Source organism: Notamacropus eugenii, chromosome X (genome assembly GCF_028372415.1).
Source record: "Notamacropus eugenii isolate mMacEug1 chromosome X, mMacEug1.pri_v2, whole genome shotgun sequence".
In the NCBI taxonomy this organism is placed as follows: domain Eukaryota; kingdom Metazoa; phylum Chordata; class Mammalia; order Diprotodontia; family Macropodidae; genus Notamacropus; species Notamacropus eugenii.
This window is the reverse complement of record NC_092879.1, coordinates 11024188-11293093: the sequence shown is the minus strand read 5'-3', so window position 1 is coordinate 11293093 and position 268906 is coordinate 11024188. Positions and strand designations below refer to the sequence as shown.

The following is a 268906-nucleotide window of genomic DNA, read 5'->3' as shown; positions in this document are numbered from 1 at the left end:
GGAAAGGGCAGGAGGGGGAGGTGGGGAAGGGCTGTAAATACCAAAGGGGATTTGGCCTTTGGTCCAGGAGGAAATAGGAAGCCATCGGATTGGGGTTGGGGGGGGGAGGGAAGAGGTTATCTCCAAGTTGGACCTGAGCTTTAGGAAAAGTGCTTTAGTAGCAGGATGGAGTGAAGTGGAGAGAGGTGTGAGGCAGGCAGAGATGCCAAAAGGCTAGTGTTGGGGGTGGGGTAAGATGATGAGGTCCATTTTGGAAGTAACTGAGCATAATATGACAAGGGGCCATTCAGGAGTCCCTGGCAGTTGGAGATGCAAGAGTGGAGGTCAGCTGAGAGTTGGGGCAGGCAGGATGAGTGGAGAGTCATCAGCATATAGACAGTCATTGGATCCATAGGGACCGCTGAGATTGCCAAGTGAAGCTGGTGACTTCTGAGGTCCAGGAGCTCTCCTGAGGATCCAAAAGGGAGGGTGGTCCAAAGGGCTGCATGAAGCCTGCCAGGGAAGATCGGCACTTCCAGGAAGCCTTAGGAAACAGGCTCCAGGAAGAGGGGACACTCCAGGTGTTGACCCTGCCATTTTGTGTCCCTCACCCAAAAGGATTCTTCTCCATGGATATGCATCTCATGTTCCAAGAACAGAGCCAGATGCTCCCAAAATTGGTTATCCAAGGTGGTCCTCCCACCTTCCCCCACACCCAGGAACCTCCCACTAGCCAGGCCAGCTTCTCTGGCCCACCCAAAGCTCTTCTCGGCCTTCTGACCTCCTCCTGGGGCCAGGGACCTGCTGGGGACTGGGGGTGCTCTGGTACCCTTGAAGGACAAGGGTTTGGGCTGGCTGGAGGGCCAGGGGAGACTCCCTCTGGTTCTGCTGAGCATGGGCAGAAGGAAGTCCTCCCACTAGGGGAAATCAGCCCATCAGCACCCAACCCCTTCCCATGTCCTTGGGGAGCCTTGGGGGTAGTGGGTTGGGGCATTGACCTGAAAGTTTGGTTCAAATAGGTAAACAGGCTGAATGCATACTGTTGATTCTTATAAAGCTGGTGGTTCCATGATAATGGAGCCAGAAAAACTTCCGACTGAATGCTACACCAAGGACCAGGCTGAAATCTGTTTGAGGACAATGCAAGGATGTCTGTGTCCCTCAGCTTGATGGACTCCATATGTGTTTAACTATTCCATGAGAAAGGAATTTCTGAATTGGATAGGTTGTCAATACCATAAGATAACAGAGTCGACAGTTTCAGTTGAAATGATGACCCAGGATATCTGTGTTTTCTTGACCATTAACATGACGTAACACAGTATATATCCACAAAATATGAAGATATGGAAAAAATCCCAGGATTCAAGATAATTTCTCATGTTGCTGAGTCAGAGCCATCTGGCCTTGAGGCCATTAGAGGAGGGATTCTCTGAGTTTACTTCAGAGAACAGAGACTGTTAGGTCCAGGCTCTCCTGATTGAAGCACTGGCCATTACTAAAGTCAGAAAAGGGTATGAAATGTTACCAGGGGATTAGGAAGGGGCAGAGCAGACAGTCCTGGAGCTTTGGGGTAGGGCAAAGAACCCCAGCTGCACTGGGAGTCCAAAGCCTAGAATCTGATTTCTGGCTTTACCAGGAACTGACTGTGGAACCTGGCACCAGCTGCTTCTACCCTCTGACCTTCAGGTTCTACTTCCATTCCCAAGGGAGGCTTCCATGGCAATTCTCTCTCCTCCCCATCCAGAGGCCTGCCCCAATCAGTCCTGGTCTCTGCAATCCTCAGGTGCTGCCTTAGGGCCTTTGGCACAGAGGGGAGATTCCTTGCTTTTTTCCTGGCCTGACCTACCCTTCCTTGTCTTGTCAAAGGAAGGGGATAACACAGATTTGTTCCACAAGTTGGTTGGGAGAAAACAACTTGGTGGGAGCAGACAAGAACTCAGAATGTATACATACTTCTGCCTTTGCTGCTCCATCCCTCAGGCCCAGGTGGGATGCAAACGGGATGGGGAAGCTCAAGAGGGTCTCTCCCCTTGGATAAATTCAACCCAGCATTTGGTCACCATGGGCATGGGCTATCCATCACCTGGGCCTCAAGGCTGAGGCCTTTCCAGGCTAGGAGGAGGGAGGGAAGAAAAAGGATCTAGCCATCGTCCTCCCCAACAACCTGGTCCTCTCTCTTCCCCTCTGTCATTCAGACTGAATGGTATGTGAAAGGCACTGCGGTAAGTGGATCCCTACAGGCCTCACCAAGAGGAGCCTGGGAAGTGGGGTAGTGGGAGTCGTTAACTGTGGGTATGGAGAAGGCACCAAAAGGCTGATTTGGCATCCTAGATCCCCTCATAGCCCTGCCTTGGGGTGCCCTGACAGACACGCACCCACCTCCCTCCCTTCCTCCCTGCCTACCAACCCAACCCTGACAAATGGAGCCCTGGAGGAAATACCTATGGAGAGCCTTTGGAGACTCCAGCCCAGGAGAATTGCTCCTTCCAGGGCACTGTTTGCTCTCCAGGGAGGGAGTGCGAGGGCTGATCACTGGTGGTCAAGAGGGTGCTTGTGGCTGCTTGACAAACCTGGTCCGTGTTGCCACGACTGTCTCCCAAAGGACGCCAAATGGTGCCGCAGGGCAGTGGGGCTGAATGAGTGCTCCCAATCAAGGGCAAAGAAGGAATGCAGGAGCTCAGAGAGGCAGGGGAAGTACCTCAGGGAGACCTCAATACAGGAGGTGAAATGAATGAGATTTCCATAGCTGCCAGTCAACTCACCAGCCTGGGAGCTAGAACTCTTGCCTCACTTAGCAAAGCACAGCTGCTCTATTGCCCTCAGGTTCCTGTTCTGTCCAATGAAGTCCAGGTGTGGGGGCAGCTAGTGGACTCTGAGGCCTGTTCTGCTTCACAGTCTGGGGTTGGCACACAGAAATAAGGCAGGAAGCTGGGCAGGGACCCCAGCCCTTGCTGGCATCTGCAGAGGGATGACTGCAGCATGAGGTATGAGCCAGAGGGGAGAGATTGGAGGGTAAGTCTTCCTGGGGTGTACGGGAGTAGCACCAGGGAGAGTGTAGGCACAGGGTGGGGCCAACCCCTGAAGGGAGACACAGTGGAAGCCCTGCTGGCTTTGGGGCAGAGCAGCCTGCTTGGAGTCCAGCTCTGCTGCTCAAAGTGCTTTTTGAGCACATCTCCTTCACCTCTGGCCTCTGCTTCCTCTTCTGGCAAATGACAGGACCCAGAGACCTCGTCCTCTCAGGGCCCTTCAAAGATGGGTGATGACAAGACTGACCCCTAATGTCCTTTCTGGGCCTTAACCTGGGCTCCTAGGAGCCTGGGAACTTCTTTGTAGGAGCCAGGACAAGAAGGGAGCAGTGACCACCAAGGAGCCTAGGAGAGGCAGAAGGACAGGGCAGGGAACTGGGAGTCAGTGAGGGTTTGAAGGAAAGGGAGAGTCAGTGGTGGATGCTCCAGCTGTCCAGGTGGAGCAGGCTGGAAAGGCCACTCACTGGCCTTGGCAATGTGCAAGGCCCTGGTGACCCCTGGAAGAGGGCAGGGAGGAGGGAGGGCTGACTGGCAGAAGAAGCAGGTGCAGCAAGTATAGAAGTTGTAATGACAGGGTCCTGGCTGTGGTTAAGACGCCATCCAGAGGGAAGCAGCCTGCTTGGCCCTTTGCTCCTCCTCAGGGAAGTCAGCCTCGCTGGTGTAGAGGAAAGGCTACTGCTGCATTGGGAAGCTCAGCTGTGCTCTGCCATGTGACCTTGGGCTAGTGCCTTGCCCTCTCTAGGTGGCCTCAGGTTCCTCAGCAGACACCTGTGGGGCTTGGATGAAATGATCTCGTGGGCCCATCTCTACAACTAACTAATGCTCCTACTCCCTCTCAGTCTCCTGGAGGTCATACCGGAAGCTGGCATAAAGAAACGGATCATATTCCATCGAGCAGCTTTCACCCTCCCTTGCATGTGTTTCGGTACAGCCATTCCCATGCATCATGAGAAGCACCAGGCAGGAAGCCCCTTCCCCTCCCAGCTCTTCTATTTCTGAGAGTGGCTTGAATGAGAAAAGTACCTGAGGCTGAACCTGAGCCCAAGAAGATGGAGGGCTTTCAGTGTTTGGGAGGAGAGCCCCTGGATGTGGTGGTCAGCCAGGGGCAGTTGAGGCTCAGAAATGTTCCTACTAGTGCTTTGGAGTAGGGGACGGGCTTTGGGGGCTTTGGGCCAAGGCTGGAAGAACCATCCTGGGTCAGGTGTGGTGACCAGGGTGTGCTGGCTCAGGGAGGCTTTGTGCTAGATACTGATAGCTAGCATTTTTATAAGCCTAACTGTGAGCCAGGCACTGTACCCAATGCTTCACAAACAGGATGACATTGATTGTTACAGCCACCCTGAGAGAGAGGCGCTGTTTCTTTTACATATTCACAGATGGTCAAACTGAGGCAGGCAGCAGGGAAGTGACTTGGACAGCTAGGGAGTATGTGAATCTGAGAGCCTTCCTGAGCCCCCATCCCAAGAGGGATAACTTGTGAACTCTGAACCTGAGCCAGGAGGAGACTGGGACCAGAGAAGCTCTGCCCCCTCCTTCCCTGGGTCAGTCACAGCCCTGCCAAAAGCCACAACTCAGGGGATAGAAAATCAGCCTCTTTTCATGAGGTGCTAGAAGACCTGGAGAGAGGAGTGTGTGTTTAACAGGGATATCCTGAAGTTTTCCAAGTACCTTTGTGGAGATGGACATGGCACTGTCCTGCCTGAGAGGTCAGCAGGGCAACACTGAGGCTCCAGAGACAAGTGGAGGCTAGGACTTGAAGGATGTCACAATGCAGCACCCAGGAGAGTTCTGGGGTTGTCATGACAGAGGGCCCCTACATGAGATCACCCATTCTGGCTGACAGGCTGGTCTGAATTGTTGCTGTCAGCCCTCGGGCAGCAGAGGGAATGAACTCCCAGAAGGAGGACCCTGTTCCTTTGGATGCCGAGCCGATACTGAGACCCCCTCAACTGCCCCCTGATGACAATAGTAAAGGAAGGCGTGATGGCAGACCTAGTCCACAGCCACCACCAAGGGACCATCCCGGAATACATCAGGGTCAACGAGATGGCATCCAGGATCCAAGTGATGGACAAGGAAGGGGGAGAAGAAGTCCACCCCCAGTCACCTATATCAGGGGGGATCAGGCCTTCCCTAACCTGTTCGTCACAATAATGGGCCTCGGAGCAGAAGGTGCAAGTGCCATTCCACCTGTGGAGCTCGATGTCAATGAGCCCCTGGCCTACTTCGAATATCTTCTAGCATCCATTCCTGGTGCTGCTGAAGGGAGAAGTGGAGTGGGTGTCCAAGAGGGATGCCCCCAGGACCACCCTGACTGTCATCAGGGACGTGGAGCCAGGACCCGCACTCGAAGACATGGTCCCCATCCTGAAAGCAAGCTGGCACATCTGGCAGTAGCAGTGGAGGTCACACCACCAACAGCCACTGATCCTCCCTCCAAAGCTCTCCCTGTGGATACCCAGAGATCTACCACCAGGAAAAGGCGAGGAAGACCTCGCAAACTGCCCTTGCCCCTCCATTCTCAAGATCACCCAGTGGACGTGGGACAGAACAAAAGAGGAGCTGAGGAAGGTGGTTCATCTCAGATGCCACAAGGGGTCGTTTAATCCCGACCATGGAAGCCCTGGAGCTCCCCCACTTCCTACTGCTCTGCCCCTTCCCTTTCTCTGCATCCTTACCCTCCCTTCCCCTTGGCCTTCCTTTTGGATCCATCTCTGGCCCCTCGGCCATCACCCACTCCAGCAGGCCCCCCCCAAGATGCCACAACAACACTGGGGTCCATGGGACCCTCTCTAAGCTCTCCCCCAAACACTGCTCATTGAGGATATATTCTTTGAAATTTTATGCAGTTGTTTCCTTATGTTGTTTTCTCGAAAAATTAAAAAACAGAAAAATAATTTCGATGGTGAATTTTTGAGTTCTTTGATCTTCTACTGGGGTCTCCTCCATGGCCTGCACCCTCCTTCTCCCCCTGCCACCCTCTTTTTCCTTCCCACATACTCTCAGTCTCTGGGCACTGGGCCCCTGAGAGCCACCCCAACCAGGCTTCACTGAAAGGAGCCCTCTGGGCTACACAGCTTGAGGCCTTGGCTGCTCTGAGGCCCTGGTCTAGTACTGCGCCCTCCTTTCTTTCTAGCTCCCACCACAACCCACATGGGAAGGAGGCAGTGGGGAGAGTGCCTGCCTGCCCAGGACCACAGGCAGTCTCTGGGGTGGCTACCACCTGGCCTGGATTCAAGTGTAGGTCCAGAGTCAGGCACAGAGAATCTGTCTTAGCTGAGTGTGTTGGGGAGGGAGATTCCCATGAGTTTAGATCAGGGTAGCCCAGCAGCAAGGGACTGGTTTCCTGGGGAAACTTCTCAGGGCCAGGCAGGCAACTATCCTCCCTGCCTTCAGTCTGGGCCAGAGCCTCAGAGGGGACTCTCAGAGACTGAGAGCTGGGATGGTCCCTGCAGGCCAGAGACTCCAACAACTTCAGCTTCCACGTGAGGAAACAAGGGCCCAGGAAGCAAAGGACAATTGCCCAGGGAGTCAGAGGTCCAGGCGGACTGGAAGGCAGAGCCTCTGAATGTCAGGGTAGTGTGCTCTCCATAGCCCCACAGCGTGATGGGTGTTTGGGCAGAGAGAGGAGGCAGAGGAGTCTGGATCTCAGAGAGGGGAACAGTGCGGCACCCATGCCAGAAGGATGTAGGTCTGGAAAACAGCCCTGCAGCCAGAAGGCTCTGCCCCAGAAGTCACCCACCCCACACCCTTTCTGGAATAAGTTAGCAGCAGCCTCACTCACGGGCATGAGCCAAGCCTGCCAGGGGAGTAGGGAAGCATCAGGGTTGGGGAAGGGAAATGGGGTACCGTTGCCTTCTCCTCTCTGGTGCCTACCATGACTTGAGGTGAGGTGGGCAGGCTGCTCAGACTTGAGCATTTTATTTTTCATGGGCGTGTCCTTGGATTTGTATCGCAAGCCATATTGGATCCCCTGGGGATAGCTAGCCATGTCTGCTCTAGAATGCTGAACATTCTGTTCCCCTGCCTTGTAGCTGCTCCAGGGGATAAAGGGTCTGTTAGCTAACCACTGACCCGCAGGCTTTGGAAAGATGACTCGAGATAACCAAGGGTGACACATGGTCAGGAAAGTCCTTTTCTTCAGGATTGGGATGGAGAAGTGTCCTGACTTGAGCTGCCTTCAAGACCTTCAACCTCCAGTGAGCACTCTGATGACCCAAGGTGACCAAAGTGTGTTGGAGATGCCATAGACCCCAGGGAACTGGCTCTGAGCTCCTCTGGATGGAGCTCAGCCCATTCTTAGACAGATAGACAGACAGACACACAGGCTCCAGGCCTGGATGGGAAGATTTCCAGGCATGGAAAGAACAGTCAGCTCTGGGGAGGACCTGGCATCATTTTGGGGGACCCAAGGACACCCCCTGCACTGAAATGTGATACCACAGAGGATTTTAGCAGAGACTGCCTAAATGATGCCATCCCTTGACCTAGCCATTCAGTGACCTGGCATGGACGTCTCATTCGAACTTTATTGGAAAGAAAGGACAATCAAGTCTGTCTGTGCAGAGGTTTTCAGTAGCAGTGACTGTGGTTCTGAAAATTGCAAATACAGTCCTCCAGCAGGTGAGGACCCAACAGGGACACGTTGGCTACCACAGTCCTAGGAGGCAGCAGAGAAGGAGAGCCTGGAGAGACAGAGACGGCAGAAGAGGACAGGCCCGAAGCCAAGGTAGGGGAGTATGCCCAGTTGTCCCAATGAGGAGGAAGGGGGAGAATAAATCTGGGGCCTGAGGCTGGAGTGGAAGGGCACTGCAAACAGACAGGGAGGATAGGAGTGTCCACAGAAGATGGGGGGCAGAGCTCATGGATTCTGGAGGGATATGCCAGGATCTTTTGCAGAAAGCACAAAGGGTGGTCAGTACAGGGTCATGGGGCTGTGTGGCTTGGTGGCAGGTGGGCCCGCAGTGTTCCTACCCACAGACTGATTGGCCTGCCCTCAAAGGGCTTTGCTCCTGGGCCCTGCCAAGGGCCAGCCTGGGGGGCCTTGTCTGGGGACTGAGCTAAAGGTAATAATGGGGGTGAGGACGTCATTGGATGAGGACACCATTGTGACCTGTCTACCACGTCAGCTGAGACTGAGGTCCTCTGGGGACATAGAGGCAGAGGAGGCAAATGCTCAGCCCAGGGTCCCTGAATCCCTTCCAGAGCCCTGCCCAGGGTGAGGATAGGCAGCAGACCCAGCTCGAGACTGGCAAGTCCTTGGGCCAGGCTAACACCTTCCTTAGGCAGAGGAGTTTTCCTTCAGGTACAGGAGGGTTCTTAACACAGGGCCAGCTGGGGAGATTTCTGGGGGTCTGGGACCTGGGAAGTGGGCAGTGTGTGCCATGACCTGGGGAATTTCTCTCACACTACTAGCTTTCTTTGGAGTCCTCTGAGTTTAGTTTGAGGCAACAAGAAAGAGGATTCTGAGATGGGTGGGTGGGATGGTGGCTGGCTGCCAGAGGGGCCCATGTCACAGAACACAACCAGAACCTGCTCACCCTTCCCCCTGCAACATGCCCCCTCCCCTTTAGGGCTGCCTGGCTGAGGGATAAAGTTTCCCCAAGCTCTTAGGCAGCCCCTGGGGCACAATTCTTGACTTTTTCGAGGGTACTATGGAGTAATGCTGCCAACTGGGGAAGGAGGGCTTAGCTGTTCCCTAAGCCAATCTTCCCCACGTTTGCCACCCTCTCCCTCCTTTCTGGGAGGGGTAATGGTCTCCAGGGAAGCCCCTAAAGGGGATTCCAGGTTTCTAGTTTTCCTCCCTGCCCACGTCAGGGCTGGTTTTTTTGCCTGAAGATACATTCTATGTTTCTCCGCCTAAAATTTGTGTATATTCTAGGTGTCATTGATGCTGGAAGAGGCCCAGGGAATTGTCTGAGACCTGTTTTGGGGTGACAGAGGGTAGACCTGCTGGCCACAGGAGAAACCCACAGTCCTGGGTACTGCTCTGGCTGGGGGCAATAGTACAATGGGTGGTATAGGAGGGGTTCTGGCTAAGTTTCTAAGACCTGGGCCAGACCTCCTTGCCCACCCTTCCTTGCTCCTCTCCCTTGGAAGACCAAGGACCTTCAGGGTCTCTGCTTCACTCCCCACCTTGTGACCATCCATGTCACAATAGGTTATGTCATGGCAACATTCTGTTTCCTCCCTCCTCAGGGGAAGGCATCTCTGTCAGAGGAGGGCTCTGCTGGACAGGCCTGACAGGGGTCATAGAAGGTCAGGGAATGACCAGAGTCCCTTCCCTTCCACACCAACCTCAGCTCAGGCCATCATCTGGGAACCATGCGGAGACCTGGGCGCGTGTCTGTGCCCAAACGCAAAGTGAGCGACCTCTGTCTCCTCCTGGGTGGGGGTGGGCCTGGCTTCCCTTGGTCTGGCTTCCCTGTCTTTGGACACTCAAGTTTGAAGTGGGGCTGACTTAGTCAAAGCCATAGCCTGGGGTCAATGTATGAGTGATTTCTTTGGGCTTGTTCTGTCTGTCTCTCTCAGTGACCTGGCACTGTTGTGGTCATGACCCTCCCCTCCCAATGTCTGTGGGCTTCCTGGGGCCTCAGCGTGACACAAACTGCAGCCCACCGAACCTTCCAACTGGGCCAGGCTAAGGTAGACCCTCAGGTTTAGATCTTTGAGGTCTCTTGTAAAGTGAGTTGGCACAGCTGAATGATGGGGCAGTGACAGAGAGACAAAGCAGGAGAAGAGAGCCACCTGAATGGGTGGGCTCCAAGAGACAAGGCCTGTCCCCTTGCCCTCTCCCCTTGCCCATGGGTTAGAAATCCGGGGTTACAAATGGCCCCCTCCTGCCTTGCCAGGCTACTGCTGTTGCAGCTGCCAGTGCCGTGGTGCAGATGTGTCCCTGGGCACTGTCAAATTCCATGTGCCAGAACGTGGGAGCTTTCAGTCCACATCACCCCACAACCAGTCCTTGTGCCACCCAGCAACTGACTTGTGCTGTTGTCTTTCAGGTTCTCTGTGCCTCAGCTGATCGATGGGCCTCATGGTGACATGATGAATCTCTCCATTAAATATATCACTCAGCGAACACTGCGGGTGATAGGAAGGAGGGTCCTTGCCCTCTCTAGGGGATGAGTCACTCAGAGTAGTTGGGAAAATGACCCCTTTCCCCACCTGGAGCTAGATCAGGTGTGTTTTACAAGACCCTACAAATTCTGAGGACAATGTCCCACTTTGGGGAATTCTCTTAAACCCCCAGAACCCTTTGCCCCTCGTTCCCCATCCTGAGCCCACCAGGCTGCCCCCACTGCTCTCTGTTTCTTAGGTATCCAGACTAGTGCCCTCACTGTCATCTCACTGATTCCCAGGAAGAAAGCCCAGGAGGAGATGCCCACCCAGGACAGAGCTGCCCAAAGCTCTGCAGCCTGTCTTGGGTTCCTTCTGTGTTTTCTGGACCATGGCAAGGGCTTTCCATCCTCAGCCCCAGACCCAGCGGGAGCCGGGATCCTCTCTAGCCCTAGAGCTACCATGGCCCCAAATTGTAATCACAATGACAGTAACGATAACGAGAAGCTGCAGCAGCCCTTTCTAGGGGCCTCCTTGATAGCGTTTCTCTGACATTTCAAGATGGCCATGGCAATTTTGCACAGGTGTTATCACATGTGAGCCTCCCAGAATCCCTTGGAGGCTGGTGCTGTTAGCATCTCCACTCTGCAAAGGAGAAAACTGTGGCTTAGACAGTTCAAGTGACTTTCCCAGTCATTTACCAGATGCAGGACAGCATCTAAGGCAGCATTAGAACTTGGTGTTTCTTGCTTGCCAGACCCAGCACTCTACCCATGATGCCATCTAGTCCTCTCTGGTGGTTGACTCCCTCTGGTCCCAGGAGAGTCACAGAACCTGAGAGTCCAGGCAGGAACCTCTGACAGCCACCCATTTCACCTGGAATAATCTCCCCTCTACCCCCTTCTTCCCTCACCCCCGCCCCCCCACATACCCTGCCTTAACAACCCACTCAAGATGTAACCTGGATCCAGCCTTGGTTTGAAGCCAGAGGTCTGACCAGAAAACCCACTGGGACCCCAAGGTAGCCCTTGAACCTTTGGGGCAGCTCTCAGTGCTAGGCAAATGGGCCCAGCATCAAGTCTTTGCTATCTGGCTGGCCTTGAATGAATCCCTTCACCATTCTGGACTTCTAGGTGTCCCGTCAGATGCCTCCAGGTGTGTCCAGTAGGCTCTCTGGGACCCCTACAGCATTCAGTCCCCAGGCCTGGCTCTCTCCCCTGGTTGTCTTCAGCCTAAACCAGTCTAATGTCTCTTTCCCAGGCCAGCCTTCCAGATACTGGGCCATCTCTCTCAGGTCTCCAGCCTCAGCCCGTGCTTCCTCAAGTGACTCAGCCTAGCCCGTAGGCCATTATGGTCTTCAGTTCCCGGTCTGTCCTGGACACACTTGTCAAGTCCTTCCCCTCTAGTGACATAACCTCCTAGACTACCCACAGTCCGGGGGTGCAGGCTCTCCTATGTCACCCACCCTGTTATAAACAAGGATGTCCAAAGTCCCAGTTCAGGACATCAGGAAAGTCCTGGAACAGGAGGCAGGACCTGGCCTGGGCTTCACAGGCAGCTCAGGATTCTAGATTCAGAGTTCCTCTGTGGTTACAGCTCCCCAAATGCAGGCCAGTGGTCTGGATTGGATCTGCCCAGGACAGAGTAGGAGACATCAGGACTCCTCCTTCCCCTGCCCTTGCTGGAAGGTCTCCACCAATCTTCACACAGCCGAGAGCAGGGGGCTTTGGCGCTGCCTGTCCTGCCCCACTTCCCACTGGTGACTCACTGCCAGGGAGCCCAAGGAGCCCTGCCCAGCCTCCTCACCTTAAAAGAATTGGTGTCCAACTCTGCTGCTCTGAGCTTGTCCCTCACAGGCTGTGGCCCTAGGATTTCTTCTCACATTCCAGGCCATGCAGGTCTCAGGGGACAGGGATTCTTTGATCTACTGTGGGTCCTGGTACTCCTCACTTCCTGGCATCTCTCCATCTCTGTCTAGAAGTTTGTGTTGTCTGGCTGGCTGTCTCCTTCCCCCACCATCCTCTCCCCTGTTTCTGTCTCTGTCAACAAGTATTGAAGCATCTACTCTGTGTCAGGCTGTAGGCTGTCTCTCCTCCTACCAATTCCCTCTCAGTGTCTCCCTTTCCCCGCCCCCCTCTCTCTCCATCTTGCTCCCACCTACAGAACCTTCCCTCTCCTCTCCCTTCCTCTCCTACTCTTTCCCCCTCTCTCTGTATTTCGGTCTTCCTGCCTATGACGGTCTCCTTTCCCTCTGTCTCTCATATCTCTCTCCTTCTTGGTCTCTCTCCGTCTCCCACCTCTCTGACTCTCTTGCCCCTGTCTGTGGGCCCCTCCTCCCCTTGCTCTCCCTTTGCCTTTTTTGTCCCTGTTTCTGTCCCTGTCTATCTTTGTGTGTCTCTCTTCCTTCTCCATCTCTCATATCTTTGTCCTTCTCTGTCTCTGTCTCTTCTCTCCTTTTGCTCCATTTCCGGAGCCCCTGACCCCAAGCCTCTGCCAAACTCTCCCCCCATCCCCCATTCAGTTGCTCCTCTCTTGCTTCTGTCTTTCCCCAGCATGGTCACAAAACCAGGCATGAAGGGAATGACTAGTTTTCACTCTGGAGCACCTCCCCTGGCTCTAGCCTCAGCCCCTGCCTCTTGTGGCATTTGCCAATCTGGGCACAGTGGATGAAACTCATCTGCTGAATCTTTCAGCCTCTACCCTGGCTTGGCCAATTGAACGTGGAGGTGTGGAGGTTTCACCTTCATGCATTCTGTAGACTTGAGTGAATGGTTTACTGCCAACGGATTCCATTTGATTCTGAGTTCATGTCTGGTAAACAAAGACTTGATGATCGCCTGTGGGGAGAGAAAGAGAGCATACCCTCTGAGGAGCAGTTGAAAGGACTGGGGTGCTTCACCCAAGAGGAGAAGAGTTGTGGAGCAGGAGAGGGGGCACAGGAGAGCTGTCCTCTCAAACTGGGATGATAAGACATGTTCCATGTAGCTCCTGGGTGCAGGGCCAACACCAACAGGTGAAGGCTACATACAGGGAAGTAGATTTCAGCACCCTTAAAAACTAGGGAGGATCAGATTCAGCTCCAGGCACCCCTGAGCTGAATTCTGAGGCGGTCAGGCCCCTACAACCAGAAGTTGCTTGTCCAGGCTCCTGTGCCCATGGGTAGGTTGCTGCTCAGCCTAGGAGCTCTCCAAGGTCCCTCTCCTCCTAAGAGCCTGTCAGTCAGGTGTGGCTGGGCAGTTAACCATGCTGGATTGGAAGGTCTTGGGATGTACATGAGGGCTCCCACGGGACTCTGGGCATGTTGGGAGCCCTGGGCCTTCACAAGACTATCAAGCGAAAAATGGAGCTAGGCTGAGATGCCCTAGCTCAGCACTCCTGATGTATTTTGGTCTACATCCCATGGTTCAGAATGATAGCATCCCTCAGAATGATGGCATACACTGACTCAAGGGGCATCCATCTTTCCTCCCTATTTAGCATCTCCTCCTAGCTCTCCCCTTGCATGGACTGGATCTTTTGCTTCTGGTGCCCCCGTGCTCCCTGGGGCCTTCCCTGATCTTCCAGGGGATTAGTACTCTTTCCACACCAGCAATGTGCACATCTTGCTTTCCCTCTTGTGCCCAGCTTGGCATCAAGAACCCCATGGACAAGGAGGCAGTTAGCAGGCCTGTGCTTTGAGGCCAGCTGAGAATTCTAGATTCACAGGGAAGGAGATCATTCTGGGGATGGAAACCCTGGAGACTGAGTGGCACAGAGGACAACCTACTTTATGATTCTCCCTCCTTTTGGGTGAGTGGTTCATTGTTCAGGTTAGGTTCATAACTGGGCCAAAGGTACACAGGAACTGCCCTAGATTTGCCCTTCTTGGGTGGACTGTTTTGTGAAATGGGAACTCTGACTCTTCAGGCTTCCCTCACTCCCACTCCAATGAGGTTCTTTAGAAAACTTCCCCCCTCCCCAATCCTTACCTCTTGCTTTCAAGTGTAGCCAGTTTAGACTCTATCAAAGTAGATATCACTCTCCAGATGTTCCTCCCACACAAGGAAAAGGTGGCATGGACAGGGCACATTAACACAAAGAACAGGATGCTGCAAGGCTCTGTCACCTTTTGACTCACTGACTTTTTCCAGGGAACGTTGGTCTCAGCTTGGGTCGTCCTGGGGCACCAAGCTCTTAACCACTTGGCAGCATTTGAGACAAGTACATGATCCATGAAAAGCTGCCAAGTCCCCTGATCTGGACCCCTCCCTGCCTTGTTCTCATACTCAGCTGTCCAGTGAGTACCCCAGGTATAGAAATAGTCATGGAGAGTAAAGTCTCCCAGAAGTTGCTTCCATGATGTTTTCCACTTCCCAAGATAGGTGCTTCCAGAACCTAGAGAAAAGAACTGTCAGGAGATGAGGATTATCAAGGGAGATCCCAATCCTCTTTTTAATCACACCATCATTTGGGACAGGATTTCAAAATGATGACTTAAATGATGTTTGCCTTGAATTAACTGTGTGGGACCATGAGAAATTCCCCCAATCATTCCTTGGATATTTAGGCCTGGGTATTGGGATAGGTAGACAACAGAGACAAAGAGCTCAGAGTTCAACCCTAGGGGCTTTTTCTTGTCCTTTTATATTCAACATCTTAGGAGATTTCCTTTTTCCCTCTCCTTCCCTTTCTTTTCCTTTCCTTTTTTCTTGTTCCCATCTCCCGTACTCTCCTACATTTCCTCTGAGCCCTTAGCCTGGTGCAATAGACCTCTCCTGTTGGCCTTACAAGCTCTCTTGCACTGGAAATCTGTTTCACTCCATCATTTTGTGTCTTCTCTTGCTCTAGAATTTGTTTAGAGTCATTGTTTACAGGTATTTTATGGGTGGTGGGGGGAGAGCTAGAGGAGGTCCATGCTTCTACTCTGCCATTTTACCTTTCTTCGGCTGTCTTTCCCACTTTCTTCTTTTCTTTCCCTTTTCCTGGGTTTTTATTACATTTCATTTTACTTCCAGTTATAAATTCTCACTTTTCTGCTCCCCTAACCATTGAGTAGACAGGAGAAAGAAAGTCCTATACAAAGAGAAATAATTATGCCAAACAAATTCCTTTGGAGTCATGCGTAAGTGAAGAAAAAGAAAGCAAACATGCTTTACTACTCCTTCTGAGCAGTAAATCAGATGAGATGGAGAGCGTATGTCATCATTGGTCATCATATTGATCAGATTTCTGAAGTTTTTCAAAGAGGATAATCTTTCCAATACTGTCATCCTTGCATACATTCTTCTCCAGTGCAGCTCATTTTACTTTGCATCAATTCCTACAAGTCTTTCCAGGTGTGTCTGAAACCTTTCCCCCCCCCCCTCATTATTTCTTCTAGTCCAATGGGAGTCCAGTCCCTTCACAAACCATAACTTGTTTAGCTACTGCACAACTGATGGGCATTCCATCACTTTATAATTCTTTGCTACACAAGAAGCTAACATAATAACTATTTTTTGTACATGGAGGTTCTTACACTCTTTCTTTGATCTCTTTGTGGGATTGACTTAGTCCTTCATCAGGGGAATGCATAATTGAATGGTTCTTTGGGGCATAGCTCCAAACTTCTTTCTTGCCAGAATCATCAGACCAGTTCACAACTCCACCAATGGAGCATGAGTGTATCTGTCTTCTCACAGCCCCTCCCGCACTTGTCATTTTTGTTCTTTCCCCAGCTAAGCCAATAGGACAGTTCCCTATTTTTGACAGTGCCAAGCTTAAGTTCCATCCTCCTCATGACTTCTCCCTTTACTGTTAAGTTCTTCCTACCTCAGTTATACTCTCCTCCCTTCTCTATCTCTAGTCCTTGGTGAACCAACTGCACATTAATCTCCAGTCTGCCAGCTCTTGACCCCTTGTTCTATTATTGATCACAGCTTGCCAAACTTCAGCCCTGGATTACTCCATCTTCCACCTGCACTCCTATTCATCCACCCCTGAATGCACCTGGAGAAAAATCACAAAACCACAGCTATTTGGGTCTGCCATAAATGTACGTGCTGTAATCTCAACCAAGCCTTCCCTGCAGCATCACCAATATTAGGTTCCAACCTAGTCAATTCCCTAGTCCATTCTTCATAGCAGCTGTGCCAAGCCAAGAGGTTCAACGACTTGCCTAAGGTCCTGCAGCTGGTAAGTGTCTGAAACCAGATTACAACTCATGTCTTCCAATCTCCAGACATAGAGGTTTTGTCACTGTGCCAACTCTCACGTACACCCGCACGTCTTCATGTCCTTTATTACATGGATGTGCACATATATCCCAATATACATGTGTACAGCCATGTCTGTACCTATGCATCCATGCCTGTGCATGCAAAGAGAGAGAGCTGAATACAACTCTCAGACTGGATAGACTCACTGATACTTGAGAGGAATGACCACCAGGATGCTTTCAGAAACATCTGGAAAGCCTCTGATGAACAAATGCAGCGTGAAGAGAGCAGAAGCAGGAGAACTGTACACACAGTTATGGCAATACTGTAAGGAAGATCAGCTGCGAAACCCTTAGTTAGCCTGATCAAGGCTATGATCCAAGACAAATCCATGGCCTGGGACCAGTTCATCTTTTCCTTGGAGCCTTGGGATATGGGAGCTGTGACTATGTAGTCTTTTTCTGACTGTATGTTTGGATCTGCCTTGTCACCATAGCAGTTTCTAAGAGTCAGAGTTTTTTCTGTTGCTTGCTCATTTCCCCAGTCTCTAAGGGAACTTGTACCTCTTTGTTAAAGTAGGACTTCGATGCAAGGGTGTAAGGCACACTGTTGCAGGCTTCTGAGGTTTTGTGCAGCACTTTTCAGAGAAAAATGTAAGAATCAGGTAGTTTTCAGTTCTTCCAAGGTGTTGTGATTGTAAGGAGAAGTGTCTGCTGCTCTCATGGACTGTGCTCTGCTCTGTAAGGGGCCACAAGCAATCTTTTTTTCCCTCGGACTGGGAGGAGTTTCTTGCCTTGACTGATGCTGCAAGCTCTGCTATGCCAGTGCTCCTGCTCACCCTGGGATGGCCACCCAGGACTGCAATCTGACTCTGAATATGAACAAAGTAACAGAGCCCTGCCTCAGGGGCTAGTAAAGGGACCCTTGGAATGTCCTTTCCAGCCCCTTGCCACCTGTGGGCTGCCAGCTCTGGAAGGAAGCTACTGCTGCTGCTGCTGAATGAGTGGCTCCCAAGGCTGCTCCTGGCTTTCTTGGCTCAAGGCTGTGCTGGTGCAGACTGCGCTGGACTGTGCTCCTCTCTCATCCTCGACTCAGAGAACTTTCTTGGGGACCTACTACATTGTCGTGGATGGTAAAATCGTTATATGCCACTTCTTTTTGTGGGTTCCACCGCTCTAGAATTTTGCAGAGTCATTAATTAAAGGTATTTGGATGGTTATGTGGCAGAGCTCAGGAAAGTCCCTGCCTTTATTCTGCCATCCTGACTTTGCCTCCTATTTCTGTTTTTCTGCCTTATTTTGTGAGGCACGGAGGCCCTAATGCATGGTCAGTTTTGGTGAGGGTGCCCTGTAGAGCTGAGAGAAAGATACACTCTGTCCTATTTCCATTCCCTATTCTCTAGAAGTCTATTGTACCTGACTTTTTCAAAATTCTTTTGATCTTCCTAATTTTTTTCTTATTTGCATCATGGTAAGATCTATCTACTTCGGAGAACTAGTATAGATTTATTGGTTTTTTCCCTTGTAGATCACTTAAGGGAAATTATTTTAACTGAAGACTTTGAATTATACCTTGTTTGGTGCATAAATGTCTAGTCTTGATTTTACTTGATACTCTATAGTGCCTTTCAGTAAAATATAGCTCCCTTGATCATCTCTTTTAATGACACCCATTTTTGTCTTTCGTTTTGTCCAAGATGATAGTTCCTGCTCCAGCCCCTTACCTTTACTCAGCGTGTGTCTCTCTGCATCAAGTGTTTCTTTCATAGAGAAAATGCCAAAAACCCCAAACCACATTGTAGGATTCTGGTTTTTCACCCACTTGACAAAGAGCATGGGGGAGCTCACACCAAGCAGATTCACTTAGGATGACTCGATGTGCATCTCCCTTCTCCCTAATTTATGTCTCCCAAGGCAGACATTAACTGATCTACCCTTAGGAAGGGCAATGGAGGGGGAGAGGAGGCAGCTGGACCACCCCCAAAGTATACCAGGGGCATTTTTAACGAACGTTACCCCCAGGACAAGGGGGAGGCTCAGGTGCTGATCTTTCTCGTGGAAAAGATTCGAGAGATGTAGTGAACTTGGAAAAAACACCAGCTCTGGACCCGGGAAAGCCCAGGGCCCTGGGGGTCTGGCCCCTCGACCTGTCAGGGTCTTCCAGAGGCAAGCTGCCCTGGAATGGAGGAAGGAAGGAAACTGGCCTTTATTGAGCGCCTGCTGTGTGCACCAGGTCCTGGACCGATCTCCTTGGAAGCGGACAATGTGGCTGGACCTTCCCGGGGATGTTGCAGCCAGGAAGGATCAGCCTCGTTGGACAGAGGAGCAGATGCAGGCAGGGGTCCGAGGACTGAGTCCAGTCTTGGGCCTCCCTTCCCCTCGGGCCCAGCCCCAGGACAGCCCCAAGAGCTTCAGCATCTTCAGTGGCAGCTGACAGCCTGGCTGCAGGCATCTGTGCCAGCCCCGCCCCCGGCTCTCAGAGGCCCCGCCCCTTCTCCTCTCCCTCTGTCCTGTCAAAGGAGGGGGATAATAAAGCCCTGCTCCACAGGGTGTTTGGAAAACCACTTGGTGGGAACAGTCAAGAAGTCAGAGGGTGTAGATTCTCCTGCCTGTGCTGCTCCATCCCTCAGGCTCAGCTTGGAGGCAAAGGGGAGGGAGAAGCCCAAGAGGGTCTCTCTCCGTGGATTCAGCCCAGCCTCTGGCCACCAAGGGATTTGAGGCTGAGGCCTCTCCAGTCTAGGAGGAGGGAGGGAAGGAAAAGGAGCTAGCCACTATCCTCCCCAACAACCTGGTCCCCTCTCTTCCCTTCTCTCATTCAGACCAAATGGTATGTGAAAGGGACTGTGGTAAATGGAGCCCTCTAGGCCTCACCAAGAGGAACCTGGGAAGTGGGGTAGAGGGAGTCATCAGCTGTGGGCATGGAAGGGGCACCAAAGGGCTGATTTGGGAGCCTAGGCCCTCTCATAGCCCTGACAGAGACCCAACCACCTCCCTTTCTTCCTCCCTCCCTGGCTACCAATCCAACCCTGAGAAAGGAAGCCTTGGGGGAAACACCCCTGGGGAGCCTTTGCAGACTCCAGCCCAGGAGCCTTGCTCCTTCCAGGGACCCTGTTTGCCCTCCAGGGTGGGGCTGCTTCATGCAAGCACATCTACAAGGTCATCCTGGAGATGTCGCTGGCTACTGGCTGGGCCATGTCCCTTCCCCTCTCAGAGTCATTCTCTGCAAAACAAGAGCCTTCACTGCTGTATCTGAAAGGGCCCAGCTAACTCCTCAGCCAGGATCCATCCCATCAGCTGCCTGCACATCAGACACTGGGGACTAGGGGCCAGGGGGAAGAAGGGTGAAGAGGCAGGCCCAGCCAGAGCAGATGAGCCTCAAGCTCCCTCTGAGGAGAAACTGCCCCAGAATCTGCCTCCCCTGTCTCCTGGCACCCAGGACTGTCTAAGGCTTTATTCTATAAACAGCCCTTACCATGAGCAGGAATCAGCTGGTGAAGGCTTGTGTGAGCTCTCTTCATCCCAGCAGGGGGCCAGAGTGTCAGACCTCAACAAGCAGTGGGGCCAAGAGTCAGGAGGCCATGTCCAGGCACAGCCCTGCCTGCCACTTCCTGGAAAGGTTGGCTTTTCTGCCCTTGTGGGCATCAAGTTCCTTTCTTTGGAAAAAGAGGTTTCTGCTGACCAGCAGCAACCTGCCAGGGCCAGGCCTCAGTGGACCCTGTCCACTGGCCTACCCCACCTTCCCTTCAAGGCAACCAGTGAGGGGCAGCTCCCCTGCCCAGGGACAGGCTTCTCTATAGCAGACCACAATTCCTTGCTTTACCAGGTGGGCATGGTAGGGGCTACCCTGTGGTAGGGGGAACTTGTCAAGCCCCTTGATGAATTCCTGATATGCTGCTTTGTATTTTTCTAGAACCCAGTGTTTGGAAAATTGGATTTTCCTTTGACCTGCCAGCAATGGATAAAAAACCCTGGGTTTCAATGTCCTGGCATGAATAGGTGCTAGGGAGGGGTTACTGAGTGAGTGTTTCCTGAGACGTGAACAATGAGTGCCCTGCTAAGGTGATTCTGCGTGCGTGCATGTGTGTGTGTGTGTGTGTGTGTGTGTGTGTGTGTGTGTGTGTGTGTGTGTGTGTGTGTGTGTGTGTGTGTGTACAGGGTGTACAGGGTGTATGAGTGAGTTCTGTATGGTAAAAAGGTGACCTGGGGTGGGGTGGGGTGGAGTAATATAACCATATTTCATGCCTTTCCCCATGCTTCTGGAGTGACTACCTGTTACTGTGTCTCAGGGCTTGTGAGGATGCTGGGATATGCAGAGAATGTCACTGTAGTCCCAAGACATATTTTGGGGGCCTCCTGGCACCAGGAACCACCAGTATCTCTGTGAGAGCCTGATGGAGGGGGCTGCTGCCACTGTGGACAAGTTTATATTACCCAGTCCATGACTGCCACTGTGTATGTGGATCTGGGGGCATCTCAGTACTTGTCGCTGTGTCAGCACTTGGAGGGGCTTCCTTGCTTCTGGGCCCTATAGGTGATATGAGCCCTGTTGCTGTGCCAATAGGTGGGGTACTCTGTGTCCCACTGAGAAATTCACCAGGGATATGGCCCATCCTACCTGACTGGTGGAACAGCCATCCCTGGACCCAGGGCACCAGGAGGGTGCAAGGCCCTTCCTTCCTAGGGACCCTGAAGACCTGGGCTGCAGTCCCTGAATGGCCATTCAGCAGTGAGCAAGGCCCCTGAGCCTCTGTATCCTCATCTGGAAGAAAGACTTGGCCAGCCTGTTTGCCAGGGATGCTGTGAGGAAAGAAGGGCTATCATTATCATCCCTTGTGTTGGAGGCATGGGACCACTAGCAGGGCAGGGTGGGGAGGGGCATAAGGGAGTAGAAAGGATGCTGGCTCTGGAGTCAGAGGTCCTGGGTTCAGAGCCTGCTCTGCAGCTCACTGTGGAATGCAGGAACCTCCTCTGTAAGAAGAGGACCTTGGAACAGATGGCTGCCAGGGTCCCTGGCCGCTGCCTGGAACCTGGGCTGTCAGCCTGGATAAGAGTCTTTCCCCAGGCTCTGGCATCCAGAGGGGAGAGCTAGTTCTTTTGGGGGAGTATGAACTGTGAGAGCAAAATTATAAGGGCAGGGAGAGCTCTGTCCCAGGAGGCGGAGGGGAGGAAGATGACTGAGGATGACCATGGATCTCCTTGCATCCGGGTCCTGCTGAGCAAGGGATCTCTAGGTTTGCCAGGCAGGATCAAGTGCTGTGGCTTGAAGAGCAGTGGACCTGGTTCTTTGCAGGTGTGCCAACCCAGCCTGTTCACACAACCCCACCGACCTGGAAGAAAGGGGCCCAGCCCTTACAAAGTCTCCTCTAGCCCTGCAGTCTATGAACTTCCCATCCCAGTTCCAGGACCAATTCCCTGGGGCACATGGGAAAAGTCTTTCTGCCCTCTCTGGGCCTCAGTTTCATCACCTGTGCAGCAGGGATAATGACATGGGTTTGCCCTGCCTCCCACAGCTGCTGTTTTGTCACCAGGAACTCTTGGGGGCATTCCCAGGACCACCTCTCAAGCACATTGGCCTGACCCTGCTTTGGCTCCCAAGGAGGAAGGGCTCCTGGTGGGTCTAGAAGTTCTGCCCCTCACTGCTTCACATACTTGTCTTCTCTCCCCTCTGATGCCTGACCATGCAGAATGTCTCATCTGTGCAGCAAGGAAGCAAGAGCTCAGCCAACTACAGGTGCCCCCAGGATCTCTTCCACCACACCATTTTGAACCCTTCTTGGACTCCACTCCCACCAGCAGGTGTTCAGTCTTTTCTCAATTCACTGTTTGACCCTGGGATTGGGAAAATGCTCCAGGTTTTCCCCCAAGAAAGGCAGAGCAGCAGAAGAGGGAGGGGCAGAGGGTGCCCAGCCTGGACAGGCATGGGGCCTGGGGTCACCACACACTGCAGTTTGTCAAGACACCATGCAAGCTCCCAGAACAGTGAGCAGGAGAGATGAAATTGTGCTTGTGTGCCTGCAAGAAGAATCCTGGTGTTTCTCTGTGGGCAGAGGGGCCCATAGGCCAGGACTGGGAGAGCTGGAGGACTTCACCCTTCCTGCATGACCAGCTGCATATGACTCCAGTGAGGAAGATGGGCTGGGTGGGCTCCCTGTTGCTGGGGTGTCCTACCCCTTCCGTGACTCAGGATGGACAGTGAGGCTCGTCCTAAAATTGCTCCTTGCTCACCGTGGTTAGGGGGGCTTCCCTCCATCTGGGGAGAAATGGGGAGGGATGGGGTCCCCTGTCCCCTGTCCCCTTTCCCCTCTGCCCTGTCCCCTGTTCCCTGAGTCTCCTTTTATAAAGCGCCACCACTTGGCGTTCAGGTCTTGGTGGCTCGGGGACGTCCAGGTCTTAGGGTCCCCTGTCCCCAGGGAACACTCAAACCACTTAGGCTCCACATGCCTCCCCTGATCAGGGAGTAGAAAGTACAGCCCCCCTTCTCTGCACACCCCCACTTCCACCCTTCCGACACATACACCCTACCACAACTCTGGCGCACACACTCCGCCACCCACTGGCACTCCCGTTGCCCATCGGCAGGTTCGGACCAACTACAAGAGCTATGCGAGGAACACATGCACCATCCAGGTCAATGGGGAGGTGATGGTGCCCCCACCACTATTCTCTCGCCTTCCCATCTCCACCGAGACCTCACCATCCCTGCCAAGGGGCTGCCCACGCTCGCGGTGCCAGAGACTGCCCTTCTGATGCGGGGCCAGGAGAGATGGAGGTGAGGACTGTGACAGGGACCCTCACACAACAGGCACTTCATAAGTGCCTGAGGAATGACCACTTGACAGATGTCAGTTGAATGAAACTCTATTATTCCCTGACCACTGTGCACCCAGAGTGTGGAAATACTTGGGGAAGCCAAGACCAGGAGCAGGACAAATGCCAGGAAACCCAACCCCACAGCACCAGCACCAGCACCACCAGCAGCAGCAGCAGGCAGCCAAGGCCCAGAGAATGTAGACAGGTTTACAGGTCAAGCCAGTTCCCTTGGTGGGCAGGCTTTTAGAGTTAGATTCTCGGGGAGCTTCTCTCCACACGACACCCCCAACGTAGACGCAGGAGCAAGCAGAGGGTGGACCAGGAAAAAATTGTGGCTGACTCCTGTTGGCAGGGCAGAACCTTTCCGACTTGCGAGGTTCTGGGGCTTGGGGGACTAATACCCCAACTAGTTGGGCTCATGAAGGTGGGGATTTGTGGCTGACAGCACCCCATGTGCAGACTTTAACTCGGGACTAGCCCTACTGGAGTAGGGATTGGAGGTTTTCTGAATGGAAATCCAAGGCACCAATAACCTCCCAAGATAGCAACCCTCTCCTCCATCTCCCCCATCCAACTCCACGCCCTTTGAAAGACAAAGGTTTTCCAGGGCACAGGATGGATTCCTTCCATTTCAACATGCATTCTCATTAATGCTTTCAGACTTTCCCCACCAACCTTGCCAGATGGCCTGTGGATTGCATGCCAAACTCTAAGGTTGAGTCCATACTCGCTCCCTGCGCTCGTGGATTTGGAAGTCTAGGGAGGGAAGGAGAGGGCCTGAGGTGATCTCTAGAACTGGTCTCATGATTCAGTGGGTGGGGTTTATGGCAACCTGGCCTTGAATCCCACCACTGCCTGAGTGTCCTGGAGCAAATCCCTTCCAAATCTCTCACCTCAAAAAGAATTGGGTTGGGGAACAGGTATGGCGCTAAGCCTTTATTAAGCGAGTACCTCCTTTCTGCCAGGCAAGTGCTAAGTGGTGGGGAAATACAAAGAAAGACCAAAGGCAGTCCCTACCTTGGAGGGGGTCTGGTTCAATGGGAGGCAAACCAGCTGCAGGCAGCAGAAATGACAGATAATGGAGAGAAGGCACCAGAATGTAGAGAGAATGAGAAACGTTTCCGGAAGGAAGTGACATTTCGGCCGAGACTTGAGGGGAGACAGGGGAACCAGGAGGCAGAGATGGAGAAGCAGGGAGGACAGGTGGAGCAGAGAGGTGACCTGTCTCCTTCCAGGCAGGCACTGTTGGATGGAGGTGAGCATCAGTACTTGGGGGGAGGCCAGGGGGGAGAAGACAGGAAAGGGCAGGAGGGGGAGGTGGGGAAGGGCTGTAAATACCAAAGGGGATTTGGCCTTTGGTCCAGGAGGAAATAGGAAGCCATCGGATTGGGGTTGGGGGGGGGAGGGAAGAGGTTATCTCCAAGTTGGACCTGAGCTTTAGGAAAAGTGCTTTAGTAGCAGGATGGAGTGAAGTGGAGAGAGGTGTGAGGCAGGCAGAGATGCCAAAAGGCTAGTGTTGGGGGTGGGGTAAGATGATGAGGTCCATTTTGGAAGTAACTGAGCATAATATGACAAGGGGCCATTCAGGAGTCCCTGGCAGTTGGAGATGCAAGAGTGGAGGTCAGCTGAGAGTTGGGGCAGGCAGGATGAGTGGAGAGTCATCAGCATATAGACAGTCATTGGATCCATAGGGACCGCTGAGATTGCCAAGTGAAGCTGGTGACTTCTGAGGTCCAGGAGCTCTCCTGAGGATCCAAAAGGGAGGGTGGTCCAAAGGGCTGCATGAAGCCTGCCAGGGAAGATCGGCACTTCCAGGAAGCCTTAGGAAACAGGCTCCAGGAAGAGGGGACACTCCAGGTGTTGACCCTGCCATTTTGTGTCCCTCACCCAAAAGGATTCTTCTCCATGGATATGCATCTCATGTTCCAAGAACAGAGCCAGATGCTCCCAAAATTGGTTATCCAAGGTGGTCCTCCCACCTTCCCCCACACCCAGGAACCTCCCACTAGCCAGGCCAGCTTCTCTGGCCCACCCAAAGCTCTGCTCGGCCTTCTGACCTCCTCCTGGGGCCAGGGACCTGCTGGGGACTGGGGGTGCTCTGGTACCCTTGAAGGACAAGGGTTTGGGCTGGCTGGAGGGCCAGGGGAGACTCCCTCTGGTTCTGCTGAGCATGGGCAGAAGGAAGTCCTCCCACTAGGGGAAATCAGCCCATCAGCACCCAACCCCTTCCCATGTCCTTGGGGAGCCTTGGGGGTAGTGGGTTGGGGCATTGACCTGAAAGTTTGGTTCAAATAGGTAAACAGGCTGAATGCATACTGTTGATTCTTATAAAGCTGGTGGTTCCATGATAATGGAGCCAGAAAAACTTCCGACTGAATGCTACACCAAGGACCAGGCTGAAATCTGTTTGAGGACAATGCAAGGATGTCTGTGTCCCTCAGCTTGATGGACTCCATATGTGTTTAACTATTCCATGAGAAAGGAATTTCTGAATTGGATAGGTTGTCAATACCATAAGATAACAGAGTCGACAGTTTCAGTTGAAATGATGACCCAGGATATCTGTGTTTTCTTGACCATTAACATGACGTAACACAGTATATATCCACAAAATATGAAGATATGGAAAAAATCCCAGGATTCAAGATAATTTCTCATGTTGCTGAGTCAGAGCCATCTGGCCTTGAGGCCATTAGAGGAGGGATTCTCTGAGTTTACTTCAGAGAACAGAGACTGTTAGGTCCAGGCTCTCCTGATTGAAGCACTGGCCATTACTAAAGTCAGAAAAGGGTATGAAATGTTACCAGGGGATTAGGAAGGGGCAGAGCAGACAGTCCTGGAGCTTTGGGGTAGGGCAAAGAACCCCAGCTGCACTGGGAGTCCAAAGCCTAGAATCTGATTTCTGGCTTTACCAGGAACTGACTGTGGAACCTGGCACCAGCTGCTTCTACCCTCTGACCTTCAGGTTCTACTTCCATTCCCAAGGGAGGCTTCCATGGCAATTCTCTCTCCTCCCCATCCAGAGGCCTGCCCCAATCAGTCCTGGTCTCTGCAATCCTCAGGTGCTGCCTTAGGGCCTTTGGCACAGAGGGGAGATTCCTTGCTTTTTTCCTGGCCTGACCTACCCTTCCTTGTCTTGTCAAAGGAAGGGGATAACACAGATTTGTTCCACAAGTTGGTTGGGAGAAAACAACTTGGTGGGAGCAGACAAGAACTCAGAATGTATACATACTTCTGCCTTTGCTGCTCCATCCCTCAGGCCCAGGTGGGATGCAAACGGGATGGGGAAGCTCAAGAGGGTCTCTCCCCTTGGATAAATTCAACCCAGCATTTGGTCACCATGGGCATGGGCTATCCATCACCTGGGCCTCAAGGCTGAGGCCTTTCCAGGCTAGGAGGAGGGAGGGAAGAAAAAGGATCTAGCCATCGTCCTCCCCAACAACCTGGTCCTCTCTCTTCCCCTCTGTCATTCAGACTGAATGGTATGTGAAAGGCACTGCGGTAAGTGGATCCCTACAGGCCTCACCAAGAGGAGCCTGGGAAGTGGGGTAGTGGGAGTCGTTAACTGTGGGTATGGAGAAGGCACCAAAAGGCTGATTTGGCATCCTAGATCCCCTCATAGCCCTGCCTTGGGGTGCCCTGACAGACACGCACCCACCTCCCTCCCTTCCTCCCTGCCTACCAACCCAACCCTGACAAATGGAGCCCTGGAGGAAATACCTATGGAGAGCCTTTGGAGACTCCAGCCCAGGAGAATTGCTCCTTCCAGGGCACTGTTTGCTCTCCAGGGAGGGAGTGCGAGGGCTGATCACTGGTGGTCAAGAGGGTGCTTGTGGCTGCTTGACAAACCTGGTCCGTGTTGCCACGACTGTCTCCCAAAGGACGCCAAATGGTGCCGCAGGGCAGTGGGGCTGAATGAGTGCTCCCAATCAAGGGCAAAGAAGGAATGCAGGAGCTCAGAGAGGCAGGGGAAGTACCTCAGGGAGACCTCAATACAGGAGGTGAAATGAATGAGATTTCCATAGCTGCCAGTCAACTCACCAGCCTGGGAGCTAGAACTCTTGCCTCACTTAGCAAAGCACAGCTGCTCTATTGCCCTCAGGTTCCTGTTCTGTCCAATGAAGTCCAGGTGTGGGGGCAGCTAGTGGACTCTGAGGCCTGTTCTGCTTCACAGTCTGGGGTTGGCACACAGAAATAAGGCAGGAAGCTGGGCAGGGACCCCAGCCCTTGCTGGCATCTGCAGAGGGATGACTGCAGCATGAGGTATGAGCCAGAGGGGAGAGATTGGAGGGTAAGTCTTCCTGGGGTGTACGGGAGTAGCACCAGGGAGAGTGTAGGCACAGGGTGGGGCCAACCCCTGAAGGGAGACACAGTGGAAGCCCTGCTGGCTTTGGGGCAGAGCAGCCTGCTTGGAGTCCAGCTCTGCTGCTCAAAGTGCTTTTTGAGCACATCTCCTTCACCTCTGGCCTCTGCTTCCTCTTCTGGCAAATGACAGGACCCAGAGACCTCGTCCTCTCAGGGCCCTTCAAAGATGGGTGATGACAAGACTGACCCCTAATGTCCTTTCTGGGCCTTAACCTGGGCTCCTAGGAGCCTGGGAACTTCTTTGTAGGAGCCAGGACAAGAAGGGAGCAGTGACCACCAAGGAGCCTAGGAGAGGCAGAAGGACAGGGCAGGGAACTGGGAGTCAGTGAGGGTTTGAAGGAAAGGGAGAGTCAGTGGTGGATGCTCCAGCTGTCCAGGTGGAGCAGGCTGGAAAGGCCACTCACTGGCCTTGGCAATGTGCAAGGCCCTGGTGACCCCTGGAAGAGGGCAGGGAGGAGGGAGGGCTGACTGGCAGAAGAAGCAGGTGCAGCAAGTATAGAAGTTGTAATGACAGGGTCCTGGCTGTGGTTAAGACGCCATCCAGAGGGAAGCAGCCTGCTTGGCCCTTTGCTCCTCCTCAGGGAAGTCAGCCTCGCTGGTGTAGAGGAAAGGCTACTGCTGCATTGGGAAGCTCAGCTGTGCTCTGCCATGTGACCTTGGGCTAGTGCCTTGCCCTCTCTAGGTGGCCTCAGGTTCCTCAGCAGACACCTGTGGGGCTTGGATGAAATGATCTCGTGGGCCCATCTCTACAACTAACTAATGCTCCTACTCCCTCTCAGTCTCCTGGAGGTCATACCGGAAGCTGGCATAAAGAAACGGATCATATTCCATCGAGCAGCTTTCACCCTCCCTTGCATGTGTTTCGGTACAGCCATTCCCATGCATCATGAGAAGCACCAGGCAGGAAGCCCCTTCCCCTCCCAGCTCTTCTATTTCTGAGAGTGGCTTGAATGAGAAAAGTACCTGAGGCTGAACCTGAGCCCAAGAAGATGGAGGGCTTTCAGTGTTTGGGAGGAGAGCCCCTGGATGTGGTGGTCAGCCAGGGGCAGTTGAGGCTCAGAAATGTTCCTACTAGTGCTTTGGAGTAGGGGACGGGCTTTGGGGGCTTTGGGCCAAGGCTGGAAGAACCATCCTGGGTCAGGTGTGGTGACCAGGGTGTGCTGGCTCAGGGAGGCTTTGTGCTAGATACTGATAGCTAGCATTTTTATAAGCCTAACTGTGAGCCAGGCACTGTACCCAATGCTTCACAAACAGGATGACATTGATTGTTACAGCCACCCTGAGAGAGAGGCGCTGTTTCTTTTACATATTCACAGATGGTCAAACTGAGGCAGGCAGCAGGGAAGTGACTTGGACAGCTAGGGAGTATGTGAATCTGAGAGCCTTCCTGAGCCCCCATCCCAAGAGGGATAACTTGTGAACTCTGAACCTGAGCCAGGAGGAGACTGGGACCAGAGAAGCTCTGCCCCCTCCTTCCCTGGGTCAGTCACAGCCCTGCCAAAAGCCACAACTCAGGGGATAGAAAATCAGCCTCTTTTCATGAGGTGCTAGAAGACCTGGAGAGAGGAGTGTGTGTTTAACAGGGATATCCTGAAGTTTTCCAAGTACCTTTGTGGAGATGGACATGGCACTGTCCTGCCTGAGAGGTCAGCAGGGCAACACTGAGGCTCCAGAGACAAGTGGAGGCTAGGACTTGAAGGATGTCACAATGCAGCACCCAGGAGAGTTCTGGGGTTGTCATGACAGAGGGCCCCTACATGAGATCACCCATTCTGGCTGACAGGCTGGTCTGAATTGTTGCTGTCAGCCCTCGGGCAGCAGAGGGAATGAACTCCCAGAAGGAGGACCCTGTTCCTTTGGATGCCGAGCCGATACTGAGACCCCCTCAACTGCCCCCTGATGACAATAGTAAAGGAAGGCGTGATGGCAGACCTAGTCCACAGCCACCACCAAGGGACCATCCCGGAATACATCAGGGTCAACGAGATGGCATCCAGGATCCAAGTGATGGACAAGGAAGGGGGAGAAGAAGTCCACCCCCAGTCACCTATATCAGGGGGGATCAGGCCTTCCCTAACCTGTTCGTCACAATAATGGGCCTCGGAGCAGAAGGTGCAAGTGCCATTCCACCTGTGGAGCTCGATGTCAATGAGCCCCTGGCCTACTTCGAATATCTTCTAGCATCCATTCCTGGTGCTGCTGAAGGGAGAAGTGGAGTGGGTGTCCAAGAGGGATGCCCCCAGGACCACCCTGACTGTCATCAGGGACGTGGAGCCAGGACCCGCACTCGAAGACATGGTCCCCATCCTGAAAGCAAGCTGGCACATCTGGCAGTAGCAGTGGAGGTCACACCACCAACAGCCACTGATCCTCCCTCCAAAGCTCTCCCTGTGGATACCCAGAGATCTACCACCAGGAAAAGGCGAGGAAGACCTCGCAAACTGCCCTTGCCCCTCCATTCTCAAGATCACCCAGTGGACGTGGGACAGAACAAAAGAGGAGCTGAGGAAGGTGGTTCATCTCAGATGCCACAAGGGGTCGTTTAATCCCGACCATGGAAGCCCTGGAGCTCCCCCACTTCCTACTGCTCTGCCCCTTCCCTTTCTCTGCATCCTTACCCTCCCTTCCCCTTGGCCTTCCTTTTGGATCCATCTCTGGCCCCTCGGCCATCACCCACTCCAGCAGGCCCCCCCCAAGATGCCACAACAACACTGGGGTCCATGGGACCCTCTCTAAGCTCTCCCCCAAACACTGCTCATTGAGGATATATTCTTTGAAATTTTATGCAGTTGTTTCCTTATGTTGTTTTCTCGAAAAATTAAAAAACAGAAAAATAATTTCGATGGTGAATTTTTGAGTTCTTTGATCTTCTACTGGGGTCTCCTCCATGGCCTGCACCCTCCTTCTCCCCCTGCCACCCTCTTTTTCCTTCCCACATACTCTCAGTCTCTGGGCACTGGGCCCCTGAGAGCCACCCCAACCAGGCTTCACTGAAAGGAGCCCTCTGGGCTACACAGCTTGAGGCCTTGGCTGCTCTGAGGCCCTGGTCTAGTACTGCGCCCTCCTTTCTTTCTAGCTCCCACCACAACCCACATGGGAAGGAGGCAGTGGGGAGAGTGCCTGCCTGCCCAGGACCACAGGCAGTCTCTGGGGTGGCTACCACCTGGCCTGGATTCAAGTGTAGGTCCAGAGTCAGGCACAGAGAATCTGTCTTAGCTGAGTGTGTTGGGGAGGGAGATTCCCATGAGTTTAGATCAGGGTAGCCCAGCAGCAAGGGACTGGTTTCCTGGGGAAACTTCTCAGGGCCAGGCAGGCAACTATCCTCCCTGCCTTCAGTCTGGGCCAGAGCCTCAGAGGGGACTCTCAGAGACTGAGAGCTGGGATGGTCCCTGCAGGCCAGAGACTCCAACAACTTCAGCTTCCACGTGAGGAAACAAGGGCCCAGGAAGCAAAGGACAATTGCCCAGGGAGTCAGAGGTCCAGGCGGACTGGAAGGCAGAGCCTCTGAATGTCAGGGTAGTGTGCTCTCCATAGCCCCACAGCGTGATGGGTGTTTGGGCAGAGAGAGGAGGCAGAGGAGTCTGGATCTCAGAGAGGGGAACAGTGCGGCACCCATGCCAGAAGGATGTAGGTCTGGAAAACAGCCCTGCAGCCAGAAGGCTCTGCCCCAGAAGTCACCCACCCCACACCCTTTCTGGAATAAGTTAGCAGCAGCCTCACTCACGGGCATGAGCCAAGCCTGCCAGGGGAGTAGGGAAGCATCAGGGTTGGGGAAGGGAAATGGGGTACCGTTGCCTTCTCCTCTCTGGTGCCTACCATGACTTGAGGTGAGGTGGGCAGGCTGCTCAGACTTGAGCATTTTATTTTTCATGGGCGTGTCCTTGGATTTGTATCGCAAGCCATATTGGATCCCCTGGGGATAGCTAGCCATGTCTGCTCTAGAATGCTGAACATTCTGTTCCCCTGCCTTGTAGCTGCTCCAGGGGATAAAGGGTCTGTTAGCTAACCACTGACCCGCAGGCTTTGGAAAGATGACTCGAGATAACCAAGGGTGACACATGGTCAGGAAAGTCCTTTTCTTCAGGATTGGGATGGAGAAGTGTCCTGACTTGAGCTGCCTTCAAGACCTTCAACCTCCAGTGAGCACTCTGATGACCCAAGGTGACCAAAGTGTGTTGGAGATGCCATAGACCCCAGGGAACTGGCTCTGAGCTCCTCTGGATGGAGCTCAGCCCATTCTTAGACAGATAGACAGACAGACACACAGGCTCCAGGCCTGGATGGGAAGATTTCCAGGCATGGAAAGAACAGTCAGCTCTGGGGAGGACCTGGCATCATTTTGGGGGACCCAAGGACACCCCCTGCACTGAAATGTGATACCACAGAGGATTTTAGCAGAGACTGCCTAAATGATGCCATCCCTTGACCTAGCCATTCAGTGACCTGGCATGGACGTCTCATTCGAACTTTATTGGAAAGAAAGGACAATCAAGTCTGTCTGTGCAGAGGTTTTCAGTAGCAGTGACTGTGGTTCTGAAAATTGCAAATACAGTCCTCCAGCAGGTGAGGACCCAACAGGGACACGTTGGCTACCACAGTCCTAGGAGGCAGCAGAGAAGGAGAGCCTGGAGAGACAGAGACGGCAGAAGAGGACAGGCCCGAAGCCAAGGTAGGGGAGTATGCCCAGTTGTCCCAATGAGGAGGAAGGGGGAGAATAAATCTGGGGCCTGAGGCTGGAGTGGAAGGGCACTGCAAACAGACAGGGAGGATAGGAGTGTCCACAGAAGATGGGGGGCAGAGCTCATGGATTCTGGAGGGATATGCCAGGATCTTTTGCAGAAAGCACAAAGGGTGGTCAGTACAGGGTCATGGGGCTGTGTGGCTTGGTGGCAGGTGGGCCCGCAGTGTTCCTACCCACAGACTGATTGGCCTGCCCTCAAAGGGCTTTGCTCCTGGGCCCTGCCAAGGGCCAGCCTGGGGGGCCTTGTCTGGGGACTGAGCTAAAGGTAATAATGGGGGTGAGGACGTCATTGGATGAGGACACCATTGTGACCTGTCTACCACGTCAGCTGAGACTGAGGTCCTCTGGGGACATAGAGGCAGAGGAGGCAAATGCTCAGCCCAGGGTCCCTGAATCCCTTCCAGAGCCCTGCCCAGGGTGAGGATAGGCAGCAGACCCAGCTCGAGACTGGCAAGTCCTTGGGCCAGGCTAACACCTTCCTTAGGCAGAGGAGTTTTCCTTCAGGTACAGGAGGGTTCTTAACACAGGGCCAGCTGGGGAGATTTCTGGGGGTCTGGGACCTGGGAAGTGGGCAGTGTGTGCCATGACCTGGGGAATTTCTCTCACACTACTAGCTTTCTTTGGAGTCCTCTGAGTTTAGTTTGAGGCAACAAGAAAGAGGATTCTGAGATGGGTGGGTGGGATGGTGGCTGGCTGCCAGAGGGGCCCATGTCACAGAACACAACCAGAACCTGCTCACCCTTCCCCCTGCAACATGCCCCCTCCCCTTTAGGGCTGCCTGGCTGAGGGATAAAGTTTCCCCAAGCTCTTAGGCAGCCCCTGGGGCACAATTCTTGACTTTTTCGAGGGTACTATGGAGTAATGCTGCCAACTGGGGAAGGAGGGCTTAGCTGTTCCCTAAGCCAATCTTCCCCACGTTTGCCACCCTCTCCCTCCTTTCTGGGAGGGGTAATGGTCTCCAGGGAAGCCCCTAAAGGGGATTCCAGGTTTCTAGTTTTCCTCCCTGCCCACGTCAGGGCTGGTTTTTTTGCCTGAAGATACATTCTATGTTTCTCCGCCTAAAATTTGTGTATATTCTAGGTGTCATTGATGCTGGAAGAGGCCCAGGGAATTGTCTGAGACCTGTTTTGGGGTGACAGAGGGTAGACCTGCTGGCCACAGGAGAAACCCACAGTCCTGGGTACTGCTCTGGCTGGGGGCAATAGTACAATGGGTGGTATAGGAGGGGTTCTGGCTAAGTTTCTAAGACCTGGGCCAGACCTCCTTGCCCACCCTTCCTTGCTCCTCTCCCTTGGAAGACCAAGGACCTTCAGGGTCTCTGCTTCACTCCCCACCTTGTGACCATCCATGTCACAATAGGTTATGTCATGGCAACATTCTGTTTCCTCCCTCCTCAGGGGAAGGCATCTCTGTCAGAGGAGGGCTCTGCTGGACAGGCCTGACAGGGGTCATAGAAGGTCAGGGAATGACCAGAGTCCCTTCCCTTCCACACCAACCTCAGCTCAGGCCATCATCTGGGAACCATGCGGAGACCTGGGCGCGTGTCTGTGCCCAAACGCAAAGTGAGCGACCTCTGTCTCCTCCTGGGTGGGGGTGGGCCTGGCTTCCCTTGGTCTGGCTTCCCTGTCTTTGGACACTCAAGTTTGAAGTGGGGCTGACTTAGTCAAAGCCATAGCCTGGGGTCAATGTATGAGTGATTTCTTTGGGCTTGTTCTGTCTGTCTCTCTCAGTGACCTGGCACTGTTGTGGTCATGACCCTCCCCTCCCAATGTCTGTGGGCTTCCTGGGGCCTCAGCGTGACACAAACTGCAGCCCACCGAACCTTCCAACTGGGCCAGGCTAAGGTAGACCCTCAGGTTTAGATCTTTGAGGTCTCTTGTAAAGTGAGTTGGCACAGCTGAATGATGGGGCAGTGACAGAGAGACAAAGCAGGAGAAGAGAGCCACCTGAATGGGTGGGCTCCAAGAGACAAGGCCTGTCCCCTTGCCCTCTCCCCTTGCCCATGGGTTAGAAATCCGGGGTTACAAATGGCCCCCTCCTGCCTTGCCAGGCTACTGCTGTTGCAGCTGCCAGTGCCGTGGTGCAGATGTGTCCCTGGGCACTGTCAAATTCCATGTGCCAGAACGTGGGAGCTTTCAGTCCACATCACCCCACAACCAGTCCTTGTGCCACCCAGCAACTGACTTGTGCTGTTGTCTTTCAGGTTCTCTGTGCCTCAGCTGATCGATGGGCCTCATGGTGACATGATGAATCTCTCCATTAAATATATCACTCAGCGAACACTGCGGGTGATAGGAAGGAGGGTCCTTGCCCTCTCTAGGGGATGAGTCACTCAGAGTAGTTGGGAAAATGACCCCTTTCCCCACCTGGAGCTAGATCAGGTGTGTTTTACAAGACCCTACAAATTCTGAGGACAATGTCCCACTTTGGGGAATTCTCTTAAACCCCCAGAACCCTTTGCCCCTCGTTCCCCATCCTGAGCCCACCAGGCTGCCCCCACTGCTCTCTGTTTCTTAGGTATCCAGACTAGTGCCCTCACTGTCATCTCACTGATTCCCAGGAAGAAAGCCCAGGAGGAGATGCCCACCCAGGACAGAGCTGCCCAAAGCTCTGCAGCCTGTCTTGGGTTCCTTCTGTGTTTTCTGGACCATGGCAAGGGCTTTCCATCCTCAGCCCCAGACCCAGCGGGAGCCGGGATCCTCTCTAGCCCTAGAGCTACCATGGCCCCAAATTGTAATCACAATGACAGTAACGATAACGAGAAGCTGCAGCAGCCCTTTCTAGGGGCCTCCTTGATAGCGTTTCTCTGACATTTCAAGATGGCCATGGCAATTTTGCACAGGTGTTATCACATGTGAGCCTCCCAGAATCCCTTGGAGGCTGGTGCTGTTAGCATCTCCACTCTGCAAAGGAGAAAACTGTGGCTTAGACAGTTCAAGTGACTTTCCCAGTCATTTACCAGATGCAGGACAGCATCTAAGGCAGCATTAGAACTTGGTGTTTCTTGCTTGCCAGACCCAGCACTCTACCCATGATGCCATCTAGTCCTCTCTGGTGGTTGACTCCCTCTGGTCCCAGGAGAGTCACAGAACCTGAGAGTCCAGGCAGGAACCTCTGACAGCCACCCATTTCACCTGGAATAATCTCCCCTCTACCCCCTTCTTCCCTCACCCCCGCCCCCCCACATACCCTGCCTTAACAACCCACTCAAGATGTAACCTGGATCCAGCCTTGGTTTGAAGCCAGAGGTCTGACCAGAAAACCCACTGGGACCCCAAGGTAGCCCTTGAACCTTTGGGGCAGCTCTCAGTGCTAGGCAAATGGGCCCAGCATCAAGTCTTTGCTATCTGGCTGGCCTTGAATGAATCCCTTCACCATTCTGGACTTCTAGGTGTCCCGTCAGATGCCTCCAGGTGTGTCCAGTAGGCTCTCTGGGACCCCTACAGCATTCAGTCCCCAGGCCTGGCTCTCTCCCCTGGTTGTCTTCAGCCTAAACCAGTCTAATGTCTCTTTCCCAGGCCAGCCTTCCAGATACTGGGCCATCTCTCTCAGGTCTCCAGCCTCAGCCCGTGCTTCCTCAAGTGACTCAGCCTAGCCCGTAGGCCATTATGGTCTTCAGTTCCCGGTCTGTCCTGGACACACTTGTCAAGTCCTTCCCCTCTAGTGACATAACCTCCTAGACTACCCACAGTCCGGGGGTGCAGGCTCTCCTATGTCACCCACCCTGTTATAAACAAGGATGTCCAAAGTCCCAGTTCAGGACATCAGGAAAGTCCTGGAACAGGAGGCAGGACCTGGCCTGGGCTTCACAGGCAGCTCAGGATTCTAGATTCAGAGTTCCTCTGTGGTTACAGCTCCCCAAATGCAGGCCAGTGGTCTGGATTGGATCTGCCCAGGACAGAGTAGGAGACATCAGGACTCCTCCTTCCCCTGCCCTTGCTGGAAGGTCTCCACCAATCTTCACACAGCCGAGAGCAGGGGGCTTTGGCGCTGCCTGTCCTGCCCCACTTCCCACTGGTGACTCACTGCCAGGGAGCCCAAGGAGCCCTGCCCAGCCTCCTCACCTTAAAAGAATTGGTGTCCAACTCTGCTGCTCTGAGCTTGTCCCTCACAGGCTGTGGCCCTAGGATTTCTTCTCACATTCCAGGCCATGCAGGTCTCAGGGGACAGGGATTCTTTGATCTACTGTGGGTCCTGGTACTCCTCACTTCCTGGCATCTCTCCATCTCTGTCTAGAAGTTTGTGTTGTCTGGCTGGCTGTCTCCTTCCCCCACCATCCTCTCCCCTGTTTCTGTCTCTGTCAACAAGTATTGAAGCATCTACTCTGTGTCAGGCTGTAGGCTGTCTCTCCTCCTACCAATTCCCTCTCAGTGTCTCCCTTTCCCCGCCCCCCTCTCTCTCCATCTTGCTCCCACCTACAGAACCTTCCCTCTCCTCTCCCTTCCTCTCCTACTCTTTCCCCCTCTCTCTGTATTTCGGTCTTCCTGCCTATGACGGTCTCCTTTCCCTCTGTCTCTCATATCTCTCTCCTTCTTGGTCTCTCTCCGTCTCCCACCTCTCTGACTCTCTTGCCCCTGTCTGTGGGCCCCTCCTCCCCTTGCTCTCCCTTTGCCTTTTTTGTCCCTGTTTCTGTCCCTGTCTATCTTTGTGTGTCTCTCTTCCTTCTCCATCTCTCATATCTTTGTCCTTCTCTGTCTCTGTCTCTTCTCTCCTTTTGCTCCATTTCCGGAGCCCCTGACCCCAAGCCTCTGCCAAACTCTCCCCCCATCCCCCATTCAGTTGCTCCTCTCTTGCTTCTGTCTTTCCCCAGCATGGTCACAAAACCAGGCATGAAGGGAATGACTAGTTTTCACTCTGGAGCACCTCCCCTGGCTCTAGCCTCAGCCCCTGCCTCTTGTGGCATTTGCCAATCTGGGCACAGTGGATGAAACTCATCTGCTGAATCTTTCAGCCTCTACCCTGGCTTGGCCAATTGAACGTGGAGGTGTGGAGGTTTCACCTTCATGCATTCTGTAGACTTGAGTGAATGGTTTACTGCCAACGGATTCCATTTGATTCTGAGTTCATGTCTGGTAAACAAAGACTTGATGATCGCCTGTGGGGAGAGAAAGAGAGCATACCCTCTGAGGAGCAGTTGAAAGGACTGGGGTGCTTCACCCAAGAGGAGAAGAGTTGTGGAGCAGGAGAGGGGGCACAGGAGAGCTGTCCTCTCAAACTGGGATGATAAGACATGTTCCATGTAGCTCCTGGGTGCAGGGCCAACACCAACAGGTGAAGGCTACATACAGGGAAGTAGATTTCAGCACCCTTAAAAACTAGGGAGGATCAGATTCAGCTCCAGGCACCCCTGAGCTGAATTCTGAGGCGGTCAGGCCCCTACAACCAGAAGTTGCTTGTCCAGGCTCCTGTGCCCATGGGTAGGTTGCTGCTCAGCCTAGGAGCTCTCCAAGGTCCCTCTCCTCCTAAGAGCCTGTCAGTCAGGTGTGGCTGGGCAGTTAACCATGCTGGATTGGAAGGTCTTGGGATGTACATGAGGGCTCCCACGGGACTCTGGGCATGTTGGGAGCCCTGGGCCTTCACAAGACTATCAAGCGAAAAATGGAGCTAGGCTGAGATGCCCTAGCTCAGCACTCCTGATGTATTTTGGTCTACATCCCATGGTTCAGAATGATAGCATCCCTCAGAATGATGGCATACACTGACTCAAGGGGCATCCATCTTTCCTCCCTATTTAGCATCTCCTCCTAGCTCTCCCCTTGCATGGACTGGATCTTTTGCTTCTGGTGCCCCCGTGCTCCCTGGGGCCTTCCCTGATCTTCCAGGGGATTAGTACTCTTTCCACACCAGCAATGTGCACATCTTGCTTTCCCTCTTGTGCCCAGCTTGGCATCAAGAACCCCATGGACAAGGAGGCAGTTAGCAGGCCTGTGCTTTGAGGCCAGCTGAGAATTCTAGATTCACAGGGAAGGAGATCATTCTGGGGATGGAAACCCTGGAGACTGAGTGGCACAGAGGACAACCTACTTTATGATTCTCCCTCCTTTTGGGTGAGTGGTTCATTGTTCAGGTTAGGTTCATAACTGGGCCAAAGGTACACAGGAACTGCCCTAGATTTGCCCTTCTTGGGTGGACTGTTTTGTGAAATGGGAACTCTGACTCTTCAGGCTTCCCTCACTCCCACTCCAATGAGGTTCTTTAGAAAACTTCCCCCCTCCCCAATCCTTACCTCTTGCTTTCAAGTGTAGCCAGTTTAGACTCTATCAAAGTAGATATCACTCTCCAGATGTTCCTCCCACACAAGGAAAAGGTGGCATGGACAGGGCACATTAACACAAAGAACAGGATGCTGCAAGGCTCTGTCACCTTTTGACTCACTGACTTTTTCCAGGGAACGTTGGTCTCAGCTTGGGTCGTCCTGGGGCACCAAGCTCTTAACCACTTGGCAGCATTTGAGACAAGTACATGATCCATGAAAAGCTGCCAAGTCCCCTGATCTGGACCCCTCCCTGCCTTGTTCTCATACTCAGCTGTCCAGTGAGTACCCCAGGTATAGAAATAGTCATGGAGAGTAAAGTCTCCCAGAAGTTGCTTCCATGATGTTTTCCACTTCCCAAGATAGGTGCTTCCAGAACCTAGAGAAAAGAACTGTCAGGAGATGAGGATTATCAAGGGAGATCCCAATCCTCTTTTTAATCACACCATCATTTGGGACAGGATTTCAAAATGATGACTTAAATGATGTTTGCCTTGAATTAACTGTGTGGGACCATGAGAAATTCCCCCAATCATTCCTTGGATATTTAGGCCTGGGTATTGGGATAGGTAGACAACAGAGACAAAGAGCTCAGAGTTCAACCCTAGGGGCTTTTTCTTGTCCTTTTATATTCAACATCTTAGGAGATTTCCTTTTTCCCTCTCCTTCCCTTTCTTTTCCTTTCCTTTTTTCTTGTTCCCATCTCCCGTACTCTCCTACATTTCCTCTGAGCCCTTAGCCTGGTGCAATAGACCTCTCCTGTTGGCCTTACAAGCTCTCTTGCACTGGAAATCTGTTTCACTCCATCATTTTGTGTCTTCTCTTGCTCTAGAATTTGTTTAGAGTCATTGTTTACAGGTATTTTATGGGTGGTGGGGGGAGAGCTAGAGGAGGTCCATGCTTCTACTCTGCCATTTTACCTTTCTTCGGCTGTCTTTCCCACTTTCTTCTTTTCTTTCCCTTTTCCTGGGTTTTTATTACATTTCATTTTACTTCCAGTTATAAATTCTCACTTTTCTGCTCCCCTAACCATTGAGTAGACAGGAGAAAGAAAGTCCTATACAAAGAGAAATAATTATGCCAAACAAATTCCTTTGGAGTCATGCGTAAGTGAAGAAAAAGAAAGCAAACATGCTTTACTACTCCTTCTGAGCAGTAAATCAGATGAGATGGAGAGCGTATGTCATCATTGGTCATCATATTGATCAGATTTCTGAAGTTTTTCAAAGAGGATAATCTTTCCAATACTGTCATCCTTGCATACATTCTTCTCCAGTGCAGCTCATTTTACTTTGCATCAATTCCTACAAGTCTTTCCAGGTGTGTCTGAAACCTTTCCCCCCCCCCCTCATTATTTCTTCTAGTCCAATGGGAGTCCAGTCCCTTCACAAACCATAACTTGTTTAGCTACTGCACAACTGATGGGCATTCCATCACTTTATAATTCTTTGCTACACAAGAAGCTAACATAATAACTATTTTTTGTACATGGAGGTTCTTACACTCTTTCTTTGATCTCTTTGTGGGATTGACTTAGTCCTTCATCAGGGGAATGCATAATTGAATGGTTCTTTGGGGCATAGCTCCAAACTTCTTTCTTGCCAGAATCATCAGACCAGTTCACAACTCCACCAATGGAGCATGAGTGTATCTGTCTTCTCACAGCCCCTCCCGCACTTGTCATTTTTGTTCTTTCCCCAGCTAAGCCAATAGGACAGTTCCCTATTTTTGACAGTGCCAAGCTTAAGTTCCATCCTCCTCATGACTTCTCCCTTTACTGTTAAGTTCTTCCTACCTCAGTTATACTCTCCTCCCTTCTCTATCTCTAGTCCTTGGTGAACCAACTGCACATTAATCTCCAGTCTGCCAGCTCTTGACCCCTTGTTCTATTATTGATCACAGCTTGCCAAACTTCAGCCCTGGATTACTCCATCTTCCACCTGCACTCCTATTCATCCACCCCTGAATGCACCTGGAGAAAAATCACAAAACCACAGCTATTTGGGTCTGCCATAAATGTACGTGCTGTAATCTCAACCAAGCCTTCCCTGCAGCATCACCAATATTAGGTTCCAACCTAGTCAATTCCCTAGTCCATTCTTCATAGCAGCTGTGCCAAGCCAAGAGGTTCAACGACTTGCCTAAGGTCCTGCAGCTGGTAAGTGTCTGAAACCAGATTACAACTCATGTCTTCCAATCTCCAGACATAGAGGTTTTGTCACTGTGCCAACTCTCACGTACACCCGCACGTCTTCATGTCCTTTATTACATGGATGTGCACATATATCCCAATATACATGTGTACAGCCATGTCTGTACCTATGCATCCATGCCTGTGCATGCAAAGAGAGAGAGCTGAATACAACTCTCAGACTGGATAGACTCACTGATACTTGAGAGGAATGACCACCAGGATGCTTTCAGAAACATCTGGAAAGCCTCTGATGAACAAATGCAGCGTGAAGAGAGCAGAAGCAGGAGAACTGTACACACAGTTATGGCAATACTGTAAGGAAGATCAGCTGCGAAACCCTTAGTTAGCCTGATCAAGGCTATGATCCAAGACAAATCCATGGCCTGGGACCAGTTCATCTTTTCCTTGGAGCCTTGGGATATGGGAGCTGTGACTATGTAGTCTTTTTCTGACTGTATGTTTGGATCTGCCTTGTCACCATAGCAGTTTCTAAGAGTCAGAGTTTTTTCTGTTGCTTGCTCATTTCCCCAGTCTCTAAGGGAACTTGTACCTCTTTGTTAAAGTAGGACTTCGATGCAAGGGTGTAAGGCACACTGTTGCAGGCTTCTGAGGTTTTGTGCAGCACTTTTCAGAGAAAAATGTAAGAATCAGGTAGTTTTCAGTTCTTCCAAGGTGTTGTGATTGTAAGGAGAAGTGTCTGCTGCTCTCATGGACTGTGCTCTGCTCTGTAAGGGGCCACAAGCAATCTTTTTTTCCCTCGGACTGGGAGGAGTTTCTTGCCTTGACTGATGCTGCAAGCTCTGCTATGCCAGTGCTCCTGCTCACCCTGGGATGGCCACCCAGGACTGCAATCTGACTCTGAATATGAACAAAGTAACAGAGCCCTGCCTCAGGGGCTAGTAAAGGGACCCTTGGAATGTCCTTTCCAGCCCCTTGCCACCTGTGGGCTGCCAGCTCTGGAAGGAAGCTACTGCTGCTGCTGCTGAATGAGTGGCTCCCAAGGCTGCTCCTGGCTTTCTTGGCTCAAGGCTGTGCTGGTGCAGACTGCGCTGGACTGTGCTCCTCTCTCATCCTCGACTCAGAGAACTTTCTTGGGGACCTACTACATTGTCGTGGATGGTAAAATCGTTATATGCCACTTCTTTTTGTGGGTTCCACCGCTCTAGAATTTTGCAGAGTCATTAATTAAAGGTATTTGGATGGTTATGTGGCAGAGCTCAGGAAAGTCCCTGCCTTTATTCTGCCATCCTGACTTTGCCTCCTATTTCTGTTTTTCTGCCTTATTTTGTGAGGCACGGAGGCCCTAATGCATGGTCAGTTTTGGTGAGGGTGCCCTGTAGAGCTGAGAGAAAGATACACTCTGTCCTATTTCCATTCCCTATTCTCTAGAAGTCTATTGTACCTGACTTTTTCAAAATTCTTTTGATCTTCCTAATTTTTTTCTTATTTGCATCATGGTAAGATCTATCTACTTCGGAGAACTAGTATAGATTTATTGGTTTTTTCCCTTGTAGATCACTTAAGGGAAATTATTTTAACTGAAGACTTTGAATTATACCTTGTTTGGTGCATAAATGTCTAGTCTTGATTTTACTTGATACTCTATAGTGCCTTTCAGTAAAATATAGCTCCCTTGATCATCTCTTTTAATGACACCCATTTTTGTCTTTCGTTTTGTCCAAGATGATAGTTCCTGCTCCAGCCCCTTACCTTTACTCAGCGTGTGTCTCTCTGCATCAAGTGTTTCTTTCATAGAGAAAATGCCAAAAACCCCAAACCACATTGTAGGATTCTGGTTTTTCACCCACTTGACAAAGAGCATGGGGGAGCTCACACCAAGCAGATTCACTTAGGATGACTCGATGTGCATCTCCCTTCTCCCTAATTTATGTCTCCCAAGGCAGACATTAACTGATCTACCCTTAGGAAGGGCAATGGAGGGGGAGAGGAGGCAGCTGGACCACCCCCAAAGTATACCAGGGGCATTTTTAACGAACGTTACCCCCAGGACAAGGGGGAGGCTCAGGTGCTGATCTTTCTCGTGGAAAAGATTCGAGAGATGTAGTGAACTTGGAAAAAACACCAGCTCTGGACCCGGGAAAGCCCAGGGCCCTGGGGGTCTGGCCCCTCGACCTGTCAGGGTCTTCCAGAGGCAAGCTGCCCTGGAATGGAGGAAGGAAGGAAACTGGCCTTTATTGAGCGCCTGCTGTGTGCACCAGGTCCTGGACCGATCTCCTTGGAAGCGGACAATGTGGCTGGACCTTCCCGGGGATGTTGCAGCCAGGAAGGATCAGCCTCGTTGGACAGAGGAGCAGATGCAGGCAGGGGTCCGAGGACTGAGTCCAGTCTTGGGCCTCCCTTCCCCTCGGGCCCAGCCCCAGGACAGCCCCAAGAGCTTCAGCATCTTCAGTGGCAGCTGACAGCCTGGCTGCAGGCATCTGTGCCAGCCCCGCCCCCGGCTCTCAGAGGCCCCGCCCCTTCTCCTCTCCCTCTGTCCTGTCAAAGGAGGGGGATAATAAAGCCCTGCTCCACAGGGTGTTTGGAAAACCACTTGGTGGGAACAGTCAAGAAGTCAGAGGGTGTAGATTCTCCTGCCTGTGCTGCTCCATCCCTCAGGCTCAGCTTGGAGGCAAAGGGGAGGGAGAAGCCCAAGAGGGTCTCTCTCCGTGGATTCAGCCCAGCCTCTGGCCACCAAGGGATTTGAGGCTGAGGCCTCTCCAGTCTAGGAGGAGGGAGGGAAGGAAAAGGAGCTAGCCACTATCCTCCCCAACAACCTGGTCCCCTCTCTTCCCTTCTCTCATTCAGACCAAATGGTATGTGAAAGGGACTGTGGTAAATGGAGCCCTCTAGGCCTCACCAAGAGGAACCTGGGAAGTGGGGTAGAGGGAGTCATCAGCTGTGGGCATGGAAGGGGCACCAAAGGGCTGATTTGGGAGCCTAGGCCCTCTCATAGCCCTGACAGAGACCCAACCACCTCCCTTTCTTCCTCCCTCCCTGGCTACCAATCCAACCCTGAGAAAGGAAGCCTTGGGGGAAACACCCCTGGGGAGCCTTTGCAGACTCCAGCCCAGGAGCCTTGCTCCTTCCAGGGACCCTGTTTGCCCTCCAGGGTGGGGCTGCTTCATGCAAGCACATCTACAAGGTCATCCTGGAGATGTCGCTGGCTGCTAGCTGGGCCATGTCCCTTCCCCTCTCAGAGTCATTCTCTGCAAAACAAGAGCCTTCACTGCTGTATCTGAAAGGGCCCAGCTAACTCCTCAGCCAGGATCCATCCCATCAGCTGCCTGCACATCAGACACTGGGGACTAGGGGCCAGGGGGAAGAAGGGTGAAGAGGCAGGCCCAGCCAGAGCAGATGAGCCTCAAGCTCCCTCTGAGGAGAAACTGCCCCAGAATCTGCCTCCCCTGTCTCCTGGCACCCAGGACTGTCTAAGGCTTTATTCTATAAACAGCCCTTACCATGAGCAGGAATCAGCTGGTGAAGGCTTGTGTGAGCTCTCTTCATCCCAGCAGGGGGCCAGAGTGTCAGACCTCAACAAGCAGTGGGGCCAAGAGTCAGGAGGCCATGTCCAGGCACAGCCCTGCCTGCCACTTCCTGGAAAGGTTGGCTTTTCTGCCCTTGTGGGCATCAAGTTCCTTTCTTTGGAAAAAGAGGTTTCTGCTGACCAGCAGCAACCTGCCAGGGCCAGGCCTCAGTGGACCCTGTCCACTGGCCTACCCCACCTTCCCTTCAAGGCAACCAGTGAGGGGCAGCTCCCCTGCCCAGGGACAGGCTTCTCTATAGCAGACCACAATTCCTTGCTTTACCAGGTGGGCATGGTAGGGGCTACCCTGTGGTAGGGGGAACTTGTCAAGCCCCTTGATGAATTCCTGATATGCTGCTTTGTATTTTTCTAGAACCCAGTGTTTGGAAAATTGGATTTTCCTTTGACCTGCCAGCAATGGATAAAAAACCCTGGGTTTCAATGTCCTGGCATGAATAGGTGCTAGGGAGGGGTTACTGAGTGAGTGTTTCCTGAGACGTGAACAATGAGTGCCCTGCTAAGGTGATTCTGCGTGCGTGCATGTGTGTGTGTGTGTGTGTGTGTGTGTGTGTGTGTGTGTGTGTGTGTGTGTGTGTGTGTGTGTGTGTGTGTGTGTACAGGGTGTACAGGGTGTATGAGTGAGTTCTGTATGGTAAAAAGGTGACCTGGGGTGGGGTGGGGTGGAGTAATATAACCATATTTCATGCCTTTCCCCATGCTTCTGGAGTGACTACCTGTTACTGTGTCTCAGGGCTTGTGAGGATGCTGGGATATGCAGAGAATGTCACTGTAGTCCCAAGACATATTTTGGGGGCCTCCTGGCACCAGAAACCACCAGTATCTCTGTGAGAGCCTGATGGAGGGGGCTGCTGCCACTGTGGACAGGTTTATATTACCCAGTCCATGACTGCCACTGTGTACGTGGATCTGGGGGCATCTCAGTACTTGTCGCTGTGTCAGCACTTGGAGGGGCTTCCTTGCTTCTGGGCCCTATAGGTGATATGAGCCCTGTTGCTGTGCCAATAGGTGGGGTACTCTGTGTCCCACTGAGAAATTCACCAGGGATATGGCCCATCCTACCTGACTGGTGGAACAGCCATCCCTGGACCCAGGGCACCAGGAGGGTGCAAGGCCCTTCCTTCCTAGGGACCCTGAAGACCTGGGCTGCAGTCCCTGAATGGCCATTCAGCAGTGAGCAAGGCCCCTGAGCCTCTGTATCCTCATCTGGAAGAAAGACTTGGCCAGCCTGTTTGCCAGGGATGCTGTGAGGAAAGAAGGGCTATCATTATCATCCCTTGTGTTGGAGGCATGGGACCACTAGCAGGGCAGGGTGGGGAGGGGCATAAGGGAGTAGAAAGGATGCTGGCTCTGGAGTCAGAGGTCCTGGGTTCAGAGCCTGCTCTGCAGCTCACTGTGGAATGCAGGAACCTCCTCTGTAAGAAGAGGACCTTGGAACAGATGGCTGCCAGGGTCCCTGGCCGCTGCCTGGAACCTGGGCTGTCAGCCTGGATAAGAGTCTTTCCCCAGGCTCTGGCATCCAGAGGGGAGAGCTAGTTCTTTTGGGGGAGTATGAACTGTGAGAGCAAAATTATAAGGGCAGGGAGAGCTCTGTCCCAGGAGGCGGAGGGGAGGAAGATGACTGAGGATGACCATGGATCTCCTTGCATCCGGGTCCTGCTGAGCAAGGGATCTCTAGGTTTGCCAGGCAGGATCAAGTGCTGTGGCTTGAAGAGCAGTGGACCTGGTTCTTTGCAGGTGTGCCAACCCAGCCTGTTCACACAACCCCACCGACCTGGAAGAAAGGGGCCCAGCCCTTACAAAGTCTCCTCTAGCCCTGCAGTCTATGAACTTCCCATCCCAGTTCCAGGACCAATTCCCTGGGGCACATGGGAAAAGTCTTTCTGCCCTCTCTGGGCCTCAGTTTCATCACCTGTGCAGCAGGGATAATGACATGGGTTTGCCCTGCCTCCCACAGCTGCTGTTTTGTCACCAGGAACTCTTGGGGGCATTCCCAGGACCACCTCTCAAGCACATTGGCCTGACCCTGCTTTGGCTCCCAAGGAGGAAGGGCTCCTGGTGGGTCTAGAAGTTCTGCCCCTCACTGCTTCACATACTTGTCTTCTCTCCCCTCTGATGCCTGACCATGCAGAATGTCTCATCTGTGCAGCAAGGAAGCAAGAGCTCAGCCAACTACAGGTGCCCCCAGGATCTCTTCCACCACACCATTTTGAACCCTTCTTGGACTCCACTCCCACCAGCAGGTGTTCAGTCTTTTCTCAATTCACTGTTTGACCCTGGGATTGGGAAAATGCTCCAGGTTTTCCCCCAAGAAAGGCAGAGCAGCAGAAGAGGGAGGGGCAGAGGGTGCCCAGCCTGGACAGGCATGGGGCCTGGGGTCACCACACACTGCAGTTTGTCAAGACACCATGCAAGCTCCCAGAACAGTGAGCAGGAGAGATGAAATTGTGCTTGTGTGCCTGCAAGAAGAATCCTGGTGTTTCTCTGTGGGCAGAGGGGCCCATAGGCCAGGACTGGGAGAGCTGGAGGACTTCACCCTTCCTGCATGACCAGCTGCATATGACTCCAGTGAGGAAGATGGGCTGGGTGGGCTCCCTGTTGCTGGGGTGTCCTACCCCTTCCGTGACTCAGGATGGACAGTGAGGCTCGTCCTAAAATTGCTCCTTGCTCACCGTGGTTAGGGGGGCTTCCCTCCATCTGGGGAGAAATGGGGAGGGATGGGGTCCCCTGTCCCCTGTCCCCTTTCCCCTCTGCCCTGTCCCCTGTTCCCTGAGTCTCCTTTTATAAAGCGCCACCACTTGGCGTTCAGGTCTTGGTGGCTCGGGGACGTCCAGGTCTTAGGGTCCCCTGTCCCCAGGGAACACTCAAACCACTTAGGCTCCACATGCCTCCCCTGATCAGGGAGTAGAAAGTACAGCCCCCCTTCTCTGCACACCCCCACTTCCACCCTTCCGACACATACACCCTACCACAACTCTGGCGCACACACTCCGCCACCCACTGGCACTCCCGTTGCCCATCGGCAGGTTCGGACCAACTACAAGAGCTATGCGAGGAACACATGCACCATCCAGGTCAATGGGGAGGTGATGGTGCCCCCACCACTATTCTCTCGCCTTCCCATCTCCACCGAGACCTCACCATCCCTGCCAAGGGGCTGCCCACGCTCGCGGTGCCAGAGACTGCCCTTCTGATGCGGGGCCAGGAGAGATGGAGGTGAGGACTGTGACAGGGACCCTCACACAACAGGCACTTCATAAGTGCCTGAGGAATGACCACTTGACAGATGTCAGTTGAATGAAACTCTATTATTCCCTGACCACTGTGCACCCAGAGTGTGGAAATACTTGGGGAAGCCAAGACCAGGAGCAGGACAAATGCCAGGAAACCCAACCCCACAGCACCAGCACCAGCACCACCAGCAGCAGCAGCAGGCAGCCAAGGCCCAGAGAATGTAGACAGGTTTACAGGTCAAGCCAGTTCCCTTGGTGGGCAGGCTTTTAGAGTTAGATTCTCGGGGAGCTTCTCTCCACACGACACCCCCAACGTAGACGCAGGAGCAAGCAGAGGGTGGACCAGGAAAAAATTGTGGCTGACTCCTGTTGGCAGGGCAGAACCTTTCCGACTTGCGAGGTTCTGGGGCTTGGGGGACTAATACCCCAACTAGTTGGGCTCATGAAGGTGGGGATTTGTGGCTGACAGCACCCCATGTGCAGACTTTAACTCGGGACTAGCCCTACTGGAGTAGGGATTGGAGGTTTTCTGAATGGAAATCCAAGGCACCAATAACCTCCCAAGATAGCAACCCTCTCCTCCATCTCCCCCATCCAACTCCACGCCCTTTGAAAGACAAAGGTTTTCCAGGGCACAGGATGGATTCCTTCCATTTCAACATGCATTCTCATTAATGCTTTCAGACTTTCCCCACCAACCTTGCCAGATGGCCTGTGGATTGCATGCCAAACTCTAAGGTTGAGTCCATACTCGCTCCCTGCGCTCGTGGATTTGGAAGTCTAGGGAGGGAAGGAGAGGGCCTGAGGTGATCTCTAGAACTGGTCTCATGATTCAGTGGGTGGGGTTTATGGCAACCTGGCCTTGAATCCCACCACTGCCTGAGTGTCCTGGAGCAAATCCCTTCCAAATCTCTCACCTCAAAAAGAATTGGGTTGGGGAACAGGTATGGCGCTAAGCCTTTATTAAGCGAGTACCTCCTTTCTGCCAGGCAAGTGCTAAGTGGTGGGGAAATACAAAGAAAGACCAAAGGCAGTCCCTACCTTGGAGGGGGTCTGGTTCAATGGGAGGCAAACCAGCTGCAGGCAGCAGAAATGACAGATAATGGAGAGAAGGCACCAGAATGTAGAGAGAATGAGAAACGTTTCCGGAAGGAAGTGACATTTCGGCCGAGACTTGAGGGGAGACAGGGGAACCAGGAGGCAGAGATGGAGAAGCAGGGAGGACAGGTGGAGCAGAGAGGTGACCTGTCTCCTTCCAGGCAGGCACTGTTGGATGGAGGTGAGCATCAGTACTTGGGGGGAGGCCAGGGGGGAGAAGACAGGAAAGGGCAGGAGGGGGAGGTGGGGAAGGGCTGTAAATACCAAAGGGGATTTGGCCTTTGGTCCAGGAGGAAATAGGAAGCCATCGGATTGGGGTTGGGGGGGGGAGGGAAGAGGTTATCTCCAAGTTGGACCTGAGCTTTAGGAAAAGTGCTTTAGTAGCAGGATGGAGTGAAGTGGAGAGAGGTGTGAGGCAGGCAGAGATGCCAAAAGGCTAGTGTTGGGGGTGGGGTAAGATGATGAGGTCCATTTTGGAAGTAACTGAGCATAATATGACAAGGGGCCATTCAGGAGTCCCTGGCAGTTGGAGATGCAAGAGTGGAGGTCAGCTGAGAGTTGGGGCAGGCAGGATGAGTGGAGAGTCATCAGCATATAGACAGTCATTGGATCCATAGGGACCGCTGAGATTGCCAAGTGAAGCTGGTGACTTCTGAGGTCCAGGAGCTCTCCTGAGGATCCAAAAGGGAGGGTGGTCCAAAGGGCTGCATGAAGCCTGCCAGGGAAGATCGGCACTTCCAGGAAGCCTTAGGAAACAGGCTCCAGGAAGAGGGGACACTCCAGGTGTTGACCCTGCCATTTTGTGTCCCTCACCCAAAAGGATTCTTCTCCATGGATATGCATCTCATGTTCCAAGAACAGAGCCAGATGCTCCCAAAATTGGTTATCCAAGGTGGTCCTCCCACCTTCCCCCACACCCAGGAACCTCCCACTAGCCAGGCCAGCTTCTCTGGCCCACCCAAAGCTCTGCTCGGCCTTCTGACCTCCTCCTGGGGCCAGGGACCTGCTGGGGACTGGGGGTGCTCTGGTACCCTTGAAGGACAAGGGTTTGGGCTGGCTGGAGGGCCAGGGGAGACTCCCTCTGGTTCTGCTGAGCATGGGCAGAAGGAAGTCCTCCCACTAGGGGAAATCAGCCCATCAGCACCCAACCCCTTCCCATGTCCTTGGGGAGCCTTGGGGGTAGTGGGTTGGGGCATTGACCTGAAAGTTTGGTTCAAATAGGTAAACAGGCTGAATGCATACTGTTGATTCTTATAAAGCTGGTGGTTCCATGATAATGGAGCCAGAAAAACTTCCGACTGAATGCTACACCAAGGACCAGGCTGAAATCTGTTTGAGGACAATGCAAGGATGTCTGTGTCCCTCAGCTTGATGGACTCCATATGTGTTTAACTATTCCATGAGAAAGGAATTTCTGAATTGGATAGGTTGTCAATACCATAAGATAACAGAGTCGACAGTTTCAGTTGAAATGATGACCCAGGATATCTGTGTTTTCTTGACCATTAACATGACGTAACACAGTATATATCCACAAAATATGAAGATATGGAAAAAATCCCAGGATTCAAGATAATTTCTCATGTTGCTGAGTCAGAGCCATCTGGCCTTGAGGCCATTAGAGGAGGGATTCTCTGAGTTTACTTCAGAGAACAGAGACTGTTAGGTCCAGGCTCTCCTGATTGAAGCACTGGCCATTACTAAAGTCAGAAAAGGGTATGAAATGTTACCAGGGGATTAGGAAGGGGCAGAGCAGACAGTCCTGGAGCTTTGGGGTAGGGCAAAGAACCCCAGCTGCACTGGGAGTCCAAAGCCTAGAATCTGATTTCTGGCTTTACCAGGAACTGACTGTGGAACCTGGCACCAGCTGCTTCTACCCTCTGACCTTCAGGTTCTACTTCCATTCCCAAGGGAGGCTTCCATGGCAATTCTCTCTCCTCCCCATCCAGAGGCCTGCCCCAATCAGTCCTGGTCTCTGCAATCCTCAGGTGCTGCCTTAGGGCCTTTGGCACAGAGGGGAGATTCCTTGCTTTTTTCCTGGCCTGACCTACCCTTCCTTGTCTTGTCAAAGGAAGGGGATAACACAGATTTGTTCCACAAGTTGGTTGGGAGAAAACAACTTGGTGGGAGCAGACAAGAACTCAGAATGTATACATACTTCTGCCTTTGCTGCTCCATCCCTCAGGCCCAGGTGGGATGCAAACGGGATGGGGAAGCTCAAGAGGGTCTCTCCCCTTGGATAAATTCAACCCAGCATTTGGTCACCATGGGCATGGGCTATCCATCACCTGGGCCTCAAGGCTGAGGCCTTTCCAGGCTAGGAGGAGGGAGGGAAGAAAAAGGATCTAGCCATCGTCCTCCCCAACAACCTGGTCCTCTCTCTTCCCCTCTGTCATTCAGACTGAATGGTATGTGAAAGGCACTGCGGTAAGTGGATCCCTACAGGCCTCACCAAGAGGAGCCTGGGAAGTGGGGTAGTGGGAGTCGTTAACTGTGGGTATGGAGAAGGCACCAAAAGGCTGATTTGGCATCCTAGATCCCCTCATAGCCCTGCCTTGGGGTGCCCTGACAGACACGCACCCACCTCCCTCCCTTCCTCCCTGCCTACCAACCCAACCCTGACAAATGGAGCCCTGGAGGAAATACCTATGGAGAGCCTTTGGAGACTCCAGCCCAGGAGAATTGCTCCTTCCAGGGCACTGTTTGCTCTCCAGGGAGGGAGTGCGAGGGCTGATCACTGGTGGTCAAGAGGGTGCTTGTGGCTGCTTGACAAACCTGGTCCGTGTTGCCACGACTGTCTCCCAAAGGACGCCAAATGGTGCCGCAGGGCAGTGGGGCTGAATGAGTGCTCCCAATCAAGGGCAAAGAAGGAATGCAGGAGCTCAGAGAGGCAGGGGAAGTACCTCAGGGAGACCTCAATACAGGAGGTGAAATGAATGAGATTTCCATAGCTGCCAGTCAACTCACCAGCCTGGGAGCTAGAACTCTTGCCTCACTTAGCAAAGCACAGCTGCTCTATTGCCCTCAGGTTCCTGTTCTGTCCAATGAAGTCCAGGTGTGGGGGCAGCTAGTGGACTCTGAGGCCTGTTCTGCTTCACAGTCTGGGGTTGGCACACAGAAATAAGGCAGGAAGCTGGGCAGGGACCCCAGCCCTTGCTGGCATCTGCAGAGGGATGACTGCAGCATGAGGTATGAGCCAGAGGGGAGAGATTGGAGGGTAAGTCTTCCTGGGGTGTACGGGAGTAGCACCAGGGAGAGTGTAGGCACAGGGTGGGGCCAACCCCTGAAGGGAGACACAGTGGAAGCCCTGCTGGCTTTGGGGCAGAGCAGCCTGCTTGGAGTCCAGCTCTGCTGCTCAAAGTGCTTTTTGAGCACATCTCCTTCACCTCTGGCCTCTGCTTCCTCTTCTGGCAAATGACAGGACCCAGAGACCTCGTCCTCTCAGGGCCCTTCAAAGATGGGTGATGACAAGACTGACCCCTAATGTCCTTTCTGGGCCTTAACCTGGGCTCCTAGGAGCCTGGGAACTTCTTTGTAGGAGCCAGGACAAGAAGGGAGCAGTGACCACCAAGGAGCCTAGGAGAGGCAGAAGGACAGGGCAGGGAACTGGGAGTCAGTGAGGGTTTGAAGGAAAGGGAGAGTCAGTGGTGGATGCTCCAGCTGTCCAGGTGGAGCAGGCTGGAAAGGCCACTCACTGGCCTTGGCAATGTGCAAGGCCCTGGTGACCCCTGGAAGAGGGCAGGGAGGAGGGAGGGCTGACTGGCAGAAGAAGCAGGTGCAGCAAGTATAGAAGTTGTAATGACAGGGTCCTGGCTGTGGTTAAGACGCCATCCAGAGGGAAGCAGCCTGCTTGGCCCTTTGCTCCTCCTCAGGGAAGTCAGCCTCGCTGGTGTAGAGGAAAGGCTACTGCTGCATTGGGAAGCTCAGCTGTGCTCTGCCATGTGACCTTGGGCTAGTGCCTTGCCCTCTCTAGGTGGCCTCAGGTTCCTCAGCAGACACCTGTGGGGCTTGGATGAAATGATCTCGTGGGCCCATCTCTACAACTAACTAATGCTCCTACTCCCTCTCAGTCTCCTGGAGGTCATACCGGAAGCTGGCATAAAGAAACGGATCATATTCCATCGAGCAGCTTTCACCCTCCCTTGCATGTGTTTCGGTACAGCCATTCCCATGCATCATGAGAAGCACCAGGCAGGAAGCCCCTTCCCCTCCCAGCTCTTCTATTTCTGAGAGTGGCTTGAATGAGAAAAGTACCTGAGGCTGAACCTGAGCCCAAGAAGATGGAGGGCTTTCAGTGTTTGGGAGGAGAGCCCCTGGATGTGGTGGTCAGCCAGGGGCAGTTGAGGCTCAGAAATGTTCCTACTAGTGCTTTGGAGTAGGGGACGGGCTTTGGGGGCTTTGGGCCAAGGCTGGAAGAACCATCCTGGGTCAGGTGTGGTGACCAGGGTGTGCTGGCTCAGGGAGGCTTTGTGCTAGATACTGATAGCTAGCATTTTTATAAGCCTAACTGTGAGCCAGGCACTGTACCCAATGCTTCACAAACAGGATGACATTGATTGTTACAGCCACCCTGAGAGAGAGGCGCTGTTTCTTTTACATATTCACAGATGGTCAAACTGAGGCAGGCAGCAGGGAAGTGACTTGGACAGCTAGGGAGTATGTGAATCTGAGAGCCTTCCTGAGCCCCCATCCCAAGAGGGATAACTTGTGAACTCTGAACCTGAGCCAGGAGGAGACTGGGACCAGAGAAGCTCTGCCCCCTCCTTCCCTGGGTCAGTCACAGCCCTGCCAAAAGCCACAACTCAGGGGATAGAAAATCAGCCTCTTTTCATGAGGTGCTAGAAGACCTGGAGAGAGGAGTGTGTGTTTAACAGGGATATCCTGAAGTTTTCCAAGTACCTTTGTGGAGATGGACATGGCACTGTCCTGCCTGAGAGGTCAGCAGGGCAACACTGAGGCTCCAGAGACAAGTGGAGGCTAGGACTTGAAGGATGTCACAATGCAGCACCCAGGAGAGTTCTGGGGTTGTCATGACAGAGGGCCCCTACATGAGATCACCCATTCTGGCTGACAGGCTGGTCTGAATTGTTGCTGTCAGCCCTCGGGCAGCAGAGGGAATGAACTCCCAGAAGGAGGACCCTGTTCCTTTGGATGCCGAGCCGATACTGAGACCCCCTCAACTGCCCCCTGATGACAATAGTAAAGGAAGGCGTGATGGCAGACCTAGTCCACAGCCACCACCAAGGGACCATCCCGGAATACATCAGGGTCAACGAGATGGCATCCAGGATCCAAGTGATGGACAAGGAAGGGGGAGAAGAAGTCCACCCCCAGTCACCTATATCAGGGGGGATCAGGCCTTCCCTAACCTGTTCGTCACAGTAATGGGCCTCGGAGCAGAAGGTGCAAGTGCCATTCCACCTGTGGAGCTCGATGTCAATGAGCCCCTGGCCTACTTCGAATATCTTCTAGCATCCATTCCTGGTGCTGCTGAAGGGAGAAGTGGAGTGGGTGTCCAAGAGGGATGCCCCCAGGACCACCCTGACTGTCATCAGGGACGTGGAGCCAGGACCCGCACTCGAAGACATGGTCCCCATCCTGAAAGCAAGCTGGCACATCTGGCAGTAGCAGTGGAGGTCACACCACCAACAGCCACTGATCCTCCCTCCAAAGCTCTCCCTGTGGATACCCAGAGATCTACCACCAGGAAAAGGCGAGGAAGACCTCGCAAACTGCCCTTGCCCCTCCATTCTCAAGATCACCCAGTGGACGTGGGACAGAACAAAAGAGGAGCTGAGGAAGGTGGTTCATCTCAGATGCCACAAGGGGTCGTTTAATCCCGACCATGGAAGCCCTGGAGCTCCCCCACTTCCTACTGCTCTGCCCCTTCCCTTTCTCTGCATCCTTACCCTCCCTTCCCCTTGGCCTTCCTTTTGGATCCATCTCTGGCCCCTCGGCCATCACCCACTCCAGCAGGCCCCCCCCAAGATGCCACAACAACACTGGGGTCCATGGGACCCTCTCTAAGCTCTCCCCCAAACACTGCTCATTGAGGATATATTCTTTGAAATTTTATGCAGTTGTTTCCTTATGTTGTTTTCTCGAAAAATTAAAAAACAGAAAAATAATTTCGATGGTGAATTTTTGAGTTCTTTGATCTTCTACTGGGGTCTCCTCCATGGCCTGCACCCTCCTTCTCCCCCTGCCACCCTCTTTTTCCTTCCCACATACTCTCAGTCTCTGGGCACTGGGCCCCTGAGAGCCACCCCAACCAGGCTTCACTGAAAGGAGCCCTCTGGGCTACACAGCTTGAGGCCTTGGCTGCTCTGAGGCCCTGGTCTAGTACTGCGCCCTCCTTTCTTTCTAGCTCCCACCACAACCCACATGGGAAGGAGGCAGTGGGGAGAGTGCCTGCCTGCCCAGGACCACAGGCAGTCTCTGGGGTGGCTACCACCTGGCCTGGATTCAAGTGTAGGTCCAGAGTCAGGCACAGAGAATCTGTCTTAGCTGAGTGTGTTGGGGAGGGAGATTCCCATGAGTTTAGATCAGGGTAGCCCAGCAGCAAGGGACTGGTTTCCTGGGGAAACTTCTCAGGGCCAGGCAGGCAACTATCCTCCCTGCCTTCAGTCTGGGCCAGAGCCTCAGAGGGGACTCTCAGAGACTGAGAGCTGGGATGGTCCCTGCAGGCCAGAGACTCCAACAACTTCAGCTTCCACGTGAGGAAACAAGGGCCCAGGAAGCAAAGGACAATTGCCCAGGGAGTCAGAGGTCCAGGCGGACTGGAAGGCAGAGCCTCTGAATGTCAGGGTAGTGTGCTCTCCATAGCCCCACAGCGTGATGGGTGTTTGGGCAGAGAGAGGAGGCAGAGGAGTCTGGATCTCAGAGAGGGGAACAGTGCGGCACCCATGCCAGAAGGATGTAGGTCTGGAAAACAGCCCTGCAGCCAGAAGGCTCTGCCCCAGAAGTCACCCACCCCACACCCTTTCTGGAATAAGTTAGCAGCAGCCTCACTCACGGGCATGAGCCAAGCCTGCCAGGGGAGTAGGGAAGCATCAGGGTTGGGGAAGGGAAATGGGGTACCGTTGCCTTCTCCTCTCTGGTGCCTACCATGACTTGAGGTGAGGTGGGCAGGCTGCTCAGACTTGAGCATTTTATTTTTCATGGGCGTGTCCTTGGATTTGTATCGCAAGCCATATTGGATCCCCTGGGGATAGCTAGCCATGTCTGCTCTAGAATGCTGAACATTCTGTTCCCCTGCCTTGTAGCTGCTCCAGGGGATAAAGGGTCTGTTAGCTAACCACTGACCCGCAGGCTTTGGAAAGATGACTCGAGATAACCAAGGGTGACACATGGTCAGGAAAGTCCTTTTCTTCAGGATTGGGATGGAGAAGTGTCCTGACTTGAGCTGCCTTCAAGACCTTCAACCTCCAGTGAGCACTCTGATGACCCAAGGTGACCAAAGTGTGTTGGAGATGCCATAGACCCCAGGGAACTGGCTCTGAGCTCCTCTGGATGGAGCTCAGCCCATTCTTAGACAGATAGACAGACAGACACACAGGCTCCAGGCCTGGATGGGAAGATTTCCAGGCATGGAAAGAACAGTCAGCTCTGGGGAGGACCTGGCATCATTTTGGGGGACCCAAGGACACCCCCTGCACTGAAATGTGATACCACAGAGGATTTTAGCAGAGACTGCCTAAATGATGCCATCCCTTGACCTAGCCATTCAGTGACCTGGCATGGACGTCTCATTCGAACTTTATTGGAAAGAAAGGACAATCAAGTCTGTCTGTGCAGAGGTTTTCAGTAGCAGTGACTGTGGTTCTGAAAATTGCAAATACAGTCCTCCAGCAGGTGAGGACCCAACAGGGACACGTTGGCTACCACAGTCCTAGGAGGCAGCAGAGAAGGAGAGCCTGGAGAGACAGAGACGGCAGAAGAGGACAGGCCCGAAGCCAAGGTAGGGGAGTATGCCCAGTTGTCCCAATGAGGAGGAAGGGGGAGAATAAATCTGGGGCCTGAGGCTGGAGTGGAAGGGCACTGCAAACAGACAGGGAGGATAGGAGTGTCCACAGAAGATGGGGGGCAGAGCTCATGGATTCTGGAGGGATATGCCAGGATCTTTTGCAGAAAGCACAAAGGGTGGTCAGTACAGGGTCATGGGGCTGTGTGGCTTGGTGGCAGGTGGGCCCGCAGTGTTCCTACCCACAGACTGATTGGCCTGCCCTCAAAGGGCTTTGCTCCTGGGCCCTGCCAAGGGCCAGCCTGGGGGGCCTTGTCTGGGGACTGAGCTAAAGGTAATAATGGGGGTGAGGACGTCATTGGATGAGGACACCATTGTGACCTGTCTACCACGTCAGCTGAGACTGAGGTCCTCTGGGGACATAGAGGCAGAGGAGGCAAATGCTCAGCCCAGGGTCCCTGAATCCCTTCCAGAGCCCTGCCCAGGGTGAGGATAGGCAGCAGACCCAGCTCGAGACTGGCAAGTCCTTGGGCCAGGCTAACACCTTCCTTAGGCAGAGGAGTTTTCCTTCAGGTACAGGAGGGTTCTTAACACAGGGCCAGCTGGGGAGATTTCTGGGGGTCTGGGACCTGGGAAGTGGGCAGTGTGTGCCATGACCTGGGGAATTTCTCTCACACTACTAGCTTTCTTTGGAGTCCTCTGAGTTTAGTTTGAGGCAACAAGAAAGAGGATTCTGAGATGGGTGGGTGGGATGGTGGCTGGCTGCCAGAGGGGCCCATGTCACAGAACACAACCAGAACCTGCTCACCCTTCCCCCTGCAACATGCCCCCTCCCCTTTAGGGCTGCCTGGCTGAGGGATAAAGTTTCCCCAAGCTCTTAGGCAGCCCCTGGGGCACAATTCTTGACTTTTTCGAGGGTACTATGGAGTAATGCTGCCAACTGGGGAAGGAGGGCTTAGCTGTTCCCTAAGCCAATCTTCCCCACGTTTGCCACCCTCTCCCTCCTTTCTGGGAGGGGTAATGGTCTCCAGGGAAGCCCCTAAAGGGGATTCCAGGTTTCTAGTTTTCCTCCCTGCCCACGTCAGGGCTGGTTTTTTTGCCTGAAGATACATTCTATGTTTCTCCGCCTAAAATTTGTGTATATTCTAGGTGTCATTGATGCTGGAAGAGGCCCAGGGAATTGTCTGAGACCTGTTTTGGGGTGACAGAGGGTAGACCTGCTGGCCACAGGAGAAACCCACAGTCCTGGGTACTGCTCTGGCTGGGGGCAATAGTACAATGGGTGGTATAGGAGGGGTTCTGGCTAAGTTTCTAAGACCTGGGCCAGACCTCCTTGCCCACCCTTCCTTGCTCCTCTCCCTTGGAAGACCAAGGACCTTCAGGGTCTCTGCTTCACTCCCCACCTTGTGACCATCCATGTCACAATAGGTTATGTCATGGCAACATTCTGTTTCCTCCCTCCTCAGGGGAAGGCATCTCTGTCAGAGGAGGGCTCTGCTGGACAGGCCTGACAGGGGTCATAGAAGGTCAGGGAATGACCAGAGTCCCTTCCCTTCCACACCAACCTCAGCTCAGGCCATCATCTGGGAACCATGCGGAGACCTGGGCGCGTGTCTGTGCCCAAACGCAAAGTGAGCGACCTCTGTCTCCTCCTGGGTGGGGGTGGGCCTGGCTTCCCTTGGTCTGGCTTCCCTGTCTTTGGACACTCAAGTTTGAAGTGGGGCTGACTTAGTCAAAGCCATAGCCTGGGGTCAATGTATGAGTGATTTCTTTGGGCTTGTTCTGTCTGTCTCTCTCAGTGACCTGGCACTGTTGTGGTCATGACCCTCCCCTCCCAATGTCTGTGGGCTTCCTGGGGCCTCAGCGTGACACAAACTGCAGCCCACCGAACCTTCCAACTGGGCCAGGCTAAGGTAGACCCTCAGGTTTAGATCTTTGAGGTCTCTTGTAAAGTGAGTTGGCACAGCTGAATGATGGGGCAGTGACAGAGAGACAAAGCAGGAGAAGAGAGCCACCTGAATGGGTGGGCTCCAAGAGACAAGGCCTGTCCCCTTGCCCTCTCCCCTTGCCCATGGGTTAGAAATCCGGGGTTACAAATGGCCCCCTCCTGCCTTGCCAGGCTACTGCTGTTGCAGCTGCCAGTGCCGTGGTGCAGATGTGTCCCTGGGCACTGTCAAATTCCATGTGCCAGAACGTGGGAGCTTTCAGTCCACATCACCCCACAACCAGTCCTTGTGCCACCCAGCAACTGACTTGTGCTGTTGTCTTTCAGGTTCTCTGTGCCTCAGCTGATCGATGGGCCTCATGGTGACATGATGAATCTCTCCATTAAATATATCACTCAGCGAACACTGCGGGTGATAGGAAGGAGGGTCCTTGCCCTCTCTAGGGGATGAGTCACTCAGAGTAGTTGGGAAAATGACCCCTTTCCCCACCTGGAGCTAGATCAGGTGTGTTTTACAAGACCCTACAAATTCTGAGGACAATGTCCCACTTTGGGGAATTCTCTTAAACCCCCAGAACCCTTTGCCCCTCGTTCCCCATCCTGAGCCCACCAGGCTGCCCCCACTGCTCTCTGTTTCTTAGGTATCCAGACTAGTGCCCTCACTGTCATCTCACTGATTCCCAGGAAGAAAGCCCAGGAGGAGATGCCCACCCAGGACAGAGCTGCCCAAAGCTCTGCAGCCTGTCTTGGGTTCCTTCTGTGTTTTCTGGACCATGGCAAGGGCTTTCCATCCTCAGCCCCAGACCCAGCGGGAGCCGGGATCCTCTCTAGCCCTAGAGCTACCATGGCCCCAAATTGTAATCACAATGACAGTAACGATAACGAGAAGCTGCAGCAGCCCTTTCTAGGGGCCTCCTTGATAGCGTTTCTCTGACATTTCAAGATGGCCATGGCAATTTTGCACAGGTGTTATCACATGTGAGCCTCCCAGAATCCCTTGGAGGCTGGTGCTGTTAGCATCTCCACTCTGCAAAGGAGAAAACTGTGGCTTAGACAGTTCAAGTGACTTTCCCAGTCATTTACCAGATGCAGGACAGCATCTAAGGCAGCATTAGAACTTGGTGTTTCTTGCTTGCCAGACCCAGCACTCTACCCATGATGCCATCTAGTCCTCTCTGGTGGTTGACTCCCTCTGGTCCCAGGAGAGTCACAGAACCTGAGAGTCCAGGCAGGAACCTCTGACAGCCACCCATTTCACCTGGAATAATCTCCCCTCTACCCCCTTCTTCCCTCACCCCCGCCCCCCCACATACCCTGCCTTAACAACCCACTCAAGATGTAACCTGGATCCAGCCTTGGTTTGAAGCCAGAGGTCTGACCAGAAAACCCACTGGGACCCCAAGGTAGCCCTTGAACCTTTGGGGCAGCTCTCAGTGCTAGGCAAATGGGCCCAGCATCAAGTCTTTGCTATCTGGCTGGCCTTGAATGAATCCCTTCACCATTCTGGACTTCTAGGTGTCCCGTCAGATGCCTCCAGGTGTGTCCAGTAGGCTCTCTGGGACCCCTACAGCATTCAGTCCCCAGGCCTGGCTCTCTCCCCTGGTTGTCTTCAGCCTAAACCAGTCTAATGTCTCTTTCCCAGGCCAGCCTTCCAGATACTGGGCCATCTCTCTCAGGTCTCCAGCCTCAGCCCGTGCTTCCTCAAGTGACTCAGCCTAGCCCGTAGGCCATTATGGTCTTCAGTTCCCGGTCTGTCCTGGACACACTTGTCAAGTCCTTCCCCTCTAGTGACATAACCTCCTAGACTACCCACAGTCCGGGGGTGCAGGCTCTCCTATGTCACCCACCCTGTTATAAACAAGGATGTCCAAAGTCCCAGTTCAGGACATCAGGAAAGTCCTGGAACAGGAGGCAGGACCTGGCCTGGGCTTCACAGGCAGCTCAGGATTCTAGATTCAGAGTTCCTCTGTGGTTACAGCTCCCCAAATGCAGGCCAGTGGTCTGGATTGGATCTGCCCAGGACAGAGTAGGAGACATCAGGACTCCTCCTTCCCCTGCCCTTGCTGGAAGGTCTCCACCAATCTTCACACAGCCGAGAGCAGGGGGCTTTGGCGCTGCCTGTCCTGCCCCACTTCCCACTGGTGACTCACTGCCAGGGAGCCCAAGGAGCCCTGCCCAGCCTCCTCACCTTAAAAGAATTGGTGTCCAACTCTGCTGCTCTGAGCTTGTCCCTCACAGGCTGTGGCCCTAGGATTTCTTCTCACATTCCAGGCCATGCAGGTCTCAGGGGACAGGGATTCTTTGATCTACTGTGGGTCCTGGTACTCCTCACTTCCTGGCATCTCTCCATCTCTGTCTAGAAGTTTGTGTTGTCTGGCTGGCTGTCTCCTTCCCCCACCATCCTCTCCCCTGTTTCTGTCTCTGTCAACAAGTATTGAAGCATCTACTCTGTGTCAGGCTGTAGGCTGTCTCTCCTCCTACCAGTTCCCTCTCAGTGTCTCCCTTTCCCCGCCCCCCTCTCTCTCCATCTTGCTCCCACCTACAGAACCTTCCCTCTCCTCTCCCTTCCTCTCCTACTCTTTCCCCCTCTCTCTGTATTTCGGTCTTCCTGCCTATGACGGTCTCCTTTCCCTCTGTCTCTCATATCTCTCTCCTTCTTGGTCTCTCTCCGTCTCCCACCTCTCTGACTCTCTTGCCCCTGTCTGTGGGCCCCTCCTCCCCTTGCTCTCCCTTTGCCTTTTTTGTCCCTGTTTCTGTCCCTGTCTATCTTTGTGTGTCTCTCTTCCTTCTCCATCTCTCATATCTTTGTCCTTCTCTGTCTCTGTCTCTTCTCTCCTTTTGCTCCATTTTCGGAGCCCCTGACCCCAAGCCTCTGCCAAACTCTCCCCCCATCCCCCATTCAGTTGCTCCTCTCTTGCTTCTGTCTTTCCCCAGCATGGTCACAAAACCAGGCATGAAGGGAATGACTAGTTTTCACTCTGGAGCACCTCCCCTGGCTCTAGCCTCAGCCCCTGCCTCTTGTGGCATTTGCCAATCTGGGCACAGTGGATGAAACTCATCTGCTGAATCTTTCAGCCTCTACCCTGGCTTGGCCAATTGAACGTGGAGGTGTGGAGGTTTCACCTTCATGCATTCTGTAGACTTGAGTGAATGGTTTACTGCCAACGGATTCCATTTGATTCTGAGTTCATGTCTGGTAAACAAAGACTTGATGATCGCCTGTGGGGAGAGAAAGAGAGCATACCCTCTGAGGAGCAGTTGAAAGGACTGGGGTGCTTCACCCAAGAGGAGAAGAGTTGTGGAGCAGGAGAGGGGGCACAGGAGAGCTGTCCTCTCAAACTGGGATGATAAGACATGTTCCATGTAGCTCCTGGGTGCAGGGCCAACACCAACAGGTGAAGGCTACATACAGGGAAGTAGATTTCAGCACCCTTAAAAACTAGGGAGGATCAGATTCAGCTCCAGGCACCCCTGAGCTGAATTCTGAGGCGGTCAGGCCCCTACAACCAGAAGTTGCTTGTCCAGGCTCCTGTGCCCATGGGTAGGTTGCTGCTCAGCCTAGGAGCTCTCCAAGGTCCCTCTCCTCCTAAGAGCCTGTCAGTCAGGTGTGGCTGGGCAGTTAACCATGCTGGATTGGAAGGTCTTGGGATGTACATGAGGGCTCCCACGGGACTCTGGGCATGTTGGGAGCCCTGGGCCTTCACAAGACTATCAAGCGAAAAATGGAGCTAGGCTGAGATGCCCTAGCTCAGCACTCCTGATGTATTTTGGTCTACATCCCATGGTTCAGAATGATAGCATCCCTCAGAATGATGGCATACACTGACTCAAGGGGCATCCATCTTTCCTCCCTATTTAGCATCTCCTCCTAGCTTTCCCTTTGCATGGACTGGATCTTTTGCTTCTGGTGCCCCCGTGCTCCCTGGGGCCTTCCCTGATCTTCCAGGGGATTAGTACTCTTTCCACACCAGCAATGTGCACATCTTGCTTTCCCTCTTGTGCCCAGCTTGGCATCAAGAACCCCATGGACAAGGAGGCAGTTAGCAGGCCTGTGCTTTGAGGCCAGCTGAGAATTCTAGATTCACAGGGAAGGAGATCATTCTGGGGATGGAAACCCTGGAGACTGAGTGGCACAGAGGACAACCTACTTTATGATTCTCCCTCCTTTTGGGTGAGTGGTTCATTGTTCAGGTTAGGTTCATAACTGGGCCAAAGGTACACAGGAACTGCCCTAGATTTGCCCTTCTTGGGTGGACTGCTTTGTGAAATGGGAACTCTGACTCTTCAGGCTTCCCTCACTCCCACTCCAATGAGGTTCTTTAGAAAACTTCCCCCCTCCCCAATCCTTACCTCTTGCTTTCAAGTGTAGCCAGTTTAGACTCTATCAAAGTAGATATCACTCTCCAGATGTTCCTCCCACACAAGGAAAAGGTGGCATGGACAGGGCACATTAACACAAAGAACAGGATGCTGCAAGGCTCTGTCACCTTTTGACTCACTGACTTTTTCCAGGGAACGTTGGTCTCAGCTTGGGTCGTCCTGGGGCACCAAGCTCTTTACCACTTGGCAGCATTTGAGACAAGTACATGATCCATGAAAAGCTGCCAAGTCCCCTGATCTGGACCCCTCCCTGCCTTGTTCTCATACTCAGCTGTCCAGTGAGTACCCCAGGTATAGAAATAGTCATGGAGAGTAAAGTCTCCCAGAAGTTGCTTCCATGATGTTTTCCACTTCCCAAGATAGGTGCTTCCAGAACCTAGAGAAAAGAACTGTCAGGAGATGAGGATTATCAAGGGAGATCCCAATCCTCTTTTTAATCACACCATCATTTGGGACAGGATTTCAAAATGATGACTTAAATGATGTTTGCCTTGAATTAACTGTGTGGGACCATGAGAAATTCCCCCAATCATTCCTTGGATATTTAGGCCTGGGTATTGGGATAGGTAGACAACAGAGACAAAGAGCTCAGAGTTCAACCCTAGGGGCTTTTTCTTGTCCTTTTATATTCAACATCTTAGGAGATTTCCTTTTTCCCTCTCCTTCCCTTTCTTTTCCTTTCCTTTTTTCTTGTTCCCATCTCCCGTACTCTCCTACATTTCCTCTGAGCCCTTAGCCTGGTGCAATAGACCTCTCCTGTTGGCCTTACAAGCTCTCTTGCACTGGAAATCTGTTTCACTCCATCATTTGGTGTCTTCTCTTGCTCTAGAATTTGTTTAGAGTCATTGTTTACAGGTATTTTATGGGCGGTGGGGGGAGAGCTAGAGGAGGTCCATGCTTCTACTCTGCCATTTTACCTTTCTTCGGCTGTCTTTCCCACTTTCTTCTTTTCTTTCCTTTTTCCTGGGTTTTTATTACATTTCATTTTACTTTCAGTTATAAATTCTCACTTTTCTGCTCCCCTAACCATTGAGTAGACAGGAGAAAGAAAGTCCTATACAAAGAGAAATAATTATGCCAAACAAATTCCTTTGGAGTCATGCGTAAGTGAAGAAAAAGAAAGCAAACATGCTTTACTACTCCTTCTGAGCAGTAAATCAGATGAGATGGAGAGCGTATGTCATCATTGGTCATCATATTGATCAGATTTCTGAAGTTTTTCAAAGAGGATAGTCTTTCCAATACTGTCATCCTTGCATACATTGTTCTCCAGTTCAGCTCATTTTACTTTGCACAATTCCTACAAGTCTTTCCAGGTGTGTCTGAAACCTTTCCCCCCCCTCATTATTTCTTCTAGTCCAATGGGAGTCCAGTCCCTTCACAAACCATAACTTGTTTAGCTACTGCACAACTGATGGGCATTCCATCACTTTATAATTCTTTGCTACACAAGAAGCTAACATAATAACTATTTTTTGTACATGGAGGTTCTTACACTCTTTCTTTGATCTCTTTGTGGGATTGACTTAGTCCTTTATCAGGGAAACGCATAATTGAATGGTTCTTTGGGGCATAGCTCCAAACTTCTTTCTTGCCAGAATCATCAGACCAGTTCACAACTCCACCAATGGAGCATGAGTGTATCTGTCTTCTCACAGCCCCTCCCGCACTTGTCATTTTTGTTCTTTCCCCAGCTAAGCCAATAGGACAGTTCCCTATTTTTGACAGTGCCAAGCTTAAGCTCCATCCTCCTCATGACTTCTCCCTTTACTGTTAAGTTCTTCCTACCTCAGTTATACTCTCCTCCCTTCTCTATCTCTAGTCCTTGGTGAACCAACTGCACATTAATCTCCAGTCTGCCAGCTCTTGACCCCTTGTTCTATTATTGATCACAGCTTGCCAAACTTCAGCCCTGGATTACTCCATCTTCCACCTGCACTCCTATTCATCCACCCCTGAATGCACCTGGAGAAAAATCACAAAACCACAGCTATTTGGGTCTGCCATAAATGTACGTGCTGTAATCTCAACCAAGCCTTCCCTGCAGCATCACCAATATTAGGTTCCAACCTAGTCAATTCCCTAGTCCACTCTTCATAGCAGCTGTGCCAAGCCAAGAGGTTCAACGACTTGCCTAAGGTCCTGCAGCTGGTAAGTGTCTGAAACCAGATTACAACTCATGTCTTCCAATCTCCAGACATAGAGGTTTTGTCACTGTGCCAACTCTCACGTACACCCGCACGTCTTCATGTCCTTTATTACATGGATGTGCACATATATCCCAATATACATGTGTACAGCCATGTCTGTACCTATGCATCCATGCCTGTGCATGCAAAGAGAGAGAGCTGAATACAACTCTCAGACTGGATAGACTCACTGATACTTGAGAGGAATGACCACCAGGATGCTTTCAGAAACATCTGGAAAGCCTCTGATGAACAAATGCAGAGTGAAGAGAGCAGAAGCAGGAGAACTGTACACACAGTTATGGCAATACTGTAAGGAAGATCAGCTGCGAAACCCTTAGTTAGCCTGATCAAGGCTATGATCCAAGACAAATCCATGGCCTGGGACCAGTTCATCTTTTCCTTGGAGCCTTGGGATATGGGAGCTGTGACTATGTAGTCTTTTTCTGACTGTATGTTTGGATCTGCCTTGTCACCATAGCAGTTTCTAAGAGTCAGAGTTTTTTCTGTTGCTTGCTCATTTCCCCAGTCTCTAAGGGAACTTGTACCTCTTTGTTAAAGTAGGACTTCGATGCAAGGGTGTAAGGCACACTGTTGCAGGCTTCTGAGGTTTTGTGCAGCACTTTTCAGAGAAAAATGTAAGAATCAGGTAGTTTTCAGTTCTTCCAAGGTGTTGTGATTGTAAGGAGAAGTGTCTGCTGCTCTCATGGACTGTGCTCTGCTCTGTAAGGGGCCACAAGCAATCTTTTTTTCCCTCGGACTGGGAGGAGTTTCTTGCCTTGACTGATGCTGCAAGCTCTGCTATGCCAGTGCTCCTGCTCACCCTGGGATGGCCACCCAGGACTGCAATCTGACTCTGAATATGAACAAAGTAACAGAGCCCTGCCTCAGGGGCTAGTAAAGGGACCCTTGGAATGTCCTTTCCAGCCCCTTGCCACCTGTGGGCTGCCAGCTCTGGAAGGAAGCTACTGCTGCTGCTGCTGAATGAGTGGCTCCCAAGGCTGCTCCTGGCTTTCTTGGCTCAAGGCTGTGCTGGTGCAGACTGCGCTGGACTGTGCTCCTCTCTCATCCTCGACTCAGAGAACTTTCTTGGGGACCTACTACATTGTCGTGGATGGTAAAATCGTTATATGCCACTTCTTTTTGTGGGTTCCACCGCTCTAGAATTTTGCAGAGTCATTAATTAAAGGTATTTGGATGGTTATGTGGCAGAGCTCAGGAAAGTCCCTGCCTTTATTCTGCCATCCTGACTTTGCCTCCTATTTCTGTTTTTCTGCCTTATTTTGTGAGGCACGGAGGCCCTAATGCATGGTCAGTTTTGGTGAGGGTGCCCTGTAGAGCTGAGAGAAAGATACACTCTGTCCTATTTCCATTCCCTATTCTCTAGAAGTCTATTGTACCTGACTTTTTCAAAATTCTTTTGATCTTCCTAATTTTTTTCTTATTTGCATCATGGTAAGATCTATCTACTTCGGAGAACTAGTATAGATTTATTGGTTTTTTCCCTTGTAGATCACTTAAGGGAAATTATTTTAACTGAAGACTTTGAATTATACCTTGTTTGGTGCATAAATGTCTAGTCTTGATTTTACTTGATACTCTATAGTGCCTTTCAGTAAAATATAGCTCCCTTGATCATCTCTTTTAATGACACCCATTTTTGTCTTTCGTTTTGTCCAAGATGATAGTTCCTGCTCCAGCCCCTTACCTTTACTCAGCGTGTGTCTCTCTGCATCAAGTGTTTCTTTCATAGAGAAAATGCCAAAAACCCCAAACCACATTGTAGGATTCTGGTTTTTCACCCACTTGACAAAGAGCATGGGGGAGCTCACACCAAGCAGATTCACTTAGGATGACTCGATGTGCATCTCCCTTCTCCCTAATTTATGTCTCCCAAGGCAGACATTAACTGATCTACCCTTAGGAAGGGCAATGGAGGGGGAGAGGAGGCAGCTGGACCACCCCCAAAGTATACCAGGGGCATTTTTAACGAACGTTACCCCCAGGACAAGGGGGAGGCTCAGGTGCTGATCTTTCTCGTGGAAAAGATTCGAGAGATGTAGTGAACTTGGAAAAAACACCAGCTCTGGACCCGGGAAAGCCCAGGGCCCTGGGGGTCTGGCCCCTCGACCTGTCAGGGTCTTCCAGAGGCAAGCTGCCCTGGAATGGAGGAAGGAAGGAAACTGGCCTTTATTGAGCGCCTGCTGTGTGCACCAGGTCCTGGACCGATCTCCTTGGAAGCGGACAATGTGGCTGGACCTTCCCGGGGATGTTGCAGCCAGGAAGGATCAGCCTCGTTGGACAGAGGAGCAGATGCAGGCAGGGGTCCGAGGACTGAGTCCAGTCTTGGGCCTCCCTTCCCCTCGGGCCCAGCCCCAGGACAGCCCCAAGAGCTTCAGCATCTTCAGTGGCAGCTGACAGCCTGGCTGCAGGCATCTGTGCCAGCCCCGCCCCCGGCTCTCAGAGGCCCCGCCCCTTCTCCTCTCCCTCTGTCCTGTCAAAGGAGGGGGATAATAAAGCCCTGCTCCACAGGGTGTTTGGAAAACCACTTGGTGGGAACAGTCAAGAAGTCAGAGGGTGTAGATTCTCCTGCCTGTGCTGCTCCATCCCTCAGGCTCAGCTTGGAGGCAAAGGGGAGGGAGAAGCCCAAGAGGGTCTCTCTCCGTGGATTCAGCCCAGCCTCTGGCCACCAAGGGATTTGAGGCTGAGGCCTCTCCAGTCTAGGAGGAGGGAGGGAAGGAAAAGGAGCTAGCCACTATCCTCCCCAACAACCTGGTCCCCTCTCTTCCCTTCTCTCATTCAGACCAAATGGTATGTGAAAGGGACTGTGGTAAATGGAGCCCTCTAGGCCTCACCAAGAGGAACCTGGGAAGTGGGGTAGAGGGAGTCATCAGCTGTGGGCATGGAAGGGGCACCAAAGGGCTGATTTGGGAGCCTAGGCCCTCTCATAGCCCTGACAGAGACCCAACCACCTCCCTTTCTTCCTCCCTCCCTGGCTACCAATCCAACCCTGAGAAAGGAAGCCTTGGGGGAAACACCCCTGGGGAGCCTTTGCAGACTCCAGCCCAGGAGCCTTGCTCCTTCCAGGGACCCTGTTTGCCCTCCAGGGTGGGGCTGCTTCATGCAAGCACATCTACAAGGTCATCCTGGAGATGTCGCTGGCTGCTAGCTGGGCCATGTCCCTTCCCCTCTCAGAGTCATTCTCTGCAAAACAAGAGCCTTCACTGCTGTATCTGAAAGGGCCCAGCTAACTCCTCAGCCAGGATCCATCCCATCAGCTGCCTGCACATCAGACACTGGGGACTAGGGGCCAGGGGGAAGAAGGGTGAAGAGGCAGGCCCAGCCAGAGCAGATGAGCCTCAAGCTCCCTCTGAGGAGAAACTGCCCCAGAATCTGCCTCCCCTGTCTCCTGGCACCCAGGACTGTCTAAGGCTTTATTCTATAAACAGCCCTTACCATGAGCAGGAATCAGCTGGTGAAGGCTTGTGTGAGCTCTCTTCATCCCAGCAGGGGGCCAGAGTGTCAGACCTCAACAAGCAGTGGGGCCAAGAGTCAGGAGGCCATGTCCAGGCACAGCCCTGCCTGCCACTTCCTGGAAAGGTTGGCTTTTCTGCCCTTGTGGGCATCAAGTTCCTTTCTTTGGAAAAAGAGGTTTCTGCTGACCAGCAGCAACCTGCCAGGGCCAGGCCTCAGTGGACCCTGTCCACTGGCCTACCCCACCTTCCCTTCAAGGCAACCAGTGAGGGGCAGCTCCCCTGCCCAGGGACAGGCTTCTCTATAGCAGACCACAATTCCTTGCTTTACCAGGTGGGCATGGTAGGGGCTACCCTGTGGTAGGGGGAACTTGTCAAGCCCCTTGATGAATTCCTGATATGCTGCTTTGTATTTTTCTAGAACCCAGTGTTTGGAAAATTGGATTTTCCTTTGACCTGCCAGCAATGGATAAAAAACCCTGGGTTTCAATGTCCTGGCATGAATAGGTGCTAGGGAGGGGTTACTGAGTGAGTGTTTCCTGAGACGTGAACAATGAGTGCCCTGCTAAGGTGATTCTGCGTGCGTGCATGTGTGTGTGTGTGTGTGTGTGTGTGTGTGTGTGTGTGTGTGTGTGTGTGTGTGTGTGTGTGTGTGTACAGGGTGTACAGGGTGTATGAGTGAGTTCTGTATGGTAAAAAGGTGACCTGGGGTGGGGTGGGGTGGAGTAATATAACCATATTTCATGCCTTTCCCCATGCTTCTGGAGTGACTACCTGTTACTGTGTCTCAGGGCTTGTGAGGATGCTGGGATATGCAGAGAATGTCACTGTAGTCCCAAGACATATTTTGGGGGCCTCCTGGCACCAGAAACCACCAGTATCTCTGTGAGAGCCTGATGGAGGGGGCTGCTGCCACTGTGGACAGGTTTATATTACCCAGTCCATGACTGCCACTGTGTACGTGGATCTGGGGGCATCTCAGTACTTGTCGCTGTGTCAGCACTTGGAGGGGCTTCCTTGCTTCTGGGCCCTATAGGTGATATGAGCCCTGTTGCTGTGCCAATAGGTGGGGTACTCTGTGTCCCACTGAGAAATTCACCAGGGATATGGCCCATCCTACCTGACTGGTGGAACAGCCATCCCTGGACCCAGGGTACCAGGAGGGTGCAAGGCCCTTCCTTCCTAGGGACCCTGAAGACCTGGGCTGCAGTCCCTGAATGGCCATTCAGCAGTGAGCAAGGCCCCTGAGCCTCTGTATCCTCATCTGGAAGAAAGACTTGGCCAGCCTGTTTGCCAGGGATGCTGTGAGGAAAGAAGGGCTATCATTATCATCCCTTGTGTTGGAGGCATGGGACCACTAGCAGGGCAGGGTGGGGAGGGGCATAAGGGAGTAGAAAGGATGCTGGCTCTGGAGTCAGAGGTCCTGGGTTCAGAGCCTGCTCTGCAGCTCACTGTGGAATGCAGGAACCTCCTCTGTAAGAAGAGGACCTTGGAACAGATGGCTGCCAGGGTCCCTGGCTGCTGCCTGGAACCTGGGCTGTCAGCCTGGATAAGAGTCTTTCCCCAGGCTCTGGCATCCAGAGGGGAGAGCTAGTTCTTTTGGGGGAGTATGAACTGTGAGAGCAAAATTATAAGGGCAGGGAGAGCTCTGTCCCAGGAGGCGGAGGGGAGGAAGATGACTGAGGATGACCATGGATCTCCTTGCATCCGGGTCCTGCTGAGCAAGGGATCTCTAGGTTTGCCAGGCAGGATCAAGTGCTGTGGCTTGAAGAGCAGTGGACCTGGTTCTTTGCAGGTGTGCCAACCCAGCCTGTTCACACAACCCCACCGACCTGGAAGAAAGGGGCCCAGCCCTTACAAAGTCTCCTCTAGCCCTGCAGTCTATGAACTTCCCATCCCAGTTCCAGGACCAATTCCCTGGGGCACATGGGAAAAGTCTTTCTGCCCTCTCTGGGCCTCAGTTTCATCACCTGTGCAGCAGGGATAATGACATGGGTTTGCCCTGCCTCCCACAGCTGCTGTTTTGTCACCAGGAACTCTTGGGGGCATTCCCAGGACCACCTCTCAAGCACATTGGCCTGACCCTGCTTTGGCTCCCAAGGAGGAAGGGCTCCTGGTGGGTCTAGAAGTTCTGCCCCTCACTGCTTCACATACTTGTCTTCTCTCCCCTCTGATGCCTGACCATGCAGAATGTCTCATCTGTGCAGCAAGGAAGCAAGAGCTCAGCCAACTACAGGTGCCCCCAGGATCTCTTCCACCACACCATTTTGAACCCTTCTTGGACTCCACTCCCACCAGCAGGTGTTCAGTCTTTTCTCAATTCACTGTTTGACCCTGGGATTGGGAAAATGCTCCAGGTTTTCCCCCAAGAAAGGCAGAGCAGCAGAAGAGGGAGGGGCAGAGGGTGCCCAGCCTGGACAGGCATGGGGCCTGGGGTCACCACACACTGCAGTTTGTCAAGACACCATGCAAGCTCCCAGAACAGTGAGCAGGAGAGATGAAATTGTGCTTGTGTGCCTGCAAGAAGAATCCTGGTGTTTCTCTGTGGGCAGAGGGGCCCATAGGCCAGGACTGGGAGAGCTGGAGGACTTCACCCTTCCTGCATGACCAGCTGCATATGACTCCAGTGAGGAAGATGGGCTGGGTGGGCTCCCTGTTGCTGGGGTGTCCTACCCCTTCCGTGACTCAGGATGGACAGTGAGGCTCGTCCTAAAATTGCTCCTTGCTCACCGTGGTTAGGGGGGCTTCCCTCCATCTGGGGAGAAATGGGGAGGGATGGGGTCCCCTGACCCCTGTCCCCTCTGCCCTGTCCCCTGTTCCCTGAGTTCTCCTTTTATAAAGCGCCACCACTTGGCGTTCAGGTCTTGGTGGCTCGGGGACGTCCAGGTCTTAGGGTCCCCTGTCCCCAGGGAACACTCAAACCACTTAGGCTCCACATGCCTCCCCTGATCAGGGAGTAGAAAGTACAGCCCCCCTTCTCTGCACACCCCCACTTCCACCCTTCCGACACATACACCCTACCACAACTCTGGCGCACACACTCCGCCACCCACTGGCACTCCCGTTGCCCATCGGCAGGTTCGGACCAACTACAAGAGCTATGCGAGGAACACATGCACCATCCAGGTCAATGGGGAGGTGATGGTGCCCCCACCACTATTCTCTCGCCTTCCCATCTCCACCGAGACCTCACCATCCCTGCCAAGGGGCTGCCCACGCTCGCGGTGCCAGAGACTGCCCTTCTGATGCGGGGCCAGGAGAGATGGAGGTGAGGACTGTGACAGGGACCCTCACACAACAGGCACTTCATAAGTGCCTGAGGAATGACCACTTGACAGATGTCAGTTGAATGAAACTCTATTATTCCCTGACCACTGTGCACCCAGAGTGTGGAAATACTTGGGGAAGCCAAGACCAGGAGCAGGACAAATGCCAGGAAACCCAACCCCACAGCACCAGCACCAGCACCACCAGCAGCAGCAGCAGGCAGCCAAGGCCCAGAGAATGTAGACAGGTTTACAGGTCAAGCCAGTTCCCTTGGTGGGCAGGCTTTTAGAGTTAGATTCTCGGGGAGCTTCTCTCCACACGACACCCCCAACGTAGACGCAGGAGCAAGCAGAGGGTGGACCAGGAAAAAATTGTGGCTGACTCCTGTTGGCAGGGCAGAACCTTTCCGACTTGCGAGGTTCTGGGGCTTGGGGGACTAATACCCCAACTAGTTGGGCTCATGAAGGTGGGGATTTGTGGCTGACAGCACCCCATGTGCAGACTTTAACTCGGGACTAGCCCTACTGGAGTAGGGATTGGAGGTTTTCTGAATGGAAATCCAAGGCACCAATAACCTCCCAAGATAGCAACCCTCTCCTCCATCTCCCCCATCCAACTCCACGCCCTTTGAAAGACAAAGGTTTTCCAGGGCACAGGATGGATTCCTTCCATTTCAACATGCATTCTCATTAATGCTTTCAGACTTTCCCCACCAACCTTGCCAGATGGCCTGTGGATTGCATGCCAAACTCTAAGGTTGAGTCCATACTCGCTCCCTGCGCTCGTGGATTTGGAAGTCTAGGGAGGGAAGGAGAGGGCCTGAGGTGATCTCTAGAACTGGTCTCATGATTCAGTGGGTGGGGTTTATGGCAACCTGGCCTTGAATCCCACCACTGCCTGAGTGTCCTGGAGCAAATCCCTTCCAAATCTCTCACCTCAAAAAGAATTGGGTTGGGGAACAGGTATGGCGCTAAGCCTTTATTAAGCGAGTACCTCCTTTCTGCCAGGCAAGTGCTAAGTGGTGGGGAAATACAAAGAAAGACCAAAGGCAGTCCCTACCTTGGAGGGGGTCTGGTTCAATGGGAGGCAAACCAGCTGCAGGCAGCAGAAATGACAGATAATGGAGAGAAGGCACCAGAATGTAGAGAGAATGAGAAACGTTTCCGGAAGGAAGTGACATTTCGGCCGAGACTTGAGGGGAGACAGGGGAGCCAGGAGGCAGAGATGGAGAAGCAGGGAGGACAGGTGGAGCAGAGAGGTGACCTGTCTCCTTCCAGGCAGGCACTGTTGGATGGAGGTGAGCATCAGTACTTGGGGGGAGGCCAGGGGGAAGAAGACAGGAAAGGGCAGGAGGGGGAGGTGGGGAAGGGCTGTAAATACCAAAGGGGATTTGGCCTTTGGTCCAGGAGGAAATAGGAAGCCATCGGATTGGGGTTGGGGGGGGGAGGGAAGAGGTTATCTCCAAGTTGGACCTGAGCTTTAGGAAAAGTGCTTTAGTAGCGGGATGGAGTGAAGTGGAGAGAGGTGTGAGGCAGGCAGAGATGCCAAAAGGCTAGTGTTGGGGGTGGGGTAAGATGATGAGGTCCATTTTGGAAGTAACTGAGCATAATATGACAAGGGGCCATTCAGGAGTCCCTGGCAGTTGGAGATGCAAGAGTGGAGGTCAGCTGAGAGTTGGGGCAGGCAGGATGAGTGGAGAGTCATCAGCATATAGACAGTCATTGGATCCATAGGGACCGCTGAGATTGCCAAGTGAAGCTGGTGACTTCTGAGGTCCAGGAGCTCTCCTGAGGATCCAAAAGGGAGGGTGGTCCAAAGGGCTGCATGAAGCCTGCCAGGGAAGATCGGCACTTCCAGGAAGCCTTAGGAAACAGGCTCCAGGAAGAGGGGACACTCCAGGTGTTGACCCTGCCATTTTGTGTCCCTCACCCAAAAGGATTCTTCTCCATGGATATGCATCTCATGTTCCAAGAACAGAGCCAGATGCTCCCAAAATTGGTTATCCAAGGTGGTCCTCCCACCTTCCCCCACACCCAGGAACCTCCCACTAGCCAGGCCAGCTTCTCTGGCCCACCCAAAGCTCTGCTCGGCCTTCTGACCTCCTCCTGGGGCCAGGGACCTGCTGGGGACTGGGGGTGCTCTGGTACCCTTGAAGGACAAGGGTTTGGGCTGGCTGGAGGGCCAGGGGAGACTCCCTCTGGTTCTGCTGAGCATGGGCAGAAGGAAGTCCTCCCACTAGGGGAAATCAGCCCATCAGCACCCAACCCCTTCCCATGTCCTTGGGGAGCCTTGGGGGTAGTGGGTTGGGGCATTGACCTGAAAGTTTGGTTCAAATAGGTAAACAGGCTGAATGCATACTGTTGATTCTTATAAAGCTGGTGGTTCCATGATAATGGAGCCAGAAAAACTTCCGACTGAATGCTACACCAAGGACCAGGCTGAAATCTGTTTGAGGACAATGCAAGGATGTCTGTGTCCCTCAGCTTGATGGACTCCATATGTGTTTAACTATTCCATGAGAAAGGAATTTCTGAATTGGATAGGTTGTCAATACCATAAGATAACAGAGTCGACAGTTTCAGTTGAAATGATGACCCAGGATATCTGTGTTTTCTTGACCATTAACATGACGTAACACAGTATATATCCACAAAATATGAAGATATGGAAAAAATCCCAGGATTCAAGATAATTTCTCATGTTGCTGAGTCAGAGCCATCTGGCCTTGAGGCCATTAGAGGAGGGATTCTCTGAGTTTACTTCAGAGAACAGAGACTGTTAGGTCCAGGCTCTCCTGATTGAAGCACTGGCCATTACTAAAGTCAGAAAAGGGTATGAAATGTTACCAGGGGATTAGGAAGGGGCAGAGCAGACAGTCCTGGAGCTTTGGGGTAGGGCAAAGAACCCCAGCTGCACTGGGAGTCCAAAGCCTAGAATCTGATTTCTGGCTTTACCAGGAACTGACTGTGGAACCCGGCACCAGCTGCTTCTACCCTCTGACCTTCAGGTTCTACTTCCATTCCCAAGGGAGGCTTCCATGGCAATTCTCTCTCCTCCCCATCCAGAGGCCTGCCCCAATCAGTCCTGGTCTCTGCAATCCTCAGGTGCTGCCTTAGGGCCTTTGGCACAGAGGGGAGATTCCTTGCTTTTTTCCTGGCCTGACCTGCCCTTCCTTGTCTTGTCAAAGGAAGGGGATAACACAGATTTGTTCCACAAGTTGGTTGGGAGAAAACAACTTGGTGGGAGCAGACAAGAACTCAGAATGTATACATACTTCTGCCTTTGCTGCTCCATCCCTCAGGCCCAGGTGGGATGCAAACGGGATGGGGAAGCTCAAGAGGGTCTCTCCCCTTGGATAAATTCAACCCAGCATTTGGTCACCATGGGCATGGGCTATCCATCACCTGGGCCTCAAGGCTGAGGCCTGTCCAGGCTAGGAGGAGGGAGGGAAGAAAAAGGATCTAGCCATCGTCCTCCCCAACAACCTGGTCCTCTCTCTTCCCCTCTGTCATTCAGACTGAATGGTATGTGAAAGGCACTGCGGTAAGTGGATCCCTACAGGCCTCACCAAGAGGAGCCTGGGAAGTGGGGTAGTGGGAGTCGTTAACTGTGGGTATGGAGAAGGCACCAAAAGGCTGATTTGGCATCCTAGATCCCCTCATAGCCCTGCCTTGGGGTGCCCTGACAGACACGCACCCACCTCCCTCCCTTCCTCCCTGCCTACCAACCCAACCCTGACAAATGGAGCCTAGCGGGAAACAACTCTGGGGGAAACATTCTCTGCAAAACAAGAGCCTTCCCTGCTGTATCTGAAAGGTCTAAGCAACTCCTCATCCAGGATCCATCCCATCAGCTGCCTGCACATCAGACACTGCGCCTGGGGGCCAGGGGGAAGAAGGGTCGGGAATCAGACCCACCCAGAGCAGATGAGCCTCAAGCTCCCTCTGAGGAGAAACTGCCCCAGAACCTGCCTCCCCTGTCTCCTGGAACCTAGGACTATCTAAGGCTTTATTCAACAAACAGCTCTTCTGAGGAAGGGGAATCAGCTGGTGAAGGCCTGTGTGGTCTGTCTGCATCCCAGCAGGGGGCCTGGGTTTCAGATCTCAATAAGCAGTGGGGGCAGGACTCAGGAGCCCATGTCCATATTCCATCATGCCTGGCATTTTCAGAAAAGATTGACTTTTCTGCCCTTGTGGGCATCAGGTTCCTTTCATTGGAAAAGGAGGTTTTTGCTGACAGATTTGCAGGGGCTGCTCTATACCTCTGCAAGCCTGTGATCATGGGACCCATCCAGAACCAAGCTGCCAGGGCCAGTCCTGAGTGGGCCCTGTCCACTGGCCTATCCCAGCTTCCCTTCAAGGCAATCAGTGCAGGGCACATCTCCTGCCCAGGGATAGGTTTCTCTGTTGGAGACCATAATTCCTTGCTTTACCATGTGGCCATGGTAGGGGCTGCCCTGGGGTGGGGGTAACTTGTGAAGCACCTTGATGAGTTAGTGATATGGTGCTTTGTCTTTTTCTAGCAGCCAGTGTCCTGAGCAAGTGGATTTTCCTTTGATCTGCCAGCCATGGATAAAAAACCCTGGATTTCAGTCTCCTGGAATGTGTAGTTGCTAGGGAGGGGTCAATGAGTGAGTGTTTCCTAAGACAACCAGGGAGTGTCCTGGTAAAGTGATTCTGCGTCTGTGTGTGTGTGTATGTGTGTGTGTGTGTGTGTGTGTGTGTGTGCGTGTGTGTGTGCAGGGTGTATGACTGAGTTCTGTATGGTAATCACAGGACCCTGGGAGGGGGGTGGAGTACTATAATCATTTTTCATGCTTTTCCCCATGCTTCTGGGGTGACTGCCTGTCACTGTGTCTCAGGGCTTGTGAGGATGCTGGTATATGCAGAGAATGTAACTGTGGTCCCTAGACATATATTTTGGGGGCCTCCTGGTCCCAGACACCACCATTATCTCTGTAAATGGCTGATGGAGGGGACTGCTGTGACTGTGGGAAGGTTTACATTACCCAGTCCATGCCTGCTACTGTCTACGTGGGTCTGGGGTCATCTCGGTACTTGTCGAGGTGTCAGGAGTTGGAGGGACCTCCTTGCTTCTGGGTCCTATAGGTGATATGAGCCCTGTTGCTGTGCCAATAGGTGGGGTACTCTGTGTCCCAGTGAGAAATTCACCAGGGACACAGCCAACCTTCCTGACTGGTGGAGCAGCCAGCCCTGGACCCAGGTTACCAGGAGGGTGCAAGGCCCTTCCTTCCTAGGGACCCTGAAGACCTGGGCTGCAGTCCCTGAATGGCCATTCAGCAATGAACAAGGACCCCGAGCCTCTGTATCCTCATCTGGAAGAAAGACTTGACTGGCCTGTTTGCCAGGGATGCTGTGAGGAAAGAAGGGCTATCATTATCATCCCTTGTGTTGGAGGCATGGGACCACTAGCAGGGCAAGGAGGGGAGGGGCATAAGGGAGTAGAAAGGATGCTGGCTCTGGAGTCAGAGGTCCTGGGTTCAGAGCCTGCTCTGCAGCTCACTGTGGACTGCAGACTCCTCCTCTGTAAGAAGAGGACCTTGGACCAGGTGGCTGCCAGGGTCCCTGGTAACTGGCTGGAAGCTGATCTGCCAGCCTGGCTAAGAGCCTTTCCACAATCTCTGGCAAGCTGAGGGGAGAGCTAGTTCTGAGTGGGGACAGCAGCAAGACTGAACTGTGAGAGCAAGGTGATAAGGGCAGGGAGAGCTCTGTCCCAGGAGGCAAGGGGGAGGAAGATGACTGAGAATGACCATGGGTCTCTTTCCATCTGGGGCCTGCTGAACAAGGGATCTTTACGGTTGCCAGACAGGATCAAGTGCCCTGGCTTGAGGAGCAGAGGACCTTGTTCTTTGCATGTGTCCCTGCCCACCCTGTTCGCACACCCCCACTGATCTGGCAGGTGGGGACCCAGACTGGGCAGGACTGGGGTCTGGGGTCACTATGCATTGCACTGTGTCAAAACACCTGGCAGGTTTACAGAAAACTGAGCAGGAGAGATGAAATTGTACATGTGCATCTGCAAGAGGAAGGCTCCTGTTTCTTTGTGGGCAGAGGGGCCCATAGACCAGGGAGCACGGGATTAGGAAAGCTGGAGGACTTCACCTTCCCTGCACCCCCAGCTACATAGGACCCTAGTGAGGAAGATGGGCTGGGGGGGCTCCATATTGGTTGTGTATCCTACCCCTTCTGCGGCCTAGGATAGACAAAGAGGCTGGTCCTCAAACTGCCCATTGCCCCCCGTGACTAGAGGGGCTTCCCTTCCCTCATTGCCAAGGGAACTGGGCCAGGCCAAAGGTTTCTAGACTTTCCTCCCCATGCAGAAATGGGCCAGGTATTTTTCCTCACCATTCCGTAAGAGTAGGGTTCCAGTCACTTGAGCTCTGCTGGCAGAGCCTGCTGACCATTCTCTGTCTCCCTGGGGTACTCAGCTGGGCTGGCTTCATTCACTCTGGCTCTCCCTCAGTTGAACTCTGAGAGCTCAAGCACTTGTTCCAGGTGAGGCCCTGCCTGAGCTAGCCATGGGCTCCTTCCTTCCATGGTTCAGCAGCCATCACAGGGCTGGACCCCCAGCTGTTCCTGAGGGTCAGGGTCCTGGGCTGTCCCCATTGTATCATGAGGGGAGATCAATGGTGGTCAAGGGGGTGCTGGTGAATGCTTGACATGCCTGGTCTATGGTGCCAAATCCCTCTCCCAAAGGGTGTCATGAGATGCCACTGGGCAGTGGAGCTAATTGAATGTCCCTATTCAGGAGCAAAGAAGGATTGCAGGAGATCAGAGAGGGAGGGGAGGTACACAGGGAGACCTCCATGGAGGATGTGAAGTGAATGAGATTTCCAGAGCTACCAGTCAAGTCACCAGCTTGGGAGCCAGGACTCTTGGCTCACTGAGCAATCCACTGATGCTCTGTTGCTCTCAAGTTCCTGTTCTGTCCAAAGTAGGACAGGAGTAGGGCCATAGATGGGGAGGGGGATGGCTGGTAGACTCTGAGGCCTGTTGTGCTTCTCAATCTGGGGTTGGCACGGAGAAATAAGAAAGAAAGCCCTCGGATGGATTCTGCAGAGGGACGACTGCAGCACAAGGTCTGAGCCAGAGGGGAGAGACTGGATGGCAGGTCTTCCTGGGGAGTGGGGGAGCACCCCCCAGGGAGAGTGTAGGCACAGGGTGGGGGGCCAGCCACTGCAAAGAGACACAGAGGAAGCCCTGCTGACTTTTGGGGCAGAACAGCCTGATTGGAGTCCAGCTCTACTGAAGAAAGTGCTGTTTGGACACATCTCCTTCAGCCTTCCAGAATCCCCATCCAAAGAGGTATAACTTGTGGCCTTTGAGCCCGAGCCAGGAGGAGTCTGGGACCAGAGAGCTGCTGCCCCCTCCTTCCCTGGGTCAGTCACAGCCCTGCCAAAAGCCACAGTTCAGGGGATGGAAAATCAGCCTCTTCTCATGAGGAGCTAGAAGACCTGAAGAGAGGAGTGTGTGTTTAACAGGAACGTCCTTCTGAAGTTTTTTAAGTACATTTGTGAAGATGGACATGGCACTGTCCTTCAGCAGAGGTGGGTGGGGCAGCACTGAGGTGCCAGAGCCAGGTGGGGGCTAGGCCTTTAACCATGTCACAATGCAAAACCCTAGAGAGTTCTGGGGTTGCCATGACAGAGGGCCCCTACATGAGATCACCCATTCTGGCTGGCAGGCTGGTCTGAATTGTTGCTGTCAGCCCTTGAGCAGGGGAGGGAATGAACTCCCAGGAGGAGGAACCTGTTTCTTTGGATGTGATGTCTATACCGAGACACTTTCAACTACCCCCTGGGGACAATAGTATAGGATGGCACGATGGCAGACTTGGACCGCAGCCTCCACTAGGGGACCATCCCAGAATGCTTCAGGGACAGCTAGAGGGCATCCAGGTTCTTAGTGGAAGACGAAGGAGGGGGAGAACAAATCTGCTTCCAGTCAACTGTGTCAGGGCGGGTCAGATCCGCTCTAACCTGCTGGTCACAATATTGGGGGGAAGAGGGGACAAGAGAGCACCAGCCTTTCCACCCTCTAGGATCAATGCCAACCAGCCCCAGGCCTATCCTGAACATATTACAGCAGCCATTGTTGGTGCTGGTGATGGGAGAAATGGGATGGAGGTGCCAAGGATTAGGTCCCAAGCACTCCCTGACAGTCATCAGGGACACAGATCCAGGGCTCATGCTCAAAGACAGAGACCTCTCCCTGAAAGGACTCTGGTACAGTTGGCAGCAGCAGTGGAGGGCACATCAGGAGCAGCGACCCATCCTCCCTCCCATGTTCTCCCTGTGGGCACCCAGAAATCAAGCACTAGTAACAGCCAAGGACGACCTCGCAAACTGCCCTTGCACCACCATTCTCAAGATCACCAAGTGGGCATAGGACAGAACAAAAGAGGAGCTGAGGAAGGTGGTTCATCTCAGATGCCACAAGGGGCCCTTTAATCTGGCCATGGAAGCCCTGGAGCTCCCCCACTTCCTACTGCTCTGCCCCTTCCCTTTCTCTGCATCCTTACCCTCCCTTCCCCTTGGCCTTCCTTTTGGATCCATCTCTGGCCCCTCGGCCATCACCCACTCCAGCAGTCCCCCCCAAGATGCCACAAAAACCCTGGGGTCCATGGGACCCTCCCTAACCTCTCTCCAAAACATTGCTCATTGAGGATATATTGTATGAGATGTTATAAGGCTGTTACCTTACATTGTTTCCTCTAAAAGTAAAAAAAACCTCAAAAACAGAAAAATAAAGAACTTCTATGGTGATTGTTGAGTCCTTTGGTCTTCTACTGGGGTCTCCTCCATGGACTGCACCCCACTTGTTTCTCTGGAACCCCCCTCTTTCCTTCCCACGTGTTTCCAGTCTCTGGGTCCTGAACCCCTGAGAGCCACCCCTACCAGCCTGCAGGGAAACGAACCCCCTGGGTTACACAGTTTGGGGCTTTGGCTGCTCCGAACCCCTGGTCTAGACTCCCTGCCTGCAGACTGCTCCTTCACAGAGCCATCCTTTCCTTCTGGCTCCAAACACAGCCCAGAGGGACAGGGGGCAGGGGGAGAGTGCCTGCCTGCCCAGGCGCAAAGGAAATTCTGAGGCAGCAAGTTCTGACCTGGGGAGTCTGGGGTTGCCACCACCTGACCCAGATTCAGGTGCATATCCAGAGTCAGGCACAGAGTCTGTTTTAGCTGAGTGTGAAGGGGAGGGAGACTCCCATGAGTGGAGGTCTAGATCAGGGTAGCCCAGCAGCAAGGGCCTGGTTTCCAGGAGAAACATCTCAGGGCAGGGCAGGCAACTATCCTCCTTGCTTCCAATATGGGACAGAGCTTCAGAAGGGATTCTCAGAGACTGAGAGCTGGGATGGTCCCTGCAGGCCACATGAGGAAACAAGGGCCCAGGGAGTCAGAGGCCTAGGCAGCACTGGGAGGCAGAGCCTCTGAATGCCAGGCCAGTGTACTCTCCACAGTCCCACAAGGTGATGGATGTTTAGGCAGAAAGAGGAGGCAGAGGAGTCAGGATCTGAGGGAGGGGAACAGTGGGGCACCCATGCCAGAAGGCTACAGGTCTGGAAAACAGCCCTTAAGCCATGAGGCTCTGCCCTGAGCTGTCCCAACCCACACCCTTTACGGAATAAATCATGAGCAGCCTCACCCTGGGCATGAGCCATCCTTGCCAGTGGGGCAGGGAGGCACCGAGTCTGGGGAAGGGGAATGGGGTGCCATTGCCTTCTCCTCTATGGTACCTACCATGCCCTGAGGTGTGCTGGGCAGGCTGCTCAGATTTGAGCAACTCTCCTCAGGGTAAAACCATTTTCACGGAAGTGTCCTTGGATCTGCATCACATGCCATATTGGATCCCCTGAGGATAGCCAACCATGTCTGCTCTAGAATGCTGAACATTCAGTTCCCCTGCCTTGTAGCTGATCCAAGGGATAAAGGCTCTGTTAGCTAACCCCTGACCCCACCCCCACCCCAGGCTTATGGTAGGTGCCCTGAGTTAATCAAGGGTGGCACACAGTCAGGAAAGTCCTTTTCTTCAGCACTGGGCTGGAGAAGTGTCCTGGCTTGAGCTGCTCTCAACCTTCAACCTCCAGTAAGCACTCTGATGACCCAAGGTGACCAAAGTGTGTTGGAGAAACCATAGACCCAAGGGACCTAGCCTTGAGCCCCTCTAGATGGAGGTTAACCCATCCTCAGACAGACACACAGACAAACAGATAGACTTCAGGCCTAGATTGGAAGGCTCCCCAGCTCGATAGGAACTCCCAGGTCTGGGAAGACTCTGACATCGCTTTGGGGGACCCAGGGCCACCCCCTGAACTGAGGTGTGGCACCACAGGGGACTTTAACAGAGACTGCCTTAATGATGCCATCCCTTGACCTAGCAATTCAGTGACCTGGCATGTACATCTCCTTTGAACTTTATTGGAAACGAAGGACAAGCAAGTCTTTCTGTAGCAGACAGTGATTGTGGTTCTGAAAACTGCAAATACAGTTCTCCAGCAGGTGAGGACCCAACTGGGATACGTTGGGTCACCACAGTCCTAGGACAGTGGAGAATGACAACTGTGGGGAGTGTCAGGAAGTCTGGAAAGACAGAGAAGGCAAAACAGGACAGGCCCAAAGCCAAGGCAGGTGAGTGTGCCCTGTTGTCCCCATGGGGAGGTAGGGGGAGCATAAGTCTGGGGCCTGGGGCTGGAGTGGGAGGGCATTGCCAACACACAAGGAGAATAGGGGTGTCCACAGAAGATGGGGGGAGAGCTCATGGACTCTGGAGGGATATGCCAGGATCTTTTGCAGAAAGCACAAAGGGTGGTCAGTACAGAGTCATGGGGCTGTGTGGCTTGGTGGCAGGTGGGCTCACAGTGTGCCTTCCCACAGTGATTGGCCTGGCCCTAAAGGGCTTTGCTCCTGGCCCCTGCCAAGAGCCAGCTTGGGTGGCCCTGTCTGGGGACTGAGCTAAAGGTGCTAATGGGAGTGAGGAGTTCATTGGATGAGGGCACCACTGTGACCTGGCTGCCAAGCACACTGAAATTGAAGTCCTCTGGGGGCATAGAGGTGGAGGAGGCAAATGCTCAGCCCAGTGTCCCTGAGTTACTTCCAGAGCCCTGCCCAGGGTGAGGACAGGTAGCAGACCCAGCTCCAGCCTGGTACATCCTTGGGCCAGCCTAACACCCTCCTTAGGCAGAGGAGTTTTCCTTCAGGTACAGGAGGGTTCTTAACTCAGGGCCAACAGGGGAGGTTTCTGAGGGTCTGGGACCTGGGAGGTGGGCAGTGTGTACCATGACCTGGGGATTTCTCTCACAGTGGTGGTTTTCTTTGGAGTCCTCTGAGTTTGGTCTGAGGCAATAAGAGGATTCTGAGATGGGTGGGTGGGGTGGTGGCTGGGTGTCATGAAGCAGCCTGGCTGCCAGAGGGGCCCATGTCACAGAACAGAACCAGAACCTGCTCCCCCCTCCCCCTGCAACAAGCCCCCTCCCCTTTAGAGCTGCCTGGCTGAGGGCTAAATTTTCCCAAGCTCTTGGGCAGCCCCTGAGGTGCTATTCTTGACTTTTTCAAGGCTGCTGTGGACTACAGTTGCCAACTGGGGAAGGAGGCACTTGGTTGTTCCCTGAGTCAATATTCCCCACCATTTGCCACCCTCTGTCTCTTTTCTGGGAGGGTTAATTGCCTCCAGAGAAGCCCCTAAAGGGGATTCTAGGTTTCTAGGTTTCCTCCCTGCCCAGGTCAGAGCTGGTTCAATTTTCTGCCTTAAGGTACATTCATGGTGTCTCCACCTAAAATTTGTGCACATTCTAGGTATCATTGATGCTAGAGGAGGTCCAGGGAATTGTCTGAGACCTGGTTTGGGGTGACAGAGATGTAGACCTGCTGGGCACAGCAGAGGCACCCACAGACCTGGGTACTGCTCTGGCTGGGGGCAGTGGCGCAGGGGATGATGGGGGAAGTGAATTTGTACAAGTCTATAGACCCTGGGCCAGGCCTCCCTGCCCTGGTCACCTCCCTTGGAGGACCAAGGACCTTCACGGCCCCTGCTTCACTCCCCACCTTGTCACCATCCATGTCACAATGGGCGATGTCATGGCAACATTCTGTTGTCCTCCCTCCTCAAGGAAGGCATCTCTGTCTGAGGAGGGTGCTGCTGGACAGGCCTGAAAGGGGTCATAGATGGTCAGGGAATGACAAAGGCTAGCCTCAGCTGAAGCCAGCATCTGGGAACCATGCTGAGACATGGGTCCATGCCTATGCCTGACCACAAAGTGAGTGGTGTTGGCTCCTCCTGGCTGGGGGGTGGTCTGACTTGCCATGGCCTGGCTTCCCTGTCTCTGGACACACAAGGCAGGGGTGAGGATGACTCAGGCAAAGCCACAGCCTGGGGGCAATGGATAGGTGGTTTCTTTGGGCTTTTTCTGTCTGCCTCTCTCAGTGATCTGGCACTGTTGTAGTCACGACCTGCCCCACCAATCTCTATGGGCATCCTGGGGTCTCAGCCTGGTCCAAACTACAGCCTACACAGCCCCCAAGCTGGGCCAGGCTAAGGGTGGCTTTCAGGTTTAGATCTTTGAGGTCTCTCGTAAAGTGGTTTATGACAGCTGAAGGATGGGGCAGTGACAGAAAAAAGGCAGGAGAGGAGAGCCAGCTGAGTGGGTGGGCTCCAAGAGACAAGGCCTACCCCCTTGCCCTCTTCCCTTCACCATAATTCCCACTCCCTCTCCCCATCCTAAAAACAGAGCAATGCCCCATCTGTGCTCTTGACCTTCTTGTATTCTGCCTAGGACAGAGAAGACCCTCCAGGCACCTCTGTCTGTCTGTGTCCATCCACGCTTTGGCATTCAGAACCAATCCCCCAGGACAGGCAGGTCAGGTGGTGTTGTGGAGAGGGTTGGCTTGGGGTAGGGCAGGGAGACAAGGGCTGTTGCTCCTACAGTTGCCCTATGGGGAGGAATTAGCCTGTTTGTGTGCGGCTACCCCACAAGGCAGGACCAGGACATTTGGGTGGAGATTAAAGATGGGAGCAGGAGGCAGAATGAGAGCTATCTGATCATGGAGAGAACTTCCTGGGGAGGGTGCTTCATGGGGAGATCTCTCTGTCATCCTGAGGGGTTCAAGCAGGGCTCCTCCTGGTCAGCCCCCACCAGGCCCCATGGAACTCACAGAACAGAGACAGTACATTGTGGTCCCCTGGAGATATTCCTGGAATGAGGGGGACACAGTAGAGGAGGCAGAGTCTGCCCTCCTTACAATTACAAGCCTGTGGAACAAGGCACAAAAATGGTTCCACTGCTCTCTGCCTCAGCTTCCTTCTCTGTCAATTGGGGGCCAGCAGAACACAGAGGTAGAACAGAGAGCCTCTGGAGTCCAAGCCCTTTGTTTTACAGAGGAGGAAACTGGTTGAGATAGGCCAGGGAAGTAGGTGCCACCTGTCAGGTTTGTGGTGAGTCACACAAGAAGAAATGTGGTCCTTCGTCCACTCCTGAAAGTTCAGTTCTGGGGAGGTGAAGTCACAGAAAAAGGATGGGAGCCTGCATGGGGTGGAGGGTAGACTAGGGACTCTAGAAGGGAGGGCCTTCTCCAATCTCAGCCCCCAGGGGAGTTTGGGCTTCTCATCCCCACCTCCCAGTGCCCAGGCTGTCTGCTTCAGGGACAGTCACATGGGACCCCTGAGAACCCAGGGAAAACAATGTCTGGGCATGACTTCCAGGTCCCCTGTTGAGGGCTCCCTGCTGTTTGTTTGACAGGTGGACTCCAGCATAGATTTTATTTCAGCTACCAGATGGGCCAACTGCAGAACTCCTTTAGCACAATCAGTGGCTCTGAGAAGGTCTCTTCCTCTTCCTCCTCAGCAGGTACCCCCCACCACCGAGCAGGGCTTGGGGGCTCCCTCTCCCCAAAAGCATGGCTTGACAGAGTATCACTGAGGCCTGTTGGGAAAGACAACCACACCTGCCCAACCCCCTATTTCCCATTGCTCTTTCCCCATTTATAGGTACACACACGCAGGGACATACACACCCACTTCCCTGTTGCTGTCAGAGAGTGACAGGGCCCCCTGGTCCAGGTGTTGGCCCTCAGTCTCATCCAGGGTTCTGGGGTGGCCCCCAAGAAAGTGACTGTGAAACAGATTTGGTGCTGTGCTGATACCACCTGCCCAGCAGTGGTCCAGAAGCCAGGGAAGAACACAGCTGAGCACCTAGCCAGAAAAAAAGATGAGGCCTAACAGGCAGCCATAAGGGGCAAAACCCTCTGTGACACTCCCCTTCACTTCCTCCACCATCATCTGCCAGGCTCCTTCTTTCTGTGCTGAGCATGGAAGACAGCAGACATTCTGTGCTAAGGTCCATGAGTGTATTCAGGGCCTGACATCCTCACTCTGCTTTTGTCTAGGTGAAGGGCATTGGATCAGCTTCTAGAAGGGGAGCTTTGGTTCCCTTGCTCCCCAGGGAGCAGTTCTCGTGGCCCTGGCCTATGAGGAGAGATTTAGAGGGGTCAAGATTTCTGCCTCTCAGGGCAAAGGCCTGGCAGTGGCGCATGGAGAAAAAGGAAGATGATCTGTGAGTGCCCCTGGTGCTTGTTGGCTTGGGCTGACATTTGTCTCTCCTGCCCCTCACTGAGAGGCCCTTCCCCTGGGACCAGGGCCTGACTACTTGGTGGGGGTGCTGGTGGTGGTGGTGGCTGAAAATACTTTGGTAATAGGACTTCAATGGAACTGGGCTCCTCAGTTATGCAGTTGGTTTTCTTGTATGCACTTACAAATATGTGTGTGAGAAAGGTTCCCTACCTCCCCCCCACCCATTGTGGGAGGACAAGTCAAGGGACAGAATGGAATAAATGGAGGGCAGGGCAGGACAGGACAGAGGGAAATGTAGTTAGTCTTTTACCACAGAACTATTATGGAAGTGTTTTGCATAAGTGCACATGGATGACCTATACTGAATTGTTTGGTTTCTCAATGCAGGTGTGTAGGGAGGGAAGAAGGGATAGAAAATGGAACTCCAACCTTTTAAAATGAATGCCAAAAATTGTTTTTTTATCATGGCTTTCTGGTAGGCCAATAAGTCTTAGATTTTCTCTCCTAGAGCTATTTTCTAGGTCAGTCGTTTTTCAGTTAGATATTTTACATTTTCTTCTAGAAATTACTTTGCTGAACTGTATGCCCACAAATTCAACAATCTAAATGAGATGGGTGATTATTTTAAAAAATACAAATTGCCAAGATTACCAGAAGAGGAATTTGAATACTTAAATAACCCCATCTCAGAAAAAGAAATTGAACAAGCCATCAATGAACTCCCTGGGAAAAAAATCTCCAGGGATGGATGGATTTACAAGTGAATTCTATCCAACATTTAAAGAACAGTTAATTCCAATATTACATAGACTATTTGGGAAAATTGGAGAAGGAGTTCTCCCAAATTCTTTTTATAATACAAATGTGGCTTTGATACCTAACCAGGAAGAGCCTAAACAGAGAAAGAAAATTAGAAACCAATTTGTCTAATGAATATAGGTGCAAAAATTTTAAATCAGATTTTAGCAAAAAGAATATAGCAATTTATCACGAGAATAATACATTATGATCAGGTAGGATTTATACCACGAATGCAGAGCTTGTTTAATATTAGGAAAACTATTGTTATTATCGATCATATCAACAACAAAACTAACAGAAACCACATAATTATCTCAATAGATGCAGAAAAAGCTTTTGACAAAATATAACACCCATCCCTATTGAAAACACTGGAGAGAATAGGAATAAATGGAACTTTCCATAAAATAATAAGCAGTAGCTACCTAAAACCTTCAGCAAGCATTATATGCAATGGGGATAAGCTAGATGCATTCCCAGTAAGATCAGGGGTGAAACAAGGATGTCCATCATCACCATTATTATTCAATATGGTACTAGAAATGTTAGCTGTAGCAACAAGAGAAGAAAAAGAAATTGAAGGAATTAGAATAGGCAAAGAAGAAACTAAGTTATCACTCTTGGCAGATGATATGATGATATGCTTAGAGAATCCCAGAGATTCAAGTAAAAAACTACTTGAAATAATAAACAACTTTGGCAATGGGGTAAAGAAATCTATTTTGCACTACCTGAAAACAGAGGGGAGAGGGATGGGAGAAGGAGGTGATAATAGAAAAGAGGACAGACTGGAGCAAGGGGTGGATGGGGTGAATGCTGTGCTGGAGTGGGGCATGGGGAGAGAAGGGGAGAAAATTTTGAATTCAAATTCTCGTGGAAGTGAATGTTGAGATTTGAAAAATAAATAAACTATATATTTTTTAAAAATTAGATCTGGATTTTTAAAGTTTACACATCGTGGTCCCTCTCAACTCTCAGCTGAATTCCAAGACAGAGAATGGTGACATAAGTAGCTACAGGACAAAGGCAGTGACAGAAAAAAGTCAGTTACTTGTAAACAAAAGAAATAAATAAAGGATACGTATTCTTCTTAATCATAGATATGTATCACAAAAATAAAATGGATAAATAGAAATATAAAAAAGAAAGGTTTGCTAGTATACCTATCAATGACACACACGCACACACACACATCCACAGAAATATAAACACATAGACACACAGATATACACACACATCCACGTATACACACTGACACCAAGACATACAGGCACATACACACACAAACGCACACACACATGTGCACACACATGCGCGTGTGCACTCCTATGCACAAACAGACCTGGTTTCCCCTTGCCTTCCTCTTTCCCTGATGCCTGAAGCCCCAGCAGTAGCACAGGAGTCTAGGGCATGACCCTGCCTGGCACTGTGCCCACACACTCCCTCTCTTTCCAGGTACCTGAAAACCTACCTGCTTCCTGACAGCTCTCCAAGGGACCAAAGGCTGACACTGGTGAGGAAGAGAACTGCGAACCGAGCTTACAAAGATAGGTTCAAGGTAGGGAGCTCCAAGTGATCAAGGGTGGTTATGGTTTCCCAAAGATACTAAGGATCAGCTGTCAGTGGGAGCTGCCTGCTCTGAGTACTGGCTGGCTGGGGGCTGGCTTGTGGAAAGGCCAGCCCATTGGCACTGTGGGCCTGCCCCGACAGTAGAGAGGTGAGAGGACGGCTGGCTGTCCTCTGGGCAGCTCCTCTGGATACTTGGAATCCAGCCCAGAGAAGTCTTCTGGGCACCGCCCTGTGCTACCTTCCCCCAAAGGTCACTAGAGGAGGGAGAGCCCCAACCAACAGCTTCATTTCCCAGGGCTGCCTGAGCTTGCCCATTACAAGGCAGGAGTCAGCTCTTTTTCTCTCCTGGCACATGGGTCTAGAGCTTGGGGCAGCCCCTTTGCCATCCACATGCACAGGGACCCTTCCTCAGTTGGAGTCTGGACATGGAGTTTTCCCTTAGAACACAGGGAAGCAAGAGAGAGTTCAGCAAAGTCAACTGACTCTTCCCAGGATTCCACAACCCCTGCCCACGTGGGTTCTGTGCCTCCTGGACCCAGGAGACAGGACCCAGGAGTCCCAAAGGTGGTTCTCCTGCCACTTCAAGGTGCACAGGCTTGCTCCCATCTCCCTGCTCTGGTACCCTCTAAGCACCTGATACCTTCTTTCACGTCCTGCCTAGGTACCCCTCTCTCAGGCACCACCTGTTCCTCCTCCACTTACAGGTTGGAGTCTTCTGTTTCCTGGCTGCTTCCCTCCCCTTATCGTGGCTCTTTCCTCCATCCTGGCTTATGTTGAAGGAATGGAGGGAGAGGAGCTCCCTAAAGCTCCCCAAAGGTGGCATGGAGAGGGACAGCAGAGAGAGCAGATATGGTTTTGGCAGCTCAGGGCAAACAGCCACAAGCCAGCCAGTGACTTGGCCCTTATGGGGTACTGGGGGTACAGGGGATGTTTTCCAAGACAATGTGAGGAAAGGGGCCTGGCTAGACTAGAAGAAAAACCTTTCTGTGTGGCTCACGGCCTCCTGGGAGCCAACATCTTCCTGGGAGAGATGGAGAGGGAAACATTTGTCCAGCTGGGACAACAGGACCACTGTCATCTGTTCCTGGCCAAGACCCCTGGGAAGGAAGGGCCAGGTCTGGCTGGGCAGGGCCAGGCAGGGTGGCCTCCTCTGTTCATCCTGCATCCACAGACAACTGCACCACTTCTTTTCTGTCCCACAATAGTGTGCAGCATTCCAGGAGTGCTGCCCACCCAGGGCAGGAGACAGGAGGAGGGCCCAGCCCCTGCCTGCTGTGGCAGTCTGAGCTCTGGGCCCCACTGCATGCAGCCCATTGTCCCACCAGCTTCACCTTCCTCGCACTTACTCTGCCCTCCCAGTATGGAGGTGTGAGCATGAGCTGGTGGGAGGTGTGCCAGGGCCCCAGCTCAGTCCCTAGCTATCTGTCCAGAGTCCATCCCTGGGAGGAGGCAGGCCACAGCCTTGTGATGCCATTTCTGTCTCTTGAGAGGCCAAGACATAGGGGATTAAACATACCCAGATGGGGTAGGGGCTTGGTAAAGTCACCCAGGTGACTGACTACATAGTCCTAGATTTGGCCCCAGCCCCCTGGCCGCTGGTGGCTTTCCATTGCACTGTGCTGCCTTTCCACAAAGAATTCTCCCTAGGGACCCATGGGAGGAGGGGGATGACCCCCTACATTGGACTCTCCCTTCTCCTTGCTCCTTCCTGGCATTAAGGTCGCTTGGTAATAGCCAAGGACTGGTTGGAGCTGGAAAATTGGCAGTGAGAGCCCTTATCTGGTGGGTGAACTCTCTGAGAGATTTAGAAATGTGACCATGTAACTTCAGGCATGGAAGAGGGCAAGGAACCAAGATAGCGGCACCATTAGAAATGCCCCCTCCTGCCCAGGCCCAGCTGCTGGTGCTGCTGCAGCTGTCACCGTCACAATACAGATATGTTCCTGGGCACTGTCACAGTCCGTGCTCCAGAACGCAGGAACTCCGGGTCCACATCACCCCACAACCCATCCCTGTGCCCTCCACCAACTGACTTTTGCTCTTGTCTTTCAGGTTCTTGCCTCAGCTGATTGATGGGCCTCACTGTAACATCAAGAACCTCTCCATTATATATGTCACTCAGTGAACATTGGAGGTTATGGGAGGGAGGGTTCTTGCCCTGCAAATGACCCCTTTCCCAGGCTGGAGCAAGACATGGTTTTGAAAGACCCTACTCTTTCTGAGGACAATGTCTCACTTTGGGGAATTCTCTTAAACTCCCAGAATCCTCTGCCCCTCAGTCCCTATCCTGACCCCAGCAGGCTATCCCCACTGCCCCCTGTTCACTAGGTGCCCAGATTGGTGCCTTCACTCTCATCTCACTGACTCCCAGGAAGAAAGCCCAGGAGGAGATGTTCACCCAGGACAGAGCTGCCCACAGCTCTACAGCCTGTCTTGGGTTCCTTCTGTGTTTTCTGGACCATGGCAAGGGCTGTCCATCCTCAGCCCCAGACCCAGGGGGAATTGGGATCCTCTCTAGCCCTAGAGCTACCATGGCCCCAAATTGTAATCACAATGACAGTAACGATAACGAGAAGCTGCAGCAACCCCTGCTAGGGGCCTCCTTGATAGCCTTTCTCTGACATTTCAAGATGACCATGGCAATTTTGCACAGGTGTTATCACATTTGAGCCTCCCAGAATCCCTTGGAGGCTGGTGCTGTTAGCATCTGCACTGTGCAAAGAAGGAAACTGTGGCTTAGACAGTGCAGGTGACTTTCCCAGTCATGTATCAGATGTTGGACAGCATCTAAGGCAGTATTAGAACTTGGTGTTTCCTGCCTGCCAGACCCAGCACTCTACCCATGATGCCATCTAGTCCTCTCTGGTGATTAGCTTCCTCTGGTCCCAGGAGAGTCACAGAACCTGAGAGTCCAGGCAGGAACCTCTGAGAGCCACCCATTTCACCTGGAATAATCTCCCCATCATCCCCTCTCTTTCCTCACTCCCCCACATACTCTGCCCTTACAACACACTCAAGATGTAACCTGGATCCAGCCTTGGATTGAAGACAGAGGTCTCAGCAGATAACCTAATGGTCCCCCAAGGCAGCCCATGGAGCTTTGGGGTAGCTCTCAGAGCTGGACAAATGGGCCCAGCATCAAGTCTTTGCTAGCTGGCTGGCCTTGAATGAATCCCTTCACCGTTCTGGACTTCTAGGTGTCCTGTCAGATGCCTCCAGGTGTGTCTAGTAGACATTCTGGGACCCAAAGTGTCCCCTTGACCCCTCTGCAGCGTCCAGTCTCCAGGTCTGGTTCTCTCCCCGGGTTGTCTTCAGCCCAAACCAGTCTAGTGTCTCCTTCCCAGGCCAGGCTTGCAGATACTAGATCTCCCCTCTCAGGTCTCCAGCCTCAGCCCTTGCTTCCTCAGCTGACTCGGCCTAGCCCATAGGCCATTATGGTCTCCACTTTCAGGCCTGCCATGTCCACACTTATCAAGTCCCTCCCCTCTAGTGATGTAAGCTCCTAGCCTACCCACAGTCCAGGGGTCCAGGCTCTCCTATGTAACCCACAGAGGACACAGACCTCATTATAGTCAAGGATGTCCAAAGGTCCAGCTCAGGACATCAGGAAGGGCCTGGCACAGGAGGCAGGACCTGGCCTGGGCTTCACAGGCAGCTCAGGATTCTAGATTCAGAGTTCCTCTGTGGTTATAGCTCCCCAAATGGAGGCAGTGGTCTGGATTGGGGCTGCCCAGGACAGAAGAGAAGACATCGGAACTCCTCCTTCCCTTGCCCCTGCTAGGGGGTCTCCATCAATCTTCACACAGCCCAGAGAAGTGGGCTTTGTTCTGGCCTGTTCTGCCCCACTTCTCATTGGTGACTGCTCCAGGGAGCCCAAGGAGCCCTGCTCAGCCTCCTCATTTTAAAAGAACTGGTATCCAACTCTGCTGCCCAGAGTTTGTCCCTGAAAGGCTGTGGCCCTAGGACTTCATCTGACCTTCCAGCTCATGCAGGTCTCGGGGGACAGGGATTCTTTCACCCACTGTGGGCCCTGGTCCTCCTCCACTTCCTGACATATCTCTGTTTCTGTCTAGAAGTCTGTATTGTCTGGCTGTCTCCTTCCCCCACCCTCCTCCTCTCTCCTCTGTTTCTGTCCCTGTCAATAAATATTAAAGTATCTACTCTGGGTCAGGCCCTAGGCCCTCTCTCCCCCACCCATTCCCTCTCAGGGTCTGACCCTTCCCCTCTCACTCTCCATCTTGCTCCCACTTACAGGATCCTCTCTCTCCTCTCCTTTCCTCTCTTACTCTTTCCCCCTCTCTCTATATTCCAGTCTTCCTACCTATGACTGTCTCCTTTCCCTCTGTCTCTCATATCTCTCTCCTTCTGTCTCTCTGTCTCTCTCCCACCTCTCTCACTCTCTTGCCTGTGGGCTCCTTTCTCCTACCCCCTAGGTGCCTCCCTCCCTGATTCCTCGTCCCCCTGCTCTCCCCTTGCCCTTTCTGTCTCTGTTTCTGTCCCACTGTCTATCTTTATGTGTCTGTCTCTCTCATATCTGTCTTTCTCTGTCTCTGTCTTCCTCTTCTCTCCTTGTTGCTCCCTCCCAGGAGCCCCTGACCCCAGACCTCTCCCTCCCTCTCCTGTCTTTTCCCCACAGAATTGTTCCTCTCCCCTCTCTGATCTCTTTTCCCAGCGTGGTCACAAAACCATGGGTGAAGGGAATGCCTAGTTTTCACTCTGGAGCCCCTCCCCTGGCTCTAGCCTCACCCCTAGCCTCTTGTGGCTTTTGCCCATCTGTGCTCATTGGGTACAGCATATTTGCTCAACCTTTCCTCCTCTGCCCTTCCTTGGTCAATTGAATATCTTACTATCCTGCCTCTTTCTTGGGATATTCCCTGACCTTATTCAGTCACTTGGTGATTTGCTGATTGCGGAGTCCCTCTCTGACATGCTGGACCAAAAGAGCACCTGGACATGTCTTCTCCTCTCCATCTAAACTATTCCTGTCCGATCCACCAAAAATCTCCCAATTTCCCAGCAGACACCCCTTTCACAGACCCCATTGTCCCCAACTGCTACCACATTCCACACAGTACTCTTCCTCTTGGTGCTCCCCTTTTCTCCCCCTCCTTCCTTTCTGATGGCTTCTCCCTAGCTGTGTGGGAGTGTGCACAGGGGTGCATGGGGGTATGTGTTCTCGATAGGGGATCCTCTGGGTCTATGTCACTGTGATTGCTGTCTACCAATGGTCCTGGTTTTTATATCCTCCCTGGGAGTTTTTTGTTTCACCTTTCCCCCTTCTCTCTTGGCCATATGTTCGCTCCTGGTCACATGACTACCTCAGTCCCCTAGCTGAGGACACAGTCAATGACTCCTCTAGCTTTTAAAACTCTCTTCTCCCATCAGTAGTTCCCCATGCTCCCAGGAGGCTGCATTAAGTTCAGGGTCTGGAAAGAAGGAGGTCACAGTCCTGCTGGCCTCAGCCCCAGGCAGCCCACATCTGAATTTCCTGGCTAAGATGGCCATTGACCAATCCACAGGGCCCCTAATTTCAGAGCAAGTGTGAGCAGGACAGGGAGGGCAGACAAAATAGGCCTTCCTTTCAATGCTAGGAAGAGGCATTGCTCTTTTATCCACATTACAGATGAGAGCCACTGAAGGAATTGGATTTGCCTGCTTTCCTTCCTTTTCCTGATTCTTTTTCTTCTGGCCTCAGTCATCTCTTCAAAGCCCCTTAGTTCAGAGATGTGGAGGTCTCACCATCATGCATTTTGCAGACTTGATTGAAGGGGTTACTGGCAATGGGTTCCAACGGATTCTGAGTTAATATCTGGTAAACAGACTTGATGATCACCTGTGGGGGGAGAAAGAAAGCATACCTTTTGAGGAGCAGTTGAAAGGACAGAGATGATTCACCCTAGAAGGGAAGAGAGGTGTGGAGCAAGAGAGGGGGCTCAGGAAAGCTATCTAAAGACACCTGAAGGGATGTCTTCTCAAACTGGGACAAGGCAGGTTCTGTGTAGCTCCAGGGTGCAGGGCTAACACCAGCAGGTGAAGGTTACATACAGGGAAGTAGATTTCAGCACCTCTAACAACCAGGAAGGGCCAGCTGCAGCTCCAGGCACCCCTGAGCTGATTTCTGAGACAGTCAGGCCCCTATAACCAGAAGTTGCTTGTCCAGGCTCCTGTGCCCATGGGAAGGTTGCTGCTCAGCCTAGGAGCTCTCCAAGGGCCCTCTCTTCCTAGGAGCCTGTCAGTCAGGTGTGGCTGGGCAGTTAGCCATGCTGGATTGGATGGTCTTGGGATGTACATGAGGGCTCCCATGGGACTCTGGGCAAGTTGGGAGCCCTGGGCCTTCACGAGATTGCCCAGTGAAAAATAGAGCTAGGCTGAGATGCCCTCACTCAGCAGCCCTGCTGCTTTTTGGTCTACATCCCCTGGTGCAGAATGATGGCACTCACTAGTTCAAGGGGCATTCATCTTTCCTCCCTATTTTCCACCTTTTCCCAGCCCCACCTTCCATGAATTGGGTCTTTTGCTTCTGGTGCCCTTGTACTCCCTGAGGCCTTCCCTGATCTTCCAGAGGAATGGAACTCTTTCTACCCCCAGCAATCTGCCCATCATGCTTTCTTCCTTGTGCCTAGCTTGGCATCAGGAACCACATGACTGAGGAGGCAGTTAGCAGGTCTGTGCTTTGAGGCCAGCTGAGAATTCTAGATTCATAGTCAGGGAAAGAGAGCATTCTGGGGCCTGGGGCTGGGAAGGAAAATCCTGGAGATTGAGTGGTATAGAGGAGAACTTACTTTATGCTTGGCCTTCCCTTTGAGCCAATGATTCTTTGTTCATGTTAGGTTCATAACTGGGTCAAAGGTACCAGGACCTGCCCCAGCTTTGCCCTTCTGGGGTGAGCTCCTTTGTGAAATGGGAACTCTGACTCTTCAGGCTCTTCACTCTCACTCCCAATGAGGTTCTTTAGAAACCTTCCCCCCTCCCCAGTGCTCACCTCTTACTTACCAGTGGAGCCAGTGTAGATTTTACTAAGTTAGATGTCACTCTCCAGGTATTCCTCCCATACTAGGAGAAGGTGGCATGAACAGGGCACATCACTCCAAGGAGTAGTTTGCCCCAAGGCTCTGCCCCCTTTTGACTCACTGACTTTTCCCAGAGAACACCGGCCTTGGCTTGGGTCCTCCTGGGGCACCAAGTTCTTTACCATTGAGTAGCATTTGGGAGAATGTGATCCAAGAAAAACTGCCAAGTTCCCTGTCCTGCCCCCTTCCCTGCCTTGTTCTTATCCTCAGCTGTCCAGTGAGCACCTCAGGTATAGAAACAGACCTCCTTTCTTGCCATAATGATTAGGCCAGTTCACAACTCCACCAACAGACCATGAGTGTATCTGTTTTCTTACAGCCCCTCCAGAATTTGGTATTTTCATTCTTTCCCCAGCTGAGCCAATAGGACAGTTCCCAACTTTTGATAGCCCCAAGCCTAAGCGTCATCCTCCCCATGACCTCCCTCCTTACCCTTCTGTCCTCCCCTTGCCTTAATTATTCTCTCCTCCCTTCTCTATCTCTAGCCCTTGGTGAATCGGCTCTACATTAATCTCCACTCTGCCAGCTCTTGCCCCTTCATCCTATCATTGATCATAGCTTGCCAAACTTCAGCCCTGAATTACTCCTACCTTCCACACCATTGAATGCAGCTGGAGGAAAAATCACAAAGCCACAATGATGTGGGTGTGCCATAAATGTATGTGATGTATTCTCAACTAAGCCTTCTCTGCAGAATCACCAATATGAGGTTCCTACCTAATCAATTCCCTAGTCCATTCCTCATAGCAACTGTGCCAAACCAAGAGGTTCAATGACTTGCCTAGGGTCCTGCAGCTAGTAAGTGTCTGAAACCAGATTAAAACTCAGGTCTTCCAACCTCCAGACACAGAGGTTTTGCCACTGTACCACCTCTCATGTACACATGCACGTCTTCATATCCTTTATATATGAATGTGCACATACACCCCGATATACACATGTACAACTGTGTCTGTACACATGCATCCATGACTGTGCATGCAAAGCAAGGGAGTTGGATCCAACTCTCAGACTGAATAGACTCACTGCTAGTTGAATTTGGACCAGCAGCCAAGTGCCTTTCACAACATAAAATGCATTTGAATACTTTTAAAGAAAATGCACTCACCTGAGAGGAAGAGTCATTTCCCATTCTGGTTCCATTACTTTGATGTCTTTGTAGTTGTTCCTGGAGTGGTAAAGCTCTAGGAGGATCTACCAGCTTTACTCTCCTATTCTTGTCCCCTTAGGTGGGAGCTGTGTCACTGTAGATTGCATGCCTTCTAGCCAAGAGCTTGAGGGAGGAAGGTGAAATTATGTCTTGGGGCCTATGATGTTATCTGGCATGCTCTCTGGATTAGGATCCATTCTTATTTTCATACTCCAAGTACATTTGACAAGGCAGAGGAATTGCCAGGTATCCCCTCAAAACACAGGTATCATTTTTGACTAGCCATGTGGATGGGAGTGGGGGCCAAGACTGGAAAAGAATGGGAACCTTCCTGCCAGTAGCCGGACTTAGAGAGAAGGGGTGGGAAGCCCACCTGTTGCCTTGGTATCCTTGAATCCCGAAAGGGACTGAGCAAAGCAAGGCCTCCAGAGAGTTCTCAAGGTCAAGCCTCTGTGAAGGATTTTGGAAGGATGGAAACCATTGCCACTCAGCACCAAAACCTGCAGCTGTGAAGGGCAATCCAAGGTGCCCTGGAGCAGGGAAGACCTGAGCCCTAGCTTGTCAGGGGGCTAGCACAGCATGAAATATGAACACATGGTCCTGAAGACAGGCCAACATGAGGGACCCAGAGAGAGGACAGGTTGCAGCTCATTGATTTCTGTGCCAGGGTGAGCAACACAAACACGGCCTCAGATCTCTTAGTATCTTGGGTAAGTCACCAATCCTTTCGAGGCTTAGTGGTCACCAGGCTGTCACAGCCGAGGGAATGAAGAACTCTTGGTCAAATTCTGGCAGTGAAATGTAAAATTCTAGAGATCAGGAGACGGCTCATGAAGGCCCAGCATCCATGATGGACTGGATCTCAAGATGGTTTTTAAGAGCAATTCATACAATGCTAGATTAGAGATAGATGGCAGAGGTCATCCAGTCCAACCCCTTATTTCATAGATGAGGAAACTGAAGTTCACAGAGGTGAAGTAACTCGCCCAAGTCACACAGATTTAGCAGAACCAGGATTTGAACCCAGTGCCTTGATCTTCTTCTAGGAGGTGATGAAGGCCTGACCCAGAATTGCAGCCATATCAGAGGAGGGAAGGAGATGTATTCAGGAGATGCTGCAGAGGTGACATCACCAGGCCTTGAAGGTATCATGATGGATGTGGGGGGTGAGAGAGAGAGAGTGAGTGAGGAGTCCAGGGTTAGAAATCCTAGGTTGAGAGTCTGATGGACTGGCAGGAAGATGGTTCCCTCTACATTGACAGGTAAGGTGAACAGGAGAGAGGGTTTATGACAGGCATGTGGAACCTGTGGCTTCGAGGTAGGTCCTCAAGTGCAGCCCTTTGACTGAATCCAAACTTCAGAGAACAAATCCCCTTAACAAAAGATTTTTTTTCTGTAAAATTTGGACTCAGTCAAAAGGCCACACCCAAGGACCTAGAAGTCCAAATGTGGCCTGGAGGTCACAGGTTCCCCACCCCTGCTTTAGGAGGAAAGACCATGAGTTCTGTTTAAAACATGTTGAATTTAAGATGTCTATTGGGCAACAGGTTTGAGAGGTCTGAGAGGTAGTTGGAGATGTGAGACTGGAGGTCAGCAGAGAGTTTGGGGCATAAAAGGTAGATATAGAATCATCATCTTAAAGATGGGGGCTGATGAGATCACCCAATGAAGTGTGTATGTTCGTCCTTCATTGCCAAAGAAGACCATGCCATCAGAGAAATAATGACATGACTTGCACTTGACTTTGTTTTGAGTGAGGGAGGGCTGTGCAGGTCACCAGCCTCACTTCTCCTCCAGAGTCATCTGAATCCAGTGACCAGATATTCATCAGGATGACTGGAAATGACCCAGGATGAGGCAATTGGGGTTAAGTGGCTTGCCCAAGGCCACACAGCTAGTGAGTGTCAAGTGTCTGAGGTGAAATTTGAATTCAGGTCCTCCTGACTCCTGCACTTGTGCTCTATCCACTGCACCACCTAGCTGTCCCCAACCCAATGAAGTAGTGTAAACGGAGAAGGAAATAGGGCCCAGGACAGAGCCCTGGGGGACATCTATGGTTAGAGGGTATTTTGAGAAATGAGTTTTTCTCTCATATTTGATAACTAATTATTGTATAAAGACTAAAGTTTTTCCCCTTTTCTACTTCCTCATCCAGAAGCCAACCAATGTGGGAAATCACTCTTAAAGATTTACTCAGAGGAAGATCTAATCAGACAGTAAAGAAATTCCAATTTTATGGGCATATTGCTACTCATTGTGTTTGTTCAGACAGATCCTGGGAACATGGTAATTCTCCCTATTATCAAGACAGGTGATATGGAAATTGATGTCTCCTTGACCAAGGTATGAGTGACCTAAGTCATGTGTCCCAAAGTCCTTCATTTTAATATAACCCACACCTGCCTTTTTGTTAACCAGTCCAAGTTGATTGCCACTTTAAAGAGCACTTCTTTAAAGGGCATATAAACTGTGAACTCACCACCATTAGGGGCCTTTGGTATAAAAGAGAAGGCCAAGAGAAGGCATGCACACCCAGAATGACATGCTAGCACAGTTTCTTGGATCTGCTTTTCTTAAAGGAAAGCAACTTTTAAGAGGTCAACAATTTTCTTTAATTACATTCACTAGTTCAGGGGAAAAGTCAGCACCCTGAATGTCAGAGAAAATACAAAAAGGAAAATACAAGCAGAGAAATTAGCATAAAGACCAACAGACAGGGCCCTGATTTGCCTGAATCAAAGCAATATTGCTATACACTTTACGTACACCACTGAATCAAGAGAGCCTTTATGAGAGAGCAGTTGGTGAGGGGGTAGGGCGGGTGGCCTGACCATATGGCTACTCATAGTCTCAACACGGGAATCAAACAGTCCCTCTTACAAGGGAGCCCCCAAAGTAAAATACCAACTCAGAGTGTATATACACTTCTCAGAACCAGAAGGCATCACAAACCTCATGAGTCAGTACCTAATCAACTTAGTACCAAAAGGTATGGAAGTCTTCCTACAAGCAATCCTCCTTAGGCAAGTCCCTCCCTCAGTGGGCTCCACATGAGTTCTATTAATGGGCAGAGACAATTTTATTACATTATACCAAGTGACCATCCTTTTATTAATAACCTGCTAGCCTTATGTAACACAGGACATTTGGCGCAGCTGTTGTGAATATATGTGTGTGTATACATATATATATATATATATATATATATATATATATATATATGTGTGTGTGTGTGTATGTGTGTATGTATACATACATACATATATATATATATATATATATATATATATATATACATACACACACATATACCTATGTATATACAGGGTTGGATAGCACAGTATAAGCCCTCTATTTCCTTAAGCCAAGAAATTAGCATTCACAATATAACATAACTTATTACCAAGGTGGCCACATGGTTTTAAACAGACATAACAGTATATAACATCACCTACGCTGTTCCAAAATACTTCTTTATACAATCAAGGAATCCCAGGCCAAGGGCTTTCCTTACACAGCACATTCCTAGTGGTAGTAGAAAACATAACACACTCCACCTCTAGGTCACAGTAGGTTGTAATCCCCTCAATCCAAAACAAAGTATCCAAGTAAAGTCCTCTTGGGGGTGTTTACTTCTCCCCACACTGCAGGCTCCCACCTGGTACTCTCAGGTGTACATGCTCTAATGAGCCACAGAGTCCAAATTCTAACACTGCTCTAGCCCCTGCTTTGAAATCCTGAAGGGAAGCTGGGCAACAAAGACAACAGGGTGGGTCCCTGGGGGTTACAGCACTTCCTCCCATGCCACCAAGGACAACTCCATCCATTGGGTCCCAACACATCCCAGAGAATATGGCAGGAAAACATTCTCACTGCTCTTGCTCTGCTGAAAAGCCTCCATCTCAACTTGGGGCTGATTTCCAAGCTCAAAGGTTCCTCCTTCTGCAGCGGCGGACCACTTCCAGCTCACACACAGACAGCTCTCCACTACTGCTCCACATCTTACCTCACAGGGGAAGGGACTGCTTCCTTCCAAGTTCTCCCTGCTCCTGCCTCCAGCTTCTGTCTCTGGCCCATACCACCCCAACTCTAGGGCAGCTCATCCTCCCCCAACCTTACATGGGGAGGGGCTGCTCTGGTCTGGGCTCTGGGCACAGAAAAACAACACAATAATTGGAAAAAACAGAAAACTATCCCAGTCTCACTAAGCCCCATACTTTCCTTTAGTATTTTATTCTAGTCCAGTCTTCTAATATTCTCATGAGGGTTAGTCTCAGAGGTCTCCTCTCTCCATCAGAGGTTTCCCCTCCCTACATCACCAGAGCTCACCAACATCTGGGTTAGCTGGGAGAAAGGGGCCTCTTAATAATGGCTTAACATCCTTCCATGAGTTTGTTGTTGTTGTTTTCAAAGCCACTGTATATGTAGAACGAGACTCCTGATTAGTGGAGAGAATCCCAACACCAAACTACAGATTGGTGGAGCTGTGGGAGGGGCAGAGTTGACTTGAGAGCTTCTTGGGAGAAAACACATGGCTCCAAGCATTCATCCTTCAGAGAAAGAAAGAGGAAGAAAGATTTTGAAAGCTGCAGACATGTAGTGGAAGCTAGCTTCTCAACATATCCCTGATTTCAGGCTTGCATTTCAGCAATCTGAAAGATTATTTCCCCTTGATTGAGATGATTGAGATTTGAGATGGAGTGTTCTCTCTCTCTCTCTCTCTCTCTCTCTCTCTCTCTCTCTCTCTCTCTCTCTCTCTTCCACTTGAGATTTTAGCTCACTCCCATCAGAAGAGGTCAGTCAGTGATATATTTTTCTTCTAATCTGTGTAACTTATAACTATATATCCAGTTTCTATTGGATGCTTTGCTTGGATATATGAGTTTACTCATTATTCACCATTTCTCATGATCCTTTCTGTAACCAGCATTTGGTGGAAAGGAGCCAAACCAGGTAAGTTTAAGCTTGGTCTACCCTCTTCCCTCACCCCCTGCCACCATCCCCCCATTCACCCCCACAAGAGCTAGCAACCAGGGAAGTAGCTTGTTTTCTTAGAGCAGAAATTTGGTGTGTTGGGGGGGATATATAACTGTAATTCTAGCTATCTAATTCTAGTCCAGTCTTAGAGCATGAAGAAGAGAGCCCTGAGCCTCATGGCCATTCTGCTCTCTGCAAGGCAGAAGCACCAGTCTCCCTTAGAAAGAAGGCAATATCTAAGAGTTAGTTATTGTGGGAAACAAGGGAGTTCTGGTTCCACAGAGACAGAATCTAGGATGGTCAGGTAAAAGGTCAGAAACTACTGCACAAACCTGATGAGCTGTTTGAGGGAAAGCCTATCAGAGAGGAGAACATGAAGTCACATGGCCAGGGGACAGTGGCCCTGCAGATTCAAAGTTCGGAATCCTGTAAGAAGCTTGCCTTATTCTGACCTTGTTGTAGTCTCCAATGGCCATGATGGAGACCACCTGTAGGTAGAAGGCTTTCCCTCCTATGAACTCCATTTTAACAAATTTTCTTTGATGCCTTTTTGTGTGTCAAGTTCGCCTCTAACAATTTGACACTCAATGTGGGGCCTCCACTTGCTGACTTGGATGAAGTCAGATTAAATTTACAGGAAGAGCGCTCCTGTAAAAAAATTCTTTACAATCCCTGTAAGATAGATTTACTCCAGTTCAAACACATGACATCAGACCATGGGAAGGGAGTTTAGAGGAACTGGGGAGCAAATTTTGCCGGCAGATCAGGTAACTCAATATACAGGGCAAGTATACTGGGAACTTCCACGCTGGGTTGAAGGGGCAGCTAGGTGGTGCAGTGCATAGAGCACCAGTGCAGGAGCCAGGAGGACCTGAGTTCAAATCTCACCTCAGACACTTGACACTCACTAGCTGTATGACCTTGGGCAAGTCACTTAACCCCAATTGCCTCATCCTGGGTCATCTCCAGTCATCCTGATGAATATCTGGTCCCTGGATTCAGATGGCTCTGGAGAAGTGAGGCTGGTGACCTGCACAGCCCTCCCTCACTCAAAACAAAGTCAAGTGCAAGTCATGTCATTATTTCTCTGATGACATGGTCTTCTTCAGCAACGAAGGACAAACACTCTCTGGGTCAGTCTTATACTGACAGATTGAAGTTCGGGAGTGGCAAACTCTTTGTTGGTCCTATTCCTGTCTGGAAGTCTCCTGGTTGACCTAAAGCTAATGAGAGAACTTGAACAGAATCCCGGGAATTTGAACCATGGTGGGAAGGAGAGCCCCTGGGGATATTGAGAGGATGCGATGCACTCCCAGGTCAAAAGGACTATGGTGGTCTCGGGGCACAGGGACTTAGTCCCAACAGCAGCTGACCTGCATTTTCCTAAGCCATCTGGTGTGGGGATAGACAAAGGACCTCTAGGTACCTATTTGTCCCTGAAGCTGAAGTGAGCTTATTAAGGAGGAATTTAATCCTTTCATTGGCTAGGAACTACAAGTTTTTGACCAGGTCTGAATTCAAATTCAAACTGATGTGCAAAGTGTTCTGTTAAATGTCTTGTCAGTGTGTTTGTGAAATGTTTCATGGTTGTGGTAAAGATTGTAAATGCAGGTAGCCAACAAGGCTACCCCATTATCTTCCCCTTCTCCCACCCCAACCTGGAGCAATATCAGAGGAGTGAGTGGGGTGGGAAAGAGAAAGAGAAGAAAAAAGTCTTTTTTTCTGCATTCAAAAACCCTGGGCAAGTTTTTGAAATCTCGAAAATCTTTTTCTCTCAAGTAGGGGTGAGACAGGTCATTCCCCACCTCGCCTAAGGAGAATTTCTTTTTTTAGCAAATAAAAAGAAAAATAAGGAGCCTCAGGCAGTCTGCAGTGAAGGGTTGGATTTTGATTTGATGAGATCTCAAAGCTAAAATCTATACTTTAGGTTTGAATTGGGTCAATGTATCTGATACCAGACAGTGTGTTTAAAATGGCAAGTTCACTTTGGAATTTTAGTGATTTCTTTTGGAGGCATTGACTCGCTCCAGATTCTGAAGGATGAAGAAAAGGACGGTGAGTGTTCAGGTAATTACTTAATCTTTTGAAAGTATGAAGGCTTCTGCCTGGGGAGACTGGCAAAGTCCTGTCAACATCCTTAGGTCACTGACTGGATTCACCTATTTAGGGCTGATCCAAAGACACAACAAACCTAGGAGTGAAACTTAGAAGACTCACAATATGTTTGAATTTAATTGTTATCAGTATCAAGTTAGTGAAACAAATTAGCTTGCAAATGGAAATTTAGTAGGCCTTTAGAATTCCCTTTCCAAAAAAGCTCTCAATTCATCCCAATGATAAAAGGGATAATGACTAAACTTTCATAAAATAAATTAGCTGGAAACCTTAAAGATTGGAATTTATGGAAACCAAGTTGGTGCAAAATGTCTTTTAAGTATAACCATACCACAAGCAAATATTAGGCCCAATACTCAGCACTTTAAAAGGAAAGATTATTATCCATAAACTGATATGTTTTTTTTTTTTTGCTAACTTAGGGGCAACTCTTAGAGAAGTCCTGCCGAGTCCAGCTGCAAGGATCTGGTGGCCAGCAGGCCAGGAGAAAAGGGTGATGGATCCTGCAGACACGGACGTGGGGACAGGGAGCATTGGGGTGCAGAGGGAAGGGAGCACTCTCAGTTTTCCCAGTTCCCTAGCAAGGACAGAAATGAGAGAATTGGACCTACCCTTCCAGATAGGGCTTTGGAAGGTGTGTCCAGGTCCATGGCCTCCAACTGCTGTACCCAGAGCCTGGGAATGTCAGGACAAGTGTGAGACAAACTTGGAACTGTCTGCTCTAATGGGGCCTGAGAGGTCAGGCCCAAAAGGCACCTCCAATCCTTCCCAAGTGCTTAGAGAATGACCCCACTTGCAGGGAGAGAAAGAAGGCTTACATCTAGGCAGTTTTTCCAGGCTCAGAGGCCCAGAGTGGGGCTGGCACCCCTCCTTTCCTTCTACAATAGAAAAGAGTTAAACCTTTTCTCTGAGTAGTTCTAAGTTCAGATTAGATATTAAGAAGTCCTTCTGGAATAACGTCATTTATTCAGGGAGTCAATCAGTTCACGAGAGTTTACTATGCCAAGCACTGGGCATAGAAAGAAACAAAACAGTCCTTGCCCTCATGGTTTGGTAAGGAAATGGGCACATGCAGAATGTATATTATATTAGAAGGGAAGGCAAGGAAGGGAGGGTCTGAGAAAAACTTCTAGCAGGAGAAGGCCTTTGAGCAAGGTGCACTGGCTGGTGACCTGCACAGCCCTCCCTCACTTAGAACAAAGTCAAGTGCAAGTCATTTCATCATTTCTCTGATGGCATGGTCTTCCTGGGTAATGAAGGATGAACACACCCACACACACACTCCTTCCAAGTGGATGCAGTCTTTTCACACCCTCCCTGACCTTCATCTTTCCCTCCTCCTCTCTGACCCTCTCTCCTTACCTCCCTCCCCCCCTCCCTTTCTCTCTCCATCTGTGTCTCTCCTCCCTACCTCTGTCTCTCCCTCCCTTTTTCTGTCTCCCCCTCCCTCCCTGACTCTGTCTTCCTTGTCTCTGCTCCCTACTGTCTTGTTTAGGCAGCTGCAAGAGTCTTTCAAGGGGAGTTATAAGATGGTGGTACTCTCAGTGCCACAAAAACCACATGCTAGCAGAACTAGAAGATCTCTGAGCCCAGCTAGACCTATTCCCTCTTTGTAGAGATAGAAAAACGGCGTTCTAGAAAGCAGGAGTGACTGACTGAGGTAGTGGCATGGGCAGAGTGTCTGGATTCCCTGTTTTACAATGTGGTTACAGGGGGAGATGACATGAAGGAACTGTGGCCTAAAGGGTGAATGTAAATGCTTGTTAGACCATGTTTAAAGGAGATTTTTTAGCTTTAGGAAAGAACGGAGAAGTAAGGGGGAAGGGGTACATCAATTAGAGAATGGCTGTCATATGAATGATGGATTTCAAGAAACCTGGGAAGACTTGGATGAACTGATGCAGAGCAATGTGAGAAGAATCCGGAGACTAATTCATACAAGATGGTCCAAAGTCTTAGGACTGTTTCAAACTTGAATAGTATCAAACTGCACTAAGACTGGGGACACCCTGTATTGTATAATAACAAAACTGGAAGGTAAAACAACTTTGAAAGATTTAAGAGCCATACGATGGTGCACACAATACCCATAGGAGGATCAGCCATGGTTTCAGAGAACCAGTGAGGCTTCTGGCCTTGGGCAGAAAGAGCTGCATGAGAGTCAGTGTAGGGGTTTGTTACTTTGGAGTCTTCTTGTTTCAAGGGACAGTTGCGATTGTCTTTTTTTAAAGGAAGGACAGATTTGGGAGCAAGAGGGTAATTACTGATAGGTGGACCAGACAAAGGAAACAACAAGAGCAGGGCGGCATTTTTAAAAATGCACAGAGCCAAACTGAAAGAGGTTAAGGAAGAGGTGCAGAAATATGATGAAGGTGAAAATGTATTTAATAGGAATGTATGTGTAGAATCTATGTAAGATTGCATGGTGTCTGGGGTAGGGAGTGGGAAGAGAGGGGGAAAAGAGAGGGAGATAAGGGGAAAATCTAAGATATATGGAAGTGATTGTAGAAAACTGAAAACAAATAAAATAATTTAAAATTAAAAAAATAAAAAGAAAGAGGTGCAGATCAACAGGATAGTGACAAAAGCAGTGGCTAAAGGCACCATGTCATTGTGAACTAACCCTTATTATTCTCCATTTTAACCAATGAGGGTTTGGGTTTTTTTTTCCGGAGTGGGGGAGTGATTTCCTCAGGGTCACACAGTTCATAAACGTCTGAGCCAGACGTTTCCGGTTCGATAGGGACTTCTGAGATCATTTTATGTAACCTCTTCATTATACATCTGGGAGAAGGTGCACACCGCCCCCGCCAAGTCAAATGGCTGGACTAAGTTGGGTAAAAATGGTAAAGCTAGGGTTTGAACTTGCCAAATACCCTGCCTTCCAGTGGTGCCTTTCCACTCCAGCTCTGATCTTGGCAGTAGAACGAGCTTTTTCTCTTCTCAGACTGTAAGGTCCTCAGCCTAAATGAATCTGAGGGAAACAGAAATGACTGAGGGATTCCAGGCTAGGAATTGATTGGGCAAGAATGAAGGCCTTTGTTGACTTTTCCTTGGGAGCATTTCATCTAGAGAATGCGGTAAGTAGCAGGCTGAGTCGGTGCGTTGCCTCTATGCAGGAGATTACAGTAAACCATGATGCCAACGATGAGTCAGAATGTTTGGTACTGATGTAGCAGCAGCCTTTTCTCGAGCCCCCGGAGCGTCGGCTCACTCCCAGAACCCTCTCTGCCCCTGTCTCTCTGTCTTTTTCTCTCGGTCTCTCCATCCCTCTCCTCTTTCTCGCGCTCCACCCACCTCCATCCTGGCGATGCCTGGGCCAGTCCACGCTCCGAGAGAACAGTGATCCGCGCCACCCTCTCCCACCGGTGCCCACGTCTAAAGGCGTCCGGTCCTGCGACCTCGCCACCGCTCCTGCCATTGGCACCAGCTCGGGGCTGCCCCAAGCCTTGTCCCTGGCCCCCCCAGGCCACCCCCGCAAGATGCCCACCGGGAAGGCAGCTAGGTGGCGGCTCGAAGGCCCTTGACTCGGGCTGCCACCGCCTCGCCAGCTTCCGGAGCCCCCTGCCAGCGGCCCCCAGGGACACCCGCGCCCGCTGGCGGATGCCCTAGGGCTGAGGTTTAGCCCCGCCCCCCCGACGCCGCGCCGCCCGCGCGCGGGGGCGCCCGCAGCCTCCCGAGCCGCTGCCAGGCCCGCCACGCTGGCGCTGCTTCGGGTGGGAAGCCGACGGCTGAGCGGGGCCAGCATGGAGGCCATCTGGCTCTACCAGTTCCGGCTCATTGTGATCGGGGACTCCACGGTGGGCAAGTCCTGCCTCATCCGTCGTTTCACCGAGGGCCGTTTCGCCCAGGTCTCTGACCCCACCGTGGGGGTGGATTTCTTCTCCCGTCTGGTGGAGATCGAGCCCGGGAAGCGAATCAAGCTCCAGATCTGGGACACCGCGGGCCAGGAGAGGTTCAGGTGGGGCAGGCGGACCGGAGGGCGAGGGCGGGGCGAGCAGTGGGCGGAGCGCTGCCCTAGCGGGGTAGGGGAAGAAGGCAGGGGAGGGGCTGCGCCCTGTCGCCCCCCCAACCCCCAGCCCCCTCTCCTGGGCATTTGGCTCATAGGCCTGTGAGATGGGGAATGTGACCACCTGCGTGGGCTGGGCCGCAGACACTGCGGTTGGCAACCTCGGGGGCTCTGAGGGTACTGCTTGGTGGGCCCCAGGCGGCCCAGGGCTGTCTTCCACCTTTGGCTGACTGGCGGCCGAGGCACATCAGCATCAGCGTCAGTATCAGCGTCACTATCAGTATTAGTATCAGTATCAGTGTCAGTATCAGTATCAGCATCCCGCCCGCTGGATGCTGCAGAGGACTCGTGGAGGAGAGGGGGGAGCTGAGGAGGAGGAGGGAAGGAGGCCAGCAGGGCAGCTTTCTGGAATGAGCCAGGGAGTGAGAGAGCCTGTAGGGCTGGGAGGCCAAGCCCCTGGGTGCGTTGTGTGTGCACTTGGGCATGTCTGTACTCCTGCATGCTTGTGTGTGCTCCTCTGTGCATCTGAACATGTATGTTCGCTGGGTACTCCTGTGTATATGTGTACGTGCCTGCGAGTCTGTCCCTGGAGGGAAGGAAGGAGGGATGGAGGCAGGCACATGAGTCCACAAAGATCCCCCGAGCCTGCTAGCTGCTGTTTTCCAGCTTAGCAAAGGGACAGACAGAGGGGAATGGACCTTGGCCCTGCCCCCAGAAATATCAATGCCTGGACCACTAACCCCCCAGCAGCAGCAGCAGTGGTAGTGGCAGTGGTGATGGGGGTCCAGCCCTGCAAAGATTGTGGGAGACCAAGAGCTGAAGGCTCGACTTTCCTACTCTGAACGGTGATGCGGCTGAAGTGGGGAACATGGCTGAGATACCACCAGAGCGCCTGGGCCTGGATGATCCCCCGCCCACCCCACCCCCCTCCTCTCACCATGCTTTCTTCAAGGTGTAAGTACACCGGGAAAGAGCAGAACATCTGCCTAGACATCTGGCCTTGCCACACACAGACCTGATACACCTCACTGGTTACACAGAACAACCCACCCCTTTGTAGGCTGCTGGAACAAAGCTCCTAGAAACGTAGGATTAGATTAGCAACAGCCATCAGTCTCGCATCCCACCCCCACTAGCCCCATAGAAGACCTTGAGAAATATCCAGGATTTCTTCCAGTGCCTGGAGACCTTGCAGTGGCCCCAGGATGCTCGAGCCCCATCCAGCTGGAGATAGGAGTGGGGATGAGAAGAGGGCCTGCTCTCCCAGGCCTCTGATATCTAGAGGACTTTACTGCTCCCAAAACAAACAGGCCTGTGCAAGAGAGAGGAAGGGGACTACAGGGGAAGAGCAGGGAAGGAGCTGTTCTCTTCAATTAAGGAACTAGTAAATGGCCTAGGAGAGCAGGAAGAGGCCTTTCAGATCTGGTGGTAGGATAGGCCAGGGCAAATTTCACTGAAATGGAATGGCAGCCAGTGCTCCAGGCCCACCTCCTAGTGCCTGTGTGACCTTGGGCAATTTCCTCATTGGAAAAACAGGAGGGTCAGGGTTCTAAGGTTCCCTTCCACCTCTAAATTTCTGATCTAGTCTAAACTCATTTTACAGATAAGAAAACAGACTCAGAAAGGGAGAAGTCACAGCAGGCAAAGACCTCCTAACACCAACCTAGTACACTTCCCAATGAACTTTCCCATGGGGTTTTCAAATCCAACAAGCTTTGCTGTTTTATTGGGTATATTTATTTTTAAAGACTGTTTAAAGTTCCACTCTCCAAGCAGAATAGCTTCATATGGTTATGCTTCGAGACCTGGCAGGAGTCCCAGAGGTCAATCTAGCCCAACCCCTCCTTTTACAAAAGAGGCAACTGAGGCTTTAGGGAGATGAAAGGACTTTGTATAGGCCCAAACCTCTATGAGTGGGGTCATAGGCAGGATTTGAATTCAGATCGCGGTGCTTTCACATACTCTGCCATCTCCCAACTGCCTAACAGTGACTTCAGGGTACAATGAGTATAGTCCTACCTACTTGAAAATGACATCTCAGTCAAAGTGAAAAGCACTTTGCAACTTGGTATTAATTCGGCCTGGAATAGTTCATTTCTATAATCAAAAAGCAGCACTGTGTAATGGATAGGGAGTTGGCAAGACCAGAGTTCAAGTTATGCCTGGCTTTGTGACCCTAGGCAAGTCATTGTTACCAGTACCTAGGCTATTATCTAAGACTATGCAGGGGTGGGCAACCTGCCAACTCAAGGCCACACATGGCTTTCTAGGTCCTCAGTGTGACCCTTAGATGCAGTCCAAGTTTTACAGAATGAGTCCTTTTATTAAGGGGATTTGTTCTGTGAAGTTTGGGTTCAGTCAAAGGGCTACACTTGAGGATCTATAAGGCCACATGTGGCCTCAAGGCTGCAGGTTCCCCATACTCCTGGACTATAGCTTAAAGGGGAGTTTTTGATGTACAGTGGTGAAGGGGGTTTCCACACTGGGAGTTTCCTCACATGACTGTAGTCACAGGTCCAGATTTTTAAAAATGTTAATGTCACAATTGAAGCCCCTTTAAATAATAAAGATTAATAAGGGTGAGTCATTTTTAAACACTCAGCGAGTTAGAGGAACCTATCAAAAGTAAGTAAGCCTTAGGCCAGGAAGGAAACTTCTGTCCAATAGTGCCAGCTCCATGGCCAGCACCGCCAGACCACATGCCCGCCACCACATGGTTTTCCTTTATCCACCATTCTCTGGGTCAGAGATCCCTAACCTCTTTTGGATTCTTGAGTTTACTGTGCATATGCACATAAGAAAGAAATATGAAATAGAAATTCATTGTTCATAACCCTTCCCTCAGTACATAACATTTTTAGTGTCATCAAGCTGTCAACTGTTTATCAGAACCCACATTTTTCACTCACATCCCAAACTAAGATAGGACCAAGGGGTTCCATGTACCTCCTTAACAGCCATACTTTTCCTGGGGAGGTGTAGCAAAACAACCACATGGGTTAACCTTGAGTTCTTTGGACCCTTCGAGTCAGATGGCTGGTTCTCTGCTTTTACACATAGGCACCCTAGGGTCCAGAGAGGTGACCAAGGTCACAAAAGCAGTCAGAGACAGTTTGAAATCAAGCCCAGGTTCTAGAGCATTTATTAGGCACCTCATCATTTCACTGACTGCAATCAGCACTGGACTTAGAAAAATCAGACCAAACCAGTCCTTCCCTCCCCTCCTGCTAAGGGGTACAACTGGTACCTCAAGGAGGGTAAGAATTCCTTAGGCACAAGGCCAATAGGAAAGAAGGATGTTTGGAGAGGGGAGGGGTCAGAAAAGGCCTCTCTCCAGTATGGGATGACACCAGCCAAGGGAAACCTTGAAGGTTCTTACCAGCAGAGAGAAGGAGCCCAGGGGGTCGATGGCCATCTGCCATCATAAGGTCAGAGGTCCGGATCCTCAATATAGAGTGACTGCTAAGTCAAGCCAAGGAAACAATGGAAGTAAGGGAAGGAGAAGAGCTTGCCTAAAGTCACACAGGTGGCAAAGCCCTGATTTGAAACTGAGACCAAACTCAACCCTTGGCACTACCCTGTGATGCTTTTCCCATCACTCACCTGAATTGAGCCAACTCTTAGGCAGCCATCCTCCAAGACTTGGCTCAAGTCTTCTATCTTCCATGAAACCTGAAGGGATCCTTCAAATCCCTACCTTCTCCTAGGGTCCTGTATTGTATGACATTTCGTGTGTGTGTATGCACATGCATGCACGTGTGCGTGTGTGTGTATGTAGATTGTAAACTCCTTTCTGACCCTCACTTTCCTTCTTTTATCTGTACCCCCCCATGTTCTCCAAGACAGGGCTAAGCAGTATTCTGTGTGCCCTTTTCTAAGGGTCACCTTTCTCTCCCCTGGCCCCTGGATGTTAGTGTTAAACCAGTGTCTGCTGGCAGTCACTTCAGGAACTTTCCAGGTGGGACAGCCACCTCACCAGCATTCCTGCTCTGGGGTCGAGAGGTGGGATTTACTGAGATGTGTCCTCTGCAGTCCCTCCTGGAGCTCAGGAGCTCTGAACTGGGGAAGGCCTCCTACCCAACAGGATTGGAAGAGTCCTGCCTTGGGTTTGCAGAGCCCTACACAGAGATGGCATTTAGGGTTGGGTTTTGCAAACCTTAAAGTGTTTTAAAAATGCTAATTATTATTTGATTCTTGTCATCATAATAGCTGACACTTATTATGTGCCAGACACTTCACAAATTTTTACAACATCCCTGGGGCTATATTAGTAACCCCATTTTATAGTTGAGGAAACTGAGGCAGGCAGAGGTGAAGTAACTTGCCCAGGGTCACACAGCTAGTAAGTCTCTGAGGGTGGACTAGAACTCAGGTCTTCCTAACTCCAGGCCTGCTCTTTTGGAGGATTGGGATTTGACTTATGTTGCTGGGTGCTGAAAAATAAGTCACATCACAGCCAATCTGTCAGAATTCCCCTGGGGGAATGATAGCTACTTTCAAGTCTTTGAAGAGCTCTCAGGTGACAGTGGACCCAGCCTGGCTCTGCCAGGCCCCACAGGCGATCACCAGGGGAAGTGGAGGGAAGGCGCAAAGAGGCAGATTGAGATTTGAGGTCAGGAAAGAACTGCCTACCAACAAGAGTTCTCCAAAAAGGGAATAGGTTCCCTCACTTGGTTCCTTACCTCCTAATATTACTGTCAGGATCAAATGAGATAATGTTTGTAAAGCACTTAGCACAGTACTTGGCACATAATAGACCCTCTATATGCTATATTATCATATAATATATTACATTATGTTGTTATTGTCATTGTTGGCACCATCACCGTCATCATCATCATGTCATGCAGTCTGTCCGTGCCACTTCCAAGAAGGCAGTGGGGACCCTGTAACAGCACAAGAAAATCAGGATTCACAAACTTAGTTGAAAGTAAAAGCATCTTTACTGCAGAAGGGGGTGTAAGTTGGGAGATCAGTTAAAAGGGAAAGTAATTGTATGCATCACCATGTCCTTAAGACCTCAGAGTTGTCTTCTAGCTGCCTAGTGTTTTTGCATTTGGAACTGTGACTGATTCTCTGAGTAAGGGTCTCACACGCATTCCTTCCTACATCTGTTAAAGGCTACGGGGCAACTTGTCTGAGACCTTCCTCAGCACTTCTTAATTTGTTTTGGTCTCAGGACCTCTTTGCTGACCCAATTTGCAAAAAAGAACAGAAAGCAGAGTTTGTAAATTTGAGCTGGCTTCCTGCAAAAATTCCAGAGCATATTATTAAAAGGATCATTAATGAGCATCTTTTTAAGAAACTAGTAGTCGTAAAGGGCCGGTTTCGTCAAAAAGTCCTGTCAGAATAACTTGGTTTTCCTTTTTGACTAGTGATTAGGAGAATGTTATAGACACAGAATATTTTGACATTTCAGTGTTGCATTTGCTGAAGTCACTGATGGCTGATATCATGAACATGATGGAGAAATGTGGCCTGAGCCACAGTTCAGGAGATTTGCAACTGACCAGACCCAGAGAGGAGTTGTTAATGATTCAATGTCAGTTTGGCAGCAACACAAGACATAAATAGCATGCATATTTAATTTGCAAAGGACAGTGCTGAGAGGGAGGCAATACTGTCATCATTGGATGACAGCTGGAATCAAAAAATTCTTGATGAGTTAGAATTTTCAACCAAATTTAAGAAGAAAAATTTTAATAAGGAAAAATAGAAAATCTTGTATTTTAAAAACAAATTGTCACCAGTACAAGATGGGGGATGCATGCTTAGCAGTTTCTGACAAAAAATTTTGAGTCTAAGTGGCTTGGAACCTCATATGACTCAGTACTGTCATGTGGTGGCCCAGAAGGTCAGTGTGATCTTAGGACACGGTAGGATCCAGAGCTGAGGTAATGGGTTAAATATCTGAAGCCCCTCACATAGGAAGGTGGCATTACTGGTTAACATCTTGGAACAGGCAAGAAGAGGAAAAGAAAGTTTCACCCAAGCAGACTCTGTATATGATGAATTAAGCTCTATATGAAAACTCTTACATGTATCTAGCCAAGTGGCAAGTTACTGGTTATATAATTCCTCAATGATATACGCCATTAATAGTGGTGCTCAAAGTGTGGTCTGGGGATCTCTGGGGGGCCCTGAGACCTTTATAGTGATCCCTGAGGCCAAAACTATTTCCATGAAAATACTGATATTTTAATTTCAAATGTGATAAATATTGATAGATCCAGTCATATAAAAACTCTCTGAGAGGTCCTCAATGAGTGATTTGCCTCTTTCCGGTCTTGTGGCACCTCTCCCATTCTCCATCAGTGTCTTTTGTTTTTAGATCACAGTCATGCCCAGCCCCAGCCCTCACCCCACCCCCTTTAAACCCTCCTTTGTAACAATGAAACCCAGTTAAACAAAACCAACCGATAAAATATCTGCATCTTGACAGTGTATATGACACACTGCCAAGAGAAGAGAGGCATGCTTCATTATCTTGTCTCCAGGAGCAAGATTGTCTACTGTAATGACAATGGCTGCCATTTGTTGTTCTATTTACTTACCTTGTTGCTCCTGGTTATGCTCACTCCCAGGGTTTCATAGTCACCATTTCTTATTGGATAATAATATATTGATACACTAGAGATTAATGGAATTGTAGACTTGGAAGGAACCTTCCCAGTCAATCCATACTTCAAGAAGGGATCTGCTCCACAAACAGCTAATGACTAATTTGACTCTTGCTTGAAGCCCACCTTTCAAGTGATAGATGAGGAGCTATCAAATCTCAAGGACACTGGAGAGCTTAGGAAGCTTCTGCCCATCCCACCCCATCTCCGAATGTTAAGAACTGCCCACCCCACTGCTGACTAGGTTTAGAATTGTTAGAACTGGTTCAGATGTGAAAGATTCACTTAGACCTTCTCTGTAGCCACTGGGAGCTTTATTGATGCAAAAGCAGAAGATCTGAGATTTAGCAAAGAGCTAAACAAAGGCACTGATATAGGAGAAGAACCAGACTTATATAGACAGAAAGCTATACAGCCTGTAGGATGATGATGTAATTTTTAGGGTTTCTAATGAGGTTTAGAGATTTAGGGACAGGATGAGGAAGAGGGATGACACAAGATAAAGGAGACAGAAAATTTTATGACCCAGGATGGGAGGAAGACAAGAATTTTATGGTCAGGATAAGAGGGAAGTTTTATATTATTTCAAGATAAGGGGGAGAGACTCCAGGACACCCTCAAGTTCAGGAGGGGCCTCACAAAGTACTGAAAAAGCAACCCTTAATATTAATCCTTAGGGCACCTTTGTATCTACATTACCCCCATCTCTGAAAGTTAGGAAACTGCCTCCATCTCTGAATGTTAGGTACCTCCCTCCCATCTCAATGTTGGGAAGTTTCCCCCTCTCCCATCCCCTTTCATGGCTACATTGACTGCTTTCTCTACTTTGCTCCCGTTTCTGCCTCCTGGGGCCAAAAAGAACAAATCTAATCCCCCTCTTCTTTCAAATACTTGAAGATATTCAAATGTCTCCCTTGAATCTTCTCTTCAGGCTAAATATGCTCAGTTTCTAAGATTGATCCTCAAGGTCCTCGGTCATCCTGGTTGGCCCCCATTGGACACTCTTCTAGTCTTTCTTAAATGAACCTGAGCACCAGACTCCAGACCTGGTCCAACCAGTATAGAGCAGAGAGGGTCTGTTGCTTCCAGATCCAGAGAAATTCATGTTTGGGGGTTGCCACATCACATAGTGAACTCTTAGCTTACTACAAGCCACCGAATCATTTTCAGCTGAGCCTCCTCCGTCCTGCACTTGTAAAGTGCAGTTTTGGACTGTGGATAAAATTGACAGTGGTGCAACAAACCAGAACCCCCAAACCAGAGCGTTTCTTGAGTTTGCCAACAAGAAACAAGAAAGCCTCTTCCTCAGGTTCACTATCTCTTGTCACCCCCTCTTTATAGATAAGACTGTCCTTGCTGTTTCAGCAGGAAGGAAGGAAGCTCTTAGGCCAGCAATATCAACAGGGACAGTCAAGATGAGGTCGCTTTCTCACCTGCCCATGGTACTCAAGTGCAAGGCTTGACATGTATCCCTGTTGAATTGAATTTGGTTAGATTGAGTTCAATGCTAGAGCCTGTCAAGATCCTGATTCTATCATCTGGAGTACTAGCTACCTCTCCCAACTTTATGTCACCAACAAATTTGATGAGTGCATCATTTGGACTTTTAGCTACATCCTTGATAAGAATGTGAGGCAGCCCTGGGCCCAGCCCAGATATCTGGAGCTCTCTCCACTGGAGGTGACCTTAAACCATTAACAAGGACTTTTGAGTTCTCTCATTTAACCAATCCACCTAATTGTATTATTATTCAGGTCCATCTCTCATCCCTTTTCCACAAGAATAGTATGAGAGACTTTATCGAAGACTTTGTTAAAATCTAGGTAAACTATCTCTACAAGTTTCTCCCTCAACAAGTAACAATCCTGTACAAAAAGGAAATGAGATCATTCAGGTGCATCCCATCCTTGTGCCATGATGGTTCTTTGTTAGCACTGTTTCCTTTGCTAAGGTCCGATAACCTTCTCTTTAATGGCCTACTTCCCCAGGAGTTGAAATCAAGCTCACTGGCCTGTAATTGGCATGCTTTTCTCTCCCCTTTTCTTGGTAGATGGGGACATTTGCTTTTCTTCAGTCCTGTAATGCCTTTCTTGCTCTCCAGGATCTTTCAGACTTCACTGACAGTGGGATGGAGGACTAGAAACCCCCAAGGGCAGCTTATCTTGGGGATCAGCTCCCAGGGAGCCTATTCTATCATTTCTCTTTGGAGGAGAAAACCGAAGCAGAAGAAGGATCGAGCAGTTCTGTTTTCTCTGTTGTTTCCATCTGTTCTCTACCTCTCTATCAAAGATTTTAGAAGAAAGTGATCACTTCCCCCTGATGTTCTCATCATTTCTGCTCTAGCAACCACATTAGTGTGAATCAGATACAGTATACAGCATTTCCCTTCATTCCTTTACTGACTTGAAGGATGAAATCCTCACTAAGGGAAGTCAAGAAGTGACCAGCTTTCTTCCATTTGAGGGAGGGAGGGAGGGAGAGAGAGAAAAGAGAGAGGGAAGGAGGAGAGAGAGAGAGATCTTCAGCAGGTGTCTAGATAATTTAAGTCTCCCAGCACTGCTCTATCCTGTTTCTTGCCTACTGTCTTGCTTCCCAAAGGCATCTATTTTCTATTTCTATACAGGTGGTCTGTAGTATATACTTATGACAAAAATCACATGTTTGTCTCTTCACTGATTTTTGTATTCATTTCTTTTTTATTCTACACTTAAATAGCAGAAAGGAAACTATTTCTATACACACAGCAGAGCACAAAAAGAGAATTGTATATGAAGCCAAGAATCTCCATTTCACACCACTTTTTTTATTAATTTATTTAACTTTTAACATTCATTTTCACAAAATTTTGGGTTCCAAATTTTCTCCCCTTTTGTCCCCTCCCCACACCCCAAAACACCGAGCATTCTAATTGCCCCTATCACCAATCTGCCCTCTCTTCTATCATCCCTCCCTTCCCTTGCCCCCATCTTCTCTTTTGTCCTGTAGGGCCAGATAACTTTCTATACCCCTTTACCTGTATTTCTTATTTCCTAGTAGCAAGAACAGTACTTGACAGTTGTTCTTAATACTTTGAGTTCCAACTTCTCTTCATCCCTCCCTCCCCACCCATTCCCTTTGGAAGACAAGCAATTCAATATAGGCCATATCTGTGTATTTTTGCAAATGACTTCCATAATAGTTGTGTTGTATAAGACTAACTATATTTCCCTCCATCCTATCCTGTCCCCCATTGCTTCTATTCTCTCTTTTGATCCTGTCCCTCCCCAAGAATGTTGACTTCAAATTGCTCCCTCCTCCCATTGCCCTCCCTTCCATCATCCCCCCCACCCTGCTTATCCCCTTCTCCCCCACTTTCCTGTATTGTAACATAGGTTTTCATACCAAAATGAGTGTGCATTTTATTCCTTCCTTTAGTGGAATGTGATGAGAGTAAACTTCATGGTTTTTCTCTCACCTCCCTTCTTTTTCTCTCCACTATAAAGTCTTTTGCTTGCCTCTTTTATGAGAGATAATTTGCCCCATTCCATGTCTCCCTTTCTCCTCCCAATATATTTCTCTCTCACTGCTTGATTTCATTTTTTTAAGATATGATCCCATCCTCTTCAATTCACTCCGTGCACTCTGTCTCTATGTGTGTGTGCGTGTGCGTGTGCATGTGTGTGTGTAATCCCACCCAGTACCCAGATACTGAATAGTTTCAAGAGTTACAAATATTGTCTTTCCATGTAGGAATGTAAACAGTTCAACTTTTATATGTCCCTTATGACTTCTCTTTGCTGTTTACCTTTTCGTGCTTCTCTTCATTCTTGTGTTTGAAAGTCAAATTTTCTTTTCAGCTCTGGTCTTTTCATCAAGAATGCTTGAAAGTCCCCAATTTCGTTGAAAGACCATTTTTTCCCCTGAAGTATTATACTGAGTTTTGCTGGGTAGGTGATTCTTGGTTTTAGTCCTAGTTCCTTTGACTTCTGGAATATCCTATTCCACGCCCTTCGATCCCTGAACGTAGAAGTTGCTAGATCTTGTGTTATCCTGATTGTATTTCCACAATAGTTGAATTGTTTCTTTCTAGCTGCTTGCAATATTTTCTCCTTGACCTGGCAACTCTGGAATTTGGCCACAATGTTCCTAGGAGTTTCTCTTTTTGGATCTCTTTCAGGCGGTGTTCTGTGGATTCCCTGAATATTTATTTTGCCCTCTGGTTCTAGAATCTCAGGGCAGTTTTCCTTGATAATTTCATGAAAGATGATGTCTAGGCTCTTTTTTTTGATCAAGGCTTTCAGGTAGTCCCATAATTTTTAAATTGTCTCTCCTGGATCTATTTTCCAGGTCAGTTGTTTTTCCAATGAGATATTTCACATTATCTTCCATTTTTTCATTCTTTTGGTTTTGTTTTGTGATTTCTTGGTTTCTCATAAAGTCATTAGCCTCCATCTGTTCCATTCTAATTTTGAAAGAACTGTTTTCTTCAGTGAGCTTTTGAACCTCCTTTTCTATTTGGCTAATTCTACTTTTGAAAGCATTCTTCTCCTCCTTGGCTTTTTGAACCTCTTTTGCCAATTGAGTTAGCCAATTTTTCAAGGTGTTATTTTCTTCAGCATTTTTTTGGGTCTCCTTTAGCAAGGTGTTGACCTGCTTCTCATACTTGTCTTTCATCTCTTTCATTTCTCTTCCCAGTTTTTCCTCCACCTCTCTAACTTGATTTTCAAAATCCTTTTTGAGCTCTTCCATGGCCTAAGCCCATGGAATATTTATTTTGGATGTGTGGGATACAGAAGCCTTGACTTCTGTGTCTTTCCCTGATGGTAAGCATTGTTCTTCCTCATCAGAAAGGAAGGGAGGAAATATCTGTTCTCCAAGAAAGTAACCTTCTATAGTCTTATTTTTTTCCCTTTTCTGGGCATTTTCCCAACCAGTGACTTGACTTCTGAGTTTTCTTTCCACCCCCACCATGCCTCCAGATCTGCCCAGCCAGAGTTTGGGGTCTGAGATTCAAATGCTGCTTCCCAGCCTCAGGGCTTTGGGCAGGGGCAGGGTTGCTATTCAGTGTGAGATCAAGTTCAGGTGCTCAGGTGGGGGCAGGGCCGCCTCACGGGACTCAGTTCCCTCAGGGGGTTTATGGGGAGACCTTCAACAATGGATCCCAGGCTCCTGCCTGCTTTGGGAGCCCCTGTCAGCTGCCGCCTCCGCCACTGCCTCCCGAGGGGGCCTGAGCCACGGGGACACCCCACTCCCCTCTTGACCAGCCAAAAAGAACTTCTCACCGACCCCTGTCACCTGTGGGTGGAGGGACCTCGTGGTCGCCAGAGATTCTGTCCCTGAAGCCCGCTCGAATCTGCTCCTCTTGGTGCCAGGCAGCCGAGGCAGGACTGGGCTCTGCTCCAGGGTCCAGTGCCCTACGGACCTTTCGCGTCAGGTTTTCAGGGCTCTCTGGAACAGAAATCTTGTCTGCTCCGTTGTTCTGTGGCTTCTGCTGCTCCAGAATTTGTTGGGAGTCCTTCTTTACAGATATTTTATGGGCTATGGGTTCAGAGCTAGCATATGTGTGTCTTTCTACTCCGCCATCTTGGCTCCTCCCCCACACCACTTTTTAAAAAGCATCTAATTCCACACATTACAATGCTATTCTACTTGTCTGTGCTTCCTTCTGAACTAAATTCCTTTGTTTCAGTGACTCCCTCCCTTTTTGGCATCATTGCTGCTCTCCCCAACCCTTAGTTAAAAACCAAAAGGAGCAGGGAATCCTTCAAACAAATAAGTATAATCAAACAAAACAAAACCATACAGTGATCATGGCCAAAATGCACCTTGAGTCCATCCCCTCTAGGGAGGTGGATAAGTTCATTGTAGGTTGTTTGGAGGCATGATTGGTCATTTCATTGATCAGAGTTCTTAAGTCCTTGAAAGTTTTTTTTTCTTTACAATGCTGTTGTTATTGAAAACTTATTCTCATTCTACTCACTTTCCTCTGCCTCTATTCATGCTTCCCGGGATTCTCCACAACTGTCTTTTTTGTCATCTTTTCCAGTGCAGTAATATTTCATTGCCTTCATATACCACAGTCTCAGTCATTCCTTATTAGAGGAGTAGCCCCCTTCGAGTCCAATTCTTTACTTTTATTTCCTCTTCAAGATCAGGAAGTTTGATTTGCTTATGACTTATGATATTATCTTCTGCCTTAAGCCTCTTCTCCCTCTTGCCATTTGTTTTCCTGTTGAGTTTGATGTCTTTATACCCTAAACTGTTCCGTTCAGCACTATTTGTCTGTTTCAGATAAGTGTGATGCTCATTTGATGCCCACTACCTTAGTCCTTCCTCTTTGTCTCTATACTCTTCTTCTCCCACACCCCAAATGTGAGGAATTTCTTCTCCTTTCTACTCTAGTGCATTCCTTCTTTTACCTTCCCTTCTCTTCTCCTTCTTCCAACCCCAACAGAAAAGAACCAATCGACCCCCAGTTTCTCTGGGGCTTTTAAAAGAAATTTTAACTCCTTCAATATTCTTGAAAAACATTAAGTTTCTAAAGGGACACTTGTTTCTCTTCCCCCAATCCCTCCCCTCCCAGCCTTTAAACGTTAACACTACAACATCATCCAGCTCCTTCTACTTGGTCAAACAAATCTGCCTTGCTAGGTATCTCTGGGACTCTTGTGTTTGTATTTCAAAGTCACTGCTCAGCTCTGCTTTTTTTGATCAGAAATGCCTACAAGTTCTCTCTTTCATTAAAGTTTCATTTTCTGGCCCCCTGTAGATTATACTGAGCTTTGCAGCGAACATTAATCTTGGTGGTAAACCTTTTAAGCTTTTGGGATTATCATATTCCAAGATTTCTGTGGTGGCACTGGCTTTGCTGGCATCTCCCTTTCCTATTACTTTTGGGCTTCGAGCTGACCTTTGGGAGTAGTTCTGGAGTGAAAAAGTACCCATTGCTTCTCATTGGATTCCTTGATCATTATTCACCCTGGTGACAATTGCAGATTTTTGCTGCAGTACGTAGGAAAGAGCTGGGTGGTCTGCCTCCATTCAGGCATCTATCTTGGCCAGAAGTTTTCAGTAAAGGTTTATTGAATTAATGCACATTGATCTTGACCCAAATGTTCTCTGTTTGGAGCTCCCTTCTGGTCTCTGGATTTCTTCACCTGTACATAGCTTCTCAATATACAATGCTATCCTGTTCTCAGCAATAATGATCTGAGACATCTCTGAAGGACTTCTGATGAAAAATGCTATCTATCCCCAGAGAAAGAACTGATGGTGTCTGAATACAGATCAAAACATACTTCTTTACTTTATTTTGGGGAGGAGGGGATTGGTCTATGTTTTCTTTTACAGCATGACTAATATGTAAGTGGGTTTTGCATGACTTCTTAATGAGCGGGGTGGGAAGGAAGGGAGTAATTGAGAACATATATTTTACTTACTGGCCTCCTTCTTGGATTTTGGCTCCTTGGAACTTCTGGTTGTATCAACTGCTATTCTTTTCTCATTGTAGCTACTCTCAACAGCATCTAGCTTGGAGGATAGGTAGTTTTTTCCCCTCATACTTCTTTGTTTAAAGCCTCCTTGGTTAGATTTGCAAGATACCTAACAAATGCATTTTACTTATTGCCCCTTAGGTAAACTCCATCCCTAGTCAGGAGTCTGTCATCCTTATATCTTTAGCATGGTCAAGAAATCTGAATCCCATTATGACACCACCTTTTAGCCAACTATTCGCTAGCCAGATCCCTTCTTCCTCTCTTCTCTCACTATTTCCCAAACCTTCCACAGAAGTTGGAAGTAGAATTTGATAGGCATGAGGTGAAACGTACAAGTTGTTTTAATTGACATTTCTCTTACTAGTCATGGGTCAGAGCAGGGCTTCTTAAACTTTTTCCACTCAAGACCTCTTTCTCATTTCAGCAGCATTCCTTGGTGCTGCATGGTCATGACGTCATGTACAGTGCAAAATGTTCATGCTTTGTGTTCAGAACCAAGGCTGCAGCAAAGTTGCTTGATGTAACATGGGCAAGCACTGCCAGAAACACCTTGGATTCATTACTCATTTGATTTTGAATTAATTTTTGGTCATTGCATGTTCAGAAACCTTTTATCATTGCTAAATTTTTCACAACCCCTTGTGGGGTCACCACCCACAATTTAACAAGCACTGGTTTAGAGCATATGTTCATATGGTCATTAATAATTTGCAGTTTTTCTTTAGCAACTTGTTTATATATTTTGACTGCTGAAGGAATAACTTTTGTCTAAACTAAAAATTATGAGGGAGAGAGAAAATTGCCTATGTATATTTGCATCAGTCTTGTACATATCTTGGATATTGGTTTTTTATCCTTGTTATTTATTACAAATTTTCCCCCTACTCAGTTTCTCTTATTCTAGCTATCTTGGATTTTGGTCATAAAAAAGATTTTTAATTGTATGTAATCCAAAATGAATTTGCAATCTCCTCTCTCTCTTCTTCACTTAAAACTTCTCTACCTACCACAGTTTTGAAAGGCTTCTATTCTTCTCTAATTTTTTAAATGATGCAACCCTTTATATTTAGGTTGATTATCCATTTGGAACTTATTTGTGGAATATGGTGTAAGAATCTGAGCAAAGCCTAATTTCTGCCAAACTACCTTCCATTTTTTCTAGAAGTTCTTGTTAAATAAGGAGTCCTCCTAGTGTATGGTCATGAGTTGTTCAAACATTGGGTTTGTGTTTTCAGTTGTCTCTGAGTCCATTCCACTTATCTACTCTTCTACCTTTTAACATGTAGCAAAGATTTTTAATGATTGCTGCTTTATGTTATGGTCATCTTTCATGGTAAAACCAAAATAGCCTCTTGGATCTGAGGCATCACTTAACCTTGGACAGTTACAGGGAGATTTATATGTAGCTATTTGGAGACTTAAGAAAAGTTATATAAATTACAAGCTGTTCAGATCCCCCACCCCCAAGGACCAGAAGGCTGATAACTCTCCATATAATGTAAAAAACAGTATTCTACAGAAAGTAATTGACAGTAATCGCACATCCTACAAAATCATGTGTTAAGTGATCTATGGCCCTCCTCATGGGCAAGTCTCTTTCTCTCCCTGGCTGTAAAATGAAATGGTAGAGCATCTCTTCAGAAGGGGAAATAGAACAAAAGAAAGAGAGACTTCAGGTGACAGGGCACTCCTTGCTTTGACAGCCTGTAAACTGTAAGCTGATTAGTTTGTATTAGATACTATCTAACATCTTGTCCACCTGTTATTTAAGCAAAGCGTATCACATTTTGGGGCAGTTAGGTGGCACAATGGCTGGGATGTTGGGCCGGGAGTCAGGAAGACTCATCTTCCTGAGTTCAAATCTGGCCTCAGACACTTAGTAGCTGTGTGACTCTGGCAAGTCACTTAACTCTGTTTACCTCAGTTTCCTCATCTGTCAAATGAGCTGGGAAAAGAAATGGCAAACCACTCCAATATCCTTGCCAAGTAAAACCTCAAATGGGATCACGAAGAGTCAGACATGATTGAAAACCACTGAACAACACAAAAATATCACATTTTAATTTTCTAATTTTTATCTTTGTTCCAACAAGTCAATGGACTTACTATATACTACATCAGACTTGGATATATTTTATCAGATTTGGAAATCATCAGCCACCACTAATCTCCAGGCAAGATGTGATCATTTTCCTTTTTAGTGATGTGGTGATATATATTCCCCATGCCAAGCACCTCTCAGCTCATTTCTTAAAGAAAATTCTCATGCTATACAGGCACAGGATTTCCAGGTAGTCCACAAACCTTTGTCCTCTTTTGTTTCCTGCTTCTTTATTGTTTACGGTGCTCCCCTAGGCCCACCTTTTCGTTGATTTAACTGCAAGGGTGATTGGAGTTGTCATTAAATTTCTCCACCTTAATAATTGGGCATTTCTAGCTTGTGTACCAGAGGGGGTTGATGCATAAGCTGCAGGTGTCTTCAGCCTGTTCTGTTTGCAAAAGTGCATCATGAGCGCTGCTCTTCAAGATGAGCGAATGTCCCAGGAAGGAATTTCATTGGTTGCTTTTGGATGTATAACAAAGACAAACCCACCAATTCTCCTATGTGCCCTCCCTCCATTTAGCAGCAGTTTTATTTTTGTATTCTAGTTTCATTTATAACAAAAATATCCATAGTGATCTGACTCAGTTTCTCTGCTAGTCAGTTCAGCACCTTAGTCATTAGACAAAGATCTCACACTTGTTTCTCCACAGTCCAACGTAAGCTCCCAAAGGTTAGGGACAGTTTCCTTTTTTTGTCTTGTTATTTATTCCCAGAGCTTGGCACGTAGCATGTGCTTAATAAATGCTTATTAGATGGGATAGAATTCCAAGAGGTAAGTTCCCATTTCTGGACAGTCTGAAAATTGTGATTCTTAACCTCCTTTGCTACTGTTTCAGCAAAAAGCCAAGGCAGAGGGACAGCCCAAGCTGGAAGGACTTTTTGCTGGGGTTTTCAGTTGAGTTCATTTCCTAATGAACAGAGGCTTCTGGCAATGAGCATTTCCACACTCAGTTCAGCTGGTCCATAGAAAGCAGGTCCACTCTGGTGCCAGGACTGTACTTCTCTAGCATGGTAGAACTGACCTGAACTTAGATTTTGCTAGCTTAGCTTTGAAAAACCAAGTGTTACCTCCCAGCCATGATGATGCTCTGCTATAGGAGAATCTATGAAAATTTATGGAGAATCTATGAAACAAAGAGAAGAAATTAGCCAAAGTATTGATTTCCTCTGTACTTATTGTAAAAATGGAATTAAGATGAAAAGAAAAATAATGAACCCTAAAAACTATTTATTACAAATACATCTGATAGAAACAACACCTAAAATATACCATCAGGATAATAGGATTTGAGATTTGGAAGGAATTCCCATAGTTATCTAGTCCATTATGAATCCTCACTGTACCATATCTGACAAGGACTCATCCAGCCTCTTCTGGCAGACTTCCACGGAGGGGGAGCTTCCCACCCTGCCACTTTGGGACAACACCCCAAGAGTGTTGTAAGGGTTAATTGTGTCTCTGCAACTTCTACAACAAGAACCAGACAGAACAGACCATAGGTTCATTAATCATGGTTCATTAATTAATCATTGATCATTGGAGTGGCACTCAGCTCCTTGAGGGCAGGGACTGTCTCAGTGATGTCTTTGTGTTCCATTTGATCAACCTGGTGCCTGGCACAAAGTTGTTATTGTTTAGTCGTGTCTGACTCTTCATGACCCCGTTTGGGGTTTTCTCGGCAAAGATACTGGAGTAGTCTGCCATTTCCTTCTCTAGCTCATTTTACAGATGAGGAAACTGAGGCAAACAGGGTGGAGTGACTTGCCCAGGGTCACACAGCTAGTGTCGGGGGTTGGATTTAGAGTCTGGAAGACAAGTCTTCCTGACTCCAGGCCCAGCATTCTAGCTACTATGCCACCTAGCTGCCCCTAAAACACGGTAGGCACCAATAAATGCTTGCTGATTGACTCATAGATCTAAAATTGAAAGGGACCTTGGAGGTGATCTAGTGTGACCCCTTCATTTTTTTGACAGGAAGACATTTTATTTGTCATGCTTAGCTAACAAGTTTATTACAGATTCTAGTTTGACACACATAGTTACAAGCTAGAGTTAACAACTTTTAATCAGTTATACTTTTTCTCATCTCTATGTTTTTCTTAAGAACTACCTGCATATTTGATTTGGTGATTTGCCACAATGGTTAAGTTCACACACAAATACTTCCCTTGAAAAGCTTAGCGTGTCACTAATATCCTCGATGAATGTTAATAAAAACAAAAAGTGCCCAACACATACCCAAGTTCTGGGTTTGGTTATTCACTTGCCATGAAAGAAAAGACTAGAACCCAACTAGCACTGCTATCCCTAACTCAAGAAGTTACTAAGCAGGTCACATCCAGCACATAGCATGCACCAAAGTTCACTCTTTAAAAATTGAATTAAATAATCTTAGTCTATCTCTGAAAGGTTGTCCTTAAGGCATATTCCACAACTTCTAAGATTTTATAATCCAACTATGACCCCTTCACTTTTAAAACTGAGAACCAAACTCCCTCTCCACCCCAGTCAGAGGTCCCAGTCATAGGCAGGAAAGCAACACCAAGATTTAAACCTAGATTCTTTGATTTGAGATACAGTATTCTCCCCATGATGCCATACTCTATAAGAGTTGTTTAGTTCTGTCTCAAAGCTGGGGTATGGACTATATAAACTCCCAAGAAACCTTCCTACTGCTAAATCTGGGGAAAGGAGCTGTGAATCAATGAATTTTGACACCTTTTGAGGTTTCACCCAATTTAAAATATTTAAATTTTATATAAATAATATAAATATATAATATTTAAATATTATCTTGGAAGCCAGCAGATAGGCCGTGTGTGTGTGTGTGTGTGTGTGTGTGTGAATTCCAAACTGGGACTGAGTGAGGCCCATGAGCTCTTGACGCCATTTTTTTCTTCCTTCATGTTTTTTAGGTCCATCACCAGAGCCTACTACAGGAACTCAGTAGGTGGCCTTCTCTTATTTGATATCACCAATCGCAGGTCCTTCCAGAATGTCCACGAGTGGTTAGAAGAGACCAAAGTCCATGTCCAGCCCTACCAGATTGTGTTTGTTTTGGTGGGTCACAAGTGTGATCTGGACACCCAACGTCAAGTGACCCGACACGAGGCAGAGAAAGTTGCTGCTGGGTATGGTATGAAGTACATTGAGACCTCAGCCCGAGATGCCATTAATGTGGAGAAAGCCTTCACAGACCTGACTAGAGAAATCTATGAGCTGGTCAAAAAGGGGGAGATTACCATACAGGAAGGCTGGGAAGGGGTAAAGAGTGGCTTTGTGCCAAATGTCGTTCATTCCTCAGAAGAGGTTGTCAAATCAGATAGGAGATGCCTATGTTAGCCAACCCTAGTAAGCCAGACACAATTTTTATTAATAAAACATAACTACTAACTGAACAGAAATGTAATGGAGAGTTGTAGCATACTAGTGTGCTCACCAGTCGGTGAGAGTAACTTTAGCCACAGATGAGAATGATGTCACATTCCTAATAGCCCTATTTCCAAATGGGAAATCCAGACCTTGTCCGAAAGGCACAATGGCAGATGTTTGTGTCAAGAGTCTGTGGGAGCTGGAACAGAGAGGAAACAAAAAAACAGAAACAAAAAACCAACCTCCCTCCCAACCCCAGAACTGTCATATTCCAAGGGAATTGTAGGTGAAGTGTCTGAGCTCAGGGATCGCTATCACTCCTATGTTCTGCCTCCTCTCCCCAGCCCTGGTGTTTCAGAGTAGCTTCTCCTACAGTGAGGTCGGGGCTGCTTGAGCTGCTCTCCAAGGACCCTCCCAACCCCCAAATTGTACAGTTATAATAGACATAATGCCTTGGGATCCTTTTTGAGGGGGTGGGGAGGAGAAGGGGAAAGGTCAGCCCCTGGGATTTTGTTGATGTGGAGAGCTCTTGGGATGGAAACATCTCCCACCAATTCTGATGAACACTTGCTGTGCAACTTAATGTCCGAGAGAGAGATGCTTGGGTGCTGAGAGGCTAAATAATTTGCCCAGAATTACACAGCCAGCATGAGGCAGGTCTTGAACCCAGGTCTTTCTGATATGAAATGGCTTTTTATCCACTATACCACAATGCCTCTCAAAAGTTTAGCGGGTCGTGATTGCTAATCTAACAAGTGGAAGAAAAAACTTCAAAACCTATTCTTTCTAAAGTCCTGGTCCTGGACAGGCTTCAGCCCATCTGTGTGAGGAGCCCTGACAGTAAACTTTAGCTTCCACAAAGTTTATCTCTACTTCACCCTGATCCTACCCTTTTCCAAAAGGAACAAATCGGGTCTTAAACTCTTTCTTCGGTGACAAGTTGAGAAACCAGCTGTTGTAGGTTTGGAAAATACACCCACGTATCCAGAGGCCTGAGTGTCCACTTTCAACCCAGGCTGTCTTTGTTCTTGTGAAGCAGGGGAGCCTGGATAGCCAGGGAGATGACAAGTGGCAGCTGAACTTCTCTACTAGGAAATCATTCAGAACATCTCAAGCTACACTCAAGGAGTGCCCTGGTCCGTTTCCTCTAAGCCATTCACATCAATTGGGGAAATACAACAAGAAATTTTGTGCTGAACCGAGCAGAGATGTAATAGCTTGTTGGGAACATGGAAGGACAGTGATTCCATTTGGGAACCAGAAGAACAAAGCAGAAGGAAGGACCTTTGGGGGATTACCTAGTGTGGGTACTACATGGGCCTCTTTTAATGAGAGGTGGCAGACTGGCCTCAGGCCAGGGATGAGAGCAGACATCAACAGTCAATGGGATATTTATTCAGAGTTTCTGATGTGTGTGTGTGCCCAGTGCTGTACCAAGCAAGAGGGAGAAAGAAAGCTCCCAGGCTAATAGGAAGACAACTTACCCACATTAACAGATGATGAAATAGACCTTTAATGAAGGACACATGCACATGTAGCCAGGTCAGTTTCTTCTCTGCTTTATGGTAGCTGGACAGGTCCTTGAGCAGAAAAAAAAATGGAATGAATCTGTGAAGCTGAAAACATCTGGGGGGTGGGGGGGACCACAGTGCACAGATCTGGAGTCAGGAAGTCCTGAAGGACCCTGAGCACAGTCACTGAGTGTCTGCTTCAGTCTCCTCACCTGTAAAATGGGGATAATAATAGTCCATGCCTCATACAATTGTTGTGAGAATCAAATGAGAGAATACTGTTAGAGTACTTAGAATTGCTCTTATTTCTTCCCCATCAAGGGAATGATCAAAGGGGTAGATTTTTTTTTTAGTTGGGAAAACTAACAGCATAGGTGGGGGCTCTCTGGAAAATGATGACTGTGTTAGTTCCTCCAGTGGAATGCAAACTGGAAGCCTCCTAGTGTTTGGCATTTTTTTCAGTGTCTTATATATGGGGAATAACTGAGTGAGGTACCTCTGAAATAAGAACTTGAGAGCTCAGTTCCACCTTTCTCACCCCATTTAGCATCCTAATCTGGCAAGAGTGCTGAGCTCAAAATCAATATGGATTCACTCCACCCACACCCATTAGTTACTTATATGCTGGGTGCCACAGATATTACACTGAGATGCTCACTTTCCAAGGCAGTCCTTCCCCTCACTTGATTCTCCCAACAACTCCATGAGGTCAGATAGGCAGGGATATTGTCCCCATTTTACAGGTACCAAATTTTATTGGCCCCAGAGAGAAAAAAGCTCTGAGGTCAAGCACTTAGTGACTAATAGACAAGATTCCAGCCCAGATCCATGGTATATCACTCCACACTGTCCCTCACTGCCACCACCGATATTAGATTTGGGTAGGAGGGACCTTAGCAATTATTTAGGCCAGTTCTCCTCTCCCTTTAACAGCTGGGAATTGGTGGGGGAATATCACAATATTTGTTTTTTCAACAGTACATTTTATTAGAGTGCACACCCAGGGAATTGAATTCTTTTTAAAAGATAAAGCATTTATTAAATACTCAACTGTTTTATTTCTTTTTATTCATTAAAAATACACTAAGATTTAGTTGAACCTAAATTTTCAATTAACTAAACTTTCCAAATGAGCCACAACTTTTGGGAAGAGGCATTAGGCATGACTGGCCATGAGTAGCAGCATCCTGTACTCTCCAATTGGGTTTTAGTACCACCAGACCATAGGCTTTTGAACTGTTTCCATATAAAAAAAAGGTTCCTGGTATTCAGTGTTGGCTATATTTTTACTCCAAAAGCTTGAATTCTTGCTCTAGTTAGTTATAATCTAATCATGATTCCTTTTCACAAGAACTTCCATCACTGAAGGAATATGGCAAAGAAAAACCCAGTTCAGCCATTGGAGACAACAAATAATTGATGAGAGGAAACCCAAAAGTCCTAGTTTGTGGTGGACAGTTTCACGAGAGAATCCACATTTGAACTGAATTAGGAAGTATATTAGCGATGTGAAAACTAGTGGCCAGTGAGCTTGACTTTGATTCCAAGTAATCTCTTGGTCACATTTTTGAGCATTAAGCAGAGGAAAGAATTAATTACCATGAACCAACATGGAATTGTCAAAAATACATACTAGGCAAACCCTACGTTCTTGCTTTTGACAGGGTTATTATATGATTCTATCAGGGAAACAGTCCTAAGGTGCCATTCCCAACTCTGCCACTTGCTGTGATTTTGGACAAGTCACTTAAACTCTCTGGGCCTCAGTTTTCTCATCTGTAAAGTAAAAGGGTTCTACTACATTACTCCCAAGTTCTTCATTCTAAATCTGTGATACATGAAAGTGGCCTGTTGAATCCCTGTGGAAAACATGGAGGCACATGTCCAATGGCATGCCACAAGGCTCTGTGCCTCCTTTTTTCAAGGCCCAGTTACTTGCACGAAGGCAACGTGCATCTGGAAGGGACTGATAATACCTTGGATAACAGAATCAGAATCCAAAAAGAACTGCTGGGCCAAATCTACGAAGATAGATGGGGATAAATGGAGGCCTACACTTGGGTTAACCAATTAACGATACAGCTGTCTAGGGTGGAGAGATATGGCAGTGAAATAGTAAATGTCCAAGGGAGGAAACTTGAAAGCCAAGTCATTCCATAGATTAGTCAGAAGACAGGAGGGAGAGTAACTTTTGTCCCCAGGTATTCAAAGGACCCCCTGTGGAACAGCAACTTTGTCCTGGTGCCCAGAATCAGGATGGAAAGCAGCAGGGTCTCCATCTTTGAGCTTCCCCATGGGACTTACAGCTGTTCCATGCCTTCTTCCCTTATCACCTTCTCCTGTTGATATGCTAGCACTCATCCTTTGGACTTCTGGCCCCTGTTTATCCCTCTGGGAGCTGGGTATCTCCAGGAACCCAAGTACTCCCTTCCAGCCCCACCCCACCCCCCAATAAAAGAGGGTTTATGAAGTATGAACTCTTCTGGGAGAAGCTGGTCTCCTAAAGTGTTCAACATTGACCTTCCCAGCCCCCAAGTAGAGCTCACCATACCTCTTCTTGCCTTTGGGGGAAGGGGTGTATCTATCATCTCTACCCCTCCATTACCTCCCCCCAAGGCAAAAGTAGAAACATAAAATCTCCAGTCTGCCTCCCTCAAGTCTTGATCAGTCTTCTACTAGAACTGCCTATCCTGTCCTGTCCCTTCACTACATGAGAGGAATTCCTCTGTACTCTCTCAACACCAATAGTATTGACTGTCTCTTAAGGTAGTGAGTTCCCCTTCACTGCAGGTGTGCAAGTGGAATCTGGCTAATCACTTGCTGAGAATGGAGTAACAAGTTTTGTGGTTCTATTTAAGGGTTGACCTGAATGACCTATGAGATCCTTTCCAGCCCCGGGCCTATGATGAAAGAGGCCATACACATGAGGAGGATCAGGGAATTTGAGGGCAATAGGTCTCAAGTCAGCTCTCTGGTGATGGTGGTAGTGGGGAACCACAGAATCTCCCTTGATTTGATTTTCTGGGCTCAGCTTCTCCGTAAAATGGAAGGGGGATTGGAGAGAGAGGTGGGCTTGATCAGTCTTTGACCCTGTGTTACCACAATAGACTTTCTTCTAGTGGGGGATGGGAGAGGATGATAAATCATCATGAAACATTCCAGTTCTTAGTTCCAATTTCCAAGGACCTAGTTTTAAAGAAACCCATCTTTTGGAGCAGGGGAGATATCACAAAAATATAAAGGCTCCTTTACCTGCCAGAAGGGAACAAGATAAAATTAGTGTTTTGAGACTGTTCCCTATGAATTAGGGAGGGAAAACAGTACATTCGCCTAAATCTCTTGGGGCATTCAGGAACTTTCCCCAAGGAGCCCTATGATCATTACTGAACAGCTGAAAAGGATTTCAATGGTTTGCTCATCCAACCCCTTCATTTTACAGAGAAAGAAACCAAGGCCCAGAGAGGTCACCCAGCATGAAGGCCTAGCCCTGTAAAGCATCTGACATACACTGTCTCACCTTTGACTTTCTCCACCATCCCAGCTCTAACACTAACTCCCTTTGTGACACTGGGAAAGCCCATTCCCCAGTCTGGGTCTCTATTTCTTCTCTCCAATGAGGGGGTTGGACTAGATAATCTCTGACTTCTCCTTTAAGTTTGTAAGGTCAGCCCTGCAAGTCATTCCCCTTCTACAGATGAGAAAATTGAAGGCCAGATGATGTCCAAGATCACCCAACTAGTAATTTTTGTTTTTCACGATGATGGAAAGGAGCATGAGTAATTCAAAATGCCACTACATTTATTCTGAAATGCCCATATGAATGTGGGCATGTCATGAATTCCCAAACAAATAAAGGCACAGGGGAAGGGACCTCTCAGGAGCAAGCGTGGGGTTGGCTGGATGAGAAGCAAAGCTCTCCATATGCTGAGTGCTGCCCCAAAGCAGAATTTGGATCCGGCCTAGGGGCCATGATTCTGATTCCAGCCTCTGCCACTTGTCAACTGGCAAACCTCCCTGGCCTGTTTTCTCCTCAGTAAAATGAGAGGCTTGGCCTAAGTGGGCCCCAGGTCCCTCATGATCCTTAAAATTTTGTCCAGGGACACAGCTTTGGAGCGGTAAGATATGGCTCAGACTGAGCACCCTGCTTCCAACAAAGGTACGAACAGACAATGAGTTGATCCTAGCTTTCCTTGGAGACCCAGGTGAAGTATCCCCTCTATCAGGAAGGAAATCCTCCCCAGGAAGGGCTCTTTCACTGGCCTCACTCCTATCCCAAGTGTATCGGACATCTTGGAGAGGATTTTCCTATGCATCTAACTCAATTAGATAATGTGTTCTAGTTGTCATATGTTGTCTTGTCCTCACTGGACTTCCAGGTCCTTTGGAACAGGGCCCGAATCATTTGTCACCTCTATCCCCGGCACCTAACTCTGGCAGTCACAGTGGGTACTTAATGTGGTGAACTGAATTGGATTTTAGGCATTCCCTAGCTTGAGAGAGTGGTGTTTTAGTCGAAGACACCAGTTGCAAGGCTTTATATCCAAGTAAACGACAACTGGGTCAATCCAAGACTTCATCACCTACTCAAATTTGAAAGCAAGGTTATTTAGTGAATAATTGAGTTTGACTGTATGGGACCAGCTCTGAAAAGGGCAGAGGCAAAATTTCTCTAAAGTCTTTGCTAGAGAAATTCATTCTGTGTACACTTTCCCATCTGCTGGCATTTTCTAGTCAAATTCTGACTGGAAGTACTCAGAAAATTTAAGATCCAGCAGGCAACTGTAGAATTTATTTGCTAACTAGACTAGAGAGAAACTTTTGTTGTTCAAAGCACATGTTTCAGTGATCTGATAACTGGACACTAAGCCAAGAATGAATCGCCATTAAAGGACTTCTAAGGACTTAGCTTTACAAGCTCACTCACTAGATATGTCAGGGTGAACACAAGAAAAAACGGAAACTAACTTTTCTGGTATCCATGGATCACATTCAAAACTGCATGTTGGAGCACAGATCCGTGGTCTGAATTTCAAAAACTCCCAAATAAAATACTACTATATACTTTCCCTTGCCTTCTGTTATGCACTGTAATGAAATGTGAAAAAAAAATGCTGTATTTTGTTGTCTGTGAATCAAAACATGCTTGTATTTATTAAAATGGTCAATAATGTGATTGTGAGATTCCACATGTAAAAAACAAACAAATCCAACAACAAAAAACTCTGTTTCTTTTTCCTTGGTCATAGTTCTGTGTTAATGGATGTTCAGCACCATGCCTAAGAATTCAATATAAAAAACCAATAAAAAAAACAACGTGCATTGTTTATAACAGAATTCAATGTGATCTCAAAGCTTTAAAAAACAAAAGTAGGTGTGATTTTTTTTTTCTGCTTGTGTATTCTACACATGTAAAAGCAGCCCTCTTTGGAGCAGTTTCCCACAGGTTAGAATTGGAAGGGATCTTAGAGGTCAGTAATTTGGAGATGGGGGGGAGCTCTGAGGGCATCTAGGCTCTGTAACATCCCTGACAGAAGAAGCAGAGTCCTGGATTGGAGACCAGAAGCCTCAAGGCCTGCCCCCTTGGTCAAGTCATCTCCCCCTTGGGACCTGTTTCCTCCTTTGTAAAAAGAAAGAATTAAGCTTACTGATCTCCAGGGAACTTCTAGTATTAACCCTATGTCATCTATTCTCTGCTTGAACACTTGAAAGACAGGGAGCTCATTTTCTCATAAGGCATCCCATTCTACACATCAGAAGACTCTTCCTTAGGTTGATCTGAAGTCTGCCTTCCTGTAACTTTCACATCTCTAGTCTAGTTCTGACATCTAGAGCAGTAGAAGGACATGTAAGCCTGTGGTTTCTGGGTTAAACCTCCCAGTCAAACCTCAGCTAGTCCTTGCATGGCCAAGTACCCTCCACAGAACAGCTCTCGCTGCTCTTGAATGAAATCTTTCCAGACATCGAGCAGAGTTCAGTCTCTCTACACCTTCACCCTGCTTCTCTTGGTCCTGTCCTCTGGACGCCGGCAAATAAATACCTTTGTATTTATTATTAAATACCTCTTCCTAAGAAAACCCTTTAAATATCTAACAATAGTTCTCATGCCCCTTTGGAATCTTCTCTTTCCCAGGCTAAATACCTTGAGTTCCTTCACCCACTCCTTAGATTACATAGACTCAAGGCATCACAGACATTACTCCTTATATGACATATGCCAGGAACACAGGTACCAAATTCCCTTCCTCTGGGCAGCCTTCTATTTCTCAGTGGCCTTGCCAAAGCATAATGTCCAGAATAACATACAGTGCTGGGGATGTAATCTGTCTAGGGCAGATGACAGAGGGACTATCTGGACTCAACTTATTTGAATGAAGCCAAGGACTTCAGTAACATGAATTCCTATTGATTTGGTATTGAGCCTTTACTAACCACTGCTTTAAGGGGTCTGGGTACAAAAAACTGGTGCAAGTCCAATCTTCAAGGAATTTTCCACTCTAAGGGGGCAAACAACACATACACATACACTTGCAAGTATCCCCAGAAGTATGAAGGCAAAGAGACCAGGAAAAACCTCCTGAAGCAGAGGTCCCTTAATTTGAGACCTAAAAGAAACCAGGGACTCCAAGAGACAGGTGGGGAGAGAGGGCCTTCCAAGCACAACAACACAGATGCCAGGAATGTGAGAAGACTGGAAAGCCAGGGCTTTTCATGCCAAATGAAGGACCTTCTATTTGATCTTGGAGGCAGTAGAGAGTCCCTGGAGTTTGTAGAGGGGTGGAAAGGTAATCCAATCAGACCCATGCTTCAAAATATCACTTTGGAAGCTGGATAGAATCAGTTGGTAAACAGGCAGTGATAAGGACTGAGGATACAAAGAATTGCAAAAGATGGTCCCTGACCTCAAGGAGCTCACAGTCTGATGGGGGTAGTAACATGCAAACAAGCCATTTCCAAACTGTACAGATGGCAGTATAAATGGGAGATAATCAATAGAGGGAAGGCACTGGAATTAAGATGGATGGGGAAAGGTTTCCTGGAGAAGGTGAGATTTCAGCTGAGACTTCAGGAAAGCCAGGAAGGATGAGAAGGGAGAGTATTTCAGGCAAGGGGGATAGTCAGAGAGAATGCCTGGAGCTGGAGGATGGAGGATCTTTTGTGGGGGAAGAGCCAGGAGGCCAGTGTCACTGGATCACACAGTATGTGAGAAGGTATAAGATATAACAAGGCTTGGGACAGGGGGAAAGGGAGGTTCTGAAGGGCTTTGACATGTAATCCTGAAGGCAATAGGGAGCTACTGGAGTTTCTTGAACAAGAGAGTGACATAATGGGACCTGTGTTTTAGGAAAGTCATTTGGTGGCTGAATGGAGGATGGACTGGTGTAAGGAGAGATGAGGCAGGCACACTTGCCAGTAGCTACTGCGGTAGTCCTGGGTGAAGTGAGGGCCTGAACCAAGGAGGGAGAAGTGTCAGGGGAGAGAAGAGGTTATATTTGAGAGATGCTATAGAGGTGACATTGATAGTCCTGGGGAGTGAGAGATAGCAAGGACTCAAGGCTGACTCCTAGGTTGTGAGTCTAGGTGATAGGGAGGATGGTGGTGCCCTCTCCAGTAATAGGGTGGGAATAGAATTAATTCAATTTGGAACAGGTTGAATTTAAGATGTTTACTATACATCCAGTTCTAGATATCCATTAGGCACTTGGAGATGTGTGAGTAGAATTTAGCAGAGATAAAGTGCCAAGCCTAGAGTCAGAGATCCAACCTCAGACATTTACTACCTGTATGGCCCTGAGCAAGTCGCTTAACCTTTTACTGTCTCAATTTCTTCATTTGTAAAATGTGGATCATTATAGCACCTACCTCCCAAGATTGTTGTAACGATCAAATGAGATAATAAAGTGTAAAGTGCTTGGCATGTGGTAAGCACTATAGAAATGTTACTTATAATAATTATTATTAGAAGTAGATAAGACTCATTAGCATAGAGATAAGTGAAACCATGGAAGCTGATAAGATCACCAAATGAAACAATAGAGAGAGAGAAGAGGACCCAGGACAGAACCTAGAAGGTCCCCTATGGTTAAGAGGGAAAGAGACAGGGGAGTGGTCAAGAAAGTGGGAGGATGAAGGATGGAGTCGGGGGGGGGGGGGGGATGGGGATCAAAGAGGAAGCTCAAATGGCAATCCAGGCTGTAAGCTGTGAGGAAGGGGACAGATTCAAGAGATGTTGTGGAGATAGGAACAAGATTTAATAAATGATTGGATGTGTAGAATGAGTGAGAATGAGGAGTTGAGGATGCCCCTGAGGTTGGGAACCTGACAGGAACAGGGAAGGTTGAAAGGGGAGTAGGTTTGGTGGGGATGGGGAGATTCTGTTTTGATCATGTTAAGATGTCTACAGAGCATCCAGTTTGAAATGCCCAACAAGAGACGCAGGCCTGGAGCTCAGGGGAGAGACTAAGACTCAATATATAGATCTAATCATTGTCAACATAGACATCATTGGACTCAAGGGATCTAGTGATACATTGAGGAAGGAGACCCAGAAGGTCCAAGATAGAGTCTTGGAATCCATTCACTGGTCATCATCATGGTTGATGAGTCAGCAAAGGAGACTAAGAAGGGAAAATCAGAAGAAAGCAGTGTCACGAAAACTGAGAGGAAACAGGGTCCAGGAAGACAGAATGGTCAACCTACAATAGAGATATCAAAGAGAGAAGTGTTCAAATGTGGCAGAACAGTCAAAGAGAATGAGGATTGAGAAGAGTTCATTAAAACTTGCAATTAAGAGATGGTTGAGAACTTTGTAGAGAGAGGTTTTGGTTGAGTGATGAGGTGAGAGTCTAGATTGCAGGAGATCAAAGAGAATGACAGGGAAATAAGAAGAAGCATGGCGTGTAGATGACATTTTCAAGGAGTTCTCCAGAGAAGGGGAAGAAACGTATGGGATGATTACTAAGGAAGATGGTAGAATCTAATGAAGGGTTTTTGAGGATGGAGGAGGCTTGTTCAGGTTTTTAGGTGGCAGGAAAGGAACCAGTCAATAGGGAGAAATTGAAGATGAGAAACAGAGAAATGATTGAGAGTCAATCTGCTGGAGAAGACTGGAGGGGATGGGATTTCCAAGATCTGAAAATGTTACAGGATGTGATGTTATACAAAGTTCCTGGTAAATACCTTCATTGGACCCCAAGTGAAGATGATGAGGAGTGGAAGGTAAAAATGATCCTTTTGAAAATGACTAAGTTCTACTTTGCTTTCCTGTTTTCCCCATTATTTCCACTTTATATCCTTGACAAATAATTTTTTCAAACAATTTAAAAATAAAACAAAGAGGTGAAGACTTATTCTACCTGATTGTGCTCTTAACTTTATTTTGATAGATAGAGATAGATATGGGGGAAAGTCCTTTAAAAATTGGTACATGGTCACCGGAGAATATGGTAGTGGGAAAGGTTGTAAGCCTTCCTGCAAATGTCCTAAAAATAATGATATAAACAAAGCTACTAGCCATTCACACAATAAAAGTAAAGGAAACACAAAAGACCATGAACCAGCCAAAAAGTTGGTTTTGAACATCTTTTATGATCTATACTTGTGATTCCAGCAGAAGTAACGCATATCCATAGCCATTCTGAAACTCCTGGGTGTCTTGGGTTACTGGCAGGGCCTTGCCTAGGTCCATCCAGACAGGCTGTATATGTCAGAGGAACGACTTAAAGCCAGGTGCTCTTGACTCTGGGGCCAGTTCTCTCTCCAATGCCTCTCTCAGTAATGTTGCTGTATGTCCTTTGTTTTCGATGAGGACTAATGACATCATGGGTAATGTCTTGACCTATGGGCCAATTGGATTTAAGTGAGGCAGAGTTGCCAAAAGTCATCAGCCTCATTCTCTCTTCCAGAGTCATCAAAGTCCAGTGGCAGGACAAAAGTCCTGACAAAAATCAAGACAACTGCAGACGGCCCGGAATGCAGTGGGTGACCTTGGCATCTTCAATGTCTGACCAACCTCTAAGCACTCCGCAGCACCTGCTTCAGCCACCTTCATGAGGATTTGAACAAGTTCTCATCCTGCCAGGGATGCTTGGGGCAAATACTCCCCCAACTCACTGACAGATTTGAGGCCCATCAGTTACTGTCAACCTGGGTTAGCTCATCTGCTGAGATGATTTTACTGGGGTGTGGCTGCTGTAACATGCTATCGTTTCTTGGAGCCATAGGTGAGGGTTGGGCGCCAGATGGGCACCAAAAGTGGATGAGCAGCCCTGAAAAGGGCTCAGCAATCCTTCACATCAGAGGTGCTTGTCCTCCTGAACACCCCATAGCCCCCCTCTCAATATAATAAAAGAAACAAAGGAAAAGCACCAAAAGAAATGCACATGAAAACAAATTTCACACAAGAAATTGTGTTGGCACAGTCAAAAAATTTAAAGATAAAAAATTTTTAAAAATTTAAAGAAACTAGTAAGAAAAATCACCAGATTGAGTGATTAAGAGGGAGGGACTTGGTATGACTACAAAATCCCCAGGGACGGGGAGAAGGGGGAAGGGGCAAGGAGGGATTGAAGCCAGGACTTCTACATCTACATCTACACAAAAAATCATGAGAAAATTCACCAAAATGGAGATTTAGAGAGAAAAATCTAAGGATAACAATTAACCACTTGAAAAAGCTGGGTTAACATGATGAAAAATGCTATCTATCTTCAGAGAGGACTGATGGACTCTGAGTACAAAAAATTCAAGCATACTTTTTCAATTTATTTTTATTGATTTTTTTTGCAACATGGCAAATATGGAAATGTTTTACATGACTTCATATGTATAATCGACATACTGCTTGCTTTCTAATGGGGTAGGAGAGAGGGAGAGAATTTGGAAATCAAAATGTTAAAAAAAATTAATGTTAAAAATGTTTTAAAGTAGAAAAAAATTAATAAAGTTTTTTGGTGTTTTTTAATGCCAGGTTAACATAAAGTCAGAATCCCTGACAATGCAGTGGAAGCAGACAGACAAGCTCAGAAATGGACACCTTAACAAGATTTCAGCATACTGCAACAGGTGATTGCTCTAGAGTACAGATCAGAGGGAGCTGGGCTGAGGAAAAAAATAAAGTATAAAATAATTTGATCACTTTATTTCATAGAAAAGTTTGCAAAATTATAAGAAACAAACAAGTGGCACCCTACAAACAGAAAGAATCCATAGAACTCTACCAAGAAGACCTTAAAATTCAATTCTCCCAGGCATATTATGATGGAACTTGTAAATTACCAAACAAAACAAACAAAAAACCCTTCATACCACAAGAAAGAATACATCGCTCTCCAAAAACACTGATCTGATTCTTACAAAATTTCTATTTGATTATTGTTTAGTATTTTATTTTTCCCTGTTACATGTAAAAACAAATTTAAACATTCATTTTTTTAAACTTTGAGTTCCAAATTCTCTCCTTTCCTCTCTCCTCCCTCCTCCCTCCCATTGAGAAGGCAAGCAATTCGATATAGGTTATATATGTGCATTTCTTCAAAACATATCCATACCAAAGGGCTATAAAAATGTGCATACCCTTTGATCCAGCAATATGACTTCCAGGTCTGTATTCCAAATAGAAGATAAAAAAGGACCCACATATACAAAAATATTTATAGCAACTCTTGCTGTGGTGGCCAAGAATTGGAAATTGAAGGGGTGCCCATCAATTAGGGGATGGCTGAATAAGTTGTGGTATATGAATCTAATGGAATACTATTGTGCTATAAGAAATGATGAGCAGGCCGACTTCAGAAAAAATCTGGGAAGACTTATATCAACTGATGCTGAGTGAAGTGAGCAGAACCAGGAGAACATCGTACGCAGTAACAGCCCACAGTGTGTGATGACTGACTTTGATAAATTTAGCTCTTCTCAGCAATGTAAGGGCCTAAAACAACTCCACAAGACTCATGATGGATAACGCCATCCACATCCAAAGAAAGAAATTTGGAGTCTGAATGCAGATCGAAACAGATTATTTGCTCCATTTTTTGTTTTGTTTTTTCTCTCTCCTGGTTCCTCTCATTCGTTCTAATTCTTCTATATAATATGACTAATGTGAAAATATATTTAGTAAGAATGTATATATAGAGCCTGCTGTCTTGGAGAGGGGAGAGGGGAGGGAGGCAGAGAAAATATAAGACTTAGGGAAATAAATGTTGAAAGCTAAAAATAAATTAATTTTTTAAAAATATTCATAGTAGTCATGTTGTGAATGAAAACATAGATAAACGCAAAAAACCTCAAGAAAAATAAAGAAAGTAAAAAGCATATGCTTCAATCTGTATTCAGACATCATCAGTTCTTTCTCTGGGGATGGAGAGGATTTTTCACCATAAGTCCTTCAGAGTTGTCTTGGATCATTGTATTGCTAAGAATAGCATTCTCTGCTGATCATCTTACAGTATTGCTGTTACTTCATACACAGTACATTTCACTTTGCATCAGCCCTTGCAAGTCTTTCTAGGATTTTCTGAGAACATCTCGATCATTATTTCCCATGATACAATAGTATTTCATTACAATCACATACCACAACTTATTGTCATTTCCCAATTGATGGGTATCCCTCAATTTCTAATTCTTTACCCCCAGAAAAAAGCCGCTATAAATATTTTTATATGTATAGGTCCTTTTCCCTTTCGGTTTTTTTTTTAATCTCTTTTTGGATACAGACCTGGTAGTGGTATTCCTAGGTCAAAGAGTATGCATGGTTTTATAGTCCTTTGGGCATAGTTCCAAATTGCTCTCCGGAACGGTTGAATCAGTTCACAATTACACTCACAGTGCATTAATGCCCCACTTTTTCTACATTTCATCCAACATTTGTCATTTTCCTTTTCTGTCCTATTAGACAATCTAATAAATATATAGTACAGCAGATTTTTTAAAATTTGCATTGGTCCAATCAATAACGTAACTCACTATAGTGAGCCTTTTGTTCATATGGCTATAGATGGCTTTGGTTACTTCATTTGAAAACTGTTCATATCTTTTGATCATTTATCAACTAGGGAATGGCTCTTATTTTTATAAATTTGACTCAGTTCTCTATATGTTCGAGGAAGCAGACTTTTATCAGAAAAACTTGCTTCAAAATGTTTTTTCATTTACTATTGTTAACTGTATTTCCCTCCATCCTATCCCCCCCATTTATTCTATTCTGTCTCTCCTTTCACTCTATCTCTCCTCAAAAGTGTTTTGCTTCTGACTACTCCCTCCCCCAATCTGCCCTCCCTTTTTTCACCTCCCCCTACTCTGATCTCCTCCCCCTCTTCCATCCCTGTAGAATTGAATGTGTATGTTATTCCCTCTTTGAACCAATTGCAATGAGAATAAGGTTCACTCACTCCCCCTCCCCTGTAAAAGCTTTTTCTTGCTTCTTTTATGTGAGATTATTTACCCCATTCTACTTCTCCCTTTCCCTTTTCCCCAGTACATTCCTCTCTCTCACCCCTTAATTTTGTTTTTTAGATATCACCCCTTCATAATTAACTCACACCTCTGATATCTATCTATCTATCTATCTATCTATCTATCTATCTATCTATCTATCTATCTATCTATCTATCTATCTGTATATCTATATCTACTCCTTCTATCTGCCCTAATAATAAGAAAGTTCTTATGAATTACAAGTATCATCTTCCCATACAGGAACACAAACAGTTTAACCTTATTACATCCTTTTGATTTCCTTTTCCTGTTTACCTTTTTATGCTTCTCTTGAGTCTTGTATTTGAAAGCCAACTTTTCTGTTCAATTCTGGTCTTTTCCTCAAGAATACTTGAAAGGTCTTTATTTCTTTGAATATCCATGTTTTCCCCTGAAGGATTATTCTCAGTTTTTCTGGATAGATGATTCTTGGTTGTAATACTAGCTCCTTTGCCCTCCCAAATATCATATTCCAAGCCCTCTGATCCTTTAAGGCAGAAGTTGCTAAATCTTGTGTTATCCTGACTGTGGCTCCACCATATTTGACTTGTTTCTTTCTGGCTGCTTGTAATGTTTTCTCCTTGATCTGGGAGCTCTGGAATTTGGCTATAATATTCCTCGGAGTTTTCATTTTGGAATCTCTTTCAGAAGGTGGTTGGTGGATTCCTTTAATTCCTATTTTACCCTCTGGTTCTAGAATATCAGGGCAATTTTCCTTGATAATTTCTTGAAAGATGATGTCTAGTCTTTTTTTTGATCATGACTTTCAAATAGTCCAATAATTTTAACATTATCTCTCCTGGATCTACTTTCTAGGTCAGTTGTTTTTCCAGTGAGATATTTCACACTGTCTTCTATTTTTTCATTCTCTTGATTTTGTTTTATTGTTCCTTGATTTCTCATAAAATCATTAGCTTCCATTTGCTGAATTCTAATTTTTAACTTTAATTCTAATTGTTTTCTTCAGTGAGGTTTTGTACTTCCTTTTTCATTTGGCCAATTCTATTTGTAAATGAGCTTTTTTTCTTCAGTGAATTTTTGTGCCTCTCCATTTGACCAATTCTGATTTTTTTAAGGCATTCTTCTTCCCACTGGCTTTTTCGACCTCTTTATCATTTGGTCTAGTCTGTCTTTTAAGGTGCTATTTTCTTCAGTAGTTTTTGGTGTTTCTTTTACCAAGCTGTTGACTTATTTTTCATAATTTTTTTGTATCAATCTCATTTCTCTTCTCAATTTTTCCTGAATTGTTGGTTGGGATATATAGATATATAGATAGATAGATCTATCGATATATATATCTATCTATGAGAAACTGTGTTCTCCAGACTTGTGACCTCACATTTAGCCTAGTTTAATGCTTTTCAACTAAGTTATCATTTTACTACCACTGTATTACCATAACATGTAGGCAGCGGGGTGGTACAGTGGACTTGGTCAGGAAGACCTAAGTTCGAATCCATGGGTATTTAACCATTATATTCATACTATAATTTGTTCAGCAAATCCCCACTTTGGGGCCAGTTTTCAGGCAAAGGGTTAGCCATGGCAGCTGTCTGGTGGGGCAATGGGGTCAGGGAGCACGGTCCAGTAGTAAAAAGAGAGTTCCTAAAAATTAATCAAGAAAGCCTAATAAGGAAGGGGAGAAATATAACTATGTTGCATAAGCTAGCTTGCTGGAGTTTCAGCAGCCATGGGTGAAGTTTAAACCTTAAGTGTGCCTAAGCTATGTAACAGGAGATAGTTCTAGGAGAATGGGGACAAAGACTCCTCTGCCTAGCCAATATTTTTGTTACATGCATACTTTTTTCTCTTTCTGCAATCCATTCAGGGTATAGGCTTAGTACCAGTATCACTGGGTCAAAGGGCATTTAGGATGGTCAAAGGGCTTTCAGGATAGTTCCAAATGGCTTTCCAGAATCCCCAGACCAATCCATAGCTCCACCTACAGGGCATCGGTGTGTCTGCTTTCCTGCAGCTCTGGAAAGAGTTATTTGCCAATATGATTTAGAATAAGGCAGAACCTCAGCTACTTTATTTTGAATTTCTCTAATTATTAGTAAATTAGAATATTTTAAAATATGGTTTAATAACTTGTTTCTTTCCTTGAGAACCGCCTGTTCATCTATTCATATCCATTTATCACTTATCAATTGAGCAATGATACTCTTATAAACTCGAATACATTCATTATTGTCATACAAATGGAACTTTTATCAGAGAAATATGCTTTAAAGATTTTTTTCCTCTTGTGTAACTGCTTTTCTTCTAAACTTAGCTATGTTGGGTTTGTTTGTTGTGTAAAAGAAAATTATTTTTAATTCTAAGTTTTCAAAATTGTCCATTTTATCTTCTTCGATTCTTTCTAGCCTTTGGTCATGAACTCTCCCCAAATCCAATAAATCTGAAAGATAATTTCTTACTTGTTCCTCTAATTTGTTTATACTTTTTATATGTAGGTGATGTATCTATTATCTTGGTGTATGGTGTGACGTGTTGACCTAAACCTAATTTCTGCCAAATTACTGTCTAGTTTTCCCAGTGTTCATCTTTATGCGAGTAGCTGGGGTCTTTGAGTTTAATGAACAGTAGGCTACTAGGTTTGTTTACTCCTGTACATTGGGTATTTCTCATCTGCCTCACAGATTGACATCTCACTCTCTTTAAACCAAATTGTTTTAATAATTACTGCTTTGTAATATAATTTGATATCTAATACTGCTAGACTCTTCCACTTTTTTTATTATCTCCCTTGAGATTCTTGAACTTCTGGTTCCTCCAAATGAATTTCATGATTTTCTTCTAGTCTGACAAATAAGCAATACCTAGTATGTGCCAAGCACTGTGCTAAGTGGTAGTTTGATATAGTACTAAATTCATTTAGGGGTTATTGTTATATACCGACTCCAATTATTTGTCTGTCTTTACTTCTAGAATTTTTTAGTTGTATTCATATAGTTCCTGTGTGTATCTTCATGGGTATTTTATATCTCCCAAGTACCTCACATCATTGGCCAAAGTAAGAATTTTGTTTCTTCTTTGCCAATGCTTATCCCCTCAATTGTTTTGTTTTGGTCCTACTACTACAGTTAGTATTTCTAGCACTGTATCAAATAGAAGTGAGGACAATGGACAACCTTGCTTCATTGCTGATCTTACTAGCAAGCACCATAGTTTACCCATTACATACAATGCTGCATCTTGGTTTTAGAGATTACTATCTACCATGTTAAGGAAAAGTCCATTTATTCCGATTTTCTAATGTTTTTTGAACAGAAAAGGGAACTGCATTTTTCCAAGTCTTCTCTGCATCTCCTGATATAATCCTGACTTTTATCATTCTTGTTAATAGTCGATTGTCTTCACTGTTTTCCTAATAATAAGCTCTGACTATACATGGCATAAATTCAAGTCAGGGTGTGTGTGAAATCTTTGTGATATTTTGCTATTGATCCATGTAAAATGTTCATATCAAAGTTCACTAAGCAGATTGATTTGGTTTTCCTTGTTCAGAATCTGATTTGTGTCATACAAAAACGTGGCAAGATCCCATCTTTGACTATTTTTTCAAAGTTTCTGTGATACTAGAATTGTTCTTAAAATGTTTGATAGAATTTGTGAAGCCTTTTGGTCCCAGGGTTTTTTTCCTTTGGGAGTGCATTTAGGGTTTGTTTAAATGTTTTCTGAGATGAGTTGTTTAAATTCACTATTTCTTGTTTTGTTCATCTGGCTACTTTGCATTTTTGTAAACATTCATTTAAGCTATTGGCTTGGTGAAGTTATAGTTGGGCAAAATAGTTTTTAATCTTTTTATTTGCTATAAAATCTTTTTAAAGTTTTGCTATTAGTGACATTCTCTTCTGAATAAAATCATCTAATTGCTCATCTATTCCCCATCCACCCTCCCCCCCCCCAAAAAAAAATCCCTCCTAGTTAAAACTATTTTCTTTCCCCACTTGGTACTGACATGTTATGTTATGTGATACATGTTAAGTATCAAAACTGTTTGTCTATGATACCTTTCAGCAAAATATAGTTTCCCTGTTTATCTCTTCTGTCAGTTTTTGCTATTGCCCTAGTCTGGAAATCACTATTGTTACACCTACTTTTTTTTTAGTTCAATTGAAGCAAAAAGTTTGCTTTAACCCATGTTCACCTGTCTAGGTTGTTAGGTTTCACATGTTTCTTGAAAAGAATACATCGTTGGAAATTTTTTAATCCATTCTGCTGTTCTCATCCCTTTCTTTCCTTTTAGATCCTTCTTCATAATTTCCCTCTCTGAGCTTAGAGTTTGTTCTGGTTATGACCAACCACCCCCTTTCATCCCCCATCCTTTTCCTCTCCATTTCCTCCTGTCTTCCTGTTGGGTTGAACCAAACTGTTTTTCTACCCTCCTTTAACACAATGATTACAACAACGTAAATCAAAAAAAACCACCACCACAAAGTGACCAAAACTGAATGTTGTGACTATGTGAAATTATAATATATCCAGAATAAGCTTGGCTCAGAGAAAATCTTCTGCCCCGCCAATCCCTTCATAGAGGTGAAGGATCTAGTTGTGGAAAATTGCATATGTCAAATTTTTCAATGTATCAGTCTGGCTAAAAAAAATTTCTTCATATTTAAAAAAAAGTGTTACATGGAATGGCTCTCTGGGAGAGAGTGGATGCAAGGTGATGTCAAAATGTTATCAATAGTAACTTCTTAAAAATCCTACTGTACAACAGGATAGGAACAAAAAGGCTAATAATAAGAGCTAACGTTTAAGTAGTGCTTTTAATGTTCCACTGTGCTAAGCAGTTTGAGCCTCACAAACACCCTGGGCAATAGGATCTAATATTATGACACCCATTTTGCAGATAAGGAAATTGAGGCAGACAGGTAAAGTGGCTTGCCAGGGGCCACAGCTATTATCTGATGCAGGATTTGAACTCAGGTCTTTGTGACTCTAGGCACATTGTGCACTGTGGTGCCACTAGAAAGGTTAATGAAATATTACAAATCTTCCCTGTACATTTATAGGCCTTCGTGAATACATGTTGTCTTTTTCTGCTTGGAACACGGACCGTGGTTCCCAGGACTATAAGTTCAACCTGCCCTTGACCAATTCCTCTTCCTGGGAGTGTTGGTTGCCCTTCTGGGAACAAACGGAATCCATCCTATGTCCTTCGAGCAGACATTTTGCCATATTGATCACAGAGGTTTTACTCCTTTCAGCTCTGGCCTGGTCCAGAGCTGCCACACATCCAGTGCTGTTATTTACTCTAAGTCATGTAAGGCTCTGGTGACAAGCCAATTAATTGGCTCAATGCCTTGTTTAAAACTGGATATAACCTAGAGAAATTCCCCTACTCTTTGGAGTCTCAAGTGTGGAAAGAGAAGGTGCTTTGCCCAGGATTTTTTCTCAGCCTGGACTCTGGAGCTGTTGTCAAGGGACTCCCCAGCATATGAACCCAGATGTAGATACTTCCCCAGTCTGGTGATATATGTCTTACATTACTTTATATTATTGTGTTAGGCTTTATCTTTATATGTACATTTCTATGTTTCTTTAATATTGTTTTATATTGTCGTTGGGTGCAGAATAAATGTTATACTGATTATAATCTGATGTGAGCATGTTCGTTATATACAGTGCAATCCAATCTTAAAAAGAGTAGAAGGTGCTACACATATCTCCTTAACAATACAACATCCAGGTGCCACCTAAAACACAGTTCACACTTCAAGCTCAATGAGCCACCAGGGTTGGTCTTTAGGTCTGGATGCCACATCTGAGGAAGCAGTGACAGAATTTCAAGGGGGTTTCAAACTATACTATACAGTCAGTCCACGTCAGTCAGTTCTCTAGTACTCAGGATGACATGGGAGCTGTCGGCCAGCCAACGTGTGTTTCAGTGGATGACTGGCTTCACTTGGCTCCAGTGGGCAGGTCTAGTTAGCAGCATTAAGGGACCATTCTCTTTAAAGGGGGAAGCCCGAACTGTGCTTCCACTTCCTACATTATCCTCTGGGCCCTCATCTTACATTAGAAAAACTAGACTAGAAATTTTTATGGAATTCAAACTGGTAAAAAATGAGTAACAAGATGAAAGTTAGTTGTGAAATTAGAAACTAAGGAATTGTTTGCTGCCAGGGCAGCACCTGGGAGCTTTGGGATGACAACAGTCAAAATCAAAGCTGGCATCTTGGCTTTTTTTCCCTCTTTAAATAACCAACCCCTCTTGGAATTTAGAATCCATCAACAAAACAAACAGATGGGCATTTTGAGAGGCACTTTGCCCAATGTTTATTTCACTATTTTAATATTATGAAACAAAAGTAAAAAACCATTCTAAATGTATTGCTCATGACTTGAAAGTAGAAGACATTGTTAACTTAACTCTGTGGCTCCTTTATAAGTTGGTGTCACGTTGGCTTTTTAAGTCAGAACAGCTCGAAGACTTCCTTCTTTTGAAAGAAATCACCATTTAATTTTGTTTCCCATTAAGATGCCTTATAGAAAGAGCTGTCAGGGATGTTTAACTCAGATTTGACCAAGAGATGTGAAGGGCCTGAGAAGTGGGCATTCAGCAGATGGGGCAGGAATGTGCCAACAAACCCTACTGCTGCTGTCCAGATATATTCTATGTCTTGTTTATAAAGGTAGATAATGCAATTCATACAAAAAGGGCAGGACGTTCAGTAAATTGTCCAGTAACTAACCAAACTAACATGAGAAAAAAAATCAATTTGTGAAGTATCAAACTTACAGCAGACTGGTTTAACCCAGAACCAAGGGGCTTCAAGAATTTCCCAACTTCTAAACTGACTTCACATCTTCCAAGGTAACCTACAATAAATAACAAAAAGCAACCCTCCCAGCCCCCCACTCTGCCCCTCAAAAACGCCCAACAGTACATTTCACACATGCCTCAAAGATCTAGAGTGTCAAAGCAAACCTTGGATATAACTGAGTCCCAACCCCAGCATGACCTTGAACAACCATAATAATTCCATGAAATCTAAAGCAGACCAGATTTTAGCTTTATAAATAAAAAGTGTGCTCAGTATTGCCTTCAGTTTGACTGTAGAGTGTCTTTTTTTGTTTGAAAAGCATTTACTCCCAAGTCAAAAATGTAGATCTCTTGAAGTGCATCAAGCCCCAGGACCAAAGGGCAGGCACGCTAGACTTTAGCTTTGGTGGGCTCATCATCTCGGTTTCTTCTCTTGACATCCCAGTTGTAAACTCGAGCCATATCTGAGAAAGTTGTTAAAGAAAATGTATTCTGAGAATACTTCCAGTCGGTATGAGTACTGCCACACTCCCTTTCCATAGGGAAACCTGGTATGCAGATACATTGTTTATTCCCTGGAGACAGCTAATGGATTCTATTGGTTTACAAGGTATTTTTAAAAAATAACTAGATCATAAGGCTTCCAAACAAAAACACTGAAGATATCTGATGCTGTTGCATTTCACAATTTGCATTCTAATCTTCATTGTAAAAAAGACAACCCAACTTGTGCCTAAGAGGGTTATTAGTAAGAAAGAGCTGAACTCAAGAGTCAGAAAGATCCAGTTCTAAATCCAACAGAATGGGGTTTCTGACCCTGGGCAAGTCTCACAACTCTCTAGAACTTATATGGCAGAAGAGCTGCTGATCTACTGGATGAAATCACAGGTACAGACACAAGTATACAACACCACACAACGCTAGCTTGCGGAAAAGCTCCTGCTTTTCCATAGTCACTGCAGTTTAGGCCTCAACACCCCCAACTCTGATCGCAAGAGGGCCCTTTGCCTCTAGTGTCTCACCATCAACTGATCCCATCTAGCAAGCCAATCTTATCTCACTCCTCCCCAGAGCCAGGAAATCTGAAAGCAGAGGCCTACCTGCTCCACTCTCCAACCATTCTCACCTGAGATGCACCCTGGCACACTCCACCTCCAGGGCTACCTCCCAACTTTCTTATCAGCTCCATGAGGCACATGGCACCCAAGAGCACACTACAAACAAACAGTGACCTGACCTTTCCAATGACCCTAACATACTTGACACATGGTTGCCCGGCCTCTGCTTAAAGACCTTCAAGGAAGGAGGGTCCACCACCTCTAATAGGTAGTCCATTTTTCTGGACAACATACTGTTTTAGAAGGAAAGCTGAAAAGCTAATGAGCATGGAGACCAGCTTGACCAGGGGACTAAGGATCTTTAGCTTGGAGACAAGAACAATTTGGGAATTAGGAGGTACGTGTATGTAAAAGTTGTCTTCAAATGCATGAAGGATTTTCATGGGGAAGCTGAGCTGAACCCTGAATTCATAAGCATTAACAGGTAGAAGTCACCAAAAATATTAGACTGGATTTACCTCAGGGTCTTAGAGATAATTTTGAAGAGATTTAGGTTTGGGGAAGGGATTTCACTAGATGACCTGAGATTCTTCAATTTTTGCTAAATCTTTTAATAAATGCTTGTCAAACTAAACTACCTGAGTCAGGAAAAGGACTTAGACATTTCTCATAAAGATTTTCTTGGCTAAAAGTATTGCCTAGAAAAGGTGTCATGATCGTACCACTGTGAGTTTCTGGAGTTTACATCAAGGCGATTCTAAGTAAAGGCAAAGAAGGGAAGAAGCAGCCCCCAAAGCCACCTCTTGCCCCCAATCCACAGCACTTAGAAGAGTGCTCAACACAACACACATTCACTAAATGAGAACCCATTTCCTGAAAGCCCTTCCCACCAATTTCTGCCTTCAGAGCCAATTACCCTGAGATATCTCTTCCCTGTTTGGGATGTCCTACATCCAGGCATTTCAATGAATAGCAAAGAGAGTTCAAATATATTTCACTCCCATACTAACTACTACTAATACATTTCAGCATCAATTCAGACAGCATTAAAATCTTCTTTACATGAAAGGGAAGCAGCTCATTTAAAAAAGAAATCCCCTAGATAGGACACAAAGCTCTGTGAAAGAAACAATCTTTCAGCTTTCTTCCTTTTTAAATGACAAAGGATACTGACTTCTGTGGTGGTAAACTGATCCCGAAGGAAGTCCAGGTCTTCCTCCAGAGATTCCAGGTTGCTGGTGGCAGTGCAGTGGTTCCTCTCCAAGAGGGCCTGAGCTTCATCTATGTCATATTCAAGCATCACGTTGGCCTAGCAAGAAGAAAGGATTCTGAACTAAGCCCTGTCAGTGACTTGGCGAGCTTCAAGTCCCCAGGATGACGACGTGTGTTCCCTTTCACCTCATTTGGTATCCAAATTCCTTTGTGAAATCTCAGTAAACCCCTCACCTTGCCCTGGCTGCCTCACAACTTGTCAACGTGGTTTGGCATCCTGAGCTCTGAACTAAGTGTGATTTATTTATTCCTTCCTTCATTCTTCTCCTTTTCTGAAAAGTTCTGGGCATTATCTACAGGCAGCTGGCAGGTGGTTCAGTGCACAGAGGACTGGGCCTGGAGTCAGGCAGATCAGAGTTCAAGGTTTAGCTTCAGACTGGTCAGTCTGCCTCAGTTTTCTCAAATGCAAAATGAGAATACCTTACTTCCCAGGGCTGCTATGGAATAAAATGACAGCATATTTGTAAAGCACTTAGAACAGTGTCTGGTATATAATATGTGCTTAACAAATACTCTGTTTTAGGAAGGAGATTAACAATTCAGTGTCCGGACAAGGGCAACCAAGATGGGGTGGGGACTTGAGATCATAAGGGACGTTTTTTGAAGCCCAGAGAAGACTCCGAGCAAATAATAGCAATCTTCACATAATTTAAAAGGCTGCGAAAGAGGGGCTAGATTTGTTCTGCTTGGCCCAGAAGCAATGAGCAGAAACAGCCAAGAGAGTAATGTAGGCTCAACGTTCAGAGCTATCCAAAGGTGGAAGGGGTGGCTCTGGGAGGTGAGAGGGACCTTCACTGGAAGTCTTCAAGCAAAGGCCGGAGGAGCACTTTGAGATGGGGTTACACTAGCCGGCTGTTCCCTCTCCCTGGTGCTAGGCTTCATTATACTCCTATTTCTTCCAAATTGAAGGAAGCAGAGCATTAGATAATTCAAGGTCCTTCCCTGAGCTTGCAAATGAAGAAACTGAGTCTTGAGAGGCCTCGAAAAGCAGTCTCAGACCAAAGTATGGCCTGGGTCGTCTGGTTAGGAGGTGGCAGTGGGAGGGGCATGCCACAAAAAAGGGAAAGGAAATTGGTTTGGCATGCTCTTTTACTCAACCCATGCCAGATTCGGAAATGTTTTTGTCTCTGTGTTCCATACGGTGCTAACCTCTAGTCTAATGCCATCATAATACCGCTAGCTAACATTTCTGTAGTGCCTTTCAAATGCTAGGCACTGTGCCTTGGAAGCACTTCACAAACGTTATCTCATTTGATCCTCACAACAACCCTGGGAGGAAGGTACTGTTAGTATCCCCACTTTAGAGATGAAGAAACCGAGGCAAACACAGGTTCAGTGACTTGCTCCTGTTTCTATAGCACTTACTATGTTCTAGGCATTGTGCTAAGTATTTTACAAATCTTTACAAATATTACCCTCACAATGATGCTGAGAAACACAGGTACTGTTAACTCTCCCCATTTTATAGATGAGGAACCTGAGGCAGATGGGTGAAATGATTGGACTTGCGTCACCCAGCCAGCAAAGTGTGTGCAGCTGGATTTGAACTCAGGTCTGCCTGCCTCCAGGCCCTAGGCTCTGCACTGTGGTGCCACCCGAGACTTCAGGAAAACTACTTACTGTATGCCCTCTGCTGTTAACCACAAAAAGGTGATGTTATTGTTTTGTTTTAACAAAAAAAAAAAAAAAAAAGAGAATTGCAAGCAGGAGCTGAGAAAGTTCTACACCTTCCATGTATACTTACCCCCAACCACAGGCAGACTTTATCCGTAGGAGGAAGTAAAGCTTTGCAGTAAAGGTTATCTGCCAGTAAGAATATAGTCTCCAGGGGCTTTGTGGTCTCCTTGGGGAGAAACCAAGAGGTTGGTTAGGAATGCTAAAGGTATCTCATAAGAGAAAAACTCCTCAAAGGAGGTGGAGTCAGAGGGTGGGTGGCTTGCTGACTTCTGGCCTTCTGTCAAAGCTCTCATGGTGAGAACATTTACTAAGAAGGCTGGGCCTGGTATCAGTTTTGTAAACTGAATCTAAATTCCTTTTAAACTAAGAAAGAGAGGGACTGGAGAACAATGCCCACCCCACCCCATCCCACAGGGACATGCTATGATAAAACACCCAGCAATAGTTCACAAAACAAAATTGAAGAATGAAGCCAGTACTACAACATCTAAGTTTTACTTTCTATCTACAAATATTGAAAGTTCAGGCAATGAGCAAGAACAGCTTGAGGACCTAATGCAAGGAAGCCAACTGGACCTCCAAGGTTAACACTGACATGTGGTGGGATGAGAACTGGTCCTGGAAGATGTCTATGAATAGGTGCATCTTATTAAAACAAAGCAAAGAGGAAGTGGGAAAAATACTGTATCAAGGCAATATGAGGAATTGTAGGAAGAGGGGAAGTGTGATTCAGAACATGTGTGTGGAGATCAAGAGAGGATTAAACAGAAGCAATAACTCAGACAGAAAGAATAGATGGAGGAGTGTGAAAAAGACACCCCAAGGCTGGGAATCATGATTATAGTAGTGATGCCAGACTTCAATCATCTAGACATCTGCAGGAGCTCTCCCTCTGGCTAATAACTTTGCACATCCTTCAAAGGTTGGGAAAACTTTATTGTGGATCTGATTCGAAGAGGCAGCTAGGTGGTACTGGCCTTGGAGTCATGAAGACCTAAGTACAAATCCCCCTTCAGACACTGACCGGCTATGTGACCCTGGGCAAGTCACTTAACCCATCAGCCTCATTTTTCTCATCTGTAAAATGAGGATTATGACTATCGCTTATCTCACGAGGTTCTACCAAATAATTTATGTAGAGAGTTTTGTAAACTTTAAAGCTCTACAGAAATGTTAACTTATTAGGAGTGAGGCCCTGGTTGCTGGGGCAGAAATGATCCTTTCATCTCAAAATTGTCACGAGATTTTTTTTTGCAAAGTACATTTCCAAGGTTAGAGAAAGGACAGTTGAATGAACTAAAACCTTCAAATGAAAGTCAGCCCAGGAAAAATGGAAACTCTCAGGACAAAATTTGGAAGGTACAAAGAGAACCAGTTCCAATGAGGTGTTGTCTGCAGGGTTGCACAGGGAATAACGCATGGCCTGATTTCGATTTCTACAAATGTGTCAGAATGAGAAAGTGAGGGTAGGTAAGAGAAGATGAAGGATTCTAAGAGCAGGGCATGAAAGTCAAAGCCAGAACGAACACCAAGAGCTACACTGGGAGAAAAGAGAGTACCAAAGAGGGGTGCTAAGTGACAAAAGAGAGAAGGCAAAGTCACCCAGTTCTGATGGGGCTTCTGTTCTTGGCCAAGGAGAGCGACTTCTACCTGGAAAAGGCCAGACTCAATATAGCTCAGAAGAAGCGCATAGCCTAGAGAAGAAAGAGAGGCCCTTGAGGAAGTCAAGTCACCTAGCCACAGGAAAGCAATTCTTTCAGTACTGAAAGAACTGGGGATGCCCAGGCTCTATGATATAACATGTGAAGGACATTGGAAAACATATGCAGGACCATAGGAGACTGAACAGTCAAATGGCTTCATTTTCAAAAAAAAAAAAAAAGACAACAAAGTCCCTGAATGCATAAGCCAGTCAGTTTGACATCAATTCCTGGAAAAATTCTAGAAGGGATCATTAAAGAGCTGCTAGTAAAAATGCAGAAAAAGAAACAGGGATTAGTCAGTATGACGTGCTGGGCCAAATGAGTTGGCTGTCCTTTTTGGATAGGGTGTTTAGGCGAACGCTATAGAATTGACCTCCATTTAAGTATTCCATACTCTCGCTGTGGAAGGTGAACAGAGATGTGGGCTAAACACTAGTTCAGTTATGATGAAGGCAGATTTGAGTGGTCAGATCCACGGAAGGGACCCTGAGAGTTATGTTGTCTCATTCTTCAGAAGTCACACTCAGATTGGCAGGTGCCATAAAGAAGGAAAAGAGGCCAGGCTAACCAACTGGGTGAGAGTCAGGAGCCACCAAGAGCTCAGTAGGCTGGAACTTTGAGGCAAATTCGATGAGATAGAATTCAATAGGGATATGTGCCAAGTCTTATGCTTGGCTAAAAAAAATAACCAGACCTCCCAAGTGCAAGAGGGGAAAAGCACAGTTACTCAGTAGCTTGTCTAAAAGAGGGTTGGGGACTTTGTAAGAGTTCAAATTCCATGAGTCAGCAGTGGGCTAGGACAGCCAAAAGAGCTCTGGGGCTGCACTTAGAGAAGCAAGGCTTCCAAGACCCCAGAGGTGAGCGTTCCTGTGTACTTTGCCATGATCTAACCTCATCAGTCTGTGGTCAATTCTGGAAACCAACAGTTTAAGAAGGGAACACCCAGACATAAACTGAAGAGTTTACAGAGAAGGGCATCCAGGATGGTGAAGGGCTTAGGGTCTATTTCATAAGAGAAACAGATGAGGGAGATAGGGATGTGTAGACTGGAGAAGAAAAAGTCTGGGGAGAGGAGTGGTGGAGAGAATAGGACAGCCATCTTCAAGCATCTGAAGGAATGTCATATGGAAGAGAAAGGGGTTGGATATCTGGTGCTTGGCCTCAGAGGGCACAAGTACGAAGTAGTTCTTTCCTCTGGGTAGAAATTTCAAAGAAGCCAAACTTCCTACAAAGTAGAGTTGCCCAAAGGAGGGTCTTTAAGCAGAGGCTGGGAGCCCCACTGACCAACTGTATGGACTGCCATCAGGACTCCCTTTTTGGGCTTTGCAGCATCCTCATCTACTACTCCCTTTCCCCCATTAGAGCATTTAGCAAAGTGGTCCTGCCTTTGTTCTTCATAGGACAGTCCCCCTCCCCCCCACCTCAAACTGCCTACTCCCAGAACTCCCTCCTTCCCTCCTCTTCTGGCCAGAGACATCTCAATCAGCACCTGAAGACTTTCTTGATTCTCCCAAGTTCAAGTACCCTCCCTCCCCTGGATCTATGAGAGAGAGTGAGAGTGTGTGAGTGTGAGAGAGAGAGTGAGTGTGAGTGTAAGAGTGTGTGTGTGAGTGAGTGAGTGAGTGAGTGTGTGTGTGTGTGTGTGTGTGTGTCTGTGTGTGTGTGTGTGTGTGTGTGTGTGTGTGTGTGTGTGTGTGTGTGTGTGTGTGTGTGTGTGACAGAATTCTGAGGCAAGGGGAGCACCGGAACCTTCCAAAAAATGCAGTCCTACTGATGGCAAAAAGAGCTTTATGGTGCAAGGTATGTGGATGTTACTCAGATCTTTTACATCCTGGGTTTGTACTTTCTTTCAATGAGATGTTATCATGGGATAGAATGGGCAGCAGAGTGAGATGTCTGAAGGCGAAGTCACAGGCAATGTTAATGAGCTGTCATCTGTGAAATGAGGGTCCTTCCTACAATTACATGACATCCTACATTTTCCATGAACATAAGAAACATAATGCTACTTCAGGATAACATGTGAATTTTTTAATTTTCAGAAACTTCATCTCTGAGGGCAAACAAAAATATCTCCCACTCCCTATGAAACAGAATCTGACCTTGTCTGGAGGGGGCTGAGTTGAGGGAGTTCCCTCTGGAGTTCTGGGGGGAGAGCAAGGAATACTAGCAGCAGCAAGGCCACCTCCAATTCACAAGTAAGGAAGAAACACTACCTTGGGTATGACTGACCTGTCACTGCGAAACAAGGGGAGGCAAAGCCTCAGGCAGGGGATAAATTCAATGACCTTCCCAGGCAAACATTCTATGATTCTGGCAAACTGTAGTAGATGGGTGCTGGCTAACAGAAAAACAAGTAGTGTGAGAGAGAGCGATCAAAGAGCTATGCTGCCATGCATCTGCTTTGAGGGCCCAGGTACCATCGAAGCACCCTGACTTAAGTCGCTGAAAAGTTCAAAATTCACTTACTTTTTTCTTCTGCATATATTTTAAAATGTGCAATGTCTGTCTGATTTCAGGAATCTGATTTTTTAGCCTGTGAATTTAAAAGAATAACCATTTAGTATTTTCCAAACAAGTAACCCCCCTCTCCCTCCAAACCATGGTTTTGAAGACTTCATATAACCAACGTTCACAAACTCTGTAAGCTCAGTCAGGATTTTTATGTGCTTTGGTCTCAAACTTTTGTCAAACGGAAGTAAGCAGCCCATTGCACAATGGTCCTTGAAGCAGGTTGGTCCTGCAGAGGCATGACTCACCAGACCCATCTCTTTTCAGTTCTCTTCTCACATCCCCTCCCTTTCCCCTGAGTTTTCTGATTCTCTTTCCCTCTCTTTAAAAGTTAGAATCTGAGATACTTCTGTGCAGAGAAGTAGGAAGGGAAAAGAAAAAGGGTCATACACAGGGAGCATAAGTTCAAGGGGATAACCACACAGGGGTCTTGAAATACATCAATTATTGCCCAAAGGTTTTCTCGAGAAGAATTTCAAGCTCAATTAGCACATAGTGCCCATTAAGTAAGGTCAATGCCATGGGTTTTTTCTTTGGGTCAAGTGGATCCATGGGGCTGACTCTGGATTTGTGTGGGGCCTGTTCACAGTCCCCTGGATGGTTGCTGCTAGGGCTCTTGGGGAGGGAAGAGGCTATCGAGTGTAACTGTCCATATTCTAGAGCTAAGATTCCATGACATTCCCTAAGCATGAGTGAGGGATGACAGCTGCACCAATATCCGTGAGCAGGAAAAGAATAAGCCTCCCAAGTACCAGGTGCAAAAAGGAGGCTATGAAAAAATCTCCCAGGAAGACAAGGCAGAGAGGGGCTGCAATCTACCTTAGTGGAAGAAATGCCTACACAAAGGAAATAATGGAACCACCACAGTAGGTTGTTGGAGTTTCCTGTCATCTGTTTCACTACTCTTCCAGTCTTGAAGTCACAGATCATAAAATGGTGGCCAATATTCCTTCCTTCATCTTAGAGATCTGTGGGTGAATATTTTCTGGTATTCCTACCTTTAATTTTCAAAAGCACCTTCAGAAATCTCAAAACATACCTTCTTTTCTTCTGAGCAAGGTTAAGTTCCATAAACTTATACTTCTGATACTGCTCATCCAATTTCTTGAGTACAATATCTACAGACTCATTCCCAGGTTGTTTCATAAAAGCATCTACATCTTCCTTTAATGAAGGGGAGAAAAAGTCATGGATTATAAACTTCAAATATTATACTAACAAAGTGTCATAACAAGGGAGAATAGGGTAGACAAGCTACTATTCTATAGCCAGGACAATAAAATCCTACTCACTTGGATTAACTTAGGGATAAGGGGAAGTTCTTTTAAAATCAGTGGTCAGAGAGATATGATTCAAACTCAGTGCATATTTCCCTCAATTTAGTGATACTCATCTTGATAACTGGGTAGAGGACCACCTCCAATTGAACATGTTAATTAATGGGGATAATTTTATTATACTGCAATCAAGAACATTTGGTATCAGACATTTAAATTCTTTTAATGGAAAACATGAAGCAAGCCTAAAGTTTAAAACATTTTAGCCCTAAGTTGAATAAAACAGAGACTGCTGTTTGGCATTTTTATCAATTACTTAGTTGATATGAAGGCAGAGATGGTCCTTAGGATGCTTACCAGATTTACGGATGCCATCAAGCTAGAAGGAAGGGCTAGCACACAGGATAGCTGAGTTCGGAACCCAAAAGACCCTAACCAGTTAATAACGGGAAGTGTATAAAACCTACCACTTGGGAAGGCTACACAGGCAAGTGAAGTTTTATAAAAAGCCTTCTAGTTGAGAAGCTAAGTGTATAAAGCCTTTCCCTTGGGAAGGTTTCGCAGCCAGGTAAAGTGTATAAAAAGTCTTCCACTTGGGAAGGTAATGAAGGCAAATAAATATATAAAGCCTTGCACTTGGAAAGGTTTCATAAATTGAATTTGGGGCAGACAGAGCTGGATGGTCCTTTCCTAAGGGGGAACAAAAGAAGGCCTGGGCTTTTAGTGGCATTCCTTTAGAATCAATAGCTTGATTAGCAGCCAAGAAAGCTAACATTAAATGCAGGTCCCTTTGAGAGGAGGTGTATCAAGGCCATGGGGAGCGATAGTAGCTTTGTCTTTCATCCCAGTCACATCCCATCCACATTCTTGTGTTCAGTTCTGGGCATCCCATTTTAAGGACATTAAAATGATGAGCATCTAAGGCCCCGAGAGCATGCCATGAGTGACTCTCTGCTGCTGCTGCTACGACTTACTAGGCAGTAAGGTGATACAACACCTACAGGTGTTTGGAGCCTGGAGTTAAGAAGACCCGAGTTCAAATCCAGCCTCAGACACTTTCTGGTGGTGTCACCCACATCTGCCTCAATTTCCTCCTCTACAAAATGGGAATAATAATAGCACCTACCTCAAAGGATTGCAGTGAGGATCAAATGAGATATTTGTAAAGCTCTCTGCAAACCTTAAAGCACTCAAGACATCCTATTCTTATTCTTATTGCTATGTGTGTGACACTTCCTGTCTTTGGGCCCCACACATAAGAGGAGGAGGCTGGACCAGCTCATCTCCAAATCCCTGCCACATGTCCTTTTAAGGCTGGTGGACAGAATGGCTACCACTACCTCAAAATAACTCAACTGGCCAGCATAGTGTCCTCCTTTGGAGATTCCCATCAGCCTGGTTTCCAAGGCCTTGTTTCCTTTGGGTGGTTTTGCCAGTAAGTAATTACAGAGGGAAGTTAGACTTGTCCTGCCCTCAGAGTGACCAATCAAAGCTTCAATGAGGCCTACTTAGCTTTCAGAGAAGAAAAAATTTAGGAAATAGTAGGTTCCTCACTCAGTGGAATTCTTGAAATAAAAGCAGGATGACCATTTGTTAAATTTATTACTAGGAGCATTCACGTTCCTCTCTATAGTAAGGGTTAGACTAAGCAGCCTCTAAGTACCCTCCTGCTGATTCTGTGTGAAAGGATTCTTGTCAGGTCAACCCCAGGAAATGAAATGAAGCTTTACAACTCTGGCTTCAGATTGCCCTCTATTTATTCAGACTAATATGGAAAAAAATAAAAGGTTAGCATCCCTGCCTTTTCAATTCTCAGACTTCAGTAATGAATACAGAAAATAACAAAATGAATTTAAAATTATTCATGGCCTCTTATACCCTATTTCGAAAAACATTTCCAAAAAGGATCCATGACTACATAAGTCTAAAATCTTAGGCAATCTGTTTCCAATGTACTAGTGAGTTCTATTCCAAAAGCATTTTATCCTATAATAATACAAAGGAAGCATTTGTACATTTGTAGTAACAAAATAAGAAGCAACAGAAGTGTTGCCAAACAAGTAATCAGACTGAATAAGAAAGCGTTTCTGTTGAGAATGCTGGCACTTCAGAAATAGTTCATTAGAATCTGATGAGGAAGCAGAGGTAGCGAAATGCCCATTTTAAAAGGGAATCCAGAGGGCTATTTTTCAAGGCTGATAGCTTGAGTTCCTTCTTGAGCTATCAAGCTATTAAACGCTAGCTCTGAGTTCTCTGCATGGTAAATCGCACTTCCAAACTTGGGGCTTGTAAAGTTGAGCTATAAGAGTATCATTAGCACTATTCAAGCTCATCAGCCAGGATTATGGCTTTTATGGTTAACAAATAGAAAAAACCCAGAAGTAGAGTGGGCCCTGAGAAGGCATGGTGGGAATGGCCAGGAGAGGCAAAAAGAGGGGAACTGATTTCCCCCAAGTTCATGGACAAGAATTTCAAAAGAGAAAAAGTCCTCCCCAACGATCTCTACCAAGTCCAGTGGCCCTTTCCAGACTCTCATCTTCTCTTTAACCAGCTGACACAGCAGACCATACCCTTCCAGTAAACTGGCTCTTCCCAGAGTCTACATTCTTTCAGGCCTCTTTCCATCCCTCAAAACTCTAAAAGTTCTCCCTTTGGTCCTCTTCTGCCTCAACTACATAAATGATTACCCAAATCTACATTTCATAGCCCTGATTTCCCTCCAGAGTTCCAGTCCCCCATTTCCATCTGCCGACAGGACATTTCTACTCTGAAGTTTTTTGGTCACACCTCAACACCAATACATCAGAAATGAATTTCATTAATAGAAACTCCAGACTTCTCCATCTGCAAAAGCCTTCACGGTATCTCTTGTATCTATTCTAGCCTCTCCATTTCCCCACACTCTATTTAGATGACTCTAAATAGATTAAGCAAGTGTTCAACAGCATAAGAACGGATTTCGTAATTACTTTACAGCACATGCTCCACTACAGACCTCCCCTGAGTGCCCCATCAAGCTGAGTTCTTCTGGAAGGCCAGAGACTGCCCCACAGGCTAAGTCTCCGAGTGGAGTTAAGCACTGGCTAGGAGATTTTAGGTCTCAGGAGAACCAAAAGCACTTTAGCTCCTCAGTAGTAGAAATAGTATTTGCATGCAAATAGGTGCTTGGGGCCAAACACTTTCCAGGAAATCTACGGAAAAAATATGTAAATTTTAACTGGGCCCCTTCCCAACCAGCCACTCGAATTCAAAACCAAAGTAGCATCAGTATATCCAACTCTCAATTACCTCTGATTAAGGAATAAATGGGTAATAGACACACCTGAAATCAACTAATCAAAAGACAAATTTCACACTTCTCAAAAAAGTCACTCACTCATTCACTGGTGATTTGCATTTGTAGCGATGATTCAAAAGGGCTCTAAGCTTGGAGTCAGGAAGACTGGGGCTCAAATTCAGATACTTTCTTAGCTTCAAGCTAGGGCAAGGGGACACCTCGTTGCCTCAATTGCCTCACCTATAAAATGAATCAGCTGGCCTCTAAGGTCCCTTCCAGTTCTAAATCTAGGATCCTATGATCTATAAGCTACATAATCAGCTCTCCCATCACGTGTAGCTTAGAGAGCTAAGGGTTTTCAGAAAGGCAGCCTAATGGTTAAGGAGGGCAGGAGACTGAATGTCAGAAGTGGACAGCATCCCCTCCACCTGCCCAGGAGAGGTAATTTCTGATAAGTAGTATTGTGTCCTCCTCAGTCAATGGCTCAGACCCTTCTGTGTATCTATGTAATGTGGTAAAACCTAGAGAGCCTTTTCACAAAACAGTGGGTTGAAATGCAAAAATTAAAATAGATAGGATCACAAAGGAAACCAACTGTATTTGTAATCGTTCTCAAAAATCATTCACAGACCTGAGGCTAATAACCTTCTTGATTACACTAATAATCACTTAGATTCTTTGATCATGGTGAGCTCAGAGGGGCTGGAAGCCATCATCACTAGTAATATATTAAGACAGGGAAGAAGACCATTAAGCCTATACAAAGATCTTCCAATAATTTTTGGTTCAACCGTAACAGGAAAGCAATTTGGAACCATACCTAAAAAGCCACTGAACTGTGACCCAGCAACACTACAGCTAGGTAGGCAGCCCAAAGAGGTCAAAGACAGAGGAAAAGGACCCAAATATATTTGCACAAAGATATTTAAAACACCTTTTGTAGCAAAAGACTGGAAACAAATTGGGCACCTATCAATTGAGGAATAGCCGAATAAAATGTGATGGAAAAATGCAATCGAATACATTCATAAGAACTCCTGATAAAGTAGGGAAGATGTGTGTGCCCTGATGCAGAATGAAATGAACAGAACTAGGAGGCCAATTTATATGACAACCACAACAATGAAAAGAACAAAGTCTGAAAGGCTTCTCATCCCCACAACATGGAGAATACTGCGCATCCCCAGATATGAACACTAGACCTTTTCTAATATCATTGGTTAATTTTACAGATTCTTTTTTCCTTTCCCCCTTTTTTGAAAAATTAATTATTGAGAAGAAAGGTTCTCTCCAAGGGGGAAGGAGGTGGGAGATGCAGGGGATATAAAACAAGAGCTTTCCAAAAAAAAAAATGGTTTTTTTTCCTCCAAATGATAAGACTGTGATCAACAGAGTGACCAGGCTCAAGACTGGTGCTAGAATGCGTGCTGCTCACATCTTGGAAGAGTGCAAAAGAAACATTTTCAGATGCAGCCAATGCACAGATTCTAAGGAAGCTGGAGATGAGGGAGGGTGGATTTAGTGGGGAGTAATAGAGAGTCCCTCAAAAGAGAAAACATTAAAAACTGCACAGTTTAAGAGGGTACAGAGATAGGACAATATTGTCATTTCTATGTTCCATTTGCTATACTTTTAAAAACCAAACCTGTATTAACAGATGATCAGTTTCAGGCACAATCCTTGTTATTCTCCTTTTGTAAACTCTTTTTGCCAGGTATGACTATTTTTTGCATACTGTTTATCCTTGTTAATGATTAATAATATGATTTATAATAAAAAAGAAACAGTGAGTCCTAATTTTCCAACTTTTCTTAACTGCACCTTTGCACCAGCCAAGCTGCCTTGTGCCAGGTTGGCTCCAATCTTCCTTCAGTCATCTGAGGTTAGTCCTCTTTTCCTGACTCTTCCCCAAGCTGTCAACATACCGGAAATTACCTTCATTTTCTGATTCGTCAATAAGCATTTACTCACCACGTACCAAGACAACATGCAGTGGTGAAACTTGGTGTTGGAGTCCAAGCTCTAGCATTTACTAATTGTGTGGTTGCAGGTAAATCATTTCATCTCTATAGGCTACCAATCAACCAATAAGCATTTATTAAGCACTTACTATATTCCAGGCACTGTGCTAGATGCTAGACATAAAAATACAAAAGTGAGACAGGCCTTGCCCTCAAAGGCCTCACATTCTGGGGAGAAGAAAATACATACAAAACATATACAGGTTAAATTGGGGCAGAAGAGTCCTGGCATTTGGAGAAATCTGGAAAGGCTTCATGCATAAAGCGGGACTTGAGCTCAGTTTTGAAGGAAAGAAAGGACTCTCAGGGGGCAGAGAGGAGAAAGGAGTGCATTGTAGGCAAGGGGAACCACCAGTACAAAGGCATTCAGGTGAGAAATGGACCTTCTTGGTGAGGAACAAGGTCATGTGGCCAGCCTGAAGAGCAGAGGGCAGAAAATCACATGCAACAAGGTGGGAAAGGGAGGCTGAGAGTAAACCTAGCCTGAGCCTAAGAGAAAGAGGAACTCATCAGATTGCACTGACCGGAAAGAGTGACATGATCACATCTTAACTTTAGGAAATGAACTTCAGTACCTGTGATTGTGGAAGATGGATTGGAGCAATGAGAAAGTTGGGGAGTGTGGTCAGAGATCAGTAAACTACTGCAACAGATTAGGTGGAAGGAGATGAGAGTATAGATTAGGGGATGTTGGCTGGGGGAGTTCAGAGAAAGGAAGAGATCTGAGAAAAGTGGGGGTACAAGGGCCAAAATGGGCACATATGTGGTTTGGGAAGAGGGTGGAGTCCAGCATAATACAGACATCAAAAAAAATGGGGGCCCTCAACAGAAAGAAGGAAGTTCAGAAAAGGTTTTGGGAAAAAGATAATGAGTTCTACTTTGGACATTCTGAATCTGAAATACCTATAGGACCTTCAGTTTGAAATCATTACAAGACAGTTGGAAATGTGTGCCCCTAGCTCAGGAGATAGCCTAAGGCTCCATCTGAATAGAGATGCGAATTAAACCCCTGGAAGCTGATGAAGTCACCAAATTTTCTCATTCATAAAATGAGGAAATTGCAATAGATGATAGATCCCTAAAAGGGAAAATTTCAGGAAATGTGAAGCCATGGAAAGAAACCAGTTTTTTGTTTTGATTACATTAAGTTTCTTTTATACATCTGAGGATAGTTGAGGAACAGAAAAAAAAATCTAACTTGGTGCTTACCATGTTTGGAAATTCTGGAAAAAGTACGTGTGTGTGTGTGTGTGTGTGTGTGTGTGTGTGTGTGTGTGTGTGTGTATGTGTGTGTGTGTACGTACTCGGGTGGCAATGTTTAAGTTAAAAAAAAAAAAGATCGGCCCAGCCCTTTTTATTTTTTGAGGGCCTTTTACGATTTCTAGACAAATACATTAATAGGCACGCTGGGACATAGAAGAGACTAGTGAAGTAATAAAATGCTTAAGGATCTGACACAGGTACAAACAAAGCACTGGGCATGAGATGGAGGTGGGACACAATAAAGGAATGAGTAAGCTTAGATGAAGAAACAAACAGTAACCTGGAGACGAGAATTTTGAAGAAGGGGGACTGTGATGATTAGGAAGGTCAAGGCCAAGGCCTTCAAGTCCAAGTGGAGACAAAAGCAGGAATAAACCATGTATGAACTGTAGATTACTGGACAGGAAAAAATAATGTTTAGGAGAGTAAGGAAGGAGGTTAGAAATGCAGCCAACTCACTGAAAAGGAGTGTCTTGGTAGTCAAACAGCTCTTAAAATAGTAATAGTCCCAGCTCATACTTGAATAGCATCAGTTAACTATAACCTGAGGGGACAAAGAGAAATCACAGTGGGAGCAGAACCCAGTGTTCTGGGCAGTCATCTCAGGAATCACACCTTGGGGGGAACGGTGGCAGAGGAAGAGGACTTGAAATATCTTCAGCAGTATCCTTCCCATTCATTTTCATAGACAAAACCCTAAGCCTTCCTGCTTCCATTAGAAGAGGGATGACAGCTTTCACAATCAGAGTCAGGACTTTGTTTTATGTGACAGATAATCCTCATATACTAACTGGATAGGCTTATTGGTGTGGACCCTGGCTTAGTCTAGTATTAGTAATGATGCCTTTTTTTCCTTCTGAACTGCCCGGAGCCCATGTGGAAATGATCAATCTAAATGATTTTTGGTCTAATACACAAGGGTCTTAAGCTAATTCGAAAACAAAACCAACACCACTTTCCTCCCCAGTATTTTGATCACTGTAAGTCAATATCATTGGTTTCCTTTGCAACCCCATATATTTTATTTTATGCATTTCAAACTTTACGAGGGGGGAGGGGGAGGCAATAGGCTTCAACAGACCCTGCCAAACCCTGCTCTAGGCCAAAACATGCTGCTCATAAAATTCCTTTTTAGACTGATCTGCAATCAACCAAAGAAATTGTGCGTGGTGGGGGCGTGGCTTCAGGATTCTCCTTCGTAGATTGAATTAGAAGGATAAACTGCAGGCCAATTTCTATTCGGGAAAGAAGTTGGGGGGGTGGGAGGGATGGCTGGTCCAGGCCTAAGCCTAAAGGATCAGAAGGAGGGGGAGGGGAGAGAAGGCAGAGAGGGGGAGAAGGGCAGAGAAAAACCAGCTGCAAGCGGGGCAGATGAGAGGGATGGGGGGAGGGGGGCGTTTAATAAATGTTTACTAAATTGAGGAGGATGGGGAAAGGGAAGAGGGGGAGGGGGAAGAGGGGGAATAAGGAAACGGAAGGAGGCCTACTCCCTCCCCTCCCCCACCTTGCCCAGCAGCGCCCCCAGACCTGGTTCGCGCCCTGCCCGCCCACGGCGGACTAGCTGCCCGCGGTCCCCCTTACCACGAACACAGCCTCGGGGATACCCAGGTGCGTGCGGCGCCCGCTGCCCTCTGCTGAACCTCCGGAACTCGCGAGCTCCTTCGTGGCCGCCATCTTGGAAGGAAATGGACGAGCCCCGCTTCCTTCCGGCGCTAGCGGAAGTTCGCTGCTATTTCCGGGAGACCCGCGCGATCTGCTCCAATCACAGGCGGCCCTCAGATCACACATCAATGATGGAGGCGGCTCCCATTGGGCCGGCTCTTAGAGTCTGGTCTTTGATTGGCCGCTTGGCAGTCACGTGGAGGGGGAGGAGGCAGGACACAGCGGGGAGGCCTGAAAGTGAAAGGAACGAAAAGACAAAAGCCTCCTGTGACGTAGCAGGTCCTGGGGTCGCGAGTTCCGGCCTAATTCGGATCCTCTGAATCCTCGAAATGGCCCGGGACTAAAACCTGGAAGCATCTTCCAAATGCTTCCTAGGCATTCCCAGATCCCCAATATGGCCCCGCGGGAAAATCCCGAACTGTCGCCCAGTGGGTGCAGATCTGCTCATCCCTCTGTATTCCAACGAACTCGGGACTATTCCCAAGCCCCTCCCCCGTCGCAGAATGCTTCGGGGCGGAGGAAGAAAAAGGCCCATAGGGCCTTTTCTTACGTGGTTGGTGGACATCCTCCTCCGCCATCCCTGGCCTTGGGGTCTCCAGCTGGGATCCGTGGACCCATAACAGACTCCTCAGTTCCCCATGACATACAGTCTGCTAAGCCTCCTCTTGGACAAACAGTCCCTGTCATGGCCCACTCTTACTCATTTGGGGGCACATCCACATTCGAACAGAAGGGATGCCAATGCAGTGGCTTTAAAGTTTCCTGGAATAAACGAATTGAATAATAATTTTTGAGTAGCATCAAATAATTCATTGCTCACAGATTTCTGCTTGCCAAGTATTTTTCACACATGTCAACTGAACCCCACAATCCCGTGAGGGGTTGAGTGGGTTACAAATATCATTATTCACAATTTGACAGATGAAGAAACTGAGGCTAAGGGGGAGGGGGGGGCTAAGAGGTTTGTCTTGGGTAAAACAGTTGAATTCAACATTCAGTAAGCATTACCGAAGCCCCATCGAGTTAGCAAAATGGCACCACTGATAGAGCACTGGACCTGAAGTCAGGGAAACCTGAGTTCAAATCCTGCCTCAGACACTGACTAGTTGTGTGATCCTGGGAAAGTCACTTAACACTGCCTCAGTTTCCTCATCTGTAAAAAAAAGCAGGAGAAGGAAATGGCAAACCACTCCGGTATCTCTGCCAAGAGAACACCAAATGGGATCACAGAGAGAGGGATATGACTGAACAACAATTCAATAACTGTGTATCAGGCACTGGACTTACAAAGGTAAAAATGAAATTCCTACCTCAAGGAGCTTTAATAGGGGGAGGGGAGGACAACAGGAACACAAATAAATAATTGGGAGTGAGCATTTGAGTTGAACTTGGAAAGATGCTAGTGATACCTTGAGGTAGAGGAAAGAAGGAAAGCCTATACAAAGGCCAAGGTGACTGGTGGGGTGGAGGTCACCTGGGAGGCCAGTCTGCCTGGATCAGTATGAGGAGTGTGACAATTTCTCATAAAAGTGAAGATAGGTTGAGCCCATACTTTAGTAGGTCTTAAAACTGCAAGGTAAGCATCTGTATAACGTTTTAGAAAAAGTATGGTGCCAGTGAAGGACTGATCAAATACTTGGCCTCATTCCATTTTAGTTTTACAAGTAAGTGGTTAGAAATTGCAAATTCACATAACAATAAAAATGATTTTTAAACGCTTAAATTTGGACATGTACTTCTGGATGTTGGCATTTCATTCCTGGCCAAAAATGAACATACTTACAAGTAACTTTGGTGAGAAAAGTGTCAAAACACTTAAAAGTGGACAAAAGACACAATAATGCCAGTGTCTTCTCTGCCAAATTATAGGGTGTGAATAATGAAAAACTGGGGATACAGTTACAGGCTTAACGCTCATCTGTTAATCAAACGGAAATATTTTCATTTTGTTGTTCCCTAGCAGTCCAAAAGCAAGTTTTAAAAATGAGACAATCTGCACACAAAGTTGTTTAATGCAGTTAAGCTTTTTATTATCTAAGTAGCCCATATTATAATTAGCCATTTTAATTAATATTAAATTTCATCCAACTTTCTAAGCCATTTTATTTATATGTAAAACTGGCTAGATAGTGGTATTGACATTTAGTAAACTCTTATTTAAAGTTGCTGTCCAGTGTAAAATGTGTGTGAATTCCTTAATAGACTATTTTTATAACTGTTACATTACAAAGATGTATTTCAAAGATTATATTTACAGACTTAATTTTTTAAAAATAAGTTTTTACTTTAATGTGGCATGCAAAATATTTTAAGGCTGGATGGCATGGAAACCCAAATTTCCCCATTTGAAGCTCATTCATGCTGTATTTTAAAAACTACCCAACTGTCCAAATCAGCCAAACCTACTGCAACAAATAAACAGGGGGAAATCTCTAACAAAGGCCCTGGCCCCAAGTCCAGAATTGAATATATATGGCATAATAAAATTGTAGAACAAAAGAATCCGGATCACCTTGAGGGTTTGCTGTAAAGGAATGTCCTAAGAAAACAGGTTCTGCAGGTCCTTAAATGTTGGAAAGGAACTCTTCATGACCATGTTTCTACTTCAGGAAGTTGTGGTCAATCAGTGTACATGGAGAAACCTGGGAGCAGTGGAAAGCAGATGCAATATTCTATTTTCCCTCTCTGGCTGGCCCACTTGCCAATGATAATGGCCATTTTCCTTTTCTCCTATTCCCCTTGCTTGTCCCCCTTCCTCCCTCCCCCTCCAGCTTGAAGACTATTTTAACCTAAAAGCTTTTACTTGCTATTGAAAGGTTTTTCAAGTTAAAAAACTGAATTTCACATAATAAGAGTCTCAAAAGCACCAGTATTCAAAATTAGTCACTTTTTATTATACTGGAAGATAGTGCCCTGGTTCTAAATCTATGCTATTCAAATGGCGATTGTTCAGTCTCCTCTTCTTTCTGCCAGTGGTGAGCTGTTAGCACATCTCCTGCCCTTGGAGCTCTACATGAAATGGCTCTGTGAGAAAGGGAGAGGAGAACAGATAAAGATGGGGAGAGAGATGGAGAATGAGGGGGGCGGGGACAGAGGGAGGGAGAGAGAAGGAGAGAAGAGGAAGAAGGAGAGGGAGCAACAGCAGGAGATGAAGGAGGAGAAGGAAAGAGCCAGGAGGGGAAAGAAACAGATACAAAAAGTCAATCATTTTGAGTCATTTCTTCTGATTCAAAGTTAACCAATCATTACCATTTTTTTTTCATAAACTCCAAATATCTGCTGTTTGTCAGCTCCTCAGGTCTCAACAGCCTTTAACACCAGAGGAGATAAAAAAGATCAGGTAGAAGATGTATGTAGACTGAAAAGACCTGGGTTCCTGGCTGGGCTCAGTTACTTACAATGACAATGTGACCTTAAATAAGACAAGGCCATTTCCCCTCTTGGGACCTTAATTTCCTCATCTGTAAAACAAGAAGTCTGACTAGATGATCTCAAAAGAGCCCTTCCAGTTCCAAATCTATGAATATGATTCTTTACATCACTATGGACATCACACTTGAGTAAATTGTGCTGATAATTGTTACTGAGCAAAAAAGAAAACAGCTTAACCCAGACAATTGAGTGCATGTAGTACTGGGCGCAGCATCGGGAAGATCTAAGATCAAATTCTGTGTCAGATAATTACTAGCTGTGTGACCCGGGGCAAGTGATTTAACCTCCCTCATTAGTTTTCTTATCTGTAAAATGGGAAGAGAGGGAGGGGATAAGTATTTACTTTACCTCATTGGATCCTCACAACCTGAGAGGTAGGGACTTTCCCCAAAGCTAGGCATGTCTCTGCTGAGGGAACCTTAAATAGTTCACTTTGGGAGGACTTCTCATAGAAAGAATGAAATGGAAAGAAAGTGCAAAAACCAATGAAAAGGTCCAGGTAGGTGCAGGAAAGAGGAAAAACAAAGGAAAGGGAGCAGATCACTTTCAATTAGAGATGACTAGTATTGAACCCTTTCTTTCACCACTGTCTTCTTTACAAATGGGGGAATAAGAGAGAGGAACAATTAAAGAGGAGATGATGGAAAGAAATAAAGAATTAATAATCATAACTAAACATGAATAGGATGAGTTCTCCCATAGGATGGAGGAGGGTAGCAGAGGGGATTAGAAAGCAGAATGTGTTGTTTACAAGAAACACACTTGAAACAAAAAGATTCACACAGAATTAAAATGAGGGGCTGGAGCAGAATTTATTATACCTCAGGCAAATTTTAAAAATGGAGGAGCAGCAATCATGATCTTAGACAAAGCAACAGGAAAAATAGACATGGTTAAACAAGCTAAGCAGGGAAACTACATTATGCTTAAAGGCACCATAGATATTAAAATACATCAATACCTAATATATATATATATATATATATATATATATATATATATATATATATATATATATATATATATATATATATATATATATATATATATATATATGTACCAAATGGTATAGCATCAAAATACTTAAAGGGAAAATTAATCAAATTACAGGAAGAAATAGATAGCAAGTAGATCATTGGAAACTTCAATATACCCCTTTCAGACCAAAAAAAACCCAACCACGAGATCTTTTTTAAAAAAAACAATAAATAGAAAGAAGTCAAGGAACTGAATACTTAGATATGATAAACTTCTGGTGACTGCTAAATGGGAACATAAAGAAACGTACATATTTCTCCACTATGTATGACACCTATATAAAAACCAGCTGTATCTATGGCATAAAAATCTCTTAAGAATGCAGACAAACAGAAATAATAGACATCTTTTACTGACCACAGTGCAATAAAAACTATAATCAGTCAAGGGCATTTGAAAGACAAAATGGAGACTAATAATTTAATCCTAAAGAACTGGTAGATCAAAGAACAAATCACTGAAACAATACATAACAATCAAAGAAAATGACAACAATTAGACAATATAACCAACCTTTTGTGAGGGAGACAAAGTAACCCTAAGGGGAAAATTTATATCACTAACACTGATTCTGATCAAAGAGAGAAAGAACAGATGAGTGAATTGGGCACACAACTTAAAAAACTAGGGATAGAAACAGGGACTGAACCTATAGTTTTGTTTTTTGTTTTTTTTAACATGGGTAATCTCAAGATGAGGAAACTCCCTCTGCCAATGCAGAAAGGCATCTTCTCATCTTAGTGCCTAGAGCACTGAAAGGTCAAGTCAGTTGAGTAGAATACATAAAATAAATTATTAAAAACTATTTTGCTCAATTACATGCCAATAAAATTGATAACAAGTGAAACAGATGAATATTTACAAAAATATAAACCATCTAGACTGGATGAACAAAAATAGTGAATTTAAATAACTCAATCCCAGAAAAGAAAACCTAAGCAAACTGAAATGGGAAAAATGAATTTACAAACAAATTCTATAAAGCATTCCATGAAATATTGATTCTAATATTAGTCATCTGTTTGCCAAAGTAGGAAAAATGGCATCCTTCTAAACTCTTTCTATGATATATATATGGTCCTCATATCTAACCCAGTCGGGAAAGAAACCTATAGACCATTATCTCCAATGAGTAGCAATATAAAAATATGGAATAAAATATTAGCAAAGAGGCTACAACATATTAAAAAGATTATACGTTATAACCACATTGTATTTATACCAAAAATGTAGGATTGCTTCAATATTAGGAAAACTATAACCAGATCATATTGATAATAAAAACAATACAAATCATGATGCTATTAATAGAAGCTTTTGACAAAATACAATAACCTTTTATCTGAAGAAAAAACATAAATGGATTGCTAAGTCAATTGACAGTTTAAATGCTATGCCAAACAAATTATCAAAGGGAGACTTTATAAAACTCTGGAAAATAAGAAGATTCCTCTGGAAATCAAAATATCTGGAATATTAAGGAAAATAATGGAGCAAAAGGTAAAAATGAGGAGGGAATGGCATTTCCAGACTTTCAACTATATTATGAATCAGCAGTAATCAAAGACTAGATAGACAAGTGAAAATCAGATAAGCCTGGAAAGAAATTACTTCAGAAAGAACTCCCTGTCAGCTAAGAGCTACTGGGAAAACTGCAAAGCAGGCTGACTGAAATGAGCCTTAGACCAACCTTAGAGGAAATACCATATTCACTTTGAGTATGTAACCTGAACACTCAAGGATGTTGTCGCAATGAAAATGAAGAGAAGCAGACCATATGCCTTCTACAACCATTGACAAGACATAGATTGGGATGCCAAAAAAGGAGAAAGGCAATACAAAAGAATAAAGATAATTTTGATTTATGAGATTGAAAAACTTCTAAACAAACAAAATGAATGCATCTAGGATAGGGAGAGAAGGAGCCAAAGGAGAAAAAGTTTATATCAAATTTGTCAGATAAGGGTTTGCTATCCAAGATAATAGACAACTAACACACACACACACATATGAGTACAAGTTATGTGTATTATATGTATGTATATAGGTTGTTCAGTCATTTTTCAGGCATGTTTGACTCTGTGACCCCATTCAGGCTTTTCTTGGCATATGTATCTACATACACATATATACATATATAATATATACACACACGAGTATATGTTATGTGTATTATATATGTGTGTGTGTTGTTCCAAATCACTAAAAAGAAGAACAATGTAAATACCAACCACTCAAAGGTTTTCCCTCACAGCCAGCAAAATGACTGATATGCCAAAAGATGGCAACAGTTCAAGTGGGAGGGGTGGTGGAAATACAGGTACACTCACATATTGTTGGTGGAGATGTGAAGTGGTACCACCATTTTGGAAAGCAATTTGGAATTGTGCAAATAAAATGGCAAAAATGCCCGTACCCTTTGACCCAGAGATTCAATTACAAGGCATCCACCAAGGAGGCCACTGAAAAAAAAAAGTTCTTATATACACCCACAAAGTTAGAGCAGCACTTTTTGTGATAACAATGAATTGAAAACAAAGCAGATGCCCATTGACTGGGGAATGGTTCACTACACTGTGGTCCATGAATGTAATGGAATACAACTGTGCTGTAAGAAATGACGTATGTGATGCATACAGAGAAGCATGGAAAGATCTATACGAACTGAGGCAGAGGGAAGTCAGCAGAACCAAGAAAACAAGCTACACAATGACTGCAACAATGTCAATGGAAAGAAAAATCCACAGAACAATCAAAAGTGAATGCTGGCAAATTACAAAGAATAGGCTCATTCCCAAAGATGCCCCCTCTACTCCTTTACAGAACATCACACTGTTGTCAGATTTTTTCATTGTATTATAAATTACCCTTTGCTGATTCAATTACCTTCATCCTCTTTTTTTTCCTTTTAAAACATTCTGTTGGATGGCTCTCTGGGAGGGGGAAAGCACCATATTATTTGCAATAGTTTAATGATTTGATATCGTTCTAGAAATGCTAGCTCTAGCAATAAGACAAGAGAAAGAAATTGAGGATAAGCATAGGCAAAGAGGAAACAAATTTTGCAGATGATATGATTTCAAAAACCCTAAAGCATTAACTAAAAAATTAATTGAAACAATAATTTCAGTAAAAGTAACAAGATATGAAGTAAAGCCACAAAAATCATCAACCTTTCTGTATATTACCAAGAGAGCCCAGCGGGAAGAGCTAGAAAAATAAAATTCCACTCAGAATACCTCTACGTTGTATAAAATATATGGGAGTCACTTTTCTAACACATACGAAAGAATTATATTAATACAACTACAAAACATTCTTTTCAGAAATAAATACAAATAACTAGAAAGTATTAATTAATCAGAGTTGGGCCATGCTAACATAATAAAGTGATAACACTACCTAAATTGCTTTACAGATTCAGCGGCATGCTAATTCAACTACCAAAGGGCTATTTAACAGAATAAGGAAAAATAATTTAAAGTTTCATCTAGAAAAACAAAAGGCAAGAGAAATCATGAAAAAAAAAAGTGAGTATGGGACAAAATGTTCTGTGAAGTCAGCCAAAAGTTGGGAGGCAGGTCATCTCTGATGGAAGGATGCTTCATAGTGGAGGGGAGGGGGCAATGGAGGTTTTGGTTGCTGCTGCTGCTGTTGTGTTTTTTTTTTAATCTGATCAACTGGTTTGATTTTTTTTAAGTATATAATCAGTTCAACATAATGGGTACAAAGTTGAACTGCTTGTCTGTGTTGCCCTCTAGACTTCTTCTTTATTTCTGTTCATTCTCTTCTCTGCATTTCGTTAAGGCCCTTTCCTTTGTTCTTCAATATCATTAGCCCTCCCATCCCCCCTCAATGTCCCCCTCCCCTAGTCCCAAATCTGAAGACTCAAGCAAACAAATTCCCCAACTGGCCATGTCACAAAATGCACATCTCACTCTGCCCAAGTCCAACATGCTTCACCCTGGTTCCTCTGGAGATGGGCTTGGTCATGCTTTGATCAGAATTGGTTTTCTTTATGATGTCATTGTCTTTGGATCCGTGGTTCTTGGGATTCTGCTCACTTTATTCTGGTTCAATTCACACATCTTCCAAGGTTTTTCGGAATCCATCTCTTTCTTCATTTCTTATCGCCCAGGAATATCCATTAATTCAGAAACATAAAAGGTATTTGATAAGTATTTTTTTATTATTTAGACATTCGAGGTCACAGAGAGCCAAGAATCAGCCAGCAAGGTAATTATGATAAACAATCATCAGTCCTGGAGAAAAGAGCCTTTAGCTGGAGGACTATGAGTCCTCGTCATTCCCCATCATTCATGGCTGCCCTATCTATTGGTTTTTAAATTGTTTTTCTTTATTACAAGGGAAATCTCAATGTGGTTAGGGAAAAAGAGAATGGTACAGCTCAATATCTATGTCAACAAGGAAAAATAGACAGGATGAGGACTGCCAGGAGGATGATGGATGTTTACCACCATTGCAAGAAGCATAGGAGGGAATGACCAACGAGTGAAGGTGAGGGCCAACTTAGGCTCAGGCAGCAAAATGACAAGATTCCCTAAATAAATTTATTTCATGCCATAACAACCAAAGAATTACTTGACAGAGGCGTCAAACATGCAGCCCCAATGAAATCAGATTAAATTGTAACTGGGAAATATTTCACAAAGAAAATAAAAATACAATAAAATCTAGGGAACATCACATTTTGAAACCAGGAATCCTTATGGATGGATTAGTGGCCCCTGTTTCTATTTGAGTTTGGCAACCAAGTAATAACAAAATACATCTGGAGGGACAAAACACGTCAAGAATGTCAAATGGAATAATGCAAAAAAAAAATGGGAAGGGAATTTAGCAGAACTAGATCCTAAACTACAAGTGATAAGAAAGAGATATTGAATGGTAGAACAGATTAGGTGCAGAACATAAAATAAACCCAAAACCCTGGTTCCTTTGGGGGAGGGGAAGAAGGGGAGAGGGGAGGAGAGGCCTCACTACCTGACAACATTTGCTATCTCTAGAGCCATATGAAAACATGTTCCAACTCACTAATAATGAGACAAATGCAAAGCCTACATCATAGCAATCAGATTAGCAAAGATGATGAAAATGAGAAAATGATAAATGTTGGAGGGACTGTGGGAAACAGGCATGTTGATGAACTGCTGGTGGAGCTATGAACTGGTCCAGCCATTTTAGAAGGTAATTTGTAACTCTGATCCCCAAATTATTAAACTGTGAATGCTCTTTGACTTAGTGATACCACTTCCAGGTTTATACTCCAAGGAAACTTTTTTGAAAAGGATCCATTTCTATCAAAAAATATTTATGGCAGCTCTTTCTGTTGTGGTGATGAACTGGAAATTGAGGGGATGGCCATCAATTAAGGAATGGCTGGACAAGTTGTGGTACATGACTGTGATGGAATACTACTGCATTAAAAGACATAATGAAAGGGATGGTTTCAGAAAAGCTTGGGAAGATGTGTGTGAATTGATGCAAAAGAAAGTGGGCAGAACCAGTAGAACAATTGATACAATAACAATCATATGGTAGAGGTAATCAATCTTGAAAGACTTAGGGACTCTGATTAACATAAGGAGACTGACCACAATTCCAGACCGATGCAAAGGTAAATGATCAGAAGCAAAACAGTAACTTCTAGAATACTGACAACACTGTCAGGATTTTTAAGGACTTAGGAAGTGACTTGGCATGACTCCGGAGGACTAATGATGAAATATGTTGCCCATCTTCTCCCAAAGAGGTGAAGAGTGCAGAGAGCAGACAGGGACAGTCATTTTGGGATGTGGCCAAGGTGAAGATTTGTATTGCCTGACTATGTTTATATGATACAATATTCTGCCCTTCTTTCCATTGCACTGGGAAGGGGGAGGTGGGAGGGAGGAAAAGAAATGCCCACCTGAAACCCCCCGATATGATGACAGCAGGTCAGCTCTACACAATGGCTGACTGGAATTGAAGGATTAATGAAGCCAACTAATGAAGAGAGCAGAATGGGATGTGAGAGCAACCCAAAAGCATACAAAAGGTGTTGACCCCTCACCATGGATACTGAGATATCCAGTGAAGAAACAAGAGGAGGCCAACTCAAAGTGAAACTCCTTACCTCCCAAACTTGGCTCATACACCCCCCCCTCCATCCTCCAACATACCTGGGGCCCAGGAATGGGGGCAAAAGGATTGGTGGTTCTTAAGCCTGCTTGTGCATAAATCAAGGGCTGGGGGGCCACGAAGGGGACTGCTCCCAGTGGAGTCTGTACCTGTGAGTTGGAAAGGACAAAAAGGAAACATGAAATAGCAGTGGGGGAAAGGTGCATTGAACAGTCCTCCCAAAAAAATATACAGCGTTGAGAAAAACAACAGTATGTCTCCTACAAACCACATGACGTATACCAAACTGGTAGACATGTGATACAAGCCAAATAGCCCATCTTCTAAATTTAAAGAGGAACAATGAAAAAGAAGACATCACCAGCTGGTAAAACACATTGTTTAGAAGGTCAATTTATGTAGAAAAAGAATCTAGATGAGATACACCAATAACCCAAGCCCCACCTAATTGCCACTTCTGGCTTTTGGGCAAGACCCCTAAATTTGAATCCTGGTTCCCACAGAAGCTACAGGCATCTTTGAATCTCAAATTTTCCCAACAGTCAAGTCAGGAGAATAATGCTTGAATCATCATCTCTAGGACAGAGACAGTTCCACTAAAGCAGCTAGGTGGCATGGTAGATGGCATACAGGGCCTGTAATTAGCAAGACATGTTCAAATTTGGCCCCAGACACTTGCGAGCTGCATAATCCAGGACAAGTCACTTTGCCACTATCTGCCTCACGCTACCTATCTGTAAAATAAGGATGAAAACAACACCTCCATCCCAGGGTCATTTGTGAGGATCAAATGAGATGATAATTGTAAAGTACTTTGCAAACCTTCAAATGCTAGATAAAAAACTGGTCATCATTAGTACTGTTTTTGTATCCTCAATGGGTGGCACACAACACATCACACAATGAGCTTGCTAAACACTGGTTAAATTGAACTCCAACCTCCCAGGGCTGTTGAGGCAAGTACTTCTTTAGCTACGAAGCATCAGGTAGAGAAATTGGAGGAAGCAGTAGTTTCCCTGCTCTCCCAGGTATCCAGACTAACTTCTGGGTTGCTATCTTGAATTCCTCCCTCTTGGCCCCTCTAACCAAGCAATCACTTGGTCCCCCCAACACAGTTCAGAGGGCAAGATCTCAAAAAGCCATAAACATCCAAGAGTGAAAAATCAAGTGAGGAGAAACAAAGACACCAAGTAGACCAGAAACCTTTGAAAAGAGATGCCCTAGGTTGGCCAAGTGAACCATGAGCCTGTCAATCCTCTCTTATCTGTACATGCCTTTTCTACACATAGTAACTACCCCCAAGCAAAGGTCCCCAGGAAGCTCTGCCTGAGGGTCTTTTCTCATGGCTGGCTTTCTCCAACATGCATCTACTTTGTTTGGTGGTTTTCTTGGCGGGCTAATGCCATTTACTGCTTTAGCCCATTACTTAAGATGAAAAAAAAAAGAGTTCTCCATGTTGAGTTGTGGTCCTTGAGAGACAGGAAGAGACCAAGGTTTGCTCTTTGCCCCTGAGGCCCTGACACTGAACAAAGCCCACTTTTCCAAGTATCTAGCTGAGTGCAGGGAACACAAAAACAAACAGCCAAGCTGGGCTAACCCTTCTCTTTCCTTCCACATAAAAAGATGAACAGATTGTACGTAGTCATATTTTGGCATAAAGTGAGGAAATGGAAGGGATTATTCAGAGGAAAAGTAAATGAGAGTGTTTATACTACTCATATCTCAGAGTCCTTAAACTCTGTGGAGGCCTCCCCAAGCCACTATTCTCCACCGATAAAATTCAGGGGTTACTGTGGGGAAACACAATGTCCCTGGCTCCTTGAGTTTCTATCGTGCATTGTTATGGCCCCCACCCCACTCCACCCCCATTACTGCCAATAAAGGGGCTCAGCTCTACTTCTTTTACACTCAGGCTAGTGGGATTCTTACCATGCCATAGACAGGCAGCTGATGTGCGGTCATTGGATAGGATATGGGGACAGGCACCTGAAATAATAACAAAAAACATCTGTATTATATACACTTCACTTGATCAGCCCTAATGAGGTGGCAGGAAATGAAAAATGTATTCTGGAATTTTCTTTTTTGAAGGGGGGGAGTAACACTGTGAATTCATTGGTAGAGGGAACTTCCAGTACAAAAATCATCTTCACCACTGCAGTCCAGCACCTCATGTAACTTCTAGACTTCAGAGAGTTTCCAGGGGTTCTGATTATGGACTCAAACCCAGGCCTTCTTGATTCTCTACTATATGAGTGCTTACTGATACTAAGAGATCACATTTCTAAGAAAACCTACACATTCAGGTTAATAATAGTGTCTGTTTAGGCTTTAGGATTTTCAGAGACTAGAGGGCTGATACAGCTTTCAGGGTATCCTGCCAAGGTCTTACTTCTTGACTCAATTCTGTCTAGGCCTAAAGCACTTTCTTCACAATAACCCCTCTACACCGACTTTTAGTGAGAGGGAAGTCATTACTGTCCATCACACTCTGGACTCATTCTAAGTGACAGGACAGAACAGAATCTGTCCCTGAAGCTTACCTCCACTACTCCCAGTTCTATCCTCTGAGCCCAAATGGGGTAAATTGAATTCCTCCTTCACCTACTTGAAAGACAGCTATAGTGTGTTTTCTCCCTCCCCCAGTCTCCCCTCCAGGCTAAGCATCTTCAGTTGCCATGGACTCCATCCTGGATTCCCTTGTGTGAACCCTGTCTAGCTTGTCCACAGTGAGCACAGGACACTAGGCCAGCATCTCCTTCTTTAGCTCATTCTGAGTGCACAATCTTGCTAATGCCCTGAGCTCTTGTCCATACCAGCTTCTAGCTGGTTTCCCACACTGTAGGACATCTAGTACTTGGACATGGATTCTTTCCACTTAAGTATAAAAGAGCACATTTATCTCTATTAGAGAAGAAGATTTAGCCATGTCAGTCTCTTGCTCAAGAACATTTCAGAGACATGGAACCAAGATGGCTGCCTAAAAAAAGGCAGACCACCCAGTTCCTATATATCTACTCCTGAAAAAATCTGAACTTTGTACCGGACTGAATATTGATCAAGAAATCCATTGAGAAACCATTCCAAGTGACTTCTTTCACCTTGGGACTAACCAAAAAACTATCCAGCAGCCCATAGCCAGTAGAAAGAGGAATTGCTGACAAAACCAGCCCCAATGAAGGCAAACAAGTCTCCCTAAAAAAGGGCAAAGGCTGTATGTGCTTGGAATGTGAGGAGTAGGGAGGAGGGCAGAAAAAGCAGAAGCTCTACCCCCACCCTCCAACCTCAAGAAAGCCCTGGGGTTAAGTAGGAATCCACAGCAGTGTCCTGAGAAGTTAGTAGAAGCAATAGCAGCAAGTGGAGTGGTGTGGTTCAGCCCCAGACAGGCCACGTACCAGAGAGCCAAGGCCCCTAGCACTCTGTCCTGAGATGCCACAGAAAAAGACCCCTGAAGAACCAATGCTCTGAACCTAAAAGATCCAATGGGGCCTAAGAGGGCGAAGAGGTGAGCTGAGCAACCCAAATAAAAGGGGATGGTGAAGCTTGGCTCTAGCATGAGGCACCAATTCAGGACCTAGAGTTGTAGAGATGAGTAAACAAAAGAAGAAATCACCAGTATAAAAAAAAAGATTATAGATCCAGAAATCCCCCCAAAGGAGAGAATAAGGCTATTATAGCTATGAGCAGACTCCAAGAAGAAAAAAATGTGTTTGCCACAAGGACTACATGAATACCTGGACAAAATGAAGCAAGAGATTAAAAATAAAATAAAAATTTTGGAGAATACGTAGGTTTGAAGAGAAAGTAGTCAACTTTACACAAGTAACAGACTTCCTGAAAACCATAACAGACCAATCAAAAACTAATGATTCCATGTAAGCTGATATCAGGAAAACAGGTCAAGGAGAGATCCTTTAAGAATCTTTGGAGTTCTTGAAAACTGTGATTAAAAAAAAAACTCCTGGGCACCGTATTATAAGAAATCATAAATGGAAACTGTCTGGATCTATTAGAACCAGAGAGCAAAGTGCTGATCCTTTCCTGAAAAAAAAGATTCAAAAAGAAAAGTCCTCAAAAAAGGAATGATATGGCCCAAATCCAGAGCTCCCAAGTCAAAGGAAAATTCTGTAAGCATTGAGAAAGAAGCAGCAAGGAGCCACAGGCAGGATCACACAAGACTTGGCAGGTTCCACTATAAACGAGAGGAGATCTTGGACAATAATATTCTGAGAGACAAAAGATGTGGGCTTATAGCCAAGAATAATTTGTCTGCAAAACTGAATATAATCCTATAGGGAAAAAATAGATCTTCAGTGGAACAGAGAACTTTCAATCATTTCTTATGAAAAGATTAGAACTGAGTAGGAACACAAGAGTCCAGAGAAATCTAGAAAAGTAAATTTATTTGAGCAATTGGAAGGGGCTGTATGATAAAGTAGCACTAACATTGTCCTGGGGGTGGGGAGGGAGAGGGGATGGAAGGAGAAAAGAAGTAAATGTGTCTTCAGAGCCTTAATGTCTTCAGAGGGATTTGAGGGAGTTAAATCATAAAAACAGTGGATCTGGGAGCAATGTGCATTGGTTCTATTCCAAGAGTTGGAAGAGGGGAAAAAGAAGAGAGAAAAAGGAGAAATACACCAGTGTAGGAAGGATAAAGAAGGGGTAGAGTTTGCTATTTCTCATCATTGGAATGTATGAGAAGAATAAAGAAACATGGAAGGATGGAGGAGTGGGCATCAGATGGACAAAGGAGGGTTGCAAACACAAACACAAACACAAACACACACACACACACACACAGAGTTTGGTGTAGAAATATAAGATTGTTTGCATTCCATCTTCTTACATACAATGTACAACCCAATATCCTGTCATTCAATGTACTAGTTATCCCACTCAGCTGTGTCATCTGCCAAGTTACTGATACAAGTGGTGAAAATCACAGTACCAACAGCAGAGGCTGCAAGCCTACCTTCCAAGCTGCCATCCACCCATTAATGGTTACTCTTTGTGGACGGTCATTCAATCAATTCTGCAGCAACCACTCAAATGTTGTCTCATCTACCATTTGACAGAGTCTCTTAGGTCATCCTTGTGAGCAAGATGGGAGATGGATGCAAGCTCAAACTCATCATTACAACATCAATGGAAAAGGAAAGCATGTTTAAAAAATGTCTTACATGACCCACATAATTTTCCCCAGGCCATTCTCACTTCTAGGTGGGGGGGAGGTATAAGTAAAACAAAACAACTCAAAAGAAAACTTAGTGCTTGTGTGAGGAGCAGCTATTACCATATGTGGAACAGAAGAGAAGGCAGCAGGACTCCAAGTAGTTGATGTGCTAGTCTTCACCTGCCAGTTCATTCCCCCTGTCATTTTCTTCTCAGGGGGCTGACTCCATTGTATGTCAGATCTAAAATGAGATGTATTAGTGAACCTTTTCATATAGTGGCCCTCATCACAACAAAGAAATGAACTGAAAATCCAAGCTGACTGCTATTAAGCAGGTGTTGCATGCTGGGCCCAGAGCTGGATGCAAAATGTAAATGCCAAAGGGTATTCACATACAAATAACTATTCAAAAGAGACACTAAGTCTAAAAGAGAGGTAGGAATCAAGTGAGGTCCAAGGGGGTAGGAGGAAGCCCTCCCTCCTGGTCTCTGCCCATCACAATTCTCATCCCAGAAGGTTCAGCCCAGGAACCATCCTTTTGGCAGCCCTCCCTGATCTACTTGTTGGAAAGTGTTCTCCCTCCTCCCTCAAGGAGTCCTGGAACCCCTAGGCCAGATCTGTCTTTGGCTCCCATCATCCCCCTACCATTTATTTACTTACCAGTCTATAGGTCATCTATCCAACCAAAAGAATATTATTAGTTCCTCAAGTCCAGGAGTTGCCCAATCCTTAGCACAGAGCCTTTCCCAGAGTTGGTACTTAGGTACTTGCATCACTGAACTGATACAGTACCTCTATAACCCAAGAGATAGTCTCTAGGAGCCATTCTGCCTATATCCACTTCCAAAGGAGTAACCTCCTGCCATGACAGCAGTCCCGCTAGCTTGTACCATTACCCCCTTCCTTTTTCAGAGAGGGAGACCCCAGAGAGAGAAAGACCCAATCAAGCCTTCACAGCAGTCATTTCCAGTAATATTGCTAGGGTCAGAGTCTTCTACTTAAGATCACAGATTTAGAGCTAGAAGACCTGAGTTCAAATGCGATGTCAGCCACTCACTAGCTATGTGACCCTGACCCTGGGAGAATCACTGAACTGACATCATTTTGTGATAGTGTCATTAAGAGAAGACTCTATGCCATCAGAGTATCATCAGACTTTGTGATATCTGTCACTCATTCACAGCCCAGGGTTCCATGATTTAGCTACTCTGCTCAATTGAGCCCCAGTTCAGCCCAGTCTAGGCATGGCCTGGATAGCATCCCCTTCACCCCCACCCCAACATCATCCCTGAGGCTAAAGTGCTCTCTGTATTTGGGTTTTGCCTAATGTCACATGTTTGTGAAGCTCCTGTTAGGTAGGCCATGCCAGTGTATACGCACCTCAGGAGAGAGGACACTGTCCCCCTCCTCTAGACTTCCTCTCCAGAGGCTCTCCTTTCATCTTGCATGGGGGGCTCAAGAAGCTGCCCAGGGGAAAGCAGGGGGGACTATGTGGATGAAGGATGATATATGGGGGAGGGCTGGGATACCAAAGAACACCATACAATGATGGGGCCATCAGGCTGAGGCTGGGTTGGGTTGAGCAGAAGAGGCAAATCACAGAACCCTGGGCTGTTCAGTCTTGGCCAACCGAGCAAAAATGAGGAATATTACAGTGGAGTTTGGCTACACTAAAGATAGCAAATGATCACAAGAACCCTAGAAGATTACTGAGAAATGACACTGTTTGGGGGCCATGGTGTGAAGGCGAGGGATAGATGGATGGATGGATGGATGCATGGATGGATGGATGGATGGATGGATGGATGGATGGATGGATGGATGCATGGATGGATGGATGGATAGAAGGAAAAGTGCCATGAAAGAACACTGGCTTGGGAGGTAGTGGCACTGGATTCAAGTCCCAGCTAGGCCACAGGCTCCCTTTCTGGGCCTCACTTGATGTCTTCCCTACAAGGTCCTTTCAGCTCTAAATCAATGGTCTTCAGCTATTTAAGTACTCATCATTGGAGATAAGTTTGAAACCCTCAGCAGCCCTCCCACAATGCCAACTGCCTTTAGCTCCTGGGCAGGGGCCCCTGTTCATGGAAGTGTTGTATTCCCAAGTTGAGGACTTTTAAGAAGTGAGTCTGGGATTGAACTCGTAACAAGCTTTAGGTTCCTTTCTTTGTCCTCTCTTCTAATGCTGAACTATTAACTGCCCTTTTTCAAAAAATAACTTACTTTTTGGGGCTCGCTCCGAAGTCAAGATCTGTTTTAACAAAACAAAACAAAAGAAAATATATCACTTTTCTTTAAAGTGCAGCTAGAAGGTGCCACAATGGGTGACCATGGAGCATTAGGCTTGGAGGCAGAAAGATCTAAGTTCAAGTCCAGCCTCAGACAGTTCTTAGCTGTGTGACCCTGGGCAAGTCACTTCACCTCATATATACATATACATACACACACACGTGTGTATACACACATATAAAATTTTCCTCACCTAGCAGTCCAATATGTGTATATATGTATACATATGCATGTACATATACATATGATATATACATTTTCCTGATCTAGTAGTCTAGTAACTTTCTAAAGAAAAAAAGGAAATGAAGTTAGTTGAAGTTATTCTTAATGTGTATGGAGGGAGAGAGGAAGAGAGAGAGAGAGAGAGAGAGAGAGAGAGAGTGAAGGAGAGAGAGGAGGAAGAGGAGAGAGACATAGAAATACCTAAGTGTATATGTATATATACACCAAGGTTACACCTCTGCCTACCTCAGTTTCCTCATCTGTAAAATGAGTTAATAGCATGCTCCTTCCAGAGCTGTAGTGAGGATCAAATGGGATATTTATAAAGTGGGTAACACAGTGCCTGACACTTTGTAGATCCTATATAAATCTATCATCATTATCAGAAAGCAACCAAACTGAGCACTTACTTCCCATCAGGTTAGCAAGGGAGGTGTCCAGGTCATTCCCAAGGATCGGTCCACTCGGCTGGCTGAGTGTAGCCTCTTGGTTCTCCTGAACAGCTAAGGCTGATGGGGCTGCGGCATTATCTAAGCCAGACCTGCAAAGCCGACAGGAACCAGAATCAAACCTGGCCAGGTTTGTTTTAAGACAGTAGAGTCAGAATCAGTTCATTGCTCTAGCTGGAGGGAGCCTCAACTTCTCAGCAAGTGGGAAAGGGAGGGCAGGGAGACAGTGGGACACAGCGCACGCTGGGGCGATGACTAGACTTGACTTGCAGATCTGATTTCCAAACTCCTTAAAAACAGACCCATGTGGCAGTTTTCACTTGCTTAATGAACTACCATTTCTAACCAGTTGGCAAGTTGACAAGATTTTTTTGTTTTCTGCCTTAAGGCTTTTTTATTTTTTAAGCTAACATTTCTATAATTCTTATTGGATGACCTCATTTGAGCCTCACAACAACTCTGGGAGATAACTTCTATTATTATCCCCTTTGTACAGGTGAAGAAACTGAGGCAAATGGAGCTAAAATGACTTGCTCAGCCAGGGTCCCACAGCTATTAAAGGTAAGATCTGAAGTGTCGGTTTCCTGATTCTAAGTCCAGAACTCTATCCACTAAGCCACACTGTCTATAAATAAGCAAGATAAAAACCAATCCATGACTGCAAAAGTCTACTAAATGATGGTCTGGATGTTGTCTCAATGGATACTGGGAACCAATTTAACATCTTGAGGTATTCATGTTAGCGTCCATTCTCCATGCTTATGAATTAATGGCTCTCCCAACAAGGACTAGACAACTGCTGTACCCAAATGCTAGATTCTAAATATACCTTGTGAGCAAGTGGAGGAATCATATTCTACCCTGCCCTGCTTCTTACTGCTCATGTCCAGAGACCACAGAGGATGGATCACCGGTGCTATAGTCCACACTGGGCTGCCATTCAAGCTGAGCATTGCACCACCATCCTCCCAGGATCCCCCTGGGATGATACAAGAGCCATTGGCTTTGGAACCCTGGCTCTGGAGTCATAATCCCACATATCCAATAAGGTGCCATATCTTGGGGCTTTCGCTTCTACAACCTGTCTCCCATCCTTTGCTGTCTCTCTGCTTCCAATCTGACCTTTCTCTAACACATCCTCCACAGAGCTTCCAAAGTGATATTCTTAAAATATGTCACCAGGTCACTCCTTCTCAGGAAGCATCAGTGTCTCCCTATTGCCTCCAAGATCAAATAACAAACTCCTCTGCTTGGCATTTAAAGTTCTTTACAATCTGGCTCCTGCCTCTATTCCCACCCTGATTCCACAGTATTCCCCCTCACAGTGTCCATTTCCATCCCATGCTCCAATCAGATTGGCCTGACTGCTACTGCAACATATACAACATACTAACTTCCAGGCCTTTGCAGTGGCTGGGTCCCCCATACCTGGAATGCCTTCTCTCCTTGCCTCGACTCCTTGCCACCACAAGACACAGAACAAGGTCTGTCTTTTGCAAGGGTATCCTAGCAGCAGGGGTCTGCTGTCTACTTCCAAAGGGCCTGGTAAGTAAAGACTCCCAGATTCCCAGGTCCAGTTTTAAAAGCCCTCACCTCCACCCCCATTCCAGCTCATTTTCCTATGACTCTGTTTCATGGACTCTGGGACTCAAGTAGACTATGCCACTATGGCCCTGGCACTTGCCTCTCCAACATTCTCCCTAGAAGGCCCTCCTTCTTCCTCTTCACCTGCTGAATTCCCACCCAACCCAAGAACTATGCCAGATGCCAGGATAACCCTTGCCCCCGGCCAATACATTCAATTACCCACAAGACTGGGAGCCCCAGCAGGGCAGACACTCTCTCTTATCTCATTTCTTAAAGTCTGAAACAGCAGCAAACATACGGAAAACTGTCTCCCCTTCTGGAATAGCAGGTTATCAGCCATAGGGATAGGGATGGAACCTATAAGTCCATTGGTTTAAGGAATGCCTGGAGGGGAAAATTCCTCCTTCCAATGCAAGTTTTAATCTTTGACTTGTTCCTACTGTTAAATTTAATATGTACTTAAAAATCTTTTTTTTTTGAAGTATGCTATAGGACCTAAAAAATTTCCAGTGGACTTTTGAGGCAAAACGCCTTCCACATCCAGAGAAAGAACTATGGAATTGGATCGCAGAATGAAGCAGACCATTTTCTCTTGTGTTATGCTTTGTTTTATGGTTTCTCTCATTCATTTTAATTCTTCTATGCAACATGACTAAGGTAAAAATGTATTTAATAAGCATGTATGTGTAGAACCTATATAAGATTGCATGTTGTCTCAGGGAGGGAGGGGGGAAAGAGGGAAGAGGAGGGGAAAAAAATCTAAGATATATGGAAGTGATTGTAGAATCTGGGAAACAAATAAAACTAATTAAATTTAAAAAAAATAAAGTATGCTATATTTGGAGTCAGAAGAAAGATTTTGGTTCAAACCCTGGTTCTGCTAACTTACTGGAAAAAAATATCATTTATTTCTCTGAAAAGGTAGGGGGACCATGGGTGTGGGACACTGCACATACAGTCAAGATTAAATTGGTGCCTTAGTTTAGCAGAAAAGCTTTTCTTCCCTCTCTTTCTTATTCTTTGTTACAAGGGACATATATCACACGCCAGATATACTGGGCAATAAAAGTCATGTGAAAACAAAATGACGGGCCCCTGAGAGGTGCCAAAGCTTTGCCCAGACATCGCCTTTAGGAAATCTGCATTCAAACATGTTACAGGTTGGCATGGGCTCCACAGAAGGGGCCACAGCCCAGGGTACAGAACATGAGCCCTATTCCCTGCTCTGTAGGGGAATATGACCTACGGCTGACTGGCAGGGCCAACTCTTGCTCTATGAGGAACTGGCTAGCATGTTTAGTTTTCCCCTGTGAGACTATACGCTTCTTGAGGGCAGGGCCTGTCTTTTACCTCTTTGGGTATCCGTAGCTTTTAGCACAGTGCCTGGCACAGAGCAGGTGTCTGATAAAAGTTTATTGATTGACTGAATATGAGCTCCCGAACAGTCTGAGGGAGGGCCTCTGAGGCTCATTAAAGGAAGGATGACAAATATATTATTTCTCACTGTCTGCACTGAGATTGTACAGACTAACTCTTTTCATCTAAAAGGAGGTGAGAAGCAGCAGGTCCCAGTGACTAGGGAGCTGCTGTCAAAGCCTAGGAAGATGATTCTGGTTCCAGTTAGACTCATCTTGACTGGGAGTCTGTGCCTGGACAATTCCCTTCTTGGCCCAAGGCACCAATCTAACACTACAGCAGCAGACTAATCTGAGGCCAGGCCCTATGCCTAATCCAATAGCAACTTGTTCTATTCGGTAATCAGATGATACTTGTGAGTGCAGCAAAGCGGTGGGTGAGATAACCCATGTGGGGGGTGGGGGTAGCTGAGAAAAGTCCTCCAAAAGCTGCTTGGCAGCCTCTCTCTCCTCCTCCTCCCATGCCGTCCAAGCACCCCAGGATGCCTCTCTTTGTCACTGGGTTTCCCCTGTGGACTGGAGAGGCCACCCTGGAAAGGCTTTGGCTTAAACTCACCCATCGCAAGGTGGCAGGTGTGATCCATTCAAAGAACATGCAAGAGAAAACAGAGAGAATGTATCAATGTCAACAAAGAATGACACTTTCAGTCATTACATGAAGTGCAAGGAAAGTATTGTTTAAATTCAATTTTATTTTAGGCTCTGAATTCTCTCCCTCTCCCACCTGCACCCATTGAGAAGGTGAAAAAACAAGGTCCATGACAAATATGTAGAGGTATGAGGAACAAAATCTGGCATTAAGCGTGTGGAAGGGGGAGGGACAGGAGAGGAGAGGAAAGGAAGGGAGAGGAGGAAGAAAGGAAAAGGAGCAGAGCTGTGATTTAGCCCTTGAGTCCATTTACATACACTCTCTCTCTCTCTACCTTTTTCTCTCTCTCTCTCTTCCCCCCTGCTCTCTCTCCCACTCTCTCCTCTCTCTCTGTCTCTCTCTCCCTCTTTCTCTCTCTCCCTCTCTCTGTCTCTGCCTCTCTCCCTCTCTCTCTCTCTCCCCCCTACTCCCTCCCTTCTCAGTGGGCAGCATGTTTCATCATGAGTCCTAGGGTCACTGTGTTGATCAGTCACTAAGTGTTCAGAGTCAATCACTGTTACATTATTGCTGTACAAACTTTTCTCTGATCCTACTCACTTCGCTTTGCATCAGTTCACATAAGTCTGCCCAGGCTTCTCTGAAACCAGCCCCACATTATTTCTTCTAACACAAAGTAAGTCAGTAAATGAACTTATTAAGTGCCTTTATTTTTATTATTTATCTTTTAATAATTATTTATTATGCTCCAGGCACTGTGTTAAAAGTTACTACTCCATCACAATCATATACCACCACTTGTTCAGCCATTCCCCAGTGGATGGGCATTGCCTCAGTTTCTGATTCTTTTGCCACTACAAAAGGAGCTGTTATAAATGTTTTTGTACCCATGGACCCTTTTCTTCTTTGATCTCTTTGGGGTATAAACCTAGTATTGGTATCACTGGGTCAAAAAGTTAGTGTTTTAGGCATAGTTCCAAATTGCTTTCCAGAAAGTCTGGACCAGCTCACAGCTCCACCAACAGTGAATTGGTGAACCTGTTTTCCCACAGTCCCTCCAGCACTTGTCAGTAGGAAAAGTATTTTTACCACTTTCACACTAATTGAGCCCCATGTGAACCAAGCTATTTATTACATGGATTGACATATGCTGTGGATAAAATCTTAGTTTGATGCTTCCCCAAGGCTGGGATTTCATAAGCCTGAGCGCTCTCTCCACTGGTGCAGATTGCTTTTCCTCTACCACTCAGTGGAAAGACTGTCAGTAGCCACTGTAGCCAGAATTGTCCACCACCTGGTGGCTGAACACCTGGTGATGAGCATTCAATGAGGCTGAGCCTCCAAATCTAGACCAACCTGAAAACCTTGCCAATTTGGCAAGGCCTGCCCTGGCTGGCACTCCGCTGGCATTGTCTGAGATCTCACTCACTTCCAGCCCATGAAGACTGATGATTGTAGTGGAAGGAAATCAAAGCCTGTCTCAATGGGCCTGCCCCCTGTGCATGTTCAAGACTGCCACCACCACCTGGCACCTCACAGCCAAAGGTGGGGCTTCCACCAGCCTTCCCACTTGAAGACAAACTCACAAGTATTGAATGCTCCAAGTGCTTATGTCTGCTGACAATTGTTTACATAAAGTCAGAGAGCTGCCCCAGTGGCCAAAGAGCAGAGAAAAAATACTCTGTAGAAATACTACCAAGAAAACAAGGCTGTTACCATTTGCTGCTCTGCACTCAGAGCCCGGTGACCTTGTTCCAAACACAGAGTCAAAATCCATAGCACCTTCTGAAGGAGCAGAACTCAGAAAAGCTGTTGGAGGGAGCCCTGAGAAGCAAACGAGACATATAAAGGCACTCTTACAGGGTGAAGGTACAAATACAACCTCAAAGTTTCCAACAAAAAATAATTCTCAGGAATAACAGGACACACAGCTATGGTTGTAGCTTTATGCCTATAATAAATAACTCCTGCCTGTCTGGCTGCCTTTTTTTACACAGAATATGGTCAAGAAAGGGAAAGGAAGCAAAGCCAGTTTCTCAACAACCAGACCACGCATTCCAGTTCATGCACTTGAGTCCTCAGCATGTCCCTCACTGGAAAATGATCTACTCTTATTTTACAAACAATTCTAACAAATCTGGTTTTCGAGTTCCACACTAAATAACTCTATAAATCACAGAAGATTCTGAAAGGCAGTGCTGTGTAAAATAACTGACGGTTCTCAAGTAACCATTACTTAACAATAAAGGCTAAATTATGCTTGGTGTATTCTGTATCAGAAGGAAGAAAAGAAATCCTTTCAAAATAGCTAAAAAGAAGTGCTACCACAGAAAGGGCTAAAATAAAAGTGGTGTGGAAGCCCTGATTTCCTAGCATCATGCCAGTTCCTGAATATTCAACCTTAGTTATCTTGATCAGAAGTACAAACTCACCTCCCCAGGTCTGGCTTGGGGGAGTTCCCATAGCAGCAGTAGTGTTCTGTGCAGCAAAAACGAAGGCAGGTTGAAGACCAAAGAGATCACCAGAAACGTTGGCCAGACTGGGGTGGGGGACAGAAAAAGAGGGGGTATGAACATCTCTAAACCATCTGATGTTGGATTGGAAAAAGGCCCTGCTCAGAATGGTTTCTCATGGAAACCATCTCTGGAAGGTAGCAGAAGGTGTACACACACATACACACACAGATAGACACAGATATCTACACACTTACACAGACACAGACATACACACACAGATACACACACAGAGACACACATACAGACACACACAGACATGCACATGCACAGACACACACACAGATACAGACACACACAGACAGACACAGACACATGGAGGCGTGCACACACACACAAATGCACACGCACACACACCCTGTGTGACTTGAAGATACCACTTCATGTTTGAAAAAGCTGCATCTGGAAAGGGTAGCCAAAATGATGGAGTAGCAGGGAATAACAGTAAGATCTGCCCTGTACCCCCAAACTCACCCCAACACAGTTAGAAAATGCACCAGACCCCCATTCTGATGGGAGGAACCAGAAAAAGTCACAGTGAGTCATCTGTCTGGCCCAAGGTGGGCACAGGAAGCCAAAGAGGTCAACATGGGGCCAGGGTTGGGCCAGGAACATGCTGAGATCAGAGTTCACTACTACCCGAGGAGAGGCCCCAGACCCATCCCAGGGTGCTGCCCAGAAAGGGCCAAGGGCATTCTCTCAGTTTCATCAGGTTTTTCTTTATTTGTTCCATTAGGATTTGAGAGGTTTCTCTGAATCAATCTGGTGTGCCAGGCTAAATGGATCCTTAAGGACTGAGGTTTTTTGATACTACTGAAAAGAAATCTCTTTCCTGTTATTTGCTGGGATGGGGTGGGAGGGTGGTCAACAAACTAGTGCCTGAGTTAGTGCACCCCACTAACCCAGCTAAGAAGCAGCTCTACATTTTTTAATAGAACATAACCTTGTTTCAAAATGTACCAAAGTTTCTCAGAGGCCAGCTTGTAACAGCACTGGGTTGGACCTGAGGGCTGTAGTTTGCTGACCTCTAGAGGATAAAAAAGGAATTGATTATTTGGGGTATTCCTGATGTCTGGCTAAATAAGTTTTCTCCATGACATCACTGTGCACTTATGACTACGCTTGATAACAATTGTTCTTTTTCTTCTTTTTGGGGGGGGGAGGGGTTGAGGAGGGGAGTGCTAGCCCTGTTATTTCATTGGTAGAAGGCACTCCCAATGGAAAAACTCAATCAAATAACGAATATAAGCAACCAGCTCTGCAACTTATAGTCTGAGAGGGCACCATGAGCCAGAGCTCATCTGCCCAGGTGGGTTTGAGGCAGGGCCTGAATCCAGTAGACTGGGAGCTCCTGGAGAACAGGGCTTGTTTTTTATGGTTCAGTACAGTGCCTGTCACATAGAAGGTGTTTAATAAATGCACCCCAGGTGCTCATGACTCAGAAGCTGGACTTCCATTTCTTCTGGCCCACAGCCTTTCCCACGATCTAGGGCCAAAATGTTGAATGGATATGAGTGCGGAAATGGGAGTGTGAGGGGGGCAGGATGGGCAAAGTCTCACCAGTCTACACCGATGCCAGCATCTGGAAAGAGACCCATGGAATGTGATGATGAGAAGGCAATTAAGAGAGGACTAGCAGTTGCTTTGTCATAAAGTTAAGTGTATGATCAAAAAGGAGGAATAAAGGAGGCTTCGAGTTGGATAAAGATTACTGTGGTAGATGGGACTGAAGGCAGAGTCAGAGGGGCTGGGGAATGCAGTCCATCATGATCCAGACACCTCTGCATGGTGCAGCGTCACTGGGAGAAAACTCAAAGCTCATCTCACCTGGTGGGTGGCGGCATCACAGGGGCAAAAAGGCTGGCAGCAGAAGAGACTGCCATGTTTTTCCCTGCTAAAATCCTTGGAGACTCAGCCATGGAAGTAGCACTAGGGATCACTGGAATTTCTTTTAAACGCTTCTCCTGGAAAAAATGATAGCACAGATGAATGAAAAGGGATTGAGGCAGGATGGAAGCCTGCATCAAGTGGTACCAAATCTTGAGTTTGGAGAAGTGACATCGCAGTTTCAAAATACATAGAGAAATTCATTTAGAATATTCCATTTTTACCTGAGTGAGCCTTACTCTCTACACAGCCAATTCTCACCAACCCCTTAAGGCTTTGCTCAAAATTAACTTCTTTCAAGAGAACTCCACCCAACCTTGCCCCTTCACCCATCCCCAATACTTGCTCATTCTTGCTCACAACCATCCTGGCAGATGGGCAGTGCACATATTAGCACCCCTATCTGGTCAGAAAGTGGCACCAGAGCTGAATACCTGTCCATTTCTTTCACAATTCCACTGAGAGCTGTCCCCCTACTCTGTATCTTGACTTGTGGCCCTTGTATTGTCCCCCAATCATTTAATGGGTAGAATATTACAGGGCCCTTCCCACAGGCCACCCTCAGGATGTCAGGAAGATACAAAAGAAGAAAATAGATTAAGTACTCTCCAGTCAGAGGAAGAAAAAACTGTTACATCAATGTGAGGTGTCATTGTGAAGACATACACAATCTCATCTTACCAAAATCTCCAAGCAGAGAGAAACCAATGAGTGGCTTAGCTGCAATGGGACTCAGCTGCAGAAATGCCCTTCTAAGCCTCCAGAAATGTAAGGGAAGCCCAGCCGCCTTTTCCATTGAGAACCAGAAGCATTTAAAGGTCTATTTTCACTAAGACTCCAAGCTCGCTGACAGTGACTTCTGGATTCAAGACCAGTTTTTCCACCCTGAGGATCCACCACCCCAAAGCCCCAGCAGGTCTAGAGCCCAGAACCAAAGCGCACATTTAGGGAGCAGGCAAGCCTACCTTCAAAGACTGCAGTTGAGTCTGGTCGTCATCCAACGTCTGTATCTTCTGCGTCTCAACCACTCCACTGAAGGCCTTCCCAGTATTGCTAAGTGAGGACACGGCACTCGACAGGCTGTTTCCTCTGTAACACAAGTTGTCTTGAGGAACATGTCAGCCTGAACAAAAGGCAGCTCTCAGCTTTGCAAGACCCAAGTGCCACCAGCTTTGACAGCATCCAACCTAAAGCCAGGCATCAGTTGCTTTGGGTGCTGGCAGAGCAGCAGGTAAGCCACAGAATTTTAGAAATGAAAAATAAATAAAATTTCCAATACAATGTGCTAGGGGTGGGGGGAGGGGGGCATGTTCGACATCCTAAGTACAAAGGTCAGTTCCATTCTTGATGTTGTACTAAAGGACAGGGAAGGGCCATATTCCTAAGGGAAAAGAGAGTCAAACCCTAAACACAGAGCTTGCCAAGACCCTGATCCTGCCCAGAGTTACCATCCCATCTTCTTCTCTTTCACTGGCCAATTTCTGTTAGGTTCTTTCCTCTCCAATATACCCATCACACAGCATCAGCGGGTATATCTACCATACTCAGACCTGACCACCTCCTTCCATGCTGTCCAGGAAAGCTCGGTTGAGGAAGAGGAGGGTGGCAAGCAAGCATTGGACCACTTGATGTTGGAGTCCACCTAGCTCACAGACAGACCCGGCCTCTTTAACAGTCTCTACAGCCTAGAATTTATGAGTCCCAGAATTCTTTGCAGGTCTGACTTGACCCTCTTCGTGGGAACCTCCTATTAAGATCAGTCACCCCCAACCTGTCCCACTGATAACATAAGTTCAGATGGTTCACAACTCAGTGAACTAAAACAGCCCTGGGATGCACACTATTTCCAAGGTATTCCTTCGCAGGACATTCCAACCAAATGTTCCTCTGAACCCTTCCAGCCACTGGAGAGTGAAGATATCCTCCTCCCATCTGACCCTGCCATACCTTGACCATTCCTATTCCCCACGGGTGCTAAGGCACAGACACATGGTCAGGTAGCAGCCAGCTACCTGTCTGTTGGGTGAATGCTTAGGGTAGGGGAGCTACTTCCTTCTCTGGCTGTCCTTCAGCTGCAGCCCAAGCTCATCAGGAGTTTGGGAAGCCAACCCACAGCAGGAGCCAATTCAAGAGCTCAACAAGGGGCTCTCTGGTAAATGGTGGATCTTTCCAATGCCAACACATTTCCATTGGCTGATCTATGACACAGGGCAATCCCTTCTGAACTGAGCACAAACAATTTACAGACTTTCTCTCAATTCTCCCAATGACAACCCTGCAAAGGAGGAATCACTAATATCCCCATTTTACAGATGAGCAAACTGAGGCACAAAAGGATTAAGTGATTTACTGAGGGTCACCTAGCTGGTAAAAGCCTGAAGCAGGACTCAAACACAGGTAATCCTGACTCTCTCCAATCCTCCAGTCACAACTACACACCGCATTTGAAAATGGACAAGAGCAGGTACGCATGCCTTCATTGGAGGAAGGCACTGAGAACAAACAGGTCACCCAAATGAAACCTCACATGGGGAAGAAAGGAAAGAGACAGAAAATGCAGCAGACAAGGAATGCTTGTTGCATGATGATGGGTTTCCAATTCTTTGCTGGTGATTGTGGATAGAAGAAAAAAAAGAAAGAAGTGGGAGAGTGGAGATAGAGGAGACCTAGGCGTATAAGAGATGGGAGAAAGAAGGAGGGACAGAAAAATGGATATAAAGGAGAAGGGGCGTGGGGGCCTGTCACAAGGGACAGAGATAGGGAGAGGGAGAAAGACAGAAAGGACAGAGTGAGAAAAGGGGTGAGAGAAAGGGAGAATGAAAAAGGAGGCAGGGGACAGAGAAACAGAGACCAAGAGGAAAAAGAGACACAGAGAGAGATAAAAAGAGACACAAAGAGAGACAGTAAGAAGCAGATGCTAGAGAGATTGAGAGAGAGAAAGAAAAATGGAGGAGGGACAGAGAGAAACAAAGAACTAGAGGGAAAAGAATGAGAGATAAAAGGAGAGACAGAGGAGAAAGTGAGAGTGAGTGTGTGTGAGAGAGAGAGAGAGGGGGGAGGGAGGGAGGTAGCAACAGAAACAAAGTGGAAAAAGAGAGAGATAAAATGAAAGAGACAAAAAGGGGATGACAGATTGAGAGAGAGAGAGATAGAGAAAATGAAAAAGGTGAGGGGCGACGGAGACAATCAGGAGAAGAGGAAAAATGAATGAGAAAGGTAAAAGCAGCGACAGAAAGAGTGAGAAAGGGGATAAGAGACAGAATAAAAAGAGGGGGAGGAAGCGAGAAACATAGAACAAGAGGAAAAAGAGAGAGATAAAAGGAGAGACAGAGAAAAGGAGAGAAGATGAAAGAGAGAAAATGAAAAAAAGCTGTGAGTGTGTATGTATGTATTGGGTGGAATAGAAAGAAACAGGCACCAAGAGGGAAAGGAGAGAGGGAGAGATATCAGAGAAATGACAGAGGAGAGAGTGAGAAAGGGGATGAGAGAAAAAACGAAAAAAGCTGGCAGTGGAGTGTAGAGAGAGAGAGAAACAGAGATGAGGAGGAAAAGGAGAGAGTGAGAAAGAGAGATCAGAAGAATGACAGAGGAGTGTGAAAGAAAGGAAATGAGAGAGAGAATGAAAAAAGCAGGAAGTGGAGGGGAGACAGAAACAGAAAACAAGAGAAAAAGGAGAGACAGAGAAAGAGAGATCAGAGGAATAAAAAAGGAGAGACTGAGAAAGGGAATGAGAGAGGGAATGAAAAAAACTAGTAAAGCAGGGGACACAGAGAGAAACAGAGACCAAGAGAAAAAGGAGAGACAGAGAGAGGAGAGAGATCAGACGAATGAGAGAGGAGAGAATAAGAAAGTGGATGAGAGAAAGAATGAAAAAGCTGGTAGTGGAGAGGAAACCGACAGAAACAGAGACAAAGAGGAAAAGGAGAGTGAGAGAGAGAAAAAGAGAGTGAGAGACAGAGAGAGAGAGATCACAGCAATAACAGAGGAGAGAGTAAGAAAGGGGTTGAGAAAAAGAATGAAAAAATCTGGTAGGGGAGGGGATACAGGGAGAAACAGAAACCAAGAGAAAAAGGAGAGAGTGAGACAGAGAGAGAGAGAGAGAGAAACATCAGAAGAATATCAGAGGAGAAAGGGAAAAGGGGCATGAAAGAAAGAAAGAAAAAAGTTGGTAGTGGAGTGGAGACAGAAACAGAAACCAAGAGGAAAAAGAGAGAGTCAGAGAGAGAAAAAGAGTGAGGAGAGAGACAGAGAGAGATCAGAGGAATGACAGGGAAGAAAGTGAGAAAGGGGATGAGAGAAAAAATGAAAAAAGCTGGTAGGGGAGGGAATACAGGGAGAAACAGAGACCAAGAGGAAAAGGAGAGAGAAATAAAGAAAGAGAGAGACAGAGACAGAGAAAGAGGGGGGAGAGAGAGAAGAGGAATGAGAGAGTAAGAAAGGAGATGAAAGAAAAATGAAAAAAGCTGGTAATGGAGGGGACACAGGGAGAAACGGACACAAAGAAGAAAAGGAGAGACAAAGAGAGAAAGAAAGAGAGACAGAGAGAGAGAGGGAGGGAGGGAGGGAGAGAGATCAGAAGAATGACAGGAGACAGTGAGAAAGGGGATGAGAGAAAGAATGAAAAAAGTAGGTACTGGAGGGGAGAGAAACCGAAACAGAGATGAAGAGAAAAGGGAGAGAGAGAAGGAGGGAGGGAGAGAGAGACAGAGAGAGAGGGCAGAGAGAGAGAGAGAGAGAAGAGGAATGAGAGAGGAGAGAGTGAGAAAGGGGATGAGAGAGAGAATGAAAAAACCTGGTAGGGAAGGGAGGACAGAGAGAAACAGAGACCAAGCGAAAAAGCAGAGACAGAGAGAGAAAGAAAGAAAGAGAGACAGAGAGGGATCAGAGGAATGAGAAAGGAGAGAGTGAGAAGTGTGATGAGAGAAACAATTTAAAAAAGTGGTAGTGGAGGGGAGACTGATACAAACATGGACCAAGGGGAAAAAAAAGAGTGAGTGAGAGAGAATGAGAGGGGGGAGGGAGGGGGGAAGAGGGAGAGAGAAAGGGAGGGAGGGAAGGAGAGAGAGACAGAGGGAAGGAGGGAGAGAGATCAGAAGAATGAGAGAGGAGAGACAGAGAAAGGAAATGACAGAAATAAGGAAAAAAGCTGGTAGTGGAGGGGAGACTGATAGAAACAGGGACCAAGAGAGAAAGGAAAGAGTGAGAAAGAGAGATCAGAGGAATGACAGAGGAGAGAGTGAGAAAGGGGAAGAGAAAGACAATGAAAAAAGCTGGTTATGGAGGGGAGACAGAGAAAAAGAGACCAGGAGGAAAAAGAGACACTGAGAGAGATAAAAGGAGAGACACAGAGAGGAGAGAGTGAGAAATGGGAAGAGACAGAAATAATGAAAGAGTGGGGGAGCAGGGTCCAGAGAGAAAGATGAGAAAAAAGAGAGAATCAGAGAGACAACAGGAGAGAGAGAGGGAGAGAATGGGGAACAAAGGTTGGGGTCAGGTGGGGAGAGGGATGGAACAGAGAGATGGGAAAAGAGAGTAAGTGTCCTGAGGTACGAGTTGGGGGTCTGTGGGGCTGGAGACCTGTCAGTACAGACAATGAAGCAGAGTGGGGACGCAGGGGGGTGGGGCGGGGGAGGGAGAATCCTCAGGGTATCTTAGTGGCAACAAAAGGATGGAAAAGACATGGAAGAATCAGATGGCATGAACTGGAGTCTGTGGGTGGGCCTGTGAGTAGGGATGGAGAGATGGGGAGAGGCGAAAAAAGAGACAAAGAGGAGAGAGACAGAGAGAGAAAGGTGTTGGCAATGTGGGCCTAGGATGAGGGCCAGAGGGATGAGGAATGGGAGGGTCATGAAAGTATGGGGTAGAGGGAGACAGCAGAAAGGGTCTATGGGGCTGGGAGTGGAGGCAAATATAGGGGGGGAAAAGAGAGAGGGGGAAGGGAGAGGAGGAGAAAGGAAGGGTCTTGAGTGTATGCGTTTGGGATGGAGAAGGAATGGCCTGGAGGCTTATGGATGGGGATGGACAGAGTGGAGGAGAAGATAAAGGAGGAGGACTACATGGGGGCCTGAGGCAGGGGTCTTGAGAATATGGGCTATGGGGACGAAGGAAGAGAGGAGGAAAAGTCTAGGGACATGTAAGCAGGGATAGAAAGAGAAGAAAATAAAGAGAAAGAGAGAAAATTAGGGGGAGAAAGGGAGAAAGAAAGAAAGGAAAAAGGGAGTGTGAGAAAGGAGGTGGGAGACAGAACAAGATGAAAGAGAGAGAAAGAGAGAGAGGTGGGGCCATGAAGGTCTGTGAAGGGGGACAGAAACCTGGGGAAAGAGAAGCAGGGTCCTGAGAAAAAAGAAAAGCAAGGGCCTGGGGCAGGGAGCTTGTAGCCTCCAGGTCACATGTGGCCTTCTAGGTTCTTGGGTGTGGCCTTTTGACTTGAGTCCAAGTTTTACAGAACAAATCTTTTCAGTCCCCTGTAAGGGGGGAGAGAGCATTAGGAGCCCAGGGGCCTGAAGGTGGAGACAGAGATGTGGAAAGAGAGAAAGGAGGAGAAAGAAGGAAAGAGAGAGAAAAGGAAAAAAAAGATAGTGAAAAAGAAAGATGAAGAAAGAAGAGGAGGGCTTGGGGACCTGAGAGAGGGGGAAAGAGCAGAAGGGAACTGGAGGCCTCTGAGTGGGGACATAGAGAAGGGGAGAGAGAAAGAGAGAGACGCACAAGAGAGAGACAGGGAGGGCCAGGAGGTTTGAGAGGGTAAAACAGAAAGGAACAGAGAGTTGGGGAGAGGGGGAGGGAAAGAGGGAGAGGGAGAGGGAGAGAGAGGGGGAGAGAGGGGGAGGGGGGGAGGGGGAGAGAGAGAGAAAGAGAGAGAGAACGACCTATGTGAATGGCCTGGGAGCCTGTGGGGGGACAGAGAGAGAGAGAGGTAGGGGTCTGAGGATGGGGACAGAGAGATGTGAAAAGAGAGAAACTGAGAAAAAAGAATGAGAAAGGATGACAGAGATGGAGGGTAAGGGGGAGAGAGAGAGAAGAAAGGGAAAAATTGAGAGGGAGGGAGGGCCTAAGGACCTGAGGGAGAAGGAAAAAGATGGAAAGACAAGAAGGGGCCTGTGACTGGGGACAGAGGGAGAGGACTGATGGGGGCGGGGAAGGAAAAGTCTAAAGGCCTGCAAGTAGTGATAGAGATGGGAAATAGACAGAGACAGAGATAGAGAAAAAGAGAGACAGGCAGAGGCAAAGAGAATGAAAGAGAGAAAAAATGAGAGAAAAAGAGAGGAGAAAGAGGAAAAAAGACAGAAAGCAAAAAGAGAGATAAAAGGGAGGGGAGAGAGAGAGCGAGATAAAGGGTGGGGGGAAGGAGAGAAAGGTAGGGGCCTTGAAAACTGTTAGTGGAGACAGAGAGGTTGGAAAAGAGAAAACAGTTCCTGAGGATAGGGGTCAGGGGTCAGGGGGGGTGAGGAAGAAAGAAAGGCCTTAGGGCTTTTGAGTGGGGACCAAGATGGGGAGAGACAGTCAGAGAAAGAGAGTGTGACAGAGAGTGAGAAAGAAAGATCAAGAGAAAGGGAAAGAACGGAAGGAGGCCTGGGGGGGGGGGGGGGCTGACCAAAAGGAAGAAAGAAGGAGAGCCAAAGAGATAGAGAGAAGAAGGGGTCTGGAATCTTGTCGAGTAGGTAAAGAGACTGAGAGAGAAAGAGGAAGGAGTGCCAGGGAGTTTCAGAGAGGAAAGAGGAGAGACAGAGAAATGGAGAGAGACAGAGAAAAAGGACTGTATAATTGAATATGTTAGGGGAACGGAGTTAGAGGCCTACAAACCTGAGGGTGGGGACACAGAGATGTGCAGAGACAGAGAGAAAGGAGAAACCAATAGAGAGAAGGACAGTGAAAAAGAGAGAGAAAAATAGAGAGAGAAGAGGGCCTGGGGGAGAGGATGAGAGAAAGGGAGAGAACAGAAGGGGCACCAAGGTGTGGAAACAGAGAGATGGGGGAGGGGGGGAGAGACACAGACACACAGGCAGACAGACAGACAGATAGAGGAGGGCCTGGGAGCCTGAGGTTGGGGATGGGAGAGAGAGGGCCAAAGAGATTGGGAGAGAGAGAGAGTGAATGAGCTGAGAGCCTGTGGTGCGGACTGGGAGAGAGGTAAAGGTATGAGGGGCTGGGAGCAGGGACAGAGAGATGTGGAAAGACAGAGACTGAAAGAGAAAGACAAAGCAAGATAGTGAAAAAGGGAGAAAAAAATGGAAAGAGAGGGAGAAGGGCCTCAGGGCCTAAAGGAGGAGGAAAGAAAGGAGGAGAGATCAGAAGGGGTTTGGAGGCTTGTGGGTAGGAAGAGAGAGGAACAGAGAGAAATGGAGGTCGGGGCAGGGAGTCTGAGGGAGTAGGGGAGAAAGGAAAAGTGAGAGAGGGAGAACAACAGAGTGAAAAAGAAAAAAGGAGAAAGGAGGGCTTATGGACCTCAGAAAAGGGGAAATAAAAGGAGAAAAAAGAGAAGGGGAGAGAGAAGGGGCCTGTAGGCCCATAAATGGGGACATATAGAAGGGGAAAGAAAGACAGAGACAGAGAGTGGGGCTGGAGGAAGAGAACTGAGGGGCTTGGGGGAAGGGAAAAGCGAGGGAGGGACAGAGAGATGGGGAGAAAGAAGGGGCTGGGTGCATGGGCTGGGAGCCCAGGTTACTTGGTGCAACAGCCAGTACTTAAGAGGAGAGATCCAACTGTCAGCTCACTCCCTCACAGTCATGTCCAGTTCCCCATCCCCACTGAGACTGTCCAACCTTTGACTTGGTTCTAAGGTACAAAGGTGGATGGGTAAAATGTGCCTTCATAGGCTCATAGATTTAAGACTGGAGGGGGCCTGGAAGCTCCTGCAAAGAGATGTCTCTTTCCACCTCTTCCTGGGCCCAAGTGAGAAGGGGAACAGGGCAGACATGAGGAGAAAAAGAAAAGATGTGGTTAAAGCAGGTACGTGGCCACTTACCTGTAAGCTGCCAAAAGCTCCTTGGTCCTACGGCCTTCCAAAGAAGCCACATGTTGTTCTAGTGCTTCAAACAGGCTGCTTGGTGCCTAAAGGGAGATACCTCACTAGGATGGAGTCTAACACCATCGTCTTCTCCTCCCCCATGGCAGTTGGACGCAAGTTCACTCAAAATGGTGCCCCCAAATCCCCTTCTGCAACTCCTCAGGCAGGGCCCTGGCAGATGGCTCCTCCACCCCTGCCCCATGCCACCAGCCTGCTCTATCCTATCTCTGGAAGGTGTTTGGTACCCTCAGGAAAACAGGCCTGGGAGGTAGGTGTCATCGTTAGCGCCATTTTACAGATGAGGAAACAGAGGCAGGCAGAGGGTCACACAGCAAAAGGTGTGAGAGAGTCATACATCAAAAGTGTCTGAGGTCAAATTTGAACTCGGGGCTTCCAAGTCCACTCTGTGGCACTCTGTGTACTGTTGCACCCCCCTGGCAGCCTCGTTGTAGATTTCCCCACTTATAAACGATCAACCAAAAAGCAGCTTGGGTGGCATTAGAATCAGGAAGGCCTCTGAGCCTGGGGCAACATCTGAGTGCCCTGGGCAATTCTCTACAACTCTCCCATGCAGAGAAGGTGGTAAGCTGCAGGGGCAGAGGGACTTTCCTCACTGGAAATTCCATATACCAACAAAAGCACAAGTACAGACTGAAAAGAGGCATTGTTAGTAAGCCTATGCCACAGAAGAGCCCATTTACCTCCCATCTTTGGTCCTTAGGGAAATTCCTAAGAAATCATTGGAACTCATCCCATCCCATGCTGCCCCGCTCCTGTCCTGCCCCACCATGCCCCCTACAAATCACACAAATGGAAAAGCACCGAGACACCTGAACTCATCACTCAGGGATGGTGTTTTGGACATGAGTTTCTGGAAGCAAATGGATTCTCAGAACGGAAGTAATTAAAAAGCGTGATTCCTGAAGGATGCATGGAGGAAAATGAGCTAAAGCAACCCCAGGAGGACACTGACCTGAGTCAGATCGGGAATATCAGCTTGATCGATCCCAACTTGCTGGAGTCATGAGAGAGACAAGAAAAAAAGAGCAGTTAAGACAATCAGTGGCAAAGGCATGGAGGTCTGTAGCATCGGTAGGTCCTTCCTGCCTCTTCCCTTTCATCTCCCATGTCCAGCCCAGAAAAGGTTTCCAATACAGAGGCTTGGCCATGTCACTCCTCTGCTCAAGGAGTATCCATGGTTCCTCACTGCCTTCAGGTTAAAATAGAAATCCCTTTGTTCGGGATTCAGAGCCCTTCCAACCTGGTTCTAGACTCTCTCTCAAGATGCCCCAAGAGATAACACCACTTGCTCATGGATACTCAGTCAGTCTGCGTCAGGAGCAGGGCTGGAAGCAACCCAGCTTTCCAGACCAAGTCAGTCGAAAGGGCCCCGCATGTCGCTCCCCACATAGCTCATGGTACCTGCTCTCTCCTGCTCCTTCTCAGTGCCTTTCCCCCCTAGAAATATACGCCACCAACCTTACCCACGATGCTCTCCCTCCTCAACTCTGCCTTTTACAATTCCTAGCTCCCTTTCAGAGGCCTTTCCTGATTTCCCCAGTTGATGACACCCTCCTCAGTCACTATGCATTTTCTAAAAACCCTGTGTTGACTTATCTAGAAACACACCGCACCCCTGGTAGACTGTAAGCTCTTGTATTTGTGTCCCAGGTCCTCACAGAGCACTTGAGCTAGGGTGCTTAAGTCATGCTTAGTGACTGACCGGTGGGACCTGTGGACCTGTGGAATTGGTATTTGTTTATCTTACAGTGAAAATGCCAGTGAGAAGATTACTCATTTTTGGCCTGGAAGAGTGATGTCTGGCTAGAATTCAGTACATACAATTGAGCCAAGCCCCAAAGAGCCTTCCCAGCAAGCTCAGCTCCTCTAGGGAACACAAGAATGAAGCTTATAGAGCAGGAGAGATTCTTGTCATTTTCAGCAACCACATGGTTTTGTCCGAATTAAGGGAAGTCCCTCAAGACCATATGGACACAACATTAAACTACGCCAGGTCAACTTCAACCTGCTGATCCCCACAGGGACAGTCACCAAGCTGGCCAGACTGCAGGGCTCCAGCATTGGGGTGGAACTGCCTTTTTACTCATCTTTCTTGTTCTTTATAACAAGGGATGGCTCTCTGGATAGGGGAGAGGAAGGGATAGATTGGGCAATGAAGGAGAGATAGAAATCCAAGAGTGGCAAAATTTTTTCTAAGAAAAAAGTAATTCGACAATGAACTGGGGAGAGGCAAAACCAACCAGTGACATCTATGTGGGTCATCCCCTCCCCACGACCACCCCAGGGGAGTGGCAACTAACAAAGTTATTTCCTCCATCTTAGAGACAAAGAAATTGAGGTCAGAGGAGAGGGAAGGAACTCGCCCAGAGTCCTCCATGGGCAGGAGGCAGGGGCAGGATTTGAATCCAAGCCTCGATGACACCAGGCCCTACACATTGAGCAGGGCAGCCAGCCATGGGAACAGGAACGGAGGGAGAATGGTGACTGGCTCTGGTCATGTTACCTCGGCAACTTTCAGGAACTCTGACAGCTTCGCCATCCTTCCCAGGAATTTCTTGTAACTCTCCAGCCCCTCTTTGCACTGGTTCTTCTTCATGTCAAAGTATTTTTCTAAAATAAACAGACAAAGGCTCCAGACACCTGGAAAGACTCAGTCCTCAGGGGACTCCACTTGAGAACCTTCTGAAGGGCTGTCTTCACAATGCCACCTTCCCTTGCAATGGACATTTTAAAAGAACTCCCCTTCCCTTATCTCAGGGACAGGAGCAAAAGAGACCACCCACCTCTGCTCTGCTGTGTCCCTTTTCCATTCTGGACGCACGTTTATGGAAGCAAATAGATTCTCAGAATGGCATATTCCCAATTAGATTGGAAACCAAGAAAAGAAAGGAGAGCCAAACAACTTGGAGGCCTAGACCTATGATAGCTTATGGCCATGACCCTTTCCCTGAGTTACCTGAGGGGACCTTAACTTGGCCAGCGAGTATTCGGGGGCAGGGCTGGAAGTCAGCTCTTTCAGCCTCCAAATCTGGCCCCCTACAATCGAAGGGACATTGGTAACAAAAACTAGTGTCGATGGCCAAGAGTACGTCTAGAGAGCATTCAGCCCCAGAACCGAACTGCTCAGACCTCTCAAGGAAAAAAAAGCAATTTCCTGGCATTTCTGAGAAAAAAAAATGAAGTGCTATTTCAGTAGTATGCTCTCACCTGAATATGCCAATCTGTTGCAGAGCCCTGGAGAATGGGCATGAGTGTGTCAATGGGCCCAACTAAGCCATGCCTCGGGACTTGGCAAAGGCCGCATTTGTCTATAAGCAATGGCCTTGGCAGCCTCTGGGGAGCTTGGCTTACACCAAGGAAAAGGGAATGGCTTTGAATAAAGGGGATCCAATGAGAGCTCAACTGAATTCAGAAAGCAAACTCCCTCCCTCTATGACCCGAGAAAAGTAGCAACGTACCAAGCAGGTTAATAATCCCTTCATTGTAGGCTGCAAACAGCCTGATGGAATCCTTAAAAAGGTGCATGAAGGCCGAACTGATGACACCATTAGTGAGTTCATTGGGATGAGCCTGTGGATGACACAGGGGAGTAAGTGAACAGGAAGGGACCAAATCTCCCAACATCTTCATTTGCAAACAAACACAAAGATGGCCTGGAAAATGGTCATGTCAGATCATCTCCCTTTTCCATCTCTGGGTAGGTAAGGAATTCTTAGATCACCAAGGGACAGAGGAAACTATAAAAGATAATATGTAGACTCGCAATTACATGACATTACAAAACTTCTAGACAAATAAGCAAAATTAACACAGCTAGGCTGAGGAGAGAAGGAAATACGGAAAAAGGGAATTTTATTGAATTGCTCGGAAGAGGGTTTGGTATCCAAGATATGAGAGAAATACCCAAAGCAAAAGCCGTTCCCCACTAGATCAAAGACTAGGAACAAACAGCTGCCAAAAGCAGAATTGTGAACTATTAATGAGCATCTGAAAGGACGCCCCACATGCTAATGCCAAGAGAAAGAAATCCCAACCATTCCAAGGTTGCCAACTGGCCCAGATGACAAAGGATGGTCAGAAGAGACAGGTCCTCCAGTGCATTGGTGGTAGAGCTGTGAATCAGTACAACTATTCAGGAACGCAACTTGCAACTGGGCGAATCAAGGGGCAAAAAATGTCCACTCTGTGACCCACAGAGTCCATGGCTGGGCTTAGATGAGGCCATTGAGAAAGAGAAAGTCCTCATATACACCCACAAAATTATAGAGGCACTTTTGTGGTAGCGAAAAACCAGGAGCAAGGCTAGTTAGCTAGCTAGCTGCCCATCAACTGGGAATGGCTCAACACACTGTGGTCCATGAACGTAATGGGAGATTCCTGTGCTGTAAGAAATGATACCTGTGATGAATCCAGAGGAGGCTGGAAAGACCTAGGGGAACTGATGCAGAGGGCAGTTGGCAGAGCCAAGGAAACAGTCTATACAGTGACTCTAATCACATAAGTGGGGAGAACAATCCATACACAAACAAGAGAACAAACACACGTGAACACTGGGAAATTACGCAGAACAAGCTGGGCCCCAAAGAAGATGCCCCCTCCACACCTCCGCATGAGAGACCAGACACACAAATTCTGCCCAATTCTTTTCACTGTATCAATGGATTATGCTGAATTTTTCTTCTTTTTCTTTAAAGGAAAAAGTTTCAGTTATATGGAATGGCTCAAGGCAGGGAAAGGGGCACAGGAGGAAACTGAGGCAAGGTAAAAACAAGAGAGAGATTCCAATGTATTTTGAAAAAGAAAATTCTCACATCAAAATCAAGCAGAACGTCAAGCTGGTTCTGAATAACTGGCAGGGTCTTCAGAAGCTTGTCAGTACCCATGGTCCTCATGACTCCATCAGGTCTGCAAAGACAAATCACATGTGTGTAGTTAGCTAATGTGTGTGTGCAGGCATAAGCTGCACACATGCATGCACATACGATGCCCACGTGAACATGCACACAACACCTATGCACACGCACACTGCCCTGTAAGTGTACACACACAATGCCCTGTGAGCGTACATGCACGCTGCCCTGTGAGTGTCCACACACAATGCACATGTGTCCACTCACTGCTTCCCAGGCTGCATGTTTCACTAGTGTGGAACCTCACCCCTATGGAGGCTACAAGGTCTGGTCTATGCATTTCAGCAGACTTGGCAAGAGCTGCTGCCCATGTGCAGAATGCCTCAGGGCCAGGCCAAGGCTGCACTGTCACTAAGCCCATCCCCCTGCAATCTCCCCAAAGTGAGAAATACCGACTTTCTGACAACAAACACCTGGTATGGCTCCAGGCCCATGCCAAATGGAGGTGAGAATGGCTGGCCTGGAATGAGAGGCCTACTGGCATGCTGAGAGGGGCCCAGAGCTTTAGCAGAGCCACCAGGGCACACACATGGCCTTCTCCATGCACAGCCTCTCCTGTAGAACAGATAACACCATGACAGGGGAAATCCCTGCTGCTGCCTGGAAATTGGCTATGTTCTAGAAAAACCACAACATGGCAAGAATTCTCCACATGGCTGCAATTTCTTTTTTAAAACCTGAAAATGTTTACCAACCCTCTCTTCATTTTGGTGAAGTCAACTGCTACCAGTCTATATGAAAGGGCCTTTTCATTCAAGTATCTGCTGTATCGCCTGATGAAGGTAGACATATCATAACCTAGAAACAGAGACATCTGGGTTATTTCCAATTGATCCCATTTATGTCTACATACTAAAGACAAGCTCTGCCCAAATCTGCGTATCATCACACAGTTCATGGTCCCCAATTCCTCAATGAAAACACCCAGGCCTAGAACTGGGAAGGACAGCCTTCAAGAAGGCTGATGGACAAGAAGGGATCAAGAAGGGATGGACAGCCTTCAAAGCCATCTCTCCCAGCATCTAAGGAAGGATGACTTTGAAAGCCCTACAAAGTCTTGAGATCCTCCTGGGATTAAGGCAGCTGGGAGACAGTGGCGACAGTGACCCTGCCAAGCAGACCAAAGGCTATGTGGGCTCTCTCACTAACGGCTGTTAGTGGTTTGGACAGGGTGGTAGAACCCTGATCTGCTCCCTCATTTTACAGAGAAGAAAAGTGCTGGAGGTCTACGGCAGAGCCAGGACTAGGCTTCAATCTTCCTGGTGCTCAGGCCCCAGTCCTTTCACCATAAGACCCTACCAGATCTACAGAGCCCTTAGCCAGATTTGCCATCACCCTGTGGGAATGATACAAGCTATGAAATCTAGCAAGGAAGCCATGCTCCTTGTTAAGATGACTAAATCATTCAGCCCCTTTGTGGGAGCAAGCAATGCCTTCACTGCATGAGAGTAAGGTTCTTTTCTTTTTCCACAATAAATGCTAAATAGTAAGAAAATGAGAATACTGTACTCTCTTTTAAAAAAGTAAAATCACTATTTTTAAACAGGAAAATGTGCTTCCAACACCAGACTTATGGTCTGTCAATCGGCACTCCACCAAAAGCTGCCTCATGGAGCAGGTGCTCAGCAAAGGGTTGTTAAAGGTATGGATGGGTGTCCAACACTTGGGGTCTTGCAAACAATTTCCTGCCAGTACCTTCTGTTTGTGGCTTACCTTGGGTTGGGGGAGGGGGTCAACAAGGTCTCCCCCTCTCTCTCTCACTCTGTCTCTCTCTCTCACTCACTCACACACACATACACACACACACACTTCAACATTGTTATTGGGTGTTTTTTGTTTTTGTTTATACAGAGAATCATAGACAAACAACTCTAATGTACTTATTCGTTGGGGGAGAGGGGGAATCTTACTAATCAAAAGTCTTATTTAAAAAGCATATTAGTAACGGAATCCCAGATTTTGAGTTGGAAAGGACCTCACCTAAACTATAGCCATTCCTTCTTCAACATGCCCGTCAAATGGTCAGACAGTCTCCTGCTGGCAGCCCTTCAGTGGGAGGAGAGAGCCCCTATCTCCCCTGGCAACCTATTCCTCTCTCTTCTAGATAGCTCTGAGGGCCAAGGAGCTGTTCCTCCTATCCAGCTACTAGGTTTCATTGTGGCTCCCAGATGTGTCCTCACCTACATGCTAGTGATACCCCATCCTTTTCCACCCTTAATCTTGTGTTCTCTAGGCTCTACCTTCTTTGTACATTTGGGGAATGCAAGCATGCAAGGTCAGCAGCTCAACACTGGCTCTCTAGTGGACCAGGCCTAGCCTAGTGTCTCTAGTTGTCTTTCATTCCCACAAGGACATAGTTCTTACCCTGTATGACGCTTTTATCCAGGAAGTTGCTTAAATTGAACAGAGTATTTCGTGATGCAAGGTACTGCATGAAACGCTGTGGGTCAAAAGGGGCAGGAAGCTGATGTTAATTTTCTTTCAAACAGAATGGATTTAGGATTGAGTCTTTGGGAAATTCAGGTTCCCCACTGCCTCTAATCTAGTGCCAGAGAAACAGTGCCAGGGCAGAACCAGAGTGTACCACCTAAAGATCCCTGTCCTCATCTGCCCAACTTCCCCTTGGACACTAGGCATTTTCCCCTGGGCCTTTGGGGCTGTAGCAACTTTCCCTCCAGACTGTTCAATAGCCTGGCCACGCACTTATTCTGTTCTCATAAACTGTGAGAGAGGAAGACTCTGCTCATGTCACATAGAAAACCGTAAGAGGAATTTTCACTATCCAGTGAAAAACGCCGGATCTGAGTCAGGAGGAAGAAAGAGAGGACGTAGGAATAGATAATAAAGTCCATGTGCACCATAGACAGCCTAAGGTAGGGAAAGCAACTCTCTCCACCAGAGATGCATGGCAAGTTACAGCTGAGTAAGTCAGAGCTCAGCCTGATCTGCTTTGGGAGGTTTTCTCTATTGGAGTTCTGGAAGGTGAGGAAGGTACCAGTCTGGCCCCCTCTCTCCCACCCCCCACCTCAGTGACTAGTGGGACCCAAACTGCAGGCCCTAGAAAGTAAACACTGTGATGTTCAAGCTGACAAAAGAACCCCAGGACTGCCTATACTTCTACCACTCACTGAAAGTCCCTTCTAAGACAACAGAAGCAGCCCATAGATTGGTGTTCCCCAGGATGATTTCTAGACCAGAGACTACCCCAAAAGTCAAAGGGGAGCAGGGAGACAAGCACAATCTGCACCTTACCTCATTGCCATACATCATGAGGTGGTGGGTCGTGATGAGAGCCTTGAAGACAACCACCCAGCTGCTATTGGCTGTACGTTCCAGGAGTGTGTCAGCCAGCTGTGGTATGCTCATGTTCAGCTCATTTGTGCAATGAATCAGATCTAAAGTAGAAAGAAGCAAGACGATAGATCAAGCTAGAGTCTGTGGCCCAACGTGACTGTGCTAGCCAAACCCTACTGCTTTGGGGCAAATATCCACTGAGCCATTTCTTAGAGATTGGGGCTGGCATAGGTGATGGCTCCATTTTATCCCCTGGGGAGTCCCTGCCCCAAACAGGACTATCTGATGGTGAGCTGCACTGCACTCCCTATTGACCCATTGACCCCTCATGTTCCTAGTGATTCAAAGTTTTGTTCTCAAAGGAAACAACTCAGAAAGCACCTGGAAGGCCAGGCCACTTGGCCAGGCTTGCTCCCTGGGAAGACACCTGGAGGGCTTCACTAATGCTGCTAAAGTGACAGGGCACAATCTGCTCCACATGGTAGCTAAAGAAGAATCTAGAGGGGCCAGGCAACTCAAAGTGGGAACCAGTTAGGACCCTACTGCTGAGTCTCACCAGGAGAACCTGGGCTGTGGGAGTGGATGAAAGGAATTCCAGAGACAGTGAGAAGAAATGTGTCCCTGTCTGGGGGATGCAAGGGCAGAAGACTGTGGACTCCCCAGTGGGATCTGGACAAAAGAAAAGCTGTAAGTTGAGGGAGGCAGAGCCAAGATGGCAGAGTAACAGCATGGAATTTCTAGAGCGCTCCCGCCAAGCCCAGTCAAATACCTGTAAAAAATGGCTCTAAACAAATTTTGGAGCTGCAGAACCCACAGAATGACAGGGTGAAACAAATCTCCAGCCCAAGACAGCCTGGAAGATCACTGGGAAGTATCCAATGAGCCACCATGGGGGCAGGGGGCAGTCCAGTGTGGACCAAGAATGCACAGAGGAGACCTGAGCAGGCCTTGGGGAGACTGAATCTCTCACACCTGTGGCAGTTTCCAGACTAAAGGACCCCAAAACACAGAGGACAAACTGGGAGATCAGTAGAAAAAGCCAGTGTAGGAGAGTGGAGTGGTCTGGCCCCAGCCCTAGGGCAGCAGAGGGGGGAAGGGGCAGAGGAACCCTCAGCAGCCACAGCAGCAGCAGGGGCAGAGACAGTGACTGTTTCTGGAGCTCTAGGCCCACAGATTGTGGGGGGATCAAGCGGCTGACGGCACACCCCACCCACCCCCACTAGAAGCAGACCTTGACAAAGTAGCTCTTGATGAAGAGCTCAAAAGTCAAGTAAATGACTAGGGAAATGAGCAAAAACCGAAAAAAAAAAATAAGACTATAGAATCTTACTTTGGTGACAAGGAAGACCAAAGCATGCAAACAGAAAAAAACAAAGTCAAAGCTCCTCCATCCAAAGCCTCCAAGAAAAATATGAATTGAACTCAGGCCATGGAAGAGCTCAAAAAGGATTTTGAAAATCAAGTAAGAGAAGTAGAGCAAAAATTGGGAAGAGAAATGAGAGTGATGCAAGAAAATCATGAAAAACAAGTCAACTGCTTGCTAAAGGGGACCCCAAAAATACTGAGGAAAATAACACCTTAAAAATAGACTAACCCAAATGGCAAAAGAGACCCAAAAAGCCAATGAGGAAAAGAATGCTCTAAAAAGCAGAATTAGCCAGATGGAAAAGGAGGTCCAATAGCTCACTGAAGAAAATAATTCCTTCCAGATTAGAATGGAATAGATGGAAGCTAATGACTTTATGAAAAACCAAGAAATTGTAAAACAAAAACAAAGGAATGAAAAAATAGCAGACACTGTGAAATACCTCATTGGAAAAACAACTCACCTGGAAAATAGATCCAGGAGAGACAATTTAAAAAACATTGGACTACCTGAAAGCCATGATCAAAAAAAGAGCCGTGGCATCATCTTTCAAGAAATTACCAAGGAAAATTGCCCTAATAATTCTAAAACCAGAGGGTAAAATAAATATTGAAAAAATCTACCAATCACCTCCTGAAAGAGATCCCAAAAGGAAAACTCCTAGGAATATTGCAGCCAAATTCCAGAGTTCCCAGGTCAAGGAGAAAATATTGCAAGCAGCCAGAAAGAAACAATTCGCGTATTGTGGAAATACAATCAGGATAGCACAAGCTCTAGCAGCTTCTACATGAAGGGATCGAAAGACTTGGAATGATATTCCAGAAGTCAAAAGAGCTAGGATTAAAACCAAGAATCACCTACCCAGCAAAACTGAGTATAATACTTCAGGAGAAAAAAATGGTCATTCAATGAAATCGAGGACTTTCAAGCATTCTTGATGAAAAGACCACAACTGAATATAAAATTTGACTTTCAAACACAAGAATCAAGAGAAGCATGAAAAGGTAAACAGGAAAGAGAAATCATAAGGGACTTACTAGAGTTGAACTGTTTACATTCCTACATGGAAAGATAATATTTGTAATGCTGGAGACTTTTCTCAGTATTTGGGTAGTTGGAGGGATTATATACATATAGACAGAGAGCAGAAGCTGAGTTGAGTAGGAAGGGATGGTATCTAAAAAAATAAAATTAAGGGGTGAGAGAGGAATATATTGGGAGGAGAAAGGAGAAATTAAATGTGGCAAATTATCTCTCATAAAAGAGACAAGAAAAAGCTTTTTCAATGGAGGGGAAAAGTGGGGAGGTGAGAGGGAAAAAGTGAAGCTTACTCTCATCATATTTGGCTTTAAGGAGGGAATGACATGCTCACTCAATTTGGTATGAAAATCTATGTTACACTACAGGAAAGTAGGAGAGAAGGGGATAAGTGGGGTGGGGGGATGATAGAAGGGAGGGCAAATGGGAGGAGGAAGCAATTATAAATAAACACTTGGGGAGGGTCAAGGTCAAAAAAGAGAATAGAATAACTGGGGGGCAGGATGGGATGAAAGGAAATATAGTTATTCTTACACAACATGACTATTATGGAAACACATGTATAGCCTATATTGAATTGCTTGCCTTCTCAGTGGGGATGAGTGAGGAGGGAGGAAAGGAGAGAAGTTGGAACTCAAAGTGTTAAAAATGAATGTTAAAACTGTTTTTACATGCAACTGGGAAATAAGATATACAGGCAATGGGGTATAGAAATTTATCTTGTCCTCCATGAAAATAGAGGGAAAGGGGATAAGAGAAGGGAGGGGTGTGATAGAAGGGAGGGTAGTTTGGGAGAAGGGGTAATCAGAATGCCTGGTATCTTGGGGTGGGGAGAGGGGAGAGATGGGGAGAAAATTTGCCACTCAAAATCTTGTGGAAATGAATGTTTAAAACTAAAAATAAAAAAAAATACAATTTTAAAAAGAAAAACTCTAAGTCAAGAAGGAAAACTTCACATGTACCTGACACAGAATACCACTTTGAGGTCAAATCCCTCAGTGCCTGACCACAGTTCAGTACTGCTTACCCCTGAATCGGACCCGAAACTGCCAGAGTGTACTACAGTCACAAGAAACATTGACTGGGAGACAAGCTTTCCAAATGGGCAGGGAAAAGAATGTGTCCCATGGCACCTGAGATGCTCCAAGGAACTTTCAAAGGACTAATTGGCCAAGAAAGACCAGAAGAGGGCACTGATTATGCTGGGCTCTTTTAACCCAGGCTGGGTCCTGAGGGAGCTTAGTCCCAAGGGCCTTTGGAGTCACAGACTTCAAACAATAAATGCAGATTGAGGAAACACATTAAGAGAAATCAAATCTAGCCTCCCCCCTACTGGGGGGTAGGGGGGGTGTCTGACCTAAGTGGCCATGGATGCAAAGGGTCTCAGCTCCATCTTGTGGCACAGAGCCCTCAGTTGCAAAGGGGGGTGGGGGTGGCCTGGGGCTTCTTTCTGAGGCATGGGGCTCCAAGTAGTGGGCCTGGAGGTTCACCGGGAGCCCCGCCCCACCCCAATCCAGCCCACAGCCATTCCCAAGTCTAGCAGCTAAAGGACACTGGTAGTGTCATGTGCTGGTGGGAGGAGGGGCTATTGGGATAAAGAAAGTCTGGGAAGATGCTGGAATTGTGCAGGGAGCAACGTGTTACTGAATGCAATCTTTAGCTCAAACCCTAGGACATTCAACAGCTCGGAGTTATGCCTGTTACCTGCTCCCTCCCTTGGAGCATGAATTCGATCTGGCCTGGGAAGGCAGTCTGGGCTCTAGGAGCTCAACTTTCTCCCTCAGGCCATACTTCACGGTGGGACAGGACGGCCAGAGGTTGGGGGGAGGGGGGTGGGGCGGAAAGAGCTTTCCAGGTCAATTTCATGAAAACTAAACTGCAAAGGATTTCATTGTTTCTCAGCTTCTCTACTTAGCAATCTCATTAAGAGGCATCGTGGCCCAGGGGAGAGAGCCCCCATAAGGGTTGGGTTTACAAGCCTGCCTCCCACACTAGCTAGGTGTGGGATTTGGGGACAATCTCCAAGCCTTTCCAGGGGTCACTGGGGAAATGTGGGGGCTGGACTTCTCCTATAATAGCCAATACTTTCCAGTTAAGGATTAGTCTGTGACCACAGGGGAAGGTTCAAAAAAGAGTCTCCAGGGTTCCCTACCACCCACTCCCAAGTAAGAGCTTCTTAAGATTTCATGGCTTGGAATCTGGAGCCGGAAGGGGCCTTGGGGCACCATTCATGCTACAGAGAACACTGAAGCCCGGAGCGGGAGAAGGGACTTGGCCAAGGTCACCCGGGGCCAAGCTAACAAGGTTCAATGAGTGTAGCAGGGTGAGAGGAAGCCTGGATCAAATCCCGGCTCTCCCTTCCCTGGGACTCAGTTTCCTCCTCCGTTCAATGATGAGGGTGGGGGTTCAGCTCGGATCTCCGATCCTCTGGTCCACGGGAGCGAGCCCACCCCAACCAACATTCAAACAAGTAGCTCAGCCTTGCGAACCCGGCACCCCGTCCCGGGCTGAGAGGGGCGGTCGGACCCAGCCCGCGGCCCGGCTGCCCCCAAAGTGCCGCACGCTGGGCCGGCGCCGGCGGGAGGGTGGCGGCGGAAGGGGGAGGGGACCCCTACTCACAGTCCAGGTGTTTCTGCTTGGGCCCCATCATTTCGTGGGTGCTCGCCTTGCAGACGGCTTTAGCCACGGCCGAACCCGTGACGCTGTGCTGCGCGGCCGTAATCCGGTCGGTGAGAGACTGGCCCGACATGGTGCCTAGCTGCCCGGCGCCCGCCCGGGGTGTCCCCCGCTGGGCGGCGGGCCGGGGCCGGGGCTGGGGGCGGGGCCGGGGGCGGAGTCGGGACCCAAGCCGGGGGTGGGGCTGGGACACGGCTGCGGCCGCCGCCGGGGCCGCCGCCGCCGCGGGGCCCCGCCTCTCCCTCCCGCCGTTAGCACCCGGCGGCCGCACGGCCGGGCCCACTGACGTCCGGACTGTCAGTTCTGTCCGGTGGCTTCGCTCTCGGGAGCCTCCCCGAGGCCGATCGATAGCTAGCTCGCTCGGCCGGTCGGAGCGCGCCCACCTCCCTAAGATGGCGACCACCGCCTCCGCCGAGCCGCTGGCTGCGCGTCCTGGAACGCCGGGGGCCGCCGTTGGGGGCCGTCGAGGCGCGGCCGCTGGTTGGTCGAGGGCCTCGAGCGGCCCCAGGAGCCCGGGCGCGCCTCGACGGCCCTCTACGACGGCCCGTTCCGCGGGGGGAGGGGGGGCCGGCCGGCTCACGGTGAAGGGCTACGACGCCTGGGGGAGGGGGAGGGGGGGAATGGGAGGCTCGTGGGTTGGGCCCGGTTCGGAGGGGAGGCCCCTTTGGGGAACACTTTCTCCCGACCGGACCTTCCGCGAGCCCAGGGGGCCCGGCCTTGACCACCCCGGAGCTTTTGCCAATTTCCGAGGCTGAAATGAACAAGCGGCTGGCGCGCTCCCAGACGGCCTCCCCCAGCTTTTCCGCCGGGGAGGGGGCGCGATGGTGCCGGCCCTGCCAGACACGCGTGGGCTACTTTCTGCCGAAGTGGTTTTCCTGCCTTCCTTTTTCAATGTTACGAGGGATGGCTCCTGGGAAAGGGGGAGCCTGAGATAAATTCAGAAAACAAAGGGTGCCAAACGTATCCTATTGGATCCTTCCACCAATCCTGGGAGGGCAGGGGGGTGATGTCATTAACCCCGTTTCACATATTAGGAAACTGAGGCAGGAGGAGGTTTCCCAGTGTCCCACAGCTAGGAAATCAGTGTCCGAGGTTGGCATTGAACCTCGGTCTTCCCGACTCCAGGCCCATCGCCCTATCCATTGTGACGCTCCCTAGCTCACCCCACTTTGGGGCCTCAAACTGGGACTAGTGGGTTCCCACGCCCTGGCCCCGGGTGGCTTTGGTCTCGTCTGGGACAGGGAGATGAAGGTGAGGCGTGACTAAGGTGCCAGCCCAGATGCCCTGGGAGGTTGGGGGAAGGGGGCGGGGAGAGAAGGACACGTGTTTGCAGCCTCGGGCCCAGGAGAAGCCACAAAGAAAAACTGAAGGAACTGGTACCTAGAAGGGGGACTGTTCTCTAGAGAAGTAACTATCCAATTTGAAAGGCACATCCGTGGTGAATACGGAATGATCGATGGATCAAGGTCCAGGAGAGGGGCGCCGCCGTCTCCCGTCCCCCCTCCCCTTCCTCGTAATCACCTCTTCAACACCCCTTGCAGCAGCATCCAGGTCCGATCATGCCTGGCCTCATCCTAGGATGGGGAAGCCCCACAGGAATCCCTGTTTACCAAGATGACCCCGTCGCCTTCCAAGCCCTTTTGGAAAAATCATTGGGGAAAATGAGCTAGATTTCATTGTCTCTCACAATTGCGTTCAAGCAGTAACGGAATCGAAGTGAAGCTGTCTTCTCCCCACCCCCCCTATTGCTAGATGAATACCCTTTAATAGCAATCTTTCCCTAGCTCCCCGCCTTCCACAAACCCTGCCCCTGGGGGTGATCTCCGGCTACTTCTCGGGCTGACTGGGGAAGGGGCGGATCCTCGATAGATTGCTCCTCGACCCTTCCCGCCCCTTCCTACGATGCTAAATTAAGATGCCGGAATCGCCCCTAGCCCTAGCTGAGGCTACCTGTTATTTCGGTAAGCCAAGTGCTTTCAATGGCTCACTGAACTGGGGTGAACGCTCTGTCCATCTACAAAAGCCATTAAAATAATGACCGGGCCTCACAAATGAGGTATCCTGGCAACTACTGACCTTCGTCCCATTGATTTGGGAACTCATAGAACCTATTTGGGCCACATGCCCCGTATTTACCAGACCGGGGAGATCTAACTGGCGTGTGTGGGAGGCTTTGCTCCCTACCCAGGTGAAGAAGCATTTGGCCAGAGGTCTTGGGCTCAAACCTCTCCACGCTGCTCAAACTCTTTAAACAGAACTTTGACAGAACCCTGGCATGTGAATTCTCTTTGAACAACCTAGGGTTTGAGCAACCCTCGGTGAGTGAGGTTCAAGGCCAAAAAACCTCAGGTTGTGTCAGGGTTTGAAACAGTTTGAGAACCCCTGACCTGGTGCATGAATAGCTGACGTTGCACGTGGCCACTTTTAGGGCTTCTAGATGGTGTGCAATTAAAACACAGCTGAAGTCAGCCAGCCCCAAACACTAATTAGCTGCATGACCCTGGGCAAGTCACTGAAACTCTCAGCCACAGTTTCCTCGTCTGTAAAATGTGGGTAATAATAGTATATATCTACTTCTCAAAAGGTTGTGAAAATCACCTGAAACTTGGCAAACCCTAAGCACTTCCTAAACATTAACTTATTATTATCTGAGTCTTACAGCCACCCCTACATGTATGGGCATCAAAATCCCCATCTTACTGATTAGGAAAGTGAGGCTCACTTACTACCCTGTAAGCTTCCTAACAATTAGGCTGGCCCTGAACCAGACAAGGCTTTCTTAGCAGGAAGTTCCTTAGGAGGAGGTTCAACCTTACTTGAGATCAGAGACCAGATGAATGTGACCACTTATCCAGTGTGTTATAGAACAGGGATTTTTTTTTTCTGTCTGGACTGGACAAGATGGCTTCTGAGGTCTCTATGAACCCTGCAAACGTTTTAGCTTTGACAGTGATCCCAAGGTAGATAGGATACATCTCTAGCTTCACCCATGTGCCCACTATGGTGTGTTCATTTCTCACATGCTTTGTGAACTTAGGAATATTCTCTGCCTGGAATCCATGTCAGGGGGAGAAACAGAGTGCGGTTGACCACCTATTGTGTAATTCAATTTCAGCAAATTCCCAAAGTGTCTCCTCTGAGTAGCACTGCTTTCCTTCTCCAGTTCATTCTCCTTCTTGCCACTGCTCCCCATGTCCCCGATTCCCTCCCCCATCTTCATTAACCAGCTCCCCTCTGGTTTCAAACATTTGGGTGATTGTCAGAAGCTGCAAAGGCCTGTTGGATCCCCCTAACCCTTTTCCCTTCCAAATTTCTAAAAAAGTAGTTGACACTACTGTTTCTATTGCCTAACCAGTCACCAGCTGCCTCATCCTTTATCATTTGGTCTTAATTCTTAGCATTTTGCTAAAACTACTTGCTCCAAGGCCACCAAGGGCACAGTGGTTTTTTGTCAGGAGGCCTCCCCTACACCTTCTTGTCCTTTCTGAAGCATCTGACAATGGTCAGAGGGTAGGTAGTGCCTTAGGTAGAGGACCTTGGCAATCAGGGTAGTCAGTGAATTCATCAGACCTCTTAAAGGTTTGCTTCAGCTTCCCCTTAATTGAACCTTTAGTCTTCCAGTGGTTCTTATAAATGTGTTGGATTCTGCTTTGTAATCCTCTCCTTTACCATTTCATCCCACAGACATTCACAGTTACGACCTTTAATTTCCCTCTGTCCTCTTTATTTCCCTTTAGAAACAAGAGGGCTGTGCTCAATATTGGTGCTCTAGGTTTGGTGCAATGGATACCTGCCTATTCCCTTTCCCCTCTTCTCTTTACCTCATGCAGAGCCCAATTGTGTCCTGTTTTTTTTCTTTTCTCCTAAAACCACAGGCAGCTAGATGACACCGTTGTTTATTTGCTCATTTCTACTTCCTGACTTCTCTCTTTATGTTAAGGGCTGACCTCTTGGGTCCTGCTGCTGTTCTCTTGGGCTACTGAGTCCCTCCAGGACCCCAGGGACAGCTCAGGCTAGGCACTTACAAGTCTACAGTGCCCCCAAAGGGGTCTGATTCAGGTCTCCGTTCTCGAACTTCCTGACCTGGCTTTGGATATGAATTGCACAGCTGGGGTTTTGCCCCTGCTTGGAATTCTAGTAGATGGCAGCTGGTGGCAGTCACTGTCAGCCAGAAAGCTTTAGTGGTTCAGAGGCACAGAAAATGTATCTTCCCCATTGGTGTAGGTTTCTTGCCCTGATTATTCTGCTGCAGGCTGAAGACGGGGCTGGAGACTAGGCCTGAGACACCCATAAGTACCCAAGCCCCTCAGTATATAGTAGGTCTCAGGACCACTTCTTGTCCTTGAATCTCTTCCCCCCTCCATCCCTGGCACAGGTCCCCTCCTCAGTGGATCCTGGATCTCTAACCCCAGACTGCATAGTGAGCAACAGCTATCACTTGCTGTCAGTGTCAGACACTCCCTTCTTCCCTCTCGTACCAGATCTGGGAGCTGTTCATGCCCCTGGTGCAGTCTTGGCCCCCTTTCGATCCCAGCACTGAAGGGTCCACGAGGCCTTCCTGACTAGACCCCAATCCCAGCATCAGCAAACTTCTCTGTCTCCCTATGATACTCTAGGCTGGTAAAAAACGATTGTGATTGTTTTCCTTTGATCTCCTGAACAGGTCTTCTTTTTCTAGGCTGTGTTTTCTAGACATTTATTGAGTTGGGGGTTACAACTCAGCTGTCCTTCCTTCTCATCTTTGGGTAGGTGTCCTTGACCTAGCCTTGGATCCCTATTAATATCACTAACCTAGGACTTCAAGTAACCCCTCTAGGCAGCCACCTCCCAAATCTAAGTCTGTACAGTCTTAGTGGGACCAGCTGAGTCAGAAGAGGACATGCTGGGTTCTACTGCTGGCCATCACCAGAGGCTGATGTCCTAGGAAAAATTCTATATTTGGAGTCAGAACTCAGTGAAAGCAGCAGATTGGCTTAGATGATGATGACAGCTAACATTTATATAGTGATACTAGGTGCCAGGTACTTCTGCTAAGCACTTTAAAACTATCATCTCATCTGATCCTCACAACAACTCTGGGAGGTAGGTGCTATTATCACCATTTTACAGATGAGGAAACTGAAGGAAACAGGGGCTAAAAAAAGAAGGGTTACACAGCTAGTAACTATCTGAAGCTACATTTGAACTCAGGAACATGAGTGTTCAGGACTATAGGGCCAGCACTGAACTCTATTCATTTTGCCACCTCGATGCCCCTAACTGTAACTTAGTATGGCCAAACTTTGTTAGGACTCATCTGTTATGTTAAACAAAGGCTGGCATGGACACAAGGTGATCCCTAGGTCAGAAAAGTGGGGATTTCAGGGACCAAGACATATGGAAACACTACTCAAGGCAAAAGACATCAAGCATGCTCCAAGCAGGTCTTTCTCATAGCCTGCCACCATGGCCATTGTCAGTTGTAGAAAAGAATCCTTCTGTTTTAGAATTCCTAGATTCTGCCTCTCACTCTCTGGGAGCTGGACTTCCCTTGATGCTCCTTTGCTCACATCCTACAAGCTGATTTCCCATCAGTGACTAAGCTACAGAGGCTAGGGCACAGCCAGAGCCTGTCTATCCCAACAGGGTCTATGGTCAGGGCACCCAGGCAATCTCTCCTTACACTTTGATCATGTAGTAGATGTACTGTTTATTGAGAATACGCCAGCTGCCTTAATCCAGGCTAGCAAGCTCTTCCAGCAGGGCGGCCTTCTCCTTCTCTAACTCCAACAGCATCTTGCGGTTATATTCCCGTCTGTCCTCCAGCCACTGCATGAGAGGGCCACTAATGGCCGACATCTGATTGCACAGGTTCTTGGTAAACACTTCAAGACAAAAAAGAGAAGACAGATCACCATCAAAGAAAAGCAGCCCCTATCCAAATGTCATCTCATTTTGGGGGGACAAGATGGGGCCAAGCTCACCAAGAATAAAAGCGCTACTCATGAGCCAAGGGAGTAGGGGAGAAGGGGGGAAGAAAACCTTCTCAGAGGCTCCTCTTGAGCCCCCACCATTCAAAATCCTGGCATCCTCAGGAAGCCTAAACTCTAGGGTCCTCTGGCAAGCAGCATCCACAGCCCGGTACCCAACCTCCCCTATCCCAAGGTATTAGCCCTGGGTTTGGGCAACTGGAGTGAAAGAAACACTCCAGGTCAGTAAGGGAAGCTGTCCCTTTCGCTGTGTATGAACTCTAAGGACTCAAGGGGCAACACAGGCCCAGTGCCCATAAGACAAGGAGGGGTTTGGCTAGTATACATTATCCTTTTCCCAACTCACTTCCAGTATCTGCTTTAACCTACAGAAGTAGGGACTATTCTTGGCCAAAAAACACATTCATTCCATTGACTTTGTTACTTCAATGGATGCTTGATCATGTCAGCATGGGGTGTGTGCCTATGGGGGAGGGGGTTATGGATGTAGGGTGTGTGTGTGTGTGTGTGTGTGTGTGTGTGTGTGTGTGTGTGTGTGTGTGTGTGTGTGTGTGTGTGTGTGTGTGTGTGTGTATGTGAGTATCTATGGGGGGAGAGGTATATGTATGGGTATATGAAGATTTGTAGAGATCTCCATTTGTAGACATTATACCTGTACTGGTCCAGCATTCTGGAGAGCAACTTGGAACGATGTCCCAAAGTCACTAAACCAACCACTGCCTTTGACTCGGCAATACCCCTATTAAGACCTATAGAAAACACAGCAAGGAAGGCAGGAAAAGCCACATAGATACAAATCTCTTTAGGGCAGCTCCCTTCATTGATGAATGGCTAAATGAAAGATGGAATACAAATGGGATGGAAGAGTCTGATGATTAGGAAACTGATGCACAGTGAAGCGAATACAAGTGGTAGAACAATTTATCCAATAAGAGCAAAACTGTCAACAATTTTGAAAGACTTAGGTCTCAGTAAAACAATGAGCCCAACATGATTCCAAAGGACTCTGGGTGAAACAAGCTATCCACCTCCTGACAAAGAGGGCAAGGTGCCTTAAAAAGTTATCCCCATTCTGCAGATGAGGAAACTGAAACAAACAGAGGTTAATCGACTAGCCTGGGGTCACAGAGCTCCTAAGTGTCCATCTGATCTCCTGTGGTAGGACCAAGATTTTTTTTTTAAACAGAGATTCATTTAGATTAAAAAGCAATTGTTTTAAAATGCAAATACCCCCAGGAATGTTTTAGGGGGCAAGTAACTTCATTCAAACCCTACTGTAAATTGGTGCTCTAAGGCAGCCACCTAAGAAATGAGTGTTTTGATGGGAGAGATGGAGGATAATCTAGGGCTGGGGGGGAGGAGGAGGAACACAGATCCAAGTGGCATGTTCAGGCAGCTGGAGTAATGAGCATGATGGCCCTGGACATGGGACCTCGATCTCCTCTTACCTGAAATGAGGGAGCTGAGCTAATATACTCTCTCATTTCCAGCTCTGACAAGCTATGATTCTGTAGCTGTCACTAATTGTTTTAATTTGGTCCCATCTCCCCAACTTTTGTCAATGCTTGATGCTAATTAGGAGGCTATCAGAGGGAGAGCAAGAAGGAATGAGATCATTTTCTATAGGTGACATGTGGTACAAGGAGAAGGCATCCTGGCCCTGGGATCAAGAAAACTGGGTTCAAATTAAGGCTCTGCTCTTTATTACCTGTGTGACCATGGGTAAGTCCCTTTACTTCCCTGGGCCTCAGTGTCTTCCTTTGAAAAATGAGGCTGGGGAAGGATGTGGCCTCTGCAGTCTCTGCCAGTTTTAGAGCTGGGATCCATAAGGCATCAGAAGTTATCCCAGAAAAGAGCAACTTCCTACCTTCCTTGCTTCTACAGCAGGCCTGTACAACCTGCGGCCCATGGGCCACTTAAGCCCTCAGAAAATGTAGAGGAAAACATCCTTTGTATGTAGAGGAAATCCTTTGGTATGCCACAAGAAGGTTATGTAGACCTGTTCTACAGGGACAGGGTGGCAGGCAGCAAGTTATGCTGGGGAATTTTCTGTGATGAGTGTCTACATACCCCCTCCCCACATCCTCCCATACACAGATCATCATACACAATCCCCTAGACACCCCCTATGACCCATACACTTATATCCAAACACCCCCAAACAGCAAAACCCCATAATACAAACCCCACGTCCCTACTTATTACCCACACTCCACCCCCACATCCCCATACATTCTCCCACATACCCCCATAGAGCCTGCCATAGCCCTATACACATACATATACCCCTATACCCACACATACCATGCACTCCCATACACACATCCCCTAGACATCCCCCTAAACCCTTAGCCACCACCACACTCATACTCATACACACACACACACCCTCACCCACCCAAATCCCCCGACTCCCTCATTCATTCAACACCTTTCCACAGTACTCTACATAAACCAAGACCATGATTTTTCAACTGCTGTTTGGTTCATAAGGCCCCTGTTAAGTTGCCTATATGGGCCCTGGTAACACACAAATTTCTCTTGAACTGCAACTGGAATAGCCCAATTGTTGGGGACCAATAATCAATCCACATGCACTGATAAGGCATGTATTTTAAGCATATACATTAAGCTATGTGGTAGGTCTGAGGACACAAGGTCTAAAGAAAGAATGTCTTGGGTGGGGGGGTGGTAACCACATTTTCACATATAAATACAGGGGGTAGGGGAAGGAGAAGACATGGAAGCTGAGCCCTACCTCCACCCTCCAGGGATGTCGGGCTCCACCTTTACCAAGGCCTCTAGGAGGGGGGATGTCAGTGTCTGTGGAAGAGCTAGCAGGTCAGTCAGTGGGGCTGGCAAAACTATGAAAGGCCAAAGAGAGGAAGGCAACGGGGAGCTATGGAGATACAGAGAGGTGAGAGAGACAGAGATGCAGAGAGAGGGGGGAGAGGGAGAAATGGAGAGGGGAAAGAGAAAGGCACAAAAAAGGGGGAGACACAAAGAAGGGGGGAACAGAGGCAGACACAGAGAGGAGGGAGAAGGGGGAGAGAGACTGAGATATAGAGGGGGGGAGAAGGGAGAGAGACAGAGAGAGGAGAAAATGGGGAAATGGAATGAGACAAAGGGGGGGGAGAGGAGGAGAAAGACAAAGAAAGAGGGAAAGAGGAGAGAGAAAAGGGAGAGAAACAAAGACACAGAAAGAGGGGGAGAGAGGGACAGAGAGACAGAGAAAAAGAGAGAGAGAGAGAGAGACAGATCCTAACTGTTACTCTCCAATCATTTCAGCAGCAGCATGGGACACATGTTGCCAAGTTTGTCCCCTTCACCTGGTCCTGAAGTCACTTTCGAATCGATCTCCCTGACCCCACTCTCTACAGCTTCTAAAGCATCTTCTTAAGGCACAGATGGGATTATATCACTGCCCTGCTCACAAATCTGAAGTGGCTCCCATTGCCTCGAGGAGAAAAGAAAACCCCCTTGTGTGATGTTTGAGGCCCTTCACAAAGTTTTCCATCTCCTATCATTTCTCCCCTCCACTATATTCTAGGCAATCTCCTGTCCTCAACCTCCACACATGGTACTCCACATTTTAAGAGCACTTCCCTCCCCCCACTCCCCACAGTGATCTTTTTCTCCTGGGATTACCTCCTATGTCCTTCTCTGTGTACAGGCCACACCTCCCCTCTGCCACAGGGGAACTTTCATTTTTGAACACAACAACCTCACTTTTCAAATTTGCTTGGCATTTTCTAAAAGAAATATCTTTACAGCCTAAAATGTCTGGTCACAGGATCAGAGGCTGTGGGTGGTGGGGGCCCTCTGAAGTCACCAGTCCAACCCGACCTGGAGGACTAGCCTTTCTGGGTCCAAAGGCAGCCCTCAATTTGGGATGGGAAAAAGCAGGAGCTGAGGAATCCACTGTTGGAACCAGGCTGTCTACCTGGTCAAGAGAGCGATTGTTCTGTCAAGAGAGGCTCAAGAATCTTAAATCCTCAAGCCCAGCCTCTTGCTTCCCATCCAAGTACCTTACCTGAACCATTATGGATCTTGGTCACTGCATCCAGATGGGTGAGGCTGAAGGAAAGCAGAGTTCAGGTTAGCAGCAGAGCACTTTGGGATCCTCTATATAGTAGATAAAGCTCCAGGTCTGGAGTCAGAAAAACTTGAGTTCAAATTTGGCCACAGACACTTACTAGCCGTGTGACCCTGGGCAAGTCACCTCACCTCTTTGCCTCAGTTTCCTCATCTGTAAAATGAGCTGGAGAAGGAAGTGGCAAACCACTCCTGTATCTCTGCCAAAAGAACTTCAAATGGGGTCACAAGGAGTCAGATAAGACTGAAGCAACTGAACAAAATGTATTAATCAAGCCTTCTATCAAGTAGGCAAGCAGGCCATTATCTAATATGAATGATTTTTCTTTTTTGGTTCAGAACTATGAACCATTGGTATAGGGAGGCGCTCCCCCCTGCCAAGAAAACTTCTAGTCTTAAAGAGCTGCCTGGGGGCACCGAGGTATGTATTGGTGGAGGACTCAAACCTGGCCTTGCTTACTCTCTTTTGCCACAGGATCTCCCAAGATGGACTGATGGCCTTTCAGCCAGTGCCTTCCCTCTGCTGCTGATCTCACATTTAGCCTACCCGGATCTTGTTTGAATGGACTCGTTTACGTGTCATCTCTCCCATTAGACAGACTGGGAGACCCTTGCAGGCAGGGACCAGCTTTTGCCTTTCTTGTAATCCCCAGTATCTAGCACAGTGCCTGACATATGGTGGGCATCTAATAAATGAGAAAAACTGAGCTTGGGTTTGGTCAGGGAGACACCTAGAGGACCGAGTTGGAACTAACACATTATTATGTCAAGTCAAGTCAGGGTAATTGCTTCAAAATTCATCCCGTGCTGCCTGCCCATGGCTCCTCTGACAGGAGCTGCAGGAAGGATAGACCCTAGAAATTCTGTGCCCCTGCTTTACCAATCACTGGCTCCCCCAGCAGCATCTGTTCTGAAATGACGAATTCCTCCCACTTTCATCTAACCAGCCCCTCGATGGCTGAAAGCATGCCCCTGGGAACCAGCTGGTTGGCGTGAAGACCGTGCATGTGGAAGAGTTCTCTGTGGAGAGACACCCCACTAAGCCATGTGCTCTGTCATAGTAGCATCATTTTAGAACCCTAGCACTTAACCGAGCGCTTCGAAAATGTTTGTGGATTCGTTGACCGTTTCTCTACATATACAATGAACAGAAAACCATCCCGAGGAGCTCTCCTCGTAACCATAATGAAGGTCGTGCCTTCAAAAAATCAGCCGTGTATCATTAAGGGCCTACTATGTGCCGACATAGACAAAAGAGCAAACAGTCCTTGACCTCAAGAAGTGCACATTTTAGCAAAAAAGACAAAGATGTGCCTATGTAGTAGATAAAAGATCATGCCAAAAACATTTACAAAGCGCTAGGTATGGTGCTAAGAGTTTGGGATACAAAGAAAAAGGCAAAAACAATCCTCTCTAATGAAGGAGATAACACATACAATTACACCACCCATCTCAAGAGAAGAAGTGGACCTTCTTTGCCAAGGCAAAGCCTTCTACAAACACAGAGGATCCCATTCCTTCCTGTTCCCTCTAGTATCCTCACTCTATTACTTCTGTTCAATCTCTCCCTGTCTACCGGCTCCTGCCCTCCTGTCTACAAACATACACTTGTCTTCCCCTATACTGAAAAAAAAAACACCTCACTTGATCTTTCCATACCTGCTAATTATCATGCAATTTCTCTTCTACCCTTTTTAACTAAACTTCTTGGAAAGGCTGTCCAGACTAGGAGTTTCTACTTCCTCTCCTCTCACTCTCTTCTCAGCCCATGTCATCATTCCACCCAAATCACTCTCTCCAAAGACACCAGTGATCTCTTGGTTGCCAAATTCAATGGCCTTTTCTCCATCCTCAGTCTGCCTGGCCTCTCTGCAGTCTTGGACACTGGATTACTCTCTCCTCCTGGATATTCTCTTTTCTCTACTTTCCCTAATACTATCCTCTTCTGGTTCTACTCCTACCCAACTGAACAATCCTCTGTCTTCTTTTCTGGATCTCCATCTGGAGCACATTCACTAACCCTAGGAGTCCCTCAGGGCTCTGTCCTGGGCCCTCTTCTCTTCTCTCCACTCTCTATACTATCTCATGTGCTGATCTTAGTCCATTCTCCCTGACTGCCCCTCCTTATGGTGAGCATGTTCCCCGTTAAGGCCAGTTTGCTCTGCCTTTTCACTGCTGACCCTTTTGTGGTACTCCACTTGGTCGAACTGTTCATGGGGATCCTGAACTTCACCCAAGCTGCAATAAGAGGGGATAAGGTGAGGAGAAAGGAGGGGTCCAGGGTTGAGAAGCTGGGTGACTGGAATCTGAGTGGGAGGATATCCTGAGCAGACAGCAAGGTCAAAAGCGAAGAGTTTTTAAAGTGGGCTGGTTTGTAGGTAGCAAGGAGGGAACCTGCAGATATGCAAAGAATGAAGATTCATGAGAGAGGGTAGAAATAACTGTGGGGAGATAGGAAGGGATGGGATCAGGGTTACAAAGACAGTCATGGTGAGAAGGGTGATCTCATCAGACTTGACTGCAGCAAAGATAGTGAGAATGGGAGATGACAGAAAGGGACTGACATCTGGCCTAGGGGAGAACAGGGAGCACAAGGTAAACCGTCTCTATGCTCTCTGTAAAAGTGAGCGAGGATTTTTTCAGAAATGGTATTGGGGCAGGCTTATGAAGAACAGATTTGCAGCACCGTGGGTGAGGAGTGAGAGTTAAAGAGATGGAAAAAGGATTTCCCTACTCAGCTCCAGAGGAGATGACAAACTGGTTAAGTGGATCCGTCAACATTGTCTGATGAATCCTTGATTTGGCTGGAAATGGAAAAACTTCCCTCTCATTTTTAATCTGACCCTAATTCCTCCCAAACTCCTGCATATTGTCTGAGACTCCTTCCATTACAACCTCCTCTCCCCTACTCTGCGGCACTTGGACCACCAGACTATAATCTTGGTGAGGGCAGGTGTCATATTTTATTTGATTCCAGAAGCCCCAAGCCCTGTTCTGGACCCATGCTGGGCACCTTGATATCACTCAGTGCTCTGCTAGCACAGGGTCTCAGTCATGGAGGGCGAGATCCCTGACCATCAGGCTTCCCACCGTACATGGAAGGCAGTCACTCCAATCTTGGTTGAACTGAGTCTAGGTTGGCATGACTATTAACGCTCTTCCCTAGGTTTTCCCCTCCAATAGCAGACCAGTGTTCTTTCACAGATCTTCCTAGTTGACTTTCCCCATACTAGATCTCACTCCCTCAGCAGCAATCATTTATCCAGCACTTTAAGGTCTGCCAACTGTTTTATATGATCTCATTGGATTGTCACAACAACTCTGGAAGGCAGGTACTATTATTATCCCCATTTTGCAGATGAGGAAACTGAGGCAGACAGCAGTGAAATGGCTTGTCCAGAGGTTCCACACCTAGTAAGAATACTTTGCACCTAGTGGGCACTTAATAAACTGGTGAATCAAATTATATTCAGGCAGATGTCAGGCACAGAGCCATCTTATAAACCCATTCATGATAAAGTGTTACTGGCTTAATGTCTAGGATCCTCATCATGAGTGTTTGTATATGAAGAGGCTACAGGAGAAAGCCAAAGGAATGAATATCTAATTATAGGATTTTAGACAGCCAGCCAGGCCAGTGGAGCAGAGTCTTGGGGGCAGTCAGCTACAGAGCTTTGCCCAAGGCCTGCTTTGCTCCCTCTTGCCCACAGCAGTCATCGGGGCAGAATTAGATCAAGTTCTCTGGGGCAGAGGCTGTTTTTGCTTGTGTCCCAGGTCCAGCACAGTCCTGGTACACAGTGAGCATGTCTTTACTGTAAATAACATCAGCAGAGTGGCCACTGCCTCGGCCCGGGTGGGATGCAAAAAGCAGGCGGAACAGCTGAGGATTTTTTTCCAGACCCAACCTGCTCTCCCTGGGCTGCTTTGGGGTATCATTTTCATCTGCATCAAGACAGATAAGCCACTGAGGTGGAGCCCATTCTCTCAGTTCTCCAGCCAAGCCCTGTTCCCAACATTTCCCTTCTTTGGCCCATGACATTGCAGTGCCCAGCACCCCAGAACCTGCCCTCCAAGTGCGAAATGGCTGCCTGCCCCTTCAGGTTTGTGTTTTCATCATACAAAAAGGCACAGCTCTGGCGACCCAGAAGGGTCCCAACACGAGCAAGCTCTCTCTGCCCTGGGGATGGTAGCAGTACTTCTGCTGACTTCTGCCCCTGCCCAACGATGCTGTCAGGCCTTGGACATGTACTCCTTAATGCACATTTACCAGGTAAATATTCCCCATGTTCAGAAGCAAACAGCATGAACAGTCCCTTCCTCGCAAAATGTTCACTCCCTCTAATTCGGTTCCTGTTTTGAAGTGTGATGTCTCCCATCACACTTAACACTGCAGGTGGCCCAGGTATCACCATGGGAACACCAGCTCGAAGAGGCCCAGGGGCATTCCAGAGCCAGTGGGGACAAATAACATAGTCAGTCAGAGAATGAGGAACTTGTAGGTCCGGCCCCCTGGGAAGATATCTTCACCTACTGAATCACACTTGGGTCAGAACCAGGATCTGCAGTGGTGGAGGAAATTCTCCCCTTGACAAAATGACAGTTCCTTGATGTTAAGTTTCAAACAACAAACGTTAAGATCACCAGAGGGGTATCTAAGTGGAACATGCCTGGGTGCCAAAGAATCCATTAATGGACACCCCACTCCCACTGCTGCCCCTTGGGCTCACTTCCCCCTTCATAAGTGGGGGATCACCAAGGACAATCATGCCAATAAGATGGAGGCCCACTTGGCCTTTCCATCTGCCCCCTGGAGCCCTGCGTGCACCCTAAGGACCCCAAGGTTTGACCATCTGGCTTCCTGCAAAACATTGCTAGGTGTGTTGTTTGCCCCGATGATAATGGATGCTCCTTGTAACTGGGGACTCTCACCTTTTCTATTTGAATTCTTATTTAGACCAAAGCTTCAATGAAAGGACTGCTCAGCAGCTTGCTGCCACATTAATTGGAGGAGAGATCAGGACCCAACAGGCCAAGTCTAGCACTCCCCCCACACGCACAGGCCTCCCAGAGCCTTCTCTAAGATGGGGGATACCAAACTAGAGAGTAGCCCAATCGCCAGCTGCCTTTGGTTATTTCACTCGAAAATTCCCCAAATCTTTACCCTAAGTGGATAGTGAATGCTCAAGAATGGAAAGTAGAAGCTCTAGATCCCAATTGACTGAACCATACAACTCTTGCATGCCAAAGTTCACAGTCTGCAACCAATCTCCCAGAATGAAGCCTGTGGACATTTAGACGGAAAGGAGAGAAATCTGATGGAGAGAAGGGATTCAGGAAGTCTTGCATTTGGGGCAGTCTCCATGACTGATAAGCTGGGCCATTAGCCTTTCCTGTCCCTGTGTCTCATTTTCTAGTATGGAGCCTGGGGATCACAATGCCTGCCTCTGACCCAAAGATATTGTCAAGAAAATATTGAGATGTCTTTCTACTCCTCAAGAGGGGATAATGAGCCAAACTACAGATATTCCCTGGGTCCCAGTCGAAGGTGGTGATAGTGGTAGTACCTGTGGATCCTCCTGTAGGCATCCTGTTCCTCTTGGCACAGAATCTTGGGCAATTCAATGGCTGCCTCAAGGGACGCTTTTCCCAGGGTGTCTTGAGGCGTGACGTGGAGTGGGATATCAACTCTTTCATACCTGTAAAAGGCAAGTGTTGGAGGCAGCTTCGAACAGCCCTTTTGACCTGCTGATGCCTATTATGTGTAGGGTCCACATCACCTTCCTGTGTTATGGGGCCCAGAACATCAAAAGAGAAGGCAGACAGGGTCAAGTACAGAAAAGAAGTCTGAGGTCAGACTACATCATAGGATTTAGTAAGCATGGAAACTGCCAGTGTAGAAACTTCCACCATTGATACAAACAAGTGACAACTCTATAACTTACGGGTCTTAAGAGAGTTGTCTAGGGAAGGGCCAGGTGAAGTACCCACCATCCTATAGACAACAAGTTTAAGAGGTGGGATGGGGCGTGCCTCTGCCCAAATCTCACAGTCAGGCACTAAGCTGGCCTCATGTTTATATTAATACTTGACAATGACATGAAGTCTAGTGGGGAAAACCAATAGGGAGTCCAGCCAGGACTATTTGAACTAACTAACAAAAGACACCAGGCATTTTAGGTCACTCCAAAAAGTAAGGTGGGAGTTAATCAAGTTCTACAACTGGTTTCTTGCCTGATTCAAGGGCTAGTTGTTGGGTGTGGCTGTCAACCAAACCTTAAAAGGTGACTAGAACACCTCTAGGACAGGGATCTGTTGCGTTCTCTCTGGTAGTTTAATGCTCCTCTCAACCACTGACTGACAGTTGTTCCACAGAGGTTACAAGCTGACATCCACAGTGAGGCAAAAACTATTTGGATGCCGGCCTTCTGACCCACAGAGTTCAAGGTCATGGGCTAACTCTAGCAGGTCCCCCAAGTCCATCCAAACTAGATCTCCAAATTCCCACCCAGATCTAAAATTCTAAGTCTCTCTTTCAATTGCTAATTGTTCTCTTAAGCAAGCTTTCTGTCCTCGATTAGAGTCCTCACGAAATACAAATGGGCCAGAATTGCCTCCCATTTCTCATTTCCATTTGAATGACCCAATACACACTCCAGTGTTAAAAAGCTCTATTTAAAGAACACCTTAAATAAGAACACCCAGGAAAACAAAGGGCTGAAGAGAAACTCAGCTCCAGACTAAAGGCCACATTCAACAGCCTTTCCTCCAACTCATTCTCAGGGATCTCTGGATTCTCCTCCTCGGTGGTCTCAGCTAAATCACACCCTCTAATGTGGGGAGGTGTCCCTTGGCATCTTCTTCTCTGCTCCCTCTATCCTATTTCTCTCCCATCAGCTCCCATGGATTGAATGATCATCTCTAGGCTGAGGATTCTCTTCTCCTGCCCCAATCTCTATGAAGACCTCCATCTCTATCTCTAATTATATTCATCATGTACAAAACTAAACTCTTTATCCCCGCCACAACCTGCCCCACACCTCCTCTCTTCCTATTACGATTTAAAGCACCACCATCCTTCCAGTTTCCCACTTGCCAAACACCCTTCTTCTGGTTGGTCACCCTGTCTCCAGTCTTACTCCAGTCCAACCTCCACTCTGGTGTCAAAGTGATCTGCCTAAAAGCACAGGCCATGGAACAGTCCCTCCATCTCTTTCAAAAAACAAAAAACAAACAACTTAGCAGTTCCCTAACACCTCTAGGAATCAAATACAAAATTCTGTGGGAGTTCAAACCCTTTCTTAACTTGGCCCCTCCCTATCCTTCTGCAACCCTGTTACTGGCCTCTCTGCTTGTTCTTCCTCAGATAAAAGACTCCATGCCCAATTCCAGCCTATACTGCATGCTGGGAATGCTCTCCCTCCTTATCTCTGCCTCCTGGCTTCCTTCAAGGCTCAGCTAAAAGTCCCCATACCTTTTACAGGAAGCCTTTCCTAAGCCCCCTCAATGCTAGTACCTTCTCTTTCCCCCACTCCCCTTGAGTACTTCTAATTTCTCCTGCCCAAAGCTTTTATACACAGAGGTGTTTGCATGTTGTCTGCCCCCTTAGATTATGAGCTCTTGAGTTTAGCACAGTAACTGGCATGTAGCAGATGCTTAATGAGCAGCTTGCTGACTGGCCTTCCACTGACTTCACATATTGGTCAGGATTCAATCTGGAGCTCTGATACAGCAAAGAAACTCAACCCAATGCAGGTATTAGAGAACACATGAAACTCTGACATATTGACCGTTCTTAAAAGTATTGCCAACTTCTACTACATGGTGGCTTTTCTCCAAGGCTCAACTTTCCTGCTCACTGTGGAGGCATATTCAAAACCTCCTGGAAATAATATTTTCTCCAGCCTTGAACCCTTCCCTTGTCCTCTTCGAAATGGCCACCTATTTGTGGCCCTATTTAGATCCTCTTTTCCCTCATGCCCTATGACCCACCTAGGGGCAATGACAATTTCCTTGTCTGAGATTCCTACAAATGTTACCTCAAATCATTTGGGGGTAGACATGTCAGAGGGTATATGGGGTGGGGGTGGGAGTTAACAGACTATACACTAGTTTAGATGTTTCTCTCTATAGGTTAAAAATACCTGAATTTAGAATAATGCTAAATTAATAAACAATAGGTTTTGGCAGACTTGTTCCTAAAACAAAGAGTACACTCTCCTCTAGGAAGGCTCCCCCTAAACTTCCTATCACTGTGTTTGCACTTTCTATTTATACTATTTTGTACACCCATTATTTGTGTGGATCCAATTCTCTTCATATGCTACAAAAGTGAGAAATAATTCATTGGTACCCTTACTCTAACTGTATTCCAATCAGTTTGAGATATTACATAAATCATATAGGGATACCCAGGTTCTTATAGTGGGCCTCAAACTTTAATATAATGCTCACTACTTGTCTTGATGCTTTGGAAAGCCCCCCAATTTATTTTGGTATTTCTGGACTATTCTCTCTTGTCCATCTTATCTGGTGACTGCTTAGTCAGTGGAGATGGCCCATGCTTCATCCAACCTGTGACCTCCCCTGCTGATATGTCCTTTTTGGCCCTCAAGAGCAAGGCCTACCAACCAATGAGATTCTGTATTTCATCATGCCACTTTCGCATATTTGGAAACCCTATATAAAAACAAGGTCCTAGAAGAAGGGGGCATCGCAGATCATGAAGATCTGAGGACCCACTTCATTAGAGGGGCCCATGGATCCTTTAATGACATGCAGCTGGCTCAGAGCTCTGCCTCAGTCTGTTTTATTGTAGGCTGGACAACTGAATCCTCACAGAAATTCCAAGCAGACTGTGGATTATCTAACCTTTACGTGTTCTCCAAGTTCAAGCATGGTTTTCATCAAATTTCTCAGAAACCTCACTAACTTCCTCCATGGATGCAAGTTGCCTGAGGCATGGTGAGGTGTAGCCTCTAGTGGCAGAAGCAGGATGAGCCCAGGGCTTTCTGGTCACCACAGCTTGCTGACTGGCCTTCCACTGACTTCACATATTGGTCAGGATTCAATCTGGAGCTCTGATACACCAAAGAAACTCAACCCAATGCAGGTATTAGAGAACACATGAAACTCTGACATATTGACCGTTCTTAAAAGTATTGCCAACTTCTACTACATGGTGGCTGTGGGCCCGCTAGGCTCAGCACACAGTAGGCACTTAATGTCTGTTGGACTGAAGACAGGACCAGAGAGAATGAATGCTTTCAAAAGAGAAAATGCTTTCAAAAGCTGGACCTCTCCCTGGTTTCGCTGGTGTCAAATGCTTCTTCCGCTGCCAGAGGTCAGCTCTCCCATGCCTTCTTAGCCTGAGGTGAAGGCTTCTGGTAGAGGTTTTCCCAGAGTTCTCCAGAGAGGAGCTAGCCAGCACACTGAAGGCTTTCCTTGTTCCTTCCTGTCCTAAGGCCACCAGCACAGAGTGAGAAAGGAAGCCACACACATTAAGGCTGACTAGACTATTGATGAGGGGAAGTTAAAATAATCATTACAAGTAAGAGCAACTGAAAAAAGGGCTGGTTGCACATGCAGTTTATGTTGCTAACTCAAATATTACTCAGAAACTTATCATTTGACATTCTAACTATCTAAAAATTTGAAATACAGCATCTGTCTTCCTTCTGCTTTAAAACCATAGTAACTTGGTACTTCCAAAGCTGCTTCGTTTATACAGTGAAGACAAGGCAAGGCATGCTAAAAGGTGATTCTCTCTCTGTCTCTGTCTCGCTCTCACTCTCTCTCCCCTCTCTCTTTCTCTCTCACTCTAACCCCCACTCTCTCTCCTCTCCCCCCCCCCCCCATCCAACTCTAAGGTCTATGGTTCTAAGATTCTTGAGTACTTTGTAACTGACAGAGCTAGCAAACAGCCCAGCCTTTATGGCAATACTGCCAAAAGACAAAGTCCATGGAGGCTCTGTCCCTTATTCTAAAGATGTGGAAACTGGCACTTCTGGAATGTCAGGCACTCACTGACAGATTGGTTCACCCAACAATCATGTAGGGTAGGGTACTCTCACTAGCAAGTGTTCATTCATAAATAAGTTGACTCTGAGTGAAATTGGAGTTTTAGTCCTTAGGAGTCTAAAATGAAGTTTACAGCCTGGTTAGGCCAGGATCCAGAAATGCTGAAGTGATTAAGGGCAAGACTGAGGTTATGGGAAAGTTTTGGGTCTGGACCTGTGATCTCATTCATATAATAGGAAACTTTCAGTGTAGGAATTCCCTCCCCTGATACCTCTCAGAAAAGGGGCTATAAAATCAGGTTTACATGACTAGGCCAGGGTCACATGGCCCATATGTCCCTGGTGTGACACAGATCTCTAGGACTCCAAAACTGGTCCTTACCTATTCCACCAGGCTGCCTCTCTAAGAGTTAAGAATGAGAAATCCAAAGTTCTATTCTCAGGCTGATTATGGGAAACGAAGCTCCCCATTACCTCCAATTTACAGAAAAAGCTAATGAATTCATACCTCAAAAGGATGATCATGGATGAAGGTGGTCTAAAGCAATCCTTGAGATGCTTAGGTGGAACTATACCAGTGTGGAAATCCTTTAATAATTGAGGAAAATTTGGAATAGAAACTACCAGGCCAAAAATGTGCATGTTCACGTGCACACACACGTACGTACATACATACATACATGCAGCTGTGATACTTACTCTGAGCTCTTCTGGGCCTGAACGGACTGGAAGCAAGTATAGAGTATACGGCCAGTCTGGAGAAATCCACAGGAAGAAAAGTAGTATCAAAACAAGGAGGGTAAATGCTACCAAAGAGTCAATTAACCTAAAGCCCAGAGAATCCAGAAGAGGTCAGTAAAACTTCAGAAAGTCAGAGTTGGCAGGGACTAGAGCTAGAAGGATGGCCAGCCCAAGGCCTTCATTTTACAGAAGAGGGCGCTGAGGCCCAGGGATGGGTCACAAAAAGAAAGCTAGAGCTAGAGCCAAGAAAGGCCCTCAGAGGCCATGAAGGCCAACCTTTCATTTTTACAGAAAAGGGAAGTTGAGTGACACACACAAGGTCACATGGGTAGTGAGTCACAGAGCCAGGGTCTCTGTCCACCATTCCATACCACCTTCTGAAATATATATCCAAGTAGAAACAAAGCATATGGAAAGAGAGGGTGAAGAGAGTTAGAAGGAAAATAGGCAACAAGAAAATAATGAAAAAGTTCAGAACTAAAACTGTCATGGGACACAGTACAACAGAGTGGAAATCAGTGAATCTGGAGTCAAAGAACCTAGATTCAAATTCTGGTTACTCTGTTTTCTGCCTATATAACCACCCTGTGCCCCAGTTTTCCCCTCTATAAAATGACAAGGTTAGATGTGACAGCCTCTGAGGGCCCTATCTGTTCTAGATCTAGGATCCTTGGTCCCTCAGGCAGAATGATGACATGTCACATTGCAACTAGCCTTATGGCACTCCCACAGCGGTGTGCTCATGACCCTGGTGGGGGAGGGGAGGAGAAATCTGGACTATCCCTCCCTCCCTTCTCCTTCCCTTTGAGCAACGTACCCATGGTGTGACAACCAGTAATGAGTACAGCAGGGACCTGAAGACACTCTTATCCTCACCTCACTGCCCATGACAAAAGCAAAGGCATTCCACTTTATGGACAAAGGTCACAATCCCAAGGCCTAAGTACATCAGAGGGAAAGACTAGTTTAAAAAATTACATGCATGGAAGACCCAATATGGCAGAGTAGCAGGAATGAGAACAGCAAGGACCAGCTGCCCACCTCCCCAAAGTATAAAAACCAACCTCCTCTAACCAGGAAAACACATGAGAATCCAACCTGATGGTGAAATCCAAGAAAAATATCCAAGTAAAGCACTTTGTGGCCCAGGTCAGCCCAGGAAGACAGGGAGGTCTGTAGATACTGGGAGGGGGGAGGGAAGAAGAGGGTCTGGCCAGCAGTGTGCCACAAGGAACATTCCTGAACAGGAAGAGGGTCCTTAAAGCCAGCACGAAGGGACTTAAATTTGTGCATGATGGCAACTGGCAGTGTTGAACCTCACTACACAGAGCCAGGGTAGATTGAAGAGTAGACCTTTGGCCAAGGTTGGTGCTCCTGAGTAAAGAACGGTTGCAGGCCCTACGCTCTGTACTAAACAAGAAGTCAGTTTAGAAGCAAGCAGCAGTTATATGGCTTGGCCCCCAGGAGCAGAGCGGAGTCTCATTTCTAACTCTAAACCTAATCTAAAGCCTGTGGCAGAATAACCAGGGCTGAAAACTCAGACCAAAAGAGAAATTGCAGTCCTGTCAATCTGAACCATCTGTCTGACAGTGCCTGAGTTCAACTGAAACTCCACAGCTGTGCTACTCAAATCTAAACCCAAAGAATTGGCAGAGCTCAGTCCAGTGAGTAAGCAATCAGACTCTGCCTTGAATCCGATCACCTTGGAAGCTCTAAAAGCTTTAAGGTGCCCAGCCTGTCCCTGAGATGCTAGAATAACAATCAGGATCACCCACAGTTTAGCAGCCACCACCATAAAGAAGGAAAGAGCTTGGAAAATGATGTTCCAGAAGGCAAAGGGTATGGGCTTGAGACCAAGAATAACTTACCCAGATAAACTGAAGCAAATGCAACAGGGGAAAAAATGGATCCTTAATTAAATAGAGGACTTCTAAGCATTCCTGAGGAAAAGACCAGAGCTGTGTAGCAGAAAATTTAAAGATCAAGCACAGGCAGTAGAGAAACCAGGCCAAAATGAACAAATAATCATAAGGCATCAAACCGTGATAAATTATTTACATTCTAATATGGGGAGATGATGCCTCTGAACCCTACCATCATTAAAGGTTATAGAGGGAAACTGAATAGAACCTTGGAGTGGTTCTGCTAAGGTCTTGACCTTAAAAGGAGAATAGACATAAAGGAGAAGAGCAACACACTAGGGGAGGAAAGGGAGAAGGAGGTCAGGGAAAATTATCTCACATAATCAGGGTATTCAAGTAAAAGTCTACACAAATAAGGAAGAAGGGGTTGGGAGAGTGGCTGACATTTGAACCTCATTCATCTGAACCAGTCAAAGAAGGGGAGAATGTACACACACATTAGGTACAAAAATCCTGTTTCACTTAGCAAAAAAATAAGAGGAAAAGGGGAGAAGAGAGAAGGGGGAATTAGAGGAAGGACAAATTAAATGAGGAAGTAGTCCTAAGCAAAAGAAATTCTAAATAAGGACTTATAAAATATTCATAGCTCTTTCTGAGATGGCAAAGAACAGAAAACTGAGGAAGTGCTGGTATCCATGAATTGGGAAAAAGCTAAACAAGTTATAATATATGAAGACAACAGAATCCTATCGTGTCATGGGAAAATAGTGAAGGAGATGGTTTCAAAAAAAGTTAAGACCTGTATGAACTGATGCAAAATAAAATGAGCCAAACCAGGAAAACAATCTACACAGTATGAGCAATCAACTTTGAAAGACTTCGGAAAACTGATCTTGGCCAATCTGGATTCTGGAGGACTCATGGTGAAACATGTGGTCCATGTCCTTTCAGAGAAGTGAAGACCGAGCACAGAATCAGATATGTTCCTTGTTGGACACAGTCAACATGGAAACTGGTTTTGCTTGACTATCCAAGTTTGTAACTGGGGTTTTGTTCTTCTTCCAAGTGGAATACATGGGTAGAAAGGAGAAAAAGCAGATTTTTTCAAAGAAAATTTAAATGAAAAGAAATGTAATTCAGAAAATTAAAAGGAAAAGAAATAGCATAAGCACCATAACGAGAGACACTGAGACAAGAAGACCTGCGTTCAACTCCCAACTTAGACACATATTGGCTGGGTGATCCCAGGCAAGCCATTTAACTCATCAGTGCTTGTCAGTAACCTATCGGTGTTCCTGTTAACTCTCCAAGACTCTAAATGCTAGGTTAGCTGCCGCTCTTTACTGGTGGGAGAAGTTGCCACATCAAGGAATTCCCCAAAGAAACCACAATTCTGGATCACATCAGATCCATCCCCAAAAGGCAAAGTAAAACTGGAATATGGAGGACAAGAATGGAGTCCCAAATGCATGGTCACTTGGAAAACTCCTACCCAGAGAGGTGCAGTCTAGTCTCAACTTCAATCCCAGCTACTCAAGAAGCCCTTACAATCATCTGAAGCTATCTCAGCAGCCTAGAGGATCCCATCCCAGTAATACTAGCTCAGTGAAAAAAGCCTGAGGCAGAAACCTACTTCTCTTCACCAAGACCAGCCCAGGCTCAAATGGATGAGAGCTGGAGAGATTTGAATCTCTTATAAGCTTAATAAGAAATCTCACTACAATAGCAACTTTTTATTTCCAAACCACAATGCTAGGAATTTTTTCTCTGTCTCCATATACCACATACCTTAGTGTTCTTGTCTTCAACAAAACAGGAGAAAATAAGTCCCACAAAGCTCTCATCCATCATCTGGTACATGGCTTGGGTGCGAATATCTACAAATACCAGAGACACAAATGAAATATAATTGTCCATCCACAATCTCTCAGAAAGTTCTTGAAACGGCTCAGTGATGTGATATAATACTTTCAGGCTACAGCAGATGCTCAACTGAAGGCTCTCATGGAGACCTACTTCATTTGGATTTCTTAAAAAACTGCCAAAATGCAATAATGAGATTTTATACTCTGTCCTTTCAAGTAACCTAAATATAAATCGGGCAGCTAAGTGGTGCAGGGGATAGAGCACCATTGCAGGAGTCAGGAGGACCTAAGTTCAAATCTCACCTCAGACACTTGACACTCACTAGCTGTGTGACCTTGGGCAGGTCACTTAACCCCAATTGCCTCATCCTTGGGTCATCTCCAGTCATCCTGATGAATATCTGGTCACTGAATTCAGATGGCTCTGGAGGAGAAGTGAGGCTGGTGACCTGCACAGCCCTCCCTCACTCAAAACAAAGTCAAGTGCAAGTCATGTCATCATTTCTCTGATGGCATGGTCTTCTTCGGCAACGAAGGAAAAACACATAAAATATAAATCAATACTTCAAAAGAAATGAATGGAAACCCAAAATAATTCAGAAACTGCCACTTAAAGGTAGTCAGATTTTTAGTTTAAAAAAAGAGTTGCCAAATTAATAAGTATTTGTTAAACATCTACTGTTTGCAGAATACCATGGTAGGTATTAAAGGAGAAATAGGTAGCTCCCTGATCTCATGAAACTTAAGAGTCTAGTTGAGGGCTATGACAAAACACATGGGATTTCACAGCGTTAACTTCACAGTTACTGTAACATATGCTATCACTTATCCATTAGAAAGGTACACAATAAAGTGTTATAGATACTTTTCCATATAAAATCAAGTTGTCTGTCCTTTGTTCTTCAAGAAGACCAAGATATCAGGGAGGTAATGCTGTGACATGCAAGTAAATTGGATTTAGGCAGCTAAGTGGAAAAGTGGTCAGAGTGCCAGGCCTGGAATCGGGAAGACCTAAGTTCAAATCCAGCCTCAGACACTTACAAGACGTGTGACTAGGCAAGTCACTGATTCTGTCTGCTTCAATTTCCTCATCTGTAAAATGACCTGGAGAAATAAATGGGCCAAAAAACACCCCAAATGGAGCCACAAAAAATCAGACACAACTGAAAAAAATAATGACTGAATAGTTGTGATTGACCAAGGAAACAAAGGAAGCTGCTAGAGAATGTGGCACTGGTTGCGTGCTCAGGGACCACAGCACTTAGGTGAGCTTTAGCTTTGAGAGACGGAGTGGCATGGTGAAAAGAATTCTGGCCTCGAAGTCTTCTGAAGGCCTTGGGTTCTCTGTGTGAGAATCCTAGCTCTGTAGTTACTGGAACTCCTCTCAACTTGTTTCCTCATCTATAAAATCGGGATAACAACCAGACCTACCTCCCTGAGTTATTGTCAGGATCAAGTAAGAAAAACTATGTTAAGTCCCTGGCAAGCCTGAAAATGCTAGAGATGCCAGTTGTTATAATCTGACATACAACAGATTCACTTTCCTTATTTCACCATTGTATGACTCCTCACCATTCACAGATAATTACATCAGAGAATGGGAGCCCTGGAAGTAGACCTTCAGAACAGCTAGTCTGCCTCCCCCCACACCACTTCTCACAGATGACAAGGCAGAGGCTCAGAATTCAATTTTTTCTACTCCTTGAGGCTTACAAGTCAAACCTTTTTTTGTCATATGGAGTTTTAGCCTAGGCCACCGTCTCAACTCCCCCTTAGCTCTCTTTGGTGGCTTTTAGGAAGGCTTCAATGACTCTGGTTTCTCTGTCTGTGACAACCCACTAAGTCTAGCACAGCCACGTCTGGAAACACTTCTCATCCAGTACCTCTGTCTATCATCTCTCAATCAAGAAGTGACTTCCCTTTTTTCTCAGAGTCTACTGCCCAGAATTTCACCTTAAGTGAAAAGTAGCATGGGGTAGCACCTCCACACCACTGGCTCTGGTGTCAGAAGTCCTGGCTTCAAATCTGACACTACCATGTAATCGGTTAGGCCTCCATGGACCTGATGGTCTCTAGGGGCCTTCTGATAGAGAGCTGGTCTCCTGCTTTTGACAGACACATCCTGGCTCCAGCTCAGTGGAAGAGAAATCTTTCCATACTGGGTGTAACTTTGGCTGATGAAATCCCAGATCTAGGCAAAAATAACAACTTGGTATCATTTTCAGGTGTTTTGTGTTGCAAGTAGAAAAGCAAAGTTCAGATGCCCCCTGCAGAGCTGCCTCTTGGGCTGGCTAGCTTGGGGTTCAAGGGGCCCTATCACACACGAGTGTGTGCTCTCTCTCTCTCTCTGTCTCTCTGTCTCTCTCTGTCTCTCTCTCTCTCTCTCTTTCAATTTATCAGTCAATCAACACTGATTAAGCATCTACTATGTGTCAAGCCCTGGGCTAAGCACTACTTACCAACATGTGATGGCCATACAGTTATATGGGGATGAGAATGATACCAGCCTACAACTCGCATGGGGCGACCAGTCAGCTCAGCCAATCTGTGGGATTGTTAAGGACTTTTTAAAAAGAAGCAGAAATGTGTGTGATTATGTAAATGGTAACTTGAAGCTTCAACAGGTTCTAACCTGCTTTCAGGTCAGTGTGGTGAGTAGCAGTTATTCGATCAGCCTGAGGCTCAGTTCTAAAAACCTTTCCTGGCATCACTGCTGCCCAAGGGAGTTTCACACTCATACCCAACTTTCATTCTTTGGCGCAGGGTTCCAGTTCACAGGAATTTACCTTTCTGGACTTCTTCGGTCAGCCTCAGCTTCTTAACAGACTCAGAGCATACAGTGGGCACTCTGAAGGTGGAGTCTGGAAGGTTAGAGCCAGATCTCAGACATTTACCAGCTGAATCTCAAGTTTTCTTCTTTGTAAAAGGAGGCTAATACCTGTAGGACTTCCCTCACAGAGTTATCAGGAAGTTCAGAGGAGAATGTCTGTAAGGTGCTTTGAAAAGCTGAAAGTCCTGTGGAAATATGAAGCTAGTAGGAAGATGGGACTACTAACCTTCCTCCTCTACATATCTGCCAACACTGTCACTTGCCATACTCAGGATCTGAATTGAGCACTGACTTCTGTAGCACAGCTAACAGGTGGCATGAGAATGTGGGCAAGTCACATGCCACTATTTCAAGCACAAGGGAATCAATGAACTGAATTGGCACATAACTGAGTCCAATTAACTAAGTTCAATCCAGCAACAACTTAGAAAGGATACTGCCAAATCAGGAGTGTTTTCCAGAAGATCAGTTCCCTACCCCCTCCCCCCCAGCCCCACTTCTCTTTACACCTTGCACAGCCCTCCCTCACTCACACAAAACAAACTCAAGTGTCATCACTTCTCTAATGCCATAGTTTTCTTTGAAATGAGGACAACCACTTCTCCAAGGAAAGGAAGGCAGCGCATTTCCTCATCTCTCCTCAAGGCCAACATGGGTCAACAGGATGACATAGCTTTCCACTGAAGTCTCGTTTTTTTCAGGTGCATTGTGGGAGACATTGGATATATTATTTCCCTGCTTCCATTCACTTACACAAGTTTCCCCAAGTTTCTTGGACAATCTGTTCCACCATTCTGCAATGATGGGAGCCGAATCTGTTTTCAGCTTTTTGCTACCCCAAATATTTTGGTATCCTAAGGCTGTTCAGGAACACATGTGCCAAGAACTAAATTCTTGTCTTAGAACGGAGGAGGGTTGAGAAACAAAGGGGAAGGGCCCAGCTTTCTAATCTGCCTCTTCATCTGCTTCCAAGACACCAGGTTCCTCAAAAAGTAGCTGCCTGCCTGCCACGTGTAAAGAAAAACGAGGAGTGTACTGAACAGAGGCAGCACTGAAGAAGTAGACTGGACTTAGCAGTTGGTGCCAGGGGAAGAGGCATGCTAGAACAGAGTAGGTATGACTCTGGTGACATAAAGTGAGGCTACCCTGGGAAAATCTGGCAAGCCAGGCATCCCATAGTGTGCACTGGGCACATTAGGTCACACAAAGTCTCTGGAAGAGAGGAGGGATTGAGTGCTAGGATCTGAGCATATCTCAAAGAGGATGGCAGGTTAGAATTTTGGTCTAGAGAAGACTCTTGTAGACCTCTTCCTCTGTGCCCCTAGTGAGCTTTGAAAAAAAAAATGACAATGAATGAGTTTAGAAAGAAAATCAATTACATTCTCAAGATCAAAATAAAAAATTCACCATCCTAAAAACAAAACTCATTGCTCTATATTCAAAGACCAGTCCTTTTTTTCTTCTCCAGCTTCTCAACTGGCCCCACTAGGTTAATGTGTGACCAAAAACTCAGCTTCTGAGCCAGGATGTACCTCAGAGGTTCTCTAGTCTAAACTGCTCCTTGTACATATGAGGAAACCAAGGCCTCAAAATTCCCATACCCAAAATGATCTAAGTATAAGAAAGTGAGCTAGGATCGAGGCCAGAGCCTGAGTCCAAAGCCACAGCTCCCATGTGTGTCTACCAGGCTGCTTGGTACACAGGACACACTTATTTGGCTGTGGTGCAAATGGAAAGAAAAGAGAGGCTATCTGATCCCCAAATTTGTCCCATGTTACCAGCAGGGGGACACAGCTGTGAAATGGGGGAATCAGCCTAGATGACCTCAAGGGACCCTTCCAATCATGGAGCCTGCTCAGTTCCCATAGCTGATGTCCTTACGTCTCTATCGGAGTTTAATATCTCATCTGGGCCTTGAAGACAGATGGTACCCAAACCAAAAGCACCATTTTTCAAATGAAGAAACGAAGGCTCCAAGGTAGAGCAGCTTGCCTAGTGTTACCCAGATGATGCACCGCAAAGACAGGACTCAAACTCAAGGGTTCCAAATCCAAAGACCCCCAGCTAAGCAGTCAGAAACTTAGAACAGTGGCAGTTTTCAACGGGAAAAATACAAGTTATCAATGACCATCTGGAAAAAAAATGTTCACAATCACTAGCAGTTAGAGAAATGAAAATTAAGGCAACTCTGAGGTTCCACCTGACAGCCCACATTCACTCCTAAGGCACCAATGATGGGCTCTACACCTAATCAGTCTGTCTCCCATGTGTTGGGCTCTGTCCTGGGTCCTCCACTCCTCTTTATCTATATTCTCTCTTAGCGAACTCATCAATTCTTCTGGATTCAATTATTATCTCTAGATAGATGACTCCCAGATCAATATATGCAAACTTTATGGTGCTAGAGTACCCACAACACCAATTGTCTGTTGGATATTTTGAACACATCTCAAACTCACCGTCTCTCCAACAGAATTCATTCTCTTTCCCCCTCCAAAGCATCCCTCTTTCCAGTTCTTCCTTTCTATCAGTTCTCATCATTATTCTAGACACTCAACATCATCCACAACCCTTCCTTCTCTCTCAGATTCTAGCCTGCTGCCACATTCACACTTCACATACCTATCCCCTTGGCTCTGTTCACACTTGACCACGATCTAGGTTCAGGCCCCCAAGACCTCTTGCCCAGACTACTCTAACAGCTTCATAATTGGGCTCCAGTATGCCCCTTCCTCCAATCTGTGTTCTTCCTCACAGCTGCTAAAGTGATATTCCCAAAGCACAGGCCTGCCCATGTCACTCTCCCCTGCTTAGAGAGCTCCAATGTCACATACAGAATCTAGGTGGTTTGGCATTTAAAGCCCTTCCTAACCCACCTCCAATCTGTCTTTCTAAATTTATTACATGTTACTCGCCTTCACGCACTCTATGGTCCAGCTAACTGTCCTAATTGTCATTCCTTACAAATGCTATTACTTGGAGAATGCAGAGCCAAGAAGACAGACTGGGAGGAAGCAGAGGGGTGAGATCCCTTCCACATACTCCTCCAAATAGATCCAAAACATCCATCAGACCAAATCCTGATCGTGGCAAAATGTAAAAACAGTTATGGCGAGTCCTTCATCTAACCCAGCTCAGCAGAGGGAGAGAGGCAGAGAGGGCTTTAGACACTAGTCTTGGGGTTGGGCCAGGAGTATACCAGGAGAGAAGAACTCCAACACCTAGGGAGAGAGGAAAGTTCAGACCTATACCAGGGCACTGAAGTGGAGACAGGTGCAAAACGGCAGCATTGGCCCCCATTGCCCATGTGTGAGTCACACATCTGGGATGGGAGGAGAAGGGAATCTCTGTAAAGGAATAATGTTCCTGGAAAGGGAGGCCATAGGCAGTGCATGGAGAAAGGAGGAAATCCAGGAGGCAGAAGCAGCAGTGGTGTAGCTCAGGCCCCAGAATCTCACTTCCAGCACCCAGCCTGCAGACAAATAACCACAGTGAGAATCCCAAACTGAAGAAGAACCTACAATTCCATTGCTCTGACCCAATAGAGCTTTCTAGCTAGTTGGCTGGCCGTGAACAAGCCCAGCAGCAAATCTCTCCTTGTTCAGAACTAGGTCAGGAACTTGCAGAACTCAGACTTTGCCCTGGATTAGACCTCTTTGGGAGCACTGAAAGCTCTCAGGTCCTCAGCCCAAGCTGGTCCTGAGATCGCAGAAAAAAACAACACTCAATAATACACCCCAAAGAGCAGCCTAGATCTTCCCTCCAAAACGGCCTGGCCCTAACATCAAGTCAGAAGTCAGGAAATAGGTGGCAGAAATAGAAAACAAAAAAGAATCTCATCTTAATGGGTTATTATAGCAGCAGGAAAGCTCAAGATAGAGACCCAAGAGAGAAGGGCTCCAAAACATCTACAAGCAAAGGGGCACAAAACTCACCTCTTCCTGAAAGAGATGAAAGAAGAGTTTAAAAGAATAAAGTTTTGAAAAATGTTTTCATAAATGGAATGTCAGTGCTAGAGGAAAAAATGGGAAAAGAAATGAGATCTATGGAAATAGGATTAAGAGCTTGACCCAGAGGTATAGAAAACCTACCCAGGCAACAATAACCCTAGAAGGCAACAAGAAAAATTCAAACAAAAGCAAAAACCTGAAAAAAGAGAATAAAGTGTAAAGTTTTTGTTCATAGCAAAAACAGCTGACCTGGAAAAGAGATTGTGGAGAAAAAAATGTAAGGTTAGACTAAATGAACATCATGAACACAAAAAGAGACTGGGCATCACAGGTCAAGAAAACAAGTGTTTAGATCTCTTAGAACCAGAGGGAGAAATGAAAAGAGAATTCATCAGTCACCTCCTGAAAGAAATTCCAAAAGAAAACTTGCAAGAACATCATAGCCAAAAGTCAGAGTTTCCAGGTCAAAGAAAAAAAAATGCTGCAAATAGCCAGAAAGAATAAGTTTATGTCCACAGTTAGGAGCAGCCAGGATTTAGCAGTCACCACTCTAGAGGAGCAGAGAACCTGGAATGTGATATTCCAGAAAGCAAAGAATTATGGGCCTGCAGCCAAGAATACTACAACCAGCAAAGCTGAGTCTAATACTATGGGGAAGGGGAGTGGAGGGTGGAGTTTTAATGAAACAGCACTCCTGATGAAAAGCCCAGAGCTGAGGAAAACCCTTGAAACACAAACACACCACTCTGGGAGCAGCATATAAAAATAAATATGAATGATAAAAGGGCTAAACAAGGAGAAACTGCTTATATTCAAATATGAGGAAATGATTCATTTGAGATTCCCTAGAATCCTCTTATCAGGGGCCGTAGAGGGAGTTCCATGAGACAAGGCCCAGGTGTGCTTCTGTTATGGCTTGATGATCTTAAGAATGGGGAGGAAAGAAGAATACATTTTTTGGGGGGGGGGGGTAGGAAAGGGAGGTTAGGGATGATTCTTTTTATATGATAAGATTATACAAGCAGACATCTGTACAAATAAGGAGGTAGGGGTTGGGGGAAGTAGCTGACACTTGAACCTCATTCAAACTCATCAAAAGAGGGAATACACACATACACACACATACACATACACACACACACACACATACACACACGGAGTTAGGTACAGAAATAAATTTTACTCCATTGCGAAATAGGAGGGAAAGAGGAGAAGAGAATGATTTAGAGGGAGGAAAGATTCAGGGTACTCTAAACAGGTGCTAAGTCAGAAACAAAATAAACCCTAAGGATATATTTTGTAGTTCTTTTTGAGGTGACAAAGAATAGGAATCTGAGGGGGTGCCCATAAATTGGGGAATAGAGGAACGAATTATAGCCAAAAATATGATAGACTACTGTTGTGCTGAACTTGTAAAGACCAAGCAAGATTCAGAGGACAAATGAAACACGCCCCGCACTTCCTGAGAGAGTGCAGATGGAGACAGATTTTTGGACTGGCCAACGCAGAATTTTGTTTTGATTGGCTAGACATATGTATGGTGGGTGTGGTTTTTCTTATATTCTCTTATGTTCTTATGAGCTGGGAAATCCTGGTGGGGGAAAGGAGGAGAAGAGAAGGTGGATATTGGTCACTTAAAAAGAAATGAAAGCTTATAATGAAATGATATAGTAATTTATAGCTATAATATAGCTATACTATAAATATAAATTTTATATTAACAAATTATCATATTAATAAATAATATAAAACCTCATAATACCAAAAAAGCTTATAAAAATAAATAAATAATTTAAAGATATTATCTCCTTTTTACATCCCTTTGCATAGGCTGTTACCCATGCCTGCCATGCACTTGGTTACAATCTGGATTTCCTTCAAAGCTCAACTCAAGTGTTAACTCCTATATAAGGCTCTTCCTAAACCTGTCAACTGCTCCTGGTTCCCTACCTGCCCCAAATCACCTTGAGTTTCACTGTATGTGTAAATGTTCTTTTCTCTCCCCAAAGGAATATAAGCTCCTCAAGGGCAGGAATTGGGTTATCTTGGTCCTGGTATTTGTGGCATGGGGAAGCTGATTAATAAATGTTTATTGATGGAAAGCAGTTTGGAATGACACAAATAAAGGGACTAAAATGTCCATACCTTTTGATTCAGAAAGTCCATGACTAAGCTTACACCCCAAAGAGGTCACTGACAAAAAGCATGTCCCCACATACACCCAAATATTTATAGCAGCAATTTCTGTGGTATCAAAGAACTGGAAAGCAAGTGGATCAATGCATCAGGTAGTAGTTCAACAAACTGGGATACACAAATGTCATGAATGTGATCAAAACAGAGAAGTAGGCAAATAGTAGCATAAACTGATGATGGACCAATATCCCAAATGGACAAAGATGCAAATGTTTTAGATAAAATATTAGCAAAATATTGCTGCCTTCTCAATGGGAGGGAAAAGGGAGGCAGTTAATGTGGCACTCAAAATTCTAAAACATGAATGTCTAACATATTAGTGAAGAGATTACAGCAAAATATCCAAAAAATCATAAACTATAATCAGGCTGACTACCAGGAAAGTGGGGTTGGTTAAATATTAGGAAATCTATAAACATAATAGATAACATTAATAATAATAAAATAACTAGTATTTTATAACATTTATATACACACACACATGTTTCACAAAGCACTTTACAAAGATTATCTTGCTTTATCCTCATGACAACCCTGGGAGGTAGGTACTAACCCCATTTTACAGATGAGGAAAGTGAGGCACAGAAGAATCAAGTGACTAACTGGTCCAGGGTTACAGAGTTAGGGATTGTCTAAAGTAGGATTCAAACTCAGATCTCCCCAAACAAAATACAACACCTATTTCTGTTACACACACACACACACACACACACACACACACACACACACACACACACACACACACACACACATATGAAAATATATGGTCCTTTCCATGGTAAATAATACATACCCAAAAAACAAGATTCACCATCCTATGCAATGAGGATAAACTAGAGGCCTTTCCAATAAGATCAAGGGCAAAGTAAAGATGTCTATTGCCAGGACTTTTATATGCTACTGAGCTAGAAATGTTAGCCTTAACAATAAGAACAGAATGTGGAATTGATAGAATAAGCAGACACAAATAAAAAAACTAAATGATCACTTCTGGTGATAATATACTTGGAGAATCCTACAGAGTCAACTAAAACTTAATCAAGATGATAAATGTAGCAAATGTGAAGGCTGTAAAATAAATCTACATAAATCATCAGCATGTTACTAAAAATATCCAGCCAGAAGAGATAGAAAGAGAAATTTTATTTAAAATAATTTATTTAAAATAATTAAGAACACATAAAGTACCTGGGAATCTACCTATCAACACCCAGGAATTATAGGCGTATGTTTACAGAAATAATAACAGACTTAAATATTGGAAAATTTTCATAGCTCATGGATAGGTCAAGACAGGGCAGCTAGGTGGGAAAGTGGAGGGAGTGCCAGGCCTGGTGTCAGGAAGACTTGAGTTCAAATTTTACTTCAGACACTTCCTACTAGCTGTGTCACCCTCGTCAAGTCACTTAGCCCTGTGCCTCAATTTCCTCATTTGCAAAATGTGCTGGAGAAGGGAATGGTGAACCACACCAGTATCTTGGCCTAAAAACCCCCAAATGGGGTCAAGGAAGAGTCAGTCACAACTGAAACAACTAAATAACAGGTCAAACTAACATAATAATGATATCAGTACCTAAATTAACTCATTCAGTGTCATGCAAATCAAAGGATTACTTTGGTAGTTGAAAAAAAATAAAAATGAAATTCATTTGAAGGGACAAAGGGTAAAAAATTCCAAGAGAAGCCCTTACCAAAAAAAAAAAGTGGGAAAGGACCTTAGCAGTAGCAGATCTCAGATTGTTACAAAGCAGTAATCATTAAAACAATTTAACAATAGTTTTTAAAAAAAATGAATCCGAGGTATATCAGTAGAGAACAGATTAGGTAGATAACAAGAGAAACAAAAAAAAAGCTGGTAGCCCAGTGTTGGCTACTCAGGCAAGGATTCCCCTTTCCACACAAACTGCTGAGAAAAATGGACAGCAGTCTAACAGAAAAAAGTCCCAGATCAATACCTCATACCATATGCTAAGAGAAGCTTCAAAGAGTTCCGTGACCTGGATAGAAAAGTTATTACCAGGAACCATGGGGGAAAAAAAATCACCTTTCAGGTGGAAGGATCAGGGAATACTTCAAGACCAAAAAAGGAGAGCTACAACTACAAAAGACAAATGGATGATTTCAATTCATTAAAATTAAGTTTTGGCACAAAGAAATTGAAGGCAGCTATGATTAGAATGGAAACATTTAACAGGGAAAAAAATCTTTGCAGCAAATTTCTTTGATCCAGGTCTTGTCTTCAAGCTATGGATACATACATACATACATATATGTATGTGTATATATATATATATATATGGAACTGAATAAAAGCCTCTCATTAATAAATTAAGAAATGAACAGAGGATAAGAACACTCAGTTTGCAAGAGAAGAAACCCAAGCTATTCAAAACCACAGAAAAATTATCCAAATCACTATTAACTGGAGAAATACGAATTAAAGCAACTCTGAGGATCTACTTCATATCTATAAGACTGGCAAAGTTAACAAAAAAACAGAAAATGACAAATTATGGAAGGGGTGACCTACCCTTGATCTTGCCTCACCCATAAATGTACTACCTCCATTTTCAAAAATTCTGAAATCCCCTCATCCAACCACAATCTACTAGCTTTTCTCCTTTCCTTCTGCCTTCCCTTGCCAAACCTGACTGTCTGACCTGGGACCTCCCATCCCTTGACCCCTCAAATCTTTCCCAGGCCATCACTTCTTCATTAGCCACTCTCTCTTCTTCCTCTCTCTTCTTCCACCCATACTGACTCCTTCATAAACAAATTCAAGTCTACCCTGGCCTCCTCTCAAGTCCCTCAAGCCCAATTACTCCCAGCCAAGCCTCAGCCTAGAATCATTCTCACCATTTGCTCCTACGCACAGGCTGCTGAACCAAGATGGAGAAAATTCCCACAACCTCACCTGGGCCCTCAGCGTTGCCAGGCAATCCTACTCTACCTGCCTTATCAACTCCCCCTCTCCACAGCAGCTCTTTGAAATCTTCTCATCCCTCCTCACACCTCCTGTGGCTCCCGTGCTCCCTCCTCAACTGAGAACCCTGCCTCATATTTCACATAAAAAAAAAATGAGGCCATTCACCATGAGCTCCCTCTCCTCCCATCTTCCTCCTCTTGGGTTACTTAGATACCCTCTGCCCCTCTCTCCTCCTCCACTTGTCTCACTGGATGAAATGGCCTCACTCCTTACCAAACACAAACAATCTCCATTCTATTTCCTCTGACAGATCGCCCCCTTTCTCTGTCACCCCCACTCTCATTCGTCTTCAATCTCTCCCAGTTTCCTGGCTGCTTCCCTACTGCCTACAAAAGTGCCCATGCCTCCCCGACCTTCAAAAACCCCTTACTTGATCCATCTATCCCCACTCTCATCCCTGATCTTTTTTGCTCTCTTTCGTGGCTCAACTTCTCCTTAATGCTACCTATAATTAGATGCCTCCACTTTCTCTCACTCTCTTCTCAAACTTTCTCAGTAGAGGCTAAATCTGACAGGTATGTTGTAGAAGGGAGTTCAGAATGCATTTAAAGGTCCACCCAACTGTAAAGTTCCATGACACCACTGAGGTCATTAAGACCAAACAACAACCCATCTCCCTCTTCCACTTCTTTGGCTTGGGAGTTCTCTATGAGGTCCTCTCCCAACACAGGCAGCTTGGTGACTTCTAGTCTGGGGTTCTGGAAGTAGCCCAAGTGATCTGTCCAAGAACATGTCAGAGACCAAACTGTTCTGATCCTACCTGTTTTACTCTTATATGAATAGAATTTTTCTCTTTTTCTTAAAATTCAAAGGAGAGAATCAAAGAGTACTTTAGGTTGGACAATCTGAGCAGAGAGAGAATTCTCAGATATATTTATGTATATGCAGCATGTGTATATGGATATATGTGTGTGTGCATGTATATATAGATACATACACACATATGTGCATGCATGTGTGTGTGTGTAATCTATTCTTGTGTTTTGGAGTAAATTCACTTCAAATACATGTTTTTAAAATTGTCATTTTGCCATAAAAATAATTTCACTTGTAGCATACCAGTCATTTCTATCTCTAATTGACAAACTTTTAATCATTCTTTTCCACTCTCTTTCCTCAATTCCGTCCTTACCCCTATCCCCTTTCTCTGGGGCAGTAAAACAACTGATAACCAAGGCAGCTACTTGCTTGTCATGAATTCTTCAGAACCCCAAGTACAACTTAGGGGATTTCAGCTGACAACAGTGGTAAGGGTCACTTGAGGAAGCTGCCCAGGTGGTTCTCAGTAGCAATCACCACAGACTCACTCAGGGGGCTTCCCTAAGAGCCCCCATGGTCACTTGTTCTCATGCAATACTATGGCATGCTCTTAGCTCTTCTCATGTTCAATATCCTCAAATAGCATCCAAAGAGGGTACCTGGTCAGCTGAGGTTCCTTATTATAAGATTGGACCCTGGGGTCTGTGAACTCTGAAAAAGAAGATTCCCCTTTCCTGATGTTAGCCACTCTGAGCCCCCTTGGCCATATACAGCTGCCCCCAAAGGATATTTCTGCTTCCACAGATGCAGCAGAAAGCTGCTCGGGAGAAATCTCCACTCGATCCTTCCTCTTATCTGAACGTCTCAGAACGATGACAGAGTGGATGTGGACCACCTTGGTGGTGTCAACCTAGAGAGAAGCCCAAAGGCAGGCGTGAGCTCCATTGCTTCCACTGATAAAATTACAATTTATACCAGCAGGAGAAAAAAATACGGAGCCCATTCAGATACTCAACCTATCCACTAGGCAGGATGATGTGTGCTTTGAGAATGAGGTAGCAGGGTTAATTAAGTGAGCTTGGAATTCCATGATTTATATCCGACAAGAATGAAATGCCACAGTCTAACAGGGTCACCGAGTTGAGAAAAAAACCCATGAAAAGAGAATCCCAAGGGGCAGAGGCTTTCACCTCAGTGTCATGAAATGCTCTGGCTGACTAGTGAGCCTACAGACCTCTTCTTAAAATCATGTTCTGAAATACACAGGATTACCAAAGAAACCAATTTTACTGAAATACTTGTCCAAATATTTTTATGTCCAACCATTTTTTAAAACAAGTTTCCAGACCCTGGTTGAGAGCCTTATACCATAGAATAAACATTGTGGGAAATTCAGAAGGCACTGATCGTCAGGGACAGAATGAACACGAGCTGAGTCTTCAGAAAGTGGAGAGCTCTGAGGAAGGAGCCTGGGAGAATTCAGTTTGGGACTGGAGAGATGATCTGGGCAGTGGAAATCATCAAATTAGGGAAACTGGGCTAAACCTGTTTGGTTGAGGACCGACAGCAGAGGGCCTCCAGTGGCAGGCTAGTGAGTCTGGACTTCAAGCCGACGGGGAATGGGGGCTGACAAGAGTTTTTTAAGTAATATAGAGGTATTTAGTGAATATTATGACGTATGAAATATGTAGTAACAATACAATTTCAATAGATTATGCGTTAAGGTCTGTTTTGTATTTAAACGCCTAGCTCAAAAGAGACACTTAATGAATGACTGTTAAAGAGGACCAAACTTGATTTTAAAATAACATCGAAGAACGTTCTGAGAAAGGAAAGAAAGGATATTGAGTGTTCTTCGTTTTCCTTCTATGTTTATTGGGGAAGGTGAAATAGAGCTCCACCTGGACAGACACCTGAGCAGCCATCGGTGGGATGGGATGGAATGGGATGGAAAGGGGAAGGCAGGGGGAGAGAATGAGATGGGATCACGAGAAAAATAGAGGGGAGGGGGAGAGCGAGAGGGGAGGGGGAGAGGAGAGTAAAGGGGAGGGGAAGGGGGCAGCGAGAGGAGGGGGAGAGTAGAGGGGAGGGGGAAGCGAGGAGGGGAGCGAGAAAGGAGGGGAGGGGGAGAGAGTATAGGGAAGGGGGGCGGGGCGAGGGAGGCGGATGGGAGGCCAGCAGCTCCCCCTCCCTCTCCCGCAAGGCTGGCCTAGGTGTCGGGCTCAGTGCGGGTTGTGAGTATGGGGGTGCTGTGCCCCCACCCACTGCAGCAGAGGCCCGCCATCCAGGCGCGGCACTGCCCCCCCCCCTCACCTCCGCACGCCCTCGCCTCTAGGCCCGCCAGGGCCCCGCGGGGGAGGAGGGGCCGCCAGTCCCGGCGGCTCTCGGGCTGCCCCCACCCCGCCCCAACCCCCCCGCTGCCCCGTCCCCTCCCTCCCCGCCGCCCCCTCCCCTCCCCTCCCTCCCCACCGCCCCCTCCCCTCCCCCCCCCCCCCCGCCCGGCGGGCCGCCCCATCGCGCCGGGCCCCAGGGGGGGGGGCAGCCGGGGCGGCGGGGGGGCTGTGGGGCCGGCAGACGGGCGAGGGGAGCCGCCCGGGGGCCCGGGGGCCTGACCTCGCCGAGGCAGAGCCCCATGACCTCCTCCTTCTCGGTGCTCAGGGCGTGGTTGAGGGCCACCAGGAAGGCGTCCGCCTGGAGGTGCACCGCCAGCACGGCCATCTTGGATCGCGCCGGCGCGCGCCGGGGCCCGCCCCCTTTATCAGGCCGGCGTTCGCGTGCCCGGCGCCACTCGCCTCCGAGTGCCAGAGCAGCCGGCCTGCCCCGCGCGGCTCCCGTGCCTGCAGCTGTCCCGGCCCGGCGCCCCGCCTCGGCTTCCCCGCGCTCTGCCTGGATCCGGCGGCCAGCCACCCAGCGGGTCCGTGCCAGCCCTCGGGGGGTGGGCGGGGGGGGAGGGCCCCGGGCGGGGGCGAGGCCGAGCCGGGCGGGGACCCGGGGGTGCTTGGGGAACGTGGGGGCGGGGAGGCCCGGCCCGGTCGCCTAGACGCCGATTATTCGAGGCGGCTTCTGGAACTTTCCTTTCCCCTCCGGCGGCCGCTCGTGGCCCCTCCCCCGCGCGCCCTTCCCGCGCTTTTGCGCCGGGCCTCGTGCGGGCCGCCGCCCCTCCCCCGCCCCCAGGACATTAGGCAGGCTTTTTCAACCGTGATGGTAGCGAGGGGGAGGGGAGAGGAGCCATTTGATTTTATTTCGAGGCCGGAAAACCGAGAATCATCACCTGGCCAAAGGGTTGATTTTATTAAAGGGTCTTATTGATGTCTCTTCCGTGGGGGGGAGGGGAAGGGGCAGGGCAGAGCAGAGCAGATCCACATGGAACTTGGGGCCTTATCCTCGGGTCCGTGCCCCTCTCCTGCCTAGGGTTGGTATCGAGCCTGCCTCAGTAGCCCAGGCTTCCATTCTTGACCCAGATGCAGAGTCAGGGCTTTGGGATCCAATCTAAGACAAATGTGGGGGTTCCAATGGAATCCGATGATCCCGTCCCGGGTTCTTCTTAGATCTTGGAAGTCAGGTAGGTTCGACGGTAGCAGAAAGGAAGAGATCTGGAAGTGCTTCCCCTATTACTAGTCTTTCCTCTTTTCTCGAAGTTTATCCAACATTTCTCTCTCCCTTTGGACTTGGGGGCAAGAAACCCAGTGGAACCTACCACTGTCTTTGGGGTTCTCGGAAAAGAGCAAGATTCTTGGCACACGAGCTTATTAAAGATACCATGGCACTTTTTCCAGGATTAAGATCATTAATGGTAATGACAGTTGGACCCAAAAAGCAGATGCTTTTTTTTTTTTCCCAAGAGGCCACCTAAATTTTAAATTTTCCCTGGACATCCCATCTAAAGCAATTGTGCCAACTCTCCCACAAATGCATAGAGGTGACTGCTTTTGGGTGGTGGATAATTTGGCTTTGTAAAATGTTTAGATATATTCAGGATGAGGATCTAATTCTTAATTGATAACTACTATAATTATCACCATATAATTATCAGGTGATGCTATTGTAGTCCATTTTTATTACAAAGTTATATGGAGTAACTTTCAGTGCATGTATTAGTACGGTTTCTCACAGCTGGAATTATCTGTGTATTGTACGGCCATAAAATTGTCTGGTGGTTAAGGTTAAATTCAGTTGGGCCAGTTGAATTACTGATCATTCCATTCAATAAAAATATTTTTAATTATTGATTATTCAAAGAAAATAATAAGTATATTTGATGGTTAAACATTAGTCATTGTAGCTAAAAACCTGTAAATTGAAAGTAGCTTTATAATTGTAAAACAAACAACAAAAAAATCAGATGAATTGTACAGGGAAAAGGAAGTTTTGACCTAAGTTCTTTCAGTTTAAATACAAATTTAAAGACAGTTTCAAACAAGATTTGAAACAGAAATCCTACTCTATGTCAGAAGAGCAGTGGGGCTCATCTAATGTGACCTTCTTTGATGTCTCCTTAAGCAGTTAAGGATTTCTCTAAACATCCCCCTTGGCCTTAGTAATTCATCATAGCTCTATCATCCTTGAATTTATCTAATTTCTTGAACTTATTTGTTTTCATCCTCTACTTGGAGAGGCACCAGAACATGATGGAATAGCACTTGTTTAGTAGTCAGGAGTCCTGGCCTCTAGCTCTGGCACTGGAAATGGGACCTTGGGCAAATCACATGACCTCATAGACCTCAGTTTTCTTATCTGCCAGATGTGATGAGACTGCATGAGAAGGATCTCTTAAGGTCTCTTCCACCTTTACCATTCTGGGAATCTATTCCTCCAGTTAGCATTCCTTCCTCTCTGCTTCCTTCTCTGGCTCAGCTGTGGGCATACACCAACCCTGTTCTGGCCCTCTGCTTTTCTTCCTCTATGTTCACCACTTAGGATTTCATCATCCACTCTTAGGACCACAAGCATCACTTCAACTTGCAGGACTCCCAAATCTCCAGCTCTCATGGCTTTTCTGACTTCCAGTATCTTGTCTCCAGGCGTCTTTGGAACCCACTGGATGCCCCACCAGAACCTCAAACTCACCTTGTTGGACAGATAGGCACGACTTTTGATAGCAGATCATATACCTGTGGAACTAGTTGAGGCTGGTCAGTCACAGGATCCAGTCACAGAGTAAGAATCTGTGTGCTATAGGGGAGAGTGCTGTCCTTAGAAAAGACTCAGTTCCAATCTCACTTAGTAGTTTTCTGACCTCAGAGCCATCATCTCCCTAACCTTCTAACTTGCTTATCTGTAAAAGGTGAATCTTAATTCAGGTTGTTGTGGGAATCAAGTGAGGTGATTGTAGGTAAAATGCTACGTAAACATTAGCTGTTAGTCTGTTGGAGTCTCTAGCTTGGTGGGATCTGCCAGAGCTTCTGTTGTGCTGGTATGGCTTTTGAGATCCCAGTGTTACTTCCTTGTCTTTTACTTTTAAAAAAGAAAAATATGTATGTATATGTTCAATAAGAGGCCAGGCATACTGTTGGCCTGTTAGAATCATAGCACTTGAGGTTTTACAAAGTGGTTTTTTATCCCTTGAATTCCCTAAATGAGGAAACAGGACCAGTGAAGCCTACTAGCTTGTTCTATGTCGTGAGAGTTAGGAAATGAAAGCTCTCTGATCTTTAAACTCGGGTTTCCCGATACCATATCTAGAGCTTTCACCCTTATACCACGCTGCTTCTCTAAGAAAGTCAGGGAAACAAGCTTGTCTGGTTTTTAGGATGCCAGAAATGGCAGTGATAAGAATGGTCCTCTCCTCCCCCAGGAACAGCACGTATTGGTCCTGAGAGGGAGTTATTTAGGGGCCCCAGTCAGAACTGGTTTTGGCACAGCCCGCTGTCTTCCCAGACTGCGGCTGTTGCCATGACCTAAGAATGTGAGTGGTCACTAGGACAGTTGATTTTTAGTGGGCTTCTAGCTTCCTCTGTGGAGTTGTGAAAACAGGAATTAATTTAGCCAGCAGACCCTAGGTGAGGGGTTCTTAACCTTGGTGTGTCATGGACCTCTTGGGCAGCTTGGTGAAACGTCTGGACCCCTCCTCAGAATCTTGTTTTTGAATGCCTAACCAACTATATAGGATCACCGAGGAATCCCATTTGATTGAAATCCAATTATCGAAAGATTTAATAAAAAAAAAAAAAGCAAGCCACGTTCAGACTCTGGGTTAAGAACCCTTGCCCTAGGTGATCTCTAGCACCAGGTGTTGACTTGCAGGTCTAATAGCTCACTCATGAATTCATTCAGACCCCAGAAATCACACTTGTGTCCTGGGCATGGGTGCTGCAGACTTAGGTGGACAAAAGCAATCTTAGAATTGGAACCCAAAGCCCAGAATGGCAGAAGGGGACATTGTGGGAGCCCCACCTGATCACCTCTGGGTACACCAGGAAGGTGTCTACCGGGATGAACACCAGCGAACATGGATTGCGTTTGTGGAAGAGGTAACTCTTGATTTTCTATCAACTTGGTTTCTATCCATTTTCAGTCTTTGGGGAGGGTATGGTTTCAGTGTTTACAATTATTTCCCCATAGGAGACCAGTTTCATTAGGGCTCGAGTGCAGCAGGTACAGGTACCCCTAAGTGATGCAGTCAGGCCCAGTCATCTCCCTCCCTCCCAGCTACCACTAATGTGGCAGCTGTACCCCGAAGAGCACTACCTGGATAACAACTCTAGGATATGGGAGATAGAGCACCACTTAATGGTATGTATCATGGCTAATTGTTCTCAATTTGATTTTGCCCCCTCTAGGGGAGAGAGAGAAAGAGAGAGCGCTCTATTCTTTTTTTTTTCTCTTTGTTTAACAGGTCAGGGGAGTTGAGGAGCTGTTGCTTAAGCTTTTGCCTGACGATTAATCTGGTAAATATTGATGTTATCTCTTTCCCTTCCTCTATACTTTCGTATGCTTATCCTTGGTGATGGAGTTTTCATAATAATATTTGTTTTCCAGGTGCTGGGATTCTAGGAAGATATGTCCATTTGTTGTGTACATTATATGGGAATCACTTCACCCAGTACTGAAGTGCATCTACCTTTGGGGGGCAAAGTGAAAACTGTTCAAGAACACAGCACAACAGTTTAGGAAGGAAAGTGAAGAAGCCTGTAAAACCGCAGGGGGAATGTTAGGTAGATACAAGGCAAGGCCAGAGGTGGTCATTGAGTCAGGACACCTAGCTTAAAACCTCTGACTCTTGGAAAGTGCCATGGAATCTTTAATGGACATCGTCGGTCAGAACCTCCGTTTGACATCCTCACACAAAAAGCAGCACCTCCAGAAAAGAGGCCCTGATCACCAAGGACTTGGTACTGACTTAGACCGGAGCCTTCAGCAGTCAACATGTTTTGTTTGGTTTTGTTTTTTTCCCCCCCTCCTACCCCTCCCCAAACTTTGCATCCCCCTTTCTCCTTTCATAAAAACATCCTAGTTTTTGCCTGCATGTCTTCCATTTCAGCACTGGTATACTTGGATCTACTGAGAACTTAGGAGTTCTGAGAAAGGGCACCACCCAGGTTGGCCGCAGTCTTCAAGGACCTTTCCCCTTTCAGAAATGCCACATGTCTTCAAAGTCTCAGGGAGTTTTTAAACTCTGTTTTAATCTCTGTTTTTTACCATAGTTGATCTTGAAATAGCAAACTACTTTCTTGGAAACTTCCAAAAAGCCACTTTAGGTGTTCATAGGCACTAGTCCCAGGTAATAGCATTTCACTTGTTGCCAAGTCCCAAGGATTCATTTGATTGCCCTGGGGAGGAGCTTCCCGGGATAGTTCAGTTGCCTTTGAAATGAAGGGAAAGCCTTGGGGGGTGGAGGATCTTCTTGCCTTTTGGAAAGCCTCTCTACCTTTGTTAACAGTTCTGAAAGTAAATATAGATCATTGTTTTCCCTACTTGGGTGAGGTTGGTACTATAAATGCAGTCTGCTTATCCTGTAAGGGGCCAGAGGGTTTTGTAATTACTGTAGTGTAACTACTTGCCAGTGATGAAGGGCTTCAGAGTAAAAATCTTAGCAGAAAATCCCTAAGTCTCAGTATGGTTAGAGGTAGAAAATAGAACCTATGAGCCAGAAAATAGTTTTTTATGAGAAAGGAAAATAAACACTCGATAATCGTATTTTTTTTCTTGTTTTAGTTTTAATGGATATGTCCCAGAAGGATCCCTGCCAGAAACAAGCCTGTGAAATACAGAAATGCTTGCAAGGTACTTACATATGGTGCTTTATTCAAGTGATTTTTTTTTCCATTTTGTGTATGAACTTCAAGAGTCAGACCATCCATCTGCAAGTTATAACATTGAACTTGTCTCATAATAATATTCAGTTTTTGCACTTTTTCTTTCACTGGCTACATTACCAGTGTAAACTAAGGATGATTCTCTTTATGGCTTGAAAGATACAGTGGCAAGTTCTACTTTTTTCACCTACATTATATAAAGCATGATGTTAGTGGGAAAAGCACTGGATTTAGAGTCAGAGGGCCCAAGTTCAAATTCTGGCCCTGATCCCTTTCTAACGAAATGATATTAGACAAGACACCGAACTACTGTTGTCAAATGAAGGGTTTTTGTTAAAGGAACCCCAAGGTCCCATCTGGTTTTAGCTTTTATCCTATGGTATTATAAGGGTAGGACTGGTTTTAATTGAGTGGTTGCTATTGTGGTTGATAAACAACTTGAACATGGGTGGAAGGGGTTCAAGTAGAAAGTCAGATTTCTACATGCCCACCTCCACTCCTGTGGAATGGGGAAATTATTGTCCAACTGTCAAAGAATGACCACAGCAAAGAATTCTAACAGTGAAGTTGAATTGAAAGAAGGCCTTCTAGGCCTGATTCTCATCCCCTCTGTACTTAAAACTGGCTTCTTTCAAATGGGCAACTACTTTTGCTATTCTTGGAATCCCATCATAAGTACAAAGCAGATGAGAATTGGTATGTTTTACTTTGGTGAAATGATTAAGTTTTCCATTACTTTTCTGAAATCTTAAGAATTGTCTAAGACTTTTAGAAGGAATCCATTTTATTAACCGTTTAGGAAGAATTTTAATACCTTCTTTACTCACCCCCTTGCCCTCAGTTTTGAGAAGGTAAGAAAGCTCTTTTTCCCACATTTTTGCCTCCCTAACATGTATAGTATGTGTATGTATATCTGTATGCGTGCACATATAGTATATGTACATGTGTGTGCATACACACACATATGCGTATCTAATGTATAAATACACACACTTTGAAATAATGACATGGCCAGGGCAGACAGACCAAGCATTGAAGTGACATCTTGACTAGGGTGAAGGGGAGGGGAAAAGGGGAGAACTGGTCAGCATCTGGTCCTTTATTCCGATAGCTGTCCTCTAAGATAAGGGGGTTAGGAAGAGACAGCTGGAACTGCAGCAGCTTAAAGTCCACATTTCTCTAGAACAGGGCTTCTTAATCTTTGTCATGTATGTCACGGACCCCTGCCCGAGAGAATGTTCTGGTCACCTCCATAATAATTGAAAGAAATACTAAATTTCAGTTAGGGGGTGGTAAAAATAAAAATGTCTTTGTTTTCCTCATTCAAGTTCATGGACCCCCTGAAATCTATACAAACTCCAAGGGGCTTCCTAGGTTAAGAACCCCTCCTCTAAAACAAAAGGCATGCTCCATTCAAGCCCTACATCTGATACTTGAGTGGAAATAACACCATGTGGTATTATAGTAATACCAGAATACTAAAATACTGCTACCTTTCCGTAATTTTGTAAGTCATATTTTCTTCTATTTAATACACTTAAAGTCTACTGTGATGTATCAAGGACTGCAAAATTGCTGGAAAGAGAAATCATAGGAGGTTCCATTTAGTCATAAAATGAATTTCTGTGCAGTTCTGAATAAGTTGCTGGGTTTTATAGTAAATGGAAGCGAGAATCTCATGTTTTGAAAATAGGCAAGTGCAGTGATACATAGACTCTCTAGGTTTCAGTGCTTGCTGTGTATGAGCTGTTCTCCCTCCTCTCCCTCCGCTTTCTGATTCTGTAGAGTAAAAACATCCAAGCAATAAAGTTGAAATTCATGTCAGTCAATACAGTATTTTCGGAAAAGAGACTTGAGATTTTACCACCCTACCCTCCCTCCCCAGGTACACAGATAAATAAGCAACAAATACAGGAAGATTGTTTTAAACGACCCAAGATACCCTGCAGAGTTAATAAATGACTATTCATCAAGGTGTCTTGTAGTACTAGTAGGCACTGAAAGTTTGCCTCACTCTTTTTCTTGCCAATTTTAGTTTCAATTATTCATGAGCTAAATCTGATAACAGGTTAGGCTACAAAAATAATTGGCCTAAGTTGGAATCTTTCCCTAGGTTAGATTCCCCCCCTCATTTCCTCTTCCATTCCCCTGTTCCATATCCTAAAGGGCCCAAGATCTCTCCCCTGCTAATTTTATTTGGTGGGCAAATTTATTTATCCCTTTGCCTTGACTATTTTCAGTGGGTTATGTTAGCTGTCTTAAGTTTACAGGGAAAGTTTTCAAATCTTAAAAAATACATACATACACATATATATGTATATATATACATATACATATATATGTGTGTGTGTGTGTGTGTGTGTGTATATATATATATGTGTGTGTGTGTGTGTGTGTACACACCCTACTTGTTCAGTCTACTTTCTCTCATAGAATTAGTCTTTGTTTTTCAGCCAACAACTACATGGAGTCTAAGTGTGAGGCTGTCATCCAAGAGTTGCGTAGGTGCTGTGCTCAGTACCCCAAAGGGAGATCTGTTGTCTGTTCAGGATTTGAGAAGGAAGATGAAGAAAGGCAGAAGCTTAAATCTGCATCCAAATGAATTTCTGCTCCATGTTTTTCGTCCAGGAGATTTTATTTGGTCTCCTGAACGTGTTTTCTCAGGTAGATTACAGAAGCCAAATGGAAATTCACTTAATAGGTTTAGTCATTAGATATGCCACTTAGGCGAAAGAAAAGAAAGATTAAAAATCATCTAGTTTGAAACAACTTACTGAAAGCAAAAATGTTTTTGTTTCAATGTAAACTTCAAAAATGACCTGTTTAAAATAAACATGTTTTAAATGCAGATATTTTGGTCTGATACTGAATGGTCTCTTCATAAGGATTTCCTTGATTTCAGCAGCTCATTAATTATACTGCATAATGGAGTACCTTCCAGGGAGGTAGGGTCATATAGTGGGGAAAGCACTGGGTGGTTTGAAGTCACAGGGCCTGGGTTCAGATTCCAGCCTTGGACCAAAATGAGGGAGTTGGATTAGATCAGTGGTTCGTTCTCCCAAGGGTGGTCCAGGGACCCCTGGGGTTCCCTGAGACCTTTTCAGGGGGTCTTAGAGGTTAAAACTATTTTTATAATCCTAAAGTAATGTCTAACATGGTCAATGTCTTTAGATATAGTCCACATAAACCAGAGGTTTTTAGGCGTCCTCCATAAATTTTAAGGGGGTAAAAGGGATCCTGAGAATAAAAAGTGAGAGAACTACTAGACTCAATGATCTCTCATGTCCCTTCTGGCTCTAAATCTATGATTCTTTCAGCAGCTTCTCACAAACATTGATCTTGATGAATGTTTGTGAGACATGATAATGCTGTGATGAAATTTTTTTATCACTTCAATGAGGCTCTTCCATCAACCTAGCCATGCTTTTTCAATCTGTAATTCTTGTCTATTTTTCAATAAATCCTTTATGGATAATCTGCACAATGTGCTAGAAATTATTTTCATAAATAATGGATGCCAGTACAACACAGGTTAATTCATTTTCATCACATGACTGGTCCACTTTTTCCAATCATACATGTCTTTGATGCCATATATTTATCCACCAGTCATCTGGAAATACACCGTAGCCTACTTCCACCTACCATGCATCTTTCCATTGCCTTTTTGAAGCATCTGTGATTTTGATTATTTTGAGCTTGTTTTGTTATGTGATTTGTAGTCATGTAGTAGTGAGAAAATTGTTGGTGGCATGGTAGAAGAGAGTGCTGCATTTAGTCAGGAAGCTCTGAATTCACATCCTGCCTCAAACACTTACTAGCTGTAGCTGTGTGACCCCAAGAAAATCACTTGACCTCTCAGCCTCGGTTTTATCATCTTTCAAATGGGGAGAATAATAATAGTACCTGTCTCAAAGGAATGTTGTGAGTGTTGAGTGAAATAACATGTAGAGCAATTTTCAAACCTTAGAGTACCCTATAAATGCTAGCTATTATTATCATGATGGGTTTTTGCAATTTCGGATTTTTGAAAATGTTGCTCATTTCCTCAAGTGAAAACCAGCTCACTCTATTCAAATCTGGAGCAAGATTGTTGGTCAAGTTGCAGTACCTGTCTGTAGTAAGTCAGTGGACTCCCAACCGCATTTCATAACCTAAGCAACATCCATTTTTCAATCACTTTTTTTAAAATTTTCTCTATGATTTGCTAGGCCATTGTCTCTGTGAATAGCTTTAGCTTTTATTGAGAAAGCCCTGTAGTATTCTGGGGCCAGGCACAACACAATAGAAGTGTCTCAGGGAGCAACACTCCCCCAAGTGTAGCTGAAACAGTTAAAAATGTAATTGGGAAATATTGAATAAAATAAAAAATAGAATTGAACACATACAGCTCCCATTTCTAGGTGAGTTTGACCCCACTACAATATGGTATTGTTGACAGACAGGAGCTTCTGAAAAAGCTCACCATTTGGCTGTAAGAAATCCCTTTTTTAGTTGCACTGTGAAACATCCTCCATGACACTGTCAAACACCTTTGGCAAGCGTGTCTCCTCTTTTTATATTCTGCTTCATGATGATATTCTAAGGAACGTTAAAATCCTCTCTCTGAAATATCAACACGTCCCTGAGAGTCACCTTGTGGAAGGTAAACCTCAATCTTAAGGCTACGTTTTGTTTAACTAAGGCAAATGACATTTTTTTCCTGATCAGACAATGAATGTAGCAGGGTTTTCTTTTTTTAATTCTCTCTGCCTTAGTCACTCATTATAAGTCAGCTGTGAAAAACTGCAAAAGTACTTATTCTTCTGTTTTCATCTCAGAACATAGACTATAGCGAATAAAAAAAGTAGACACGAGTTAATGACTAATGTCTTAGTTAACCATTTTTGGTGGTCCTACTCTCCATGATCTTTTTTACATTCTTTCAGAATATTCCCACTTCAGAAGTCCTAAAGATGGGTCCCTGCCTACCTTTCAAATCACATTGCCTCTAGATTTTTTCTTCATCTGGTATTTGGTCAGATCTAGGCACTTCACAGCTCCGTATTCTTAAGTACCATGTCTACTTCCTTCTACAACCCTTAGTGAAGAAGCCAAATGGTCCATGGTCATCAATGATGAGAATATATTGCCATGGAAACTTGAAAACCTCTTCCATTTCACACCTATTTATCATTCTTTCAGTTTTCATCGTGAAATTCTAGGTTTGGTTGGCTCTCAAACTAAGATGTCTGCAGAATTATTTTCGCCACTATCTTTCATTTGTTTGTGAGATAAACTATCATGTTAAACCATCTTCCTCTTGAATGTTTTTCAAATGAACCTCTTTTAACTTTTGTAGCCCTTTACTGAAGTGTATCTCTTCACTTTCTTAGTAAGCAAATCAAGTATTTGTGTTGACTGTTAAAATTGCTAAAATTCTCCTAAGGAATCGTGGTGTTTGGTGTCATTGGCTTTCCTTTCATCAGTTTCCTAGTTTTTTAGTCAACAGCACACAGTGCCTCCTCCTCTATATCCTAATTTTGCATTAATTTTGATTTTTTCTCTAACTGGCCTATTATCAATATACAGACAGCTGATTCTGAAATTACTCCTCCATAGGTAAGCCATTTCCTATTAAAATAGCAATTTCATTTTTAAAAAAATCACTCCTCCCACTGCTAGTACCTTCCACCTCTTTGGGAGGCAATGTGGTATGGTGTAAAGAGTTCTGGTATTCCATGAAATACTTTTCCATTGCCTTTGGGCATATGATGAAACTAATTCTCCCAGCTTCTTTATCTGTGCCCACCCCACCCCCCAATTTTAACTCCTTTCAAATAAAGGAGTTGGAAATCTGTCAGCCATCGTTTCAGTTGGCTGCATCGTTTATGTGTGTTTCTGGTTTCACATATAGGAATTATGTCTGTATGGATATAGATCAGTTTGTCTAGTGTATTAACTTGTTGGTCATTGGACAAAGATTTCACATTTCAGTACCAACAATACTCATTACCCATTTTTTAACACCTGCTTCTTTTTATGCCATTGTCACTACGGTCTAGAAGGAAGTGGCTGTACAGGGCTCAGAGTCATTTTGTATTTATCAGTTTCATGGATTTCAGTGGCCAAAATATTCATTTGGAAGGTCAGAAGGTCAAGAGTATTCCAGACGTAGGAAGCCATGTGAGCAAAGGTTGAAAGGAAAATCTGGAATCTATTCTAGGGAACAGGTGAGTAATCTGTTCATTAAGACCTCCACAAAGGTTTCTTTCAACTTTAAGATTCTAAGATTTCACAGAATTGCCCCCAGAAGGTTTCTTATGAGAAATCTAATCCTCTCCCTACCCACAAAGGAATCTCTACTCTGACATATCCAACAAGATGTAATGGTTATCTTAGAGAAATGTAAATCCAAGCAACTGAGGTTTCAAATTGATAAAGGTGACAAATGATGTCATTTGTCACGAAAGTCATTATTGGAGGGACTGTAGAAAGACAGGCACACAAATCCATTGTTGATGGTGCTATGGATTGGTCCAACCATTCTTAAACACAATTTAGAATTTTGCCCCCAGAGCAACTAAAATGTCAGTACTCTTTGACTGAGAGATCCCACGCAAGGAATGTCCTTCCAGTGAGGTCAGGCACAAAGAAAAGGCTCATATGTACCCAAACATTCAGAGCAGTAGTTTTTGTAGCATCTAAACATTAAAAACAACCTAAGCACTTAGTGATTGGGAAAGGGCTAAGGAAATCACACAAATAGAATATTGCACCATAGGAAATGACAAATATAAGGCATTTGGAAAACTGAGAAGATGGAGAGTAGTAAGCAGAAGTGAGCCAAATTATACCCAGTGACTCCAACAATATTAGATAAAAAGAAAAAGAAACAGAATTGTTATATGAAGCTTGGCATAAGAGAAGACTTAAGAGAATACAACTTCCTTTCACTGCCGAAGTGAGTACCTTTGGAAGTAGAGTATCGAATTTAGTATCAGATTCAGTCTATGTGTTGCTTTTAGTCTGAATATTTTTTCTTTTCTAATCTTTGTTAAAAGAGAAGGCTTAATTCCTGGGGGAAGGGGGGAGAAGGGGGCATTGGAAGAGATATTTGGAAATGAGTCATGAAAAAGCCAAAAGAATCCAAAGATTTAATGGTGGTAGAACATGTAATATGGCATACTTTACATATTCCTGTGGTTGTACCCCTGAAGTTGGATTTTTAAAAATTCATGACTGGTTGTAGAACAAACTCATGCTGCCTGTGCTAACGGGCACAATTTGAAGTTTTTATTATATACTTAACCATTAATAAACAATCAAGTAAATGTGTAAAA

General features: G+C 47.1%; 5 protein-coding genes and 3 long non-coding RNA genes across 16 annotated transcripts; 6 read left to right on the top strand and 2 right to left on the bottom strand.

Moving 5' to 3' along the window:
* Positions 1-8151: 8151 nt before the first annotated feature.
* Positions 8152-10089, top strand: LOC140515378 (uncharacterized). The gene is made up of 3 exons (XR_011970993.1): positions 8152-8313; positions 9207-9371; positions 10013-10089. It is a non-coding gene; the product is annotated as an uncharacterized lncRNA (long non-coding RNA).
* A 22411-nt stretch (positions 10090-32500) lies between these two features.
* LOC140515379 (uncharacterized) lies at positions 32501-34438 on the top strand. Its single transcript, XR_011970994.1, has 3 exons — positions 32501-32662; positions 33556-33720; positions 34362-34438. It is a non-coding gene; the product is annotated as an uncharacterized lncRNA (long non-coding RNA).
* Positions 34439-56851: 22413 nt separating this feature from the next.
* On the top strand, positions 56852-58789 carry LOC140515527 (uncharacterized). The gene is made up of 3 exons (XR_011971068.1): positions 56852-57013; positions 57907-58071; positions 58713-58789. It is a non-coding gene; the product is annotated as an uncharacterized lncRNA (long non-coding RNA).
* A 48700-nt stretch (positions 58790-107489) lies between these two features.
* Positions 107490-127565, top strand: RAB39B (RAB39B, member RAS oncogene family). Its single transcript, XM_072627040.1, has 2 exons — positions 107490-107919; positions 127083-127565. The coding sequence occupies exons 1-2, from the start codon at positions 107705-107707 to the stop codon at positions 127507-127509; spliced, it is 642 nt and encodes a 213-aa protein (XP_072483141.1). The 5' UTR covers positions 107490-107704; the 3' UTR covers positions 127510-127565.
* A 21217-nt stretch (positions 127566-148782) lies between these two features.
* VBP1 (VHL binding protein 1) lies at positions 148783-216214 on the bottom strand. 5 transcript variants are annotated; one of them, XM_072627030.1, is made up of 23 exons: positions 216004-216201; positions 210939-211081; positions 210051-210126; positions 208382-208484; positions 207588-207681; positions 206235-206346; positions 205280-205386; positions 203729-203770; positions 202714-202799; positions 194717-194840; positions 193692-193828; positions 191784-191890; positions 191068-191175; positions 185725-185844; positions 185027-185054; positions 182924-183044; positions 179560-179616; positions 177672-177779; positions 158559-158683; positions 157478-157544; positions 153373-153471; positions 151527-151665; positions 148783-149762 (listed from the first exon to the last, which is right to left on the bottom strand). In XM_072627030.1, exons 1-23 carry the CDS (start codon positions 216131-216133, stop codon positions 149689-149691), a joined length of 2307 nt encoding a protein of 768 aa, XP_072483131.1. In that variant the 5' UTR covers positions 216134-216201; the 3' UTR covers positions 148783-149688. The 5 variants fall into 5 exon arrangements, with proteins under 5 accessions (XP_072483131.1, XP_072483129.1, XP_072483130.1 ...); XM_072627026.1 differs by lacking the exons at positions 148783-149762; positions 151527-151665; positions 153373-153471; positions 157478-157544; positions 158559-158683 and adding an exon at positions 169892-170043 and having other exon boundaries at positions 216004-216213; XM_072627027.1 differs by lacking the exons at positions 148783-149762; positions 151527-151665; positions 153373-153471; positions 157478-157544; positions 158559-158683 and adding an exon at positions 174423-175615 and having other exon boundaries at positions 216004-216214.
* A 5515-nt stretch (positions 216215-221729) lies between these two features.
* On the bottom strand, positions 221730-256061 carry BRCC3 (BRCA1/BRCA2-containing complex subunit 3). 2 transcript variants are annotated; one of them, XM_072627032.1, is made up of 8 exons: positions 255943-256061; positions 254120-254239; positions 243068-243155; positions 240532-240620; positions 236840-236895; positions 231689-231820; positions 226063-226106; positions 221730-221924 (listed from the first exon to the last, which is right to left on the bottom strand). In XM_072627032.1, the coding sequence occupies exons 1-8, from the start codon at positions 256045-256047 to the stop codon at positions 221773-221775; spliced, it is 786 nt and encodes a 261-aa protein (XP_072483133.1). In that variant the 5' UTR covers positions 256048-256061; the 3' UTR covers positions 221730-221772. The 2 variants fall into 2 exon arrangements, with proteins under 2 accessions (XP_072483133.1, XP_072483132.1); XM_072627031.1 differs by lacking the exon at positions 226063-226106.
* A 60-nt stretch (positions 256062-256121) lies between these two features.
* On the top strand, positions 256122-264432 carry CMC4 (C-X9-C motif containing 4). Of its 3 annotated transcripts, none has more exons than XM_072627038.1 (3): positions 256122-256243; positions 261484-261552; positions 264038-264432. In XM_072627038.1, exons 2-3 carry the CDS (start codon positions 261489-261491, stop codon positions 264184-264186), a joined length of 213 nt encoding a protein of 70 aa, XP_072483139.1. In that variant the 5' UTR covers positions 256122-256243; positions 261484-261488; the 3' UTR covers positions 264187-264432. The 3 variants fall into 3 exon arrangements, with proteins under 3 accessions (XP_072483139.1, XP_072483140.1, XP_072483138.1); XM_072627039.1 differs by lacking the exon at positions 256122-256243 and adding an exon at positions 260561-260660; XM_072627037.1 differs by lacking the exon at positions 256122-256243 and adding an exon at positions 260978-261049.
* MTCP1 (mature T cell proliferation 1) lies at positions 256154-260443 on the top strand. Of its 2 annotated transcripts, XM_072627036.1 has the most exons (5): positions 256154-256243; positions 259603-259799; positions 259891-260061; positions 260165-260216; positions 260308-260443. In XM_072627036.1, exons 2-4 carry the CDS (start codon positions 259692-259694, stop codon positions 260210-260212), a joined length of 327 nt encoding a protein of 108 aa, XP_072483137.1. In that variant the 5' UTR covers positions 256154-256243; positions 259603-259691; the 3' UTR covers positions 260213-260216; positions 260308-260443. The 2 variants fall into 2 exon arrangements, with proteins under 2 accessions (XP_072483137.1, XP_072483135.1); XM_072627034.1 differs by lacking the exon at positions 256154-256243 and having other exon boundaries at positions 259388-259799.
* Positions 264433-268906: the final 4474 nt, after the last annotated feature.

Bases quoted from the DNA above. Each gene is read 5' to 3' on its own strand.
- CMC4 (XM_072627039.1), top strand. From the start codon at position 260,561: ATGGAATCTTTAATGGACATCGTCGGTCAGAACCTCCGTTTGACATCC. The intron at 260,661-261,483 runs GTACTGACTTAG...TTCTTGTTTTAG, and splicing joins CCCTGATCACCAAGGACTTG to TTTTAATGGATATGTCCCAG. The intron at 261,553-264,037 runs GTACTTACATAT...TTTGTTTTTCAG, and splicing joins AATACAGAAATGCTTGCAAG to CCAACAACTACATGGAGTCT.
- VBP1 (XM_072627030.1), bottom strand. From the start codon at position 216,133: ATGTCGGGCCAGTCTCTCACCGACCGGATTACGGCCGCGCAGCACAGC. The intron at 207,682-208,381 runs GTTGGTAAACAT...TTGTCTTTGCAG, and splicing joins TTCACCAAAATGAAGAGAGG to ACCTGATGGAGTCATGAGGA. The intron at 149,763-151,526 runs GTATCCTTTGTC...CAACTTTCTCAG, and splicing joins GTTTACCACCACAGAAGTCA to ATATGGCTCGAGTTTACAAC.
- RAB39B (XM_072627040.1), top strand. From the start codon at position 107,705: ATGGAGGCCATCTGGCTCTACCAGTTCCGGCTCATTGTGATCGGGGAC. The intron at 107,920-127,082 runs GTGGGGCAGGCG...CATGTTTTTTAG, and splicing joins GCGGGCCAGGAGAGGTTCAG to GTCCATCACCAGAGCCTACT.
- BRCC3 (XM_072627032.1), bottom strand. From the start codon at position 256,047: ATGGCCGTGCTGGCGGTGCACCTCCAGGCGGACGCCTTCCTGGTGGCC. The intron at 231,821-236,839 runs GTAAGTATCACA...TGCCTTTTACAG, and splicing joins CAGGCCCAGAAGAGCTCAGA to GTATGAAAGAGTTGATATCC. The intron at 221,925-226,062 runs GTAAGGTACTTG...TTTGTCTTGAAG, and splicing joins CAAGATCCATAATGGTTCAG to TGTTTACCAAGAACCTGTGC.
- MTCP1 (XM_072627036.1), top strand. From the start codon at position 259,692: ATGGCAGAAGGGGACATTGTGGGAGCCCCACCTGATCACCTCTGGGTA. The intron at 259,800-259,890 runs GTAACTCTTGAT...ATTTCCCCATAG, and splicing joins GGATTGCGTTTGTGGAAGAG to GAGACCAGTTTCATTAGGGC. The intron at 260,062-260,164 runs GTATGTATCATG...TTTGTTTAACAG, and splicing joins AGATAGAGCACCACTTAATG to GTCAGGGGAGTTGAGGAGCT.